Source organism: Haemorhous mexicanus, chromosome 2, assembly GCF_027477595.1.
Source record: "Haemorhous mexicanus isolate bHaeMex1 chromosome 2, bHaeMex1.pri, whole genome shotgun sequence".
Classification (NCBI taxonomy): domain Eukaryota; kingdom Metazoa; phylum Chordata; class Aves; order Passeriformes; family Fringillidae; genus Haemorhous; species Haemorhous mexicanus.
The window spans coordinates 25,385,635-25,642,580 of record NC_082342.1 but is presented as its reverse complement, the minus strand read 5'-3'; the positions used below and the strand labels follow the sequence as shown (position 1 = coordinate 25,642,580).

At 41.3% G+C, this 256,946-nt stretch overlaps 7 protein-coding genes, 1 long non-coding RNA gene and 6 other non-coding genes across 33 annotated transcripts; 8 read left to right on the top strand and 6 right to left on the bottom strand.

Annotated features, from left to right (window-relative positions):
* Nucleotides 1-7,843: 7,843 nt before the first annotated feature.
* Nucleotides 7,844-17,970, bottom strand: SFT2D2 (SFT2 domain containing 2). Of its 3 annotated transcripts, XM_059837950.1 has the most exons (9): nucleotides 17,812-17,970; nucleotides 17,419-17,505; nucleotides 17,015-17,100; nucleotides 15,854-15,935; nucleotides 13,768-13,803; nucleotides 13,533-13,591; nucleotides 12,765-12,794; nucleotides 12,558-12,602; nucleotides 7,844-12,145 (listed from the first exon to the last, which is right to left on the bottom strand). In XM_059837950.1, exons 1-9 carry the CDS (start codon nucleotides 17,872-17,874, stop codon nucleotides 12,106-12,108), a joined length of 528 nt encoding a protein of 175 aa, XP_059693933.1. In that variant the 5' UTR covers nucleotides 17,875-17,970; the 3' UTR covers nucleotides 7,844-12,105. The 3 variants fall into 3 exon arrangements, with proteins under 3 accessions (XP_059693933.1, XP_059693935.1, XP_059693936.1); XM_059837952.1 differs by lacking the exon at nucleotides 12,558-12,602 and having other exon boundaries at nucleotides 17,812-17,969; XM_059837953.1 differs by lacking the exons at nucleotides 7,844-12,145; nucleotides 12,558-12,602; nucleotides 13,533-13,591 and having other exon boundaries at nucleotides 13,657-13,803.
* Nucleotides 17,971-18,297: 327 nt separating this feature from the next.
* TIPRL (TOR signaling pathway regulator) lies at nucleotides 18,298-28,253 on the bottom strand. Its single transcript, XM_059837949.1, has 7 exons — nucleotides 27,841-28,253; nucleotides 25,312-25,491; nucleotides 24,379-24,478; nucleotides 23,160-23,291; nucleotides 22,650-22,745; nucleotides 21,926-21,988; nucleotides 18,298-21,238 (listed from the first exon to the last, which is right to left on the bottom strand). The coding sequence occupies exons 1-7, from the start codon at nucleotides 28,236-28,238 to the stop codon at nucleotides 21,089-21,091; spliced, it is 1,119 nt and encodes a 372-aa protein (XP_059693932.1). The 5' UTR covers nucleotides 28,239-28,253; the 3' UTR covers nucleotides 18,298-21,088.
* Nucleotides 28,254-30,052: 1,799 nt separating this feature from the next.
* Nucleotides 30,053-40,348, top strand: GPR161 (G protein-coupled receptor 161). Of its 4 annotated transcripts, none has more exons than XM_059837947.1 (9): nucleotides 30,053-30,186; nucleotides 30,709-30,798; nucleotides 30,973-31,259; nucleotides 32,087-32,176; nucleotides 32,270-32,681; nucleotides 33,205-33,929; nucleotides 35,437-35,541; nucleotides 37,174-37,305; nucleotides 38,603-40,348. In XM_059837947.1, the coding sequence occupies exons 5-9, from the start codon at nucleotides 32,314-32,316 to the stop codon at nucleotides 38,848-38,850; spliced, it is 1,578 nt and encodes a 525-aa protein (XP_059693930.1). In that variant the 5' UTR covers nucleotides 30,053-30,186; nucleotides 30,709-30,798; nucleotides 30,973-31,259; nucleotides 32,087-32,176; nucleotides 32,270-32,313; the 3' UTR covers nucleotides 38,851-40,348. The 4 variants fall into 4 exon arrangements, with proteins under 4 accessions (XP_059693930.1, XP_059693931.1, XP_059693929.1 ...); XM_059837948.1 differs by having other exon boundaries at nucleotides 32,087-32,681; nucleotides 33,205-33,276; nucleotides 33,778-33,929; XM_059837946.1 differs by having other exon boundaries at nucleotides 32,087-32,681; nucleotides 37,174-37,293.
* Nucleotides 40,349-40,685: 337 nt separating this feature from the next.
* TTF2 (transcription termination factor 2) lies at nucleotides 40,686-59,637 on the top strand. Of its 4 annotated transcripts, none has more exons than XR_009485245.1 (23): nucleotides 40,687-40,911; nucleotides 40,998-41,109; nucleotides 41,318-41,404; nucleotides 42,472-42,538; nucleotides 43,008-43,964; nucleotides 44,876-45,002; nucleotides 46,253-46,410; nucleotides 47,316-47,397; nucleotides 47,699-47,812; nucleotides 48,776-48,926; nucleotides 49,610-49,715; nucleotides 50,704-50,894; nucleotides 51,819-51,972; nucleotides 52,742-52,833; nucleotides 53,964-54,046; nucleotides 54,506-54,645; nucleotides 55,409-55,579; nucleotides 56,147-56,205; nucleotides 57,067-57,220; nucleotides 57,316-57,398; nucleotides 58,128-58,261; nucleotides 58,366-58,440; nucleotides 59,278-59,341. XR_009485245.1 is itself a non-coding variant. In XM_059837944.1 (22 exons), exons 1-22 carry the CDS (start codon nucleotides 40,803-40,805, stop codon nucleotides 59,420-59,422), a joined length of 3,417 nt encoding a protein of 1,138 aa, XP_059693927.1. In that variant the 5' UTR covers nucleotides 40,688-40,802; the 3' UTR covers nucleotides 59,423-59,637. The 4 variants fall into 4 exon arrangements, 1 of the variants encoding a protein (XP_059693927.1); XR_009485246.1 differs by having other exon boundaries at nucleotides 58,033-58,261; XM_059837944.1 differs by lacking the exon at nucleotides 58,128-58,261 and having other exon boundaries at nucleotides 40,688-40,911; nucleotides 59,278-59,637.
* Nucleotides 59,638-60,845: 1,208 nt separating this feature from the next.
* On the top strand, nucleotides 60,846-60,928 carry TRNAL-CAG (transfer RNA leucine (anticodon CAG)). Its single transcript has one exon. It is a non-coding gene; the product is annotated as a tRNA-Leu (tRNA).
* A 278-nt stretch (nucleotides 60,929-61,206) lies between these two features.
* On the top strand, nucleotides 61,207-61,280 carry TRNAI-AAU (transfer RNA isoleucine (anticodon AAU)). The gene has a single exon. It is a non-coding gene; the product is annotated as a tRNA-Ile (tRNA).
* Nucleotides 61,281-61,844: 564 nt separating this feature from the next.
* Nucleotides 61,845-61,918, bottom strand: TRNAT-AGU (transfer RNA threonine (anticodon AGU)). Its single transcript has one exon. It is a non-coding gene; the product is annotated as a tRNA-Thr (tRNA).
* Nucleotides 61,919-61,977: 59 nt separating this feature from the next.
* LOC132323092 (uncharacterized) lies at nucleotides 61,978-63,937 on the top strand. Its single transcript, XR_009485244.1, has 2 exons — nucleotides 61,978-62,567; nucleotides 62,673-63,937. It is a non-coding gene; the product is annotated as an uncharacterized LOC132323092 (long non-coding RNA).
* TRNAS-AGA (transfer RNA serine (anticodon AGA)) lies at nucleotides 62,177-62,258 on the bottom strand. Its single transcript has one exon. It is a non-coding gene; the product is annotated as a tRNA-Ser (tRNA).
* A 2,646-nt stretch (nucleotides 63,938-66,583) lies between the features above and the next one.
* TRNAI-AAU (transfer RNA isoleucine (anticodon AAU)) lies at nucleotides 66,584-66,657 on the top strand. The gene has a single exon. It is a non-coding gene; the product is annotated as a tRNA-Ile (tRNA).
* A 305-nt stretch (nucleotides 66,658-66,962) lies between these two features.
* On the top strand, nucleotides 66,963-67,034 carry TRNAD-GUC (transfer RNA aspartic acid (anticodon GUC)). Its single transcript has one exon. It is a non-coding gene; the product is annotated as a tRNA-Asp (tRNA).
* A 417-nt stretch (nucleotides 67,035-67,451) lies between these two features.
* Nucleotides 67,452-75,868, bottom strand: CPOX (coproporphyrinogen oxidase). The gene is made up of 7 exons (XM_059837942.1): nucleotides 75,451-75,868; nucleotides 75,217-75,360; nucleotides 74,424-74,534; nucleotides 73,904-74,045; nucleotides 71,616-71,834; nucleotides 69,822-69,926; nucleotides 67,452-67,970 (listed from the first exon to the last, which is right to left on the bottom strand). Exons 1-7 carry the CDS (start codon nucleotides 75,851-75,853, stop codon nucleotides 67,883-67,885), a joined length of 1,212 nt encoding a protein of 403 aa, XP_059693925.1. The 5' UTR covers nucleotides 75,854-75,868; the 3' UTR covers nucleotides 67,452-67,882.
* A 20,347-nt stretch (nucleotides 75,869-96,215) lies between these two features.
* ST3GAL6 (ST3 beta-galactoside alpha-2,3-sialyltransferase 6) lies at nucleotides 96,216-153,527 on the top strand. Of its 12 annotated transcripts, XM_059837935.1 has the most exons (14): nucleotides 100,033-103,789; nucleotides 103,912-104,092; nucleotides 105,613-105,707; nucleotides 106,442-106,583; nucleotides 129,813-129,912; nucleotides 130,705-130,785; nucleotides 132,055-132,132; nucleotides 134,235-134,338; nucleotides 135,996-136,059; nucleotides 141,559-141,654; nucleotides 142,055-142,241; nucleotides 143,404-143,541; nucleotides 146,993-147,145; nucleotides 148,849-153,527. In XM_059837935.1, exons 5-14 carry the CDS (start codon nucleotides 129,824-129,826, stop codon nucleotides 148,927-148,929), a joined length of 1,071 nt encoding a protein of 356 aa, XP_059693918.1. In that variant the 5' UTR covers nucleotides 100,033-103,789; nucleotides 103,912-104,092; nucleotides 105,613-105,707; nucleotides 106,442-106,583; nucleotides 129,813-129,823; the 3' UTR covers nucleotides 148,930-153,527. The 12 variants fall into 12 exon arrangements, with proteins under 12 accessions (XP_059693922.1, XP_059693921.1, XP_059693918.1 ...); XM_059837933.1 differs by lacking the exon at nucleotides 106,442-106,583 and having other exon boundaries at nucleotides 101,251-103,789; XM_059837939.1 differs by lacking the exons at nucleotides 106,442-106,583; nucleotides 130,705-130,785 and having other exon boundaries at nucleotides 96,216-103,789.
* Nucleotides 153,528-155,989: 2,462 nt separating this feature from the next.
* COL8A1 (collagen type VIII alpha 1 chain) lies at nucleotides 155,990-243,454 on the bottom strand. Its single transcript, XM_059837927.1, has 5 exons — nucleotides 243,348-243,454; nucleotides 227,126-227,252; nucleotides 187,124-187,238; nucleotides 159,811-160,126; nucleotides 155,990-158,045 (listed from the first exon to the last, which is right to left on the bottom strand). The coding sequence occupies exons 4-5, from the start codon at nucleotides 160,121-160,123 to the stop codon at nucleotides 156,139-156,141; spliced, it is 2,220 nt and encodes a 739-aa protein (XP_059693910.1). The 5' UTR covers nucleotides 160,124-160,126; nucleotides 187,124-187,238; nucleotides 227,126-227,252; nucleotides 243,348-243,454; the 3' UTR covers nucleotides 155,990-156,138.
* Between the last annotated feature and the right edge of the window lie 13,492 nt (nucleotides 243,455-256,946).

Sequence of the window (256,946 nt, the reverse complement as noted above, 5' to 3'; positions counted from 1 at the left end):
GTTACACAGAGAAGGTTGTCTTAAAATATTTTCACCATGAATGTTGCATAAATGCATTAACCTCATTCCTCTACATTCCTAAATCAAAATATAATAGTAAGAGACCTTGCAGCACTGAGGTTTCAGTGCACAAGGAGAAGGCAGCATCCCTACCCTCCACTGTTGACGGATATTGTGTCCATCCCTTGGTCCCACTGTCATTCACAAAACCCCTACTGCACCTTACAGGTGGCTGAATGCCTCTCTGGCTGCATTTCCAGGGACAGACTGCACACTTCTGGGGCTGGTATGGGCTTAACTGTCTGAGGCCTGGCACTGCTGACCAGCTCAAGGTCATGCAAAAGCTCCCTCAGCATCCCAAAAAGTCATTCCCTCTCACCTCATCCTGAGACCTTCTCTGACAAGCTCAATCCAACAACACAAGCCCCCCACAAAAAAAGCTACCATTTTACTGAGGACTACAACAATTTCAGAATTCAAGGAGACAAGACATGTGGGCTCAGTCCCCTGCCGGAGTGTTAAGTGGAAGCCGCACAAATAACAGTGACCTGTAAACACTGGGCTTTAGTATACAACAAATACTGGAGTGCCTCACTTCTCATGATACATCTATCTCTGATAATGTCTTTTAAATTTCTGGTCTGTTGGACATGACATAGTCAGAGACTTGATTATGAAAACATATTCCTAGAGGTCATTTTTAGAGAAATTTTCTGACTGCTTACGTTCTTTCAATTCAATAGTCCCTGTTGAATTTCTGTGCTTTTCTCTTTTAGAAAGACAAAATGACTTGGTGGATCACTGTTGGGATTTTTACAGATGAAAAAGAGCATGGCAGGCTTTATAAAAGAGAATTTAAATTAAATCCATCATTTGACAAGACCAACCGATCTTGCCTTTAAAAAAACTGAGAGGTGCCATTCTACCTAAACAAGAATGGCCAGAGCTTGATGGCACTTTATTTGGCACCCTTCCAACCCAAATCATTCTGTGATTCTATGCTGCTTTCAAATTTCACACTCTGACACCTCTTCCCCTCTTCTTTTTTTTAATTGTCAACTCATAACCAAAGTACCTAGATTATTTTATAAGTAAACGCAGGTGAGTTACATTAGCAGGTGTCAGATAGCAACTTTTAGTTGATAAACAGCCCACTTTCACAGCTGAATAACTAAAGAATGTACTTCAAAATCTATAGGCTATTTAGGTACCTGGAAATGTACCACTTTGCATTTGGAAAAATAATTGCTTCTCAGGTATGCTGGTGTAAATGGAATATGTTTATGTTTGGGTTCCCCTTTCCAAACACTCAAAGAGGAGACAGAAGCTACTACTGTAATTTTTCCCTGCATGTGATCAAATGGCATAGGAAATACATAGGAAACTATATGAGACAGTTTTAAATTTTATTATACTACAGACACAAATAGACAGAGAAATTGGTGTTGGTGGAAGTGCCATGAATTTTAACTGAACGTTTTCAGGAACTTTTAAAACAGGTACATGTTACTTTGGGAATATTTTTTTATCTGAAGCCCTATTTCCATAAAGGCTTTTTAGATATAGTTGCTCATAAAACAGGAGATTCAAAGTCAAGGCAGGTAAAGAGACAACAGCTCATAAAAGTAATAATATTCCAGTAGTTACACACCATTCTTTCTACAGACAAATAAAAAGAGAATCAGCCTGGCTTTCAGAAGTACTCACTGCCCATCTCTCCTGCAGGGCTTCAAGGGGAGTGATACTGGATTAGAGCCTCAAAAAAATCAGATTCCATATACCTTCCTCAAGATGCTTAGAACTAAAATGAAACCAAAAGCATGCAAAAAAGCAACAACAGTTCACATTGGTAGAAGGGTTTCTAAATGAGGAAGTGAAACTCTCTCACCAGTAGACACTGGTGCGTCACTACAGGTAAAGGATTTGCTCAGCAAAAATTGATTGTAAATGGAGGTTGCCACAAAGCAGATGAAAAGGAAGTCCTGCTTGGAGTGCACTGCTTGCCCAAAGCACTCCTGGGACTGAGCTGTAGGGAAGGACGGGTGTGTGGAAAGAATGGACAATGGACCTGTTCCAGTAATGGGTTGGGATTAGAATTTTTCATCAATAAGACTGGATTTTTTTACTGCTAGCATCCCTAAGGGAGAAGCATGAATGTTTTTACTTTTGGGTGTCATACTAAAACCTGCATCCTGCACAGTAATAAAATGCATTTTCAGATCCCAGAAGTGGGTAGCACTTTTGTGCTTAGGTTATCACTCATACAAGGCGTCTGATTCTTAAAAGTCTAGTGTCCAGAGGAAAAAATAAACCACAAATCTAACAACTTAAAATACCTGACTTTCACACAGTTTGAATTTTAGTAACTATGTTACCATAGCTCAGGACACCTGAAACCTTAAAATTTTCCAAAATGAGAGTAGTTACTTGTGGTTGGTTAGTGGGAAAAGCCCAATTACTATTTTCAGCATGAGGAAGGTATTTTCAGCTCTAAGAGTTCAGCCTAAGAGCAATTTGTGTTGGATGTAGCAGAAGGCACAATTCACCACTGACATATCATTCCAACCTAGAAGAATTAGCCAAAGAAATAGTAAGTTTACACATATGCAAGCACATGACCAGCTGAATATACTTGGGCCTGAGATTTTACTTTAAACCACACTTCCAGATTCCGTGAATGACGCTTTTTTGCACTGTGCACTGTCTCTGTGTCACACAGCTGCCATGAGAGAGGGCTGCAGAACAGAAACCAGAGAAATCCAGAGTCATAGTTCTTTGTTTTTTGTTGGCTTTTCATTTAACAAAAATACTACATGTGGAAATTTACTTTGAATATTTAGCCTGTTTTATGAGAAGTAAGAGACAGCCTCTAATATTTTGTCCCTCTATTCACCTAAATAACAACTTGGAATGCTTTCCAAATAACCCTTCTTTTTCCTACTTTATTGCAAGATTAATTTTTCCAAGTCTACAGGTGCTGGAACAGAGGCCCAAACAGATTAATGTTAGTAGCTGTAGGTATTGCCAGGGCACGGAGACCAATCCATTCTCAGGTGTGGGTTATTTCTTGGGCTGTCAGTTAAATTTCTCTGAACCTGACATTTGAAGAAAAGGTCCGTGGACTTACAGAGGAGCACAGTAGGTGTTCCTGGTGACTCACAGCCAGTGCTACTGCAAGCAGGGACTGTTTATTGCCCTCTTGCACTTATTACCCATTTAATTAGACAAGCAAATCAGTAGGGGTGGCAGAAGGAGCAGAAAATGCCCCTACAAAACCTGCAAATTTGTAAGCTTTCCCTGAAACCCATCTGGGAGAGCTGGGCACTTCCAAGCAGACTCCTTGTGGCTCATAGGCAGAACTAGCTCAGAATGCAAGCACAACACTCACAGTCATGTCCAATTTACTAATAATAATTCAGTAACTCACATTTTAAATGAAGCAATGAGGACTGGGGAGAGCAGTGAAAGAACAATCAGAACAATCCTGCAATACTTATTGGACTTCACTGACTAAGTTACAGCAGGAATAAACAAGGGGTTATTTTTGACTTTCTAATTAAGCTTGTTCTCAAATGCCCCTGGCCACCAGCTGGTGAGGTACACAGAAAGGAGAGGGAAAAAAAGCAAACAAGAAAAAAGGTAATTAAAGAGGCCTTTCTTGCCTTGACATTGGATAGCTGTTTTTTGGCCTTTAGCTGCATGTTTCCAAAGAAAAGGCAGCCCTTCATCATCAGATGAAATTGCAGAAAATAAGACTCACTCTTTCCATCTCCAAAGCTCCCACTGCAGCATTCAACTAACCTCTCTCCGAACAGTGAGTCCCAACAACACAGGGAAATGTAACCTCCATCACCATGACATTCCCAGGAAATCAACACCTATCAACTACCATGGAATAATTGAGAACGGATAAAAAGACAGCTGCTTTCCTTCTGTTTTTTAATCATGGGTCCAGCCCCTTAAGAGATTGCCAGGCTAGAGGAGACTTCAAGAAGATTAGCCTTTTCATTAATGTCCGGGTGAGAGCACAGTTTCAGTAACTTCCCCTGGGTATGTTTTTAGCAGAAAGGCGGGCAGCTTCTTTGGGTGGTACCTCCCTGTCTGGTGTTTTAACTGAGATTATACTGAGATTAATTCTGAGCCCAGAGAGCATGGAAGACTTTTCATGCTTTTTAAAATGAGAAAGAAGAAGGAAAAAAAAAAAACAAACCCAAGAAAAAAACCTAATGTAGTGTGATGGGTTGACCCTGGATGGGTGCCAGGTACCCACCAAAGGGTGGGTACTACTCTGTCTCTCCCATCCTCTGCCCTCCTCAGCAGGGACAGAGAAAATATTACAAAAGGCTCATGGGTTGAAATAAGGGCAGGGAGAGATCACTCACCAGTTACCATCATGGGCAAAGCAGGCTTGACTTTGGGAAATTAGTTTAATTTATTACCAATCAAAACTGAGTAAGCTAATAAGAAATAAACCCAAATGTTAAAACACTTCCCTCCACCCCTCATTTATTCCAGGCCTAACTTTCCTCCTGGTTTTCTCTTCCCTCTCCTTGCCAGTGACCTCAGGGGAGGGGCTCCTCACACCCTTCCCCTGCTCCAGCATAGGATTCCTCCTATGGAAAACAGTCCTCCATGAAATTCTCCATTAGTCCTTCCCACAGCCTTCAGTTTTTCACATAGTGCTCTAGTATGGGTCACTTCCATGGGGTGCTATCCTTCAGGAACAGGCTGCTGCAGTGTGGGTTCTCTGCAGGGTCACAAGTCCTGCCAGCAAATCTGTTCCAGTGCAGGCTCCTCTGTCCAGGAGTTTGCTCCAGCTTGGGCTTCCCACAAATCACAGCCTCCTATGGGCATCCATCTGCTCTGGTTGGTGGATCTCTGCATCCCCACAGACCTCCATGGGCTGCAGGGGCACAGCTGCCTCACCATGGTCAGCATCACGGACTGCAGGGGAATCTCTGCTCTAGTTCTTGGAGCACCTCCTGCCCCTCCTTCTCCACTGACCTTGGTGTCAGCAGAGCTTTTTCTCTCACAAATTCTTTCCCATCTCTTTGGCTGCATTAGTGTAAGGGTTTTTTCTCCTCAAATACGTTACCCTAGAGGTGCTACCACTGTTGCTGGTGGGCTCAGCCTTGGCTAGCAGTGGGTTCATCTTGGCCGTGGCTCTATCAATGTATGGGAAGCTTATGGCAGTTTTCCAGGGAAGCCACCCCTGTAGCCCCCTCACCAAAACATTAACAGCAAACCAAATATATATAGTTAAGCTGATGATAAATGTAACATTGTTTGCTTTAAACAATAATTATACTTTTTTCTAATTTGTTTTGTTTTTACTTGAAGATGTTCAGTGATGTCTTAAGACATGAATTATCAGCTAGAGGAAGAAACTATTACTGTTCCCATCTTAAAGATCAGAAAATAATTTAAAAATAAGAAATTCTAGCAAAGCTTTAAGTTCAACTTACAACAGCTCAGAATGAAAGTAATACACTCAGTGTTTATTGGGCAAACCAAACATGCACTTTTGACCTGGATGTGTAGGTTAAAGCTTTCTGCTTACAAGTTGCGATTATAACTCGGTTGAAGCAGTTGAGTCTCTCAAAAGTGATGAGCCTGACACGTCTTGTTACACACAAACAGAAACTACAGGAGCACATGCCCATTTTAAAATGTTTTCTTTTCACATCACAGATTGCATCGTAGAATGATTTGGGTTGAAAGGGACTTTGAAGATCATCTCATTCCAGCCTCCTGCCTGGTCTACCTTCCACTAGACCAGGTTGCTCAGATCCCCATCTAGCCTGGCCTTGAATGCTTCCAGTGATGGGGCATCAAGAGCATCTCTGGGAAATCTGTTCCTGTGCGTCACTACTAATACAGTAAAGGATTTCTTCCTAATCCTTAATCTAAACCTCTCCTCTTCTAGTATGAAGCTGTTCACCCTTGTCCTGTGTAACTATGTGCCTGGTACAAAGCCCCCCTCCAGCTTTCAGTATTTCCCCAGCTTTTAGGGCATGACAGCCCCTCAGAGCTGCAATGAAATCATACTGACCAGGTGACACTTCATTGTACCATTTTTACACTACACTCATGTTACTCCACACTTATTCCCACAGAGGTTTTGAAGCACGAATTCTTGGGAATAACTTCTCTTAGAGATGCCACAAGGGAACGCAAGAGAAACTTAAAAGGGTTTCAACCAGGCTAACTTAAAATAGCAATCCCAAAGATTGGCAGCTTAGATAGACTACTGCATCTCTAATTCACCAGCAGCTTTCTTCTGAAAATTGAGAAAACCAGATTTTTTTTTCCCTTTAGGAATCCCCAGCACTTCATGGATGGGCAGTTCCAAGCCTGTATCCCCACACATATTGCAACCAAGGCTGAGCTCAACAGGAAAGGTACAAGCAAGGGATGGAAAATAACTATCAACCCCCACCTTTGAATGGCTCACATCCATTAAATACCTTCTCTTGCAAATCAGACCTTGAGGAAGGAGAAGGGAAAGGGGCAGACATTAGAGCAGCTTTTCAAGAGCCTTGTAACTGAATTTGAATACTGGTGACTTTGCAAGGTAATGGGATTCAGGGACTAGATGCTGTACCACAACTGACAAACCCATTCAGAGCATTTCTAAAGTGCAAATTCATCAACGGAATGCACTTTAGTGCGGCTGATCATTGTTTATGGATTTCAAATGAAGATTTCACTTTTTTTTTTTTTTTAAATCATTCAAGTATTAAGACCTCAGCATGACAATGAAGGGGCAAAGTTTAACAGCTTTGTTGTTATGCAGGAGGTTGAGTTAGGCAAGCAAGATACCTCTAAGCTATTAGACACAGAAAGGATTTATTGCCCTATGGGAAATTGCAGTTGCCTTGATATGACACAGATGTATCCAGCTTTCCTGACATTCCTGGGGCACTAACCTTTTCAAAAAGATAAAATGCAAACCCCATGGCTTCTATACTACTGAAGACAAGCTGCTGCTTGTATTCCAAATGCAACTTTGGAGTTTCCTGTAGGACAGAAATTTCAGTTCAGTCAGCTGTGAGACAGAGCTTGCTTAGAAGAACAATCAACAAAAACAAAGAAAAAAAAAGTATAATTGAAAACTTAACACAGTCTCCCACAGCACCCAAGTCTCACCAACACCCTTGCAGACAGGGAAAAAACCCACCTGCCTGTCAGTTAGGAGACAGTGTAACATACCCTGAACAGCCTGATGGACACACAGTCTTGATATGCTGCCAAAGAATATTAAACCACAGCATAGTAGGCACACACTTAAACAGACCAGCTCTTTGAAAGCTAAGAAAAAAAAAATTGCCTCTAATTATTTTTAACACAACTTCATAAATCATTGGTATTTTACTTCATTTACATTTTATTGAGTGTACATCAGTACTCAGGGCATATTTATTTCAGAGGCATATTGCTTCCTGTTGTCTTTGCTGACAGAATAGGACCAGGCATTATTTCCTCTGTAGCATGGACTAAGGATAGCTTGTTGGTATATCTAGGTTGACTCTTAAGGTAAATAAATATTAAATAATAAAAATATCATCCTCACCTTAACAACTCCACTCATGCCAACCAGTTGTCTAGGTGCCTGCAACTGCTGGGTGAAGCTGCTGCAAAACACTGGTGACACAAAAACTCCCCCCAGCAGTACAAGTTGCGTGCACAGGAAAGGAAGTGAGGACAGGACAACAATTTTAAAAACCAAACACACAAACAAAAGGAAACAAACTACCCACAGCAATTTCAGCATCATCTGGAGAATCAGCATCGTTTAAAAGGCCATAAGAATATTAAGAACATTAACTGTAAAAACAATTAATTTAATGCAGATAACTTTATTGAAGGAAATAAACAGTACTTGTAAGGGTTTCACTTCATTACAGAGAAAATTGTAAGACAGAAAAAAAAGGTTTATCAAAGAAAAAAATCAAACAGTGTAAATACATAGAAAAAGCACATCAGGAAACACAACCAGTAACAGTATAAAACATTGCAGAGAATTTTTCTGAGTTTGGTTTTTATTTTACAAAGCAATTCCGCAGTTGGTAAAAAATTTAGTCACATTACAGTGAGGCACATGGTTTTAAGACAATAAACCATTTGTGTGCTTTCCTTCCAAAATGGTCATCATTTGCTATGGTTGTAAACATCAGTATTTAAGACAAACGTGTTTAAACATCCTCCTCCACCTCAGTTTACAAATAGCACAGTGATCTCACTTTCATGAACATGATTAAGTACCAAAATTAAGGAAGAACTGTTTTTAGGAAGCTGGAGGCCCACATAGAGCCCAACACACTTTCCTTTTAAAAACATGGTTTCTGAAAAGAATTTCAACTTGCGGCAGAAAATTCTTCCTTGGTTTTCATAACAGCTCATGAACAATCTTATTACTATAAATACTAAATGAGATTAAATTGTTCATATCATCAGTGTTGAACCATTTCAGATAGTACAGGTATTCATAATGGACTTCATCACATGAAACAGAGCAAAATGTTGAAGTAGTAAAAAAAAATTCCCATATTTCAATGTATAGAGTCTCAGTACTTTGGGAACAGGTGACTGCCAACCTCCCTATTTCCCTTTCTAATATAGCTGGAAAGTCAGCTGATCCAGCTATGGATCAGCTGACAAATTTCCTGCTAGAACTGTATGCTAAGGCTGCTTGGTTGAGGTTGTTATCTGTACAACAATAAGTGAAAAAAGTGGGCAGATTGGTCAACAGGCTGAGCCAAAAGCATTTTCTGTTACAACACCAAATCCTACTGAGATGGGCACCCAACATCAAAGAAGTTTCCTTAGGGAAGTCAGCCTTGAGTTAAGCGCTGTAGGCAACTGAGCAAGGACTTTTGGAAGGAAGGAGCTTTGTGGTTCCAACCAGAAGCTCTCTATTCACAGTAGAGCGCACACAACAAACATTCCTACCCTCAAGGACAGTGAGATGGAAAGTTTCAGAAATACCCACCATGCTTTCTGCCAAGCAGGTAACTCAAGCTGATGATACCAAAACTAAACACAAAGTAGGTTTAATGACCAAAAAAAAGGTATAATGATATAATCTAATTCAGACTGAAAACTACTCAAGAAGGAATATTTATATAGTTTACTCCCCAGTTATGTAAAAATCATATAAAATAAAGTACTTCAGAGTAAAGGGGAAATTTCTTTTGCTGATAAACTTGTCAACAGCCTTACTACAACTATTTAAAAGTGAGTAAGAATCAAAAGAGTTTTGTTCTGGGAGAGCTATTTTAAATAAAAACTGCTTGTAGATGAAGCAACAAACCCTGGGTATGTTTTATATATTGGTAAGAATATGGCAAGTCTCTCCTACTGTCTGATGTCCCCAGGAACAAAATACAACACCCAGGGGCAACATAACCCCAGTGGCACTCTTGTGATCCTTGTGTCCTTGCCATCTTCCCTTCCTGTAAGGGCACAATTGCTTAGACTCAATGTGCTGTGCAGTCAAATGAAGATTTGTTCTTCTCTCTTCCTGACTAAAAAGGCTGTGAAGCTGGAATTACAGTTTTAAACTGAGAGGAGAGGAGAGGGGGAAAGGACAAAAATCCATTTATGTACTATCTACTGGTATTTTCATAAATTTCCTACTTCTAATTGTCTGTGTTCATAAGAGCCAGCTAAAAGGTTCTAGAGTTAGCTAGAATTAGTGCACATTTAAAAAATATTTACCCTACCCAATTGTACTGTTCTTCCAGAAGAACTGCCAGAGAGTCAGGCTACCAGAACCCTGCCCAAGCTAGCCAAGGAATAAGAAAAAGGCATGTACTCCTCCTAATCTGATTAATCAAAAAAAGAATCCCAAAAGTCAAATTCTGTTATCGTGGCTGCTGAACCTGGAATAATGATAGGAGTAAACGTAACTTAGTTGGAGAGGGGAAGGAGAAACAATGGATACTGTGCTTGTAGCTTTTTCCAGGAGCATTCAGAGATGCTAAAATTAAAGGAATATTGGAATGTAAAAGGCATTAGGGTTGCATTTCAATTTCCCTTATACAAAAGAAATTTTCTAAACATTATCAAAGTCCTAAGAAAAGACTGGCATAGGTCCTTTGACTAATGCAAGTTAGGTTTTGAACTCAGTCCCTGATAAAAGAAGACACACATCAGTTTAGACACATGTCTTTGATCAGCCAGGGAAGAGAAGGATCAGTTTTCTTTAATTCCCAGTCTCTCTTGGGAATTTAACCAAATCATCCTTTCAAGAAGAGTAATAGTCAACACATTTATTTCAACACTAATCTGGTGCTTTTTTTACCTGGGAGGTAAAAAAAGCACCAGGACCCAGCACTTGAATCTGCATAACTGTTTCATCCCAACATCAGTGCTGTCTTTCCAAGGTGGCATTTTCCATTCAAATGCCTTTGCAACAGTAATTCTGGCACCTGGAATCCACAGAATGCTTGTCAAAATCTCTCTTTCGTACATCCACAAAGGGAATCTTAAATTATTTTTTTTAGAGGATCCTTACAGGTGGGTGGTACTGACCTTTATAAATTATCAGAAGGACACTTAAATTTAAGATTTTGGATTAATTAATTTCTTAGTAACTTTCTGGAAGCCATAGAACTATTTGCCTTCACTGTGAGCCTATACTTCACAGCCAAGTAGATCCAGATTTTTCCTGCATTAAAGTCTTTCTGGTACAAGTCAGGGATATACCCTCCATGCAAACACAATGCTCTTAAACAACTAAACTCTTAGTAAATTGAGGAAGAGATGCCTCAGTTCCCACTAGAGTGCACTGGAAAACCATAATCTTAAACACTGGCTTCAGCAAGACAGTTTGGTAAGAGGAAAGGGGAAAGTAGTTAAACATTATCTCACACAGCAGAAGCAGGAATCTGTGCTCAGAATTACACTGACCACTGCAATGCTGTGGGAGTAAATGATTATATGTAGCTCAGAAGATGAAGAAAACAGAGTGGCCTTGGAATTTGGATACAGAACATTCAGCACTTGTTTGGAGCTGGCAGAAGGATTGTTTCATGCTTTCCTTGCTACCACGGGCAACAGAATATTGTGCTTTCTCCTCCATGCAGAGAAGTTCACTGGTGTGTGCAAGAGTTTTAGCAGAAAGAAAACTGATTCCGCTTACAAAGAAACAAAAAAAAAAAAAGTTGGAGTTTTAACTTATTTTCAAGTTCAGAAACAAATGTCTTCTCCCTGACCCAGGCTGCTTAAAAACAATAGCCTACTTCTACATTATGACAGTTTGTCCTTTGAGAAAGGACATACATAAATTATTTTATTGCTTGCCTACCATGCCCTTTGCATTGCTCTTATGCTACAGCTGGAGGAGAAGAGAAGCACCTCACTTCATGTGAAAAATGTCAGCTTCCTACCTTGCAACCATGAGCAAGGAAAAGAACTCAGGTTCCTGGTAGCTGAAAACATCAATGGACCTTATTTTACAAGTGCTTTTCCAATAGGAACAAGATTTTTCATATTAAAATGTCCCTTTCATGTATTTTAAGGAAAGACTATCAGTATGGACTGAGAATTAAATATTTCATTAAAGATGCAAACATTTCATGGTTAACTCAAACTGTGTTTGGCTTTAGAATTACATCTTTTAGAAGCCTCATAAACCTAAAAAAACCTTTCAAGAGAGACAGGAAAAGAAAGAATACCAATTCCATTATCTAAGGCAAACAGTGCAAAGATTAAGTGACATAAGGCAATTTTAAAAAATCCCAAGTTGTTTCAACTCTAGAACTGGCATAGTCCCACCAGAGTCAAGGTCTTCACTTTCCAGATTTCACACATTACTTTGAAACTTTTGCAAAACCAAATACATGAATTTATGCAAGAATCACCATAAAAAATTGTGGACCTCTGCCCAGTTCTTCTGTCAGACTGAATGTCATTTGATCACAAGCCCCTGTCCCACAGACACCATTGCTTACAAACCCAAGCAACTGCAGACACTGGGTATAACACAAGGAGCTTCTAAAAAGCAGCTGAAAGGCAGGTGTTCAAGACAGAAGTGGGAAACTACAAAGCACAGTGATCCAACGCAGTTCCTATAACTCTGTGAGGCATCCAGTATTCCTGTTAGGACAGACAGACTGAAATACATTTCTTCACAGCATCCCTATAGGCAGGAGAAAGAAAAAAACACAAGAGAATCAGAGTCGCCTGAGTTACATGATTTGACAAGAGTCATTCCAGGCTGCTATCCCACTGACACTGAGGACTGTAGAGATCAGATGACCGTGTATTAATTGCATTAACATGATTTGCATGACTACACAAATGCCTTAGAGACAAGCAGGTCTGCTTAGTGCCCACCTGCTGCAGAAGTGACACCTGCAAGGCTGCACTGAGGCAGGGCACTGCAGAAGCATGGGGCAGGAGACACAAGTGTGCTCATACAGAACAGTGCTCATGGGGGAGAACAAGACAAAAGGGACACAGAAGAATACACTTGTCTAGTAGCAGTTTGGACCAATATTCAGGCATTCCAAAGGTAAGCCTTATGCTCAGCATTTGGTCAGCAAGCTTACATATTCCTATGAGAAGCCTTCTCATTTTCTCCATTTGTGTTCTCCCTGTAGAGAAAATGCTTATTTCATTTTCAGATGTAACTACTTGTATTTCCTACACCATGGAAAACCTTCTAAAGCCATGACACATGACAATGCTTCTCTAAGCTAATCTTCTGTATGATTAAACCTCAAAATGACAAAGAGTAAGACAGTAGAGAAACTTACCTTGCATATGGTATGAAGGAAATGCTGTACCTAAGAAGAAAGATTTTGAAAGTTACTTTTCATGTCAGATTTTATTAGAATCACAAATAAGAACAACCCCTCTGATATTCTAAACTGCAAGTTACATAACCAAAATGAAGCTCTGAGTTTGTGAGTAACAGGAAGGAGTATCTTTGCAAGTCATTTTAGCCCAGCCAGGGTATGAAACTCTAGGGCAAAATAGAGGGGGGATGTTGTGAAAGCATTTTAAACACAGCTCTCCTGCATCCAGTATTCTTCATGGTCCAACACCTATAGGTAGGCAAGATAAGCGTTGAGGGCTGGCTAGGTGTCTATATCAGTTTGTGCACTCCTCTGGTGACCTTGCACAGACCATATGTTAACATGAACACTGACAGTCTGATTGGCATAACTGGGTCTCTGAATGAGACAAATTCAGGAGAGTGTAAAAGAGGAATAACAGATGGTAGGCAACAAATTGATTTAAAAGGGAAAGAAAAAAAACAAGCTCAGTTCAAGCTCAGAGAAATCAAAGGAACTTCCTCTAGAAATGGAGCCCTGAGCTCTGTCTCCACAGCCTCTGTAGTGGTGTGAGAGACCAAGAAGTGTGAACAGGTCAGCTCCTCACTGATGCATTGTCTTGAATCTAAGGGATTGACAAGGTAAACATTTTCCTTCCCCCTAACTCAACATCAAAATCCGTTCACAATTCAGCTACTGGTGTCAGGTGCAACAGAAAGTGGAGTGTGTAGGGAGGAAATCACTCACCATGCCATGGCAAAAAACTGTAAGATGCAGAAAAGCAGCGCGAGTCCTGCCTTACGCCACTGGAGGGGAGAGGAGAGGGGAGAGGGAAAGAAACACAGCAGAGACAACAGTGAAAGAATCTTACTTTTAAAATATACTCCAGTTCCATTAACTCCAGTTATATATACATACAGGACTCCAGTACTCCAGTTCCATTAACTCCAGTTATATATACATACAGGACTCCACTACTCACCCAGAAAGCGGAACACAGTGTTAGTATGAGGCACAACTAGAAGAAAACAAATTATTTTAATTAAAAATAGAAACAACTCTAGTTTCTATAAATATTGCAACACTGTAATGAGGTCCTTCACAGAAACAGAAATTAATTACATCATTTCACAGTTTTATTCAATTCTGCATCATAAGAGTTCCTCATATTTAAAAGTTTGTTGTATTTAAAATGCTCTAGTTATTAGATTTCTGAAGTGAATTAAAGCAATCAGGAAATATCAGGGTGATATCTCCAGAAAATGATTTTATGGCTGCAAAGGAGCAAGAGGAAGAGGCTCCTGAAGCTCTTTTGCAGGTCCCTACTCCATCCCACACACTTCTTGGTGTCATAGGCACACAACGCATTTCATCATTTTGGATAAGTAAGACTTTTCAAATACTTTTCAGTTACCACTCTTAGTCTTTCTGCTTCTGTGCAGTTCCTGATGATTACATGGTTACCATAGCATTGAAGTTATGTCATTACTTAAAAGCTCACTAATTAAAACCATGCTACACTTTCTAGAACTTCGGGCTATTGCTTAGTAGCTCTCCTGTGTATGTACTGAAGTAAGGCACAGTCATTCAAACCAGCGCTTTTTCTGTTTTCAGAGTTGCACTGTGTCTTTCTTTACTACAGGTAAAATCTTGGGAGTACTAGGATCATCATCTGCTTTAACCCTTAGTTTTAACAGATGCCTCTTATTAGTTTTCATTTTCAATTTAAGATATGACAGCTCATTTATCTATGTAAGATGCTGATAATTCATCTTCTTTCGTCAGCATCTAACAGCCTTTAGATACATATGCACCATTGTGCTACTAGAGATTATAATGTGCGTCCTTCTACTACAATAGAAAAAACCAAACATACAGTACTGCATATTCAGACACTAAGACATGCATTGCCAATGAAATCATCCACTTGAGCTCAACCAGTACAGACAATAAATGCAGTTCTTCCATTAGTTTTAAGGTGGTGATTTATATATTGGTCTAAGTACTGCATCATACATGTAATGACTGGCTTTATCCCAGTGAACAACATTCCAGGAATTCTACTGACTCCAGGCATTCTGAATGCACACAAAACACACACACACCCATACCATACAGTAGTTTCTTGCTTGGATCTGTGAGCATACACACTCAATTTCTCAAGCTCTGCAGCATCTCTGGATGTGTAAAGAGAAACTGGGAAGTGCTGATGCAAGCAAGCACTCTGAAGACATTCAGACTGAAAATGGGAGCTTCATGCAAGTTAAACCACCTTTCAACTTTTTGACTTGCCAGGAGCAAACAGGAAAGGCACAAAGACAAAAAAAAACGCTGTGTACTTTAAAGAAGAGCCAGTCTAAAACTTATCAGCAACTTTCAGACACAGAAACACACACAACACAAGGTTTGCTATAACTCCCATCTTCTGAAAATAGTATAATCCCAAGGGTGACTCCACTGAATGTTGAATTTGCAATTTCATTCTGTCATACAAGTTTCAAAACCTGAAGCTATCAGCCAGGTGTAACGATCACGAATGCAAGGTTATCAAGGCACAGTTTTCCCAGCTGCTTTGCTACAAAGAGATGATTTTATCAACGTAGAAATACCTACACAGCTCCTTCAAGGCAATCAGACCCAATATAAAAAGACAAAATCATGCAAAATAAAATATCTAGCAACATCCATAGGACAACTTTAAAAAAAATTAATTTCCCATCATTCACTTCTTAGAGCACACATAAATATGATGTTGTGACCTCAATCATCCTAAAAAAGCACATGCATGGTTCACACACACCAGCCACAGACCCTTAATGCTCATTTAGCTAAACAAGCTGGCTTCAGCTCACTTTTGCCTAACAGAGAGCTGCTTTTCTGCTGCCACACTTACCCTTCCACTACAGATGTGCATCGTTCAACAATTTAAGAAAAGACAAAAACACGAACCAAAAAACCACCCCCAGGCACATCCTGAGCCATAGCTGGATCCATGGAGATGAAAGGACTTCACAAGGAAAATTGTTGCCAGGTTTGTATGAGTTAAAAGTGACTCCTTCGATACTTACTAGCATAACAATTGTAGCAATCAAACGCGTAGGCTCAAACATCCGCTTCAATTGTTTCATTGGTCCCATAAGAAACATGGTGCTGTGAAAAACAAGTCGAGATGAACACGGAAATGAGAAAGGCAAAAGTGAAACTCGGTAAGATTAAACTGTCTGCTGCCATAGGGGCATCAGTACACTATGTTGATATGGTAATCAGTGCAGCAAAACAAAAGAAATGGGATTATACAACGAGACAAAATCCATTCCCCCCTTTCTTTGTGCAAGGTATTTACAATTTTATTCACACTTGTTCAGTTAAAATTAACAGAAGTAGAGCAGAACTATCAAGTTAGAAGCACAGGCCAAGGTCAGCTCCAATCAGATCATCCTTGACAAATGCTTTTCTAACCTGCTTTTCAAAAATGCTTTTCTAACCTGCTTTTCAAGAACACCATCTACAGAGGCTCTGCATGGATTCCCAGGTAATCCAATCCAATTCCTCTACATAAAAGGCTGTTTTCATGCCTGCGTCCATTCTCTGATCCCTTACCAGGTCTGCAGCCTCATTTAGGGCCATGGTAATGGATACTGGATGCATTACACAAGGTGAAAATTTTACCTAAAGTGATATTTCTGCCTCATAAACTATATTATTCTGCCTCATTAGCATATTTCTTCCAATTCTATCATTTATGCTTTCTTGCATCATGCTAAGTTTCCACAATCACAGAAAGCTGGGCTTGTCACAGAGCATGCAGGGCTTTGCCTCAGGAACCTCGAAGGCCATTACATATGCTTGCCCTGACAGACAGACTGCCCCAAACATACTCACCAAAACAAACAGAACACTGCCAAATGCAAAATGGCAAAGAATTATTTTTATCTGGAGAAGGAGGAATTAACAAATCAAAAAACCTCAATGCTTACAGCATGAGTGTGATTCCTGTTTATTGATGAGCAACTTTTACCTTGAATGCACTACTAATAACAATTTAAAAAATTAAATTTTCTTTACCATTTCAGGGCACTACTGGGTAAATGCTGTTCTGTAGAATTCAATAAGAAAATTATCTACAAAAGGAAATCTCTCGCAAATGCAACAGCTTCTACCACTCATGCACTATCATTCTGCTTTTGTTTCTCCTCTGTATTAGGGAAATTATATATAAAGATTGTTACCTCCCAATGGATGCAATATTCCCCAGGGTATAAAACACAGCAAAGAGTACCAGCCCTTTCTTTGGTATCCATAGCAGACAACTACCCTAAAAAGGAACATTTAGAGAAAGGGGGAGGGGGAAATTAACAGGTTTTAAATTGAAACAAACATATATATCCAAGAAGTGTCATGTCACCAAAAGAACTGTTAGGAAAACTTCAAGTTAAACTGAAGAATTATGCATACGAAAGTAAATCGCGCTTATTGGCATTCTTGTTAAGAGTCAGTGTATTGCATCTAACTGGAACCGAGTCAAAGGTTTCCTCAGAGACTCGGAAAAATCAAGCAGCAGCACAGAGGGAGGCAGTAATTATCTGGGCTCCTGAAACTCATATACTGGGGAGATCTGGCAAAAAGTCCTTACCAAGATCGAGCACAGGCATCCGATCGCAAAACACGCAATAAAACCTTTCACTCGGGTGCCCCACCCTAAGGAAGTCGCATCGATAACCTGGAAACGAGAAGAAAAACAAAAGCGCAACTTTTTTACTTATAGCTCTTGACTCCTACCGAGCGCGAAAACTTCCTCTCAGGCGCGGCAGCGCCGTGTCCTGTTCAGGCACCCTCCCGAGTGTCCCGCGGGAAGCGGACCACGCCGAGGCTCCGGCACCCGCGGGGGCAGCGCGGGCGGAGCCCACGCTTGACCGCCCGCCCATGCCACCGGCGCCTTCTCGGGGCGGCTGCTCCGCCACCGCGCCGAGCACACCGGGGACGGGCGGCCCGGTCCCCCCACCCGGCAGCGGGGCGGCAGCGCTACCTCGGGCAGGCCGCTCGGCTCCTCCGCGTCGCGGCCGCTCAGCACCCGCTTCAGCTTGTCCATGGCTCCGCACCCCACCCGCCTGGCCGGCCGGCCAGAATGCCCTGCACCGCCCTTCCCTCCCCTTCCCAGAGACTACCAGCCCCGGCAGCCACCGCGCCCACCTGCACGCCGCAGGTGGGGGAAGGCCGGCGGGGCGACGCGAAGACTGCCGGGGAATGTAGTCCAGATGTGATGGATCCTATCTCCTCCCAGCACTTTCCAATCCATCGCTTGGCAGTAGCAAAACTTATTTTATAGTCAGTAAAGTTTGATTTTAATTACACGACTGTGGCTCTTCTCCCACTCACTTTATTTTCATAACGAGCCTAGCAGTCTCCTGCCAGACAAAGCTATGTGGATGCAAAGTCCTACTAGCAGCCAAAATTCAGCATCACAAGCAGTTATTTCCGTTTATTTTGCTCAGTTAAAAACAGAACTGCAAAATGTTTGGTACGTTTTATTTAGCAACATACAAGGAACAATATAAACTGCCACATAAAACTCGACACAAAACAGCCAGAGAACCACCCCGCTCCATCCCCCCCTAAAGTTGTTTATTCAAAGTGGTACTTTTCTGTGGAAAAATTGTGTCAGAGCACTTGCTGTATGCCAGTTTATACCACTGCTTCTCGGTAATCTGCGTGGTGTAAGAAAGTCATAAAGCGCTCCAATTTTGAACTTGTAACTGTAACTTCCTAAAGGTGTTCTTGTGATTTCCCCAACACGTGTCCCACTGAAATGCACAGCACCTTTTAGAATAGATGGAGAGGATGAATCTGTAGTCAGGATACAAGTCAATTCCATAAAACTTCACCAACAGGTCACAAATTAGGATGTATGATGGACAAGAGAAAACACACAGTATAAGCTAATCATGCAGAGTGCCCTTTCCACTGCTCCCTCCCCACTCTGTGGTTTTCCCCCCCACACTCTATTTCAGACCAAAGGAGTTTAATGTTAGCATCCATGACCAAGCTCAAATCACAGTTTGAATTAACAAATGCAGATATAGTTTCCTTCATGCCAGCACTACATGAACTCTGCTCCCAGTCATAACAGCTGTAAAAGTGTTTTTATAAGCTCTAAGGCATGTATACTAATATATGCTTAGAGTAAGTGCCATGATTTACTTCTGCCAGAAATATAACTCTTCACCCCCATTTGTCATTCCTTTCCTTTTCACTCTTTCCTCACTTCTCTTTAACACTGGAGTGGACCCATATAATCTTCTATTACTAAATGGATTTTAATCTCTTTGGTGCTGCATCCATTTGCAGTCCTTTTCTTCATCCTGACACTAAAATGTTTAGGAAACAAGGGCAGGAAGATGAAAAAATGCCAATAGAAATGGCATTTGTAATGGGGCACACAGAGGACCTTGCTTCTCTTTCAAAGTAGCCATAAATTCATTCGCCCAGATAATGTCTGAAAATTATGTGGTAATTATCACAGCTGACAACTTCTTTCAGAAACTGTTTTAGTTCTCTTCACTTATCTTATAGATAATTTTTTGCAGTAATCCTTTCCAAAAGATTCCAAAGATAAGGCTGAAGGTGTATTCAGAAAAAAAAATATTCTAATCAATAACTTTGTACAAACTAATCCTCACAGTCTCTCTGTGAGGTAGGTATATATTAACTCATTTTTACATACGGAGAATGGAGGCACAGAAAAATGTTACAGTAAATGGTTAGAGTAAATCAGTGACACAGGAAAAGTTGCAGTTAGTTCCTGCCTTTCCACCTGCTGTAGAATTCACTAGACCTTCAAATAAAAGTGAAATCAGTGTGTTATTTGTTTTTAATAAGGAAACAGGATGGCAGTACACTTTCCCCCCCCAATAAAAACCTCAGGGTCTTCTCTACATGAAAACTTAAAAATATATATTATTAAATAGGAGGTTTTGTGGTGGGTTGCTTCTAGTAAGCCATGCGGCATAGAACATGAAGATTTTTAAACAAAAACCCAAGACATCAGAATGTGTCCATGTTCTTACCTGCACCACCGGGCCTGCTTTTCACTGCAGTTATATGCTTCCTCCACTGAGTGTCAGAAGCAAACCCAGACAAGCCTGCTTAGCTGTCCCATTTTTAGGCCAAACCAGTAATATATTGCACAATTTCCAAAAGCAATACAAGTATTCAGTTTCATCTACAGAGTGTTGAAACCATGACTATACAAGTAATCACACTTCTATCAACACTAGAACTTAGAAGAATTTTAAAATAAACCAAAATTATACATCTGGAATACATGTTAGCAGCCTTCTAAGGCCATACAGGATCTCATTTCTCAAACTGCAAATACCAGCATCCTTTAGGGATCAGACTTACCCAGCCTTAAGCCTCAATGCAGTTTTGCAACTTGGCTGACAGGGCACTAAAACCGTCCCATGTGGGCAGATCCAAAAGAAAGCCAGTGCAGAGCAATGCCTTTCCAGCAACGTTCATTACTAGAGCAGCACAGGGACCTCAAGTGAGAGTCCCAGAACTGTCCAGAGAGTCCCAGAACTGCCCACAGAACTCCAGCTGACACTAGATTAAACCCGCATTTGTGAAGAGACTTAGCAGTGGCTCTCTGTTAACCTCCAGCTCTCCTGCTCCGGAGTTAATGCTTCCCAAATAATATTTACCTTTATACAGTGTGAAACAAATATATTTTCCTCACACTTAAACCTATCTCAGATGAAATGAATATTCTTAGGTGAGACTCTGGATCAGAAACTACAAGAAGTAACTTTGTTCGTCACCAGTAGGGGAAGCCGAGCAAAATCGGTAGTTTAGGACGGACAGATCAAAATAAATGCAGAGGAATTTTTTTTTTTTTTTCCCTGTGGATTATTTCTCAATAAAAATAAAATCATGCCAGTTTTACAACTCTGGCAGTTTCATAGTATCTGAAGCAGCAATAACAAAATCTTCATAGAATTTAAAGTGGATGGAGACAATACTTCTGCCTGCTTGGTGAACTAAACAGAACCCAGACTCCCAACAGTCATTTCTCCAACGCTGTTGAAAACTGTAACTCACCACCAGTCTATCATCAACTCCAAAAATAGGTTTAAAAAAAAATCTAAACAAAAAACACCATTAGCAAAACCTGCTTGAAATGTTTTCTCTCAAGGCTACAGAAAAATTAGCCAAATTCTTCATTCCACTAGTAGTGAAACACCCCACATACCAACAACTGCGATCACATAACCTCCAGTATACTTCAAGTCCTTATAAAGTCACATTTATTTAGACTTAGCACATGTGGTTTCCAGTGATGTTTCTGGTTTAGGCTCCAGCTTCTCTGGGAATTCTAGTTTTTCACAGATGATCTCCTTTATGGGTAGATACTGAGAGATCTCATTAGGTTCCGTGAACAGGGAAGGTGGAACGTTCTAAAAAGCAAAACTTTTACATTAAATGAATGAAAGAAAAGAGGGGATAAGAAAAAGTATTCCAATCCCAAACTATTACAGACAACTTATAATTTACTGGATGTAAACACCACTCCAGGCAAACTTTTTAGAGGCAAACTAAAAGTAAGGGAGGAGGAAAGATACAAGAAAATGAAAATTTAGGCATTTGTCATGAATAAAAATCAACAGCTGCAACTCCAAATGTACCACAGATTATTCTGAGCCATTACTAGAGTTTTAAGGTGGCCTATTAACCTCAAATATTTGAGAAAAACTGAAAGAGTCTATTATCAAACAGATCTTAACCCCTAATATGGCTTGGAAGCACACAAATTTAACACATGAAATTTAACATCATGGGACATGGAGTACCTGATTTTGCAGCTGAACAGCTCTATGAAAAAATAAAATAATAAAACATTTAATTAACTCAATAGTAGAAAAAGTGGCCTAATCCCATACCTTGTCATGTGATCTGAGCATTTACAAAATGTAAATCTGCTCTAAAATCACCAAAACAAAAGCTGCATAAGCAGAAAGGACCTTCTTCTGTATTAATTCCAAACCAAACAAAGAAGGACTTAAGAGACACAATGTTTTCTACGCTGACCATAAAACTAAAAAGCAGACAGAAGGAAAAGAATCAAAGTCTTAAAAATGCAGTACCTTTAGACTTGATATTTTGCTTTCCCTGGATGTGTATTCTCGCAACATGTAGGTCTTGTCAGCCTAATGGAAAAAAGCAATCATCTGGTATCAGTAAAACAAGCATTTTAAATACATTTAATTTAGGAAGCATTGGAAATTGGTTGACACAAATTTTCACATAGAAGAAATGTACATTCAAATTCATGAAGACAAATGACAACAATGTTGTTTTTTTCCAAAAACCACCTGTGTGCATGTTTAAAAAAAATTCTATGAATATGCTTGTTAATTTTTACTCAGCTAGAACCCCTACACATCTACACAGAATTATCAAAACCCAAATCTTAACATCCTTTATTATTTGTAAGATACTAGAACTCAATGTACTATGGACAGTTATTTGCAAGTTACACTTGCTGTCTAACTCTATTAGGTAAGACAAAAATAATGTACTTGAAGATAAGACAGTACTGAACTCTTTACTGCTGCCTATTTTTCCTCTTGTACTTCCTTCTCTGTGTCTGTCAAATGTATTTAAATGATTACATCAAAAGAGGGGTAGCCTACTCTGCTCATACACATGGCATTCAGCACTTGGTTGCTAGCTCAGCACCACCACAATAATAAAGTTTTTGTGCCCCCAAACATTAGTATTACTTTAGAGGAATATCACCACGTCACTGGAAGTAAAATGGCAATGGAACCTCTGTAGGGTAACTCATGATGGAAAGTAAGGGTTTACCTCATGATGAAGCCTTGTATCATTCATCCTGATGAGTACCCCATCCACTCGCAGGAAGAACCTCAGCAGCACAAAAAAGCTGGAGGGCATAACTCTCTGCAAAAATAAAGATGGCCCATTCAGCACCTTACAAAGGCTTACTTTAAGCATGTTCTTGTCTACACCAGATATTCACAATGCAAGACAATATGAGACGTTTTCAAGAATGAAGTCAAAGTTTGGGCGGTTGATTTACTACAGCTATGACAGGCCAGCGGGCAGACAGTGTCTCAAAGGACTATTAGGCGGGACGTAGGAGGGAAAAGATCATCCCCTGGAACAAATGACAGATGACAAAGGTTTCAAGACAACATCATTTCCAGTAAGATCATATTTCTAAGAGCAAGGATGAAGAACTTTGTGCTTTAAAGTTTAAATCCCAGAAGGAACAACATGCAAAAAGCAGCTGTGTTTTGCATTAATCAGCCAACTGAGTCACCAGGTATCTTTTATAAACCTCCCAATACTCACTACTTTCACACTCAAACTTGATACTCCATGATCATGGAGTTCATCTTCAAACAGGAGTACTTCTTCAAAAAACATAATTTGTTCCCTGGCTTTCAATTTCTCTGTATTTATGTGTTCTGTTGTAGGAACAACCTAGATAAAAATATTAAGAGCAGTTAGCATATTAATTTTTTTCCAAACTACATAAAGTTTGTCCTCATATTTTGAATTCCACAGTTTTAAAAAGGAAAAAACTTCTCAGGCACTAAGCTTAAGACACCCCGAATTTCTAACAGAAAAAATTAAAATCAAAGTTTCCAAGAGTTTCTTCTTGGGAGCAATATCAAGCAAAAACAAGAACTAAGAGCGGAAAATTCTGACTAAACTTCTCTCTGGGTACCAGGCTCAGTAGGGTTTCAGCTGCAAACAATTCTGCTTTCTCTCAAAACATTTAAAGATATCTTGTGTTTAACATATATATGAGAAGTTCAGGTTTATAAACAGATTTCTGTACATTTAGCACCCCTAGCCCACAACACACCTTGAAAATTATTCTAGTAAAGTCTTTCCATAGAAATCAAGTACCTGTATGTTTTCCATCTCATGGTCTCCACAGACACTTCTGGTGTCCAAACACGATGGACCAACATTGTTTATTTCTATGCTGTACTTTTAATTCCAGCACAACTCAAATGATCTCTAACTAAAGCAATTCTAGTGAATTAATACAGATTATCTGCTTAGTAGCAAGCAACCTGTATGCAGTAAACAGAAACTGGGAACTTCAGTCTTATTTTCACAAAAATAAAGACATGGGAGGGCCTATGAGTTTAAATATGAGGAATTACTGAGCTGCTGTTGCAGAAAAACATCAGGCCATTGAAAGCAGTCAGGTCAGAAAGCAGACAAACATGCAAGCAGCAGAGCATGAAGGCAATACAGAATGACATAGCTGATAGTTCTGCTATATGTGAGCAGCTCGGGGCTGCAGAGCGGCCCCCAGCAAGAGCTGAAGCCTCCCATGTGCTTTAATCCTAAAATGCTTTAAGACCCCCCACCCTCATTATTAAAATAAGCCATGATTTGATTAGGATAAAATCATGAGCTGAGAGACATGAGAAGCCCAAATTACCAAGCACAAAAGATTTTAAAGAAGGCTATTGAAAGGTAAATGACAGCTTCAAAAAAAGTGTAGCTGAAGCAAGATGCAGTCAGCAATTAACAAGGAGAAAATTATTACCTTTAATGTTGCAGTATCTCCCAGCAAAGTTCCTTTGTAATCTGTTGTGTAAGTCCAGTCATATGGCTTGACAACTTCCTTACTGTGCTCAGTCTCACTCCTCAACAGTGAAAGAGAAAACAGGTGTGTAGTAATTGCTTTATAGCAATTCTCAAGAAATTACCACCTCACATAAGACTGTGCATTAGAATTCCAACACCGGTCCTAATGAAAAACAGCAGCATTGTCTGAGCTGCAATCACAACGTCAGGACTTAACCATGGTTTCACATCTGTTTCCATAATAACTTTGAAAACAATTGTGAAAATTCTAAATCTATCTCAGTTCTATGACTCAAAATAAAGATTCACATGCAATATTGCTGAAAAATTTGTATTTCAAGATCAATGGTTCTTTAAGAAGGCAAAACATGATCTCTTGACACCTCACAGCAATCATTAACACTGCAATTTAGCTTAGTTTTCATGATAACTTTGCTTTGTTTCTGTGCTTTATTTCCAGATGCTCTACAACTAAATCCAATTTGGTAAATACTAAGCATCATAATTAGTTCTCATGCATGGTAACTGTTCTGCTTTATTCCTAAGGCTAAGATTTTAAAAATGTACAGCACTTTGCAACACCACACAATACAGTCTTGTAATGCTCAAGGCTCTATGAGTTTGAATAAACAGAAAGAGCATTAAGTCATGTTAAATTTGACATTTACTTTAAGACAGCCATGACACAGCTGAAAAATACAGCTGACCCAATTTAACAGAAAGGATGATGACAGCAAAGGAAAGCATAGTGACCTCTGTGATCACATGCTGTATCTAGGGTAGAAGCAAATCCAATGTGGTCCTCAAGAGTTCAGTTTGTTCTTTTAACTACACTATGACAGTTTCATATACAACACACCAGTACTTGCCCACTGGTGATAAAATACTGTACCTGCTCTCTTGCCACTCCTCTGCACAAGCGACTTTGATCATACCTTGACAATTATTGACACATTTTAAAGCATCTGTAGCATTGAACTCAATTCCAAAACCATGGTCATGCTGTATTCTTAGGACATTGTCTCCAAACATCATCTCCGGCAGGGAAGGCATGTGTAATTCATCAGCCAACCTGCAGAGAAAAATAAAAGAGGCATCAGTCAGCTGACCATAGCTCAGTGAAAGCAGTCCTTGTTTTGGAACAAGGATTCTTTAGACCATGATAACTTAGATGACACATCACCAGGTTAATTATTTCACCTGAAATGCAGACTCATTGATCTGAAGTGACTTTTCCTCCAAAAAAAGTACTCCTAAAACATTCCTTCGCCATCAGGCTCAGACAAAATTCTCACACATGAGGAATCAAGAGTATCTGAGAAACATGTAGAAGCCATTTTCCACCTGTGCTAGCAAATCCCTGGATGGTCAGTGGACCAACTTCAGTAGGTGCTCAAAGAAACTTTTAGGAAGAAGGACTCATCATAAGCAAGTTTGAATTCAAAGTCATGGTCCATACCTCCAAATTTGGAAGCCTAGAAAAAAGATTCTTAAGACAACCCTGGCACAGTATATAAAAAGTGCAGAAGACACTACTGTACTCTGCTGGTAGAAGACACGTAGTGGCACACTTCCTAAACTTTTCCTCCTCACCTACCCAACTTCCCAAGATCAAAAAGGAATATCTGACGTCTGGAGAGGAGAAAGCTTTAGGAAATACACCTATTTGAGTGAGGGGAGGGTGAAGAGTGTCCTAATCATAATGTTCACATTGGTAACTAGGCATTCCTGAATAAAAGTGGTTATTTCTGTAACCCTGAATACCAAAGAAGAGTGTCAACCCAACTAAAATAAAAATAGTAAATTCACAGACCTGGAAAGTAAGATCCTGTGTTTTTCCCAAAGAAGGCAGAATAACATTATGAACTCTTCCATTTCATCAAGTGTAGGGACCCTTAACCTGCAAAACCTAACCCCTGCATAGAAAAGAATTCTTAGCTATGGCACATTTAATCCTTTCCACACAGGTTGTTGAGGGATTTTTGCAATATATATTTGCCATAGATAAAATTCCTATAGATACTAATAATGTTCCCCAAGCAATAAAAAAGACAAAACGGGTCGCTGTGACCTTGTTGCACCTCCTACAAATGACCTCAGCTCATTGATCCAGCCTGTCCAGATCCATCTGCTGAGCCTTCCTACCCTCCAGTAAATCAACATTTCCACCTGGCTTGGGGTCATCTGTGAACTTAGTGAGGGTGCACTCAATCACCTTGTCCAGACTATCGATAAAGATACTGAAGAGGACTGGCCCCAGTACTGAGCCCTGGGGAACACCACTGCTGATGGGCCACCAGTAGGATGTAACTCCATTCACCATCACTCTTTGAGCTCAGCCATCCAGACAATGTTTTACCCAGCAAACAGTGCACCCATCCCAGCCACAGTCAGCCAGTTCATCTCAGAGAATGCCTTATTAGCCTCAAAAAAGGTAAAAGCAAGATAAATGAAAGTACATTTAACAAGACTAATAAGATTCTTATGTATACTGAAATTTATTCCAGAAAATGAAACCAAGAAATATCTGCCAAATCCATCTGTCTTTAAGGTCAGTAATGGCACAGCTGAACTCCCCAGTTCCACATTAGCAAATCTGACTTAAGTACTTGATGCTGATACAGGAACATTTCCTCCAATGATTTCACTGGATTGGAAAGTCCTATAACAAGAGAACGAATTATAAATTTTTAATGAAAACCACTATCTTAAAATAGCTATTACTGAGACATGGTATGAGACGGTAAAAATATTCTTTTTCAAAAATAATTTTAAAAATCTAATTCTAATTAGCGGGTCTCAGTTCACAGAGATCCAGAGATCCAAAACCATTATAATCATACAATGGTTTGAGTTGGAAGAACCTAAAGGTCAAGTTCCAACCTCTCTGCCATGGGAAAGGACACCTCCACCAGACCAGGTTGCCCAAAGCTCCATACAACCCGGCCTGGGACATCTCCAGGGATGGGGCATGCACAGTTTATCTGGGCAAGTTCCAGCGACTCACCACCCTCACAGTCAGGAATTTCTCTCCTAGGGTCCAATCTAAATCTCCTCTCTTTCAGTTCGAATCCATTCCCCCTTTTCCCCATACTACATGCCCTCGTAAAAAATCCTTCTTCGTCTTTCTTGTAGGCTGCCATCTGCAATCATTAAAACAAAATTTTGCAAATTACCTGTAACCCAAATCGCCCGAGTTCTCCAGCCAGAGAATCAAGCTTGAAGAGAAGGAACAACCCCGGGGACCGAACAGTGTCTCCCCCGCCCTGGGAACGCTGCGTGTTTCCTTCGCAAGGCCATCCGACGCCCCCAGCCCCTCGCTGTGACGGCTGAGGCCGCAGCCCCGCGGTGGCTCCCCGAGCAGATGGGACACCGTGCTGTGCTATGTCCCCCTGCGCCCCCGGCCCGGAGCCCGCCCCACCTCTCGGCCTGCGCCGACTTCATGATATGCGTCCGGGCGGCGCTCAGCTTCCACGGCCCGAAGGTGAAGTCGCGCCGGCTGCTCTGGAAAACGGGGTGCATGGCGGCCTCCTCTCTGCCGAGCAGAAGGCAGGAGGCAGCGGAAGGGGCGGAGGTGGCGGAGCCCCTCTCCTCCCGTCTCCTCCCCCACAGCACTCGCAGCAGCGCCGGCGCCCCCGGAACCGCCACCCCGTGGCGTTTCCGCTTCCAGGGCCGCGCGGCGCGGAGCCCCGGCGGCGGCGGAATCCTGGGATTCATCAGGAAGAGCGTTGCCAGCAGGGCGAGATAGAGGGTCCTGCCCTTCTGCTCAGCACTAGTGAGCTCACATCTGGAGTGTTCTATCCAGGACAGGAGAGACATGGAGCTCCTGGAGCGGGTCTAGCGGAGGGCAGCGAAAATGATTAAGTGACTTCGTTAGGTGGAAGAGCTGAGGAAGCTGGGCCTATTCAGCCTCGAGAAGAGGTGGCTGAGAAGGGCCCTCATCAATGTGTACAAATATCTAAAGAGGGGATTCCAATAGTATGGATCCAGGCTCTCCTCGGTGATGCCAAGCAATGGGACAAGAGGCAACAGGCAGAAACTGATGCACAGACGTTCCACCTGAACACGAGGAAGAATTTCTTTACTGTGCAGTGACCAAGCACTAGAACAAGTTGCCCAGAGATGTTGTGATGCCTCCACCACTGGCGATATTCCAGACCTGTTTAGACATAACCGTGTGCCATGTGCTCTGGGATGACCCTGCTTGAGCAGGATGGTCAGACCAGATGACCCATTGTGGCCCCTTCCAACCTACCCAGTCTGTGATTCTGTGAGGTGATATGGGGTGGCAGATAGGTGAGGAAGGGGGTCCACACTTTTCTGTGCTGCTGGAGCCACCATGGGGAGAGTGGGCTCTCTAATCTCCTCTGCCAAGGATGAAGAGGCAGCAAGCTCACCCAAAGCCCTGTTCCAGTGAAGCTGGGCTGCAGAAGCCAGTGGAGAATGTTTGTGTGCCCTACAAGTGCTTGTGCCTCCTGCTACTTCCCCATGGGTATTCACCAAGAGCAGTGGGACAGCTGGATTGGAGAGTTTTGGGGAGCTCTGAAGCCTCTGGTGGCCCTAGACCATCTCCATGGCCACACTCACCGTTGCAGCCAGTATTACCTGGCTCCATCACACAGGTGCCTTGTGCTGTGTTAGTACACACATGTATGCACACAGAATCACATCTGGGCAAGGTTAGAATGGGGCACAGTGGATCATCTGGTCCAACTTTCCTGTTCAAGCATAGTTGTCCCAAGAGCACATGGCATAGGATTGTGCCTAGACAGGTCTAGAATATCTTCAGTGAGGGAGACTCCAAAACCTCTCTAGGCAACCAGTGCACAGTCACTTGCACAGGAAATAAGTTCTTCCTCACTTCTAAGTGGGACTTCTGTGCATCAGTTTTTGCTCATTGTGGAATCTCTTGTGCTGGTTTGATACATTTTTTAATGCTGTCCAAAGACAGTCTTTTTTAAATGTCAAAGTGCAATGGCGTAGTAAGCTTGAAAAAAGTCATGTAGAAAAGTATCAGTAGAACTGGTTGAAAAAAAAAAAGAAAAAAAAAAGAAAAAAAAGTATTCCAGCACTGACGGGTGGGTGCTTGTCTTGCTTTTCTGCGTCATCAAAAGGGCAGTCACCCTCTGTCACCCACCGAACTCCCTGAGGACTTCCCCTGGCACAGGAGCAAGACACATAGGCCAGCTCCTGCTGTTGGAACACTGGAGTGAACTGAGGCAGCAGCCACAGGAAACTGATGTCCACAGCATTAAAAACTGCACAGAGCAATCAAAATATAGCACAGTTCACTTCAGGGCAGTCACCCTCTGTGCTCAAGGGCATTGCCAGGAAAGTGGAGGAACTAGGGAGGCACAAGCACAGCATTTAATTTTTGTTCACCCTTTACACTGACACTATATCCGATGTCTTGCTTCAGATGTGTGTGCGGGAAAAACCCTTTCCCAAATCTTATAAGTGTTACTTTTAATAGTTTTTGGGGGTCTAGGAAGTCTAGCACTTAAGCTCTACGGCTGCCTGGCACTTCGAGCCGGGGCAAATTACTTTACCTTATCCGTGTGAAGTACTTTTCCCCTGCCTTTTAACCGAGTTCCCGGGAAGTGCGCGGACCGCCCCGGGGCGGACGGGGAGGAGGCGTGGCGGGCTGAGTCGGTGTGGCGGGAGGGCGGGACGGGCAGGCACGGGGTTGGGGCCGTGCTCATGCCCATGGCGGAGGAGGCTCGGGCCGCAGTGGCTAATGGGGGTCCCGCTCCGGCGGCGGCGGGCGGTGAGTGCGGAGCCAGGAAGAGGACAAATGCGCTGGCCCCCGGCGGGTGGAGGACCCTGTTCCAGCTCTTTGTTCGCTGCGGAGGGAGCGTGGGGGCAAAATGGCGAAACCCCCTTTCCCCACTGTATTTACAACTCGGCTCCAATCACTTCGTGGGTGTGCGGGAAGCCTGACCGCGCTGCCCGCGGCCGGGATAGGATGGAATGCTGTCCCCGCTCCGGGCAGCCCTCTGCCCGAGGTCACTTCCCCCCGCAGGGTGCGGCAGGGCAGTGAGGGGACGGGGGGCGCTAGATGCTCCGGGCATCGCTGTCGCAGGGTGCGGCCGCGGGGGAAGCCGCCTTTCCAAAACCCGCTCCGATCAAAAAGTGTTGGAAAGGCACACAGAGGTGGTTCAGGCATGCTGAGAGAGAAAGAAACTCGAGGGGAAGTGATTTTGCACACGTCCTCAGTCAGAGGCTAAGGAAGAACTAAGTTATGTTTTTTCAAAGCATGGCCCAGTAATGTCTTTAATTATGTTCACAGGAAAGTACAGATAAAAATGGGAAAAAGGCGTCTTTTCAGACTGACAGTGCTGCCTAATGCCACAACAGCCACGCAGATGGAAGCATTTCTGTGAGTACTGTCTGGGACCCATTTCTGCCACAGTTGCAGAATTAGCTAAGATAACTTTTCTGAGTTCCTTCCCAAAAATGCTAAAATCAACTTTCCATTCATTGATGGACTCTTTTACTTTTTTTTTGTCTGCATATTTGCATTTGTTTGTTTGTTCATTATGCTGTCCCACAGATGGGTGAAGGACTGAATGAAGTAAGTAGTGGTTGCCGTGTGAAGGCAGCAGGGAAAAGAGGAATTGCTAAGTAATTGGAAGAAATAACAAGCTTTCACAAAATGAGGCTGCAAATCAATGGATGGACGCCAGCACTGGGATGTCAAGGATTAAAGGTTCTCAAGCATTTCTGTAGTGTGGACCGCATCTTAATGCAAGGAGGAGTCTTTCAAACCTCGTGTACAGAAAGCCAGTTCCTCCAGTCCTTTGGTGTTGGCAGTAAAATACAATCAGCAGCGTAGCTAAGGTGATTATGAATGTGCGGAAATGATGTTAGGAGAGTACATGCAGTGGTGGTCCCTGAGTCTTTGAATGTTACTTAGCAACTGTTAAGGAAGAGTCAGCAGGATGTAAGACTGATCTCTGGGGCCGTTCCGGTCCAATCCAGCTAGCTCTGGACTCTGGCGCCTCGCAGTCTTACAAGGACAAAAGTAAAAGACTATAGGCCCTCAATCACGATCCATCATCCCACTTTATTGTGGAACCACTCCAGGGAAGTCCAAGGGAGGCAAAGAGAGGCCAGAGGTTTCCTCCTGGGAGATTTTAAGCCCAGGGGAAGGGGGGTGGAGGAGTGGGGCTACAGCCAGTGGGATACAGGTGAGGAGAGGGGTGAGGGGAGGGGTAGACCAGGGAGAAACCACCACCACTGGGTCTTAGGGGAGAGGGGAAGACCATGAGGATACAAACATATTATTCAGTATGTGTGTAAATACCCAGTACAAAACAATGACTAAATAAACTATTTAGTGCAATACAACAGCAGGGTATGACTAGCCAGGCATCCCATAGATCACCAGCAAATGTTGTATAGGCAGAATAATAGGTAACTATCAGTGTAGGCAGAATTTTTTTTTTAAAGTGACTTTCTTTAAAGTAAGATAAGCAAAGATATTTGATATTTGTCTTGTTTCTTGAAGAAACAAGTGACAATCTTGTTTCTTCACAGCCTAGATGTAGGGGCTGGTAAGCAGGACTTAGAAACAAGTAAGATCTGTAGAAAATTTTAAAGTAAAATGTGCCTATTTTCTTTCTTATTCCCCCACCCTTTACCTTTTCTTGTCTTCCCTGTTCTAGGCTTGGTGTTATCCTCTTTGGTGTGCGCACAGGCAATTTACTTCCCCTTCACTTGCCCATCAAAAATATGCAGTTTCCTGCATACTACAGGTAAATTTTAACAAAGGCAAAAGGGCCTCCAGTGTTTGGAAAGAGTTTGAAGAACTATTACCTGAATGTTTCTGAGCGTTGTTTTGCTTCTAGCTGCTCAGCATGTCTTGGCTGCTTCAGATCTGCACACTCTGAACATGAGCAGCAATTCCTCCCTCAGCAATGGGAAGGGCCTGAGGAACCTGACCACAGAGGAAGATGGGGCAGTCAGAGTCACTGAGTCCATTGCTATAATTGTCATTGCCATATTCATCTGTTTGGGCAACCTGGTGATTGTTGTCACTCTGTATCGCAAGTCGTACCTTCTCACCTTGAGCAACAAGTTTGTGTTCAGCCTGACCCTCTCCAACTTTCTACTCTCCGTGCTGGTGCTGCCTTTTGTTGTGACCAGCTCCATCAGGCGAGAATGGATCTTTGGGGTTGTTTGGTGCAATTTCTCAGCCCTGCTCTACATGCTGATCAGCTCAGCCAGCATGCTCACTCTGGGACTCATAGCTATAGACCGGTAAGCTGCTTTTTAGTAATGAATTGTAACAAATTGTCTGCTCCTCTCATAGAATAACCACTGCTTGTTCACAGAGTTGAGGAGCACTGCAGAGGGTTACACGGTGTACTGATGGAGTATCATTTTTACTTCAGCCTCTCATGAAATTTTGATGTGAAGCAAGAGGAAGTGATGTCATCAATAATGGAAAATGCAGACATTCAGCCAGAGTTTTTTAAAGCTCTTGATGGTATAATAACATACTATTTGATAAACAGGAAATAGTGACTTAAAATTCCAGATTATACCCTAAGCATACACTCACACATAAGAACATATTTAATGGTTTCATGTGTGCCTTCAGCCAAGTTTGACAGTCTTGACTGCAGTGATACCTACTTTTACATGTAACTGTTTCTAGAAAGAGGGCTTCTGAGCCTGTTTGAAAAAAAAAGAGCTAGATATGAGCATCATTAAAGCATGTTCTTTTCTTTATTATATGTCTTTTATGCTCCTGTGGACTAATTCTTTTCTTGCCCCACAGGTACTACGCTGTGCTGTACCCGATGGTTTATCCGATGAAGATAACGGGCAACAGAGCAGTGGTAGCTCTTGTGTATGTGTGGCTGCATTCCCTTATTGGCTGCCTCCCTCCCCTTTTTGGCTGGTCCTCCTTGGAGTTTGACCAATTCAAGTGGATGTGTGTGGCAGCCTGGCACAAGGAGGCTGCCTACACGGCCTTTTGGCAGATCTGGTGCGCACTGCTGCCCTTCGTGGTCATGATGATCTGCTATGGAGTTATATTCCGTGTGGCAAGGATTAAGGCCCGCAAAATTCACTGTGGGAGTGTTGTCATTGTGGAGGAGGACTCTCAGAGGAATGGGAGGAAGAACTCCAGCACCTCCACATCCTCCTCTGGCAGCCGAAGGAATGCTTTCCAAGGGGTTGTTTACTCAGCCAACCAGTGCAAAGCTTTCATAACCATCTTGGTTGTCATTGGGGCTTTTGTCATTACGTGGGGACCTTACATGGTAGTAATAACATCAGAGGCACTTTGGGGTAAAAACAGTATCTCCCCTGCTTTGGAGACATTGGCTACATGGCTGTCCTTTTCCAGTGCCATTTGCCATCCACTAATTTATGGGCTGTGGAACAAAACAGTGCGCAAGGAGCTCCTGGGAATGTGCTTTGGGGATCGGTATTACCGCAAGTCCTTTGTTCAGCGGCATAGGACATCGAGGCTCTTTAGCATTTCCAACAGGATCACAGGTAAGATGTGGCTGCAAAAGAAACTTTCTTAATATCACCAAGAGCAAGGCTTCCTGTCTGCCTGTGTTTGGCATGTTTCAGGGCTCTGTAAAGAGAGTTGGATGGTTTTGGAATTTTTAACAGTCTTTTATCAGTCAGGTTACATTTGAAAGGAGAATTTTTCTTTTATAGTTAACATCATTCTCCTACTATAGTAAAACTTTCTCAGGCAGAGAAAACATAGTGATGAGATTAATAAAAATAATTTATTTTCTTCTTTCTCAAGCATTTCTTTTTGTATGCCTTCCATTTTGTGTTGCCCAAATTTGAGCTCTACCAACAGTACTTTTTACTGTATTTTTTCTTTGATTTATGGCCTTATGCTACAACTCTTTAAAATCCACTAAGGTTCCACTGGCATAACTTTCTGCAAGTTCAACTTTTAGGCTTCATGGTTGGGAAGAAAAGATCATAAACTAAGTAAAACTGTGTAAAACCATAGAACTATTTGGTGTGTTCCCAAGTTGCAGACTGAGACCTCCAGTTGCTCAGTTTGGTAGCTTGGTTGTTTTTTTTTTTTTTTTTTTTAAGTAGCAATGCAGTGACATTCAGATTTTTACTAATTTCCCTGATCATTTTCAGAAGCTTCCAAAAGTAGAACATCTTCAAGGGATATTTCATGCAAAGACGGGAACTGAAATTATTTAATAGAGAAGGATGATCTAAAATGCAGAAGGAAGATAAGAGTAGCAAGGCGCCCGTTGTCTTTTCTGCCACCTGGGAACACTGGGAGAAACTGTCATGCAAATTAAAGAGTTATGGAGCTGTAGCCACATAACCTCCAGGAGCTTTGGCAAGTCTGTATCCAGGAAATGCTATGGATTAATACATTGGAAACTGAGGTGGGGAGGGAAAAGACATGAAATTTCTTTCTTTTTCCAAGCGATAAACTTGAAGCTGTCAGCTTCTTATCAGATGTCTTAGATGGAGGCTGATAGGGAGGAGAAAAAGACTCCCAACAAACTCACAACAGAATCTCAAGGTGGGATCCAAAGCAGCACTTTTGTAAAAATCCCACAATCTCCTCCCTTTTTGTTTTGGAGATTTGAAAGAAGTAGGGCATTTCTGTGCCCCAACCTTGCTCCTGAACTTCTTCACACACTAATGGCCTGTCACAGCTGCTGGTGGCTACCAGGTTATTCTCTGTCTAGAAGATGCCTGGCCTATTTCCCCCTCCATGTGAGAGCATATGTGCTCAGCCTGTCAGGCTGATAAAAAACACACAGTTGCAGCAAGAGTGAGAGGGAGATGGTGTAGAGAGAAAGGAGACTTGCCTTTCCGAACCTGAAAGCTGCTGACTGGATTTCTAAGATGGGAAGTCCAGAAGCTGTGCTGTCTGCTTCACCAAGGTAAGTTTTCTATGCAGGATAATAAATAAGGCAGTAGAGTGAGTATTACTAGAAGAGGTTTTTACCTTTGCAAACTCCTTAACCATTCCCTGTGTAACAAAAACAAAACTTTATTGCAGATTTGGGACTGTCTCCTCACCTTACTGCCGTCATGGCTGGTGGGAGGCCACTGGGAAACAGCAGCAGCACAGAAGACACAGGTTTCAGCTGCTCACAGGATTCAGGTAACTGCAAGTTTCTTGATCCCTACTCGAGCAGAAGTTTGCAATTGGTGGCAGTCTTGTAGACAGTCAATATTTACAGCCACAGATGTCTCCTGGTGGACAAATGACAGGAAGCATCTGTTCTAGCTGTTCCAACAAAAATGCTGCAATTGCTTTTTTCCTCCCTTGTCCTCAATAGATTTACTTGCAAAATGCTTATGGAATGGTGACACTCCCTTGGTAATGTGTCCTGGGAACAAGACTCCCTGCTTTTGTGCCCTTCTCCTTCAGTTTCTGTTGTTCTTTGGGGACTTTCTCTATATCCACAAGGAACAGAGCAACAAAGTGCTGTGAACAATGTGCTTCTCTGTTTCCTATTTTGTAAGAGACCTTGTCTTGTTCATCCTGTGTCACAGTGAGGGAGGCTCGGGACCCTCAATATGAGAGTTCAGAAAGCTTCGTTTATTGATTGGAGCATCAGACATTGATGCACAACAAGTAATAAGCTCATGCATATTCGGTAAGCTAAGCAATCTATTAGTTATACTATAGGTATCAGTTCCCCCCCTTACTTCTTCATTCCTTTCGACTTACATCTCCTTTTTCTCACGTCTCTCTCTCAGCTACATCATCTTGTTATCAAACTACAGCTATGCTCAAGGCCACAGCGTTTTTGCGGGTGCAGGGACTCAGATTAGCTTAGTCTGGTACTTTTCCAATTCTCAGCTATCCAGAGCATGGCTACATGGCCTTTGTCATGTAATTAGCCCTCTACAATCCTGCAGTGTAAACATAAACACTTAGGATGGTTTCAGCTTATGATTTCCTTACTACTTAAGATCTCTCGATTGAAGATAGCTTGGAAAAGGGAAAAAAAGAGTTCTGATGGTAATTTTCTATCCAGATCTCTTGCTAGATTTTTCTGGCAGTTAACTCAGCTACCAGTCCTTAATTGCAGTAGTTATTTTAGAGAGTATTTCTGCTCTAGAGAAACCAGAGGGTGATCTTTTAAGGGTTGCTTGGTGTAAGGAGTTTGTTTCCTACTTTTGTACAGGAAGTCTGTGGAGCTGGGATTTATTTTTGGTAATTGTTTTGTGCTGGTAGTTTTCTGTCTGTTGTGGATTTTCTGCAGTTGTATGTGATAAAGGAGAGCAGCCTCCTGGTAGACCTGCCTCAGTTAAGAGGATGTGGTGTTACCATCTTGTGACAGCAGTAAACAAATGAGCAAAAGTAAAGTGATACCAAAATGCTGTTAGAAGTGCTGCTGCTGGTTAAGGAGGGAGCACAGTTCATAGCCTGGGAATAGATACACAGTGATCTACTGTGAAATAATGTTTCACTATGTATGCTTTTACTGTGAGTTACTAAAGAGCAGAAGGAAGCCTTAGTCCCTCTTGCGTGTTGCTTGCTGCACGTAGTACATGATCCTGGGGCCTGCAATGCCCAGTCTCTAATGAGAATATTTCCCAATCCTTTCAATGAAAACTGACCTCATTCTTTTCCTGTGCAGTGTTTAATGTGAACTGAAATTTACTCACAAAAGCTGGGTTTAGACATCTTTTGAAGGAACTGCTGAAAACAGGCTGAGAACGTTTTGTCACCATACTGTATCTCAATGTTACTGTTTTACTTGTGGGTTCTTGCTCTTTTCAGGAACAGATACAATGCTTCTTGAAGATTATAGCTCAGATGGCCCTCATGCCGCACACTGCATCTGTCCCCCTCGAAGGAGGAGTTCAGTGACATTTGAAGATGAAGTGGAACAAATTAAAAGTGAGTGTAGGGGTAAGTATGAAAATGCTCAGAGTCAACTATACTGAATGCTCAGGAAACCTCATAGGAGCTTGAGAACTGTCTTGAAAAGTGTGTGCCTTGACATGATCATTCATGCAGGTACAACAGAAAACAAAATCAAGCCTTTTTTCCAGATCTCAAGTAGCAGCAGGCAAGGACAAGAGTTAGAAGTTGGGATTCTGTATACATATAAAAATTAAATTGCACAGCAGTATCCTCTCTGCAATTCCACTCATCTTAGTGGCTGTTACAAATTTTGCCTGTTTTGTGTTTCTTGGGAAATATATTTTCCTGCCCTCATATTTTGGTTGCATTATCCCTATGTTTCTCATTTGCTGTCTCTTCTCAACTTTCTCACTTACAGACTTGAAATTCTTCCATTTACAGACTTCAATGATCTGCATATAATTTTATTCTGTTTAATTTACTTTTTCTTACTTAAATTCTACTTTGTTTTACTGGGTGTGTTCTTCAGCAGGTATGGGTAAAAACGGATGAACTACATGCAATTTTTTTCAGTCAGCTTGTTGATTCTGGGCTAGCAGAACATTGCAGTGATCATCTGTAAAATGTTGGAACAATAATTTATGCTGATAGTTACAATAATTTCAATAGAAGACTTGATAATAACAACGGAATTTTCTAAACAATATGTGATTGTGAACAGGATGAAAATGAGCAGAATGCCTTTAAGAATCAAATAATAATAAAACCTGAAATAATGAGAAAACTCTTTCTATGGAATTTTTAAACATCTTGGCAAAATTCCCTTTTGCCCTCTTCCCAGCATGAGATTAATATTTCCTTGTACAAACACATTAGCATACATTTCCCACTATCTTTCTGAGTGATTACATCGGAGCAGACATAAAATTTCTTGTGAGAGTGAAGGAGGAAAGTCTCTGTGCACAATTCCCCACAGGTTTAGCAATTCTCCCTGGTGAGTCTCAGGCTTTTCAGCATCCCTGAGGCTTTAAATTATTTCAGCAGCCTCACTGAAGAGCCTGCTTCTACATACATTTAGGATGAACTCTTGTATTGGTCAACATGTTGGTGGGTAGAGAGGTGTACAGATGCTACAAAAATAGCTGCAGTGACACAGATTATCCCAGGTTTGAAGCTCTGAAAGCTTTGTGTTCATAGAATGGTGTTATGGAAGCTTATTGTTGGTAAATGTATAGTTATTTTCCAGAGGGCATGATCATGCCTTTACAACAGGATCTATATTAGTTTTCAAGCATTTGCACAGCCATGCTTACCAACTGTTACCTATTTTTTTTTTTTTCAGAGGCTGCAAAGAATTCTGTTCTTCATGTAAAAGCTGAAGTCCATAAATCTCTGGACAGTTATGCAGCCAGTCTGGCCCGAGCAATAGAAGCTGATGTGAAACTCAGCCTGTTTGGGGAAGATGCTTTACCAGGAGCCCTGTTCGCCTCGTGGACTCTGGCAGGAAGCAGTGGGAACACCCGGCGTGGTGCCAGGCCCCATGGCAGCCAAAGACTGAAGTTGCAGAGCATTGATGAAGGGAACATTTGACACGAGCGCTGGAGTGGGAAAATAGAATGAAACCACTAAGCAGGGCCTACTGCAGCCTGTAGTGTTTCACCAGAACCAGGACACCTTGTTGGGATGTTTCCAGTGTTTTTTCACATGGAAACGGCTGGGTTCTGGTACTTGCATTAGCATTTTATAGCACTGTTTGTTTACTGGTTGGGGTGCTACTGAATCTTCTGCACATCATTATCACACAGCACATAGGAAAGCAGGGCTTGGTTTCATTGACCATATCATTAGTCAGTTGAATCTTGGGTCCATTGGCCAAAGCTGATACAGGAACAAAACAGAAGTAAATGGACTTAAGGACCAAGGGTTTGCATTTGTTTACTCTGTGTCTGCGTCTACCTTTCCCCAGAAGTGCTTTGTATGAGGTTTTGCTGCAAATTGTTTGGAAATCATGATCGGGATGTCTCCATCTGGGTAAAAATTTGGTGTACACTCATTGAGTTTTGTCTTTGTATGACTTACTCAGAGGCACAGAAGTGAAGTGTTGTGAGGCAGCCTCGGTCCGGTACTGTATTTAGACATCCTATTTGTCTTTGTTTTTGACTCAGAGATGTATTTCAGCACAAGCTTATATCCATCTCTGGACAAAGCAACTTGACTTTTTGAACTAGCCTGAATCCCATTGCATTCTTATGTAAAATATAACTGCATGCTTAAAATTCAGTACATGGTTTGCTGGTTTAAGAACAGGCTGTTAGAGCAAGAACGCTTAATCTCCAGAAAGATGGCTCTTAGCATAATGCAGGAATAAATAAATTAATAATAGGGAGGTTCTAACTCCTGAAATTTGTACTTCTAATGTGTTAGAGAGATTGCACCTGTGGGCACTCATTAGGAAAAAAAGAATCAAAAATCCCAATGTTTGCCGGGAAACGCTCTGCAGCAAGGTCATTATTGCTGTCCTTACCGTTACCATTCTAATCACAGTCCCTTGTAGTATTCAACACTCCTTAAGCTGTGCGCTTGCCTGGAAGTTTTTTTTTTGTGCATCCCTTTTATTCCATACTCCTGCTTGAAATAAGTTGAGCAGAGCCGTTGCTGAATGTCAGAATGGCACACACGAGTATGAATGCAGTGTGGAGGAGTAAGTGCTGGCCCAAAACACTGTGTTTAGGAGAAAAAAATCCAAGGCATGCGTGGAAGCACAAAATAGATAGTATTGTGTAAAAAGCACATTTTTCACACAGGTACTGAGACAAATGCAGCCTTCAAGCAGGTCAGGGGCTTGCAAGAGTTTACACCATGGCTGAATTCGGCTGCCTGTGTTAATGTCACTAATCTGTTATTTAGTGTAAATGTTGTTCGTATTTTTGTACACACATTATAACCCTTCCATAACTCTGTTATTACCAGACTCGTTCTCTCAGTTGAGTTGTCATTAACAAAAGCAGAAATTGAGAAATGCACACGTTTTGTAAAACTGTATTTCCCATCTTAAATACAGAAGAGAAAAAAACCCAATTTATTTCCAGTTCCTGATGGTCTGTGGTCTTTGTACTATTATTTAAACTTACATTCATCTTTAAGTATTTTACTTTTAAACGTGTGTCCAGCTGGCAGGATAATCCTGTCAGGCGCGGCACCTGGAGCCGTTTCCAGGACAGGGGAGTGGCCCGGATGGAGCACGGCTCCCTCCGCACCGGGCAGGCTTTGGGAGCGCGGCTGCGGCGGGTGTGCCGACGGGGCGGGGCCCGAGGCCACACCCACAAGACCACGCCGCAGATATCCTCACGCCTCTTCCCGCCCTCGGGGGCGCGAGCGCAGCATAGCGCAGCATAGCGCAGCATAGCGCAGCATAGCGCAGCATAGCGCAGCATAGCGCAGCATAGCGCAGCATAGCGCAGCATAGCGCAGCATAGCGCAGCATAGCGCAGCATAGCGCAGCATAGCGCAGCATAGCGCAGCGGCGATTGGCTGCCCTGCCCATGCCCCTCGCTGATTGGTGGGAGCGCCGGCCCGGCGAGATTGGCCGGTTCGAAGGGCGCGCGCGGCCGTGCTTCCCGGCCATGGAGGCCGTGCTGTGCTCCGAGCACGGTGAAGGGGAGGGCCAGGGTGGTCTCCATGAGGGGCGGTGTATGGGGGGCTCGGCCTGACCAGTTGTGCTCTTCTCCGCTCCGCAGGGTCCCTCTGCTTCCTGAAAACGGGCGTCCGCGATGGCCCTAACAAAGGGAAGAGCTTCTACGTGTGCGGGACGCAGGGCCCCGCTGCCTGCGGCTTCGTCCTCCCCGCGCCGTAGGTGCAGGGCAGGGGCGGCAGGAGGGGGACGATGGGACAGTGGACACACTTGACTGTCCTGAGGGAAGCTCACTGCTGTGTCAGCAGTCACAAACTTGTTTTCTTACGTAGCCTTTGTTTCGTCGCAAGCGATCGCTTTACGGTGGCAGTTTCCTGGGCAGCTCGTCTTGTCTGTATTCTTCCGCTTCTCCTTTCCTCCCTTCAGGGTTCCTGCTTCTCACTGCTTGATCCATGAGGGGTGCGTGGTGGAGCTGCAAGTCCTGGTTAAGCAGCCGGACAGAGATGAATACCAGTAAGTTCCTCAAATTTTTTAAAAAACCGAATGTCTGCCTTCAAACGGGTAAAACCTGTGTTCCTTTTTCCTTCTTTATCCTATGTTCAGTGCTTAAAATAATCTCAAACTGATTCTGACTAATGGTCGTTTAGTCATTTACGTCAGAAAAACTTGAATCCTGTGATTAAGTAGTTTTTCTATAATGATTTAACATCCTTCTAAGCTGTACCTATGTTCTGTGGGGAAAGGAGGGCCATTATTTAGAGTATCTCATTTTTATGGCATCTTTGAAGACTTACTTTGTGGGATGCTGCCTCTTAAAAATAGAGATTGTTATTCTTAGGATCAGGAGGCTCTTAGCTGTCTTTATTATTTACGAACAAGTGAGAGAGTTGAACTACCAGTCATTCAAAGTGAAAACAGGGGTTTATTGCACATGTTGAAACAAATGGTGTTGGAGAACCAGAGAGAACTTGCAGTTTCCTTCTAAAATTGAAGAGAGTCTTTGAGCCTGGAAGCCTTCACTTACCCTGTTTCCAAATGTTTGCCACTTTCATTAGCAGTTGCATCCAATAGTATAAACCTGGGTCATCAGATTTTGTTTTTAACAGAATTGAGCATGGCTCTGTGATTGGATTAATCCAAACTCAGCATCAAGTTCCCCAATGTTAGTTCTGATAAAGTACTTGCAGCAATCCTTCTTGGCTGCTAGTTTAAAAAAGAGTTGTTATAAAGATGAGGTAGCCTGTGCAGTGTAACTAAAAGAGTTGTTTCCTTGCACTTCAAAATCATAAGATGCTTCTAAGGCTTTAAACATAGACAGTATTTTTGCCAGAGCAGTTTCTCTTCTATTGCTAAAATTTAAAAAAACCCCAAATCATAGGAATCTTTATTCAGAGAACACTACTCCTGTAAAAAGCCCTGTTGCCAGTGTTCACAGCCTTTTGTCATGCAAAGGTCTGAACATAAAGTACAGACTCGTAGAACTTGTCCGTCATGATTTTTGTTGCAAAGTACTTTTAAAATAATGCTTAGAGCTTCTTCATTGGCTCCTGGAATCGAAATCTTGTTTTAATTCTTGGTAGGTTGTTTTACCGGTGCCTTAAGAGTAAGTTGAATGGGAAGAAATGGTGTGGAAGTTTCCCATGGCAGGTAAGAGTGGTTTGTTTGTATTATAGTATCACCTTACTCTGGCATGGCTTTTCATTCCATATACCATTATCACCTCTGAAACTACTTAGTGGGAATTTTTATATTTTCCATCCGAGAAGCGTATCAGGCCTACTGTCCTCTAGATGAGATTTCTCTTTCTTCTAAGTTGTGTGAAGTCCTCACTATTCTTCAGTCTTAGAAGAAGCTTGGATTTGATTCCTGGCTGTCTTTTTTCTAGAGATTGTGCTATTGGGACTTGATCCCAAAAAACAATGGGAATGGCAAAAAAAGTAGAAAACCAGCTTTTGTTTTGGATTTCTTATGAAATGTTATCCTGATTCTGTTAAAATGATAGGAAAGATGATCTTGGTAGAGGATGAAGTCTTGCTTGAGGTGATAAGGTTTTGTGTGTTATTAACAGGCTTTAATAATTTGTACATTAGCATTTACTGCCATGTACATATTGCAGGATCCAAAAGCTACCAAAGTGTTAAAACCCTTGGAATCCCAGCCCAGAAGAGTACCTTTCTTCAATCCCATTAGCCAAAGAAATCCATTCAAAGTGCTAGATGAGAATCGTGCTCCATCATCGTGGAAACAAATGAAGCAAAGAAATGGAGAGGAAATTAAAGCAAAAGGAGCTAAAGCAGAGAATGAGAGTGTGCTGGTGTCACATAAAGAAAAGAAATTGACCTCTGATTCCTCCACAGAGACAGTACCTCTAGAACAGCTCAAAAATAAAAAGAAATCATCCACAGGAAGTAAAAGTGACCTGGATCTTCAGGAGACTACAGTGTCTGAATCTAAACTTTGCCTTTCTGAGACGAGGAAAGAGAAAAATACACTTTCAGAGGAAGAGAAATATGGTGGTATTGCCAGGGAATCCAAGAAGCCTTCTGATTGTGTGGACAAGGAGCCAGGCACAAGAACAAAACTCTTCCCACTAAGTCTTGGAAAGCAAAGTACAAGTACCAAGCCTCCAGGAGAGGAGCAGCTTGGAGAAAAAAGCTTAAAAAGTTGTAGGGATAAAGGCACAAGAGAGAAAGATTGCAGTGGTCAGAAGAATGGTGAAATGACACCGATGTCTAAGGAAGATGCCCCTTCCCCAGCAGGAGCACAGTTGGCATCGAAGTGTGCTGCCCTGAGGAGAGGGGCAGAGGCAGAGCTGCCCAAGGCACAACTCGGGCCAGGGCTGCCACAGTCTCCTGGTAAAGCTTCTGCCAGTGATAGTGATGAAGAACAATTTGTTTGTTCCTCATCAGGTGAAAGTAAACCTGAGAAATCAGTTGAGATTCCTTCAGGAAAATCAGGAAAGAGTGTGCAGGGGACATCTTTGCCAGGAGCAGCAGCATCACATCACATGGAAGGACCCCAGGACCCTAAAGTGCTTCATAACCGTCTTCTACTCCAGCTGAAACAGAAAAAGGTAATTTTTGCACCTGTTATTTGGGGGTTTTATTGTTCTGTTTTGAAGGCGAGTTCTGTTACTCGTGACAGGCATTGGAATATGTATCCTCACGGCAGAAGCTCAAAATGTGGTTTAGGAAGATGTCACATGGAAGGGAATTCAGCCTTTGTACAGACTGGTTGTAGTAAGCAGATACAAACCAATTACTTCGAAGGTAGTACAATCTTCTGCCTTTGGGGATTCTCAGTTTTGACCCACCTGAGGCTGTGTCTTGTCTTTTTCTCTGAAAATAATTTGCATAAAATGGAATAGTGCACAGCCAGTTTAACCCTTGTAAATAACATGGCTGTCTCTTGGCCTTGTGCAGTAGGAGTGATCTAGCTATGAAAGCTTACACTGGGGTGAAATAAACTACCTGCCTGTTTACTTTTTTTTTTTCCTAATAATTGCCAATCACTGTTTTACAGTTTTCATTATGAACCCACCTGTTTGTCTGGAGTTCAGAACAGAACTTTGAAATGAAATCAGAACTGTCGTTTTTGCAAGCATAGAGAGAAAGGTGCAAGTAGGTTAAATGTTGTGGATGTTTTGAGAGATGTTAAGATTGTCTGACTCACTTGACTGCCTGTTTCATAAAAAGGAGGAATCCTGTGTCCTTCCATATTTTTTAATGAAACACTAATGGTTAGTTTTCTAAAGAACACTAGTGGTTAGTTTATTTTCTGCTGAAAGATTGTTTAATTGCATTGAATAGCACTTGAAAGCCTCTGGAGACTACAGAACAGTATCAAAATGCAAATTAAAATGGGAAAGGATTAGTTCTTTTTAGACTTCTGACCTGATTGTTCTGTGTTGGCAGAGAGCTTGGTGACCATACCAAGTTTTGGTTTCTTTCTTTTCTGAAGTTTTGGTTTCTTTCTTTTTTGCAGAGTACATTGGCTACAGTGAATGTTCAGATGCTGCCAGATAAAGGGGAGCGCTTATTAAAGCAAGTGCGGGATTTGGAAGCTGCACTCAGTGCTCTTAACATTTCAACAGCAGATACTAGTGAAAATGGTTGGGCTAATTTTTTTTTTTTTTTGCTTCCCCCCCCCCCCAGAAGTTTACAAAACAGTTTGTCTTAAAATAGTTGTTAATATGGAGGAAACATAGCACATACTTATATATGGCCTGTGGTCTATAAAACATTTGTCTGTTGAGATTTACTGAAGAGGAAAATTGTTAATTGCAAAGTACATGTCTGGGAGCAGATGGATGGAGCAACTCAAATGTTTCCTCTGTAATGTAGTGGCTTCCCAAGGGAATTTCCTCCCACCCTTAGGATCTAGGTTTCCCGCTTTGGCTACATGACTGAGATAAGTATCTCTTCGAGAACATGCCAATGAAGTGTTCACTCCCTCTGTTGCATTATAGAACTGTGCTATTCATGCATGTTGTCGCTGAATATTCTAGTTACCAGATTCAAAATGAGCAGCTGCCAGTGTGCCATTCCTGAGAGAGAAAAGCTCATGAGCTCTCTTGGCCCATTTGTTCTTGGATGTTTTAATAGTTTTTGTGTCCAAAATATTGACAAGAGAGATGGCTTCAATATTAATAAATCCTCTAGGAAGAGGGTTCAAAACTGACCTTGTCTGCACTACTCTGATCACAGCTGCAGAGTTCATTGTGTTGCTGTAAACCACATACTGAGGCTGCAGCTGGACACATTGCCTATCACAGCAGCACAAGAACACATGTTTGTAGTTGCAGTGGCTCAGGTGATGTGGTAATCTATTAAACTGGTGTCACCATTTCACAGTATTTTGCAAGCAGACTGTTGGGCAAAATGAAGGCTCTTCTCTGGGCTATGGAGCAAGGTTTTGAGATTCACTGTCCAACCTTTTCTGCCTGTGATTCCTTTCTCCTTAAGGGCAGGATAGCACAAGCAGCAGCTGCTGTGAAGAGTCTTTATCTCACCCAGTTGGCAGGCCACGTGGTACAAAGTCAATAGCACCTCTCCTGCTTCAGGATCCTACAGCAAAGGCCTCTGCAGGCTCACAGAGTCACCTCTCAGCTGCTCCTACTTTGGGTTCCAGTGGCCAAAGTTTTGGAAGTATAGAAGGAGTTTGCTATTATAGAGAACCCCGTTAAGTACTATTTCTGAAATAATCCTGCAACTTGTGGATATATGTGAGAGTACTAAGCCTGTTTAGTTGCTGCATACTGTCCCTCTGGCATCTGTAGCCACTGAAGTCAATCTCTTGGGTGAAAGATCTGTTTGGGAAAGTTAGCTTTGTAAACACATCTCTGGTACTGTATCTTTGCAGTGAGTGTTGGTGTGCAGAATCTGTATGGGGGAAGAATGACAGAAGACCGAATCAGGGCTGTACACAGTGCCACATTTGAGGCTGTTAATCATCTTCACAAATCTCTAGAATCCCGTCCAACAGAGGAGACAGCAGCTGAAGATCCCTCTGGCCTCAAGGTGGGTTGGCAAGGATAGAAGCTGTCCAGGCTCTGGATCAGTGGATGAATGAATCAACCTCTGAGTAGTACCCTAGAGCATTCCTTCCTTCCCACTTTGACATACTTTGCATCCCGCTGGATGGAGATACTCTATAATTATGTTCCATCCATGTTGTTTGTATGTGACTGGCAGAACAGAGATGTGAGGAACAGGCTGAGAACCTAATTTTTTATTCTTGCTGGTGAGCTATAAGAAATAATCTTTCCAAAAAGGTTTGGAGGTGATTGTATTCATGGAATGTGATGGACTCCAGAGTAGTTCTGATCTATTTGAGGTTATATACAAGGTATTGGAACAAATGCATGTACCTGTACAGGATGGTGTGTAGGTGCATATATGTTTTGTCATTTGTCACATTTGTCTTGGGACCTTTTCAGTGGTGGGGAAGGCCACTGAATGTCCTGTGATGGTAGTATGTAGTCCCTCTTCCTGTTTTAAGAGTCTGTAGGGGGTCTTAGACTCGGTCAGAAAAGGGGAAGTGTTCTGAATCCCTTTCCTTGACAGTGGTAGCTGTTGTAAGCAAGGCAGTTCGGGGTGGATTTTCCAGCTGAACAAGCCATCATTATCTGCTCTCTGAGAGCACTCTGAGGCATTAGGCTGGTTAGTGCAGGAAACATTACAAAGACTCATCTATGGTACTGTTTACCTCCTGTCTGCAAAAGTTGCTTATCCCAGGTACCCCAGCCTGTATGGAAAAACATCAGGTAGGTAAACTCCTTTTTGTGGTATTGTAGTAAAACAGTTGAACATGGCAATTGGGGATTGTAGTAAAACAGTGAACACGGCAATTGGTACAGGAAGCAGAAGTGTCTAAATTTTGCCAGGTGTTTCCTTCAAATCCTCTGTCTCACTCACCCCCTCAGGTCCCACTGCTGCAGCACCAGAAACAGGCGCTTGCATGGCTCCTCTGGAGAGAGAGTCAGAGGCCGTGTGGAGGAATTCTGGGTGAGCAGCAGAATGGCAAAGTGGATTTTGCGGGGCAGATCTATGACAGCAAAGTTTTGCATGTAACTTATTTGGAGGCCAATAACTGGTTATTTTGTAGACATGTCAAAAGGGCTTGTTTTCTGTGCCCTATTACCAAGTAGAGGTATTAACCAATTACTAAATCGTACCCTAACATTATCATCTGTGTATTTTTGATTTTCTGGGTTCCCCACAATACTTTCTGTTGTAGTATTTCACTCAGTGTAGATCCAAGGGGGCTCATTTCTGCAGGTGATAACTTGTGTGCATCTTTTTGCAGCGGATGACATGGGCTTGGGGAAGACTGTAACCATGATTGCTCTCATTCTGGCCCAGAAGCAGCTGAAGACAAAGAAAAGAAAGGAGACATTAGAAATATGGCTATCCAGAAATGGTACAGAATTTTTTCCATCCTACAGCCCATACATTATGATGAAGTGCCATCTGAAATGCCTAAAGTATTACAGGTTAAGGGGTTGTAGAGCAACACACTGTATCTGTGCTCACTTTCCTTCTGCAGGAAACTTTCATTTGGCTAAATATTACTGTGCCTTCTTGCATGGCCTTTCTCTGATCAGGGTCATTTTTGTCTCCCATTGGATGTGTAGGATTTTCCAACTCATTACTTTATATTGTTTGGAGATTTTTTTTTTTACTGTTTTCCTGAAATAGTTAAATCCAGCATATCACAGAATCACAAGGTTGGAAGAGACTTTCAAGATCATCGAGTCCAACCCATTCACTGACACCCTGACAGCTCAACTAAATCATGGCACCAAGTGCCACATCCCGTCTTTTTTTAAACACATCCAGGGATGGTGACTCCACCGCCTCCCTGGACAGACCATTCCAGTTCTTTATCACTCTTTCCATTAAAAACTTTTTCCTAATATCTAACCTGTATTTCCCTTGATGCAGCTTGAGACTGTGTCCTCTTGTTTTGTCAGTTGCTGCTTGGAGAAAGAGACCAACCCCCACCTGACTACAACTACCTTCAGGAAGTTGTAGAGAGTGATATGCTGGGTTTGCAAAAGATTTCACAGTTTTTTAAACATATGCATAGTTTTCATAGGGACATCAAATAGTTGCTACTCACCTCTCTTTAACTGATCTTTTTTCTTTCCAACTCTCCCCCAAAGATCACTTTTATCTTGTTCACAGACACTGGTGATGTTAGTGCTTTTTAAAAGAGTCTTGCTTCTGAGGATTGTTTCCATGCGGATACAGATGGTTTGTACTGTCTGTATCCTCATGGAATTGGTTGGACACTCTTCTCAATTGCAAATTTCCAAAGATTCTGTCTTTGTTCTAGTCTAATGTGAAGACGTTGAAACCTGTCTGCAATATTTTCTTTTAGACTTCACTATTATCCCTTCCCATGGCACTTTAGTTGTTTGTCCTGCGTCCTTGATCCATCACTGGAAGAAAGAGATTGAGAGACATGTGGTCTTTGGCAAACTGAGGGTCTGTCTGTACCATGGGGCAAATCGAGATAAGCATGCAGAGGTGTAAGTGCTAAACCATAAATATGACCAAGAAAAGCAAAATACTACGTAGCAAGAGACTGTGTTTATCAAAATTGAAATCAAAGTGGATGTAGAATGATGGGAGAATGTGAAGTATTGAAATGTGGAAGATCCAGTAAGTCAGGCTGATGTGTGCTGTCAATGTGTATTTAGTAAAACGTTTGTGGCCTGTGCCCATGCTCAGTGGTTCTTGTGGAGGCTGTTGTTGCTTCTGATAGTAAAAAAAAAAAGGGTGTATATTCTCCAAAATACCTCTTGCTTGCAAAGATTGTCAGTGGCAGTTTCTTCCGTGTACTTGGTAGTTGTATTTTTTATCAGCAGGATGTATAATTCAGTGTATTCTCTAGACCTCTTCAGGCCACGCTGAGCAGTATTCCTGTGTGCTGGGTTCTAAGTACAGCTCATGCCACGTGGTGTGCATTCTGGTCAATGGGCTTTTACTGTCATCTTGAGCTTGATGTGTCTACTTCCAGTATCCTTAAAATGGGGACAATGTGTTTTTCCTGTTTAACTGCAATGAAGCTCAGTTTTCTGTAAAACTCAGAGTTTCAGCTCCTGTAGCACTGTGTTGTTCTTAAATGCATTCTTCAGCATGCATTTAGTCTCTCTTGCAAAAAAAAAAATTGCTTATTGGTTCTTGTTCCTGATTACTACTTTTCATTCAGGCTTTCTGGATATGATGTTGTTGTCACAACCTACAGCCTTCTCTCCAAGGAGGTTCCCGCAACCAAAGAGGAGGGGGAAGTCCCTGCTCAGGACCATGATGTGGGGGTGAGAAGCCATAATGTCAATAGGGAATTGCCTTAAAGTTTTGTTCTGAGGTGTTACAAACCATTGTTTCAAGTAACACCTTATATGTGCTACAGTGAGCAGCAACTTGATTTTTTTTTTCCATAAATCCCAGTTGATTATTTTTGTAAAAGCAAAGTGATGAGAGGAAGTACTGTAAAGTGGAGCAAGAACAAATATATTCACAATATATATGTTCTGTAGAATTATAGAATATGCTACATTGAATACAGACAGTTGAAATGTCTTAAGAAGTAATTTCAAGAATGCAATGATGAATCTCATTCTCCTTTTGAGGTGAAGGAGTTGTGGAATCTTCTGTTTGATGTTCTTTGTTGCTTGAAGCACTAATACCACCCCAAACTACCAGAAACCTTAGGCTCTGGATCAGTCTGAACTTAGATTGAGGCAGCTTCCATGCTGCCTTGAAGAAACAGCAGTGTGCTGGCTAGGCTGTGAAAATAATGATGTGATTGATGAGTGCTGACTGAAATGACACCACAGTGTAGAGGAAGTTCCTTGCTGTCTCCTTCATCTCTGCCCAGCTCTAGATGTAGCTCTTGAAGAAAACAGGACTTGGAATTTTCTGAAATTTCTAGGTGGCATCTATAAAATTTTGAGAGATCAGAATAATTATATGTGGTCCTTCATCTCAGCATAGCAAAACTTTACTGATATGAAACACCTCTTGAAGCAACAGCATTATAAGATAAAATGTTAAAAGCAAGAAAACGAACAAAATACTAGAAATTGTTATTGAGATCAGGCAAATAAGTTAGCTTTTGGCTTATAAACTTTAAACATGGAAGCTTTAAAGAGATGATATTGGGAGACCATTTCTTACAGGACAGTAAGAGCACAAACTGCTGCTAACATCACAAAAATACTTTGTGCTGGAAAAATGTGTTTGCGTGTGCCTCCTTAGAGAACCTAGGTTTTGATTCAGATTATAGTCTGCTTTTTTTTTCAGAGTGGATCATGTCCCTGTTCCCCTTTGCTCAGGGTAGCTTGGGCTCGAATTATATTGGATGAAGCTCACAATGTTAAAAATCCACGGGTTCAAACCTCTATAGCTGTGTGCAAATTGAGAGCCAGTGCCAGATGGGCTGTCACTGGGACACCAATACAGAACAACTTGCTGGACATGTACTCTCTCCTGAGGTGAGCTGGCTGCACGTGACTACATGGATAGGGATCCAGTCTTAGTAATTCTTCTCTGATGAAGTGCTGAAGTTGTTTCTAAGTTTGAGATGTCTCTAATATATGTGGAGTAGTAGGATTAGTTATATTAATGGTTAGCACCATTAGGTAGTAGGAGAATATTATTTGCAATCCATTATGTTAATGGATTGCAAAGGCTGTGGTTGAGGCATTGCAAAAGGCTGACCATGTGTCTGCTGTTGAGTGTAGCTTTTCTGCCTCCATGGAGAACAAAGGGGAAATTACCTTGGATCTCCTTTGTCTTCAGGAAGAGTATGCACAAAACCAATTTTAATGAACAGAGGTTTTTTGAGTTAATCCCTGTTGTTACTGGGCATCCTGGGAGGACCTTCTTGGAATCTTGTGCTACAAGGGCATTGAAGGAAAGGGTGAAAACTTTGGATTCTCTGAACAATGATTAACAGGTGCTCCTCATTGCTGAGGGGGGAAAGGTTACAAATGGTGTTGTAGAACCCGAGAAAACTTGCATTTGAAAATAATTTTGGATAATAGAAATTAACTGTCAAGTAAGAAGCTTGCTATTTTGAAATAACAGATGAATATGCTTTTTGGCAAGTGCCTCTGCATTCTGGATGTCCTTTGTTTACAGGTGATGCTTGAAACATAATGGGCTAAGAGGAAGTGATGGGTACAGACTCAGAAACAGGTACTTACAGTATTAGTGATGGTAGGACATCTAAGCAAACAAGTTATCACCACCATTTCACTGGAAATGAATTACTGCTCCTTGATCGTGCAGTAATGGCATTTGGAAATGGTTTGTTTTGGTAGCAAGGAATAGCAAGAAATTTGGTTCTGGTTGCTCCAGAGTAAGTGAAGAACTCTTCTTCCTTTGGTATGAAGTCTCTTTCCTTCCTGTCACAGGTTTCTACGTTGCTCTCCTTTTGATGAATACAAAGTTTGGAAGTACCAGGTAGATAATAACACAAGGAAGGGAGGGGAGAGGCTAAGCCTCTTAACCAGGAGCCTCTTACTGCAGAGAACTAAGGACCAGCTGGATTCAGTTGGCAAGCCCCTGGTAAGAACTTTACCCTCCAAAACTATACCATCATTCCATTGTTTTCCTTGCAGCAGTTAGTTATTTACATGAGCAAATTTGTTAATGGGTGGGGTTTCCTGTCTGCTGCAGCCTCTTGAGCAAGAGAAGCAAATGTCTGTGGAATGATTTGGTTGCTTACCCCAAAAGCAGAATTAAAGAAAATAATGAAACCTTTCAGTTATAAATCACATATTATTTATATCAGACAAAAATATGCCAAGTAATTGCATGTGGATGGCCACTTAGTGGAAAGTTAGTCTAGATCACTGGACTAGCCTAGCTCTGAGAACCCAAGCTGCCGCATGTCAAATGGACCTGGTGTGTGCTGGAGCATTGGCTTTCTGCATTGCTTTTTACAAATAGTCTGTTGAATGGAATATTAGTCATAGGTGTGTCTTAAGCCTTTAAAAGGTATCATTTTGGTGTACTATCTGATTTTGAATGGTGAAATAAGGTACTTCAACAACACAAAAATTTATCCCTTTGTGGTAGTTGTTGAGCAGTTCATACATAGTATGAACTTGTTATTGGATGAGCTGGAATAAAGATTTTATTGTGAGTGTTAACCAGGCTCCTTGGAGTTCTGTGAGTGTCTGTTTTGTCATAACTGCGTTAATACATATGGCTTTAGTGAACAAACATCTTCTGAGACTTAGAGTGTTGTGTTAAATCTTGGATTGCTGCTGTTTGAGATGCTCTCTAAGACTCTTGCACTACATACATCTGATCCTGTGAATTTTCTCTTCAGGTATCTCTGCCCCGGCGTAGGATGCAGTTGCATCAGTTAAAACTTACAGCAGAGGAGCAGTCTGTATACAATGTGCTCTTCGCAAGATCCAGGTATGAATGTGGGTAGAGATATGGTGTTTTGTGGGTTTGTTTCTTATTGATATGGAAATCAGAGGAGAAATTCACTTCAGATGAGGAGAGCTTTTGAATAAATTCCTATTAATTTTTTCCTTCTGATTTGTCTGTCTAGTGTGTTTGAAAATACACTGCTTGTTCAGGTAGCAGGCAAAACTGATTAATTTCTTTTCTCCCATATATTCATGCCTTATATGAGGTTTGTATTCTGGCCTTACACTTAATCTTACGGACTTCAAGACTCCAAGGACTTGGATTTGCATCACGTAATGTGTCATGGACATATTTTATGAAAAATCCTTTTGCTAGGATTTTTCTCCTGAAAAGCTGAGAGGCTTCAGAAACTAAATGTAAGCAATAATTATCTGCTGCTGTGGAATGCAACAGGTGCATCTTTGATTGGTCTCATGTGGCTGTTTTTAATTAATGGCCAATCACAGTCCAACTGTCTTGGACTCTCTGGTCAGTCACAAGATTTTATTGTCATTCCATTCCTTCCCTTTCAAGCCTTCTGATGAAATCCTTTCTTCTATTCTTTAGTATAGTCTTAGTATATAAGTTTCTTTTAATATAATATATATCATAAAATAATAAATCAGCCTTCTGAAACATGGAGTCAAGATTCTTATCTCTTCCCTCATCCTGGGACCCCTGTGAACACCACTATAGTAGTTCTTAAATGATGATGTGTGAGCACCTGTAAATGAGAGAATTATATTTGCTCTGTGATTCTTGTACAGTTAGAAATTATGCTGGTCTTTTCAGATAGCTGTAATGCAAGCCAGCATCACTTTGTGTTCTCCTAGGCTCTTTCAGCAGTCTCACTGTAAAGATTTTTCCTTCCTTTTAACTATACATTTAAAAGTGTTCTCATACTCAAAAAGCAGACTTGCTTTCTCTTGTGATTTCCAAAATGCATCTTTGGTTTTGATCATACTCAGGTTAAACAAGACTTGGGGTTTTTTTGTGATCATTTTTGTGACTGAATGATTAATGAAACCTTCCTTACCTTAATGCATCATCAGCTTGCTAAGCTCGGGTCCCTCTTGCCTTTTTTCTTGCTGTGAATCCCAGTGTCTTTGTCTTTTTTTTTTTTTTTTTCCCAGGTCAACACTACAGTCATACCTAAAGAGACAAGAACAGAAAAATGAAGACAGAGAGTATGATGGTGGTAACCCCTTTGAGAAAGGTTTGGGCATGCCCTCCCCTGAAAACATTTTCAGAAGTGGCTTTTAAGTGCACAGCTCAGAAGGGGGAACAGACCTGGGGTCAGGGCTTAGAAATTCTTCAGAAAATGCTCCCTTCATGTTACAAAGACTTATACCTTAGAATACTAAGTGTGTTCTCGTTGTGGCTCTGGGAAAATCTCTTAACCCTTCTGGGCCTAAAATTTCCTTTGAAATAAAGGTCTAGTTGCTCAGATAACATACGTCAGCATTTCTGTATGGTATATCATACTCTGACTTGTGTTGTTGTCTTTTTTCCCTTTTTTACTTAAATTGGGGGTTGATGAGTTCCTATGTTAAATAGGTATTTGCTTGCCTGTTCATTCTTGACTCCTCTTTGTGAACCTTTTCCTGGAGGTGGATGGGCAGTGCTCAGAAATGCTTCCACAAGCTCTTGATGTTTTGTCTTCCTTCCTTGGCAGTTGCACAAGAGTTTGGAGTCAGTCAAAAGGAATTTCTAGCAGGCTCACAAAGTGCTTCCCAGGTCTCAAGTACTGTCCATGTCTTGTCCATGCTCTTGAGACTCCGTCAGTGCTGCTGCCATCTCTCCTTATTGAAAGTGGTAATTGCATTGTAGCAGGGGGGTTTAGTAGGGTTTTAAGTGTCTATGCGAGTTAACAGATTTGGTAACACCTTTGTTTCTCTTAGCTATGAGAGTATGAACAGAGTCAATTTTAGGACTCTGTGTTTTGAAGCCCAAGATGTTTCAGATGGGCAGATGGGCTTCCCTGAAGAGTTCCCCAGTATGACTTATATGGGCAGCTGTGTCTTTGGAAATACGTTTATTCAGACAAAAAGGGAACTAGAATTTTAATGGTAAAAAAGTCTTAATCTTAACCTAGTCTTGAAAAGTGCACAAGTGTAGCCTGTTTCAAGGGCTTCTTTTGTGTGGGAGACCTCTCTCAGTGCTTTGAGGTTGCCTTGCATGAAGCAGACTAATCTTGGGGTAGTTCTTGGCTCTGAGCTATATATATATAATATCAGCTGTAGAGAAAGTTCAGCTATTAGGGGAACAGGCAGGAATTTATGTGCTAACATCTGTAATGCTGCTGTTGTTAAGTGCTGAGGTGCCGGGGGAGTCTGAGGAGACTGGGCCACAGGAAATGGCTAAGTTCACAGGCTTTCCATACACTGCCGCTTTTGGGGCAGAATAAAGGTCCAAAGGAACTGTTTGATCCAGTAGTGTTTCTTAATTGTTCTGTCTTCATATTGCATAGCATCCTTCAAACCCAGCGTCCTCAGCAGATACTGTGCTGACTGGATCAGTACTGAATTTGATCTCAGGTTTGACTGTGATCCCTTATTATTTTGCTTTCTTCCCACAGGCTCTGGATCAAATTAACTTGAACAGTGAAGGCCTTGCACTCTCCATTGAGGAACAGCTTGGTGCTTTGACATTGTCTGAGCTCTGGACTCCTGATTCCAAGTCTACAGTCTACCTCAATGGCACAGCTTTTCAAAGAGATATCTTTGACATCACCAGGGAGAGCACCAAGGTATTCTGGTTGTGGCATTCTTACCTTCCTTGAGAAGCTTGGATTTCAGCACTTTGCCTCTTAAATGGTAATTGCAGATCGGGCTAAGTTGCCAATTGACATGGAATCAGATGAGTAGGTTGATAGCCTGCTGAGCCCCTTCTGGGTAGTCTCCAACTTCTCACACGTTGAGGGGTATTTTTCGTAAAGCTGTGAGGATGTGACTGCTGAAAAACTGTAAATGAAAATCTTAAGCACTGGATTCCCAGAAGCTCAGAAGAGCTTTTATATGAGATCATGGTGCTTGTGATGAGCAAGAAAAAGGGGGTGGCAGCAAGAGGAGAGGTTGCAATAACTTCCCATGGGAAGGTTGAATCTGTGAGACAGACTTGTATGATTCGATTTCCTGGCCCTGTTTTCTGACGGGGGAGTGGTCTTACCAATGACTATTAAAATCTCTTCAAACACAGAGGAAATTTCAGTTGAAAAGCTATTTTGATCACTTTCTACATTTAATAAAGAATATCCAAGCATGAGCTGGGTTATGAGAGCACGCAGACTAATGTTTTGGACTTTTTTTTCCTGCAGATAGCTCAACTCTTGGCCGAATTGAAAACTATTCAGAGTCACCCAGAGCCTCATAAAAGGTTAGCAACCATGTCCTTTTCTTTAGTCATAGTGATTGAGAGAAGCACACTGTTTCTTGACAACAGCAGAAATAGCTTAAAATAATTGAATACAAAACTCATGGTATGATAAAATGGTGACAGTACTGCAGTAGTTGAACATGAATCTTGAGGAAAAAAATGTTTAAGCCAAAAGAGGGGATTTTTGGATACAGATAAGTGTAAACATAAGGGAATGTGTGAGAAGTTTCAGGCCTTGAGGCCCAGGAAGACTATTCTCCAGAAATAGGACTGGGAATAATTTTATTGTGATGAGAAGTATTTGCCCACCCTACAACCCAAAAGAAGTGGAGGACTAAAGTAGAGATTAAAACTGAACCTGTTAGAGGTCAAGGAATGCATTTATCAGAGGACCTATAGAAAGCTTTTTTCCAGTCCTTTCCCTTCATAAGAATGGGAGCACCAACATTGCTTTTGTTCCCTTTCAAGAAAGTATTAAACAAATTACTGTCTCAAACTGTTTAGTCCAAGAAACTGGAGAGTGAGAGGCTATAGTGAATCTAAATTTGGTGTTGGTATTGATTTTTGTGATTTTCAGAAAAAGCTATGTTGTGACTCAGGTTTGTGGTTGGGAAGTGAAAATGTAAAATCCAAAAATAGAGGTGAAAGTTATAGACTTAATTTATATGAAGTTTATTGGGTATTAGTCTTCCACAGTAAGTTCTACCACTACACCTCTATTTCTGAATTGGGAAGGGGCTTGGCTCCAGTTTGCAGTGGCGAAGGGTGCCTGAATTGTTGTGTCCCCTTGGGTGAGACACTGCAATGACCAAGCTGTTCCAGTACAGGGTGCTGGTTTTGAACTCCCTGTTCTCTCTCCAGTGTGGTTGTCTCTCAGTGGACGAGCATGCTCAGAGTTGTAGCTGTGCACCTGCAGCGCCTGGGGCTGAAGTATGCCACAGTGGATGGCTCTGTCAATCCCAAACAGAGGATGGATGTGGTGGAAGAGTTCAATAACAATCCCAAAGGGCCTCAGGTATGCATTCAGAGCAGGGAGGCAGTCCCTCGCTCTGCTCTGTGCAGTTGTGATGTCTGACTCTGTGACTGTAAACTCTCTTTTGGCCTTTGAAGGTAATATTGGTCTCATTGCTGGCTGGAGGCGTTGGCCTGAACTTGACTGGAGGAAACCATCTCTTTCTCCTTGATATGCACTGGTAAAGAGAAATACAGCTTCCATCTTGGAGAGGATATGGAGGGCATGCTGCTTGCTTTGTAACTGGATGTAATGTTTGATGCAACTGGGTTAGATGGGAGGTGTTTAGATTATAGTTGGGGTTAGTGGTTAGTTGGGGAAAAGTGTTTTTACTGTGGCCTTCATCCGAGGTACTGATTTGTCGATCCAGTGCTCACTGCCCTGAAATACAGTACTGTAGGGGCAAGAAAAAATAGAGGAATATAACAGCAATCCAGGTATGCAGCTTTGTGTCACAAAATGCTGCCAGGGCCTTGGCAGTCCCTCGCTTAATTACTTGCAGTAATAGAAATGCTGCAGTAATGCCTACAGGCAGTTTGGCTTGAAACAAATCAATGGTGTTGAGCGTAGTCAGTAACTGGGCACAGCTAGAGTACCTTTGGGTTTTACATGAGAAGAGTGTGTGCAAGCTCCTGATATTTGTGTTGTCTCATCAAAGTCACAATTGCAGGTTTTTTAAACTAAACATTGCTCATGAGAACTTAAAAAGCAAACTAATGTGCCTCATACAAAACCAACTGCTGAGTAGTAGCGTTAAGGAGATGCTTCTACAATATGGAGGGAATACCAACAAGTATTCCTTGTTACTTTATCAGATGGACCCACTTCTTATGTAAATATTCCTGAGTGATGGCCTTTTTCACTGGGGTTTGCCTTTTTGCTTCACTCTCTTTCCTCACCACCTACTCAGCTTTCTCTGAGTAGCAACTGTTGGCCAGGCTTGGGGCTACATGGACCAGTAGTCTCAGTCATGCAGTTGGCTTTCCCAGGCCAAAGAGAAATACAGTCAGGATGAAGGCTGGCCATCAAGCTGGTAAACCTAAGGTAGGCTCAGAGCAGTTTTAGTTCTACAGAGGAAAACAGGATTCCTTGGAGGCGGGAAAATGAGGCAACTTTTTTTTTTTTTTTTTTTTTTAATTACCTTGTAGGAATCCTGCTCTAGAGGACCAGGCATGTGACCGCATTTACCGTGTGGGGCAGAAGAAGGATGTTGTGATACACAGGTCAGCATTTTACTTAGCAGAAGGAGGAGCTGCTGCTTATGTACTGTCTGGCTTTAGTCAGTGAGATGTGACCTTGTTTTCTCTACTTAGAGCTAGACACAGGGTCTGACAGTGGCATTGAGATTTGGGCAGTGAGATAAAAATGTTTTCATATGTTCTGGGTGGCACTCATACGCATGTTGCTGTCCTGACACCTAGCAGGGGTTCTTGTTTTTCAGCCTGTGGATTATTGGGAATGTCCTGTTCATTCCTGAGAACAGTTTGAAACATTTCTCTTAATTGAGTGGAGGTTTTTTCACTGTGATCCCTAAGCCTGAACCTTTCTAGTATCACTAATAAAAAACACATAAAGCATTTCTAATAAGTGGCAAAGTTGACTTTTAGAAAAAGCATCTGTAACTAAGTACTGAAAGATTAAATTAGTTATTGTAAATGCACAGTACATTCAAAGACTGGAATCAAAAATGTTCTTTTGGGTACAATATTTTTTGTATAATAGGTGCCATCAGTTATCATGCAGTAATTACAGGATTTTGTCACAGAATTGCTGTTACTTCAGATGACCAAAGTTGAGACCTGAAGCGCATCAGACTTATATTTGAAATGCTATTGTGGTTGGATATGAGGATAGCTGTTTTCTGTTCAGAGGTAGTCTTGATTTGAGACAAAATAGGAGGAAAAGTATTTTGTCAGTCACATAATTGGCTAATTATTAATTTCTAAGTAAGATGAATCTTTTGAAATGTACTGAGGAAGTGTTTATATAACACTGACATATTTTCGTAGCACTTGAGATGGCGTGGATTTGTTTTGTCCTTTTTTAATTTTTTTTTTTAGGTTTGTCTGTGAAGGAACGGTAGAAGAAAAGATCCTGCAACTCCAGAAGAGGAAGAAAGGTCTTGCCCAGCAGGTTCTGTCAGGCATAGGAGAGACCTTCACTAAGCTCACTCTGGCTGACATCAAAATTCTCTTTGGCGTCTAATTATCATTTGCAGTACCCAACAGAAAGTAATTTGTACCTGTGAGTAACTGCAGATTTCATCATAAGGCTTCTGTTCTGAAGTGGTTGTTTATTTTGAACAAACAACTACATTTTTGTAACTCTTCTGGAAAGTTATCAACTTCAATAGCTAGTTTCAGTATTGATCATTTATATAAAGGTTAATAAAGTTTTAAGGTATTGTTTTGAAACAAAAATGGTTCTTGGTTTTCTCTGAATGCCTTCTACTTAGAACACTTCTTTTCAGGACAGGAGATGCACAGGTGTAAGTGAAACAAGAACAAGGGAGACAAACATGAGGTAGGGAAGTTCAGAGGTTGTGTGATGAGGTTGTGTGGGCATGAAGAAAGAGGAAAAAAAATGAGACTATATACATTTTAGAATTTTAAGTAACAAAATTAAGGAAGAACTTAGAAGAATACTATTGCTGTAGAGCTTGTTAAAGAAAGACACAGGATACACTTTTCATGGAGCAAAAGAAGGTATTGTTCCCCCGCCCTGTGTCTCTTTATACAGTTTTAAAGAACACCCTGTGTCTATCCCTGATTGGGCAGCAACAAGTTGTTACCCTGTATTGATTGGTCACTCAGTGTCCTGGTGTGTGTACATGCAGAAAGAGTTGTTTGTGACATAGTTTCATTTTTCTACCTAAGGGTTGCAAAAACAGTTCATACAGGTGGCTAGTGTGTTTCACAATCCTAGAGTTTTTTCTCAGGAAAAAAAGCCAGAAAGCCGGTTGTTTTCAACTGCTGCAGGACTCTGTTCTCACAAAGAGCTGTCAGCTTTCTCATGGCTTCTGTTGGCTCAAGTCCGGGTTCAGTGTGTAAGGCCTCTGGCTGCTATTCCACCACCACAAATACTTCACTTTCTCCTTTGTTCTTGACAAGGACTTTTTCTACCCTGCTCAAAATATTTACTGAAGGAGGGACTTAGATTTCTTTTATGTTTCTATGAAACAGAACCTGAGTTTCTAATTGTTGAAGGGAATTTTGTGACTATTAGTTTTGAGGACATTCTGAAGTTGAAGGTCTAGCGCATACCTTTAGCTGCCATCTCATGAACTGCTGCAAAGTGATGTGAATGTGTGGTTTTGGTATTCAAAGTCAATTATTTTAAAGTACTAATAAATAAGTGACTTCAGTTTGCACAGTTATCTGCAGATCTGAGCAAAACTATATCTCTAATGTAAGCAGGTCTTTGTAACCCAAAAATCCTTGGTCTCTTGTGGAGGGCTGAGAGCAACCTTCACCCGTGGTCACTGAGGGGGTGACAGAACAATGGTTCCTGGTGCTGAGCTGCCCTGTCTGTTTAGGTGCCATAAACAATACACAGTTGTTCTATGTATAGTCGGGGGAACTCTGGTGTACCGGAACCGAATTCGGCCAGCCACAAGTAGTATTTAGTTGTCAGGATGGCCGAGCGGTCTAAGGCGCTGCGTTCAGGTCGCAGTCTCCTCTGGAGGCGTGGGTTCGAATCCCACTCCTGACACCCACTTTTCAGCTTTGTGCCCCGTGAGGAGCTGTTTTGATGCGTGGTTCCGCCAAACGCGGTGGGTGCTGACGGGGAGCCATCCCTGCGCAGCCACGGGTAGGCGAGCGGAGAAGGCAAGTGCGCCAGTGACTCGCGTAGTGCCCACGCATTTGCGCTTCCGTTCGGTGCAGGCGATGCCGTCACGGATCGGCGCCGTGGCTGCCATGTAAGTCGAGATTAGAACCACTCTGGCTGCAGTCCGATATGTAGAATGCTGATAAAGATGCCAGGAACGAGGCCGGTTAGCTCAGTTGGTTAGAGCGTGGTGCTAATAACGCCGAGGTTGCGGGTTCGATCCCCTTACGGGCCACGTTCTTCTTGACCTCGCCCCCGTGATATGGGCCGCTGTGTGCGGCCTCTCCCCGCACTCCTTGGGCCGATCAGCAGAAGGGCGAAAGAAGTTCGCCCTTTTGGAGGCGCCCAAACCCTGCCGGTGATCGCCTGCAGAGCCGGGTAAAAGCTGCTGCGGCTGGGGTTCCGATTTGATTAGTCGGGCCTTATGCTTATGGAGGGCAGTGTCCAGCCTAGACGTGAGGAAGAGAGGGGCTGAAAGAAAGGCGTTTTCCAGGGCTTACCACTCACGGCCGGTCCCCGCAGGAGAGCACAGCCCGACTTCCTATAGGAGACGACACAGGCCGAGACCCCCGTCTGCGCTAGGGGGAGACACCTGGGTACAGGGGGACCCCTCCGTCTCTGCTGTAAAAGTGATGAAAACGATCGGCGCCCTGCCCAATTTATCCCGCTAGAGGGCAGACACGAGCAACTCAAGCCGCGCTGGGCAGCTGGGGGCACTGGTTGAGCGGGAAGAGAGCGGGCCAGGGGATAAAAACGGCTTCCCCCAAAATAAACCTGCGGGAGAGGCCGGGGACAACCCAGGCACCGCTGGGATTCGAACCCAGGATCTCCTGTTTACTAGACAGGCGCTTTAACCAGCTAAGCCACAGCGCCGGGCGGGCCACAGCTGGTCCCGCCTCCCCCTGCCCAAAATAGGGGAGAGGAGTGCGCCTGGAGGCTTCCCCGCCCTGCTGGAGGGTTCCTGCTCCGAGTTGAGGCTCTCGGGGAGTGGCTCCAAATTCCCTCATTTTCTTTATTTCTTACTGGTGAAAATTTTTATTGTGTCCAAAAGGAAAAAAATAAACGCAAACAGCAAGTGGATTTGGGACACCGGAGAGACAAGGACATTCAGAAAGAGGAAAATAAGCTCTCCGTAGTCGGCAGGATTCGAACCTGCGCGGGGAGACCCCAATGGATTTCTAGTCCATCGCCTTAACCACTCGGCCACGACTACCTACTAATCTACAATGGCTGTTTGACGGGGTTTTTGTCCAGGCAATGGCTCCGCCCCCTTACTTTCTCCAGCGTTTCCCTCTGGCGTATTCCCGACTCGGCGCCGCCCCCCGCCGAGGAGCTCCAGAATTTTCGCGCGGGTCCCGGAGCGACCGCCCAGGCCCCGCCAGCGGGGGCTAGTGGAGGCAGCTGATAGGCTGTCAATGAAGCACGTGAGCACATACAGGCGGCGAGTCGGTTGGCTCAGTTGGTTAGAGCCTGGTGCTATTACCGTCATGGGCACGGGTTCGATCCCCGTAGGAGATACCAGGTTTCTTGGTTGGGTGGGGTTTATTTTGGTTGGTTGTTTTTTTTGGTTTTGGTGGGGTTTTTTGAATTTCTTTTTTTTAGCCTTTCTTTTTTCTTGTCGTTTTAGCGTTCTCAGTATCAAACCACTCCCGCAGAGGGACGCGTCCTGGGCGTACCCACCCCGCAGCCGGGAAGACCGAAGTCACCTCGTTCCGTCCCGGCTGAGGCGCTCTCAGACAACGACGGCGGCAGAAAGAGAAGAAAAGGAAAATACCCCACGTTCTTGCCGTGACTCGAATTCGAACCGAGGTTGCTGCGACCACAACGCAGAGTACTAACCACTATACGATCACAGCCACCGAACGCCCTGCGCCACCACCGCAAACATCAACTATCTCTGCCTCACTCTTTTGGCCATGTTCTCAATGGTAAGGGGATCGATGGGAATTTCGCCGGCGAAAAGTAAAGCGGCGATGGCGCGGCAAAATAATGCAAAGTAGCGTTCCCGTCGGGGAATCAAATCCCGCTCTCCCGCATCAGAGGGGGAAGCTACTCACCGCTATACTAACGAGGACTACTCCCAAGAATTGAGAATTAGTGTCCATACAGAAGGCGGGAACTGCCTGAGGGAAAATGGCGGCAACCCGGGGGCCATGAGGGAGCCGTGGGCATTGCCGTGCCTGAGCGGGCACGGAAGGAGACCCTACCGAGGCTTTCGTAACAAGCTGCGGCCCGCGACCTCCTGCGTTTGCCTTGCTCTGAGCTTGAACACGAGGTTTACGGTGAGTCCCGCCTCACGGAGCGATTTGCAGGGTATGGCTGACTGGGAAACCCACCCCGTGGCTACCAAATCCATCAACCTGTTGTCTGCCATCGTGAGAGGCGTGGTTTGCTGGGTGGTTTACATTCAGAGCTTTCAGATAGTCTCCCAAGCGTAGTTGGGTTTTCCTCACTAGAAAGGCAGCAAAGTTGGCACTGTGTAATTGGTTTCAGTACCAAAAAAAGAAGGGGGGGGGAATAACAATTTAAATACACCATTTCTTGTAGCGTTACACAGTCTTGGGGGGATCAGGAACCCGCAGAACGCTGACATCAGAAGCTGGCGTTTTAAAGGCATATTTGTAAGCAGTTTCTGCCATGTACATGCATCTTTTTGCTCCACCTGTCGCCGAAAGCGTCGGGATAAATCAAACACTATGTTTTAGTATTAGAAAGTAGGCATTGCTTTATTCGCAGCGCTGGCGTGCATGTATATAACTCTGCCTAGATGCAGGGCCACTTTCAAAACTTTTCACTTATATATACATTTTTATCAAACGAAGAAATTAATGCCCACTGGTTATAAATGATATCATTATTTTAATTAAACAGTATTCTATGTTTTATTGGTTATTGATTTCTCATTGTGCACATTTTCAGTCTTTTTACTATCTTTTTCCCCTGATAAGGCATTTCCAGCACAAATACTGGATTGTCTTTCTTAGTGTATTTAGTTTCTGGTTCCTGCAACATGTCCTAGAAGGCTATAAATTCTGCATTTCAGGTGTAGCAATACCTGTCTCCCCCAGGCTTTGTTCACTGAAACTCATCAGGGTTAGTTTAGCAAAACTTAAAAAGTTTCAGAGATTTTCCCAATCTATTCTAACCATAGCAATCTGTAAAAAACCAGCTGCTTGCTGGTTAAAGTGTAAAATCACAATGTTTATGAGTAGTACATAATGCTTATGATTTATTAAAAACAATTCATTTGAAGGCTAATGAAAACCATTATATGGTAGAAGAGTTCTTGGCTAAACTGAAGTTCAAAAATTAGTTTTATGAACATGATCACTTACTTGCAATGTATCATAATTAAGAGGGGGAAAGTAAATGTCATCCTTTACTTCCTCATTCCTGGACTAGTTCTTCTTAAGTGGTTTTCTTGGAATAGTTGTTTTTCCAGGGTAAGGAAAGATGTTGAAAGTATTAAATTTATTAAATCTGACTCCTTGGGGAAGGGAAAAGGAAACAGGCATTTCAAACATGTAGTTCTAAATACTACATTTTGACAAACATCTGTCATCAAAGATTTACCATCTTTCACCTGCACATTCCTGATGCAACAGTTGACAATTACTTATTTCTTACTCTTGGAAGAAAAAATAATGTAAACCTCTCCCTAGGCATTCTTGTCCTGAAAGACTGGGAAATGTATTTGGAAATGTATTTTGAACTCTAATGACACAATGGCTATACAGGAGCAAAACAAACTGTGCTTCTTGCATTTTTTAAATAGTGAAATACTTATATCATAATTTTCTTAGAAAATGGTATTTTAAAGGAATTACTGATCAAAAAATTAAGGGTAACCTAATAGAAAAGGATCAAGGTTGATAATAATATGAGTTAGGGTTGCAATCCCTTCTCTTGCAGAAAGACACCACATTTCATTGCAGTTGCATTGTATCTTCTGGCTCCTGGCACACAAATTCGCAGTTGTTCTTTCTTTACTGAGCAATCTGCTCTGGAAAAGGGCTTATCCCAGTGGCTCTGAAATTATTTTACAGTGAGATGAGGTCTACTCACAACAGCAGAAACACAAAGTGACCGTACAGCTTCTCTCTTCTCTGACTGTTTTCTTTGTCATGATGCTTCTTGAGCTTGAAATCCTAACAAAATCCATTAGAAGTGTGGTTTTGAGAAAGCATGAGACAGAGTTTAAAATCCATATTCTGCTTACAACAGGCACTCTTCATCTTGCCTCTGGAGTGATTCTACTGCTTCAGTCCTGTTTCCTAAAATTTTTTGATCAGCTTCTGAGGACTGTGGTTTCTGATGGAGGAAAACCTACAGTTTTGGAGTCCCTCAGTATTAGTGATTGAATGCTGCTGCTTAAGGAAAGAAAAACAGCACCTGTTGAATTAAGACCACGTCAGGGTTGCTTTTTTTAGGTATATGACTTTTTGCAGATTCTTCCAGTTCTACTGCTAATAAAATAATTTTTTCTTTTGTAGGTTACCCACTTGTTTTTTAAGGCCCAGCATGTCACTGGTAAATAATGGCTTTTTCAATTTAAAAGTATTTTAAAAGCCCCCTTATTGTGGGGCTTTCTGTTTCTTTCTTCTTCATTCATATCTGTAGTTTTCTGCCCTTTTTTCAATCAGATATCTTCTGTCCTTCCTCACTCCATATTTTCTTACACATGATCTGTGACCGTCTCCTCACACGATGTATTGGTCATTGTTTTAGTTGCAGCTTTGGAGTCTTTTTCTGTAGCGTGTGGGAACATTTCTGTTAAATATTGCCCAGGATTTGAGGAAGCTCTTGTATTGTCATGATACCTTTATATATGCTTCTCTTTGCAGATATTACCTTATATTTGGCTTCCTAGTATGTTTTTTATTGATGTATTTAATGATAGGTCGTGTTAGCAGCAAATGAAACAAAGGAGAAGAGCTCAACTTAGCACTCATACTGACGGTTTGTGAAGGGAAGGGCTGGGAATTTGATGATGTCCTCTTCCTCAACAACTTTTTCACTGACTCAGAGGTATTTAATTCTGAAATATTTTCTGCATTTTTCTAATCAATGCCTTGATTTCACAAGTGATCCAAATGACCCTTCACCGGGGGAATGGACCCATCACTCTTTCCATCGAATCCCCGTCCGCGGGGTGGCCAAAAGGAGGGAGAGAGGGAAGGGTCGGGAATGGTTCTTACAAAGCGTGACGGTTCGTTGCGGTGGTGCTGCTGCTCCGCCGGGAGGTGTGCGTCCGTGTGCGGGGTGCAGTCTCGCTGAGCCGCTCCGTGCCGCCGGTAATTGCCCCCGCGCACCGGAGGAGGGAGCAGAGAAAAACGGAATTGTGAAAGTCTCAAATTTTAGGAATGCTCGTCACTCCGGTTAGTCCCCTTGCTGCTCTACCACGACTCCACGAAACAACTCGCCAAGGCGGATTCTAGAAAGAGTGATTGCTGCAGAGTAGCGCTTAGCAGGGAGTGCATCCACGGCACGTCCCTGGGAGAGGCTCATTCCGTGGTCCTCGATATTCTGTGTTGTATTGGCCGGTTAGCTCAGTTGGTTAGAGCGTGGTGCTAATAACGCCAAGGTCGCGGGTTCGATCCCCGTACGGGCCAGTGCTCTTTTTTTTTTCTTTTTTTTTTTTTTTTTTTTTTCCCTTGGACAGAAGGAGATCGCTGACTTAGCAGAGAATCACTTTGTTTTAGAGGCGGAGGGGTAACACGAAAAGGAACGCGGTACCCCTCCAAGAGGAAGCTGGACTTGGGCGGTCATGGGGGGACAGTGTGTGCGAGTTGGGCCGCCGCCTCTCCCCATCCTGCCCCGCTCCGGGGGCCAGGCCTGACGTCACCCGTATACCAGGAGCCCGTGGCAGGTTAGGTGATACGAGCTAGCGGCGGGGAGACATCAACTAACATCCAGTTCCTCGTTAGTATAGTGGTTAGTATCCCCGCCTGTCACGCGGGAGACCGGGGTTCGATTCCCCGACGGGGAGATGGGTTGCTCCATTTTTCCTCGAACGGGGGGAAAAAAAACCCGCCCTCCACTTGCTTTTACCCTACCGGCTCCTCAGCGAAGTTCGAGGTGGGAGACAAGACAATCAGTCCAAAGCTGGGAGGAGCGGGAAGGCAAAGGTGGATGCCTTATGGCAACACAATGGAACTGGCTCGAGCAGCATTGTTCTGCTGTGTGATCGCAGCGCAGATGCTCAGTGCTGATTTTCTCAAACAGACAGTCATCCTTCCCTTCTCATGAGGTAACACTGAGACCTCAACCCACATCAGCCAAGTTATGCTGCTGCAGCACATCTTAAACCATTTCCCCCCTCTACAATCAACAAGACATCATCAAAATACATGTGATGAAGTACTAACTTTTCCCCAGCTTCCTGAAAGCACATTTTAAGGTGTAATATAATACCAAATATTCCCTTTATTCTTTAAAAAAATGTTTTTAAGCATACCAACATTTTATAGGAGTAAGCAGTGCTATTTAGGCACAGATAATGCTTTCATTTCTTTCATGTCTTCTTTCCCTGAAGACACCACAGTAGTTTGCCATTTTGCGGTCATCTAAAGCATGCAGAGTAGCCCTGTGAGGTGTTCACCAGTCCTTCACAAGGCAATAGCAACAGGGGATGACAACGTTATCCCATCAATCTAAAAGAAAGTTCACACACTTGCAAGTTTTAACAAGTCTACAGCATAATTAAGGCACGAGGTAAGCGTATAAACAGACACACCGATACACCATGCAACAGCAGTTTGAATGGGCTGGTTTGCAGGTATTCCTGTTTTCTCAGAATGGCTCAGTGGAAGCAATGAATCTTGTTCATGATCCATGTCAATGCACCCAGTCTTTGGGATTTCGCAGAACCTCCAGAATTTCTGCTTCTTTCGAGCTCTCTGGTGGGTTGTGCATGTACTCCCACCTGCAAGGAGAAGGAAAACTCACTCAGATGGCCCAGCTGGCACCCACTTCTGTACCAGGCTGTATTTGGACTGGAGTTGCCTTTTCTAAAGATGCAAAGCTACATACACAGTTGATATTCTTGGCTGATATGACAGATATGGTTACAAATCACAAGTTCAGTAAAAGCAAATAATAATGTCACCAGGGTGGACGGGAGAAATGTTAGCTTCATCTTTTTACCAACTTTTGAAAAATCTGTAAGGACAAGGAAAAAGGAAAGAGCAGTACCCCATTTCCCACAGGGCATGCAGGTTTATTTGCAAAAATCTTGTAACAATGTCTTGTGACACACTAGTATCAAAAGGAAGATGAACAAAAACAGGAACCCATGGAATTCTGACAATGACAGACCTTTTTCCAGAATCTGGACTAGAAGCTCTACGAGTCTTTGTTGAATCTTGGTTTAAGAACAAAAGTGGTGAAAGATCCCTTTTTTTCATTGAAAAAGGAGGTGAAAGAGACACAACAGAGAAAGGAAAGTGTCAGCAGTCACAGAGAGATGGGTACATCCTCCTTCCATTTTGCCCCCCAAGGAATGACCCCTTCATGCTGTGAAGTGAGCTAGTTACATTGATGAAAAAGAGCATACCCAGACAATCACAGAAATTATGTCAAAACAGAACATGCTACACCACCAGGTCAGAGACACATCTGATGTCAGTGGGATGGAGATACATGGTGAGAACAGCACTGCCTTCATGGTTACAAGGCAGCAGGCAGCTTTCCTAGCAGAGGGAGGTTCACTGGTGAGCTTTATGGAACTCATAATAGGATACCCAAAACCACCTGAAAGTGGGAATAAATAGTAAATGACCAAATTTGCTGGTGTGACAAGCATAAGCAAGATGGGTTAAAACCTAAAAGCACAGTTAAAAACAGTATTTAGCCAAGCAACTGAGCAATAAAATGGCAGGTGAAATTTACTGTTGATTAATGTGATGGACACATAAAAAAGTTGCACACAGATTGAGTTAAATTTTATTGCCCAGAAAATACTTTGGCATTGTAACAGTTCTATAAAAAAGCTACCTCAATGCTGAACAGCAGTGAAAACCAACAAACAGAATATTAGGATTGTGGAAAGAATAATGAATTAAAATATTGCTATGCCAGTATGAGTAAGGAGCACACCTGCATCTTGTATCCAGATATGTAGCTTACATTGCCTATTCCTTATCCCCAGTTTAGAAAGGGCAAAGAAAATTTAAGCATAGCAAAAGTGGCAAAAGTATGAAACATCAACTGTACAAAAGACTAAAAAGAGCAGGTAAACAAACTGTCAGCCTGGAAAGCAAACAATGAAAAACCCCCAGAAGCCTTGTAAAATAAAAACTCTTATGGAGAAAGTGAACAGGAAGAAAATCATGTTACTCAGTGAAAAGTCAGATGAAGTCATCAGGTTCAAGCAGAAAACAAAGAGGTACTTTCTCGTACAACACAATTAGTTAAACTGTGGAGCTCCTTGCCCCACATTTGGCAGGACTGCCAGAGGCTTTCATGGTTTCTAAGGGCTACTGAACAAAAACCCATGGAGTGAGAATAATAAATCTATCAAGAGGAACTAAGCAAAAAAACTCTAATTTTTTTTTTTGCCAGAAAATCTCTGCCACATACTACTGGCAACTAGGTGAGTGCAAGGGAGAAGCATCTGCATTTGCAGAATAGAGAACTGTACTTGTCCAGTTCTTGTATCAGGCATGAACTTGTCACTGTTAAGAGACTGGAGACCGGGAGAGACCTTTGATTTAATCCTGTGAAGTATTTTACTAAGAACAGTGCCTGCTGCAACTCCACATAACCACACCCTTACCTTGCAGTCAGTGGCAGAGACATAAGAATGCTTTCGATTCTTGATCCTGGTGTCAGGAGGCCAAACTTTGTACCTCTGTCATAAAGCAAGTTGAACTCTACATACCTACAGGAATAAAGAGATGCAACAGAAAAAAACCCTAGTTTATTAGCAAAAGTTGGTTTTGCTTTCTTTAAATGGCAGACGTCAAACAAAACCAGTCTGTCTTTCTGCTGAGATGGGGTCAACTGTTCTTTAGCATCCTCTGCATAGGAATGCAGGTGTGACCTTGCCACTCCACAGAGCACAGGGAGAAGTGACCTCAGCTAAGAGACTAGAGCAGACCAACTGTTCTAAGGAGAGCAGTATGCAGACTCCTGTACTGTACTGTACTCCTCCCAGGCCTCAGCCCTGCTGGCAAGCTTGACACTACATTTACCTTGGTTTTTCTCTGTGGGGCTGTAATAAAGAAAGGCTTTAAAGGTAGTGAAAATAACCAGAGAAAAAATTCTACTGTGCAGTCCTCCATGCTGAAGGATACATAAGCAGCAAGGCCAGAACAGTATTTCCTGGTTCCTGGGAAGATCTAGAAACAGCAGAACTCATATAGCTTCAGAATGCTGGCTGGGATTTTTAAGTGATGAAATAGATCATTTTCTGCTTCCAGCATAGGAATAGAGCTGTGACAATTCATCAGGGATTATCTCGAGAGCCAGTACAGGGTGTTTGTACCTAAAGATACAGGAAGGGAAAAGCTCTTATCCATCTGCAGAAATGGGAAGCTTTACCTAGCCCTATAACCTGCAAACAGACCCAGGGAAATAGGCCTCAAGAGCTGGTCCTGGCTGCAAGTTAGAAAAGCTATTTCCCCTTTTAAACTTTGCAGGTTTGCTAAATCCCATCCTTAGACTGGATCCTGAAAGCCCAATGTTCCCAAGAACACTTGCACCAAATTCAGGACGCTTGCTTAAGTGACCAACAGCTGCAGGCCAGTGATCTGAACTTGAATGCTTACACTCTTTCCATGCCAGTCTCACATTTCTTTGCAAAACAGGTAGAAACTAAAGACTGTAGTTAAGCACAAAGCATAGTTTCAATTCTCCATACACTCAAACAGTCACAGGACATGGAGAAGAGAGTACAACTGTCTTGACCAATGTACTTAAGCTTTTGCAGCATTAACAGTTGGTGACATTAAGCATCCTCCTAAGTATTTTACAGTAACCTTGGACCATGCCAGAATAAAAAAATCCCACCCTCTGTATTCTTTTACATGTATCCTCAATTCCTTTACAGTAATTTCAATGCCAAGATCAGATGGAGTAAATATGTATGTAAGGAGCTGAAAGTACTCAAGTACAGTTACTTCCTGACTTTTGGGGTTTTCGTGCATTACTTAATCGGAAGCCACTAATCCCTCACCCTTAGCTCCTCATGTAACAGGGCAGCCCTATGTACACTACCTCTGGGCTGCAGGAGAGGGCAGAATTCAGGACATGAAGCACACCCACACCCCTTGGCCTGTTACACAGCAGAAGCTTCTCTTGCTTTTTGAAGGAGTTGAAAAGAAATGGTGGCGCTTTGTTTGGGTTGCTTGTGTTGCAACATGGGACAGTGGGAAATGCCTTCTTTGCACCCTGTTTAGCAATCTAGCATTGAATTTCAGAATTAATTCTATGCACAAAAATGCTGAAATTCTTGGTGAGCTTTTTTGGCCCACACAACCTGTAACCGTGAAGAACTGTTTTTTCTCATATTTTTTTCTTGCCAGCCCAGTCCACCTCCTGTGTATACTTTTGTTCCTCCAGTACTCACCGTCCTCTCCGAAGCTGTTGCCATAGCTTTTCCTCTGGTGTGAAGGAGTCATGGCAGTGCTTTTTCACAATGGGAATGTAACAAGGCACAACAGCTTTGGCACAACTCTTAACAAACTGGAATACTTCCTCCTTGGAGGGAGAGTCCATATCATCAAAGAATATGCCTCCAATCCCTCTACGCTCACCACGATGCTTGATATAGAAGTAGTCATCACACCTAGAAGCAGCATCAGATGATTACTAATATGGTCCAGAGTATTCAAAGACATGAACTGTACGCCAAAGAGCTGCATGCTGCAGGACAGAACCAGTGAAATACTGCCCATAAGTCAGTTTCTGCAGGGCTGGGTGTCCCACTGTTTCCCTGAGTGCCCAGAGGCAGGACGGTGCAGCATCACCTGGAAAGCACTCCTGTGTCACTTACAGTAAAAACTCTGATTAAATGGTCTCTGTAAAGCTAAACATCATCACAAAGTCGCTGAACATGATGGCAGATGCATCCATGGGAGTTGATTCAATCCATATCCTCTCCCTACTCGGAGCAAGGACATCTGATTTACAAACTTTCAAAACTAAGGGCTCTCGATAGATTCCATTCCCAGCATTATATGTAGTTCTCAAATTATCTGGACAGCTTTCATATGAACTCATACTTGGAAGAGAATTTATTCTCTTTGCCATCCAAGTAAAAGAATTTTCTTCATCAAACCAAAAGTAATCTAAGGCCCCAATACCATATAAGAAAGCAACTGTCACAGCATCCTTCCTTGGAAAAAGGCTTTTTAATAGTTAAAGCTTGAAAGACTGAGTCATTATAGCAGTGGCTTTTCATGACTCATGTTTAAGTTTATAAATGAGTAAGGGCAGTTTATCCTAAAAGCAATTAATCTCTTTTGTATTTACAGGGAGTATTTAGTTGTGAAGTTAGTGTTAACTTGAATGACTTAATTCTATCTTTCTTACAATTCCTTGCTTGGGTGTGCAAGTCTTCATACGGAGGAGAAAGCAAAAGGAAGTAGGAAGCAGGAACCATCAACATCAAGAAAACCTGGCCTTCCATTAGGACTAGTTTTCCATACAGGACCAGTTTTCCATATATCCACAATTGTTCTCAAGCATTATATATGGCATGGCCCTAACAAGAGACACATGGAGATGTAACAGATAACCTACACTATTTCTTTATTCACTGGGATAATCAGTGTTTTCTGTTTCATGATAGCAGGAAGAGATAGGGAAAAACACCGAGTCAGAAACATAAAAGAGAATAATCATGACAAAAATCTTAAATCAAGATCAGGTAGTATATGTGGTAAGTGTAATAATGTTTATCTTTAGCAAAGTGAGAAAATGTCTCCTACCCCTGCAGCTGGCATTGCTAACCTACTTAAGCAGCAAAGAACCAGACCATTAAGGTAGCTTCTCTAAACTACCATGCAAAAAATCCTCAGACAGCAAGACTGTAATCTCAAGGCTCTACAATATGTCTCTCTACTAAGTGGTTGCCACCCAAACTGTAACACCCACTTTATCTCCTGTCCTCAGACAAGACCTAGTAGCTTACAAAAGGGTACCCCCACCTTCCTGCATACACAGCTTGTGGCAGATAGGATTATCAGACACAAAACAGCAAGTTCCCACTTAGTAGTGGAAGATCTCATCACTTGTATCTCTCAGAAGAGAAGAAGAACATTCAAAGTTTGCACCTTAGAAAATGTGCTGTTAAACTCCCAGTGAATGTCTCACCAGAGAAAAAAACACAGCTTCATCAAATTATGAAGCTTCTACATTAAGGACAATGTCCTTCACATACCTGGAAATTACCTGGCTAAGAAGGCCAGACTGAAGGCAGAAAAACAAAAGTGGGATTTTCAAAACTGCTGTGATGGCCCAAGAGCTCACACTGAATCATGCACATTTACCATGAGTTCAACATAAAGAGAATTTGTGCAAGTCCATGGGGCAGAATTCTTGTCCTAGTTTAACACCAGAGGCTAAAAGGAATTTTAAGTTGCCTAGTGCAACAAAACCTTGATGAGTCAGCTTGGTTTTTCTTTGGGCTGTAGACTTACGACCTTAGTTGTCAGCCCTCCGACTTGAAAAATCTAGGATTCTGTGAATAAGATATTTCTTTAGACAACATTTTGTCCCAGTACACTTCTGATTTTCATTAGGGCTTTCTGATACTTTTCAAAAGGCAGCAGAACCTACAGTTCCGAGCGTACACTTAACTGCCAACACCCAGTGCTGCTTTCTGCTTCCCCAAGCACTCCTTCATCCACGTACCATTTCTTGTACTTGGGATACAGCTTTAGATCATGCTTGTCACAGGCTTCTTTCAGAGTCTTGTGAAAATGAATGGCATCCTCTTCATTCAGGTAAGTTGGAGTGAGGTCAGTCCCACCACCAAACCACCACTGTTTAGTTCCTATAGCAGAGGCAAGCAGCAACATTTTTCTTTTAAACTTCTGAACAGCAACTTGTGGTTCACCAAGAATTAACACAATAGAAAACATAATTTTTCAGTGGTGTCCCTAAACTTCAATAGTGAAAAATCTGACTACAAGGTAGTGCAATGATCAGTGACTTCAGAAAAAGATGAAACAAACTTCAATGTAGTGGAAACCATTTTGGACTACTGACCCTGACTACAGGACAGCAGTTTCACAAGATAGACTGGTGACTCTTGACATAGCTGGGAGCAAACACGCACTGGTTCTTGATCTCTTACCCCAGCCATGCATTCATACTTCCTTGGGGCACAGTCAGACATTTCATACATTCCTCATTGGACTATAATCCTTACCATCTGCTTCCTCAATTTCAAAGTATCTGTAGTTGAAGTGCATGGTTGGAACATGAGGATTCTTTGGATGGATAACAGAGCTCACACCCATGGCGCAAAAAGGCAGCTTCCCTGGATAAAAAGATGCACAGAAAAAGCCGTTCAGTTTCTCAATAAACTTCATTTGTTATCATTTAAGGAATATCACTATTTTCCCTTAGGCTCCAAGCCACAACAGGAAACTGTCTCATGTTGGGGTCCCCATCATTATTAATCAGCAGGCAAGTTACTTCTTATCAGCTATTTCTTTGGTATTTGTTCTAAAACGTGACAATACTTTGGAGAACCCACTAGATGAAGACCACTTAAAACATAAGGCACTGCTAAGGCTTTCTACCACCCCCAGTCCTCACAATTACCCTTTGTTACACAAAGGTGTGTTGAGTCTTCTTTAGCCTTCAGGTGTTGTTGGTTTTCTCCCTCCACCTTTTTGGTACATAATTCCTGCGCTGTTTTGCTGTTGCGCTACAGCCTCATTATTGAGAAGCCACCTGTGTCTACAATACATTTCTTATAGCAGTATAATGGAGAGAGAAGCACTCCCGTACCTGGCTTTCTAGGGACATGAAAAGTCCACCTGTCAGGCTTACTGATTAGAAATCACTATGATACAAATGAAAACCTTTGAACTTTCATCAGTCTGGCCTTCCTTATATTCTGCTCAAAGGCCAGGTTGCTTTCAGGGTACCTGAACAGGAATACTCAGGTGAACACGTCCAGGTTCCCTATCCCAACTGCGCGATAGACGCCTTACCGTCCTTGGCCTTCAGAGACTTTCCCCTGCTCCGCATCTGCCGCGCTGCCTCCTCGGACAGGAGCCCGGACACGACAGACACGTTCACACCCGCCTTCTCGAAGACCTCGCCGTCCTGCAGCACGCAGCTGATGCCGCCTCCGCCTGCCAACGCCAGGCTCCAGGTCAGGGTCACCGAGGGGTGACCGAACCCGCGGTGCCGGTATCCGCGCTCTCCCCCGCGGCTCCCCGTACCTTCCTTCCTTTCCCAGCTGTCAATGGCGAAGGAGGCGCCGGGGTCCAGGTCGGCCAGGGCGCGACACATCTCCGCCTGCGTCTCCATGATGAGCAGCTCCATGCGGCTCCGCAGCTCCCGCCGCCGCCGCCGCAGCTCCCGCAGCCCGGTCACCGGTGGCGCCATGAACCGCTGCCGCAGCTCCTTCTCTTCCTCGTCCTCCCGGGCTGCCGCAAACGCGGCTTGCCGCCGCCACAGCCCCAGCGCCAGCCCCAGCCCGCCCAGCGCCCCCGCGGCCGCCAGTGCGGCCCTCCGCGCCCCCCGGCTCGCCGGCCTCGGCGGCGCGGAGCCCAGTGCCCGGGCAAAGGCGAGGGCAGGCGGGCCACGGGCGGCCCTGCGGAACAGGCGCGCTGCCACCGCCATAACCGGCACCAGCGCTGCAGTGCCGGCGGGCGGAGCGGGGACGAGCCGGGGCGGGGCGGGGCGGGGCGGGGCGGGGCGGGGGCCGCGCTGGGTTTGAATGTGTGTTTGCCCACAAAAACGAATAGGGAGTGCACCTCTGAGATCGTTTAGTCTGGTCTGTCGTCTATGACCACATTGTCAGCTAGACCACAGGGCACTGACTGGCACATCCAATCTTTCTTTAAACACCTCCAGAGACAGTGACTCTACCACCACCCTGGGCGATCCAATCCAATGTCTAGTCACCCTTTCTGTGAAGGAATTCTTCCTAATGTTAACCTAAACCTCCCCTGGCACAGCTTAACGCTATGTCCTGTCGTCCTGTCGCTGGTTGCCTAGAAGAGAGTGATTCCCACCTGGCTACAACCTCCTATTAGGTAGCTGTAGAGAGTGATAAGGTTACCCCTGGGCCTCCTTTTCTTCAGGCTGAACAACCGCAGCTCCCTCAGCTGCTCCTCATAAGTCTTGTCCTCCAGACCATTGTTCTGTACACCAGCTTCATTGTTCTTCCTTGGACCTACTCCAGCACCTCAGTGTCCTTCCTGAACTGAGGAGCCCTGAACTGGGCACAGTGTTTGAGATGTGGCCTCACCAGTGCTGAGCACAGAGGAAGAATCACTTCCCTAGTTCTACTGGTCATGCTATTTCTGAAAAAGGTCAGAATGCCATCAGCACACAGCTGGCTCATACATGTCTGTACAAGAAAGCCCATCCACACTGATTGCTGTGTAAGAGTGCAAGCATCCCATAACCCTCCCATCTGGATCTGGGCTGCCCGTTGTGTGAGGGTGCCGTGACAGGGAGAGGCATCAATGGATGCAGCACTCAGTTGCCACACCTTGCCTGGTGCAGCTTTGGGAGAGAGGACTGTGCTGTCCTTGTGCCTGTAAAACATCTCTGCATAGTGCTTACAAATAACCTGATATTGTTGATGCAACTACGTGGGGCTGCAGAGTCATTTTGTGAGTAATGGCTTGTGCAGGGCCAGCTGGGCATTGCTGGAATAGGGGTAAAGTTGTATTTTACTGAGCAGTCCTGTGAACCATGTGGAATTCCTCTTCTTGTATGGCATTTCTGGTTTTCTACTCATAGTAACGAGTTTTTAGATCCTGAATAGTTTGTGGGACCACCAGTTTAGTGCAATAGGATTCTTTCCCATGGATCTTAGAGGGCACATGCTTATACATCCTTCGTTCTTTCTAAAGTTGAAGCATATGTTGTTTCCTAATATAGTGGAGGAACTAGACACACGTGTAGTGAAAGAGCTTCGATCTCACTGCAATTACAGAGACATGGTGGGATAGCTTGCATGACTGCAGTGTTGTCATGAAGGGCTACGCCCTGTTTAGGAGAGACAGACCAGAAAGGTGCGGAGGTGGAGTTTCCCTCTCTGTGAGAGAGCACTTGGAATGTATTGAGCTCTGCCTTTGGGTGGACAACAAAGAAGTCAAGATCTCATGGGTTAGGAAAAAAGGGCAGACTAATAGAGGTAACACTATTGTGGGTGTTTGCTACAGGCCACCTGAGCAGGTGAAAGTGCATGAGGTCTTCTACAGACAACTTGAAGCAGCCTCACAGTCACAGGCCCTGGTTCTGGTGGGAGACTTTAACTACCCTGACACCCGCTGGAGAAACAACTGGTGACAAAAGTGATTAGAGTCTGGAATATCTCTCTTATGAGGAAAGGCTGAGAGAGCTGGATCTATTCAGAGAAGAGATGACTGAGAGGGGACCTCATCAGTGTCGACGAATAACTGAAGGGAGGGGGTCAGGCTCTGCTCAGTGGTGCCAAGCAATGGAACAAGAAGGCATTGAAAACTGAAACTGATGCACAAGAAGTTTTACCTGAAGAGGAAGAACAACTTCTTTAATGTGACCAAGCATGGAAACAGGATGCCCAGAGAGTCTCCCTCCCTGGGGAAGTGTCTAGACACAATCCTATGCCATGTGCTCTGTGATCTCCCTGCTTGAGCACAGAAGTTGGACCAGATGATCCACTGTGGTCCCTTCCAACCTACCCAGCCTGTGATTCTGTGAAAATAAGAATTCAAAATAACAAAGAGGAGGTCTGTGTAGAGCCAGGTGTTGAAAAGTACTGCATAGCACAAAAATGGCTCAGCCATGCAAAGACTGCACTTTGGTATGGTACTGTTCCTTGGAAACAGTAATCTGGTATTTCTGAACTGATTTGCACCTGTAGTATCTGAACATAGATCAGTTTCAAGTGTGGCTCTGAGGAAAGCGTGGAGATTAATCCCTATTATGGATCTGGGCTTCATTATCAGGAACGGATCTCAGCTTGTCTCTCTGTGCTCATCTCTCTTCTGCCATCAGCTGGAGAACATGATCCCTCATGAGCAAGGCAAGCCGACCCAGTGGAGGTAGGAGTGAATGTGTTAAGAGAGATCTCTGGCTTGTAAATAGCTTGGAAGTGCATAATGCATACTGTTTAGAATCAAAACGTTTAGATGTATTCAAGAAGAAACTGAGCTATCACTGCCAGCCCTGGATAAAGAACTGTGGAAAGAGCAGCCAGAACCTCTAGGATGGTAGTGCCCTTCCAAGCTCTTCACTATAGTAAGCTCTGCTCTTTCAGTAGTTTTTTTTTTTTTTTAAGACATTATTAAAAACAAATAAATGTCGGGGCCAAGACACAATGTAAAACACATTCCTGCTGATTTAATATGTTGGTGGGTTTTTTTCTGTACTAGGTTGAATGCAATCTTTAATTGATAACATCTGGTAATTCAGCTAGAGGGGACCTCTGGAGGTCTCTAGTCCAGCCCCAGGGGTTCACCATTCCCAATCTGGATGAGGTTACGCAAGGCCTTCCTTGTCCAGCTGCAGTTGGAAAAACCTCTTTCCTTGTTTTTCCTGGGCTCCTGCCTCAGCACTCCACCACCCCCACCAGGAAGAATCTGGTGGGAATTTGCTGCAACCACATTGCCAGGTCAATGTCTTGGTCTTGCTGGTGAACTTTAGAAGCATGACTGCTTTACACACTGGGATTGCTCAGGCTGGATGCAGAAGCCTAGTCGGACTTTCACTCTCTGTTGCTGCTGAGGAGTGACTGAGTATAAAACATTCACACTGTTTCTGTGCTAAATCCTGTCATGTTAGCACCTTGTGAGGACCTCGTCTCTGGCATCACATTAAGGCTGAAATGTCAGCCTTAAAAAGTACTGATATGTGTGAGATGCTCAGCAGTGATACAAGGTAAGAAAATGGCAGCTCACATGTTGATCTGCTTTTGCAGTGCATAGTGATAGTGTGTAGGGTAGGCCTACATAGTGATAGTGTAGGGTGGAGTTTAGCTTAGGGCCAAGACTTAAACCTTGAATTGGTCTTGCATTTACCTGAACAAGAATTGTTCTGGTATCTGGAATCTGAGGAAATGTACCTTTTGCTTTTTTAGAGAGCTACATGAAATCTCAAGGTTTTGGCCTCCCTTAAAAGCTCCATGTCAGTTTTTAAAGTTTGACTGAAAATATGCATGGTGAAATGAATTTGATTATTTTGTCTCTTAGCGTGTTGTCTATTTTCATACCTGTATGTGTTTTGTTGTGAGGGTCTTGCAATAGGTTTTGTTTTCAGTGACGGCAAAGCCATTTAGATTTGCTTTGTAGGCAAAACCTCTACTGGTGCAAGTGACTGTGATTCTAGAGAAGGTTGTAAGGCTACAGTGATTTCGAGTAGATTTGAAGAACTGTACTTCTATTTACAGTATTATGTAAGGTGACCTCTTATGAAGAAAAGAATGCTTTTAATTTGTTGTTGTTGTTTTCCTCTATACTTTGAAAAGAGTTCTGAAGCTTCTCTGCTGCTGCTTGTATTTAGGTGTCATCTACCTTGGTTTTATTTTTCTTTCTACTGAGAATTTATGGATAAAAAATTATATTAGCAAAAGAACAAGAGACACTGCATGTTCTAAGATAGCAAAGCAAGATCAGGTATCAATGCACATGCTTTAACTTAGGCTGTTGGATACTTTTATTTTGAGTACTAAATTAATGCAGTTGCTTATCAGAAAACAGGAAGAAAAAGATGCTTTGAGAACCCAAAAATTCCCCATCAACTGGCATTTCTCTAACTTCTGAAATTGAAAGAGCCATTTTCATCCAGTTCATCACACAAAACATTGATTGTGACTTCAAAAAGATTTTGAGGGCTTGCAGTTAGATAAGTACTCTTGTTTAACAGAGGTCATCTCAAAGGTTTTGCATGATACTACAAGTTGAATTAAGTTATTACCTCAGTATAACAGTGAGAGAGAAGTGAAAGCTTTGGCGACTGAGCTGAAACAGTAGGTGATGTGAAGGTTGTAAGAGAAAGATGAAAACCTTTCTTTCTGCATCTGTTATCTCAGTAATTTGTCTGGATGGCAGATACATAGGAATCCTCCTTTTTTTTTTTTTTCGTCATTTGTTTTAAATGCAGGATTGATTCCCCTGGGTGTATGAAGGAAGGAAAGGATAACCGCAGAACAAGAAGCTGCTGGAATTCTTTCAGGCTAACTCCTGGGAAGTAAGAGGAGATATGCAGTGCCTTAGGAAAACCTTTCTTCCACTATTGATTTATCACCTTTGCATAGTTAATAAAAGAGAAGTGAAAAAGTGAAATATAGAGGTTTGCACCTAACAGTTAGGCCCCAAAGTGTGCTTGCATGCAGCCTCCCCTGGAAATGCACCAGCACTCCAGGTCAGGTACTACATCTTTTTTGTGGTGAGATCCATTGTTTTCCCACTTCCTCTGTGCCCGTCCTTGAGCTCTGCCTTCAGATTTGCTGTCACACAGCACCATCTTCATAAAACATTAGGAATTTTCCCCAGCCATAACTATTGCATATGTGACTTCATCCATGAAAAGCCAAACGATGAGAGAGGTCTCCCAGGTTTCCTTTCCTTGGAAAGGGAAACATTCTTCCATTGTTTCCTTTCCAAGGAAAGGGAAACAATGGGCAGAAGTGATCTGTTGGCAAGAATTCTTTTCGTGTTACTCCCTTACCCCAGTGTCGCAATAATTTTTTTTTTTTTTGTAGCTGTTTATACACACTAAATGTAATGTTTACTGTTATAAAGGTCCATCCAGAAGCCAAAATACATGGCTTTCTGTCCTCCCTGGAATAATAGGTACATTTTTTTATGGTTAAGCTAAAGGACTGGCTGAATCAGCTCATAGATCTTGAGAGAATTGTGTCTGCAGCTAGTTCTAAGTAACAGACATACATTGTGGTAGTATAATTGAAACTTCTTTACTGTTTGGGCAGCTCAGGATTATCAGGAAGACTAGAGGCAGGGAAGGGTGGGATGCATATGTTGAGAAGCAGCAGTGGGGTTTAGGACAGAAAAACAATTTCTATGGGAAAAGGTGCTATGCTCACCTGTAAAATAATGAAGCCACAGGGCTAACTTCTTAGCCAGATAGCTGTTTCCCTGCAGGGTTAAAGCGCCCCAGGCAAGTAGTCTCAAGGCTAAATACCTCAGCCCTTCGGGAGCTGAGTGCCTAGCCCCGACTACCACAGCCGTGTCCCCTTAGCAAGCTCAGTGATTGTCAGCTCTTAGTGATATCAGCTCTTTTATGGTTTCAGCTCTTAGCTTGCTCATAGGGGCTGTGGTTGGCCGTGGCTTCTGGAAGGCAGACAAAGATGAGAGAGGAGAAGGTGGCTTTAGAATGTTCCACGATGGTTTATTCTGAGGGTCTTGCGAAGGGTCCGAAAGCAGCTCTTCTCCAGGAATGGGCCAAGACAGCCCCTTTTATAGGGTTAAGGAGGATTGGAAACTGACCAATTGTAAGGGTTCGGGAAACTAGCCTAACAGTCACAGAGAGATAAGGAGGCCTGGAGGACCAGAGTGAGGACTCCTGGTTCAATTCCTATGACTCAGCAAATACCTATCTCTAAACATCCCTCCACGGAGCCATAGCGGGCCCTGTGTCTGCTACACTCACCCTTGCTGACAAGGAAAATGACCAATATTAAGAATTGTGGACAGCACACAAGAGGGCTTCAGTGGTCATTGTAAAGCTGGCAGTTTGGGACTCATGATGATCCCTGGCTCAGGCATTTTTAACCTGGTGCAGTGGGACTCATTCACTGTCTGGTAGAACTGTAGGCTTAAAGCACCATCTTTATCTGACCCTTATGTAGTATATAGTAGAGATAATTCATGCTATATATGTGTATAAAATATTGTAAGATCCAAATTATGTCTTTGACCACCCTGGCTGGGAGCAGAGTCTTATTTCTATTCAATTAGTTCCCAGACATCATTAAGATAATATCAAGTCCCTTAACGTATGAATGAAACCTTCCAGGGCTATGAGTGCCGACTTCCCAGGAATGTCTGAGCCACTCAGAGAACTTGCACCTGGGGACATTGCATCTACCAACTCAAGCAGAGCCCACTCTGCTACATGTGAAAGAAGGCTATTCCGAAGAAGTTCAGACAGCCATCCAGACATCTGGACTGGCTTTTGTATATTTCTGCATCTGTATGGTCCCAGATATACATGTGAAGGGACACAAAGGAACCTTCTGTCATTTCTGCCTCAGGCAGAATAAATGGGATATAAGCCAGCTGCATGAAGCATTCGGGTGAACTGCTAAGGAGATGCTGGCACTCTGTCAGTCAGATCCAGGTTCACCCAGCGCTGACTTCCAGGGTTGACACTGCCTTGGCTGTGGTGGTTTTACGAAATTCTATTTTTGTGGTCAATCTAATAAATCTTTGTTAAATTTTTTTATAAATTTGGCTGCCAATTTGATAATTTATAACACACTGTACTGCAGGGATAAGTTCAGGAATTCTATGAAAAATAAGATAAACTGCTTTGCCTCCAGAAAACTAATGATAAAGCCTGCTTAGTCCATTATTTGCTGTCAAGTAAGAGGTAACTCTTTCCTCATGCTGTTAGTTCATAGAAGTTGTAACTACAGGTTTTGCCAAGGCCATTGTTCAATTACCAGATCTAACATCTGACCTGACTGAAAGCAAGCCAAATCCAAAAGGAAGATGCCAGGAAGCAGAAGAATAAGGCACAATACTTCTGCCAGATAAGTTTCCAGACTATGTGTGTTTTCACTTTAAGGATTTCCTGAATCTGGTGTGATTGATCCAGTTAGTGACTGTCAACAGGTCTCTCTTCTAAATGCTTGTTCAGTCTCTTCTGAGAATTTTCGGCAGCTAAAAAATCCTCAGGCAAGAGCATTGTGATCTGTGGGTCTTGCCTAGAACACAGCTTTGGTGACTTCTTATTCTTGAATATCTGAAGAGACAGTGAAGAGTTTCTCCTATCCATGCCATCAGGCCTGTCTCTGCACCAGAGTAGAGGATCATAACCCTTTAACTCCTTGCATAGTGACCACTGTCCCCATCCACATGCAAAGGATGTGTCAAGAACACATTGCTTACCCATGAAAATGCATGTGTTTCTCAACCTGAAATTTCATCAGCAGGCTAGTGGATTCCTAAATGACTCATTGCCTTCAGCGGTTTTTCTTCTCTCAAAACTCTAAAAAACAAAGAACAGTGTTTTGTTACTCCCCGTTCTTGTGTCTGGTTTGAAAGAAGCACTTCAAAAGGCCAGACTTGGTAAAAGTCTTGGCAGCACTCAGATTGCAGTCTTGCCTAAAGTGAATCATCACCTTTTGAATCACAGCTTTCACTTCCTTCATTGCCTGAATTTCTTTATCTTTCACCTCACATTGGTTTAGGTTTGTGGATGAGGAAATGTCACCAAAGCGGAAATATCATGCCAGAGATTAGCCTGAGGACTGCAGAAACAAGTCTAGGCAGGAGTGCTGGGGACTGTGCTAGAGTGGAGAGGTGGTGCAAGCCCCCTACAAATGGGGGTACTTTGAGGAGAGCAGAAGCAGAGAGCAGAATTTTCTGGGAAAAAGGTTGGGATAGTTTGTTTGGAGACTACTCTTTTTTTTTAAAGGTGGTTTTCCAAAGCAGGCTGAACTTCTGCAAGGGAGCCCTCTTGAGTGTGGGTTGCAAGGACTGAAATGGATTTGAGTCAGTGTATTGAAAACCACAGAGTCAAATTCTAACTCATGCTAGAGCCTGTCAAGAGCTTACTCTGTACAACTCACTACCAGAGATTTCAAAAATGTTGATAAGGTATAGGATGTTGCAGGGCAGCAGCACCATCTCAGCATTAGACTTCCTTTTTTTTGTCTATTTATAAAAGTTGACCTTCTTTCCAGGGCCTGCCTTGTCATGAGTTCTGTGGGATTTCATTGTCTTTTCAGCTTTTAAATAAAATGAAGTGTCTTACACAATACTGGATCTTGACTCTGCATTATCTTTCCCTTCTGGGTACTTCTTCTGTTTCATTCTTTTTCAGTGTAATAAACTCCATAGCACTGTTTTGATGCTTTCCTTCCCCTGTTCTTCAAAACTACCTTGAAAACCCCTGGCTAGACTGTCACATGCTCATCACTGTTTTTCCGCATGGATTCCATGTCTGCTGATAACACAAGTCCTTACATTTGTTGTCCTGAGACTACTTTTCATGAGAGAGCTATTTTCTACTCATTTGTGTGTAACACTCCTGCAGCCTCTTCTCTCCCACAAGTTTTAAACTTTTTCTGTCTTCTAGACTTCCTCATTCTTCACTAATGTCGGATATGACCTGAAATAAACAGGGCAAGAGATATCTCTCCTTCTATGATGCCTTTATTAAAAGCGATCAGCTCAAGGTTGGGAAGCCCGACAGTTTTGCGGGCTTGCCATTACAGCTCCCTGGAGCACCTTGGAGGAGAAGGAGGCAAATGCAGCTCTGTCCACCAGGGAGCAGAGTTTGGGGGGGGCGGGGGGGAAGGATAGTCTAGACCGACAAGATCAGGCAGGCACACACCTCAAGGATCCCGCTTCTGAGTTGGCAGTCTCGGCTCCTGGCTCTAACCAACATCTTCTGAAGTTGTGGTGAGGGGCCATTAAAGTTTTTCAGAGTCTCTGCTGGCTTCTCACCTCACCCCTGATGCCTAGAGACCACTTTGATCTCTGAATTCCATATTGGCTCGCTGGTTTAGGGATTTATTAATTGCGTTTGGAATGGGGGCTTGCCCCATTGCATTTTGGCTCTAAACTTATCTGCATATCAGCTCCTGGTCCCCTCCCCTCTACCGTCGCCGGCGGGGGGGGGATGCCATCCTCCCACCTGGCCACAAGCAGGGTGATGCTGATACTGTACAGTGAATTCTCAACCATAGATGGCTAAGGACCCGATACTTAACAGGTGATTACAACAAGCAGCTAACAAAAGCACTCCTCTGCCAGAACTGGTTAAACTTGTAATTCTACAACTTTTGGAAAAAATGGGTAACCCTTTTTTTGTTCATAACAATATACATCTACTGAAAAAGATATCTTTCAAAGGCTCTCTGGCAAGTCATCATGTATACCCCAGTTCTTCAGCTGCCATGTTTGCTGAGCACCTGTGAAGGAGCATCAGCTGCAGAAAGAGCCATTTCATGTGCCTGTGCGGCAAACATGTGATATATTGTATTGGCATTGTAATGGGAGGGACTAAAATGCATAAATAGTTGAGTGCATGGGATATCTGAGGCTAAACCTACTGAATAATTAGCTTCATGGTAATCAGAGGCAAAATATCCAGAATTTGAACAAGAAATGCTGGCCTCTTTTCTGGGTACAGACCAAAAATGAAACAAAATTAACTGGAATACAACCTTAGATAGGCTTGGATTCCTAAATGAAAGAAAAAGAAAAAGTAAAAAGACACAAATTCAAGAACTGAATTCAAAGTCTTCAGTAGATTTCAGACTTAGCATGGCAGGATCCAGGGAGGGTGGAGCCCAAACATTTGTTTTGCAAGGTTTGTTGTACATTTCGTTATGAACAAAAAAAGGGTTACCCATTTTTTCCAAAAGTTGTAGAATTACAAGTTTAACCAGTTCTGGCAGAGGAGTGCTTTTGTTAGCTGCTTGTTGTAATCACCTGTTAAGTATCGGGTCCTTAGCCATCTATGGTTGAGAATTCACTGTACAGTATCAGCATCACCCTGCTTGTGGCCAGGTGGGAGGATGGCATCCCCCCCCCGCCGGCGACGGTAGAGGGGAGGGGACCAGGAGCTGATATGCAGATAAGTTTAGAGCCAAAATGCAATGGGGCAAGCCCCCATTCCAAACGCAATTAATAAATCCCTAAACCAGCGAGCCAATATGGAATTCAGAGATCAAAGTGGTCTCTAGGCATCAGGGGTGAGGTGAGAAGCCAGCAGAGACTCTGAAAAACTTTAATGGCCCCTCACCACAACTTCAGAAGATGTTGGTTAGAGCCAGGAGCCGAGACTGCCAACTCAGAAGCGGGATCCTTGAGGTGTGTGCCTGCCTGATCTTGTCGGTCTAGACTATCCTTCCCCCCCGCCCCCCCCAAACTCTGCTCCCTGGTGGACAGAGCTGCATTTGCCTCCTTCTCCTCCAAGGTGCTCCAGGGAGCTGTAATGGCAAGCCCGCAGAACTGTCGGGCTTCCCAACCTTGAGCTGATCGCTTTTAATAAAGGCATCATAGAAGGAGAGATATCTCTTGCCCTGTCCAGTTCACATTAAAGCCCTTGAGAAATTGTGGTAATCACCTATCTTCCCATTAAGACTGACTCTTTCATTATACTCTCTACTTCTTACTTCATGTTGTTCAGGTTCAGTAAAAAGCCTCCACCCCTGACTTTTAGCATACGGTTGCATTGCTTAGTGCTGGCATGAATATAAACAGCAGCAGTTTCGGGCTCGCGCTGCTTTTCTGGTTTGTGTGTTGTGTTTTTCATGTTTGCTGTTTTTTCATTAACAACATTAACAACCTGGATAGTATATGGAATGCTTTAGCTGAGAAGAAATTGGACATTCATATTTTTTTATTAGTGTTTTTAAGGTATGTTGGTCCAATCATATTAACTGTAAAGACTGAGTGGTGATTAAGAACCCTTTGCAGAATGTGGGTGAGTTCTGCTTCACATTACATTCTGATGAGTACAAGGACAACTACCAACATTTTCAGAATGTTTGCTAATGCTGCAAGCTTCAATGTCTGGGGCATTTCCTAGGCCCTGTTAAAAGAACTTGGATTCATGGTGACTGACCATATGTCTTTAAAAAACTATTGCCAACCAAAAACACTGGCCATGGGCTCTTAGAATGTTTTCACTCCTTAAGTCAAATTGAAGGATGCTGAGGAGCTGCAGCCCTGGTTCTTACTGCTGAGAGCTACTTCCCCTTGGGATTTCTGAAAACTGGCAGAATGTGTTGCCAGCCAAGTATCCAAAAATGGCTGTTTGAGTCATTCAGCAGTAAGACACTTGGGACTGAGCCAGGCTTCCTGTTCTGTATTTATGCAATGTGTAATATTATAGGGGTCTGTATCCAGTGTCTTATGAGCTATGCAGTACACCAGATATTAATAGTAGTCATAGCTAAGAAATATGGTTTGGCTGCTTCTGATTTTATAATTTTCAAATCTTGCAGAGCTGAATGTAGAAATCCAGAGTCTCTAGACTTCAGTCTTCATTATTTGAACAGCAGGCCGTCCACTGCAGTAGTTATTCAGTTCTAGACATAGCATTTCCCCGTAAAGTAAAATAAAAACAATGAGATGCAAAGAAAATATTTGATGCAGTGTCTGTTGTTTTGTTTGCTCAAATGGCAATTACAATTCTGTACTGTGTAATTGGAAATGAGGTCTCCTACTGCCATGTCCAATACAAACATGCTGGAAGGTACCATCTTTTCCACACAATTCTCTTAAAATGAGATTCCTTGTAATATTTGTACTGGGGGACTGAGATTATCAGCAGAGTTTAAGGAGTGGTTAGGAGATGGGACATTGCCCAAGCCATCCATTTAAAGAACATTCAAAGAGCACTCAAAGTCACAAGATTTATTTAAAATACATAATAACTTAGAGTTCTTCTCTATTTGCCATCTTGCTGGGGGGGGGTCAGATTTTTCAGCTTTAGATCTTTAACAAGACTTATGAAAGACTACTTTTATCAAAGCAGCTGAAGGTTATGTGTAATAGTCATGTGATCACATGAGTTAGTCTTCAAACAGAAGAGCAGATATTACACTGCTAAGCAATGTAGAGTAGCATTATTGCCCTTTTAAACTACTTTATAGCACCAGTGAAAGATACTATTTCTAGTAATTCTTCATGAGAATATGAATGGACCCTCTCGTGGCTGTAATCTCAAGGAATGATAATGAGTCTTCCCTATAGCCATAGGGAAATCACATTTTGGAGGATTTTGTGGGGATAAAACACTTATTGGAGCAGCATGCATCTAAGTAAATGAATGCTTCCTTAAGGAAACATCCAGGTTTCTCTGCAGGGCCACATGTGTGTCAAGCAGCACTTGCAAAATACCAGCCGTAATTCAGGCACTCTCATGACTCTAAAAGAAAAGATTGAAAGTGAACTTTGCTGAGAACCATAAGGACGTACAGTAGGTAACCATCCTCTTTTCAATCTGCTCTTGATGGCTCTTCCTCTGTGATTGGCAGCATTCATGATAGTAAAAATGGGGTCTGAGTGAATTGGTTCCAAAATCTCCTTTGTGGGTTTGCTGTAACCTGAAAGCCACACATACCTAAGCTCTAAAATGCAAAACCTCTGTCAGCATTTCCTCTCCACTATACCTTGCAGAGGGAACTGTCAGGCAGCACATGTGGACCTCCCAGGAAGTCTATAACCAGTCATGCCAATGGCCACATACTCCAAATCACCTGAGGTCAAGGTAAGGCCTTGGCACTCACTTTCAGTGAGCCTTACTTATACAGGAAAGGAGTATCCTGACTGTATCTATGCTTTGTTTCCATTCTCCAGTATCCAGGTTAAACCAAATCAGAAGATACTAAATTAATTAGACTAGTATACCTTATTTTTCCATACAGAAGTTGTATACATACATTATTATTTTATCATTATCCAGAAGCTAAAACATATATTTGTACATCAGAAGGTGGCATGTGATGAATTTACATTGGCATTCACCTGAAATAACAGTGGAGAGAGCAATTCCAGATAGAACTTGGAATAAGCCTCTCTTGTTCCACTATGATCTTGTCTATAAACTTTAACTACTGTAGCCAGCTGAAGTTACACTGGCCTGATGGCTGTCTTAACCCATCTTAACATCCCCCTTGGCTTTGGAGTTTGGGCGTGGAATTTTGGGGCGGGGTTTTTTTGAGGGTATTTTAAAGAACCTAAATTGCTTTCACTCCTTAAGAACAAAAGGAAAGCAACAGCAATTAGGAAAACTGCTAACAAGATAGAGAAGGCTATAATTTTAAGGATAGGGAAACCTGAAATTAGGGATTTATCAGACATAACTTTCTTGAGGTCACACCAGAGCCTCCAGCAAGGCAAGGATTAGAATGCAAGATGTTCTGGCTACTTTTCAGAGTTAATTCATGCCTACAAAACATGTATAAGGGAGCAAAGACAGAGAGGGACAGTTGTTTTATTCTTGAGCCCATGTGGCTATTTCATAACCAGTCTCTGGTTGTGTATGCAAATGTTCAGATACAGAGGGCTCAGTTCTCCCTTCTGGACAGCAGAATTCAGGTCTAAACCTGGGGATGTGTATGCTCCAAGACATACCGTAATCTAGGCCCATGCATTGCTGTATAACATTAGATCACATAAACAATCTGCAGTGATGTAGGGACCTTTCGGGCTGAGGAGCCCACGTCACATAATGCCCCCTGAAATAGTAAGCACCAGGTAGCCACAATGTTTCTAATGCCAGCAAAAAGCAGCCTGTATCCCAGGTAGTTTTCAAAAGTGAAAACTGAATTGTACAGGTCTGCAAATTGGACTGACAGTTCCAGCCCTAGTAATGTCACATCATTTGGGTGTTTATTATTTTTATAGTCATTCAAGTATTCTTATTGAAGAAATTCTGGAATATCTTACTGGTTTTTTTCTCTTAATTCAGTCTTATTCTTCTAATACATCTTCAGTTCATGCACATTTTCCTTCTATCTTAGTTTTCTTCCTTTGCTGTGTCTCTTCCTATCACTGTGTTTTTCCTTCAGTCCACCTCTGTTCCCTCTGCACTTTCTATTCTCCTACTAACCCCATTTTTTTGGTACGTACTGCATGCGTATTGCCATGGCATAATAGATGGCAATATGTGAAACCACATGGTGTGACAGTGAAACTGTGTAGAACCATGTGTTTATTTTTGTTGCATGTGTGTTTATTATAATACCATGAGGCCTCAAGTAGAAAACTACTTTAACCCAGACATGTTAAACTCACCTAGTTGTTCTTCTAGCTCTGCCATTATTCAGTTTTAATTGATGCAGACAGACTGGAAAGTGCTTAGATCAGAAGGGAACACCATTAAATATTTTCACCAGCATTCTGGCTGACATAGTGCAGCAAGTGCATATTCCCAGTCAATGAAATGACACAAAAACACTGCTTTACCAAGCAGTGCTAGGCTTTAAGTATAACAGCTTTTATGCCTTATATCTCTTTTAATTCCACCTTGTGATCTTTTTTCTAGTGGTCACCACATGGACTCTAATTAGTAAAATCTTCTGAGGCAATCGTTTTATCTGCATTTTTCTCGGAAAAAGCTGATGTCATTGCCCTTCTAAAATAATACAGGATTGAGAAACCAAGAGGAAGATGATCAAGACAGTTGCATGAGATTGACTCAATCAATTTATTTTAATCAATGCATGTACTGTTTGTGCATATTCTTCCTAAGTCATCAACAGCTGAAGCTAGTTCTCTCTATTATCTGTGGTTAATTAATTTCAGATTGTCAGTCTACTTTAAATCAGTACAACCAAGTAAGAGTATAGAGTTTGAGTGGACAGACACAAAGCTTGGCCAGCTGTACTCTTCTATGGAGCATGAGGATCTTTGCTGAGATTCTGAAGGTAAATAAATGCATGAAGAAGTAATCTTTTCCCATTGAGGCCTTGAGGAAATTTACATTGATCAAAATGGAACAAATGCCAGCAAAATCCACAATGGATTTGGACAATTGTGCAAAGACAGCTCTTCTCAGTCATTGGCTTTAGGAACAGGTAGCTACCTTAAAATAAGTTTTTTTCCCTTTTCCACCTCCACCCCCTGATCCTCCTTCCAGCAAGACCTCTTTACACGGGGGTGCAGCAACCCAAGCTTTCTGCTTGCTAATTCAGAGAAGAGCTGGTCTATAGAAGCCTTCTTATTTTGTTCCCCTTTGTAAAACCTAACTTTCAGTACAAATCAGAGTGTTTCAGTGGCTTTCAGGAGGCTTTCAGTGTTTTAGATCAGGCTCACAGATTCTGTACCATACAATGAAAGCATTTTTGGAATTCTTTAGGGTATTTTTCTCTTTTGTTTCCATGGGTTTTTTTGGAGGGCATATCCTGGGATCAGGGAAGTCTTTTTCCAAGTGACTGAAGACAGAAATCAGGGATGTGAGTGGTAAAAAGAAGACTGAAGAAGGAGAGAAGTCTTTTGTGCACATATTATTCTTTTCATAGGGAGGAAAGAAAAGAGGATAAGAAACTTGAGGAGAAAAACTTAAGTATGGGAAAGGGCGTGCTTTAGTGCAGAACAGAAAGGAGGGAACTTGGCAAGAAAATGTGCAAGAAAACAAGACTACTGAAAAGGCATCCATACAGAAAATAGTTGCCCAAGATAAGAGGTAGATTGTAGCTCATGTATGAGTTAATACAGAAATCACAAATTTAAACAAATTGGTGTATAGTGAGAGTAGTTTTTCATTTGTGGAGTAGCTAGAAAGGCTTTACTAGACTTCTCTATTCATTTTCTCTTCAACTGCTAAGAAATTTGCATCATTCCAGCTATACCTTAACCAAGAGATCTGATTTAAGACCCAAAATGGCATTAATGAAAAGAGGAGAGCGAACAATGAGTGAGTGTGTGTTTGACTGTCCCATGACTGTGTCTTGTGGTTTTATTACAGAGAGCTCTCAGTAGATGAGACAGATCAAGAAGAGCTTAAGGCTTTTCTAGATAACTTAAATCTTTTTTAAAGGTGGCCACTTCCTGGGTAGAAGCCTTCAGAACTTCTGCTCCATGGGTGAATGTTAATACCCAGGACTCTAAAGTTTTGCCTCCATAAGTTCCTTTAAATCTTGGTTATTCTCTACAGTTGATCAGCCACCTGCTGTGGACATTCCTGGGAGATCCAAGCTCAAACAGAAATACCTGTGTTGTGATGCTGTGTTGGCCAACCAGTGCACCAAGGCTACAAGAGAGAAAAAAATTATCTGCCTTTCTTTTTTAATTTTTTCTTTTCAGTTCCTTGCAGTTCCTCCTTTCTTGAGGTGTGTGTGGGGGCACCTGACAAGAAGCACTGGAAAAGCTGCTGGTGTTTTGGAGATGGTGTTTATGGGCTCTTACTGTTGGTATTAGCAGTCAGCTGGGTCAAGTGGCACAGACCGGACCACACTAGTTTTCTGAAGGTGTTTTCATTTGTAGGGATCATTAGTGCAACTTCACACTCATTAAGTTACTCAAACACAGAAAACTTGGACTGGTTTTGGAGCTATTTACATTAATAGTGTATTTCAGTGATTTCCTTCTCAGGACTTTAGGGAGTGTGACAAACACTTGGTAGATCACCCTAGCAATGCTTTTCTACAAATGTTTGGCACCTCTTGAAAATCTGAGTCATGTCCTTTGCAGTTTCCAAGTTTCACTGGTGGACTCCCTATTAGTACTTGGCACCTCCCCACTTCAGCAGTACCCATGCCTACCTGCACACCACAAAACTTTCATCATACTAACCCAACTGAACTCTGCAAATGTTACAGTATTCTAAGCAGTCAACGTCCATTTTTGAGCAAAACTAACTAAATACTGAGCCTGCTTCCGTTGGTGTTTTGGAGGTTTGTTGTTAATAGTTTTTTTAGTGATTATACTCATGTAAGCCAACTAAAATGAATTTTGAATCAAGATGCTTCAAATTCACCTGTAATTTTTCCTACAAAATTGCTGCAATTAATCATGAGTAATTACTGCAAGTATTTACAAGTTAGCAAATTTACAGACTAAAGATATTCTTGTAGGCAACAGAAGAACAGGACAAACAGACAAACTTACCAAACATACTTCATTAGTCTAAATCTGCTATTACTTCTGATAATTAGGTTTGGGTCTTTTGCTGTTAACATAATACATTTTTGGCAGGTTTGTTACTGACAACTGACCATACTGTATTTTGTAACAAAACATGCAGCAAGACAAACCATTAGATGCAGCTGAGCTTCCTGGCATGCAAATAAATAGCAGAAAAATTGTATTGTATGTATGAATAAGTTTAGGGTTTGTTTTGTATTGTCGTTTTAACACTGTTGTATCATAACTATTTTATCCCCACAGTTGATAAAGCACACTCATCAACCCAGGTAAGTGTGAGCCTCACCATCCTGCATAGGTGAAACCTGTATAGAAACCTGTACTAATTTTGTCAAAACCCCAGCTTTTTTAGCTGAAAGTAAGAACCAATAACAATAAGAATTGCTTAATAAACTAGGGTGGGGAAGAAAAGTCCAGTGATGGTTTATTTCTCTTTACATTTGTAATTGCAATGTCCGTTCCTTTTCTGCAGGCATAACTATCAAACACGCTGATCAAATAAGTGTTTGCTTACTCCAAAGCAGGACATCTTTCATCCTTAATTTTTTTGCTTTGCAAGAAAAGAAAAAGTTACTTTAAATTCATAATACAGAATTTAAACACATGCATGGGAGTAGAATTGTTTTAGACCAATATCAGGATGGTCAAGCCGGCATTTTGTTTGTTTGCTCAGTATTTAAATCAGCTTGGGTGTCTCTTTGTTGCCTGTGAGGACTGTATATACACTTTATCTTAAAGATGATGGTAGAGTAATTAATCTAATTGCACCTCTGTTGAATTCCAAATTATAGTGTTGGAGTTAAAGAAATTCTTTCTCAGTCAAAGGTATGAGTTGGTTGTTGTTCTACATTTTTTTGCCTCCTGTTGTTTAGGAAAAGCTGGTTTTGCTCAGTCTAATCAGCTCAACAACCAAACATTGAATCTCCAACATTCTCAATAAAACTGAGCCCTAAAAAAGTGCTGAAGTAAAAAAAACTAGCTGTACCAGTGGTCATACTAGATCTAGTTTTGCAAATCTCCACATGGGATTTTTCTCACTGTAGTTTTAATATTTTTTGTCCTTTAAATAGCTTCTATTCCTGTGGAAAATGTTTTTGGAGATGAATATTTTTTAAATCCAATTTTAAATTAATAGGAGGCTTTTCCCACTGCAATATCTGCAGACAATTAATAATTACCTCTTCTTCAGACTTGTATTTGCCTGTCTGTCTTTCCAAAGACACAATTCTGATGCTTCCCAAACCAGAGGCAGGAAGAGAAACACAATTCCCATCAGAGATGACTTTGAAAATCGACATTTCTGTTTTCATTCCAGACTGCATTGACAGATAATTGCTAAGCTCTCCAAAGAACAGCAATCTGAAAAATGTTGGCTTGCTGATTTCAACAAATTAGGACTGGGGAAGATTAAGAAAATGGAGTCTTCTAATTTCAAAAGCTTCTGGGTTTGCCATAGAAGCTGGGGTTTGTTTGTTCCTTCCCTTTCTGCCCATGCAGTGGGATGGCAGGAGAGGGAGAGGAGCACCTAAGATTCTTTGATTTTTAGACTAGTGGGCACAAGGAATCTGAAAATCCTGGACACTCCTCCCCTTGAAGGCTGCCAGGATCTACTGGGCTCCTAATATTCCTGACTTTGAAAGAAAACAAAATCTGCTAAAGAGGCTGACTGCAGGCCAAGACACTGGGAGCACTCCCCAAAGTCTGTCTGTTGATGAACTTACAAGGATCTTAATGACTAAATCAATAGGAGTTCAAGCAGGATCCCAAGGAAAAAGTGCCTCTTGACTTTGATTTAAAATGTAATTTTTAAAAGATCGCTAGCAACTACAACAGTAGATTGAGAGGAAGCAAGCAGTCTGCATAACAGTAGCTGACCATCCTAGGGAACACTGGCAGCAGTGACTGGCTGCAGAGTCAGATGCAGCTAATACGCGTTTTCTCACGGAATTTCTGCCTCTTGGTGTCTCACAGTGACATCACATCTGTACCAGTTTAAAACTAAACTGATCCCCTTCCTTAATTTTTCAGCTACATCTTGTCCTGATCTTCTTATTCTAAGCTCGGAAATGCTTTCAGTAAGCGGACAGTTGTCCACAGGACACACGGATCACAGCAACTGAAAACTGATCTGAATCATGACGTGTCTGAATTGAACTGCAGTGTTGGCCCAAAAACCTCTTTTTCCAGATACCTTGGACACAAATAGAAGTTACTGTCAAAAAGCAGGTAATGTTTGTTGAAAAATTAACTAAAACTGTGCAGTTTCAGAAAAACCAAACCAACCCCTTTTCAACAATTTCGGGGTTGCTTAAGTCACTCTTCTTTGCCTCCAAACAGCCTTGTCTTCTTCCTCTGTCTTTGCCTACTGGTCTTGAAAACTTGAAAAAATCAAGATGTATGTCATCATTTATGTGGGAGCAGTTTGCTGTCTTGGTGCAAGACATGACTGAGCATTGTTTTGAAGAAGCCAAACAAATCACCTTTTTTGTTTGTAAAAAGCAAAAAGTTTCCACTTAGAATGGCACATGACGTCATTCACTTTCCAGAAGCTTCTTAACACTGAAAGACATTTTGATAAATCTTAAGATAATCTAAAATAATCAGGCAAGTTCTAGTAATAAGTGATAGTTAATTTGGTGTATTTTAGTTATCATCCACTTTGCAGGCATTTAGGTGGTAGGTAACATAGCCTGTTCAGAAAGCAGGCTATGTTACCTACCATGCTGAAACACTTGTTCACAAGCAGTGAATAAATACTGGATAAACAACAAGAAGAAGAACAGACCATTTGAGTAGAAAACTGGAAACACAGGAAAGAGTAAAGGCAAAAAAGCTCAGCCTGGACAAGATAAAATCTTACAAGTCCTCTTCCTTCTGAAAATAAGTCTTCAATCCTTAGTATAACTTCTACAAAGACCACTTCTGCTTCTGAGGTGGTAACTTCTGCAATTGTTGGCATCCTGCGCTACTTGACTCTTCCACAAAGGTCACAGGACCCTTCTCTCCAAGAAAGTGCACCTTTTGACTTGCAGAATCAATGATTCAGATTCTGCTCTCAAATTTCTCTATCATTATCTCTGTAATGCTCTGCTAAAAATCACTGATTGTGATTTCTTGCCAGCAACAGTGGCACAATAGTAGTGGAATAATTGTCATGTTTATGGTTATGACTCTTCAAAATTATGAGAGTTACAAGAACATATCTACTTGTAGGATGTGGACTTTACTGTTGACTTTGGATCAAACTTTCTGTCACCTAAAGGTAGATGTTTACTTTATAAAGCAGTCTTGGTTTATCAATTCAGCTCTAAGTATATATTTAAGCAAATCTTACTGGCAACACTCTACCAAGGTTGTCTTTGTTTGCTGTGGGAGTATAAGGCTAACTCCTGGCAGCTCCTACCAAGCACAGTAATGGGAGATTCTTAACAGAGCTATTTATTTAGGTGGAATTATTTTGAAATAATGATCACATGTACATTAGAGTTGATTTAGATAGAGACTTCTGACCATCCCAAATATTGTGCTACCCAAGTTGGTCTAGCTCATGGGACAACTTCATAAACTGGCAAAGTGAAACTTCTTGTCACAGGTAATTTAATTCTGTAATTATCTTTTCCTTCTTCCTATATGCCTTCAGGGCAAGAATCTGCTTTGGTTTGGAGCAGATTCATAAGAAAGTTAAAAGAAAACTGAGCTTCCCAATTACTAAAATAGAGAAGAAGAAAAGAAATTAAACAAACTCAAAAAGACTCTTCAGAAGAAAAAAAAAAGCCTGTTAAAACAGGCAATGAGGTGGATTCTGCTTTTAGCTGTGAATAATAGAGGGGCAGTGCCTGGTTTTCACTACTTCCATTGCAATGACAGCTGGGCTTCGCTTGTACTTGCTGGAGATAAGATACTTCCACATGGTCATACCAAGTTCAGCAACCAGCTCAAAAGCACAAGTAACGATGGAAACATCTGCTATGCCAGGGAGGGTGTAATATAACTGAAAGCTGCTTAATTCTGGTTATATGTCTGTAAGAGAAGGTGTGAGATTGCAGCTTTCTATCAGCTGGGTTACTACAAGCACTCTCTGGTTACAAAGAGCTCTCTTTTTTGTGTGTATTTGTAAGTATTCTGACTAAGCCCTTCCCTGAAGAAGGAGAAAGGTGAAATGCATTAGTCTTCAAATGATGCCAGTTTTATTGGATGAACCCCACCCTATGAGGCATGGCCATGCAACTTTGCACTGTGAGTTTGTTGTTCAAAAATGTCTATAAAACATTTCCTTCATATCCCATCAATTTATGTTGTGTCAAGGGTCTTTTCAAGTGCTTTACAACAAACTTGAGGGTTGTAGGAAAAGGCCCAAGAACCAAAGGATAATGTGCTGCAGACAGAGGGGGAAGAAAGCATGGCAAGGGTACCCACAAGTCAGCAGGTATCTGCTATGGCAAGGAATTTACTAAATTCACAGTCAGTTTGTATTCCTTTTTCTTGCTGGGAATATATACTTTGGGAGTTTTTGTATCTTTGATCTAGATCTATTCCAATCTCCCTCCACAGTCAAGTATTCCACTCCTCAGTCAAGGTGAATTTGCTAGTGAGTTTCCTTAATTTGACAGTTTGCCCTTTGCTTGTGTTTGTTATTTTGTCCATGGAAATGGAAACGGTTGCTGAGTACTCAGCCCAACTCAGTTTTCTATGATCAGTTCTGTTTTAGTGTCTTCATTGCTTACTAATTTGAGGTTGTCTCTTTTTTGTCTCAGTGACTAGTGAGAAGGAATCTGGCGGCTATCACACACATGGCTAGCTGGACCCAAGTTTATTATTAGAAGCATTTGTTTTCCCAAATAGCATCTGGGAAGTTAAAATTGGCCATGTGTTTCTATAATAACATTTCAGTGACAGACCTTTTCTTGATTATATTTTAGCTGCAGACAAGAGAGGCCAGGTTTCAATGATGTATACAAATCCAAAACAACCACACCCCAAAAAAACAGGCTGTGAGCAGGTAGCTTGAGCTGCTGGAAGTGGAGCTTCCTGTTTCCATACAATGGGGAATTTTATGAATGATTAAATCATGGTGAGTTAACTGACAGATGGCTTTTAATAAATTGCAAAGATCAGCTGATGTTTTCCACTTGCATGGATGAAATGGCTAAACATTGAAATAGAAGGAGTATTGCACTAAGATTGCACAAGGCTTGGATATTGGCTATTGATCATATCCACATGGGTCAGGTCTAGCTTTCATTTGGAACAGGGGCAGAGCAGTGAAAAAGAAAGGTCATCCATGAACTATTGTTCTCCCGAGTTACAGAGACTAAGGCAGCCTTTTCTGCCATAGGATTGCTCTCTTCAGCTTGGAGTGCCATGAAGGGAGGATTCTTTCTCCTCTGTCAACAAAACCCCAATTTTATGTGGGTTCCTACTGATTCTTCCAAACTGTGGCAAGTGACCATTTGCTCACTAGCCATGGGCATTACCTGGCAGGAGTATTAAGTGGGTAAGTCAGTCATGGAAAGGAATGCATTTGAATTTTTCCCATGTTTTGCTTACATCCAAGACTTTGAGTGCAACTTGAAGTCTTAAAAGTAAGAAACATGCAAAAGTCTTAAAAGTAAGAAACACTAAATTAGCATGCTGTTCACATATGACAAGGCTTCCAGCAGTTTGTCATAACATTTCTGACTTACAGAGGCTCACCTATCTTCTCACTCTCCTTCTCCCTGGTATCTAATAATAGCTTTTGTATTGCTTTTATAGCCCTGTTTTGTGTACTGATTTGCTACATCATATTTTCAAGTAAAGACCAGTCTGAAGAGTACCTGCCAGAAAAACTGTGTATCTGTTCCTAGATCTTTGGCAGCAAGCCAGTAAAGAAATCCAGGCCAGTTAACACTGGCCAAAGAAGTGGGCCAAATTTTGAAGGGGAAAGCTGAGAGCTGCAGTAGCTGCCTGAGCACTTGTAATAATGACTTGGCTGTACAGATGAAGCCAGCAGTACACAGGACAAAAACTTGGGGGTCTGAAGGCCAGAATCAGAGGCTGGCGGAGCCAGCAGGAAAAACAGGGAAACATTTTCATAAAAGGCACAGAGAAAGAAACTGGGCATTAAGCTGAGCTTTAAATGGCAAAGGCATCTTACATGCAGGCCTCTCCTTGGAAAGGATACAAGGAGAGTGGGTCTTGGCATGATACTGTAGGACTAACAGAGCTATCATAAAAGGGCAAGGATTCCGTCTTCCAGAAGCAGCTTATGTCAGTCATCTGAGCACACAGGCCAAGTGGGTATGGACCCAGAGCCACAGGATAAAGGACTTGTTCTATCTGAGCTCAGTGCCCCCCCGCATTTGGCACTGGGGAGTGACCTGGCAGCAGACTGCAAGTAAGAGTCTCCCACAGCCCAGCTGTCCCTCTCAGCTGCTTAACTTTCCCATGCACCCCTCCACCTCTCTCCTTTTCCCAGATTTCCCTTGTGCCAGATGCCACAGCTGACATTCACTGGAAACAGAAGTCCAGTACATACCTGCAAGCTACAGGGAGGAGTCTGCTGTGTCCCAGGCAGATGGGTAGGAGAACTGGATCCTGGGAGGTTTGTCTCCTGCCAAGGGAGGAAGCAGCAGCTCTTGCCTGCTTTGCTGCTTTCAGTGCCATGAAGCTTCAGTTTGGGTTACCTACAGACACACATAGAGGTGGAGTCACTCAGTATACTGACATGCATTGGGAGGATGAAGGGACAAGCAGAGAACTTGAATTCCATATGACACTGTAATTAAATGGAAAAAAGAGAACAATTGGTACAGTGAAACCTGAGGTTTAATGTTGCCCTTGACCTGGTGAAAACCAAAAGCTGCTCAGAACATATTTTCTGTAATTTTTCAAACAACTTTCCATTCCACTGTTTTGTTTGCAATGCTCTTCAAGTGGGTGTGCTTTGACCTGTTTGTTCCTCTGCATATGCCTAATGAAGCACAAGAATGCCTAATGCCTATATAGATAATGTACTTTTTTATGGGTTTATAGATGTTCACGCATAAACGCATGCATTAAAGGCTTCACTTTGGTTGGCAAATAGCACTTTGTAATGTGCTCACCACCCCAGATTGCATTGTACTGGGGTAAAAATAAAGGGAGGCTGTCTCAGCCTACCTGGTTTACTTCCATGACATTTCCTGCCATCATGTTTGCTGGTGTCCTGTCTCCCAGACTGAGTGTAGGAGCACTGCACAGCCCGGGGCAGGGGGAAACCCCTCTGCAATTCCCAGCAAAGGCAGGCCGTGGGGACTGGGAGAGCAGTCACAGCCATGACTTGGGTTCTTTGGTTGTCTCAGCAGTTCTTTGATTGACCAGGTCTTGAAAAAGTGACCTCAAACCAGGTGGGGGTTGTACACTGTGAGCTCATGACAAACACTGTGGGTTCTGATGAGATGTGCTACAACCACTAACCAGATTTTTTAAAGCTCGTGGGACAGGCTTCAGCAAGTTGTCTCCTGCGAAGTGTCTCTGGAAGAAACATCATGCAACCACAGATTGATGACTAAATCTATGTAAGGACTGGTGCTTACCTCAACTGGAGCTGTAAGTACAGTGAAGAGCACGTGGGGGCAGCCCCGAGCACCTAGGCAAGGGAACTGGAAGAACCTGAGAACCCGTACAAAACAGAGTAGTGCTGAGACAGATTTTGGAGCTCAGTAGGAGAGATTTGAGCATGAGTGGGACTCAGGACAGTTTTCATGGCATGACATAAAGATTAGGATCAGACTGTGATGGTAGGCAGTAAAGCTAGAAGACGGGTGGAGAAGGGATCCCAGAATCACAGAATATTCTGAGTTGGAAGGGACCCACAAGGATTTTGTGACAATCTGTATTTCTATAAATGCATTATCTGCCAAAGTAATTATGAAGGGTGACAGTTCTGTTGGATTTTAGTTCAAAGACCAGACGTGTATGATAGATATGGTGCATTGCCTACATGGACCATAGATGACAAGATTAGTCAACTTTATTATTGGATTGATCACTATTATTGGGGAAATCACTTTTGTGATGCTGCAACTTTCCATTCTCTTTATTCCTTCTTCTCTCTAATTTTGATTTTCCCAGTTTTCCCTTCCATTTCCTGTAATTTTTCCTCTTTATTTTTCTCTGATTTTGCAAGCTGGGATAGAGGCAACAACATTTTCTTAGTTTAGTAATGGCTTAGGAGGTACATGGTTTCTCCTGGAACTAAAATATGACTACATTTTATTCAGATTTATTTTAGTTATTGCTTTACTTTTAAAGGTTTATAGGGTTTTATCTTTGGTTTGGGGAGAGATTTGTGTCTCAGGAGTGTTTATTTTCAACTGAAAGAGCAAATCTGTTGACTTTTTGGTCACATGCATTGCATTTGTTTGAAGGAGCATTCATTTGATTCCCAGGTAGTCATCCATTTCAAAAGCATTTTGAAAGATTCTTATTGTTGTCAAATAATTTGTTTGCAATATACTATCCCAGTGATTCCTTATATTTTCCTTGTACTTTGTGCCCAAAAATTCACTGGGTTACTGATTAGTTACTACTTGCTTGTACAGATTATTTGGAAAACAACTAGGAACTAAACTTTTCCTGCACTATATTAATTATTCAAATTGCCATTTGAATCCTTGAATTTAGCTCAACATATTTAGATGACAACAAACACCAGCTTTCATTCTGTTGCCGATGTGGGACGGCTACAATTGCCAGAAGAAACCAATGTGAAATTACATCACTGCAAGTTAGATTATTACATTACTTGATGGATATAGCACAGTTTATTCCAGATAAAGGTGTATTCAGCTACCTTAGAGTCAATTATTTGTATTTCTTACACACACTGCCTTTAATGGAAGGGAATAAAACTTCGAGTGAACTGTATCTGCTATGGACTTTGGGCTGCAATTGTGAACACCCGGCTCTTCCTAGAGTTAGATGCCTCATGCAAGATTCTGAGAAAATAGGCAAACACTACACTTGCAGTCAGCTGTGAAATCAAATGACTTCTAAGTTGCCACATGGCACCACCACAGGAATGAACACTGCATGTGTCTAGCTTGCTTCAGAGGTGCACCAGTAATTTGTACCAGCCTCTGAGCCGTGGCTCAGTCCTGCCCACAGCATGTTTGTGTTCTTCCTGTGCCCTTCAGCCTGCCCAGAGATCCCTGCTGGACTGGTACTGATACCCCACCTAAGCCAGTGTTAAATAAGCTCATGCCCATGAACTCATGCACAAAAGTTGCAGCTGCAGCACACACATCCTGTCTGGAACAGAGGCAGGAATACCATCCATTTCCTCAAGGTTTCCTGCACTCTTCTGTGGTGAAGTCCCAACATCTTGTTCTCCAAAAATCTGGTACATCCTGAAAGTCCAATCCTGTATCCTAAACAAAGACAAGGCCTTGCAAAAAAAAAGCAAGGCCAGAACAAAATAATACTGGACTACATAATTTAAGAATGTCCTGAAACATATGAGCGGGGGGACTGATATGAAGTCACAAAATCAGTCTTCTAATATATCCTAATTCTGAGTCCTTTGTTGTACAATCTTAATGATTTTTTTTTAAATCATTTGTGTGCCTATGATACCTAGATGAATTAAAGGGTAAGGACTGAAGAGCTGACAGCTAATGGGAAAAGATATAGCAGAGTTAAATAAAGTAACTTTAGAAGGCACACAATTTAGCTATATACTTGGAAGAAGCTTGGTTTTATAATGGGCAGGATGTGAAGGGTGAAGACCTGAGGAGCCTCTTGGTAGAGGGGGAAAAGTACTAAGGTATTTGCAGCTCAAGGGAAGACAAATTACAGAGGTCTGAACTTTGGTTCCCAGCCCAGAATACATTGAAAATTATCTCGGCAGGCTAAAGACTGGAACAGTCCCTAAAAAAATAGACAAAATTTCCCAGCTTTCAGTCTGTTATTTTTATTACGTGTACACATAGGCTGTAGAAAACTGCTGCTGAGAACTGAGTCCACGTCTGGTCATTCCCAGTGACAGCCATCAAAAAGCAGGATCTGCATTTCCAATTAAGGAAGTATCTTGTTCTGATACAATGCGAAAAACATACTGTGAGGTCACTGAAGCATCATATAGAAAATTTTCAGATTGGAAGCGGTCAGGATCATAAAGATAGAAACAGGAGAGGGCAATTAAATTATTAGATTTCTTCTAGCATGATACACTCCTCTGGGCAAAACACAGCATTGATGCAGCACAGGATTCCAAACAAATTCACTTTTTCATCCTCTTTATGAGAGGCAGAATTATTTAATAACTTTGGTTTGAAATAGGAAGGTCCAGCCCCAAACGCTTGGGCGCTGAGGTACGGAGAGATTTTCCGGGAGCCCAGTGACGCCCGCCTCCGTTGGGTGGGGCTTCATTTTGCTCCTGGCAGCCGCTCCTCAGGGGGTAGTTCTTCTCCCGCCGGCTTTCCCTAGGGTTTCATGGCAGGGGGCAAAACTTGGGGAGGGAGAATCCTGCCCCTGCAGGATCCCAACCCCTCCTCGACATACACACGGTGACTATTAGTTTCTTAACAGATGGTAATTCTGTGGGAGGTGTGGGTAGTTCGCTGCCCCCCGCTTTGCGAGTCTCCCACCCCTCTCGGACTGTCGGGGCAGGGGAGAGGCTCCTGCTGCCGGCCCGAGGAGCAGGAGGAGGAGGAAGAAGAGTAGTGTCGGCGGTTCCGTGGGGAAGTCGGTTAGAAGAGGCACTACTACTAAGGGGAAGACGTAGCACTGCTTCATCTGTCTTCACGTGAGTATCTCCTCCACCTGGTGGGCTTTGGTATAAATGGAAGAGGAATTTCTGCAGGCTCGAGCTAAACAACGTTTCTGTGTAAAGACACAACGTGCTTCCTGCTACGTCTTCTCTTGCAGATGGGGCTCAGCTGAACAAGCCCTCCTCTTGAATCCCGTCGTAAGCGCTACCATGCGGGAACCAGACTGGATCTACCAGAGGCTGCAGCAACAGCCTGAGCGGCCCTAACCAGAAGCGATGAGTTCTGTCCTCTTCTCTGGGATGATTTAAAGATAAAATAAGCTGCTCTATTAACAACCGGTAAGTGAACACCCCTGGTTTATCCAGTATAGCTCTGTAAACCATTGCACAGGCTGAGCGGGTCTCGTGGACGGTGCCTGAACCTATAGGACTGGATGCCTTGGGAGTGCTTGTTCCCGAGTTTGCCGGCCTCTCTGCCGCGGGACACGTGATGGTTGTCGGGAGACTTCCCGGTCGGACACGATGGATCTTGGGGGTCTTTTCCAGCCTTAACCGTACCATGATCTTCTTGCGTCATTTCAGACGGGAAAGCTTCCAGCTTTAACCTCATGTAGAGTTTGTATGCATGCTTCCAATTTTAAAATTTCCTTCAAGTGAATGCTGATGGCAGCAGTTGCCAAAAACATTGTTATTCAATGTAAATTACCGCGTATTCAAAGGCAGAGCTAGCTCTTTCAATACATCAGCTTGTTCCTCGATGAAAGCACTCAAGGAATTAAACTGAATTTCCAGAGGGATGGAGCCTGCCTCTACAAGCCCCCTTTAAGAGAATACAATTTTAATCGGTTTTGAGAGCTGGTGAGATGAGACGTCCCAGACCTTTCCCAGAGATTCCTGGGAACTTCACGGGAAAAAAATCTTAACAGGGCGGTGTAGCCTGGAGCCTGTTCCCGGTGGGGATGAGCCCGACAGAAACCGAAGTGCCGCCGCCCCCCGCCTTCCCAGCGGCGCTTGGATGCGCCTGATGCCGCAGGCGGGCGGCCGGCGCCGGGGAGCGGGACACAGGCCGGGCTGAGGCGCTGCCCGGGTCCGCATGCGGGGTCGGGTGTCGCCACCTCGGGCAGCGGGGAGCGCGGGAGGGTCCGGCGGGCAGCTGTGCGCTTCCGCACACAGGCGGCTCCGGGGGGAGACCACTGACTGGGGGAAGGGGCCGTCCGACTTTCCCCGGCTGCTCCTGGTGGGCTCGGGGCGGGGGAGCCGCTCGCCTTTCCCCAGCCCCCTGGAGCAGCTCCGCTGGCAGGCCGGGGCGGCGGGCGGAGCCGCCTCGGGGTCCACCGCAGGCGGTGAGTCGCGGCGGGCGGGCGCGGCGGCGGGAGGCGAGTGCGGGAAGGGGGGGTGGCGAGACAGGGGGATAAGGGGCGGCGGGGCCCGGTGCTCCGAGATGGGCAGAGCAGGGCTGGGGGACGCTGAGCTCATGCGGGCAGAACAGCCCCACGCAGGGGGAGCCTCCCGGCGGAGCTGACGGCGACCCGTAAGTAAAATAGAACGGGAGATTTCGTCGCTTCTGCTGAATTGCTTGGGTCGGGTAGTCCCCGACTGTTTTGTCATGGCTGCCGGTCAGGCAGGTTCGGATTATAGATTGCTTCTAGCGCGGGTTCAGAAAGGGAGCTGCTCCTTGGAAATCCCGAAGGCCTCGGGGAAGGAACAATGGCTCTGTGGGTAGACTCTGCTTGAAGCTGTGCAAATCCATTATTTGCGTTTAAGGAAAGAAACAAACCCTGGAAGTTTAATGTCTGCTGCCTTTTTTTTTTTTTTTTTTTTTTTGTTTTTGTTTAACTATTTGTACTACTATTTGACAGGCGGGGGTGGTGTTTCAGTTTTGTCAGAGGAAGTGGTGAGATCAGTCCTGCTGCCCGTTCTGAAAATTTCCAGGGAGATGAGTGACTGGTCTGAGGTTTGTGCCTGTTGTGTTGTTACCCAGTTAAAACTTTCTATCTATTTTTTTTCAGTTTTTGTCTCTTTCTTCATCCGTGTTTTACTGAGCTATTCTCACATAGTGTGATTGCAGAGCTATTAAGATTGAATTTAGTGATGGGATAAGATTACTTTTTTTAACCTGGTAATTCAGCTGAACTATCTGGAAATGTTATAGATAAAAAATTTGACAATGTTACAGAGAAAAGGTATATATGAATTATTTCTTTGGAGAGTGCCATGGTACTACATGGTCACTCCTAACCTGAAGGAACTAAATCCGGAGAGGTGTTGAAGGAGAAGGAAATGTGCACGGAGCAGGGTTTCCTACCCATCAACATGCAGTATGCTTGTCTGACTAGGTCTCAGAAGTGATGTTTCTGAAAGTAAAATAACTCTCCTTTCACATGTAGGACTTCATGAGCTGTAGCTCTGGGGTTTTTTTAACTTAAATAAATTTGCTTACCTTTTTTTCCCAATCTGATGCAGTACTTGCTCCTTTACCTCATCTGTCTCTGCTGAACTGATACCGTCCATTAAGTTACATTTTAGGCTTATGGCTGTTATTAAGGCAGGAGAATTAAAGGTGTCTTAAGTCTCAGGTCTCCCTGAAGGTCGTATTTCCTTTAGCAGACTTCTCATGCTTGTGGGATATATGAATCATCCCCCGAGGCTCATGAGTCGCCCAGTCTCTTTATCCATCCCTGTTCAAAGGTACGAGGAAAAGCTCTTCTCTGGAAGCTGTTGCCGGTTGGGGATGTGCCCATGGGAACAGTTGCGGAGTGTTCAGTTGAGACACTAGAACCTGAAAGCTGACAGAATGATCACCAGTACCTGAGTCCTAAGTTATGAACAGGTGGGGAAATACTTGAGAGTTAGTGTTTTTGGCTAGAATAAGGTGTTGGACAAGATATTATGTTGAAATGTACTATGCGTATTGTTAATGGTTTTAGGAGTTATGAAGGGGAGTTGCTTGTCTGAAGAGGAAAATACAGCGGGTGAAGTGGTGACAGATCTCCTTTGCAGCGGGAAGTGCTTGAGATGCTTCTCCCTCACCTTCTCCTCAAGACTTTGATAGCTTACAAGCAGAGGCAGCTTTAGAAGATTTTAGATGATTACTTTCTTCCTTAGGTGTTCATTTTTGGATAGAAGCTGTTGTGATACCTTATTTGTGCCATTAGTTCTTCTGTCTCGGGCTTGTTCTCTTCATTGGTTTCTGAGCATGCTGTGATTGGTGTCTCTTGGTAAAAATTTGGTTTGTCTCCCCAAAACAGGTTTGGAAAAGTTACATAAACCTGCTTTGGCTGATTTGTGGTTTTCTTCTTGGTGGTGTTTCATATGCTCCTGGGTGTTGATTCAAATACACTGGCCTGGAAGAGGATGCAGTCAGATGGATCATTTGAAGATAAAACTTGTGAGACCACCATGAGTCTCAATGAGGTGGTCTACACCATCGACTTAAAAGGGCTTTTGAGGAAAGGCTCTTGGTTTTGTGGGTTTTTTTTCATTCCTCCACAGTATAGCTTGCTAGCTGTAGACAGGATCTAGGATTGTCTTTGTACATTAACATTAAAGGTTATTTTACTTATGAGCATAAAAAGTTGGTTTTGCTTCCTGTATGATGTGAGGTACTCTGCCTTGGTCCCCTAGTTTACTGCATTTTAGGGATGGGCTCAAAACTTCTTGAAATACCTTTTTTTACTGAGAACTTTCCCTACAGATGTTTTCACTGTTTCAACTAAATCAGTTGAAGTATACCCTGTGTTTTGAGGAGTTTAGTTTTTCAAGCTTATGGCATGTAATTTGTCATTCATTTGAATCTAGCCTTATAGATAAGCTATAGTATAGTAATACTAAGTAACTAATTTATGGGCTAACTGAATGTACAGAATTTTTCCTTTTTCAGAGTGTCTATTTTCTACTATCAATTTTCTCAAAATACCCGAAGCTGTGTAGCAGAATAAACCACCCCCTAAACTTCCCCTTTGATCAGTTTCTTCTACTTTTGCAATGTTACATATGGTTGCTTGCATACTTATTCCCAGTCTTCAAGGGAAATGAAAATAAAGCTGCTTGAACATATTATTTGCTGTGTGAATTTCCTAAAGCTTAAATTTTTATCTTACCCTCCTTCCAGAAGAGCCTGAAACTTCAGCTTTTCTTGATTTGAGGTATATTGAGGTCTAGAGGAAAACAGGATGTGCATGCTGTTGCTTTCTTTATAAGTCACTTTTCAACAGCGCTCACTTTGCAGTTTAGTGTATTAATCACTGATACCAATACCAATAGTGGTATTTGTACAGAGAGGTTGAGAAGTGATGGGCAGTACTAGCTAGCATGGGCTGTGAAGCAAAAGCAGGGAATGCGTGGGTCGCGTGCAGTGTTACTACTTTTTGAAAAATGAGTTGAAAAAATGCAGGTACAGAATGTGGTAAAATACTCTGCAGCAGTACTTCTTGCTGTGTTCTGTACCTATCATTCTGAAATACCATGTCCTTTTAAACTTTATTTTGCTCAGGTGGATTGGCTCTTCAGTGTTTCAAACTTGGTTGTTCTTTGGTCTTGAAGGCAAAAATGAAGCCTTGGTATCCTGTGAGGAAGACCCTTTACAGCACTGTCACAGAGTAAGAAAACTGTGAGTGTCCCTGGATAATAACCTAAACTTGTGTGGAACTGTTCACTTATCTCTGCTCCCAGCCCGAACAGCAGCAGTAGAACTGGTGTATGGTGTACCAGGGCTATTTTTTACATTCCAGTGTAAATAGAGAGCCAGGAAGAGCAAGGTAAAAAAAAAAAAATGGAATACCCTCCACTTGCCCTGACTTTGAAGGGAAGGCTGGAAAACCTACAGATCCAGTTGATCTTCCCTTCTGTTAGGAGGGCCAGAATGGAGTAATCTAGGAACTGGTTTTAAGAGCAGGTAGGAGTGAAATGATGGTCTCTCTTAATCACTGAAACTCTTAATGTCTCTTGATTTCTAGTGTAAGTTTCCATTTCCTGAGCTGCAGTATTGCTTTCTTTTGGGCCACTAGTCAGTAGGAAATTTTATTTGTGAGGTGTGTGGCTAGCAGTCTTAGATTTGCACAGACTCTTCAACTCACTTTTAAAAGAATAGTTTTACACCTGTGAGTGCAGGTCAGAAACACTAAAATAGGGATCTACTGCAGAGCTTAGAAAAGTTCTTTGTTGGACTGGATCTGCAGACTGACATTTGCATTGCAGAGGTATCCAGATGCTGCTTGTTTTCCCTGCTTTTTGAAGTCCTGAGGCCAGCAGTGAAATGAAAATGGTGTGAGGGCCATGAGCTTACCCTGGGCCTTAGCAGAGGTGGGCAGAGGAAGTGTGATGGCCATTTAATAGTCAATATGGAATATGTGTATGTATGTGTATAAGATACAAATTGCATCACATGTGGGATGAGGGGAGAAGTACCTTTCCCAGAGTAATAAAGAAATTAAAAGTTGTGTTTTTGCCATAATATTTTTTTCTTTTCTGTTTTTTTTTTCCCTCATGTAGTTGTGCATTAACATAACTCCCTCCTGGGCAGGTAATTTTTGAAGGTGGGTTGTGCTGACAGTTTTTTGCCTGCAGGATGACGTGTGGGGGGAATTGACCTGTTTCAGAACAGTGAAAGCACAATGCGAGGGAAGACCCTGTGGGTTTTTCTCACTGCAGTGAAGAGATAGGAGTATGTTTGCTGGCAAGGAGCTGTTGGTGAATGAAACCTTGTTCATCATTTGCCATTTGTTAAGACAGGTATTTCCTGGTTCTTTGAAGTTACAGAACCTGTCAGCCTCGTATCATCCACCAGTGGCGCATCTGAGCACCCTGAAAACATTTCTATCTCTGCAGTGCTTGGGGTAGTCTGAAGTTGATGTGTGGGACTGAGACTAGGAGAGGGTGGTGTAGATGTGAGATAGGCTGTAAGGTTTGTTTGAACAGATTTGCACAAGATTAAATGGAGACATAATATTAAATCCACTTGGTGAAGCATGGGAACAAGTTAGGATTTGTCCACGTTGCTGAATGTGCACAAGGCTTGCTGGCAGGTGGTAGCTAGTCTTGATTGCGCCCCTTGCGTAGACAAGTTACTGCCTTCTCATTTTGTATCTGGAAAAAAGCCCGGGGATTTTTTTTTGTTGTTGTTTGTTTGTTTTTAATTTTCCCTTGCAGGAAACTGTTAAAACTATGGCTAGCTTTGCCGTATTTAATAAGTCAGGGTGACACTTGTCCTCGGCTTAGAAGCTGGAGTGCTCTATAAGCCCTCTCCACTACCTCCCAGTTTTACAGCCACCAGTGGCAGTTTTAATTTTCCATTCTCAGAAGGTTGAGGTGTGTGGGTATGGGTGCACAATGGGAATGAAACACAAAATGGCCATGAAATACTGCCTTGGTAATCATCTACTGTTACTGCTGGAGACAGAACTGGGCTGGATGGACGCTGGTCTGACATAGTAAAGTGTTTCTTGTGCTTTCATTGCTTGCCTTCTGCTGTGGAGCACAGGCCAGGTGTGTAAACTGGGTTTTGAGTAGCCAGATGATTAAAATGCTGGTTAGCGTACATACCATTAGTACAGTTTCTCAAGAGTGACTGCCTTTTCTTGCAGTACATGTTAAGGAAATACTGTTAATTCATTTTCATTGAAACAATTTGAATGGAATAGTTATTTTCATTCTTGTGTGCTAACGACATGCTATAATTTGTTTTCAGTTTGGAACATTGGTTCTTAGATGGCTTGGCCTCCAGCTAAGGTAGATTTTATATTAAAGATTTCTCACCTAAATAGAAAATGATGTTCAGAGCTTTGCAGAAAGAAATGGAAAGTGAAACAAAATATCTCATTCTTCAGTTTTCACAGAGAACATTGCTTATAATAAATACTGGTTAGTGTTGAAGTGACTTTTTGAAGCTGGGTGATGGAAGTTAGCTAACACGACCTGTTAAGTGGTTGAAAAGGGTATCTAAGTTGTTGAAAAGGGTATCTAAGTTGTTGAACTTCATACAGCTCTTTTGGGAAATTTGGACACCTACATGTTTGTGCAAGGCATTTCAAAATTAGAGCACTTTTTTTTTCCTTCAGTGGCTAGATGCTCTTATGTACCACACAACTGTGTGACAAGATAAAATGAAACCATATTTTTGATGTCTTTATGTTGTATGTACTTTCTGATATTTAATGAGAAATGAATTTATAGAGTTTTTTTGAACTACCCAGCCTAGTGTTTATTTTTGCAAAACTTGAGGAGGTCTCAAATGTACTAAGTTCCTGATCTCTCACATTTGACTGAATTCAGCCAAAGGGGTTCAAAAGTTTTTTACGGAAGGAAAGAGAAGGGCGTGCATGCACACAAACAGGGTATGGTTGCATAAATCTCATTTCATGCTGAGAACACATGCAGTAGAACAGAACAAAAAGCCTTTTACTGTATGGCATTTCATGCTCTGATGGAGTTCTGCGTTGTCTGTGGCATGGATAGCAATCTGATAGGACATGGTGGTGCTGGAGGCTGAGCTGCATTTGGCACGGTCCGGGTAGCAAGAAAAGATGTCAATAGGCAGCACAGCCGGTGCAGTGTATATTGCTCTAGAGGACTTCCAGGTTTTATGCTGAAGGAAATATTAGACTTTGTGTTTTATCACTGGTGCAGCATGGTTATTGGTTATGGGAGAGCAGATCTGTGTCACAAAATCCATTGCCCTCCTGTGATCTCATAGGGGTGTGAGCCGTGTCTTACTGGACTCTTACTCTCGTCATCAGAGGAGGCACTCTCATGCAGCCCTGAGTGTGTCCAGTGCTCAGAGAAGATCAGGTAGGGGTGGATTGTTAATCTCTTTAAAGTTACTGTGGTCCTGAAGAAACTCCTCTTCATTTTGCTGTAGCATTTAAGGACTGGTGAAACAGAATTGAACAGCAAAACCAGATGCTCTGTTTCACCTACAACAAACCAGACTTGGATTGTAAAGGAGCAAAACAAACTGGCAGAGGGAGCTGTGATATGCAGGAGAAAGTACTATATGAAGCCACTGCTGTACCAGAGACCAGGTCTCACTTTCCTGCCTGGCTGCCCTTGTACCTCTTTGCTCTCATCTGGGATTCTAGGAATTTTAGCAGCCCCCAGCAGGAGGGCTGTGAGACTGGCAGGGAGGGTGCATGGGTGGGGTGACAGGCACCTTTGACTCCCCTAAGTTTTAGGCATGACTGTCCTTTTCAATTAATTAAAAAAAAAGAGAAAAAGAAAGCAGTACATCAGTATCGGGGAGGAAAGGGGTTGTGTTTAACCTTCAGTGAGGATTGAGATCTGAAAGTCTTGTAGATGGGTATCTCTGTATAGCTCTGAGAAAAGCATATAAGCTTTCCCAGCATGCTGTAGTGACTAATGTAGGCAGCTTTTCTCCCAGACAGATGGCAGTTGAAGATTACAATGAGATATAATTAGCTTTCCTCTTGCATAGGTAAGAAAACTGAAGTGCATAATTCATTGCTATGAGCAGCACTGTAAGATGGATACCCACTAAAAGTTTGCGCTGCAGTACAGACTGCTGTAGCATCACTTTATTGCTCTGAATACACAGAAGTACATAAATGAACATGTGCAAACTTTTCTGCAAGGAGCTGAATTCTGTTACAGCAACTAACAGTTGCCCTGTGAAAAATTCCAGTTCCAGGTTTACACTGTTTACCCTGCTCATTTGTTCTATGTTATGAATTTGATTTCAGCTTTGTTTAACGAAACATGATGAATGATACTCTAAATGCTGAACTCAGATACACCTTCATCTGTGTTTCACTTGGGAATCTCACTACCTTAAAAACAATTTATCTTTTCACATTTTTATGCATGTAGACTCGCTGGTAACCTTTTCCATTCAGAGAAGACGCCAGGACTTTACGCAGTGTTAAATATTGTACAGGCCTACATTTTTCTGCAATGCTCTGTATCTTGTAGCTCACAGTCCTCAGGATATGCACTGTTTGAATATTCTATGTGGTAGTTTTTCCTGTCACATTTAAGAAACAAAACAAAGCACTAAAAGCCTTTAGGGGATCAGATACAAACTCTGATGCAAACTGGATGACTTTTTTTGTGAGTTCTAAAATATTTTATGTTCATAGAGCATTCTCATGATTACGAAGTAGCTCATTAGAGCTTTTCTTATGGGTGGTTTTGTTGTTATTGTAAGTAATGTATTTGAGCTGTAGTGCTAAGAAAACAAAGCTGTGTATAAAGAAGGCTTGTGAAAATAGTCTTAATGTTTACAACATTCAAGTTTTTCCAGTGTGGCACTGTCAGTTTTGTGTTAGTTTTCTGATCTAGTTAGCACTGAAGTTTTGTGTTCTGATTTTCATCCAAAGGCAAAGTCAGTGCATTCATTGAGAGCACTGGGAAATGTAAGGCTTTAACATTATAAGAGAAGCTGCTCAAACTGCTGGTGTACCGCAGATTTCTCCTGAGCTGGCAGGATTCCGCTGTGAGAAGCTTCCAAGATTTTGTAGTAGTGTAGGGTAAGTGCTACCACTTGTCTCCATTTTCCTCCCTTCCTGAATTAATTTAGCTTTACACTTTTCACTTGTTTTCCTGCATTCCTGAGAATCCCAGAGCTCTCTTCTGCACAGATGCCTTGCAGCAGATTGACTTGCAGAATTTGCTACTGGGGCGAATTGCATCACAAACAGCTGGCGATTTAGGGGATTTTTTTGGTGGTTGGTTTGGGGCTTTTTTGGGGGGGGTGGTGGTATGGAGGATTTTTTATTTTTCTTTGGAAGTTGAGGCAAGACAGGGAGCAACACAGCAAAAATGAAGAAATGTATTGTGTTTGGGGCTCTGACTACAGACATGTTTGGCATGTTATTTAAATGAAAATTTAAGTGTTCAGTTTTGTATGCTGGCCAGGTGCATGTTCACACCTATTTTTTGGGCTTCTTAATACAAACCTGCTTAATGTAACCTGTTCCTTTTTAAAGTGTGGTGACATATGGACCATAAAAATCACAGTAAAAAGCTGTGCCATCTAATGATGGTCGTCCTTGTGCATTTGAAATTTATTGCAACTGGGGTTTACAGATGTTACTGTGAAAACTAGTCATATAAAGGGCGCCTGTTTCTGTTTAGGGACAGATTCTGACACCAGTATGGATCAGAATTGATACTGTTACAGTGAAGTAAGAAAATAGTCTGATCTACTTAGAATTTATTGGGATTGTAAATGGGGGGGGACATCTAATTCTTCAGGTGCTGGCAGTGAAGCTAGTAAATTAGCCCTATGTTATCCATTGGGGGGAAAAAGGCAGCAAAAACCCCACCATATTTTTTCCGTGCCCTTGAGAGCTCTAATTTTGCTTGTGAGTGGGCTTTGGTGTTGTGGTTCTTTGTGTTGTTTGTTTCCTTGGATTTTTGAGGGGGATTTATTTTAACCTGATGTTAAGATTTGTTCTTTGTTTCCCCCTGACTGGTAGATTTAGTTTTATAATTCCACCTATTTTAGTGAGAGCTGAGTTTAAATCACTAGCTCTAAATCAGCCAGGATGTTTTAGATATCCTAGGCATTGTTAGAAGACAAAGTGTGGCTTGTTTTAAGGTAAACTTAATGCTGTAGTGAATGTGTGCATAAAATAAATACAGATCAAACTTTCTGGTTGGACCTTTATTTGCTTAGATTGATCATAGTTCCTGGAAGAAAAAATGATGTGCCATATAGGGTTTGTAACTGAACTGTTTTGAAACCTGACTAATTTGCCTTTTTCTAGCCATTTCTCTTACTTTTTTCCATTTTTTTGTCTCTGGGAAACCCAAGAAGGATTGCTGGTTTGACCTCAGTCCTCTAATTCAGCAGGCACTTCTGGACGAAGCAGCAGTGTGAATGAGTAACTGATTTAGTACTGAGTTGCATATCTTTCTTTTAATAATTTTCTATTTTTTTTAAATTGTGTAGTATTTCTGTGGTCTTGGCTTTTTTAAAAGGAGGTGAAGAGGCAAAACAACTCCATCACAATGCTCTGTTCCTTGCAGGAAGAGCAGCTCAAGTTGACTGAAACCTTTTAGTTGTGTAAGGCAAAGTATGAGAAAAAAAATGACCTGAACTCTGACCCCCAGGACATGTTTCATGGTTTTTTTATATTTCAGTCCCTTCTGGAAAAAGAGCTGAAAGAAAAGGGAACAGACTGGGAAGGGCAGTGTTGTCACCACAGCTTGCAGAAGACCTGCCTGGATTTATAGTACTCTGTTTCTTTGTTCTTTATTATACAGACACCTATGATGTGTAAAATATAATTGGCAACCTAGGTTAGCTTGGCTAAAGCTTTAAAGGTTAATCTGGGAGAATGTAAGAGGGCTAGGAAAAAAAATCTATCAGCTAAGGTTGTATTACTGACTTTGTGTATGTGGGTTTCATATATTTTTTTTTAAGATGTAGTTAGAGCTGGATTTTTTTATGTTTGGTTAAAGCTTTGGAAGTTGAGGAAGCAGAGCCATTTGTGCTCAGCTCATACTTGTGTTTGACTTTGTGTGCACAGGTTAGCTTCTGACCAAACCCCAAATAATTGTTTGTGTACTGCATGGCATCTCTGTGGCTGCTGGCCGTGACAGAAATTGCCCATCTTTATACGAGTCCATGAGAGGAAGAAGGAGGGAAAAGAAATGAAGTGTGCTGATGGGAGGGCTGTAGAGGGTCAGGACAGGGCAAGCATATGGAAACATCTCTTCCCAACTTATGTATGCCTTTGCATAGATTGTCTGCTTCTTGTCCTCCCTCAACTCAAGGCACAAAGACAGGCAAGAAGATGAGGCTGTGGACTTGATCTTACTTTTGATTGTTATTATAGGCAAGGTTTCTGGAAATCTGTGGTAGTGACAAAGTACCAGTTAGATGAGAATCCAGCAGTTATTATTCTCTTTCACCTCAAATCCACAAGTTGGATTTGGATCTATCCACTTTCAAGCTTGAGTTAGCAGTGTTTAACTGTGTGTGCATTATTGGACTAAATAGTAAGCCATCTGGGAACATTAAAGAATATTGTTTTCTATCTTGAAGAGAAAAATAATTAAAACTATAATTTACCAGCTGAAAAATATCAGTTCAGTTTTTTTTTTTTTTTTTTGTGCTTGCAGTTTTAGTGGTGTGTGTGTAGCATGCTGTCACCTTGAGCTGGTGCCAGCGATCCACACTGCACTGTGATAATCAGCCAAAATACTAGCTCAGATCTCAAGGGTGGCATAGCAACCCTGTGATAGCCCCAAGCTGAAGGTGACATATTCTGACTCTCAGCAGGGCTAAAGAACTCAGCCTGAATACTGTTCCTATTCAAGTGCCATTTCTGTGGAACCCAATGCCTGTGGTCCCTTGTATTTTGCTCACCAGGATTTTCTGGCAGGATGCACTGGCTGATGCTTTGTGCTTGTGTTTCTCATCTGTGGAGCTGGTGTTTCATGTCAGTTAGAAGTGATGTGAAATTTTGCATAAGTAGGCCCAAAAGTGATATCTCTGTGAAACAGTGCGCATAATTGATTGTGGTGCCTCAGAGAACAGGATCACAGCATTTTCTTTTGCAGCCAAATTGGGACCTCTTTTAGTAAACTTTAAAAAGCTTGTAACTTGACCTTGGCTAGTACGTATGCCTTTGCTCTCCAAGACGAGCAAAGGCATATGTACAAGCCTAGGTCTGATAAGTGCATGCAGCCTCTAATTTCTTTCAGATTCTGCCCCCACTGTGGGTTGTGTGTCAGAACTCCTGGGTCCTCAGGCAGAAGGAGGGAGGAAGAGGGAAAAAGCAGTTAACCACTGAACAGATGACACCTTATCTCATGCAGTAAGAACACGGGAGTCTGAGCATGGTGATGAGACTGTAAGTCAGGACATGCGGGCCTTTTGTAGCTTTTGCCAAACCCTCTGTATCGATAACATGTCATCTTTGAAGGCTACAAACTTGTGTTTTTCTGATCTTGTTTGATCTGCTGAGCTGAGAATGTGTGGACCTGGAGATAAGGATTGGAGAGCTATAGGTGCTGTCATCTGTTCTGCCCAAAACACAGGGATGAACTATGCTTGTTCCTGCTGCCTTTGGGAAGGCAGCTAACTTTCCTCTTCCAACAGATGTGCTTTCTAGGTAAATTAGTATTAGCGGGGGTGAAAGTACAATAGATTTAACTGGACTTGAAATCTTTATCAGTATCCTTTAGCCAAAGGATATGCTTGTGTAGGAAGAGTTTCTGAGATTATAAATATGTCTGCACAGTAACACCAGTGGGAAAGTGATGCAGAGATCTTGTAGACTCTAGACAAAAGCAAACTGAAATAGCAATCATCAGTGAAAAATACTAAGTTGCTTTTACATTTTGCTTGGCCCAGCTGGCAGTTATATTCTGAAGAACACAATACCAGTGTCTGTTACTGAAAGACAAAAACGGAATAAAAGAATCCTGAGTTGTCCACAGAGTAATAAATGTATTGCTGTCTTTTATGGTACAGAATATGTTTCACCATTAGCAGGATGATGAAGGGGAGGGAGATAAGCACTTAGGCCCTAAAACCAGTCTATTGCAGTCTGTCCTGAAATGCTGCACTAGGTCAAAGATGGGCACAGCTCTAGTTTGTGTCTCCACATTAATGTCAACAGAGGTTACATTTCTGGCTGTGGGAGCTGGTAAAGAACAAAGATTGACTAAATCTTTTAAACATCTCTACTGCTCTGATGTTATATCTACTGGACATTATTGCTTGCTGTTGGGTACTTGGAGAAAAGGTTATCTTGCTATTTATTGTCAGGCTTGCTGCAATATCCTTGGACAGAGAGAAAATGGTAGGGGAAACATTGGAAACTTTCCTTAACAGAGAGAAGTTGTGTTTGGAGAAAGACTGTCTTCTTTTTTTTTTTCCTCTCCTCAGATACCTGCGTACTGTGGAAGTAAAATGGGTAGCTCGGTGTTTCCTTGGAGAGAAAGAAGGCATCAGTTGTCATAGACAGCAAGTTGTTCCTCTATTGCTTATCCCCATGTTTTTGGAAGAGATTAGGGCAGAAAGTGTTTTATCTTCCAGTGCACGGAGTAACTTTGGCAGCAGTTACTTGTATATGTTGTGTGATGTGGTATGATGCTGGCAGCCCTTAGTGACATTTTGACACAGTAAAACCTTAGGTTTTTTAGTGTCATGGCCTGTACAGGTTTTCAGGAACAGGAATAACTGCTTTGGTTTGGTGTAGGGCGCAACAGATTAACAAGAACCTTTACCAATTCTGATGCTGCTAAATGTACAACTTCAAAAGTACAACTTCAAAATCAAGTCTGTGTTCGAGAGTTAGAAAACTAGTTTTAATTCTGAGCCACTGTCTTGGTTTGGATAAGACAGGTGCCTGCTAAAGAAGGCAGGAGCTTCCCCTGAAATGGAGAATGCAAACCCTCCCCACCCCTCCAAATTGCTATGAATTTTAAATTAAGGGGCTCTCAGGCAAAAAAAATACGGGAGCAGGAAATAACAGTTCTTTAATAGGGAAGGGGGGGAAAAACCATAAAATGATAAAATAAAAACAATGCAGTACACTAAAATGACAGAGTCAGAACTCAACCTGACACCCTGTTGGTCAGGGTGCTGGCAGCAGTCCAGTTGGAAAAGTGGCTGCAGTCCTCCTGAGGTGTCAGGTGTGGTTCTGTTGGAGCAGGGGGTCCTGTAGAAAAAGGGTGATTCTTCCTCCGCAGATCCGTGGAAGAAGAAGCAGCTGCTGTTCCTCTGGTGAATCCAGTGGAGAAGCTGTGCTGGTGTGTCAGAATCTCCTGATTATATCTGGATAGCAATGCTCGGCTCCTCCCTCTGGGCGGAGCATCTCACAATGGGATGTTACAGTTCTTATCAGCCATGCAGTGACATTCAATAGCCTCTTATCACGGGATGCCCCCTGCTGAGGGAGGAGTGATTGTGATCTCGCAGGGAGAGAGATAAGGGGAAATTGCCCACTTAACACCTAGACAACTGCCATACAGATGGTAATAGAATACATCCTGCCTTGCAATCCAGAACATAATCCACCCCTTATTCTATTTCCATCTGCATCACAATGAATCCTTACACACAGTTCTCACTTAAGACTAGGTTTCCCTGTGGTACACAACGGCTTTCTCCATCTTTCTGCATTACCCACCAAGTGTAACCAGGTCCTTGAGCAAAAACAATTCCACGGATGGGTTTGTCTTTGCCTGAGGTGGGAGTAATCCAAACAATCTTTCCTAAAATACCTTTCATGTGTACAACAGGGACTTTATCTCCATCTACAGTGTGCAGGGGTTCAGACTGGGCAGGACCAGCTCGATTGATAGACCCTCTGGTGTTGACCATCCAGGTGGCCTTTGCTAAGTTCATCTCCCAATTTCTAAAAGTCCCCCCACCAAGTGCCTTCAGGGTAGTCTTGAGTAGTCCATTGCACCGTTCAACTTTCCCGGCAGCTGGTGCATGGTAGGGGATATGGTATATCCATTCAATACCATGTTCCCTGGCCCAGGTGTTGATAAGGCCGTTCTTGAAATGGGTCCCATTGTCCGACTCAATTCTCTCAGGGGTTCCATGTCTCCACAGCACTTGCTTTTCCAGGCCCAGGATGGTGTTCCGGGCAGTGGCGTGAGGCACAGGGTGGGTCTCCAACCATCCCGTGGTGGCTTCCACCATGGTCAGCACGTAGCGCTTGCCTTGGCGTGTCTGGGGCAGTGTGATGTAGTCGATCTGCCAGGCCTCCCCATACTTGTACTTGGACCACCGCCCACCATACCACAGGGGCTTCACTCTCTTGGCGTGCTTGATGGCAGCACACGTTTCACAGTCATGGATAACCTGAGAAATACTGTCTTTGGTTAAATCTACTCCTCGGTCTCGTGCCCACCTATAGGTGGCATCTCTACCTTGATGACCTGAGGCATCGTGGGCCCATCGAGCTAGGAACAACTCCCCCTTATGTTGCCAATCTAAGTCTATCTTCGACACCTCTATTTTTGCTGCCTGATCTACCTGTTCGTTGTTTCGATGTTCCTCATTAGCCCGGCTCTTGGGGATGTGGGCATCTACGTGGCGGACTTTCACAGGTAGGTTCTCCAACCGAGCGGCAATTTCTTTCCATTCCTCAGCAGCCCAGATTGGTTTTCCCTTACGCTGCCAGTTGGCCTTTTTCCACCTTTCCAGCCAGCCCCACAGAGCATTGGCTACCATCCACGAATCAGTATAAAGATAGAGCCTTGGCCATTTCTCTCTCTCAGCAATGTCCAGGGCTAGCTGAACAGCTTTGAGTTCAGCAAGTTGACTTGATCCACCTTCTCCTTCGATAGCCTGAGCAACCTGTCGTGTGGGACTCCATACGGCTGCTTTCCACTTCCGGTTCAACCCTACGATGCGACAGGAACCGTCAGTGAAAAGAGCGTAGCGTGTTTCCTCTGCTGGGAGTTGGTTGTATGGTGGAGCTTCTTCGGCACGTGTTACTTGCTCTTGTTCCTCTTCATCAGAAAGACCAAAATCTTCACCTTCCGGCCAGTTTGTAATTATCTCTAAAATCCCAGGGCGATTCAGGTTTCCAATACGGGTGCGCTGTGTGATGAGGGCAATCCATTTACTCCATGTAGCATCAGTGGCATGGTGGGTGGTGGGAGCCTTTCCTTTGAACATCCACCCCAGCACCGGTAGTCGGGGTGCCAGGAGGAGTTGTGCTTCCGTGCCAATCACCTCTGAGGCAGCTTGAACTCCTTCGTAGGCAGCCAAGATTTCCTTTTCTGTGGGAGTGTAATTGGCTTCGGACCCTCTGAAGCTTCGACTCCAGAATCCCAGTGGTCGGCCTCGAGTCTCCCCAGGCACCTTCTGCCAAAGGCTCCAGGACAAACCATGGTTCCCGGCTGCAGAGTAGAGTACGTTCTTTACCTCTGGTCCCATCCTGACTGGGCCAAGGGCAACAGCATGAGCAATTTCTTGCTTAATCTGGGCAAAAGCTTGTTGCTGCTCAGGGCCCCAGTGGAACTCGTTCTTCTTGCGGGTGACCAGGTAAAGAGGGCTCACGATCTGACTGTACTCGGGAATGTGCATCCTCCAAAAGCCTATGGCACCCAGGAAAGCTTGTGTTTCCTTCTTGCTAGTTGGTGGAGACATCGCGGTGATCTTGTTGATGACCTCAATGGGAATCTGACGCCGTCCATCTTGCCACTTTACTCCCAGGAACTGGATCTCTCGAGCAGGTCCCTTGACTTTGTTCTTCTTGACGGCGCAACCGGCTTCTAGCAGAATCTGGATGATTTTCTTTCCTTTCTCAAATACTTCCACTGCCGTGTTCCCCCACACAATGATGTCATCGATGTATTGCAGATGTTCTGGGGCCTCACCCTTTTCCAGTGCAGTCTGGATCAGTCCATGGCAGATGGTGGGGCTGTGCTTCCACCCCTGGGGCAGTCGGTTCCAGGTGTACTGCACGCCCCTCCAGGTGAAAGCAAACTGAGGCCTGCACTCTGCTGCCAGAGGAATGGAGAAAAACGCGTTAGCAATGTCAATGGTGGCATACCACTTTGCTGCCTTGGACTCCAGCTCGTACTGGAGTTCCAGCATGTCTGGCACAGCAGCGCTCAGTGGTGGAGTCACTTCATTCAAGCCACGATAGTCCACAGTCAATCTCCATTCTTTGTTAGACTTGCGCACAGGCCAGATGGGACTGTTAAAGGGTGAGTGAGTCTTGCTGACCACCCCTTGGCTCTCCAGCTCACGGATCATTTTGTGGATGGGGATCACGGCGTCTCGATTCGTCCGATACTGCCGGCGGTGCACCGTCGAGGTGGCGATTGGCACTCGTTGCTCTTCCACATTCAAGAGTCCTACTGCGGATGGGTTTTCTGACAGTCCGGGCAAGGTGTTCAACTGCTTAATGTTCTCTGCCTCTACAGCAGCTATGCCAAAAGCCCATCTGAGTCCTTTTGGGTCTTTGTAATAGCCATTCCGGAGGAAGTCTATGCCTAGAATACATGGGGCCTCTGGGCCAGTCACAATAGGATGTTTCTTCCAGTCTTTCCCAGTCAGGCTCATCTCAGCTTCCAAAAGGGTCAATTGCTGTGATCCCCCCGTCACCCCGGCAATGGAAACAGGTTCGGCCCCCACATGTCCCGATGGTATCAGGGTACACTGTGCACCAGTATCCACTAAAGCATCGTACCTTTGTGGTTCTGATGTGCCAGGCCATCGGATCCACACCGTCCAGAAAATCCGATTTTCCCGTGCCTCTCCCTGGCTAGAGGCAGGGCCCCCCTAACCCTGGTTATTATTTCTTCCCTGGGCATACATGGTAGAGGTACCCTCAAGGGGATCTGACGGATCATACTCAGCAGCTCGGTCATGGGAGGTTGAGGCTACCTTCACTTTACTGGAGTTCTCTCGGTTAGTGTTTCCCTCCTTGAGTTGACGCACCCTTGCTGCCAGGACTGAAGTGGGTTTTCCATCCCACTTTCCCATGTCTTCCCCATGGTCCCTCAGAAAGAACCACAAGTCAGCCCGTGGGGTGTACCCTCTCTCTCTAGGTGGAAAATGTTGGGCTCTAACTCTGGGGCCTGTGACTCGCACTGGTGCAATATGGGAATTGTTCCTTCTCACCGCCTCCCTCATCTCCCTCATCTCCTCTCTGAGTTCTTGGACCACGGCAGAGACATGAGCTTGCATGGGGCCATTGATCATACTTTCATAATTTCTAAGTTTGTTTGCCACAGAACCCACTGTCTCTCGGTTGGTATCAGCATTGATCGTTGCAATGAAAGTGGTGTATTGAGATGGCCCCAGATTTGCCAGACTCCACAGCATCTGCCCTGTGCACCTGACCTGGTCGGGGTCATTATCATGCTGTCCATCTCTCCCAAAGAGTACCTCCAATACTGCCACTTCCCTCAGCTGTTGGATCCCTTCCTCAAGAGTCTTCCAGCGCATTCTGTGGTGCTGCTCCTGCATTCTTTCCCTGTGGACAAATCTCTCTCTGACACTTGTTAAAAGCCGCTCCCAGAGGGAAAGGGACCCTGGCTCCCTTACAAAAATCTGATTGATACCGGAGTCCTGAGTTAAGGGTCCCAGATTCCTTGCCTCACCACCATCCAGTTGCACACCTGTACCCATAAGGTCCCAGACCCGAAGTAGCCAGGTTGTATAAGCCTCACGTCCCCGTCGTACAATGTCTTTGTGTAGATTACGGAGACTTTCGTAAGTCAGGGACTCGGTGATGATTGCAACCTCTGGCTCCCCTGTGGGTTGTGAGGGCCCTCCCCTATCTGGGTGCTCTGCTTTTGTTTTAGATCTCCTTGTTTCTACAGGGGCAACTGCTGCTGGCTGTGACTGCCTCTGCAGTTCAGCTGGAACCTGGACAGTTGTAACATCTGTGGGTTCTGCTGCTGCACTATTAGATTCTCTCTCTTCAAAGCAGGGGGAGGGCTCTGCACCAGCTGGGGAAGTGTACTCCTTCAGGGTCTGGCCTATCTCACGCATCTCCTTCACCAGACCCCCCACCCAATCTGGGTAGTTCACATCTGGCACGGGCTGTGGGGTAGGAGTAGGCTCTGGGGCAACAGCATCCCTGGACTCTGGTGGCGTGTTAGGTTCTGATGCAGGTGTCAGGGTAGTTATCCAGGTTAGTCTCTCTCTCTCTCTAAATGCTAAATAGAACAGGCCTATCAGCAACACCAGCCACTGTATGATATCATTAATGTTTAGATTGGATCTGAACCCTTCAAAAACTGGTGGGGTGGACCCAAAGAGGTGATTAAAGGGTTGGGAGAAAATTTCCCCTGGTGTAATTTCCTTACAGCAGGTGCCATTATTAAAGTAACCCCAAAAACACATAGTTAAGGTGTGATAGCTGTGAATCCATGTGCCTGCCTTCCAGAGGAAGTTAAAAATCCATGAATTCCTCACCTTATTCACCCATAAAACAAACCGGATAATAGCCACAGTAGCCTTGGTTATAGGACCCATGTTAAGATAAGGGCCTACAAATGGGAGAAATACAGCCATGATCACGTGCCACCCAAACCAGGGTAAACTGGACCACATGGTGTCACTTGATGAGGTTTGTATAGCCACACAAAAATTAGATTACTCAAGAACTGTTATTCCCTTTTTGTTTATTTGCCCTCGAGCCCCACGTTGGGCGCCAAAAATCTGTCTTGGTTTGGATAAGACAGGTGCCTGCTAAAGAAGGCAGGAGCTTCCCCTGAAATGGAGAATGCAAACCCTCCCCACCCCTCCAAATTGCTATGAATTTTAAATTAAGGGGCTCTCAGGCAAAAAAAATACGGGAGCAGGAAATAACAGTTCTTTAATAGGGAAGGGGGGGAAAAACCATAAAATGATAAAATAAAAACAATGCAGTACACTAAAATGACAGAGTCAGAACTCAACCTGACACCCTGTTGGTCAGGGTGCTGGCAGCAGTCCAGTTGGAAAAGTGGCTGCAGTCCTCCTGAGGTGTCAGGTGTGGTTCTGTTGGAGCAGGGGGTCCTGTAGAAAAAGGGTGATTCTTCCTCCGCAGATCCGTGGAAGAAGAAGCAGCTGCTGTTCCTCTGGTGAATCCAGTGGAGAAGCTGTGCTGGTGTGTCAGAATCTCCTGATTATATCTGGATAGCAATGCTCGGCTCCTCCCTCTGGGCGGAGCATCTCACAATGGGATGTTACAGTTCTTATCAGCCATGCAGTGACATTCAATAGCCTCTTATCACGGGATGCCCCCTGCTGAGGGAGGAGTGATTGTGATCTCGCAGGGAGAGAGATAAGGGGAAATTGCCCACTTAACACCTAGACAACTGCCATACAGATGGTAATAGAATACATCCTGCCTTGCAATCCAGAACAGCCACTTTACTAGGATAACCCAATACCTCTTGCTTAAACAATATTTCTGAGGACTTTTTGTTTCTTAAACTATGATGAAAAAGCACATTAGAAATTATGACAATTTCAGGTGCATGGAAGTGAGGGAAAGCACTGGACTGACTCAGCCACTTCAGTACCTTTTAGACTGTGTGGCATGCTGTTGGGTAGCCTCTGCAGCATTCCCTTCCTGAAGAGAAGGAAAATTAATGAACAGTGTAATTAGGCACATACTTAGAGCAAGAACTGAAAGAGTGAATAGTGTGAATAGATGAATAGTGTTTAGATTTGGCAGAATCTGTGCCATAATGTGCTCATGTTTTACAGCTTGAGAAAGATGATGATGTGAGAGCTCCTTCCTCAATTATCTTTTTGCTGCATGGTTGTTTCACTGGGCATGTGCTACATCCAGACCAAAAGGAAGCAGTGCTGCAGGTCACAAGCTCAAACCCACAAAATACTGACTACATCTTAAACATTCTGATGCTTCTTTTTAAACCTTTTTTAGGTTTTTATGTGCTTTTTGTGCTGTCCCTTTAAATTTAAAGTTTTGCTCAAAGCATGTTTTCAGGCTCACTTCCTCCCCCACAGCTACAAGGGCTAGGAATCTTAGGTCCGAGTGAGCTGAAATTTTCAGGCTGTCACTTAATGGCACCAGCAAAGAACTTAAATTGTCTTGTGACAGTTTATGGAGCTAAGATTGTTTTAAGCTGCCTAGTATTTAATTTAGTAGTAGCCACTTTATAGTTAAATACTTCTTATCTCAACTTCAGTAGTAGTCAGAGGTATTTTACAATATAAGTAGGACGGATGGAAAAGCCTCCTGCATTGTGCTATTAACACTAGTAATTTTTAAGGAAGAAAGGGAGGCTTACAAGTGTTATGAAAGAAAGGTGATGAGTGTGGTCATTTGACTGCCTGGTCAACAGGTGTGTAGATTCCTGCAGGGTTCATTCTGTGGCATCACTGCATCGACTGCAAGTGTAAGTTGGAAGATAAACAGAGGGTGTGAGATAGTGGCTCATAGTAGATACCACACTGTACTTGAATAAAAACTAATTGTATGTAATGATTCGCCTCTGACAAGGATTGTGGTTCCCTGCTTCCATCAAGGGAAGAAAATATTAGCCTCACGTCTTATATAGTTGATAGATCATATACCCAAATGAGTTTTTCTGGTGGGTTGATGGGAGCTTGGGGGAATCTTTCTGTCAATAGGAGATGCAGGCTGATCTCTGAGGTTGTCTTAATACCATAACAGGGTCTTTCTTGTCTAATTCTGTAATTGTAACTCTGTCCTCTGGGGAAGGTGGGAAGTTAACCCACAGAAGTTAGCTTAGATTAATATTAAAAAAGTGCCCAAGCATTTTTTGCAGCACTTCCATATCCCATTGGTTGCTTTTAGAAAATTGACCAGCTGACACCATGATCATCAGACATGGTCCTACTGGGTTCCTTGATACTTTCATTGTGGAGATCACTGTAAGGTTTTAAGAAAGAGGAGGAAATTGAATAGTTGAGTTCCAGTGTTGTCTTCTTTATTTTTCTTAACTGATTGACATTGACCTAAGGGAAGGAACCATGGCCTGTCACATGGTTCCTTCAATCTGCTGGCTCTTATGTTGAAGTGAATAAAGTAGAATGGAACTGCTGTTTTCCATCTGAACTGTGTCTTTTCAATTCCCTATTTTCTTGCACCTCTGACTATGGGAATTTTCTAGTGCAATATTTGCATCGTAGGAGTCTGTTTACCTTTGATTAACTTTCTACAATACTCAGCTGTTTTAAAATAGGAAGGAAGAGCTGGAAGATGCTGTCATCATTAAAAATAGTCCCAGAATAATTTCTTCTGTAAACAAGGCAATGGTTCTGTTTACTAAACCAGATTAAGAATAACAGTCTTCTTAGGGAAGACTTGGTTACAGAACTTTCTCTCAAACATAGAATGAAGCCAGGCACTGGGGGATGGGATGGTGAGAAGATACTTATATAATTAAAGACCATTTGATGTGTCTTAGGGCTGTGTTAGGTACACTCTTAATGATTGGTTGTTTGGAGCTGGGGTGGACCCATTATCACATTTGTGCCAGGCTGGGTGTCTTATGTAAAATGCAGGAAGTTGTTACAGATCCCTTATTTGGGATCCTGTTTGAAGAATGATGCTGACTTCTCTTCTTGTGTTTTAATGATTTTTTTACCCAGGCTGTATGAATGTCATTGTAAACACTTTGCAAGTCAAACAGTTTAGTTTCTCCTCTGTGAAAAATACTGTTACAAATTATATTTTTGGTTTTTAGTAGATCCTTTATGGGCTGCTTTTCCTTGTCTTTTCTCTGTTTTGTAGCTTGGTCTGACTCTTCAGCAAGGTTCTTTCTTACACTGAAGTCAGCAAAATCAGCAATTTAATCAATTGCTAGTTTAGCAACTTTATCTAAACAGCTGGTTTGTTATGTTCTGTTTAGCTGAAGTTTGCACTGATTGAATTAGGGAGTAAGGCTAAACACTTGAGTGGGATGTTCTGGCAAACTTTTTCAAAGCAGGTGGGGTAAAAATACTAATAGTGAAAGGAAAAAGGCTACTAGAGAGTGCAATGTCTTTTTCAAGTAAATAATAGCAGCATTTAGGTTGGAAAAGATCAGGGGGTGCAACCATTAGCCCTGCACTGCCAGATCCACCACTCAAACATGTCCTCAAGTGTCACACCTAGACATCTTTTAAATACCTTCAGAAATGGTGACTCAACCACTCCCCTGGGTAGACTGTTCAGTGCTTGACAACGCCTTCAGATTTTTTTTTTTTCCTGATACCTACTTTAAATGTCAGCTGCTGCTGAGGCTGTTTCTGCTGTTCCTGTCACTTGCTGCCTGGGAGAAGAGACTGACTCCCACCTTACTAAATATCCATTTCAGGTGGTGTAGAGAGTGACAAGGTCCCCACTGAGCTGCTGCTTCTCCAGACACTTCACCAGCTTTGTCCTTCTCTGGACTTGTTCTGGCACCTTGGTGTCTGTCTTGCAGTCAGGGGCCCAAACTGAACTGGGGGTTCAAGGTGCGGCCTCACCAGTCCTGAGAACAGAGGAGGGAGTGGTCTCTTCCCTCATCTCACTGGCCTCATTTGCTGATCCAGGCCAGGATGTCATTGGCCTTCTTGGCCATGTGGGCACACACTGGCTCAGGTTCAGCCAATGCTGACCAGCACTCCCAGGTTCTTTTCTGCCAGACAGCAATCTTCCCCCAGCCTGTAGTGCTGCTTGAGGTTGTTGTGACCCAGACAGAGGAGTTCAACTTGGCCTTGTTGAACCTCCTCCAGTTGGCCTAGGCATGTTGATCCAGCCTGTCCAGATTGTTCTGCAGAGCCTTCCTGCACTCTAGCAGATAAATACTCCCACTCAGCTTGGTGTTAACTGCAAAGTGACAATCAATCAATCCCCTTGTCCAGACCATATGTTTTCTTTAAAAATATTAAAGAGGATTGAGCCCTGGGAGCCCCACTACTGACTGGCTGCCAACTGGATGTAACTCTGTTCCCCACCTGTGTTTGGGCTCAGCCAGCCAGCTTTTTCCCCAGTGGAGGACACACTCGTCCAAACCATGAGCAGCCAGTTTGTCCAGGAGAATGCTGTGGGAAATGCTGTCTAAGGCTTTACGAAGGATTCGGTACCCAGCATACGCAGCCTTTCCCTCATCCTCTGTGCAGGGCACCCTGTCATACAAGGAGATCAGGCTGGTCAAGCCAGACCTGCCTTTCATAAACCCATGCTGCTGGGCCTGATCCCTCGCTTGTCCTGTATGTGTCTTGTCTTGGCACTCAAGATCATGAGCCAGTTGCTGTTAATGACACATGACTGAACCCAATAGGTGAGTTTTCCACTATTTTTGGAGTTTTAGGGAAAAACTTACTGAATTACTGCAAAAACTTAGAGATGGCTCTAGAAGTTGAGAGTAACTGTCCAGACAAATCTGCAGTGATCCTTCAAGTAGAGTCAAGGGAATTGGAGCTGAAAAGTGGCAGTGCTACTTCCCAAAGAGAGTTGAAAGGTTGGAATTGCAACAGCTGCAGCCTGTGAAGTATTTCCTCCAGAATAGTGCAGGATAGCCTGTAGGATATACTTAAGGTCGATAAATTCTACTTTGTTCATTGCCTGGCTTTGTTACTGGTAGGTACTGTTACAAAACCAAATCTCTAACTCTAGAACTAAATTCTGGTGCAAGATATGAGTGGAGAAGAATAAAGAAGTAGTGGCTGGTTGCACTCAAGTAAAGTAATCATGAGACTGTTAGGGGAGAAGTGGAATAGTAGGAGGCTGTACCTGTCAAGTAAATTTCCATAGTAACTTGTGGCTGGAATGGCTACTTTGGACTTTCACAAGATTAAGCAACAATGATTCTTTCACAGCTACTGATAAGACTGCTCACTGTTTAAGATGTGAGCAATTTAGGACTAGATTTTCCTTTAGTCTGTCTTGCCAGATCTGTGTTTCTGATATTTCTCTGTTTTTCTTTTACTAGACTCTGTAATGAGGCGAAAACTCTATTTGAAAAATGGATCCTTTCTTTGATAATTCTCCGTAATTTCACAAGTTCAACAGATGGGATCCTAACTTTTCTTCCTCACTTTGTAATGTGTGAAAATAACATTTTTCGGTTGCTTGAGCAATGAAGTTTGGCTTGTGTCTGTAGCTGAAGACTGCGCAGGCATAAGCAGATAGTTTCAGTGCAGCTTTAAATGTCAAAACTGGGCTTTAAGAACATTCAGTGATCCTAAAAAAGGCAGTAGAAATTTGTGGCAGCTCATACGCTGTTCTGTTTCATCAGCATCAGCCTATCTGCTTCCTGCACTGTGCCAATGCTTGTTTAACTGTGTAATTATGGAAACTGATAGTGTGTGGCACAAGAAACAGGAGAAGCACAGGCACCTATAAAGGCCAGCTGGTTTCTTATGGCTGCCAGTGGACAGAAGAGTTCTACTCTCACATGGCCTTGGAGAGAACCTAGAGTGAACCCATGCTTTTATGCAGAGAAGACACACATGGTAGGTGCAAAACAGCATTCAGCTCCTGGCATTGGGTCTTTGTGTGAGAAACCAAAGTGGAGGGATCAGCTCTCGGACTTCTGGTTGTAGAAAATGTCTATAATAACAGTAACTTCTCTTTTGTGGGTTTCCAGATGCTTTAGAGAAAGTTCATGCATTATTTCATCTAGTGTTTCAGTTTCCTGCTTTGTTTTTTTTTTTACATTTCAGGTTTGTTAGTCATGAAACGAATTCTTCTGGTTTTTATCCTGGCTGCTGCTGTTATGTATGGTATCCTGCATGGAAATCTGTGGAGAAATAACTTCTATTGGTATGATGATACTTTGTTCATTTAGAGTGCAGACACCTCATGGCTGTATGAGAGACATGTCTGTGAGTTCTTGTGTTGCTCCATAAGTGTTGCTAGTAATCATCATAAGTGATTACTACTTAGTGTGTGTGTTTTGTGGTTGAGATCTTTTGGTACTCTGAGGAAATCGATATGATTGTTTTGTCCTGTCACCTGTTCTCCTGTGTCACTTTCAAACCTAGTAATTAATTTGAGCCTGGTTGTATGGAGAGGTCAGGACCTCAGTGGTAGGGTGCCCCTCTGAGGTTCGTGAAAATAGGTGTGCAGGTGAGGAGTTACATGAAGTGCAGAAATAAGGTGTCCACATTCCCCTCCACCCCATGTGGGCTTAGTGCTAGTTTGTTCCATTAAATGTTTGATAAGTGATGTGGGAGAGGCCTTTTATACACATGGGAATAACTGCAGGTGCAGGGGGCACCTTTTGAAAAGCTGAGATTTGTTGAGGCCCAGCAACAGCCCTTGAGGGCATTGAGGCTTCAGGCTCACAGGAGACTGAGTCTCCAGGCTCACAGGACAGGTGGCTTGGGACCTAAAATTTGGGGAACTTACTTGAAGAACTTGAGTTTCCATTGGTCTTTGCACAGGTGTGACCAGGACTGACCAGACTGTTATGAAGATAAGTGATAACTTTTAAAAGTAGTGGTTAATGTGCTCCCTTTATCTTGTTTATGGTGTACAATTGATACAAATAGCTTTCTGTTGTGGTTTCTATTTACAGCAAACCACAGTGTTGTGACATTTCCTTTTTTGCAGGATTAGCTTTTATGGACAGACTTCTTCTGTGAGGGCTTCTCCTTCCTATGTGACTAGTGGAGTTACAATCAGTTACAATCAGTAAGTTCAGCAGCTGAGTATTTTTGTGGTGGAGTTGTTGTTTTCTTTTGGTTTTGGATAGGTGGGAGGGATTGAGGCTAAAATCTGTAGCCTTTTTTGATAGGTTCCCTGCTCAATTGTACAGTTGCGTCCAGTGGCTGTTGCTGTTATAAACACAGTAGTAGGGTGTTTGTCAAAAAGGAATTTGTTCATGTTATGTTTCCAGTGTTTGTTTAATATTAATGGCCACTTCAAATAACTGTCTCTAACAAGCAGTGAATTGTTGGAAGGACATTGACTTACAATTTTCAAATCTGTGCAATTCTGAATTATACCTGAACAAAGTTAGCACAGCTTGGAGGGCAACTTCAGTGCTTAAAACTTACTAAACCAGAAGTGTGTTTCTGTTGTTGTGTTCAAGTGTGTGTATAGGCAGCTCTTATGCTTGTGACTTCTTGCAGTTAGATTTGTGGGACTAATGAGCACCCATGCTAAAACTTGATAGCAGACCTCTCTTCTCTCTGAAGCTGTGCTGCAAAATGCCATCTGTGGGGCTGATGCTGGAAAGCAGCAAAGTGGCCAGCTGATAGATTTCACAGGGTGCTTTCTCAGCGTCAGTATTCATGTAAGAGCTTGAGGTTACCAAAATCAGTTAACCTTAATGGTCTCTTTGGTTTGTGGTTCTGATGTGGTGGTTTCATCCTTCTGTCCTTAATGCAATCCAGCGGCACATGTTGCTCATGCTGAACTTTACCTTCCCTTCTGGTCTTTGTATTTGTGATTAATTGGGCTAAATATCCAAGTCAGGAGTGTGCTTAGGAGTGTAAGTCTTTACCTTATTATGGGTGGAATGACTTATCTCCAAAGAATATAATTTTCGTTAAAGTACCCTATTTCCTTCTCCAAACAAGACTTTGTCTCCTCCCTAAGGAGTGATGGGGATGCTATCTGGAGTGGTTGCAGGGATGATTGAGCCCAGGAGTCCTGCTTCTCTGGAGGTGGGCCTCAGTTCTCACTTCTGATTATGCCTGCATTGGTACTTGCTGAGCAAGGGAGGTCACAGCTCCCCTTGGAGCAGCAGTGTGAGATAAAAGCCTTTGCTAGTAAAAGTAATTGCGCTGCAATTAAAGAGTTGCATCTCTATCACGTAGGGGAAGGGAGTAATGAAATCTGGGGTGTGATCTTAACTCCGTAGTCAGCTTTTACTAATTTGATTTGTCCAACTTCCCTTACCTTGTTTCTGCTACCTATTCCTGGTCTTGGTATTTATTTGGAATTGTTTTTTTGCAGGCTGCCACCTACGGCTGTCGAGAGGAGGAATGCATTGGACACTTGTGTCCTGAAACCAGCATTTGAATCTTTACTAGGGTGAGTCTTTGTGAGAATTGAGATGGGGAAGGAATGGCTGTGCTGATTGAGGTAGAACTGGGCTATTTATGCATTTTGGAACAAACATTGAGTAGTGCCATGAGAGAGCTTGGAAAGATTAGACCAAGAACTGGCTGAAGGAGTCTTAAGCCTCTGCACAAAGACACTGTGGCCTTTTTTCCCGCCGGTGCTTTTTTTAATAAGAAAATGTGGCTATAATTTTTGCGCTGTTGTGGATTTAAAGCACATAGAAGCCTGTAAACTTTGTGCCACTCAAAGCAGACTTGCAGCCTTTGAGTTTTAGTTAGCTCCTAGTCTGGTGAGGTGATCCTAATTCCCTTGCCCATGGATTGTGCCCAGGCTGTCTGGGTGTTGGGTGCAGCAGGGTAGTTCTAGTGTTCAGCAGAGGGGCAGGAATGGGCTCAGAGGTACCCAGCAAGAAGAAGGTACATGCACAGCTAGGACAGTCTCACACATTTCTGTAATTTCTTTATTCAGGCAGTTTGCATGAGCTGAAGATGTGTTCTGTGTATTTTGGTAATAGCCTGGGGAAGTTGAAAGGATTTCTAAACTCGCTGAATTATTTATTGGAAAGGAGCCAGAGCTAGAAAAGCTAGAATTGAGGATCTTTTCTCAGTAGGAAAGTTATTTATTATGTCTAAGCTTAGCAGCTGTTTCTGAACAGCAAAGCAGGTTACTAAATTTAATATGGGTATTTAGTGCATCATGTCTCAAAGCTAGCTGGTCTTGCTTAGTTAAGCTATGGCCCATTTCTTGGTGTGTGAGCTGTAGTGTTTTGTTTTGTTTTTTTTTTTTTTTCCTTTTTACTGTCAGTATCTTCTGACTACCACATAGAGCTTAAAGAATGAGGTAGTTGATTAGGGAAACTGAAAGAGAAGGTTTTCTTAACAGCTGTTAATGTTCTTAGTGGACAAACAAGTCATGTGCTGACTGGGGCTTTTTATGATTAAGATTAGGTTTTCTTATGACTGTATACTTCTGTGTTAACATTTTAATCTAAAACCTAATATGGAGGATCCTTACAAAGTCAACCAGTACACTGAGTGCGTGCTTAGTTAATTCAAAGGTGAAGCTAAGGGCATGATAGCATGTGACATGTTTGTGTATGCTGTTCACTCATTGGGGTGGACTTGGCACTAAGGCAGTAGGAGTGCCTTCCCTGCTATGAGAGACCCTTTTCTGTGGTTCCTGTCTTCCAACAAAGAGGTGACCCATTCTTTTTAGCGTGACACTTACAAGGTATAATGTCATCATGTTCTAGTTTGCAGGAAGACTGTGCTTTTGAGACAAACCTTCTTGTGATCCCCACACACCGTGCTTCTCATCCCAGGGTGGCCCTTGTGTGAATGCACTAGGATCCTTTCAGACATCTGTTTAGGCCAGAAGATGTACTGCAGGAGCACAGCCCATGTGGTGCAGCTGCTAAGGGCTGGGACCCTTCTAGAGTTAGTCCAGAATATAAAATACCCAAGATGTATGTAATGTGGACATGAGAACTCCATACTTTTTTTCTGCTGGGATACACCCCTGTTGCCCCAAAAAACTTACTTATGTCAGCACAGTCATACAATGTCACTTGTTTGGAATAGGAGTGCAGCTCAAATCAGGAGATGGTATTTTCAATTTAAAACACCTTGCTTCAAACCCTGTTCTTATTTATTCAATTGCCATGTACAATAATAACTCTTAATTTTCCTTTCTACCTCTTATTTTCAAAACTGAAGTTATTCACTGTCTTTTTGGATTATGTATTCTCTTAAATACGTGGTCTCATGGTGTAAGCTTTCAGTCACACAATTTTAATGAGTCTATATAAATTGAACAAATAGACAAGTCTTTTTATCTCACTCTTTGCCTATATTTTCTGTTACAAGATCTTATGCTTTTTCATCATCTGTTTGCTTTCCCTGTGTTCATGGGTTGTTTTTTTCTTTTAAAAATGAGTTTATAATATGATAAAAATGAATTACCATTTATATAGTAAGTATAGAGAGAGCTTTTTACAGAGCACTTGCATGAATTACTGGCTTATGCAGGTACATCATGCGATTTTGAAACTTCTTCTCTTTTTCCTTCCTCAGTGTTGACAAAATATACCCATTCCTGTGCGCTCATGATTTTATCAGAGTGGCAGAGTTCCAAGGGAGCAATAAGTTTGAACTACCTTATGGAATAAAGAGAGCAGGTTTGTATTTCCCATGTACCTTATTTTTAATCAGAAATACCTAAATGGTTTGTAAAGCCACCTGATCTTTCCTATGCACTGATGCCAATCCTTTTGGGGTGTGTAGCAGTGTCTTAATGGTTTCGTTCAGTCCCTCTGACCTTGCACCTTCCTGTTTTTAACAAGTAAAACACTGGGTTGGGGTTGCCCCTCTTAGCAGAGAAGCTCCAAAAAGGTGTGGGTGAGGAAGAGTGGACCTTATTCAGCTTCCTTCTGTTTGTATGTAGGCTGGAGTGCTAAAGATACTCAGCTATGCTTTGCAACGGGAAATACTGAGTCAGTGTGATGGATTTCAATCAGCACACCTAAACTGGTTGGAACCCAGAGTCCTACTGAGGCAGAAGTCCTCAGGTTTAGGCAGTTCCATCAGGGAAATTTTCCTTTTGCTGTCCTGGTCTTGACTTGAACAGAGTTAATTTTCTTCTTAGTAGGGGGTGCAGTACTGTGTTTGGGATTCAGCATGGGAATAATGTTGACAACACATGGATGTTTTAATTGTTGCTAAGTAGTGCTTACTCTGAGTCAAGGATGTTTCCCATGGAGCTCTGCCAGTGAGCAGGTGCAGAAGAAGCCGAGGTGAGGATTACCAGGACAATTGACCCCAGGTGGAAAATGGCTATTCTGTTTCATATAACATGTCAATACTTAAACAGGAGGGGCTGGTTGCTGCCTGGGAGCTTGGATCAGTCAGTAGGTGGTGAGCAAATATATTCTCCATCACTTGTTTTTCTTGGGTTTTCCCCTTTCGCTTTCCTTTTCCATACAAATGTTAGCTTTTTCTGATTCTCCTACCTTTCAAGTGGTGGAGACTCAGTGGCTCTGTGGCGCTTAATTGCCATCTGGGGCTAAACCACGACATTGAGCTTGCTGCTCCTGCTGTGGAAGGGGCCACAGGGGGGAATTGATGACACTGCCTGGCTGCTGGACCTGTTGAAAGATTTGCTGGCACATGACCACTGCCCATGTTCGTCAGGCTAGAGTAAATAGGGCTGACACCCTAAGAGTCTTAGCCACCCTTTTGGAAAGGGTTGTAAAGTCTCAAATTTCAGAGTTTCTAACACTAACAGTGCACCTTACTAATCTGGGCTTTAGACTTTTGATTTGCTCTCCATCAGTGGAATGAGTTGATTTCTCCTCTGAGGCAAATTAAGTGTCCAGCAGGAGCCTGCCCACCAGGGGTGGGCTGGGAAGGTGTCTCTGTCTAGCTTGGCACCACATTTGTCTTCTCCAAAGATATGTAGTGCTGTTACTCTTCCTGGCTGTATGAACACTCTCGAGTCAGCTGAAGGTGGGTAGAAGAAGAACAGAAGTCAGTGGATGTGGATCTTGCAAATTCTTCCAATTCTTATTTACTGTAACTAAGATTTTTTTTTTAATACAGATCTCATGCTATTTTGTATTTTAAGGCAGAAAAAACTCAGAGTGGAGCTGTGATAAACCTCAATTTCTTTGGCAGCATTGATTGATCTGTGGCACTAAGTTCCAAGTGTTCTGACTTTGATGTTTTTATGCACAGTGCACTACTGTGTTTAAAAACATTGTGGTCAGTGTGGCATGCTTATTTTTGTGTTGCAAATACTGAGTGTTTTCATTAGTCTTATTTATATTTGCTTTTTAGAGCAATTTTTTCGTTTAGCTCTCTCAAGACTGCAGAACTGTGGCCTTTCCAGTGAAGAAGACAGGTGAGATGGTTTATTTGCTACTGTTTCTCTTAGTTGCATTTTTAATATTTAGCACTTATCTGAAAAGGAGTGGCTGTGGGGTTATCCTGAAATTGCTCAAATTAGTCAAGACATGTAGTTAGAGCAGACTTAGAGGGTCCAAGCTCTGTGTAGCTGATTCCAAGGTTTCAGTAGGCTTGGTTTTACACTTCAGTAGTACAAGCATGGAAGAAAAATTAGTCTGGGAGAGAGCTTTAACTTAGAAATTTCCTTTTATAAGTGTTTTAGAAATTCACCAGCTGAATGCAGTCCCATCTTCCTGTAGTATCTTTTCATACTTAGATTGAATGTGACCTCCACTTGCAAATTCAGTGTAAGATGGAGAATCTTTGAGATAAGCAGGTACAAACCAATGTCTCCTTCTAAGCAGAACAAATCTTGGGCATATCCCTGTGCCTCTGATCTGCTGGCTGCTGTGCACCCTTGTTCCTACATACACTCAGTTTCCTTTTCCTTCTGGATGAGGGAGACCTAGGAAGACAGGAAAGGCTGTCGGTCCTTTTGGAAGTAACAAGGGTGTGGCGCAGAAGGGAGCATGCCTGAGATAACTTGCTTCCTGTGGATTAGATAGATTAAATTAGATTAAATTTTTAAGTAGAATAAATCTCTTGTTGGAAGCCATGTCTGCCAATTGTTGTTTTGGAGGGCCTTTGTGTGTCTTGTTTTTTGCTTGGCTTTTGTTGGGATTTTTTACAGGCAGGGTTGGCAAGTAGACTAAAGTCCTGTGTTTACAAAGTGATGCAAATGGCTCCTTAGATTTGCAGTGTAGCAAATGGGCTGACAGCCTGCCAGATGTGATGTTAATATACACATTTCTTAATAGAGTTGAATGCAAATAATACTGAGCTTGGCTGTACTTTTGTTTTTTTAATTACAGAGATCATAAAAGATTGCTGTTTGAAGCCAAATGTCAGAATCACAGTTTAATTAAACTTGGGTGGAATATGTTCAAACCTAAGGATTTGTTTTAATACAGAGTTTTTTTTTTTTTTTTTCCCTACTGTACTCCTACCTTTCTCTGTGTTTAGTCTGTTTCTAGGATGTTCAAGTTTACTCTTAAGGAAGGAAAAAAGTAAAACTCTGTATTTTCTATCAGGAGTGTAATAATGGGGTAAATTTATACAGAATTGGCTGACAGAAGTTGCTCTTTTGTCTGTAATTTGAAGGAGAGTGCCAAATGTTATATTAGAAATTCCCTGAAACTGTAAGTTTAGGATCTTAATTATTTGTGCTCTAAAGCAGAGATGCTTGTACCTTTTAAGGGGAAATGCTTGTCCTGTAGATGAAAAGTGAGGAAATTGGTATTCATCCTTTAAATGTAGATCCTCTGAGATGTAGAATATGGTCTGTCGTTCTGGGAAGTGTGCTTCATTTCATTAAAACTAACATACTTCAGTGGTACTGAAGTAAAATGAGACCTATTACTATTTAATAGACATTAATATAAACAAATCAAGCAGGCAGTGACTTCTTACAATATATTCTTTCTAGATCCATCAGGTTTTTTGTACAGCATTCTTAGGGCATGAATCACTGTAGTCAGGAAGAGTTTTTATACATATATTTCGCTGAGATATAGTGGCTTATAAAAGTGAAACTCTTTAGGAATTAGTCCTAACAACGTTCTCCAGTAATAAAGAATTGTTAGGCAGCTCTGTAATATTGTTGTCCAATTCAGCCGCCTTGGCAGAACACAAACCAGATTTCCATATAAATGTTTTTTAAGGCAGACAAATATTAGACTAGATAAGCGTGAAGTCTGTGGTGCTTATATAGCTGTATTTGTGTACAACTTAGATAAAACTGTACACAGTGAGCCACAGAATTTTTTTCCCCCCAAACTAAGATCAAATTCTCATTTTGTAAAGGTGTGCTCTCCCAAAGAGTTTGGAAATTAACAGTATCATTGACTTCAGTTTGATTGTGACTTCAGTTCCTTGCTGAGTGCCCTAAGGTTTCTGAGCTCAACAGTTCTTACAAACACATTTACACAGTCCCGAGTCAACAAAATGTGACCTCTGCATCCTCTTTTCATCAAATAACCTCAAAGGAAATAATTTGCATTCCTCAGGTGACTATGGGGGTGTGTTGAAGGAGTGGAGTCTGAGATCTTCTTCTCTTTTTCCACTGAAACAGTATTTCAGTGGAATGTGGAGGATGCAAACCTGACCTTTAGAGGCTACATTTCCATTTAGCAATGTTTTTCTTCTATAGACTAGGAAAATGTTTCTTTAAGCATTTCACCCTATAAACAAAATACATAAGCCAAGGCCTGGCCTTGAGATTGAGGCTTTTGTGCACAACCTGAATGGGGCACTGCTTTGAGTGACTTACTACCTGCAGACATTGGAGGTCAGTTACCATGGTGTTTATATTGGCATCTATTTATATTTTTAGTAGATCTCTGACATATAAAGGAAATCTGTTTGTCACTCAGACCGTTCCTACAGCTGTTGGTACAGCCAAGGTCTTCATATTTGTCACTGTCACAAATACTGTGCTACCGAACATCCAGACATTGCAATCTGTTACATTTTACTTGTAGCACGGCTGATGTCATTTAAAGATATCTAAACTAATTTCTCTTCTTGTCAGTATACTGACTTCGAGAAAGGTTGAGTGTTTGGGGTTGTTCAATTTGAAAACAGGAAAAGGAATTTTAAGTGAGGTTGTTAAAGTATCTGGGAGTAACAGTCTGCTGAAAATTTGTGTATTGACTTGTGATCTGGTGTAAGTAAAGATCAGTTTATTTAAGAACCTTTACATGCAGTTCAGCCTTGCTACATATTTTTTATATCTTTGTCATGTGTTCATTTTCTATGATGCTATGCTCTGGTTTTTAACATAAGCAGTTTCCCTCCCTGTTTATTGTTGTTAGTGGGCTCAGTACTACTATTTGTTTGACTGTACTTGTTTACACTTCTTCAGGCATATTTGATCTGCTTGTTGACTTTACCTATTTCAAAAGTTCAAATACTAATTTTAGATTTTTATTGGATATTTGATGGCAGCTGATAACTTTGTTTTTGAGTTTTCATGTTATGAAGGGCACTGTAATTCAAAAACTTAAACTTCAAATTTCACTCTTTCTGTCCAAGTAGTACTAGTCAGCTCTTAGTCATAAACAAAGTCTAGTCTGCATTCATCAGTAAGAAAAAAGCTTGAATTTTCCTTGAGAACAGGTACACAACTTCTGTAGCTGAGCAAACCTCAGTTGCTCAGCTCTGAAGTCGCATTTTATTTTGCCCTCCATGCCCTGAGTTTGTCCTGCTGCATCATGACTACAGAAAGGGGAAATTGTATACCAGAGTGGAAGGCATTATTTCAATTGCTAGAGATTAACTTGCTGAACAAGTATCTTAAATCAGCTCCTCCAAAAGTTGAAAGGTATGTAATAAGGAATTACTTTAAGTTAATCTACAAGGAACAGAAAAAATAGTGCCTCCTCAAAGTAAATGCCAGGACACATGATACAACCATATGCTAATCTTGTGCTTTTTGCCCCTCTCCCTCACTCCACCCTCATCACTTACTGATCACATTTTTTCATCCAGTTTTCCTTTTTCCTTCCTTACTTTGAGCTCTAAGCTATAGCTGTAAGCTGCAAGGTGTAATTCAGGAAAAGGGTAACTTCTGCATTCTTACTCTTGCTATAAATTGTAAGAGGCATCTGTTCATCATTCTGCTTTCTTAAGATACTTTCAGACTAGATAGAAAAATAAAATGAAAATGAATGGGCAAAAAGAGTAGAGAGGGAAGTGATTTAGGGGTGTAGAGGGAGTGAGTGTACTACGGACAGGATGGTATAACAGGTTTTCACCCCTCTGATTTTCAAGATACCAGGTCACTTGAGTTACGGTATTAGCTGGAAGTCTTCTAATGAATGCTTGCCTTCTACTAAGCTGTTCAGGAAACAGTAGAGAAAGGTATGCTAGCTTTTTTCATGCAACCCGACCCTGAAAGCTGCATTTAGAGCACTGGTTTTATATGTGTGTGTATATATATATATGTATGTATGTATGTGTTTGTGTGTATATTCAAAGGCAACTATCTCTGCAGAAGTTGTTAATTCTGTAGGAAATTCAGGGAACTGCTTTGTACATTGAGATGTTGCTCAGTCTTGGCTGGAACCAGCTGTTTTGATTGATATTGAATAATAACTCTAAGCTGAAAAAACAGGTTGGACTGTTTGAGGCGAAAGAAGTTAATTAGTTTGCATGAAGTGCCATGCTGGGAATTCAATATAAATTATAGTGGTTTTTGTGACACAGTTTTGGTGTCCTGAACCTAGAGCAAGAAGTGGCATGGAGCCTTTTTCTTTCTTGAAGAAAGAACTAAAGGAGTGGGGTGTTACTGTGAGGTGACTCATATTTTCTTGTTGTTCCTGCTGCAACCAAATTGAATGGCTTTTGCTGTAAACAAAGAGGCATTTTTACAACAAAAAATGATGTGCTTATTCTGAGTTTACAGTTTCACGTGTTTGATTTAAACCTTCCCTAAAAAGGCAAAATATAATGAGTAAAAAAACCAGGAAGCCTATTTGTGAGCTCCCCCCCTTTTTTTTAGCATTGAAACATGGGTAAAAGCTAAATATGCACTGAAAAAATCTGTGGTAACTTTGAAAACCTTACCCTTAAACTTTGATAAGTTTAACATCTCTGCAATACCTATTTTGCATGCTTTTATCTCTGAATGTATTGTAAATTCGCAATTTCTCTTTTTATTTGATGTATTATAAAATCTTATTTTTTAGCACTTAGTATTTATAGGCCTAGGAATGGTGTCTAATTTGAATCTGGTCATGTAAGAATGCAACCTTTAATTAGGGGATCGATCTTGATCTTCAAGGGATCTTGTTACACTATGACACCATGCACAGTCACTTGTGTAAACATGTTTTGACTTTGACAGCACCTTTTAAGTAGAGAGAGAGAAATCCGCACTATATTCATTTGTAAAGCTGTCATGTGTCATTGGGCTGAGATTTTTCACATGTACAGTTCATAGACCTGTAAGGTGAACATAAATTTTGCTGCATTTTTGTGTTGGAGGTGTGCAGTTGTATAATACTGCAGAAGCACCGTAATACTGAGTTAGCTTTTCCAGACTGGGACAAGTTTGAAGGACTGTGGCAGATAATTTATCAAATGGCACCCGTATCATGAACCGGTTAGGTGATCGTAAACTGCAGACCACTAGACAAAGGAGATGTGTAAAAACAGTTTCACAAGAGAGAAGCCAGTTATGGACTTTGTCAGTCCCTGAAATATGCCTTTTTTTTTATTTTTCTTTTTTAAAGCAGCCATAGTACATGATATGGGATTGAATCTTTGTAGGGGCCAAGGGCTGCAAAAGATAAAGGATCTCACTTAAAAAATAAGCCAGTTAACATGCAGAAGTATTATTAATAATATGAAACCAGGGAAGTCACGTATATTAAAACTTCTCTTTGTTCCACAGCATTCCCTGTCGACGGTGCGTTGTGGTTGGTAATGGAGGAGTACTTCGAAATAAGACATTAGGGGAGAAAATTGACTCGTATGATGTCATAATAAGGTAAATGCTATTTCCTTTTCATTTTGTGTACATGGAGCAACGGGTAATTCTCCAAGGCCAGGTACTCTCTCTGCCCTTCTCTAGTGTGTGTGTGTTGGAGCCAAATCAGAAGACTTGCTTTCTGCTTGAGTGATACATGATAAGCAATTGTGTGACTGTATTCTAAACCACCTTGGCCATGTTCCCATGTGTTCTTGATCCCTCTGAGTGTAGAGGGTGAGTGCACCCGATAATTGCTCCTCTGCTGTGTAATTTGATACATAAATGCTGGGCTGCTAAACTTTCCTGTACCCAGACACAGTGTCTGTCCTGCAGACTAATAACACGTGTTGGCAGCCACTGCCCAGAAGAAACGCGGGTGGGGCAGTCACTGATGTCTCTATGCCTCTGTCCTCTGCAGAATGAATAATGGCCCTGTGATAGGGTACGAAGAGGATGTTGGGAGGAGGACGACTTTCCGCCTTTCTTACCCAGAATCTATCTTCTCAGATCCCATCCACTATGACCCTAATACCACTGTTGTTCTCATCGTCTTCAAACCGCGGGACTTGAAGTGGCTTTGGGAGATACTTGGTGGTCAGAAAATAGTGAGTTCAATTATTCATGTGCCTTGGCTCATCTTGCTACACATTTCTTCTGTAAAATTCTCATTTGCTTTTAACTGTAGTCCTCCCAGCTGAGAGGGAGGCACTTGGTGCCCATGGTTTAGTTGAGGTGTTAGGGCATAGGTTGGACTCAGTGATCTTTCATGTCTCTTCTAATCTAGTCATTCTGTGAATTCTGTGAGAAGCTCTGGATCTCCTTGTAGTCAGTTTACCTAATATCCCTCTTCCATAAATGCTTTGTGTTGTTTCTAATGCACATATTTGATCAGTTCCTCACCACTGAGCAGTTTACCTCTAGGAAATGTATTTTTATCCTCTTCCTAGTGTTGTTTGATATTTTAACATGCATGCTCCAGCCATTTCCCAGATTATTTTACCCGGTGCACTTGCAGGAATTGCAGAATAATGTTAGAAGTGACTTCTCTCAGGAGGTCTTAAGTCCAAAATCTTTTTGAGTCTTCTTGATTAAGGACCAGGTTCAAAGTCATACTGGGTTCTCATGGCACTGTCTGAGAAAATTTTGAGTATTTCCAAGGATATTTCTACAAACTGCATTTCAGTGCTTCAGCACACTTGCAGGAGAAAATTTCTCCTTGTCCTTTCACTGTGTGCTTCTGAGAAGAGTGTGATCTCATCTTCGTTAACCCCTTCCAGATAGTAGATGATGGGCTGAACAAACCCAGCCTACTCAGACCCTTTTTGTTTGCTGTGAGCTCTGGCCCCTTGGCTGTTGTAGTGACTTCTGCTGTTTGACACTCTCCTGCACAGAGGGGGAGCCCAACACAGCATTTATGGGACTGCAGAAAGGGCACAGTGCAAAGTAGTTGAGAATAATAGCAACTTCTGTCTGCCTGTTGCCTATGCTCTTACTAACATGGCCAGCACACAGTGAGCTTTATGGCCTCCAGGGCATATTGTTGGTACATGTTGTTCAACAGGGACCATTCTGCAAAGCTGTTTTCCAGCCAGCTGGCTACGGCTGCAGCAGTCCGTTTCCTGTTACAGGAGCAGGTGGTTTTGAACTTAGGGAGATGAGGCCTTCTTTAACCTCATGCTCTTGGAGTTTACACTGGTTAGAGTTGCTGAAAAACTAAATTCAACTGTTTTCCATTGTTAAAAATGTGTATTTACTTGCCTGCCACAGAGCACGAAGGGCTTTTGGAAGAAACCAGCTCTGAATATGATCTACAAATCGAGTCAAATCAGGATTCTTGATCCCAGCATCACCAGGAAAGCTGCTTATGAGTGGCTTCATTTCCCAACAAGGTTTCCTAAGAAGGAGGTATGCTTTTTCCTTTGTCTCTTCTAGTTTTGTGCAACCAAATATGTATTTAGAGGCAATTATATCTTTATTACAGTAGACTGTAATGTAGAAAACCCTTTAGGTTTGCATTAAAGTAGTTTGCCATTTAGATGGTGGTTTAAGAAGATGGGAAAATGAAACACAGAGTGGCTAGCTCTGTGTACCAAAAGTACCTTTTTATGGGTTCTGTCATTGGTATGAAATGAAGCTGCTTTCCAGACAGACAAAATGCCTTTACTGGGGAAGACTGGCAGATAATGCAGCATGACAGATCCAAAGAGCTTCTAGAAATAATTGGGAGTCTGGATATGAATTTTGGGTGGTTTTCTTAAAAAAAACCCAAGGCAAACAAAAAACAGACAAAATAACCCAAACAAACAATGAAACCTCCACCAAAAACCAAAACACCAAAAATAACCCCACACCAAACAAACCTTCCCCTCCAAACCCCAGAAAACTGGTATTTCTGTCACTCTGCAATTTCAGACTCCTGGGACTAGGGAAGGGACTAAGGAACACAGAAGATATTCCAGCCCTGTGCTAATGATGAATGTCTGGCAGCATGGTTGTACTTACTGATTTGATGCCAAGCATTGTAATGATCTAACCAGCAATTTGGACATAAAAATAGATTTTAATTGTCAGTTCTTGATGGAAAATGTTTTTTGATGAAAGGTAATGCTTCAAGCTGGGAACCTCCCTTGTGCAGTCAGGATCAGCCATGTGCTATTTAGCACAGAGACAGTTACCTGGGGTTACATCCCCACTTCGCCAACACCACCCAAGTGACGCATGTGGAAATGTCAGCAGGCTGCCACTGTGGAGTATCTGCCACAATTTTTTTTCTGGTTTACTCTTTTTAATACTGAACAGGTGACATGGGGGTAGGTTCTATACCTCTTTCTAAAATTTCTTTCTGTTTTCTGAGCCTAATAGTGGTTTTTTTCTCCCTTACTAACTCTCAGACTGGAATAGCCATTTTCGTATGTGCTTGCTTGGACCTCTGGCATTTCAGGTTTTCAGCCAAGGGTGGCAAGAAAGCAGCATAGTAATTGAATGCCTGACTAATCTCCTAAATGGCCACAGACCCATGGCACATGGCCTCCATGGGTCCAGAAGTCTTTCCTGACTCTTCTGGGGCTCCTCTCTCAGTGGGAGTGGACATTAAAAGCAGTGCTGTCAGTGAGTCAGAGAGATGTGCATGGTGTTAGCTGGTACGGAGGCACAGGTCCCTTTGCTCTTCTCCTGCCTTTGAGTGCCCCTGCACAGACCTAGAGTCCCCTTCTGTGACCTCCGTACTTACTGCGTGCCAGGGGTTTTGCAGTTCCTCACCCCTGTACAGCAGTGATCAATCTCAAGCATGCTCTTCCTTCCTTTTCCTCCCATCTCAGAGGTGGGCTGTGACTGGGAGATAACAGGAGCCTGCACATCTGCAGTGGCCCTGGCACAGCTTGGTTAGGCTGCAGGTCACACCACAGGCTCTGTGGGCAGGAAGGTCTCACACCGGGGCCCTCTGTACTATTGCTTGTCCCTGAGAATGGCTGGTGCTGCCTTCGCTGTCCTGTGCTTCAGCCCCCTCTGCCTGCAGGACATGCCAGCAACCACTGTTTCTTTCCCTGCTGTCCCTGCCTTTTCCATTAAAGCAGTCTCATGTTCCCAGTGAGCACATTAGTGCATAGCCAGCAAGCATTTCTGGTTGTTAGTAGAGCTGGGAATAAAATCAGATGTGTTGCCCCAGCACCACTAAATTCACAAAGTGTAGTGGAGTCATTTCAGGGCTGTGCCTATTCCCATTAAGTAGGCTGAAAATAGTTAATTACAGGCGAAGGATATTTGGATATTGCAAGATATAGTACAGTTTAAAAGTAGTTGCTTTTAAATGATATTTTTTTGAAGTTAATTTTATGATACCTACAGGTGAACAGAGGTAGTTACAACCTGTGGTATTCCTGGTACTTCAAAATAGCTCTAAATCCTCACATGTAGCATTCCTGCCGTAGTTTTGGGGTCCTGTTTATTATGGATGTTGCAACGGAGTCATCACTAAGTTTATGATGTTGGGCCCCTAAGGCAGAAAGTTATTTTGCTAACTGGCAGGAGCCCTGGGCATAGTGCACATTTTAAGCAGATACTATTTCTGGAATACTCCAAGAGTTGCTTCAAGGTACCAAAAATTTTTCCATAAAAGGCGATAGTTCCTTTCTGTGACTGCAGTTAGGCTTTAAAGAGCTGAGAATAGTCACTTCTTCCTGGGGATTTTTTGTGTTGTCACACGAAGTGTTGTCACAAAGAAGTACGTTGAGTTCATCTGCCTTTTCTATGCACAGAGTTGTCTCATACTGGTTTGTCTGCATCTTTTTCAGAAACAAACTGAGCCTTGGGGTCAGCATTGGAAAAAAAAAGCCCGTGACTTTGTGCTCAGTTTGAGGTTTGACTGCAGCTACTAAGAGCATATGATAGCTCATTTGCTCTCTGAGAAAAATCTTTCTTTAGCTGAGAAGGGTATTGGTGCCTGAAAGTTTTGTCCATTTCTGGGGACACCTTTTCACCTTAGCTTCATCATGGTCAAATGAATGAGTTTATCTCTCTCTAAAAAAGCATTCCTTGTTTACTTCCCCATATCATATTAGCCTCTGCTGGTAGCTGGTACTAAGGAAGTAATGTATCTGAACACAAGATAGGGCAGATAGTTACATGGAGTTCTTCTGTGCTTTTGTGAGAAATGCTACCTTTTGGTTAGGTGCTCTTTATTTTGCACAGTTAAAACCTGTTTATGACATGCTCTTCATTTTACATTGCATTTGCTTCAAAACCTATTGTAGGAAGAAATAATTTTATTTACAATTTTGTTTCTTCTAATGGGGATAGCATGGGAAGGTCTAAAGCAAAGTTCTTCTGGAATTTCCCTGCTTTGAAGAAATGCAAATTCAGTCAAATTTCTGTAGTCATAGCCTTCATGCTTTTTTAGTTTGTTGCTATGAAAATTTTATCATATTGTGTTCTGTTCATCTGGATCTCCATCGTGTGGCAACTTCTGAACACATCTCATAATTCAGTCAAATTTGAGGGGGTTGTAAATTGTTTTCCAGGGTAGTGAAGCCTGCCCAATTTTTTGAAAGTAGCTGTGCAGAGCAATGGGGAGACCTCCTGATGCCTCTGTGAGGGGAAGGGCTACTCTGTGGGCTCAGCCCCCACTAGAAACAAAGGAATTCCAGGGATGCCTGTGGGGCTGGCATGACAGACACCCTTATCATGGGAAGCCTGTGGGGGCAGTACCTTATTTCTTTAGACAGGAGGGGATCAACCTCTGAAACGAAACATCTGTAGAAGACCCAGGTTGCCTGATTGCCCTTGTCTCTGTTCTTAAGTTTGCAGTTCCAATCAGGCTGTCAGGTATGTATGTGTGTCTTGTCTTTGTATTTTGTTGCAGAAACCCAAGCATCCAACAACGGGGCTAATTGCCATTACACTGGCATTTCACATATGCCATGAAGTCCACCTGGCAGGCTTCAAGTACGACTTCAATGACAGAAATAGTTCTTTGCACTATTATGGCAATGAAACCATGTCTCAGATGATGCAGGTAACTAACACTTGTTTGTGCTGAGAGAAATAGAGCTGGTAACTGGGGAAGGCAATTCAATATAGATGGAAGTGTGGACTGCAGTTCAGAAGGGCCTCCCACCTTCTCCTCATTCAACTGCTTGTGGGTTAGCATTGCTTGAATCTCTTGCTGTCTGCTGTTGTTTCTGAAAAATGTAGATACTGATCTTTGTGTCCCTTGTGCTGTACCATATTCTGCAGTGTCTACATGTGATGTCCATTTGTGTTGTGTTCAGCTTTGCTGGTGTTTTCCTTAGGCTGCACAGCTCTTGTCCTAGAGACATCTTTGTTAGCACTGTCAGCACATGAGTGGTGGTATTTCTTTTGGTGTTGTCTTTTTCCTTGGCACCTACTTGTACTGTATGTCATAGCTGTCAGACTCCTTAAAAGGTAGAAAGAAGAGCAAAGGGGAATGGAAGGAGTTAAGACCTATGAACTTGTATAGGTCTTGCATAGGAAAAGAACTAAATTTTGGAAACAAAGTAGAAAAGAAAAGCAGCTCTTGGAGGAGGGCAGGAAGAGAAGAAACTGCTTCCAGGAGGTGGGGAAGCCACAATTCAGCAGGAGAGGGAGCAGCAGGAGCCTGGAAAACATTGGTAATGCCTTCTCTTCCCTGCTGCTTTGCTAAAGCCATGCCTCTGTTTTCTTTTATGTCTTACTCTTGTATTCAGTTGTCTTTATCTCTGTGTTTCAAGCAACCTTGTCTTAGCCCTTCACTGCAGTGTGACGTTTTCTTTGCCATTTACTCAGAGCATATGGGTACCATTTTCCTCCTCTTCTGTTTGCTGAAGAGGAAGGGTAGAGACAATGCCCATAGGAGCCTTCCACGTTTTTCTCAGAACTCCTAGATGCTTGCTATTCTGAGATAATTTTCCTCTGAAACTGAACTTGTCTTCTTTTGGAGGCTCCTCTCTGCAGGTGCTTTTCTGCAACATATACTAAGTTTGAGTAAGGCTGATCATTAGTTGAATAGACATCTGCAAGTTTCCTAAAGTCTTGAAACTTTAAAAAACAAACTATTAAACAAAAATGTTCATTTTAGTTCTTTAGTGGCAATAAGTTGCAAATATTATACTACATCTGTATAATCTTTTATGCAGTATACATATTATATTCATTTTAATTTACAAGATTCAGTGTCTTTAAGTAAATTTTACTTTGCTTGTGCTGCCCTCCACTAACCTTAGTGGTCTCCTATGTATTGAGAACCTGGATACAGCACAGAAGATGGGTTGCTTTGGGCTTGCTGAACCTAACTGGCAGGGTGCATCTGAGCTACAAGTGCCTGATGTGCTTTTCAAGAACCTGCACTGAGCTTTGAGGATTACTCGCTTTCTTACTGCTTGTTTTGTAAATGTTCTTACACAGCCATTGTTTTGAATAAGCAGGGCAAGGATTTAAGAGAGTTAATAATGGCAGGATTTCTGTGAGACCACTTTTCACCTGTTCTTATCACCAAGGGATCATCCTTTTCAGTTGTGTCCTTATGGAAATATCTAATCTAGTTCTGAGCATCCTGTTTTCTTGGGAAACTGTGCTAAGCCTTTGCTAAGAAGACTTTTCCCCAGACCTTTTCTTAGCATCTTCCAAGTATCCCAGGTAATAGGAAGGAACAGCCAAGTGATGCTGCTAGTTATAATTTGATTTTATAATTAATTCTATTATTCCCTCACATCTCTTTAGAATGAATACCACAACATCACCGCCGAGCAGAAATTTTTGAAGAAGCTTATAGACAAGAACTTTGTGGTCAATTTGACGTGAAAGCTGAATTGGAAAATACGAGGAGCAATCACTATTTTCAAGATTTGAAAAATGTTTATTTTTTTGTATGACATTTTTATTTTTTAAGTGCAACATAACTGTTTACTGTTTAAAGGAGCCCAGAAACCTCATCAAGGCAAAAGCTTTTAACTGAGGGTAATGGACTGTTGCAGTGTTAACTGAATTTCTGTGAGGCTATTTAATAGTGGGAAAAGCATGAAACTTTCAACTGAAAGTATCAGGGATATATGAAAATGTGATGTACATCACTTTTTTATCAGTGAGAACTCTTTCGAAATTATTAATTCTCTGGAATACTTTTGTTTTTGATACTGTCCTCCAAAAGAGTTCCACTGACAAGAGACTGAGATGACCAGTGTTCATTCAGTAGGTGGATGTAAAGTCATGACTATCTGTCTTCTTGTATGAAAATTGCTTTAAAACTATGCATCTAAATTGTTACTGTGTGTTTTGGAGAAGGGGGAACATACAGACTGTACAGGTTTTGTTCTGCCATACTCCTGAGGCGAGGATGTCCACCTTCAGGCGAGCAGCCACAGCTTCTGCACTGAACATCACCTCTGAGCTTCTGTCTGCCTTTGCCGAAGGTGAAGACCCTTTGTCTGATTTGTGGAGATGTTGGTGTTGACACTGCTTGTGTTGTACCCATTTCATAGAATAATAATATTCCCTGTCCTGTGCTTCCAGTTAATTTAACAGTTGCTGACTAGACTTAAAAAAGAGGGAATATGAAGACTGAAGAGCTGTCTGAACTACCTGTGTGTCAGCCCCCATACCGCAATAGAAATACAAGCTTGGACAGAGATATTCATGCCTGAGTTTAGAGTCTCAGTGTTTGTTGGAGTCCTAGTTCTCACGACAGCATCTCATGCATTTTTTGTTTGATCCTCAAAAATAGGTGGATTTTTCCAAATGAGGACAATCTCCTTCCTCAGATGTTGTAGTGCATCAGTACAAGCAAGGAATACTCCCATTTTTGGCATTAGAGTGTCGTAGGGAATGTCCAGGATGTACCTCAGCTGAATTACCATTTGGCATCTGTTTACCTCTTCTGTGTTGATATTTAAGTTTGAAGTGTGTGGATGAACTAAATAATTTAGCAGTGGGAACTTGCTCAAGATTTTAGTTGAAACATTTAATGGGATGTTTATATTTCCTGTATTGGTTTGTCTCTGACAAGCCTATGAATAAATGAAATCTGCTTGGGAACACACTTTACAGCATCAAAGAACAACAATATGCAGTTCCATTGTACTTACTGATTTGTTGCCAAGCATTGTAATGAGCTAACCAGCAATTTGGACATAAAAATACTTTTTACTGATGCTTGCAGTCAGTAAAAAAATACGTAAAAATACTGACTGACGCTTGCAGTCCCAAGCGGCAACGAACAATGGTATGCAGTTCCAGTTCTCTCACAGGACATCTATATAAAATTTTTATTTTAATTATGGCAGAATTTCTGGAAGATTTTGTGGTTATCTTTATCAATCAAACCTGAAGAAAACACAAATAAATCCACTTTTAAAAGTCTTTGAAGTTAGTAGGAATACCGTTGTTGTTTTTCAATAAAATTATATAGAGAGGACATTTAGGAGTGATGCAAACAATCACAATATGAACATAAACCAGGGTATTTGTTATTTTCAGAAGGTGAGGATTGCGCATGTGCTGAACACAATTTATTTTACTGCAGCTATGTAGAGGAATGGCCATTTGGGAATTAGGGGGGAGGGCAGTGTCATCTGGAGAAGTGCCACAGTTGAAGAGAAGGAGGCTTGTGTTTTCACCCAGTGATTCCTGAGCTTTGATCTGTTTCAAACAAGCTGGACATACCTGAAATAACTTGCTTGAGATGTCAGAAAAATCTGTGGCATGGGCTGGGGAAGGATACAGGTGTGTCCCAGCAAGGGACAGGATGTACCATGGTGTCTTGTCTGCTGCATGTTGCTTGGCTGCAGCTGCACTCCAGTTGTGTGCAGGGTGGCACGTGGGGGTGTGGAGGAGAGGGGAGCATGTCCCCAGGTGTTGGAACAGGTGACACTGGGGGTAGAAATGGAGGCAGAAGGGCTCTTAATTTTTTGTTTTTCCTTTATTTTTTCCTGAGACTTTGGAGAGATTTTTGCTTGAAATTTTCAATACCAACAGGTGGGGTTTCACTTAAGAAAATAGTGACATTATTGTCTTTGTGTCTCTGCCAGCATTTATTTCTCCTGGTTATTTCAGTTAATTAAAAAGGTTTGTTTGTGGTTCTGCAGCCCCAGACCTACAGTGATTTAAACTCCTGATAATAGTAATTCCCCTGCAAAAGCTGCTGTGGCGAGGCTTTTTGCAGACATAGCAGTGTTCTCCAAGCTGTTGTTGCAGAGGAGCCCCTGGTAGATCTTAGACTGTGTTGAGAGCCAAGGCCAGCCAAAGTGGGGGGCTGCCCCTTCACCCGCAAAACCTGTGGTTGCTTCCAGAGCTGGGGCCCCCTGCTCTCCCAGTGGCTGTTGCCACAGTCCAGCTGCATCCATGTAATGTCTTGCAGGATGCTGTCCTGGAGGAATGTTTTTCAGGAGAGCTGTTGAATATGTTCCAGACACTGAGGAGAGTTCTTGTGATGGTACAGACTGCATCCCTCTTCTTCTCCCCCTCGTCTCCAGTTCCAGGAAGTGGGTAGGGAGCTCTCCTTTGGAAGATGTGGTTATTTTCTCTGATTTATTTCATCTCCAGAGATACTCTTCCCACTAATCTAAACTGATTCCTTCTCCAATTTTTCTAGTAGGTTTTCTGCTTTTTTTGGGAGGATGGGATTTGGATTCTAGCTGTAGTAGATGAAACAAAATAATTGGAAAAAAATAGAATTCTCATGGCAAACAAATGATGTCTCCCAAACTCTTTGTACTTAAAAAAAAAATCCCTTTAGTCTTCTTCACTTTTGCCACATCAGCTTTTTGATCTCCCTAAAATATTTTTTAATATTTTTAAATTATTTTTGTTTGGTGTTCTCAGTGAATTTAATATGTTCTTTACAAGCATTTATCCATGTCAGCTGTTTCTTTTCATACCCTAATAAGCCTTCCTGTGGTATGGCTGACTTATTTTTCAAATTAAGCAGTATTTCCAGGGATATTTTTCTCCCACTTCTATGCTCCTGCCAGGGGTGTTGAGTCCACCACAGTTACTGTCTGTGGGTGGCTGAGTAACATTTTGAATGAAATTGTTCCCTCAGGATGAAGCCAAGAGCTGATGCTGCTGATTAACTATGGGGCATTTGTGGTGTTTTTTTTTTGTGGGTTTTTTTTTTGGGGTTTTTTGTTTTGTTGGTTTTTGTTTGTTTGGATTTTTTTTTTGAAAGCCCGGCTTGCAGGCCAGTAGCTTTTCTCCTCTGTAATAAGCAGTGAGCCAAGTAATGAATTTTTCTCCCCACAAGATGTTTTGTAGGATCCTGTGTACACCAGCCCTGTTCCAGCACCTGCTTCATGTACAGTATTCCTGCTGCTCTGTCTCAAGGACAGGTCTTGCTTTGAACTTCGTTCAGGCAGGAACACCCATATGTAGTGTGTTTCTCAGCAATGATCACAGATTAGTGTCTCTTCTGTCTAGGCACATATTTTCACAGGTGTTTTGCAGTACCAAAGACTTAACTTAGGGCTTTTAGCATAAAACAATAATGCTAACACCAGATATTTATAGTTTCTGGGCCTGAGCTGCTATTAAGACTTTTTTTACCTTTTTGCCATTTCTGAAATTGAGATCTGCACTGAAACTTCCCTTTAAAAGCTATCCTGTTTTTTTTAATCATATCAGGAGTGAAACTGCCAGTTTTGAATTCCAGGGTGCTGCCAGCTTTATTTCTGTCTAATAATGATGCAACTGTGTAGGTCTCCAGTGTCTCCCATCATTTTTTGATCTGAAGTCAGATGTTCTCCTCCCTTCTTAATCTGTTCCTGTTCTCTGGCAGCTTGCTGAATTTACAGCAAAGGTGCTTCTGCATTTTACCTGCCACCCCTCTCAAAATGCTGCACTGTCAGGTAGTCACAGCTCTAAAATACCAAACTATGCGCAGAACTGGCAGGATGACACGTGTTGGCTGAAAGCTCTGTTTGGCTCAGACTTTCAGGAGGTTTCTTTGGTGGGAAACTATTATTTCCTCTGCTGTAGTAATTAAGGGAAGTCACAGACTATTGCACTAAATACGAATCTGAGAGTGCCTAAAAGATGTTCATAAACATATTCCAGATATTTCCAGTGTCTGTACAGGTGATAATAATACAGAATCACAACTTTGGTGTTTAATTAGCATGTGGTACTTCTTGTTTCCAATGCCATGCTTTCCTTTTTAGCAATGCTCTGGGGGAGAGTATAAATACCTTCACTTTTAAGTGGACTCTTGATTTTTAAGAACATACAAAGCTCAGCAAATTTTTTTGGTATTGGGAAATATTTATTTTATTTGCCATTTGTCTTAAGTTTTATATGCCTTTGAAGTGCCTCCTGTATTTTGAAGAATTCCTCGAGTTGTTTCAAGTGAAATTTTGAATCTTGATATGGATGGAGATTATTTTCCTGTGAATAAACTGTTGAAGACAGTGCCCTCAGGCCAGACCTATTTTTGCAGGGCTGGTGCTCTGTGTGTGAGTGTGAATGTGTGGATATGCCCAGGGCTGTTGTTATTGGTGTGTCAAGTAAATGGTGTTGTCAGATATGGTTTCAAGTTTTGGAACAAACTTCAGTGCTCTGTAAAGCAAACAGATGAAAGTTTTTGAACCTAGGTGGGCAGAGTTGTACTATGGCTAGTACAAATGATGTCTAGCTGAGTACAACCATAGCTGAGACATGATTTTTGTGGGTAAGATGAAGAGCAGCATCCTTGTGATTTAAATTTTTCATTGTATTTTGAATCTTGTTTGTCTTACTGTGGGCTGGCGGGGGATTGCTAAAATAAGAGATGCAGAACGAAGATGGTGTGTGATAAAAAAATTCATAAAGTGAAAATGGCTTTAGATAGAAAGTGAGAGATGCTGAGTGCAGTGCTTCACTAATTATTTGTTTTTCCTTTGTGCAGTAAAAATGAGATGCTGAGGGCTTCACAGAGTCCAAGGGAGATTTGGTTAACAATTTTCTGGCACAGTAGGTATTCAGTGCATTGCTTTCAGTATGGACAGTTCAGGAGTTCACCAGCTTGGATGAAATGCTTGTTTTTGAGGTGAGGTGGGGAAGTCACATCAGGAGAGCCAGCACCTCTCATCCTGGGCAGCCAGTTCTGCCTTTTCAGGCAACACAAGCCCTTAGCAGCAGCCTCTGTGGCTGATTCCCTGGCTGCCTCTCTGTTTTCTTCAGCTGCACTCCCATGTTGACTCATGCTGAGCAGTGTGTCCCCAGGGGCTGCCTGAGGGGGCCTCTCCATCTTTGTGTATCCCTCAGACCCTGCTGTGCCTTCCCACCAAATGGGATGTGTTCCCTCTCTGGCTAAGAGCATGTTTTACCAGGAGATGGGAACTAGAGAAAAGGGTGTATCTCTTAATTTTTCTCCCCTATATGAGGCTGTCAGGGGTTTCACAGAACCCTTGTGGTCTGATAAATGAGTTCAGCAGGATGAGTGTTCCTTCTGATAGTTCTGAATGAAGACAGAATTGGTTTTTGGTTTTATTTTTAAAGATATTTAATAAGATATTTCTTTCAAATCAGTACAAAAATTTTAAATACAAAATTATTTGCTTTTGACATATCTCATATATTCTGGGAACATACTGAAGTCACCAGTGTCTGGTAAACTGTTTGTCCATTCCTGCCACCATTCCATAAAATTTCTGAGAGAAAGCACCACATTATATCACTGGAGTCCTTAGTCAGTGTTAGACTCCATTAAACTCTGTATTTAAATAATGGTCTTGCCAGTTAAATCCAATCTTCGTTCTGCATGAAAAAATCTAGTTCATTTTTGAATCAAAAGCAGTAGCGGTAGCTAAAGACATTGAAGAAGTGATGAGCACTTAACTCCTTGAACTAGCGCAGCCGTGTGTGATGTGCAGCACTGTACAGGGAACCACAGCAAGGTCCACTGCCCTTTGGAAACAGAACACTTTTTGAGGTGAGATTAGCACCACTGATGAGCAGACAGACTTCGTGCACAGAAGTCACTGTCCTCAAGTACAGAAAAGTATTGAGGCCTTCAACTGGTAACATATAAATAAGGATTGGAAATCAATTTTTAGATAGAACCAAGTTCTTGGATAAATTTGCGTGATCAGTATTGCCAGTAAAGTTATTGGTCGATCTCAAGCAACAAATCAGTTAAGCAAACGAAGCTAATTCCACTTTTCCTAGTCAGTGAAGAGCAAACTGATCCAGCTTTTGCTGAGTGGCAGAATAGGTGTTTCTTCTGACAAGCTAAATAGGTTCTTTTTACAAGCACAGAAATCCAAGCAAATTTATGCCACCCTGCAGTATTGCCATGTGTTGGCCAAAATGTCTCAGTGACATGGCACAAGTAAATGGGGGAGATTTACCTCATCTACTTGAGCTGTGTGAATAGAGGACAGAGACATTTTAAGTGCTGTGGCATTTGGAGGTGAAAACAGTGCCTGCTGGAGGCACTGGTGACATTTTAGGTCCAGTGACTGCTGGAGAAGGCTCAGGGGGAATGGTCATGCCATCAGGATTCCTCTTCCATCATAAATAAATTGTTCAGGAAAAAACCCACACATGCAGGATTATTTTATCACAGGGGAAGGGAAATAAAAGTCTCCAGCTAAGGGAACCTTTGCTTGCCAGGTAGACCTGCTATAAAAAATTCAAGAAAACCCCCACCCAGAGACTGCCCTACTCTGCTTTAAGTCACTGTTTTTCATCTCATAAAAACAGTGAGTGAGTGACATACACTGATTTGAACTTTAGTACTGAATTACTGTGAATGAAATTAAGTAAGCATGGCATTGCAGAAATATATAATGTACAGCTAATATGTCCCCCTTGGGTGCAAAACAACTGTTTATGAACTTGATACACATATTTAGATATGTTCACCACACCTTTTTTTATAACTAGCTGTGCATAATGTTAAACTTTGTATTTATTATTTTTGTTCTTGTACAAGATGGTCCAAAATGGTCGTAAAATACACCTTTTGTTGTATAAAAGTTAGAAGCAGAGGAGAAAGGTTTTGATTTTTTGTATGTGTAGTGTGTGTGTGTCTGTTTTGTATTACATGGGATACAATAAATACCCTGAAAAAGATGAATGAACGTACTGCCCGGCATAGAGTCCTGCCGCCTGCTCGGATGGCATCTGAATGTAAACCTTGTCTCCGTGCATTAGCTGCACCACGGCACTGCCTGAAGCCTGGTCCAGGAAGCCCTTCTTGTACTCATCATAGGTGTACATGAGTGGCTCCTTGTTCTTGTACAGCGCGACCCACACGTTGGCGCCTTTACAGTGGACATGGTAGGCGAAATAGTAGATACCGGGGATCTCGCATGTGAAGATCCCTGTCTGGGGGTTGTAGTTCTGCCGGCCGTTGTACAGGAGCTTGTCGAACTTCACAGGCACCCCGACGCGGGGGAACGGCATGAGGAGCTCTGCTGTGAATGCAGGCATCTCATAGACAATGCTGCCAGCCTTGTCTTTCTTGCCCTTGTAGCTGTAGGGCGGCTTCAAGCCGTCTATCCCTGGTCCCACCTCAGGCAGGTACTGTCCCACGGCTGGTGGAGTGGGTGGGATGATGACTGGGGGACCTGGTGGCCCAGGGGGGCCTGGTGGCCCCTGGAGACCTGGCTGGCCAGGAGGACCGAGCGCCCCAGGCTTTCCCGGGGGTCCCTGCAGCCCCACAGCACCGGGTTTGCCTACCCCAGGGAAGCCAGGGGGGCCGGGCATGCCTGGCTCACCCTTCGCCCCTGGCAGCCCGGGGGGGCCGATGGGACCACTGGGACCTGCAATGCCTGGGATGCCCAAGGGGCCCTGAAGCCCCTGGGCTCCAGGGAGCCCGGGCTCACCCTTTGGCCCCACAAGCCCCGGGACACCCGGCAGCCCTGGCAAGCCTTTGTGTCCGGCTTCCCCCTTGGGTCCTGTGGGGCCTGGAAGCCCCCGCAGCCCAGGGCCACCCACTTCCCCAGGAAAGCCTGGCTTTCCTGGAAAACCTTGCAGACCAGGTTCCCCTTTGGGGCCGACTGGTCCTGGTGGCCCTATGGCACCCCCCTCCCCTTTAGGTCCTGGGAAACCAGCGGCCCCCGGGGGGCCCATGATGCCCGGCAGTCCTGGCTGGCCGGGCTCCCCTGGTGGCCCTCCCATACCAGGTGGCCCCGCGTGCCCCTTCTCTCCCTTTGGCCCCAGGGGCCCAGGCAGACCACCCACACCTCGCTCCCCTTTGGGCCCGGGGAAGCCCGGCTTCCCAACCCCAGGGAGGCCGGCAGGCCCCGGCAGGCCTGGCAATCCCTGCTCCCCTTTGCCACCCGGGAAGCCGGGCTGGCCGGGCATGCCGTCCTGGCCTGGTTTGCCAATACCAGGTGGGCCGGGAGGGCCTTGGATCCCGGGGGGCCCTGGAGGCCCCTGCAGCCCCAACTCTCCTGGGGGTCCAGGTTTGCCCAGGGGTCCCTGTGGGCCAGGGAAGCCAACCATGCCGGGTTTGCCAACCCCTGGCAGTCCCACGGGGCCAGGGGGACCAGGCAGCCCAGGTGGACCCTTCAGACCTGGCAAACCTGGGATCCCAACCCCCTTTTCCCCTTTTGGCCCTGGGATCCCAGGGATTCCTGGTGGCCCCTTCATCCCAGGCTCACCCTTTGGCCCTGGTTGCCCCTGCAGCCCCGGAGCACCTGCCTTCCCTATGCCAGGAAGCCCATGAGGCCCTGGTGGTCCTCGTGGTCCGGGAATCCCCATGGGCCCAATCTCCCCCTTCGGCCCCATCTCCCCTCTTGGCCCTGGGGGCCCCATGACCCCTGGTTTTCCTGGCATCCCTGGCAAACCCGGCTTTCCAATTCCTGGGTATCCTTGCGGGCCTGGTTTTCCTTTGGCTCCTGGTACACCATGACCTGGTAATCCTGGTGGCCCTGGTGGCCCTCTTGGTCCAGGCTCACCTGGGGGACCTTGCTCACCCCTCAGACTGCGCATGGGAATTTCTGGGAAGAAAAGAAGAAAGGGGAGAGAGAGAGAGAGAGAGAGATAAAAGGTGAATGCAGTCGCATCCTTCAAAAAACAGGCAGTTTTGAATTGAATATGGTTTTAATGATGCCTTTGGTTTTGTGGTAGACAGAGACAGCTAGCAAGTTACAGGCTGATGTTGAGAATTAAGAAGATGTTACTGTTTTTCATACTCCAGACTTCCATGCATGCTTCTGTTACCACCAAGTAATTACTGTGCATCATATGTAAAAGCCATTTGTGCTTTGGTGGTGTTTTCTGCCTATACAATCTTACTGCGTTTTGTCCCACATTGCAGTAGATCAATCTACCTTTAAGAGTTTTTGAAGGAAACTCGGCACTCTCGTGCTGTGGGAGGAATCCTGGCATAAAAGGGCTTTTTCTGGAGGGGTGTAAATAAGCAAGATCAATTAAATAAGATTGTATTAGTAAAAAGTTTATACATAGTATAAACTGTGTCTGTATTTTCCCCAAGGCTTTGTTTCCCATTAGAGTATTACTGGAAACCTGCAGCCTTAATCAGTATTGCTCTTTTGTTATAGCCCTGTCTAGTTATGGCTCTTCTGAACACTTTGCAAAAGGTTTTTATTGTTGAAACCCACATTTTTGTGTATGTCACCGCTTACCATTGCAGGTCAGGGTGGGGAAGTTGCTGCTGGGGTTGGTTGCTTTTCAAGCTGCTGCTTTTTGGGTTAATGGAAACTCTTTCTGGCTCTAAAATATGTAAAGAAGTGAGAGATTTGGGGAAGGACAAAATATGAGGTTTGAGGACAGACCTCTGCTTTATGGGAGGCAGAAACCTTCCCTCTCTGCACATGTTGTGTTTTATGCACATGAAAAATCTTTGCTCATGAGGTAGGTTGATTTTACTACAGCAAATGGTGCTTGTTCAGACACTCCAAAAATAGGCCCTGAAATCTTCCATTTCCCTCTGAAGTCAGTGGAGGCTGTGGTTAGCTGGGGCCTCAGTAAGACAAAGTTACCCAATTTGTCTGCAGTTGCACAGATCCTGGTAGTCCTCACAAGGATTTTATGACACTGGGTGTTCCTGGTCACCCTTTGTATTTTGGACTTTTTTTTTGTTTTCTTAAATACCTTAATACTGTCCAGACTTCTTTACTGAATAGGGAAAGTGCTTGTACGTGCAGACTTGTGCATTAATCCTCTGTACTTTCAATGCCTCTGTTACAACCATGAATAACCTACAGAAAATGGACTCTGGAGTCTGTAGAGCAATTGTATGTTTTTATCTGCAAACCTCAAAATCACAGGGTCTGGACAGTCAGACAAAACGGTGATGTTCCCATAAATTTAAACTTTGGGGCTCTTAGTTCATATGTCTGCTTGTTCCTGTGAGAGTGGGAGCAGATCCAGACAGGACTCTGAACCATCATTTGAAACCCCATCAGAGGGTCTCCTACAAACAGGTGGAACAACAAGGTTTTTCTTAGAGTTGAACAGCACCTGAGCAAACCTGTATACTGGAGGCTCATTGCAGGTAGGGCTGCTCAGAGGCTGTGCTGCAGCCCAGAGGATGACTGTGGTCTTGTGCTTGTGACCCTGAGCTACCCCACAGTTCCCTTGAACCTGTTTTGTCCACCTGTGGCCAAGTATGAGCCTGGCCAGCCCTTGTGCCCAGCCTGCAGCAGCAGCCTGCTCCAGTGTTCAATTTCCCCATGGCAAACAGTGCTCTGGTGTGCTAGATGGGACCGTGCAAGAGTGGAGACAGACATGCTGACTTACCTTTCTCTTTCTTGGGACCTATATCCTTGCCGAGCATGGGCATCTGCGGGACCTCCTTCCTGTACTGGGGCAGATGGGGGTACTCCTTCCCGTAGGGCATGCGGGGCATCTCCTTACCCAGGTGCTGCATTGGGATGCCTTCTTTGCCCAGCGACATGTGAGGTACTTGTTGTCCAAGGGGTTGGTACTGGGGCACCTGAGGTGGCAGCTGCTTTATCCCATAGTAGGCACCACCTTGAGCAGACCTCACCAGCTCTAGGTAGACAGTGACAGTCACTGCTAGCAGCTTCATGGGAAAGAGCAGCATCGCCATCACCTGTGAAAAGCACCACAAAACACGCAGTTGAAAGATGTTTTTTCATGTTGTGCATTCCTCATTAGGGCAAGCTGTTCTCATTTTCTGCAGCAATCTGGAACTAAATCTCTGTGTAGTAGCCCTGGTTTGTGTACTGCCCTGGAGGCAGCAGGCCTGTATCTGATTTATTGGAGGGTCTACTCAAGCAGTGCTATTACAGCAAATGCCCTTCTATGTATTTAGTTTTTGCTGCTCCAGAGGAGCTCTCTGTGGTTACTCCACACAGGGGGCTGCTTCCAGTTTCTGCCTTCTCACCTGAGCTTTGGGGAGTTCTGCAAGCTCTGGCGCACAGGAAGAGCAGGTCGGGGATGTGGGGATCTCCTAAATGTGTTCTGCCCAAGGAAGCTGTTTTGTTAAGTTGCCCTTCTGCTTTCCACAGCAATGAAAGCTCTGTTTCTGAGCTTAAATCTGTGCCTGGTTTTGTACCCTGTGGCTGAAGTGTCCAAGGGCTGTCTGTTTCTATCACAGCTCCATGCCAGCTCTCCTCTTAGCTGGGCTGGGATCCTCTTGGCCTCCTCCCAGAAAAAGTGGGCTTGGTTAGGCTGCCACCACTCCAGGTAGGATCAGCCAACCCAAGCCTTCCTCTGGGAATGTTCAACTATGTTGAAAATGATCAAATCGGTAGCCAAATTTATAAAAAATTTTACAAATTTATTAGATCAACAACCAAAAAAAATAGAATATTATAAAACCGCCACAGCCAAGACAGCATCAACCCCGGACTTTGACACTGGGTGAACTTGGGTCAGACCGAGGTAGTGTCAGCGTCTCCCCAGAGTGTCACACCAACTGCTCCAGGTAGCCAGCTTATATAGAGTCTATTCTGCCTGGAGCAGAAATGACCTAAGATTTCTGTAAGTTCCTACATATGTATAACGGGAACTATACAGATTCAGTCCCATACAAAAGTCAGTCCATAGGTTTGGATGGCTGTCCGGGCTCCTTGAAATATAGTCCTCTTTTCATTCGTAGCCAGGATGTTGCCCGTTCTTCGATGTAATCTCTTCCAGGTGTTGTTCGGTGAATGTTCTGGACATTCTTGGGAGATGGTCGATGATCACCCAGGAAGGACTCATTCATTCGTTAATGGTCATGATTTTATCTGGGCGAGTCTGGGAAATCTTTTGAAAGGAAAGCCCTGCTTCTGGCCATGGGAGTCGGAGGCATGGTTGGATCTTTATAATTTTTATACAGTTCACAAAGCATGAATTATCTATATCATATACTGCAACTATTTTCTGAAGGTGTTCCCTGCTGCAGATCCTGGCCCATTGCAAAGTAGCCCATCCCAGCACCTCACCAGTCGTGCTAACACAACAGAATGGGGTTGGGCTTTCTTTCTTTTACTTCTTTATTAAAATGTTAGCTTGGACTTCTTGTCCCACCTGTTGTTGGCTTTTCTTTTTGCAGTTAAGGGCATTACCATCAGCTGAACAGCAAATTAGGAATCAGGAACTCCCTCAAGTAATGCAAATTAGGGGACACCATGTGGTTAAAAGAGACTCTTGTGTGTTGAAGTATTTTGGCCCACAGCCAAATCTGGCAGCAAGTCCTGCCCTTTCCAAATACACTTGCAGTTGCCAAGCCTGATGGCTGTTGCCACTGTCCCTTTTTTCTACCATGCAAAAATGCCTTGCATCCAACCTGGGTGCATTTCCAGGTCATTTGTGCTCCAGAGCTTTGCCAAACTACTCGTCAGGACTTGCTCCCAGCAGCTGCTGTGCTCTGGTGTGATGAGGGTAGCCTGAAGAGGCAGCAATGGCTTTGTGTCACCTGCTTATTTTTCTGTCCTCCAGCAGCCTGGCTTGACATAGAGGATAAAAAAGTAGCTCAGTCTATGGGAAAAGGGCTCAGCACTGTGTCCTCATGTCTGGGAAGTATCATTTATGGGGAGAAACTTTTCCCTGTGTGCCCTCCAGGTTTTATGTTTTACTCCTGCCTGATGTTTTCCATTCACTTGGTGTTAGCAAAGCACCTGAGGAAACCCTTGCTGCTCTTTTAAAACATTTCCCCTTCATTTTGCTCTATGAGATTTACTCTCTAAATGGAAATCAGTGTATAATCATTACTGACGGTGTAAGTGGAGGCTAGATCAAAATGGTGTAGTTGAAATAAGGAGAAGGTTATTTTCAACAATGATCACCTGTAGACATATGAACTATGGAAAAGATGGAAATATGTGTTAACAGCAAACCAAACCTTTCTAAAAAATGAAATGCTACAAATAAACACTAGATGGAGCATATGTTGCACAGCTGAGTTTCTCCAATCACTTTCCCTCCCAGGAATTCTTGGACTAATCAGCTGCCATGTGGCAAAGAAAGCCAGAGCCAAGATGTTCAGGAGTTTGTAAGGTAACTAAAGCCCAAGCACAGTTGCTCATCCTTGTTCAGCAAAGCATTTCAGCAAATGCCTCTCCTCCAGTGAGTTTAATGTGGCTTTTAGCCCACAGCTGGCTGTGCTGCTGTGAGCGAAAGGATTAGGGCCTTGGGATGTGGTATTTCTGATTAAAGCTCACTGGTAAGCTTTGGAGTGAGAGGACAGCCTGTGCATGATCAGTTATTGTGACTTGGCTGGGGTGGAGTGACTGAACTAACCCGCTGCAGCTTCATCTGGGCACATGGAACCTAAGCAAACTTTTGGGGTTTTTTGGTGGGGGGCCGGGGGGGAATGGGAGAGGCAGGGATATGTCCTCCCTTGTCTTTCTTGGCCTTCCTTTTCCTTTCTGTACAGGAGTAACTTGCAACACCTTTGCCTCCCTGTAGCTGAATAGGGCAGACTTTCCCCTACTCAAGTTTGCAGGGGAAAGTCCCAGTTACTGGAAAATTTGCACTACTCTCTGCCTCTTTCTCAAAGGAAAAAACATCTGTATGAAGGGAGAAATTCAGTGAAACCTTTAAAAAATTACAAGATACTGGATGATATAGGATGGTTTTGAAACCTGTTAGTATGAAGGGCAAGGTAGATTTTGAAGAATGAGGTTATTAATTTAGCATCTTGGCTACTTTGTTGTTCTGGTGGCCAGTTTTGGGGGGGGTTGTTTTTTTAAAAAAGATAACTTCAGTGGAATAAGTAGACGGGGGAATAGGTAAAATTCCTTTGGATGAGATTTTCTCCTTGTTTTTATTACAAAACGTGGACTTTGTGTGTGACTGGGAGGCATTTGAAATAATTGAAAAAACTTTCCTACTGGAGACACCAGCCTGCCTGCAGCTCAGGGTGAACTCGGCCTCCTGCTGCTTGTGCCAGGCTGGCCTGGCCCTGCCAAGCATCACACAATGCACCTGCGCTGGAACAGGCACAAGGTACACGAGATGGTTTTGTGTATGCACATGGAAATTTTGAGGGAGATCAGGCAAGACTTGTAGAGATAGGAAGGCTCCAGAGAGGGAGATGATCTCACCACATCTGTGTTTCCTGTAGTGTTTTTTGACTCATCCATAATCAAGCCAGTGTGGTCTGGAAATGACAGATTGCTTCTCATCTATTGATTTTGGCTTGGGCTGGTGGCTGTGACTAGCTGAGGTGGAAGGTGGGAGTTTATTTACTGAACAACCTTGGGCTAGATGGGACTTGGCTGACATCTTTGTGGGAGGAGGTCAGAGCATCCCCTGTGGCCTCGTGAGCTCTCTGGGGCTTGTAGTCTGCCGCAGGTACTGGAGACACAGCCTGTGTTTGGTACTGTCTGTCCAGCTCGTCTCCCCCTGCTCCCAAAGGAAGGAGGGATCAGACAAAAGTCTCGATGAGAGATGTGGTAGAGTCATGTGTGCTGCTGCTGGATTATTGCTGTCAGATACCATCACTACAGGGAAAGCCTGCTCAGAAGCATGAGAGATGCCAGGGATAGTCCTTCAGAGTTTCTGCTCATTGCCTCTCATCCTACTCGGCTTCTCTAAAAGGTTATTTATGCACTGAGAGAAGTTGAAGGTGTGTTTTTTCTGCCATGCAGTTTGTTTCTGAATGCCTGGGTGCACAGCTCTAGTTTGAAGACCTCACTAGTCTCCTAGTGAAACCCATTCACTATGGGCATCTTTAAATGCCTAAAAGCTACTGAAAATCTTGCTCTTGGTTTTCAAAAGAGGCCTGTAGATCCTAAATGTTGGAAAGGTCCTTCAGAGCTTCTGAACAGCAAAATGAGATGTTTTCCTGGCGGTGACAGAAATCAAGGAGAGTGAGAAGGAGAAAAATCTGTTTTGAAGATGCAGCCAAAGTGTAAGACTTCCCACCCCCTTCACCCAAATCCCAGCAATTTAGGGATCACCTCCAAATGCATTAATGTAATGCTATCCGACATGCTTTCCAAGGTGACTGTTGGTGGAGCAATAATTTGGCTTTGGATTGGAATTTTCCAGGGTTTTTGTCAGAAAACAATAGGAATGTGTCTGTGTATTTGTGGCAGGTTAATAAGTGCATGAGTACACCTTTAGAGAAGCCAAGGGCTTGAAGAAAGCAAAGTTTTACTGTAACTTTGTATGTTGAAAGGAAGATGGAAGAGAGGAGCCATTGAGCTTTCCCACAATGTGACATGTCATTTTGCACCATTCAGATTAAGCCACAGGAAACATTTTGCTTTACCTAGGGTGGGACAAGACACTTCAGGGTGAAGGAACATTATCCTAAACCACAGTATTCAGTTGCTTGTGTGTGAAGGCATCTGTTTGGCTCTGTGGCTGAGAGAGAATCCCTGAAAAGACACATTTTTACAGGCAAAGCTTGACTGAGGACATTTCTCAATAATCTCTTTGGTAGAGCTGTTCTCCTGAGAAAACTGTAAAGGACCTTCCTCTGGCTATTTGAGTTTGTCAGCAGAAATAGGAGACAAAACAAAATGCACCAGCAGTCATAATTCTTAAATTGGTGTGAAGAAATAATTTCTGTTTTAGCATAATTACGTAAAGAATGTATGGAAAGAGTGATGCCCATCCACTTGGGACTTGAAATCATAGGTGGTCTTGCAAAGAGTGAAAACTAGACCTTGATTTATTGGTTCTTAGAGGAAAATCATCACTCTACAACCAAGGTTGGGTTGTCTGAGAACTTCTAAGATACTCACCCAGGGACTACTCCTGTGGGCTTAATTTATGACCCCTTGCTTTTGAATTGCTGTATTTCGCAAACAGGCATAAGGCATGAGTAGATCTCAGTGACCTGAAATCTTATCCCTGCGGTCCTTTCCACAGAGGCTGCCTGAAGCTGCAGGGACTAGTTCCCCACTGCACGGGGTGGATGGCCTTGCTAGTGCTCTGGTTTCCACATGGAAAATGAGTGCTGCAAAATAAAAATCCTAGTGACTCTGGAGATTTTGTTCACAGAAGAGTGCTACTAAAGAAAATTGATGATAAAAAGCTAAATTCTCCAGCATGGTTATGTCTTGAGATCAGAAGTGGTTAGGGTGACTTCTGGGGTGACCTTGAAAACAGATCCTGTTACCAAGTATCTACAATGGTGTATCCAATCCCCCAGGAGCATTATACACCCCACTAAAGTGTCTGTCACACAGAGACATGCAAGAGCAGTATAATGCAATGGAAATGGCAAACAGCGTGTTGAGGTGCATAAAGAGCAGCCCCACTGCATTGCAGAGAGCTGGTGGGTGAAGTGCACAGCTGCTCTCTGGGGGGTTTCCACTGGCAGGCCCCAGTTCATACACAGAGGTACATGGCAGCTCAAGAAATGTCACAGAAGGGCTTATAAGAGAGAACTTAACTCCTCACATAGTGATAGCACTTTTTTTTTTCTATTTTCATTTTTAGTGCTACTTTGGGAACAAGAACCTATCCTGTCCCTGCTTTCTACACTGCAGACCCCTTAAACTGCTGATTGATTTGTACTTGCAAACATATGCACCCTCCCCCCAGCAAATACATGGCTTTCTTAAGGTCTCCACCACATGAAAAGCATTGGATTAAAGCACTGGGCTTATAATTTGGGGAGGGGGTGTGTTGGCATTTGTAAACCAATTCTGTTAGCTAGCTACCTTTTCTGGAAGAATTCTCATCACAAAATTAGAAGAGCAGCTATCTAGGCTTTAGTTTCTGTAGCAAACTAAGCTATTCCTATCCAATGAATAGCTGTTGTGACTTCAAGGGTGGGGTGTTTTCAGATATGAGAATCAAGCAAATGTTGATTGTTGTTCTCAGCACTGGTGCTGCAAAGTATAACCAACTTGAGCAGTGAATTTCCCAGCACATTCTTGTTCACAGTTTTCAAAGACACTATTTTAAAACTTCATCACAGCTTAAATTCATCTCTGGATCATTAACTCTGGATCATTTCTGGATTTCATTAAATTCATCTCTGGATCATTTGGGGACTAACCTGTCAGTCAGTGAGTACTTTCTGAAGAGGTCTGAGGGTACCCTGTACAGAGACTGAATTTTAGTGGAAACTTGTGTTTTCATGTACAGGAAAAAACAAAACCTTCTGCATGCCAAATAATTTTGTACATGCTCAAGTGCCATTTAATGTGCACATTGCCACATTTCTGTCTTTCTGTGCCAATTAAGTCTTTACGTCATTTGGACAGATGTTTTCCAGTTTGCCAGCAAACTAATTAAACACTAGCGTAGGGGGTTTTCTTTTTTGCAAATTCAGTCATATTCCACATAAAAGCAGGGAGTGAAAGAACCAAATATACCTTGAGATGGCTTTCCTCTGAAAGCTAACCTGTTTTGTAACCCAGATTAACACCAGCTGCACTGATTTAATCTTACTTTCAGCAATGAAGAGCAGGAGGACAGTGCAGGGAAGCACAGCCCCTGGGCAAGGACTCAGCCATGCTACTGGCACAAGGTGGTTGATCTATGTCCCAGCAGATTTGGGGTCCTGCACCATTTTGCTTGTAACAGTACCTAAAGCTTCACTGAAGACAATACCTGTTTCTTCAGTAGGTGAAGAATTTAGCTTGCTAAAGTGTCTATAAGGGCTTGTGCATTCAGTAGGGAGGAAAGTAGGATTTATGGTAAATGTAATCCTGCCTTTTTGCTTCTTGAGAAACTCTCCCACAGAGATCAGGTTTATTTTTTTTCCCCTCCCTCATTTTCACTGTCCCCTCCAAGGAAACAAAGTAGTCTCAAGTGTCTGTGTTCCATTTTGATTACCAAGAAATAGCTATTGTTCAGTATGTTAAAAATAAATCATATTTCGCTCAAGGTCTAACAACTGTGTCTGATTATCATGTGGTATTTACTAAATCTAAGGCAGTCATAACAAGTATTGTCATAATAAACATTTTAAAATGCATGCATGCATAAACCTGCTGCTAATGGGAAATATTCAACATGTGGCAGATACTTGTTTCTAGGTTTTTTAAAATTCAAAATGGTGCCTAGAGCTTCTTACTTAGAGAAGTGTGATAATATCTTAATAAATGGCTTCATCTTAAAAACCAGTGGTCATCCATAAGCTGTCTTTGGCTTCACTGGTAATGATATGATCTTTTCTTGCAATGCCTGGGGAAGTCTCTGTTTATCCATTTATAAATGCATTTCCAAAAACAAAGCACCTGCCTCTGCTCCAGTTTGTCTGCAAACACATTCATGTGTGTGCTCCCTCTGGATGATCACCCAGGCTTCTGTATGAAAATGGCACCCTTGGGCTTCCCCAGTTTCTTACTTTCAAACAGAGTGTGGGCATGTGGGCCTGTATCTGTTGCTTGTGTGCAGGTATTTATGTGTGCCTGTGTGTGAAAACACACCCTGCCAGTGGAAGCAGCTACAATGAGAAGGACATTTTTAGCCCATGCAGACATAATTATCTTGCCTCTAGTCTTCCTCCTCATGCCCAGTGGGCTGTATGCCTTCTTGGGCCATGCGGGCTCAGGTTGGCATCTCCTCATCTCCCTGCAAATCTGGGCATGATAAGTTTCACATCATCACAACCCCAACTCCCATGCACAGGCCTCTGCTGGTTCAGCACAAACACCAAGCTCACAATTTATGATGACATTAAGATGCTTGGCACTGGTAAGTGATTTCCAGGCGGGTTCATCTCTTGCATGTTTTTGAGGGTCTGGTCCAGATGCTGTTTGCTGGAAAATGCCTGAAAGCTACTTTGAGTCAGATGGCAGGGAGCTGTGACAAGGATCAGTAAGTTGGGCACCACGGGCTGGGTGACCACAGTCCCCAGGGGTGCAGCTCTCTTTCTTGGTGGCATGTACTCGTTTGCATGAATTGGTGCCTGACCTCAGGCTGGGGAGGAAGGTCCAACATGGGGGAATGTTTGCAGAAAAGCATGCGACTTTAATTATAGGATTAGAATTAATTATAGGTAGGATTTAGCAAATACCTGCCTTTGAATATGTTTTCCTGTTCTCTGCCATACGGCATGCACTCAAATCCTCTGCCTAATGCTGTTTTCTGGGCAATTTGCCTGAAGTCTTGGTGGCAGGCAGATTTGATGGAGACACTTAAATGACTGCCACTCAATCCCCCATTCAGCAAAGGGCAGTTATCGGTGCACAAAGCCAGACCCAGTAATATGGAACACACAAAGTGATCAAAGTGCAGAGCCACCTCCCCACTTATTGGCACGGAATCATGGTGCTGGCACAGAGCCTCAGCCTGGCGGCCGATGTGTCCAAGCTCAGCTGTTTGTTCAATGTGGGAACTGCGCTGAGGGCTCCTTCTTTGCAGGGCTGGTGCTACCAAGCGCTGCAGAAGGAGCTTCCCACAGGCCACTGACAGTGTCCAAGGAATTCTCATTATCAGATACAATGGGTTTGCCATGCACAACACACTGGAAAGGAGGCTGGTTCTCGTGGAAGTGCTTGTATAGTCAACCAACCATTTCGTGAGGGTGTTGTTGATTTGGGTTTTGTTTTGGTGAGAACGCTTCACATCTACTGCCAGTCCACTAACCCCAAAATAATTCAAAGACAAAAAACTGTTGATGCACTTCAGACTGAAGTGTGTGATCAGTAGATTGAACCTTGAGGTGCTGATAATGAACTATAGTGATTACTGGTTCCATCGCAGGGTGAATAGGGAACTGCAGGCTTGCTTTGGAAACCTCCCTTCTCATCTGTCACTCATAATTCTTGGCCTTGCTCTGCCCTGGGGTAGGTTATGCTGGCTCCCTGCAGTAGAAGTCTCCCAAATTTTCATTATTCATAATAACACACAATTGTTTGTGTGTTATTATGGTACAATAGTTTGCAGAGTGCATCACAACATTTTACTGTTTTAATCTAAAGTGGTGCCTCTAGCAGTGCTGCTATGAATTATATTCACTGGTAGAAGTGTAAAGAGTTTCCATTTCACTACTTCTTGGGTTAGCCAGCCACAGCTTTGAGAACAAGCCACAGGCTAGCAATTGCTTCTAAATGACAAGTGAATAATCCACTGTTAAACTTATTAGTGAGTGGAATGCTCCATCTTACCAGATATGTGGGAGTAGACAGAAGTGAGGGAAGAAGACTGTCTCTTTCTGCGACGATTAACAAACTCAGGTATATCCTCAATCTTTGGCTAAATATGCGTAAGTGCCAGAATGCTATTCTGAAGGATATCTACCAGTTTTACTGGTTAGAGAACTCTTAGTTCTTCATTTCATTAATTGAATTACTGTACTAAAAGCAGAAAAAGATTTTGTCAACTTTGTGATGGTGTGCTGAGTCTTAAATCTGTCTATATATATTTTATTCTAATATGGCATGGTTTAGGATTTTATGTCTTGTGTCTGAAGGATTGCTTGGAGAAGGAGCATTCTGTGAATTAGTAGATCTCAACACCTTTAGGAAAACTTAGATGTGCATGCAGAAATTCCCTTCATTGACACCTGCAAGACACAAAGAGGTGCTGAAGTGTGTCTTTTTCTTATACACTTCCCAAAAGATGGCAGTGGAAAGAAAAATCCTGATTATAGAAGTGTTCTTGATAATGAGAGGGACTGGTTGTTGCAAGTGTTGCAGGGAAGATAATCTGTCTTCTTATTAGTTTAAGTGTTATGTAAAGCAGTACAGGTGTCTGCAGTTGTAATATTTGCGTAGGCTAGACTTCTCAGCCTGAGGTACACTTGCTGCCAAACCTAAGGACACAAGGGAAAGTGGCCAGAATATGCTCTTGGGCTTCTCTTGATCCCGAGGCTGTAGCAAGTACTGTTTTAGTCACTAGTGCCACTTGAGGTCTGACCTGCCCTGCATGGCCTGTGAGCCACTCACAACACCCTGTGTGGTGTGACATCCTGCCATGCCATGGACACTGTCACCATGTCTTCATTTTGGGGATGCAAAGGCTGCTCTGTCATAGGTGGACAGAACACAGCCACAGCTTTGGAAAGGTAGGCGTCAGGTGTCTGTCTCAGCTAATGCCTGGTGTGGCCACTGGTCTGCTGTGGGACAGTTTGGGAGATGAGGGCTCCTGCCAGCTCTAGGGTGCCTGGAGCAGGCAGGAGGGATGGCTTTTCGGAAAGAGGTAAATTTTAGCCTGTTTACTATCAGGATGAAGCAGGACCCTCTCTAAGGTGTAGAACTTTCTGGCTCTTTTTAGCATTGTATGCATACCGATTAAATTTAAATGCTTTACAGTGATCCACTACAGGAAGCCCTTAACCCCTATCAAGGAATCAAGACCATTAAATCTCATTAAGAAAGAGAGCCTAATTCTGGGTGCACAGGTTTTTGAGTTGTAGTCTTTTGCTTATAAATAAATTTTATTTCCTGTGCCCCTTTGTAGTAATCATACTTCAGCCTTTGCAATCCGAGCAGTGGTTACTTTAACAGTCCAGCGAGTTCTTGCTCTACAAAGCAAGAGATCTGTGTGGGACTCCTGAGGTACTTGGTCTGATCTTAATTTGAAATAATTTATTGTTCTCTGTGACTCCTGTTGCAATCCTGTGGCATCAGGAGTCACAGGATTGCAACAGGAACAACAATATACATTGCCTTCTTGCCAGAAAATTTGCTTGATTGCCTCTGTCTGAAACTGGCACAGCATTTCTGTTCCTTTTCTCGCTTTGATGGTGTACAAAATGTGTCTTCTTGGCTCTTACCCTCATGCTGTTTCATGACCTTTTTTTAAAAATAAAAGCAAGAGGCTTTGGAGGCTTTATTTTGGAGACAAATCGTTACCATTTTACAATATTTCCATTCACTGTGCTTTGATGGGCCTGTCAAGAAAAAGAGCAGCTCCTCTCTTCCTTATTTTTATTTGCTGTGCTCTAACTCTGCCATTTCCTAGAAACCCAAAGTCCCAGTCCAAGGGAGATACGAAAACAGTAACAAATGTCTGTAAAATATTTTTCTTGGAAAAACTTCCTCTCAGATGATTTTTTTGGGAAGGTTATTTGCCACTAAAAAAATTCCTGCCATTTGCATGCTTTTCCTACCTTTGCTTAAGCAGTGGAAGAAATAATCTTGCCTTAGAAGGTTAAACATACTAGACTACTCCAGCAGGAGTGAAATGCTTTAAAATTATTTAGCAGTAATTATTTTCCTATTTTATTGTCAAATATTGCAAGTATCATTATATTTGTTAGGATGTGCTAATCATGACCTGACACCTCATTCACAAAATTCAGGCAGGTCTTAGCTCACAAACATATTTCCTAAATGGATAAATTATTTTACTTTTATGCTACTTTTCTTGATAAAGACTAAGATGACAATAACTACAACTAAACACTCACTTCATGAAAGACCCTCTGTGCTCTGGGTCCCACCTATGGGCAGACATGAAGGTAGAAGTTGCTAGATGGTGACAGTGGATCTACCAATGTAGGTCCCTTCATCATCTGGCGCCTGCGTAAAAAACATGGCTGAAAATCAGTGAAAACTCCTCTGCACTACTGTCATAGCTGAATTGCACACACACATCCCTGAGTCATGCAGGAACAGATCTGTTTCTAAAGACCTTCTGTCTTTTCCTCTTGTGTAGCAGGTAAGAAATGCATCTTACTCAAGTCTGCTTCAGCACAAAAGCACACATCAGTGGAGGGGCAGAGAGACAAAGCTTGAAGTCGCTATTATTTGTTAGCAAGTGTTACATTTACAGGCCTACACTGGTACCACCCACTTCCCACTCTGTGGGTGCAGAAATAAGGGTAGCAGGACACAACCAAAAAAATTTTCAGCCTGAGTTGTGAAATACTCCCTGTAGGTTTGATTCAGTGAATACTTACAGCAAGAGTTTACCATGCCTCTCAAAAGCACAGGAAAAAAAACTTCTGAAGCACACACACACAAAAAGACCCTCCCCATTACACTCACACACACTTATCTTGGATCCATGAAAATATACAGTCATTTGAACTCCAAAAATGTCAGTGGATGGAATTAATTTCCTATATGCAATCCAGTGTACTATGGTTTAAAGGACTTGAAATTACCACATCTGTCACCTTGGAACAACCCAAATGAGGCCAAAGGAGAGCAAAGTCAAGCCCTGAGGAGCAAATACTATCAGTCACTCACTTAAGTCTCTCAACTCTACTCAAGGAGAACAATCTGAAATGTTCAGTGCAGCCATTTGGACCCATGATGACTGAGACTAGCAAATGCACAGACTGGAAAGCTGGTCAGTGCTCAGCTCTGGGGACTAATAGTTATAAAATATCTGCACTGGGAGCTGGCACTTGGGTTTCATCTGTGCTGCAGCCAGGATGAAGGGATAGACTGACAAACGTGCAGCTACCAAGCTGCTCAACTGGGTTAAGGGTGAACACCAGCCTATCTTCAGGTTCCTGCAGCACTACAAGGTAGAGCTGGGACTGGAAGCATGGGAGAATATAGGATTGGTGGGGGAAATTAAAGCACTTCAATCCACAACTGAAATCCAAGCCCCTTATCAGGGCCTGAGAAGCTGATGCCTGAGCTGTTAGACCACTGAAATCCTCCTCAAAGGCATGTTGGTCCCAGTGCACAAGCCTTTCTTAGTGCTGGGTGCAGACTTAAGGCTCTGTTTACCTGTGGACTCTTCCCAGGTTTTCAGACAGAGTCTATCATTGGTTTCCCTCCTCCCTGTGTTTTTTTGGGTCTGCTGTGACCTGTGCCAAATCTTACCCACCTCTTGGGAGCTGATGCCGGTAGCCTGCTGGCTCAGGCATGCCCAGGAGGGAGGGAATGCAAACCTCAGAAGCGCCTTTTGCTAAAGGAAGAATTAGACCAATGTTCCTCAGCCCAAGTAAGACTGTGCTTGAGCTGCTGATGGTTGCTTGGAGTTTGAAAGAAAAATTTGGCATCTTCTTTCTAAAGAAGATTGTGAGCTGTGAGCCGAGAGTGGAGGGACTTGTGCCTGTGTACTTCATTCACCACAAGGCACTTAAAACTCAGAAGAAAGCTAGGATTTAGGATGAACTGCAGTCTTCAGCCTTTGCTATTTTGCTGGCTTAGGCAACTCCCCAAACAGTGGCTTTTGTGAATCCCCCTCCAAGGCACTTTACTTCACTTATGCACATGCATGGAGTGCCGGCATCTAATTCAGGCATGTGAACTCCATTATAGAGTTGGATGCAAACATCCCCTCATGGATTAGGATCTGAAAGGTTCTATATCCTGTACTGTCAGACAGCTAAGGCCTTTGTTCCCTGCCCCGTCCTCCTTTGTTTAAAATCTAGACGTTTTAGAAGCAGTTAAGTATTTGTAAAAATTATTCTTGTATCTGTGCGAAGGCGTAGTTAAGGCATGTGCTAGATTTTCCCAGGATGATGCAGTTAGATCAACAATGACTAATTCCACAAAAGCAATGCACTTAAATTATGTCATATCCTTCCCTCTAAACTCTGTCCACCAGATTCTCATTGCTGAACATCAGAACCAAAGGTTTATAGCTACCTACAGGCTGTGGCTCAACCAAATTCAAAAATAAATCCACTAGGCTGGTATTTCTCTAGCCAGCAAAATGGAGTTGTATTTCATACAGCAGGATGGCTATCAGCAGTGCTTAAAAATATTTTCATTTGTGTGTTTTGTTTGACTCTGAGATGGGGCACCTACATTAATTCCAAGTTAATTTTCCATTTAGTCAAGAAGCATGCTCAGATTTTCAAATGTTAGCAGAAATCGTGTTCTTGACAGAAATATTTCTGATCTGCTTTGTGGTAACTATGCTAATGAAAGAGATATTCTGGAGTACATAATTATAGCCCACAGGATCAGAGTGAGAGGGTTTTTTCTTTGGTTTGAACTGTATTGCCTGAAAATTGTCACAAATTTCTCAATAAATTAAATAGGAAGGCTGATTAGATCCTGCAGGAATGAGCTCCTTAGAGGAATGTACTCACAGTTTGTATTAGTAAAGTCACCCAAAGGCTGGTGTTTCCAAAGGTGTGTTTGCAGCTTTGTGAGACACTTGGACAAGTGCCAGCACTGGATATGGGATGCAGTTTGGGCTGTGTTTAGAGCAGGAGCACTTTGCTGCTGAAACAACACTAAATGACAAGGTACTTGTAGCTAAAAAGCAGCCAAAGCAGCAGCTCCTGAGCAAGGTGCTGGGAGAGTGCTGGGACAGCCCAAGCACGCACACCTGAGCATCTGCACACAAATGAGACAATCAGTGAGAATTCAAATAAAAAAAATCAAAACCCCAAATCAGCTTTGCTGGTATTTCTGCATCTATATGGGTAGCTTGTGCTGTCATAACTGTTTCACACTGAGGGGAAAAGAGCACAGCAGCTTCATGGCAGGCAAAGGAAGAAACACCTGGAGGAGAGCTGGAATGGAGGGGAATGTGTGAGGGAATTAACTGAGATACCAGAGATTTAACAGCTCTCTGCTTAGAACTGGGAGGTAATCCAATTTCTTCCATCGACACTGATTTAAGCTTTAATAATAAATCAGCAGTGATTGTACTGGTTAAAAATCTAAAAGATTTTATAGTCTCTGGGAGTATATAGCATCCATGTTTGCTCTTTAATTAGATACTGTTCTCCGTACAGGTTTTTGAAAGCAAAATGCAGAGAGGGGAAGTAAGACAGACTTTCAAAGAGTTTTTATCTCTTAAGAAACTGAGGGTAGAATGTACAAACTGCTGCCATGTGACAATGTCATTGCCTTTAAATGGATTCATTTTGAATAGTATCTATAGAAATAAATTATCACCCTCCTCTTCTTTTCAGCCTAAAAGGCACTACCAGTAATCAATATCACTAAGAAATTGCAAAAAACCCTCAACTTGATAGATTTAATTTTTTTTTCAGTTTTGGGGTTTTTGCTTATTCAGCTTCTAGACTGGATTATCTCTTAATAGGTGTACAAATCTCATAAATCACCTTTGAGAACTGCTGCTAATTCTATTCCTGCTTCTTGTCTTCCTGAATTCCTTCTTACTTCTCTCTCTTCTCTCTATGACTAATAGCTATATCTTGTTTTATCCATTTATTTTATCCTTTCTTATGCTTAATATTTATTTCCCAAATCAGTCTCTTAACAGTGGTCTATTGAAAATTAAATACTTTATTTGGGTACTATAATAAAGATTACATGCTGTTATGTCTTTGACTTGGAATGAAGTCCTCATCTTGATTAAATGTGACACCTCAAATGAGCTTGTGTTCAGAGGACTAAGCCGTGACAAGTTATCCAGAGGAAGGGGAGAGATTTGTGTTTTCCTGCACTTGCAGTCATAGTGTTTTTTGACTATACAACAGTGCTGTGGCATTCATAGCCCAGTGATAACTGTTATGGAAGAGAAGACAAACCTACTTATTTTTCATTTATAAATGCAAAATTATTAACACAATATTGTTGAAGAATTTCCTGTCTAGTTTTCCCTTGTCTGCCTCAGGCAAAAAATGATTGCTGAAGTTTAATACTTTATGAAACCTCCTGACTATGAAGGTCTAGTAATTCTCCTTGGGAGGATCTGTTACACAGATAAAATGCAGAAATCTGAACAGGCGTGATGGAAAACTGCGTGCAGTAGAGACTTTAACTTTGAGAAAGTTGTGTCACACCGGTTCCTGTGCATTGATTATACTGGTGAATATCTATTTTGTAAAGTAAAAAGTATATTTCCTAGAGTTCAGTAATTTGTGCCACTACGTGATCTGGAATAGATTTTTCCCAAGTAATTCTATTAATTACTTCCATGTAACAATTAGCAACATTAGAAGCTTGTGAAACTCAGGAGTTGCAGTACTGGTCACTTGTGCAGACAGGCAGTTTAGCATATGTAGACAACCCCATTAATTTCAATAAGAACTGTAACCTGTATACAACTTTCTAGTTGTTAAATATTTTAAAATTAATCTCAACTTATACATACTCAGACAGTTAACCATGCAGTAGACTGTAGCCTGTTTTTCCTAATCAAGCAAAACTACAATGAGTATTTTGCTCAATTAAGAACTGAATAATTTGGCTGACATTTACTCAAGTCTTGGCAGTAGAAAAAAAAATTAGTCTTTCCAGCAGTAAGTGCCAGTGCAAAATATTTTGGCAAGGAAGAAACGTCAGTTTAGATCTATGAAATTACCATTTTCAGGCAGTAAAATTAGAATCACTCTGGTTTGTATTAACTTAAAAATACCCAAACCCTGACCAGCTATTTTGCAGCTAAATAAACAGGTATCCACTACAGGCCCAGATTCTGTTCTCAGTTATAGAAGCATTTTGACTGCAGTGGAGGTAACTTCCATTTATAAGGAGAAAAACCAATATCACTGAGTCCCAACTTCTGCATGCACCTTATTTATTGATATTGGTATTCTGCTGTAGAAATTATCAGAGTGGTTAATGTATCTGCTTTGAAGTGGACAACAGTGATTGTTACTGAGTCCATTTTACTGCAACTTATCTTGCTAGTTATGACACTTAATGGGATGCCCCAGATGAACAGCTTCACTAGCCTAGCCCCTCTGAGCTAAAAGAAAATTTTCCAAAGAGGGAAGAGTTGGAAGATAAGTGGGAGTGTTGCTTGCCTTTTATTATTTTCTTTTAAGGAAATGATTTTCTTATCATTCTTATCATCTATTCAAAACTATCCCAAAGTCTTCCTGGAAATTGGGCTGGAAATATAATGAGAACAGACATTATTTCATATATCTGATTTTTTTTTTTTCAACTGGCAACAAAGATCCCATTTAATTAAATGAAAGCAGATTTTGGATGTCTCTGTTGATGTACAGACCTACAGGCAGTAGGAGAATGAGGAAAGAACCTGTAATGTAAACCTTTCACATTAAAGATACATGTGTTCAGACTTGACTATTGTTTTACAAGGAACTCCTAAGAAAACATGCATGTGCATCCCATTGCCTGCAGAAGTTTTCTTTAAACACTCATGAAATCAACAATCATACTCCAAAGATTTCTTGGTTTAGCTGGAAGTAGGGCTATAAATGTTCCACTCCTATCCTTCACCATGGGTTAGCTGATGCCACCAGCAAACCCACTTCATACCTGTGGAAAAGGCTATGCCTCATTGGCCTGCTTGGAGCTCTGCAGTCCAAGTGTCACTGCTGCAATCAATCTGCTACACTATCTGTGTGCTGAAGCTTCTCTTCCCATTGTTATGAAGAAATCATTGAGTTGCAGAATTCCACCAGTTACATGTGAAGCTCATTGAATTTTATTCTCTAACAAAATCATTATTTTGTAAATTAGGGAGGAAAAAAGTTTAAAAGTAAATGGATACATATGGGTTTGGTACTAAAACCCATTTAATTACATCATTATTTAACCAAATAACATGAAATGGACAAGTTAGATGTTAGCCTTTTTTATAATTTCACCAAAGTGATCATGCATATTTGTGTGCTGGCTACACAACAACGTTTGATCTTTGTCCAAGCACAGAAAGTTAGCGCGAAAAAAAAAAATAGCACAGGAGGATCCAGGGCTTCCAAATATATTAAACTCATTACTAAGATGCTTTGAACTTTCTCATAGTTCAGTCTTGTCCACTCTTGGTGATGATGCCTCACTGACTGAAAATAATAATCCTAAATTGAATTGTCTTGTGAAGAAATGCAACACTGTAATTGTCATTTTAACACAGATGCTTCTCAAAAAAATCCCAATTTGAATTTTACCACATTTTAAAATACATTTCTATGACTTTGTTAAGCTGTGTGCTGCCAAAGGATGCACATTGTAAATGAGTTGAAATGTTAGTGTGCAGATAAGCCAGTGCTTTTTATTGCAGATGAAACACAGCCTCCCAGAGTTGTTATATGTGAATGTGGGGCTGGTACCCTGATTCAGAATGGTGAAACAGGCACATATATGTTTACTATTCTCATCAGATATTCTTTCTTCCTACAGTTATGGAGGGAAATGGGTTAGAAAATGGTAATTGTGAAATACTGTTCCCATCTCCTAGGAGAACATGCTGCCCCAAGAAAACTAAGGAATTACTGGCTTACACTTTTCCCAAATGAATTTACACTAAGTGTGGCAGTAAGCTCTTTTATGCACTGTATTGTTTCCCACAGGTTACAGTCCCTGCAGGTGACTGTTAACAGGTGTCTCTGAACCTCTGACTTCAAATAAAGCCACACAGAGACCACAAGTCAGTCTTGATGAGCAGACACATTTCTTCAGGTTCTCTTCAAGGCTGTGAGATGCAAAAGAGTTGTTTCCTGAAAGACATTTGTCAAGAACGTCTTACTGTAAGGAAACTTTACAATAACTCTACACTTTTGTGAGAGAGGAGTAAAGTTTAGGCCCTGATGCTCATCTCTGAGTAGTGTAAAAGAATCCTCCACTGCATCAATGGCAGTGTCCATGTGTGAAATTGGGATATCATGGCTGAACAGAACCAGTGCTTCATGTTTGTAGCTCATTTATCTCCTGACAAATAGGAAGGGGGCCCTCCTTACTGCCAACTTTCCAATACCGCATACACTGAGACACTGCAGAAGTCTTGGGGAGTAGGAGGTGAAGAGACTAAAGAAGCACTGACCAAAAATCACACGGACCTGCTGCAGATTAGTACATTAAAAGAGAGAAAACAGTGTAGTATGGTCTGGAATAGTTTTTTGTTTTAATCATGTAAGTCCTTGTCATGCCATAAAAAGCTTGGTTTGCTGAAAGAAGACAAGACAAAGCAAGGCATAATTTGGGTAAAATGCATGGGGAGGCCATGTCTGCAGCATGCACTGGTCTCCTACCACAGGCTGTTTCCAGTGCTCTGCCTGGGTGGGGAAGGAGTGCTGCAGTCCCTGTGTCTTCACCTATGCTGTTTCTGGCTCCTCCACCCCCACCCTCTCCCAGCGTGGCAAAGCAAGCCAGCCTGGGGCTGGTGTCCCAGAGGATTAACCCTTTGCTCTAGGGAGAAGGACTCCTACCACCATCAGTGGCCCCACCTTCAAGCTCAGCAGCTCAGCCTGTGACCTGCTTTTGGAGGTGACCTGTTATGACTTAAGGACTAGGTAGTGCTAATGAGCAAAAAGAGAGCTGAAATGGGTGATAGAAATGAGCCTCTGAAAGCCCTGGGAAGGCTGGTACTTGCGCTGTTCTGTAAAGGCAAAAGCGTTAGTCCTGAGGAAAGGGTACTGTTTCTACAGCTATAAACCAAGACATTTTCCTCTTTAGCACCAAAGCTGCACTCTGGGATTCATCTTGGCTTAATGCAAACACTGCACAGGGCAGTTCAGGGATGATCAGCTCTTAGGGGCAATTGCAGCTTTGTAAACTTTGGGGTTTTTTAGACTCCCTACTGCAGTCTGTAGTCAACAGAATGGGTTTGCCATTTAAAACCCATCTTGCATAATTTTTCTAACTCCAGATACAGTCACCGTAACTAATTTGTGGCAATAACAAAGGAGAATTAGATGTCTTTGTAAACTTATCTGTAGCCAAGATAAAAATGGGGTTTTAAAAAAATATTTATAAAGTATATTTATAAAATAAAGCACACTGAATGCCAAATGGTGTAGCATCTGAAGATCAAATGTTTCTTATAGATGCTACAGCCAGTTCAAATGTCTGTTGGAGCAATTTTTGATAAGGATGGAGACTGCATTGGGTTTTCACGGGTGCTCCTCGGGAGCAGGCACGTCTCGGTACTGAAGTTGCCCTGCAGGTGGCGTGAGCCATCTGCTCAGCACAGACACAGGTCTAACGCTCTTGTGTTTCAAAGAAGAAAAGCAAAGTAATAAAAACATGCTCACATAACTGTCCTTTATATAGGTGCTGTGGGCCGTGTTGGCTGATGCACAGCTGTTGTGCATCAGTGTTGTGATAAATGAAAGATTTTTTTCTGGTAAAGGTAAAATCGTATTTTAAGACACAGTGTTTTCCTGTGCCCTTGAATGAGGAGAGTCTGCCTTTCTTTCAGGTACTTTGATCACTACAGAGAGCTCATTACAAGCACTGTATTCCTTGTGTTGGTGAAGGCAAATATATAAACTAAGCATTAAGAAATACCTTTCATTTTAGTCGTTTCTGCCTTCCTGTCTTTTAGATTGTGTTTAACTTTTTAGACTCTCATTTGTCAAAAGGCTTTGTTTTCTAGCTATCATGGAAATACATCGTGTTGGAATGTGCTTTGCTCTGAGCACAGCAAAATCTGCAGATTTTTCTGCTGGTGAGTCGAAAATGGTAAGCATCAGCCCTTTGATCTTAAGCATTCTAGATTTAGGGGAAAAAGAGAACAAAGTTTGATTGTGTCTGCAGTTCCTATGCATTATAACTCCCATTTAGGGGCCATATCCATTCCTGGCTGAGTTTAATCACAGTGGGAAATGGTGTTTGTGTTACACATCTGGCCATGGTAGGAGGAGGAAACACCTACATTCAGGCGTCTTTTCTGTTCCATTCAGCAATTCTGAATCTCAGAGAAAAATTGTCCATATCTAGGTAAAAAGTGAGAGGGGAGAGGAAATAAAAAGGAGAGGGAAGTCAAAGGAGGACTGTCTGGCAAGACCGTAAATCTTCAGCTGTTCACAACCACTGTTACTCATGCGGATAATGAAACTTCTGAGCTAGGTACAAGGGACATCAGGTTTTAGGTACCGTAAAGAAATTCATATCTCAAGGTATAAAAATATGTGTCTCAAGAAGGATATGAAAGAATAAGTTGCACAGTGACTGGAATGAGTATTCTGGCTGAGTGTGCAAAGTACGTCAGCATCTGAGATTGGAAATAGATCCCTCATGACATTGTCAAGTATGCCTGTGGGAGGAACAGGGAAAATCCCACCAGGCATGTTCAGCACCTGTAGACACAAAGTGGGCTTGGGTGTTTGGCACTCACAGTGTGCACAAAAATCTCCTCATAAATGAGCATGCTGAGATATGCCACAGGTTGTGAAGTTAGGAAGACAAAGAAAAAGCTTACTTGGGAGATTAAAAGGATACACTTTGCAAAAAAATTCAGGTGCAAAAAAATTCAGCCAATACCTGGCTCACCCTCTGTCCTATGTTTACTATTTAATCCCAATCACACTCCTAAGATATCTTTGAATATTCTGAGTCCAGGAGAGATGCACCCAAAGACAAGATTAATACAGAAGTTTGGGGGTTTTTTTCATTTCCACAGCATTTCCGTTTTCCACATTCATTTCCATTTATTCAGTCCTGAATACAGCAAGTACTGATTTTACGAAAAGCAGTGGTTGCAGTCACATCTGAGATACATAGTAATATAACTCTTCTTCCGATTTCTGAGGTTACATACCTCCAGGAAAACAATTTCCCCTTGGTATATATTTAATTGAGTTTGGGAAATAAAAATGTCATTGTCAGTGTTTTTGAGGCCAGACCTAAAACTTTCCTAACGGAGATGTTAATAATATCCAGAAGAGTGAATGAACTCGCTGCAGGCAAAAATGATAATATAACAATAAAAAGTCAGACTCCTCCAAGACTCATTTGGTTCAACTGCAGATTGTAGGAGATTTCTCATATAAGTCTTTGATGTATTTTGTGTGTACAATGGTTAGGAAAAACCAAACATATCTTGTTGAGAGTTAACATATTATATAACTCTTCTTCATCATGCTAATTTTTTAGCAGAAAAATTGCAGACCACTGGGCTTACCTGAGCTGGGTAAGCCTTTTAGCTTACCAAACGTCACATCAAAAGTTGGGACTGAGTACGTGTTAAAGCTTTGTTAGGATGGTGTGTCCTAAATGTAGAATGCCAAAGACAGAACTTTGTGTATTCCTTCAGGCTGAGCAGGAAAGCCAAGTATACAGAATTGGAAGCTGTCTATCAGGGGTTTTTAATTTGCTTGATATTGAGCAGACAGCAGAGACAAAATACCAAAAATGCTTCAAATCCTTATGACCCTTCACTGCAAACTGTGAACTTCATCTGCTAAACTCAAATTTCTATTTACACTGTCAGGAGAGGCTACAAGCTGTTGCCTTTTCTTTGTCTTTTCAAGTTTGTCATTTATAAAGGGATAGCTTCACAAACACTGCACAGGAGGGGGGACCTGAACACATACCAGACCTTTTGCACACTCAAAATACTTAGTCTCCATTCTGTGGATTGCTTAAAAATGGCTGTAATGCAAGCAAAGTAGCATGAAATATGCTGTTCACACCCAAAGCAGAAAATATTCTATAGAAAGTCTTAGCTTTGCCATCAGCTGGCGTAGCTCACATTCCCAAGTTGTGTCGCAAATCCTTGCTTCTGCACACCTGACGCCATTTACATCATCTTCCATTAACACAGGAACACCCAGGTGACTGCTGACTAAATGGTCCAAAATATATTCAGCAAAGAACTGCATAACCTTCTTAAATGAAATATCCCTGATTTCAGCCTTTTCTTCAACATTCATCCAACCTTGTAAATGAGGAGCTAGACTGTTAGACAGAACAAGTGCAGAGATTTCAGATGTATAAAGTAGAAATTGTGAGAGTGAGTAGAGAGAGTAGAAAACTGAAGGTGACTGAACACTGGCATCGCATCGGTTGTGAGGGAGGTTGTGGAATCTCATAATGGGAAATAATTCAAAAATTTTCTGGACATGGTCCTGGGCAACCAGTCTAGGTGTCCCTGCCTGAGCAGGGGGATTGGACAAGGTGACTTCCAGAGGTGTCTTTAGACCTCAACCACTTTTGTTCCTATGGAAGACTACTGTGAACTGTAATATTCGTTGCTATTTGCATAACTTTGCCAATTAAAACAGGACAGCCTAATCAGTTATTTAAATAAACCAGACAGCTACATAAAATTCCTTTGAAACTAAATATAAGGTTGAATTATATAACAAATGTTTTAGCTGAACTCTTAGTATTAGATGGGCAATTATTCTGACTGTATTTTAAATTTCATTTCACACTGTGGTAGAATTCATTGAATTTTACAAGGCAAAGGCATTAATAGAGTTGTGTCTGAACTCTTTATGGTCTAGAAAACTGTCTTAAAATGAACCATTTCCTGAGAGACTTCTGCATAGAAAATACATTGGTGTTTCCAAAAGAAATTGAGTTCACAAGGAATCATTTCATTGGTACATTATGTTAATGAGGCTTTTGAAAGAAGACTTTTCACTTAGCGTTACTTTTCTCTGAATGTGAAAACTATGGAAAATGTGTGGAAAACATTGGCAAAGTATGGATGGCAGCTGTATGCTCTATATGTGACTGTTAATGAGCTAGATGTTTATAAACCATATGCTTTAGCATATAAACAGGAGGATTTATGCATAATGCAAAACCCATAAGAACATTTATTGTTTGGTATAACTGTTTCCCAAATCAGAGCAGCACATTGTTTCAGTCTTCCACAAACTTCCTGTTACCAGAATAAAAATCTGCTGCCTACTGCCTTCAAGTTCTTTTCATGTGAGTTGGTCTAGGGCATAGGGGGGCTTGGAAGCAGAGAATTTAGTGAGCAGCAGCTTCTCTGCTCTGTACAGGCTGGGATCATAAACTTGTCATCATGGTTACTAACAGCATGCAGGAGGTTTCTATACAACACCCCCAATTCTAATAATTCATGAAGGCAAGTTCATCCTGTTCTTTTAATGTGTTCTTCTGTACTGGAGCTTTTTGTGTCAATTATCACTACTAAAGCCCTAAACAAGCCCCTTTTCTTCAAAACACAGACAAAAGCAACCACTAGGTTTATTCACAATAATGCTTGGATTATTCAAAGAAACCACATTCAACAACAGGAGAAGTAAATTTTTAAGCTATTGGATAATACTGCTATGTTTGGAAAAGATTTTTCTTTTGTAATTCTCCTTTAATTTCCTCCCATCCAAAGCTGCTGTGAGGAGTCTGAAGCTAGGTTTTCATGAGTGAGTGAAGGAGTCCAACAACTGACTCCTTTTTAAAATAAATGGTCCTGGAAATGTAAGGTAACATTTCCATAAATACTTGAGTAATTTGAGGTTTAGGTTCCACTAAGATCTTCCAGTATTTCCAGCTCCCCAAGTCAGACAGGGAAAAGGTAGACGAGTAAACTAATCCCTACTATCAGATAAGCAGGGTCTGAATGGAGAGACATAAAGCATGAGAAAATGAGAGGGAAACTGTGCACAGAGGAGATGGCTATGTTCAAGAGGTTTATACACTGAGAGGCCTAAAAGGCAGTTCAACAGTAAAAGGGATAGACAAAAAATACCAGACTGTATAAACTGAAACATTACTTTCAGTCACTTAGGTTTGCTTTGGATTTTGAGGTACGACCTCAGTAAATCCACATAAAATCGTTTAACTTATCACTTTACTCAGTGCCTCTGAATTCAGAACAGGTTTTTTTTTTTTTCTTTTTGCTTCCTGATCAGATTAGAAAGTGTCTGAAGTCAAGCTGTGCATTCTGGTAATGTTTCTGAATAGTTTTGCTTTCTTAGTTTCAATTGTTGTTTTTCAATTTTAAAATATTAATAAAATACCACTTTTGGGTGGGTAGTGACTACCACGACATTGTGTAGAAAACCAAAGCAATTTGAAGCAAGCTAGACATTCTAAGTACATTTTTAAAATACCTTATTACTTAAATAAAATAAATCCCTTAGTCTAGCAATTACTTTCAGATGTTTGATTGTTTATTTTTAAAGAAAGGTCATGTCAACCATTTAGAACTGACAAGAACTATTTTGATATCTTCATGAGTTTTCTCTAACATCTGCTCTCCTCCTTATGTTGGGAACTATATACTCATCTTCATTGTCTCTTGTATTTATCTTAATTTTGCTGTATTTTATTTTATTATTGGAGGAAAAAGTTCACAGAGCTGTTTGTGGCTAGATTTAGTTACAGGAAACCCAACAGCTAAGTCCCAGTTTCAGCTGAGACAATTAGACTGTTGATTTTGGTAGCAGCTCAGGGCTTCTATTTGACCCAAATGCCTTTCAGGTCTATCTGCCAGTTGATGCTCAAGTCTGAAAATTTTCTGTATTCTTGCTACAGATAGAGGGCTTTGTTTCCTTTTCCTTAGAAGTATATTTCTATCCAGATCTGAATGTTTTGCTGGAATTCTTCTCCATTCACTGGAACAGATTAGAAGAAAAAAAAGGAAATAACAATATTTTCCAGAACTTTCAACCTCTTTTTGTTTTCCCCTTAATTCTCTGTTCCCTGATATCCGTGAATTGTTGAGGACAGTTTTTTTTTTTTTCTCAAAGCAATTTTGCCACTCATGAAAAGTAGTGGGTGCTAATTTGTAATGCTTAGCTTAACTGTTGCTTTTTTCTGTCTAGCAGCTATATTTAATAGCTTATATTACAGTTTCACCTGTTGTAATAAAGGACTCTAAATCACTGAAAACTCAATACTTTTAAAAAGTGATCTATATTATGTAACACCAGAAGATATTTATTGAAAGGTTTGAAGAAATTACTAATGAACTGAGCAGAGTTGTTATACAGTCTTTTCATCAACTGCTACAGAAACTTTACAGCTGAATTATCAGAATCCACTGACATTATTGGATGGATATTTTCTTAAGTGGATGGGCTCTAAAACTTTATGGATGCTCTTGGAGAATGTAAAAACTGAGAAGTGTTTTATTCTCTGTCAGTAGTTTGTGGGCTAGAGTCTTGAGCATTTTTTTTTCCTCTTTTTGTTCCTTCTTTTTTCTCTTGTTAGACTTTTCTAGCACCTGATGTAGGGTAGGTCACAGCTGCTGATGCTGGGTAAACACAGTTACCAGGGACAGCTCCAGCCATGGAGTGGCCAGATATCGTAAAATCCTGTCACTGCACCAGTCCACCCCACAGGGTTTATAGTTCAGAGCTCCCCAGGGGGTTTCCATGTTTGTGTGACCCTGTTGGTTTTTCGTCTCAGACAAATCACGTGTGACTTCTCTGCAAGTGAGAAATGCTACTGAGTGTGGCACTCTCCTTAAAAGATGTCCGGAAAGTCAGAGGGATTTCCATGATGAATTCTTACCATATGGATTCTTTCAATTCATTAGCTTTCTAGAAACCAAAACAGTGCAGGACACTACTGCAATGCAACTTGTTAAGCAATAATGCGTTTTTTCTTCCAAAAGTCACACATGATAACAAACTATACTCAAGGGCATAAGATGACCGTGGACAGTATGAGCTAATGTCTCGTTGTCAGAAAGTTTTCCATTAAGGCTTGGAATGATGCTTAACATATTCTTCCCATTAGTGAGCTAAATCAAACATCGTATTAAGTATGGATTTCTCAATGAATGTTACTGCTGTTTATTTTAGCATGTACATACATCTGGAAGTGGACACATCTACATAGGCATTTTGGGGAACAAAAGCACATCAACAGCATGGCTCACTCTAGTTCCAGGATAAAACCAATCTTCTTTACAGGAACACAAATATGCCAAATGCCATATATGTTCTCTCCTATCAAAAAATGGAGAATGACTGAAAGGGTAGATTTCTTTATCTATGATAAAAAGTGTTGCTGAGGATGATCAAGAAAATTTATGTGCCCTATAATTTTCCAGTCAAAATTCAAAAGCTTTGGTGTATAGCAAACACTTGAAGAACTTATTAAATCCTGTGTAGATAATGGCTTTAAGACAACTTCAGTTTTAAGCCATTGTGCTTTGTTTTTGGCATTACATAGAACTCTCTTAGGATTGCAAAGCTTACATTACAAAAGCTAACACTGCAAAGCTTACTTACATTGAGGTTTTGGGACAGGGCAGAAGACGGACAGGTTGGCTGCTTTTCACTCTAAGAGACACAGATTTCCTGATTGTGTTAGGCCTGGTGTTACTTTGCTGGTTTTAGGTTGGTCCTAGGGGGAAAAAAAAGCTATTAAGAAATGTATGAGCATAATATCCTTTTTTTACCTCCCCAGAAACATTAAGAACCATTAGTCAAAATTTTCAAACATAGTGGCTTAACCTAGTCTTTTAATTCCCTATTCCAGCTTCTTATTCAAGGTCTACTCTTCAGCAGTATGAAAACCTGGCAACTCATTCACTCTGAGTAGCCTTTTTAGTTATTTAGTGTTTGTGAAAACTGATGTAGCAGTTTGAATATGGACCAAAAATCCTAGTGTTCCGTGTTTTTGTTGGCAATCCTTTAATAATTATGCTGTAAATCAAATTATGGGTTTGGATTTCAAAAGTGCCTTGAGCCTTGTTTCCACCCTTCTACAGAGACACAGCATAACTTTTTTCAGATTACAAGGTATAAAATTATCAGTCTGAAATACAGATGAAAAAAATTTACCTAATCTTATATTTCCCCATGTTGTCTTGCCCATGAAAATGTACATATAAACCCTTTCATGCAATGCGTTAATAAAATCAGTAGTTCCCAAGAGGCATTGTGCTTGGAAACTACCAAAGTCCCAAGCATTGCTGCACTCATAATGTGAGGATACTAACAAGGGGAGCCACAGACAATGCTGGTGTTCTATACAAAATAAAATCTGCTTTTCTGTTTTATATTCTGATTATTCTCACACAGCTGCTACCAGGTCCTATGTGCTTTGCCTGACACAAATCCCATTGACATGACTGGGAAGAGTTTCTGTGATTTTTTGGGTTCAGCTGCCATCGAGCTGTTTAGGGTTCAGTTGTGGATGGACAATTCTGGATGAGCGTGCAGTTGGAGTGAGCACATCCTCGAGTGCTGTGCTGGATCAGAGCTGGGGAGGGCCCTGCACCTCTATGCATAGCCCCTTCCCTCAGCTGCTCACCATGCGCTGCACTGCTCAGCATCTGTCCCATAGGGAGCCATGGGCAATCCAGCTCATGGAAAAGCAGGGTGATCGCTCTTGGTGTACTGATTTGCTTTGTGGTTGAAAATTGACGTGTTTGGCCTAGAGCTTCCTTGCCTATGTTTTTGCCCTCCAGAGCCAGTGGTTTCCCACCAGAGTAACTCCAAGGAGCCAAACACACCCAAAGGTATCTCTCCATTTACTTTAAGCATTTTATCAGGCAGGGGAAAATGCAAATTCAAGAACACTACTCCTGACCTCTGCAAGGCTGTGCTGCGGCAGTGCTCTGTACCCCAGCACCCAGTGGACCCCAGGCAGCTCTGCCCTGGGTGGCCTGGCCCCCAAGAGACCATGCAAACCTTAGAGGCAGGAAGCATTTGGAAAGGGAGGAGTACTGAGTTCCCAAGGAAACCTGCATGACTGTTTTATCTCAGATTTATTCAAGTCTGTTTGAAGTGTGCCCACTACCCTGTTTCATCTGAATGCCACAGCAGGGCTATTGTAAGGTCTCTCAAATCTGTAAAAAGAACTAGTTAAATTATTCTCAGAACAATGCATTTTAACAAAACAGGCTTGAATTTTCTAGACAGCAAAGAGTTTTCTGCCAGAAAGGAGATCTCCAAACATTAGCCCCAGTACCTCCATGGTACATTGTTTCCACCCAGCCCCTGATTTTCTGATTGCTGGCTGGAATCTGTTTCTCCCTTCTGTTGATTTCAGCTACCCACCTAGTCACAGCACAGGCTCTGAGAGCTGCTGCATCATAGCAGTCGGGTAGGCACCTTCCTCTCAAAGCCCAAACCCCTTTCAGATAGAAACTGGCTGCTTTTCAGGCCTTTTGTCTTAGACTATGGATTAGATTAATCATGACAAAGTTTTCTGATCTCTAGTGTAAAATTTATTTTAAAAAATCTCTTTAATGATAGCAGGATAAGTTTTCTGGCAATACCAATCTGGTCTCCAATTGAACCTTACTTTTACAGATAATCTGTGTTGATTTCCTCCTGACTCCACCCCTCTCTTGCAAGCAGATCCCTGATGAGTTTGGGGTGCAGTTTAGGAGATATGTGATCACCTGGGGAACCAATAGGAGATATGCCTGAGTAGCTTGGATTATTTGTAATTTGTTTCATCCAATTCATTGGAGCTGTACAAGGAAATGTGTATTTGCCACCTTTCTGGAAGGACTCTAAAGCCTGAAGAGCAGAAACTGCCAATGTGTTATGCAGAACTTTAGTTGTCATTTGCTTCCTAGTTTTCTGAAGAGTAGGTTCTTGTTTATCCTGCCAAACAGGCCTTCTGCTTCAAAGGATGAGGCAGTAATTCAGAACACATCTACACCCTATCAGAACTTTTAGAGACACCTCTGTGCTCTGCAGTTCAGCTTGGGATACAAACTTCTCTGCAACTTGCAGATATTTAAGGTTGGGGCTTTGGCTCAGCTTCTTGAGTGAATGACGGAAAGTCACCAAGTCAGAAGTAGCTTTGAACACTTAGCAAAATGGAAACCTGCCAGACTGAAGGGGATGGCAGCTACTTTGCCTGTGACTGAGGAGAGAGGGATTAGGTGTTTCAGCCAAACAGCTCATTCTTCCCTCCTCTTTGTACCATCCATGCTGGGGTTACTACCTTTGTGGGATTAGGGAAAGGGTAAAGGAGTGCCAGTGTGTACCAGAGGACAGCAGCAGTCATATCTGTCCATTTATCTGCAGCAGGATTTCTCTGCCTTTCTGCCCTTGTCTTGGCCTAGTTCCCACCCCTCCAAAACAGGACTGAGCCCTCCTTGACAATCAAGAAAGAACAGAAAAATGTATAGATGGTGATGTTGGAAACAATGGAAGTAAAGGAGAGGTCTCTGGTTGTCTTCCCTCCGAGGAAAGAATTGAAGGAAAAGAAGGGGTCACAAGGAGGAGAAGCAGCTTCATGAGCAGAAAAAGTGCCCTGTCTCCTTTAAACTTCCTCACACAGAGGCCACTCAATCCCCACCTTTCACTCTCACATCTTTCACCATCCCACACCACCTCTGCTACCCCTGCCTGCCTTGTCTGCTCCAAGGATGCCCTCAGCTGGGAGTTTGGTTTTGCTACACAGTGTAACAAATAAAAAGATAAATTCCAGTTCTAGTAGATCACTCAATAGGCTCCCACAGATTCTTCTTAGGAGAGCTCCTGGCCGCTTCGAGATGCTTTATTTAACATTAATTTTTTTTTTTTCCCCCAGCTCCTTGTGTTCTGAGACCAATCACTTGATGTGCATTCCTCCGCTTCACTACTTTCAGAAGTGATAACCTGTAATGGTGAGAGGTGGCATTCACAATCTCTGAACAGAGAGAGACATAATTCTCTCTCTCAATTTTTTTCCTGGAGAAGCACAGAGTTTAAAGCAATTCTCATCTCATTTGCTGCTCCTGTGTTTGTGCCCATGTGGAATGTATTCTGGAGATTGTTTACCCGTGGTGACCAGTTGGATCCATGTGTGTGGGTTGGGACTCTCAGGCAGAGAATCACGAGTTTTTCAGTTAGGAGAGAAGTTGGAAGTTAGAAGTAAGTACGATGTAGTATAGTATACATCTCTTTAATATAGTATAATGTAATAAAATATAGTTTTAATAAAGCGAGCATTCAGCATCCCAAAGCCATTTAGTCAGATCTCAGTCATTTTCCTTCGTCGGGGGCACTGTGAGATAATTTCTTTTAACTTGAAAAAATAGTATCTTGAAAGATTTCCTACTGATACAATTGCTGTCTTCCCTATGTTGTTTCAGTCACGTGCAGATCCTGATATAGAGATTAGGACTACTGGGAGAAATCCCAAGTACAAGCCATGAAGTGAGCAACTTGAAGCAACAAGTCTTTCTTTGCTATGGAGAAAATAAATCCTGAGAAGGAAGGGAGGAAGGGAATATGAGAGAGAGGAGAATGAGAGAAATCATTCCTAAGAGAACATTTAAGCATTGAATTTCCCGACTGATAGCGTTTTATTTCATTGCTCTGCTTTTAAGAATAATTTTGTGCAAAATTGTATCTGAAAGGAGAGGAGAGAACTTATTTTCTGTGTACTAATCTTCAGTTAGTACGATTAGTACAATTCTGTGTACTAAACTTCAAAGGTAGTGAGGTGGCTTGCAGTCTTGTCTCCTTTCCACTCTGCTACCTACAGGTGTTAATTGTGGAAAACAACATTTTCTGTTTGTAATTCAAATGCAGAAAGACAAAAGCAGAAAGGTAGAAAATCACAAAATCACTGTATTCTCTCTCTTAGCACAGAAACAGCATGATCCCTAGTTAATTTAAGTAGTCACAGAAATAAAACTTCTATTTTAAGCAGGCATTTAAGTCCTGCTGATTCAGTATTCAGCCCAAGTGCATATGGCTTTCGTGGAATGAAGCTTGCACTGAACTGGATCCACTTAGTAAAATATTTCAGTCTGCTATTTGAGGGAGGAAAGAATAATCTGGTCAAGTGTTGGAAATGCTTCTGTAGCAAAATCACTTCTGTACTGATTGATTGTTCTGTTTTCTAGGGAATTTTTAAGGGTTTTTTTGTGAGAAAGTACTACTGTGAGGTAGAAGGTTACTCTGGAGAAAAGTTAAGGGAGTATATACACATAATTGCCTTTTTTGAAAGTAGCATACTACATAGGATTTCCTTAACTGTACCAGAAAACATTAACACTCTGGAACTGATATTTGCAGTTTTGAATTCCAGCTTTCCAAGTATAATTAGTGTCCTTGCAAATGTTTTGGTATCAAAGTTTGGACTCGCTTTGGGTAAGACAGTCCATAAACTCAGGGTTTTGTTCTCATTTATTACTTCCTTTTACAAGAAGTTCCAGAGATGATAGCTGTAATATTTAATACTAAGAAATAGCAAACTGAAATAGCATGTTTTAAAGTATTTATTAATTATAATATATACAAGTTGCTTTCATTTATAATTCACTTTTCTCCTGACATTGTTCTCTTTTTTGCCTTAAGTACCTGTGATTCATATCTTCCATTATAAAAAAGCCCCACAAATAATTTTACATACCTACAACATTTGTCTAATCACACACCAAAATAGAAGGTAGAGGATATGAAAATTACTTATGACAGATGAGTCGCATTAATATTTTGTTCTAAGCCACAAGAAAAATGAGACTGAAGGGGTGGGAAGCAGAACAGATCAAAACCCTTAGTGCTTTATGATTCAAAACCACAACTAGCTATTGAGGTGCAAAATGTTCTTTTTTAAATAAAGTGTGAGAAAGACACAGAGTTTTGTACTGCAAATGCTGGCAGCACATAATGTTGCAATTATTTTCAATATTTTGAGATGCTTGAATCATAACCAAAACTTTGAGCAACTGAGGTAAAAGCATTTTTATGCTCCTTCACAGACACACACACACAAAAAAAAAATAGAAGAAAAATTGAGTTTGTTGCAGTTGCATCAGAAATAATGTGCCAAGTTTCTATTAGAAAGAGAGTAACAACAGAAGGACGGAATGTTATGGCATCCTCTTGCCTATTTTTTTTCCATTGTAGTAAATTCAGAATCATTGAGATAGTACTCCTGTTAGCTTTATGGGATTTCTGTGCTGCTTAAAAAAACTCGTGTTTTATGTCTTTGAAAAGAATAATTCTGACTGCCTTTTAAAGGGAATTTACTATTTCAGTATATGCGGCTAACTTAGTTTGTGTATGAAGCATAATCTTACTTTCTGTTTAGAGCACAGTAATTAGGATCAGTCACACTGGGTACACTCTCAAGTAGGTTGCCACTCACTATTGGACTTAAAAAGAAACATTTCTCACTCCATCTGATGTGATCAGATAATACCATCTATAATCTGACTGACTGTTGGGTGAACAAGGTATTCTGTTTTCTAGGATCTGAGTATTATCTTTTTTATTGTGTCTTCTTGATCCAGTATCCAACAAAGAGCTCAAGTCAGTAAGATAGTGAACCTCCTTCATGAGCTTGTCAGCAGCCTCAGCTCTTGGGAAGGGATGTGCTTTTTGTGGTGCATGATGGAGGCAGGCAGAGTCCTTGAGGGAGGTCTGTGCACTATCAGAGTTTCCAGCTTCCCTGGCTGCACCATGGCAGCTTCAATATGGACCTGAGAGACACTTCAGCCTGCCAGGCTCCACTCCAGCAAACAGTGGGGAAGGATCTAAGCATCCATGTGGAAACCTGTATTTTGCCATTTAGGGTAACTTCAGTGCAGTTGTATGTGTGCTGTAAAGTCCACCAGTTACTCTTTAGGACTGAAGTGGAACCATGTTTCTCATCATGAGAGTGAATTAGGTAGATAAGTATTAGCTCTGCTTAACACCACTTCTTTGTTCTTCTGGTTTATGAGCAGGGGCCCTGTTCCTACCCACCCCCCACCAAAATCTGTCTTTTCCTCAGATGATAACAAAAGTAGCTGTTCAGTGCATTCCATGCTGGACTGGGCTGCATTTACACCACTTTTTCATGCTGTGTAGGAGACACTGAACATGGAAAGTGAACAGGCACTTTATGGACAAATGGTGAAAATTTAAGAACTAAATGGGTGGCCTTGACCAGACAGTTCCTGAGGACTTTATTCAGAGAAATATGCGTCTGAATAATTAGGAACCAGCACAATGTTTTCAGTATCTAGCTGTAAAGGTGTTCTCTTAAGCTAATAAAGTTCTCCTTTTTCTCCGGTTTCAATTTGCCTCATTGTGCCCAAGGAATTTTTCTGTCTTAGTTTATGCAGTACTTTGGACTTATTCTGTAGGTATAAGACACATTTTCTATAATCCATCAAACATTAGTAACTTGATTCTTCATGACTGGGCTATCAGAGGCTACTGGGGTGTGATTGCAACTTGTTTGCAAATAGGTATAGTTGCTGTTACTTTGTTTAGTCCATGAAAATTCAATAATTTAGTATTTGCTTGCCAGGCTATGTGTGAGATCCGTGCCTGGAGGTAAACACAAGCACATGGGGTAATGGTACTCCATTTCTTACTGGAACTATCATAAGATGTGTTTCTTGTTAATAGTGGCTTATAACTGTGATAAGATTTTTCAGGTGTTTCAGTGAAAGTAATTCCTCCAAAACCACCTCCCCAGAAAAGGTTTGTTGGAGCACACTGAACTGCAATTGAGTAGGCCTCCAAGGGCCAAGAAGATTAAAAGGAAGTATTATTGGTCCAGAAAGAAATTTTGCCAGGCCTTCAGGACAGAGTTTTGTATCTTTGCGTGTTTATCTGTGGTATGTTTCTACACCATGAACTTGGACAAAAATTCAAATTTATGATGAAATCTAAACTTCTGTTAGGACTACTAACTTTGAAATCTTTCCTGATTCTAACTAACACATAGAAGGATTTGCTAGTGCAGCCAAGACTAACTGTTTCTGGGAGAGGTACTTGTAAAAGCACAGAGTAGGTATAAAGGGCATGGTGTAATTTAGTCAGGTTATTTGTGTGTGCCTCTTAAAAAAAAAAAAAAAAAAGAAAATAAGGGAAAAAGAAAATTAATGTAAACTTTCCAGTTCCTTACTGCTGCCAATCTCAACAAACCAATTCTTTATCCATTCTGGAATTTTTTTCAGTTTAGTCTCATATTATAAGGAAAAATGAAGTGAAATGCACATTTTTTATATACTCTAATAAAAAGTTAGAACCCATAATTTGCTAATATATCATGCAATGACCAGTTTATGCTGGTTTTTGCATGTTCTGTTTATCACAGGTATAGGTAGTGTTCCTTACCCTGACTGGCACCAGGCAATTCTTGCTGCTTTGTTGATTTGTTTGGCAAAACTCCATGACCCACATCACATCCTTTTATGTAATTTCTCTCTAAAAGTAAGGGAGAGCCATAAGGACTATGCTAACTTCTGTAGTGCGTATTTGAAAGAAGTGATCTAAACTCCATAAATGTAATCCAGATGAAACATATCAGGGCAGAGAACAACTTTGACTGTCATCTGGACACTGTATATGTGCAGAAACAAGCAAACAAACAAAAGTAAATTCTGTCTTTCATTGATGATACCCAGGTAACTGAATATAGAACACTCCATACCTTTGATTTGTTGCAAATGGAAAAAGCCTGAAGGAGATGAAATTGCCAGTCACTACATTGTCATTATAGAATCTTAGATCATAAAGAACAGGCCAAACTTTTCTGTTCAGGTCTCCAGGGCACTAAGTTGATGAAGTAATTAAGCAGGCGTCTCATTTATTTTTGAGAGTGTCAGATGTTGAGCTGTGTACATGATTAGATTCTTTGCTGAACAAGGGCTCATATTAAAGTGGTGGAAATGCCCCCATATTTAGCAGGGATCAAAATACCAATAACAGGAAAGTATGGCTGGTTTTCTTTTTCACCATACTTTTCCTTTTAAATAAAATCAAAGTAATAAAACATACTCAAATGTACATGTTTTATACTCAGGTTGGGAGTAGGAAATCAAAAGGAACATGGTGTAATACTATTTATCAAAAAGGAGAAATGTTATATTTGTACATTTCATCACAGAGGAAAATGCTTTCAGGTTTACCAAGGAAAAAGTGGAGAATATGTTCAAAATGCTCCCCTTGGAAGTAAAATGCCGACATGGACTGTAAAGTATGACCTCCTCTTCATTCCCCTTAGGGATTCATGCTGTTTATTGTCTGTTCCTTTTAAGGCAAGATTCTAGGAGTTTCCCATTACAGGCAAGAAGGAGAATTCCTCTCCATGCTAATATAGTACCCAATAAGCTCATGCCAGTGGCTTATTTGGTCATCTTTGCAGTAGTACCTAAATATTCATGTATTTATCTTCACAGTACCTTGTAAGATAGGGAAGAAGTACTACTCCGATTTTGTGGCTGGAATGAGGCTAAGTCCTCTCCCCAAGGCTGGTCAGGAGATGTGTAAGAGATGTGGGATATAGGAAGGAGGTATTCCCTGTCTCAGAGTACTGCCTTAGTGGGTCTGCCTTCCTTTTTTCAGGAACATGGTGCCTTATCCAGGAGCAGCAGCTCCTGGATAAGGCACCCTGTTCCTGTAGAACACTACTTGTGTTTGAAGGAATTATGACACATCCCACCTCTTAAACTGTGTTGTACTTGGGATATGTTCTTGTGAACTCAGCCAGATCTCATGTTCCCCCACCCCTTGACTCCCTAACCACACAAAGCAATGCCTACAGTTTTCCAAGCCCTGAATTATTTTTACCTTATAAGTGTACTTTGCCACTTAAAACTTACAGCACATACTGTGTTTCTATCATGCTTGGAATTTCTGCTCTAAAGTTTCATCCCTTGATGCGTTTATGTGGGTAGTATTTACACATGTGACTGCATTAGGCTCTCAGCTGTACAGCTGTGCAGCTTAAAAGCTTTAAAGAGACAGCAGCTGTAAGGTGAGTTGTGTGACAAGTCAGCAACAATGCTCAGATGTTAGGCATGAGTCATGCAATAAACATGGCAAGTGCCATTGAATATTTATAATTAATAACATGGGCTGATAAAAATGATGATATTGATTAAACATAGAATTATTTGGGTTAGAAGAGACCCTAAAGAACCCCTAGATCCAGCCCCCCTGCTACAAAGCATTGAAAATTTTCTCAAATCTATATAATAAGAGATAGCACGAGCACTGCAAAATAAAGTAAGTACTTTCAATTAGCTGAAGTCCTATAGACAGCAACAGAAAGAAGATTTGGATGGAAACATAACTAAGCAGAGATTCTGTAAATATTTCAGCTATAAAAAGCCACAGAAGTTCAGGCTTTGATGATTTCCTGAGAATAAAAATATTTAACAACCCTAATTCTAAAAATAGATACCTCCTCTGAGTTAACAGAAGGATTTTGGTAATAGAATGTTTCTAATCACAGTTCTAACACATCTGAATTTATGAAGATGTGTAGAAAGCACAGATCTTGAATAAATATGGATTGTAAGATGCTGACAACATTCTGGCCAGCAGAATGGAAATGGTATTTTTCAGTCTAAATCAGATGTGTATAATTTTAGATTAATTAAGATAAATTCAGGATGATATTAGTTCATTTATTTCATTTTACTTTTCCATAAACGTAGAATTGAGTCTGATGTCTGCCTTTTCAGGAGGTAGCAAGAAGGATTTTGATAGAATGGGATGGAGTGGCTAAATCTAAATTGTTCTACATATTGTAGGAGTCTGAACACAGCAATATAACTGCTCTGTTCTAGAGTTCAAACTACAATTAGTACTAAAGTCAAATATGCGTTCATGTGGGAGAACTCCCCAGGAGTTAGGCCCACTTACTTTTATCCTTGGTATTTTAACCTGAATTAATCTGAAGTAATATGCTACGACAGTTGTAAAACCACTTTATAGGTAAGTTCCACCCTTGTTCTGGATAACATCTCAATGATACGTCAAAGTGACCTATAAACTTTTAACTTCCAACACAGATATAACTTTGCCCATAGCAAATTTCTGTGTTGTATGTGGTAGAAAATAAATCTGTCCTCTGTTTCCATGACTCTAAGTGTGGAGAATTAAACAGACTTATACACTTTCACTGGTGTCCAAGTCATAGGGAGATGGGGATCACAGAATCTTAGAATGGTTTGGGTTGGAAGAGGATCTTGAAAATAATCTGGTTCCAATGCCCCTCCTGTGGGCAAGGACATCTTCAACTAAAGCAGGTTGTTCAGAGCCCCATCCAACCTGGCCTTGAATTTCCTTGGGAAATATTTCCTAGGAACTTATATATTATTATTGATTTCATGTGGGACCTCAGATGCTATGCTCAGAAGTGATAGTCTAACGCTATGGAAGCACAGAGTTAAATGGAACCTTTAGCTTTTGGAAACTGGAAAAATACAAGCCATTTCTTCCCTCAAAAACTGACAAATGCAAACAAAACATGAAATCACTTACCTTCCTCAGCAGCCTTGTACTATTACTGCCTTTAATTTCTTAGGCAGTAAATAGTACAAGGTTGACTGGGAAAGTTTTACATCCGGCAAACATTAAAAAGATATTTCAGATCTTAGTAGGATAGCTGGCAGTTTTAGTAGAGACCATATTTGCTTATGAAAAACGTAAAACAAAGGATATGGTTATTTTAATTTAATATTGGACTTGACTGGGAAGAGGTCTGATGAAGATAGATGAGTCAGATTTGTATGTGACTGATCAGTATAGCTGTGTTAGAGATCAAAACTAGCAGTAGAATTGCATAGCTCTTAATATCCTCTTTTTATATCACTATTTTCAGGTGAACTTTTATTGGGGAAAGAAGTGAAAAAATATCTGAGGACAGATATGGGATGACAATGACCAAAGATGGGGAAAATCAGATATGCTCTGACTCCCAAAAATCACAAGAGAAAATGAATATTTCATTCTCCTAAAATGAACTCTTCTTCTAAGAAAGATATCCCCGTGGGTTAATTTCCCCCCAGAGATGAACTCTCCATTACTTAGAGGTATGAATTCTCACAGAGGTCACCATTTCATTGAACATGAGTATTTCCAGAAGAGGAAGTGAAATGTGTTTTTCAAGAAGTAATTTTTCACCTACATGGTAGATCCAATTCTGAGACTGAAAAAAGATGGATACACTAGGCAGGCGTCTAGAGATATGTTGTCAACTTATCTTCAGCTGACTTGGTTTGCCTGAGAGGACACAACAAACAGCCTTGTTAGATGCAGGGTCCACCTCCCACAGAAGTCATACCAGCCAGCAGGCAGGGCATTTAACAGCTCTATGTGTCTTCCCATCTACACAATGATTATATTAATATTTACACACCTCATAGTGGAAGCTGGAATAAATTAATGAACATGTGTAGTTATTTAAAGCTCTTGGACTGAAAGGTGTGCCAGAGATCCAAGATGATTTGCTCATGTGTTTGCCACATGCCAGCACAGAAACCTCCTGGATGCAACGCAGTGTTGGACAGTTGCTCAGATGAGGTCAATGGTATAAACAACAGATATAACTGGCAGGGTGCTTTGGAAGATTCAGCCATCCTAAGACTTTATTACAACTCTCTGGCCATATAGAACACAAATCAACTTCAGATTATTATTCTATTAGCTCCAAACACACCAAGGAATGATCTGGGAATTCATTCCAGCAGTATGCAATCTCATTTGAGCAGATGTCACAATCTCCACTTGGGAGGAGCCACCTGGAGACTCAGTGCGAGCCAGCAGAAAATACAATTTTAATATGCTGAATAATAAGGCAAATGCTGTTATTTGGAACTTCTAGCAGACACCTGCTGACAGCTGGCATTAAAAGGCAGTGACACTGCTAGACACATTGTAAATGGGGCAGAGGCAAAATCTGATCCTTGCTGAAGTCAAGGAAAGTTTTGCCATTGACTTGAAACATGCCAGAATTTCTCTTAGAATTGTTAATGATTTATATGTGTATCTACAAGGTTATGGGTAGTTCATGAAATATTTATCTACTGGCAGATATCCATAGTGTCAAATAATGGGGATGTTGAGATACCAAAGGAATATTATTATTGTAATAAATATCTAGTAGAGAAAAAAAGATAGATCCCACCTTACATTAAAACAGATTGATTCCAGAGTTTGTTATCATCCCAAAACAAAAGTCATAAACCAGGCCATTCAGTGGTGTTAGGGAAAAGCACTTTTCTATGCTTAGTTGGTTTGTAATATCTAGTAGCAAAACGTCATTATCCAAGAATAGGGGGACAGGAAAGAATTCCTGTGCATTCACTTTGTGCAGCAAACACATCGACTGACTCCTCTTATGCAAATCCATGTACCTCAATGGAGAACATAAATATTTTATGCAAAGCAAGCTCTGAGGAGAACCAGCTCTGCGTTTTGCTCATGTATTTTGCCAAGTGTCTCTTTCTTCCTCCATATTTTAGTATTGTCAGTGTCCCATAAATGTCTAAATTTTTTTCTTGAAGTTATATTAAAAAAAAATTGCAGCTTCTAATAACCTGCCAATAAAACCTCTGCAGCTGAGTCTGCTAAAACACTTGTTTAGTCACTAAAGGGACCAAATTTGCATACAGGGTTTTGAGAGTGCTGGGAGAACATTTCTCTTCAAGTAATTTTTTCCAATAAAATCTCGGAATGTTTGTTCAAGAGATTGATTTGACAGATGAACTTTCACAAGATGAAAAAATCTAGACTGGTTGTGTCTTTCTAGTGTCTATATCACTAGCTAAACACACAGATGTGTGATTTAGGTGAGGTTTCTATGTAAAGCCTGGACAAGAGCCTGACACCTTGTTTCAAAGCACGCGTGTCCTGGTTCAGGGCAAATTTGGGAGACAACCCCCAAAGGGCCCCCCTAGGAAATCGGATTCTACCACCCCACCACCAACCGGTCCAGGAGAAAATACTTCCTTGGAGAAAAGTGGAAAAAAACTGTTTATTAAACAAGAAAACTTAATATTAAACAATAAAACCCCTTGCTGCTCCAAAGGAGATGACAAACCCAGAAAGTCCCCTCCCCAGATTCCAGTTCAGCTCACTCAGTCTCTTATCAGTCCCTCCGGCGCTGGAAATACCGTGGCCCAGGCCCAGCCCGGCCCACCAATGCGAGCTGCTGGTGCTCTTATGGTTGTTCAGTCCAGAGCAGGTGTGAACAGGTCCAGAGAAAGGGGAAAAAGGAAAAAAAAGCACAGTCCAGGGAACTTTTTTGCCTCAGCTAGCTAAACTAACTAAAAAGCAAGGAAAAAAAAAAAAGAGAACCCTGTCCCGCCGTCTGTTTATCCGCAGAACCACGCAGTCCAGAAGCAGGAATGTGTAGGAGTGAGTTCAGTGTCTGAAAACAAACTGCGCGCCTCCTCTCCCCCCCTCAATCTTTGAAGCAAGTCTTAAAGGTGCAAAACTTACTATTCAGCATAAACGGAACGAGACGATTGGGGATAAAAGCATCATATAGTCAACCTAGGACAACGTGCAGTCAGCCATCAACCAGCAGCAGACAGCCCATCTGCTGTAATGTACCATGGTGAAGTACTTAATACTTCCATTTTGGTGAGTAAAGCAGAATGAAAACTTCTGTTCAGATGAGGAATGGAAACTGAGTTGATTCTGGAAATTTTTTTCTAGAATGGCTACTGCAAAGTGACCTTATAACCATAGTGAAGGCATTAGACTAAATAGTCTGTGTTGCTGTGGTTCCTCTGGTAACAGCAGCTGCTGTCCTGTCACAGTGAACCTAGGACCGGTGAATTCACCAGTCCAGTTTCAGACAAAAATTTGTGGGTAACATACTGGTACTTAGGAAAACATAAAATGGTTTGCAGACAGAAGAACCTGTGCCTTCTGTTTTCTTCCTCCAATATAATTAGTAGTGGGAGACTTAAAAGGTGACTGTGTTTTAAAGGGAAGTGTAACTATGATCAAGTGTCACTTCGAACATGCAATACACCACAGGTAACACAATTCCATCAGCTCGTATCTGATGCAATCACATCACATGTCATAATGTCTTTCAGTTTCAATAAGTACTCTGTTTAATTTTTTCTGCTTTATAGTATTTTCTTCCTAAATCTACCTCTAGATCCTGTAATACTATTAACATATCTGCAAATCTACTACAGTAGCTACTTTATCTAAATAACAAGACTCCCCCTTTACTGCCGAATTAAGCAACCTTTGTTGGCAGCAGTCTGCTAGAGTGCTTAATTCTGTAAAGGTATTGCAAAACCCAGGCTAAACTATTGAAAGAATGTTTCCAAAAAATCAGAACTGAAGGTTTTCTCTGTTGCAGAGCATATAAACTTGCATTAGCTCTTCAAAGCAGACCTCATTGTTCAATGTCTGTGAGGCAGCTGTTGCTTTCTCAGCAGAAATGCCTGTCATTCAGTTTAAACTGGTCCTCTGACTTTTTTCACTGCATCAAATGATATCAGCAGAAAACTCTGTGCTCTACATGACCAAGAAAGTATTCTCTGGTATTTTAATTGTCTATCTTTACAGCAGAAAACTGAGAGTGACATGAGATTATCCTGATTTGGCTTACACATGGATGCTGTTGCTTCTCTCAGCCTGAGCAAGTCTGATTATTAATTAATCTCAGTGCCTCTCATGAAAGAACTCGGGGAGTGATCAGTACAAGTCAACGTGAGCAGTATGCACAAGATCACTCTTCAGGTCTCATAATTGCTATTGCTCAGCAGCAAACCAATACTGCTGTTATGAGCAGCCCAATCTCATTTCCACTTGATGGAAAAGCCTGTGAATCAATGGTATAACAATAAATGTCTGTGAAGGTGTAAAAAGCCCACTGAAAACAGCGTTACCAGGTGGACTGCTGGTTTTCAGTCAGGATTTAAGAACAACTGGGAAAAGGTATTGCTTCCTTTGGGAGCATGCTGACATACCACAACCAGAGAAAATGAAATGATGCCTCTGCTCTCAACAAAATGAAGTGGCTAACACTGCCAGTTGTGTAGTAATGCTGGTTAGAGCTGAAGACAACTTTCAGCCGCAAGACTTTCTAGGATAAGTATTCAGGTTTTGTTACTACCAACTTTGAGTTAGGAAAACAAAGGAAAATTGAAATAATTGTTTGCCTGAATATTCCCAGCAAGTCACTGGCAGTGCCAAGCTTAGGTCTTGTTGCTGAGCTCTGTGTAGAGTCAAGTATCTCTTTGAATAAAGATGTTAGCAGGCAAGTTTCATTCCCATTGGTGGAAAAAGTCCGATTCATGTCAATTCATAACTTGGCTTAGGTCATGACTAGACAGTAAGTAACAAATTGTCTTTTTTTTTTTTTTTCATCATTCGATTCTGTACTAAAAAGCAGACTCAGACTTTATTTTTGTAGTGTGGTTAAAAAACTGCATATACATATCAAATTAGTATACATTAGTGTACAGGTCTCAGCTTTTTCATTTTCCAAGAATTTAAGTAAATTCCTTATCTATTGATGTGGTGACCATTTATATAAAGAGAATACATGTAGGCAACCTGTGTTGTTAAGCAATATGTGTATGCTACTGAGACAAAATTTTGAAGGTGCAGTAATTTTGAATATTTCTAGCATGCCTAGCTTAAATTAAAAAAAAAATCCTTAAATCTTAGTTCTCTTTTGCAATCCTTTAAAAAAATGTAACCTTCCCTTTGAAGGGCTGGTGGTACCAGATATTGGTGAGTTAAACTGGATGTCTTTTGTTTAAAGTTGTTAATGTCTATCTCATCTGTTCTATAATTTTTGATTTATCAACAGTGTGTAGTAACATGTTTGATTCATTAGAAGAGAATAAAGGATGGCAAAAGCAAGTAAATATGTCAGTTAAACCCCACTAGAATTAAATCACCTCAATTTGTTTGTCTGGTAAAAACTGGACTCTCATTAGGTGAACTGAGGCCAGCTTGATTTACCACCAAAATGCAGATCTGGATCTGACTTTGAATTTGCAGATGTGCATAAGAGAAACCCCTCGAGTCTTGAAATAATTGACTTTAAGGAGAGGCAGGAAGAATGTAAGCAGTGTTGTTAAGCAGAATGAAGTTAATCAGTTACTGTCATTACTACTGAAATCAGTCTCAGTTTGACATCTTGTTGATTTTCACATTATTTTGTCTAAATAAAGATTGTTTTCTTCAATTAATTTAGATTACACAAATCCAGGATATTTCTGAACGATCTTCTTGCTTATAAACAACAAAAGGAAGTGATGTCGTACATTAAGATAATAACTAAGAAGTGAAGCTTTTGTGTGTGCAAAAATTTCAGTTTTAGAGCTTTCAGGGAAAAATGAGGTATAAGCACTGAAATAAAACCAGCATGAGTTGGAGTGAAGAGTGTTGAAAATATCAAGCATATATTGAAAACCCCAAACATGTAATTATATGCTGTCTTTGTAGAGAATGCTTTCTAATTGTAAATTTGGGCATTTGGAGGCAATCTTAAAAACAATGCTGTAGTGAAAAAACAAGACAATGTCTCTCTTTCTTGTCTGTCTGTTTATGTAGGCTGTCATCCAAAGCTGTCAAATAATCAAGCCCTCTTAGCAGAGCTTTTCCAGGTGCTTTCTGTCTGGTGGATGTTTACATACAGGCTGATACAGAAGTGCAATAACTACAATTGAGTTACCCGTGTCCAAATTCATTTACGCATCTGTTCTCTGGTATTCAGTTGAGCCACAGAGCATCTTTTGGGTCATTCAGATCCACAATAACCCTTCTAATGGGAGTGATGTACTTTACATGTCAACACAGACTAACTTATCTGGCTCATATTTTTTCTCTTGGAATGCAAGAACTAAAATAGATGCCATTGTAATACTTGGCTTTCATTTAAATACCCATCTACTGATGCCTGATGGAAATGTTTTTAAACACTCCATTTAGAGATAATTTTGCTCATATATTATAGATCTCTTCTATTCCTCTTTTTCCAGCTTAAACTAGCAGGGGGAAAAAAAGGGTTTTGTCCAATTAAGATTTCAGTCTTATTTTATTTGTGGCTCCAAGGTGCTGAAATTTGCAGAGCAATCCATGACACTATCACAAAAAGAAAATCACACCTGTTTTTTAGAAGTAATGAACATTTATGTCTCACCTTCCTTAGTTTTTTTAAAAAAGTAACTCTAGTATTATGCATGATACAAATGATGACAGTATGCCTAAGTTATAAAAGTGTCTGATCCTCAGTTTGAAACACTTTGAGGCAATCTTGTTCTCAGAAATGGGTGGTCCGCACTTGGTGAAGGTTGGCCTTGTTGTGCTGTCTCCAGCTGGGCATTCAGAAAGCCAAATATCCAAAATCCCTCTTTCCTCTGAATGTGTGTTCCAGTCATCTGATGTGTGTGGAATTTGAAGCAGCTAAATATGTGCCCACAGCCTGAATGTCTGATTGCAAGAACAAAAATTGAAATCAGTTTTATAATTATCAGTGATTGTTCAAATGAAAAGTAAGTTACAATTTGAGAGCTGAAACCAACCCAAATAAAAGATTGCTAAGAAACTCTGTGAATGCAAGTCTGTCTTTAGCAAATGCCATCAGTTTTATTATCACTGTTACCAAGATTGTGCCAAGTGGTCATTAATTATGGCAATTAGCCAACAGAAAAAGACTGTCTTGAGTTAAAAGCTAGTGAATTATGTGATTTGTAAAGGAATATCTGCTTTTGCCTGAACAATCCCTAAAAAACTTTAGAAGGAAAGAAGCATGTGCTGCAAAAGAAAAATAAAAGGGTCAATTATCAAGTAAGTAGGGTACACTTAGAGTGTCTGAGCTTTTTGCTTTTCTATTAAATTTTCAAAAAAATTCTTCATAATTCATAGTGCTGCCTGTCATGTCAGGAAAAGCACTGTTTAAGCCCTGAGAAATGGTATAAAGGATTTTGCATGTGTAATCCATGGAATGGCGAAAACAAAACTTGTAATTATTGAAAAAAATAACAACCAGGAACGAGTAGCCTCAGGTTTATGAGTCTTTGCATTTACCAGCCATCAGGTGGACTCCTCTCAGCCACCTCAAGCTAATGTTGCATTGGTATTGTATCCTTCCAATCAAAATGTTCTTTTGTGTGTATCTCAAGCACTGCTACCTACAGCCCAAACAATGATTGCTTGTTTGCTCCACATTTACAAAATTCTTTATCAAGATATGTAGAGCTTAACCAAGGAGCTTTGGCCAACATTTTCCAAATGTCACTGCCTAAAGCCTGGCTTCTTTTCAGAGATGCTGAGCATTAAAATTTTCTAGAGACTGGGAGAATGAATTTTTGTGCTCAGTTGTGGCTAAGCGCAGATTTAAGCACCTTAGTCCAGGCATTCAGTATTTTTATTTAAGGTCAGGGACCAGATGTTAAGAGGGCTGAGCTTACAGAGCTTCTATCATATGCATACAAGGTGAATATTTAGGGTACACTAATGATCTGTTACAATGATAAAAACAGCAATACTTTATGTACACATTATATATGCATAAGGCTATTTCATCTTGCAGGTATTTTTCATTCTGACTTTCTTCAGAGGAAATTGTAAGTACTGAATATCTATCAGGACTGAGTTCTGCATGTGGACATGAGTCCTCCGTGCATGACTTCCTGTTGGCAGAAGGAGTGACTGGAAGTCACCCTTGTCTTATGCCTGCTGACCTGGAAAAATTATTCTTTTAGGACCATAAATATTGTGTAAACAAGATTAGTGCAGAGATCAGCATGAGAGTTATTTGATTTTTTTTCACCTTACTTTTTCTGGACTGGATAATTAGAAGAAAAAAAAATTCACTCCAGTCTGCACTAATTCCATGGAAACCTAAAGCAAATCACTAATAGGCAGCCGTATGTACATGGGATCTGATCTTCACCAATCAAACTGTGCTAGAAGTATGATGTACAGGGGTCGGGCTTTGTAAGGTCAGGTCTGGATTAACTGTTTTATGGAACAGCATTGAGCAACAAACTTTTCTGTTGAGTCATTCTGAAAGAAGTAAGGCTAAGTAAAAGGAAGAACTGACTTCAGCTTTCATGTCTGAAGCCATCAGAGGTCAGGTTCAATGCAAGAAATGTAAAGTAGAATTAATATAAATGTGACTAACTTCCAGGATTCAAGCATGTTCTTAGCATAGCAGTGCAAGGATAGGGAAATGTTCATGGTAAAATGTTATTTCAGATTTCAAAGTTTGCTTGACTTCCCTGACAAGTTTTGATCTCCTTTTATTACATTTTCCTGCAAAATTTTCTTATTTGTGTTAAAGGAACACCCTCTCAAAGTCACATGGTAGGAATAAGCCTTTCTCGAGACACATATTCTTATTCTTTATATGTTCTTGCTTTCATTTAACTTCAAACTTCAAGCATCTCTAGTCTCCTAATAAATTTGTCTTTCATGTTCTTCTAGGCAAGTGGCTTTGTCACAGAAGGAAGTTCTAGAAGTAAGGCATCTTTGAACTTTAGGTCTCCCCATGCTTAGGTGGAAGCTCTGGGGTGGTTTTAGGGTTACAGTTTCAGTCCAAAGTATGTGTGTTGCAGTTAAGCAGCATTATATTCTCTAAAAGGCAAATTAACAACTTTTTGTAAAATAACCTGAGATTTTTTTCACATTGTCCATGCTAATAGATTTATCCACTCCTGCCTTCCAAAAATAAAGTCAGAGGTAATTTTTCCTTATTTTTGCTGAGAGAGAAATCATCTTATGTTTATGACAGTGCTTATGTGTGGGCAGATAACACAAACTAGCCAAAGCACTGGAAGTTCATTTCCTAGCTGGCTACCAGCCACTTCTCTATGTGCAAGTGTCTTGACTCCTGCATGAAATTAGGCCTAACTTTACTCAGTTTTGTCTTAAGAGATAATTTTCAGCTACTTTCCAGGAGCTTATAGAAGTTTGTTTAGTTATTAATTAGCTTTAAATGAATTTAATAGCTTGGAACTTGGACAGAACTTGAAAACACTATAAAGTGTTCTTGTTACTGAATGAATAACAACAACAGACCATGAAAAACAAAGACAAAGGAAGAAATTAGAAGAATTGTGATGATGGAAAACACTTGTTAACTCCTCCTTAGTACTGAGGTACACCAGGCGGCTCAATTAGCCCTTCCCATAGCCTGTTAGTATGGTGTGTTATTGCCATCTCCCTGTCCTTAGACTGATTCAGAAGCTGTATGCTGGACGATTGTTTTGATACTTTGTGCTATCATGTCTATGTAAATATGTTTTAATAAAAAAGATCTTTGTTTTTGTTTCTAAATGCAAAAATCATATAGTCTCTTGAGGACATCTAGCTCTTAATGAAAAATACCATATCTGAAAACTGGCAAGACAGCAACAAGAATTTTTCTCCCCACTGTGCTTCTTTTGTGGCTTTCTCCTCGTTATTGGTAGAGCCAAGAAACTACAGGCCTAGCAGGGCCATTTTGGAGCTGGCTGCAGCTTGCTACGCCTTCTTCTTCCAAGTGGTAAGTGCTCTTGACTCTTGCTATATTGTTTTAATACTCTTATTTGTTTTTCTCTGTCACACTTAAGGAGATAGTGAAAATAGAAATATGAATTTCAGAACCAGAATGAAATGCTAAGGCTTTTGAAGTGGGTTTATATTTGTTAAATGTCATTCTTCTGGGGAAAAAGTAATAACGAGTGTGTGTATTTTTATATATATATATATATATATATATATATATATATATATATATATATATACACATATATATTTAAAAATTCATGCTGATAGCATATCTGCCATACCACACTTTGAAAAAATACCACTAACTGAGGAATGATTGTCAATCTTTAGGCCTCTAAAAAGTGCTGTGGTTTGGTTTTGTACTTTTGGGGGAGGGGAGGAAGGAGGGAAGGTAGGATGAGCATTTAACCACTTCTGAATTAATTTGCCAACTTCCCTGTTCTCTATACCATACATGCATACACTTTCTCCATCCTGTATCAGTTAATAAAATAAAGGCAGGGATGTTATAAAGGTATTGGTTAGTTCTCCTGAAATGGGAAGGATCATATTAGAATTTTACATTTTATTTGGTAAATCTGCTTGTGAACCTCATACTAAAGGAAGGCTTGAATTAATCCTGAAACATGAATTAAATGTAACGCAAATTAGTAGTAGGTTTTGAACAAAAATACTTTTGAAAATGATCAACTGCTTTGTAATTTTTAATGGCACATTAACCTCACAAACACTACTAGGGCTACCTCAGCAGGTGACTATAGAAGATGGAGCACAGGGAGCTAAACCTACTTGTATTTGTGTGTCTCTTCCCAGGCATGGTAGGGAAAGTATCTTGTGTTTCTGCTCTGGGGGGATCTCTTCTACCAGCCTATAGGCAGAGTAATCTATCTAGTGTTTCCCATATTCTTCTGGACTATAGAGGTTGATTTATATAACATGAAGAGCCATGTTGCAGTAAAGGCTCTTGAAGTACCTTGATCTGATGCCACCCAACTCCTTCCTTTTACCATTCTGAGTTTGATAGCAAAAAATACTGTGATAAGGAATAAGGCATTCATAATTATGAAGTCTCTGTTTTTAGAGCTAGTTTAGAGAGCGTAGTTCCTGTTTCTAATTTTCATTCTAAATAACCTCTGGCAGGAAAGCACCAGGTATTGTGGATATTGTGAACTGTGTCTATACCTGACTCATCTTAAGCAAAGTTCTCTTTTCAAGAAAGTAGGAGCATTACCTGAAGGCAAAGTGTTGAACAGGGCCCTTATGTGGATGGTTTCCATATTTTAGTAAAAGCTGAAGAACTTAGTGCAAATATCTGAAAATGGTGAAGCTTGAAATATGCCTGCAATGGATGCAGGTAAGATTCTAAGCTACAAAGGCAAGAGAGAAGGGACTCTGACAGAGTGTTAAATGGAAAGGTATGTATGCCTGTAAGAGGCAATACTGCTTATGACTGCTTAGACCAATGACCACTTTATCACTTTTCCGCAGTCTGACTATATTCTCTAGTGATTAACTGTTTATTTCTAAATTTGCAGACTTCAACATTTTGAAGGATGTTTTACTATTTTTTAAGGTGTTCTGTTGCTAACTCATTTTGCTTAATCCCTAAGATTGAGTAGGACTAGATAAAAAAGCCAAAACATAGAATCTGGTATTTCAATAGCAGTAAATATAGTAGAATATGCGATAAGCTTTCGGGTTTCTATCACGTGTACAGCATTCTCAGGCAAGGCTTTTTTTTTTTTCCCCAATAGTGCAATAATTCTTTCATGTTTTCTTTCAAACTCAGAACACAGTTCCCTTGCTGGACACTGGCATCTGTTTTCCATCCTGTGGGATGTGTAGATCAGAATGATGGTTGCTCTGTTTTTCTGTCATCTGTTTCATTACAAATCTGAAGTGCTTTAACTTTTCCTCCAGATTAAAATGTGTTGCTAAGTGGAAGGCTTTGCATGAGGAAAAACAAACGAGCAGTAGAAAGGGCTCATTCTTTTTCAAAAAGATAGATCATCAGGCTGTTCTCTTTCCACAAATTCTGTGTTTATCTTAACATTGGTCTTGTACAGAGGTAATGTGTCCTTGACTTGCCATGGTTAGGATGAGGATAGTATTCAAAAGAATTTGCATATAGAAACCTAGCTAAATTTCGTTGCTGAAGGTGAGTGAGCAGTGGAAGGACCAGGCACGAGTATGTGCACTGCAGAAGAATAAATATAATTAAGATGATCTGAATAATTACCATTCCTCCTAAACAATTCAATGGGACACATATGCCACTGAGGCAGGTTGCTGGATGCAGACAGTGCACAGGAAGGCAAGCTAGACAGAAATGTGGCTATTTCAGCATAATAGCAACAGTCTGGTGTGCATGTTGGCTATGCCATATTCATTGGTGTTCTTAACATGGCAACCTACTTTTTCACTCAGCTTCTCTGTTAAGTCTGTTTCTCTAAGCAAATACTAGTAGTAGAAAACAAAATCCAGAAATGTTCATCTGAATTCTTTGACTGTCTTTAGGCTTCTTTGCTCAAGTTCTAAATGACAAAATGTTTTGTTGGGCATGTTCTTTGTAGCAGCCAGTTGCAGTTGAATCCATCTGCAAGCAGGCTATTAAACCTGTAATGGCAACTTCTAGCCCTTAAAATGCGAGGCTGAGCATTCCCTTACTGAGTCAAGAAAAAAGTATCTTTGTAATATATGTCCTCATATATGTCCATAAGGACAGCTCGTATTTTGAACATCAAATATCAAATGCTAAAATCTGAATCTACTTCAATAAAATTCTGATTACAAACTGATGACAAACACTTTGTTAAGAGTAGAAGATAACACTTTAGTACAAATGAAGTGAAAAAGCCCTCTTTAATCTTTTTCTAGTTAGGATTTTTCATGATCAGGATTCATATTTTGTCAGAGGGTTTACAAGAACCTAATAGATCTATAAAAGAAGTTTTGGAAAAAAGCATGCAGATCACTTAAATAGCTTCGAAAATTTCTTTCCCCACAGGACAAAAGCTGTGGTAGATCATTGTAATTTTATTCAAGGGAATATGGAACCCAAGTCAAAACTAGGTTACCTAATGGACTGAAGTTGGTAAATTCTTCCGTCATGCTCAAACCAAGTGTAACAACCATATGGCGAAAATCTTAATCCATTTTTTGTGAGTCACTACTGTTAGCAAAAGGTAATTTCAAAACGGGATATAAACTCCTATCCCTGACTGCTTTTTTCATAATGAATTATTCTAGAGATTTTTTCCTTTAAGACCAGCCTATCCCTCTCTCTCCCTTGCTCAGTCTACAGCCTAACCAGGAAAATATCTGCTTTGTTAATGGAAATTGCCTTTTGGTGACACCCAAGAGTTGCAGTCAGAGTTAGCCTACAAAGGAGCCCTAGGCTGATTTTACATGACAAGTTAAGCCAATGAAAAATGTTGTAATGAATTCTGGTTTTCTGCCATGCAGATCACCCTGAAGCAGAATGCTGGCTAAAAGTGAATTATGTGTTTATCATTGCTATTTAGTATCATCAGTCTAAACTGGGTCCTCAAGGAATAGTCTCATCAAATAGATATTCCCCAAAGAAAAATTCATTATTCTGAAACATGTAGCTGTCCTGTGACACTTTAAAACAAACAAACGCAACACAACACAACAGAACCCAGCCAAACAGGCTGATGCTTGGAAGATGCGGTGTTGGAGTGAAATACAAGACTAAGTTCCTAAACTGTATTATCTCACTGTATTTCTACCGATGTTCCCTTCCTACCTCAATCAATAGCGAGGAAGCAGGATTGGATCCCTTATGGTTTGTTTATGTATCACCCAAGATAGCAAGATTTAGATTTTCCAAGTTGCTATGTTAGCAGCAAAACCAATGAATTTTGATTTCTCCTGGATTTGCATACTTTGCTTTTCTGAGGCCAAACTGAATAACTAACAGATGAATCTTGTCTACCTTTCTGTCTGTGAAGATGCCAAGTTGTGTCTCTACCCATTGCTCACCCACTGATTTTCAGGAACTTGTGCAAGGATATGGGTTTCTTTTAGACTTTCAGGATGAGTTTCAAATTGCCCAGCAATCTCAAAAGTTATTCAGGGGAGGAATAGATGGATAGACCAGGAAGTATCATCCTAAATAAACATTGCTTTTTAGAAGAACAAGCAAACTAAAACCAAAAAAAGCCAAGCCCAAACAAACAAAACAATAAAAAGAAAGGTAAGCCTCCATGTTTTACTTCTCACAACTAAAACAGCATTAAGGACTTCTTGGACACTAAGTCCTGCTATCCATGCTGGAGTCTAAAATGCTTAGAGTGGCATCTGGCACCAGTGAATAAGCAGGCTCAGCCAAGGTAATACAGAGACTATCAGAATCCTTCAGGATTTTTGGTCGGATGGTGTGGAATTGCAGATCTTGCTGTTGGAAATGTGTGTATACTGTTTTGAATCACACCTACGTGTAGATACATTCAAGATCTTCAGAGGTGCCAAAACTTCTGCTATCTAACTTGGCAATATATCTTTTCACTTTTCTCTCCAAAGTAGGCTCTTGGTTTAGCTTGCATATCCCATACGGTGATTTAGCACTTTAAAAAAAAACTGGGTTTTTTAATATGTTGATGTAATTACAAAAGCATATGTGTATTACTTAATCCTTTAAGCCTTTTCACTGAACTGAATTACATAGCATTTCTACAGCCAACCATATGATCACTTTAACACTGCATGTATATGAGGGTTATTGCAATAAATCAGATGACTTGTTGGATATTTTCCCTTTGCTTCTGCTTCAAAATAAATTCCTAGTCACTTGGAAAAGGTGACAGTATATGCTTGCAAATGCAATGCATGCAGCAAGCAGCTGTTCTGTTTTTTAAAATACACTTTTTAAAAAAGGTTGCATCAGATTAAAGATTACTTTGGTCCTGTTTCTGGTTAAACCTCTGCAATGTAAGAAAGCCCTGCTTTGAGGCAGAGGACATGAGTAAGGCAGTGTTTCTTGTGACAAAGGGTGTAGGCCTAACTCAAAAACTTTCAACTGTGGCCATGTATTTAGGTGAAGAAGAGATATTTGGAGCAAAACACTGCCAGAAAGTTAGTTGTAGAACATACCCTACTCCTCTGCTTTACAGAGGCGCTGGACTGCAACTTCCTACCCCTGGCCAAAAAGCAGGGATGAAGTGAAAAGTTAGAATTGCAAAGGAAAGATTTCAAACACATCAAGTGCCTTAATTTTGACATTGTTTTTCATGACTTACTGCAACCTTTTTTCCTTTTTCCTTTGATGTTTATGTGTAATGAATACCTCTGTGCAAATAAAACCCCTGTAGGTATATGATACCAACAGAATTAATTGTGTTTGGCCTCTCCATTTCTGCTGCTGTAAGTACACATGCAATTCCTGTTGCCAATTCCTGTTTCATGGCAGGGGTACTTGCACGATGCTGTGTGTCTTTGCAAGACCAAAGCACTGGCTCATTAGGTTTGCAAGGAGATCCAAGATCCTCCATTTAAATGAAGCTAAATGTTATGTTAAGGGCTATTGATAAGCTAGAAGCTGAAATGGCAAATACCTGGACTCTCAACCTCTACAGCCTTACTCAGCTGAATACAGGACAGCAACAGCAATTAATTCTGTTGCCTTTCTTACAGATGTAATGTCATCAAGAGAAGTGATTGTCTCCCTTTTTTTTTTTTTTTTTTTTTTTAAGTTGGGTAGCAGAAGCAACATACTGAACATGGACTAGAAATGATTGTGAGGTGGACTACAAATAAATCTGATAGCTCAGTTAGTGTTTATTTCCAGATTTCCAACTATTATTGCATTTTTAGCCATTTATCTTTTTCTTTTCCAAGATGTGACTCACTGAAGTATGTTTCCTAGCTGCACTGCAGTCTTTGTGGTGCAAAACAGAATATGTCTGGATTTTATTTCAAACTTCATCTTATAAACATTGTGCAAAGACCCTGTGTAAACACCCTAACTGAGTTAGCATTTGAACTTACCATAGATTCATCCTTTAATAAATTTAAGGTCTTACAGATCCCAGAAACCAGTCTGTTTCATTTAGCATACTGAAGTCTGAGTAGAAATAAATAAATATTAATGTTTTTAAAGTTTCATATCCATAGAAAATGGTAAACGGTGTCCCAACAAATGTTATGAAAGCTGGTGTATAATCTGTCCCTATCACATTATGAAGAGCACTTCTGCCTTTTGTCAGGAAGCACTTGTTGTAGTGTGTGTAGTGATGCTTTGGCTACATTTATAATAGGAAATTACCTGAGTATCTAGAAACAGGGTGTTCTGATTTAAATGCAGAATTTTCTTCACTTTGAAGGGTGGATTGTCACATTGATAGGTTTGTGACTCGCACTGGCATCTCATGGAGGACTAGAGGATCTAGCTTGGAATATAAAGCCCTTTAGTTCAGAGGTATACTTTTAAAGTGCCATAAAGAAGAATTGATTCAGGACTAAACAGTCAAGTATTGTTGGGTTTTAAATATTTCCTAAAATTTTATGCATTAAATTATTTCTTTCATGGAAGAGTACATGTGTTAATATGCACAGAAAGTAAAAGTACTTGCACTCCTTTTGTTGTCTCCATAATTATTTCCTGCCCTGTCTTGTATTTAGCAGTGGAGGTAGAAAGACAAATTTGTTTCCTTTCTCTTTGATTTGGCAAAGAAGTAACTCAGAGCAAAAATGTGTTGGCAAGTCCAGTGACCTGTGAAATCAGTCAGAAATCAGATGAATCAGCTAAGGAATTAACTGCAGAAATAAATTACAAAATATTAGTGCATCCTCATTTCTGCTTTAGCTGTGTTTCTGCACTGGAATCTTTCTATTAGATATTCATAAGAAAAGCATAATCTGAGTTCCCCTTACTAAACCAATAAAACAAAAGTGAACTATCAGATAAAAATTTACATATAACTTAACAGGAACATTTAATTTGAAATGTTCAGTAGACCTTGCCATGTAAGTGGGAACCTGCTTTAGGGAACCTATTTCCAAAGTACAACAATTGTGAAACTTGGATGAAATAATGGGATAAAACCACAATAGTTTAAAAAGGAAGGAAGGAAAGAAAGACAACAACTTAGTTGTGTGAGGACAGGCTTGGAGTTCACGTCTGCATGTTTATATTTCTGTAAGTTTTTAGAGAATCTCGAAATATCCTTAAAGAAGAGAAAGCAGTGTATCTGATAAATTACATCTCTTTGATTTGAGTGCAGTGTTCATCTCACATGGACAACACAAAGAGGGAGTCTGAACATCATACAATCTAGCACACTGCTATCTGGGGAAATTATTCTGCAGAGAATGTGTTAAACTAAATACTGTCACTTGTGTCAAACTCACTGGATAAATATTACTACATAATGTAAATGTAAATGCTTTGGTAAATTAAAGAAAGCAGATACAAATTTGAGGTCTTCCTTCCCTGTCAAAAACCCGGAGTTTCTTTTTCTTTTGGAGAAACTGTCTTGACAGCATGAATGGGGCGGGGGGGGGGGGGGGCGGGGCGGTGGAAAGAAACCAGTGGAAACAGTACCTGCCAGTAGCACTGCATATTTATTTTAGCAACTCTTGGGGGCTGGCAGAGCTTAAGTGTCATATCTGATGGAGAAGGGAGGCCAAGTGTTATTAGTCAGTATGTTTGCTTTGTGTGGGAGCTAAAGTTACTGGAATTTTTTCTTAGAGGACTTGATTGTGACCTCCATAATCAGAAACTGCCCTCTGCTCCTCACAGTTGGATGCTGTGAGCAATCATTCACACCCAAAGAGCAACAGTGGTTTGTGTAGCTGTGTACAAAGCTGGGAGGGCTGTGGTTTTTGCGGCATTGCTAAAATACCTGACCGAGCTCTGTGGGCTGAGCTGGTGCTCCAATGGACAGCACAAACAGCAGTGAACTTTTCATCAGCTTTCATAACCTCTACTGCTTGCCAGAACTTGTGCTTCTAGTGGGTTGGGTTCCATGATGCAGAGCAGCTGAAGCAGCATCCATGAAATAAATGGCATGGAATATCAATTGAAATTTAAATGGAAATTATTTATATCAAGCTGGCTTCTGTTGGAAGAACCATACTGACAACTGCTTAGCCACAAAGGTTTTCAATTGCTCTGCTCAATGTAAAATTCCCAAGGCTTAATAAGGAAGGTGGCTCATACACATGTAGTGATACAGAGTCAACAAGCTGCCCACAACTGGATTAGAAGTCATTTGCCTTACAAGCATTCTTTTTGCTGAACAGAGATTCTTTTGCAGGAGAAGGGAATGAAGCAGCTTGAATCTGTCTCTGCAGTGAGTCTTTCCAGGAACAACATAATTGCATTAAAAAGAAGTTATTTTAGATGTGAAAAAAATAATATAAACACTTTACAGTTTGTTGTATTTACTTGATTTCATCTTCTTCAATGGACTGTTTCAAGGCAATGCCATCACTAAGCTTGGAAGCTCTTGTGAAGTATTTGTGAAGATGCTTGATGTGTTTATTCATGGGAATTTGGACTTAGAAAGCTTTTTTCCCCCCTCTGTTTTTATCAAAGTAGTAGCTCAAGCTGTGGAACCATCTGACCCAGCCACAGAAGGAAGCACCATCCCTCTCCATTCTAAAGAATAACGAGAGGAAAACAGGAAATGCATCTCAAGGAAATGTTCCTCCTGTGTTCTAAAAGATGATGGTTTATTAAACAGACTTCACCTATTTTGCTGAGGTGAAAATCAAATAGCTTTAACTAGTGTTATACTGCCCACCTACATCTCTGTTTCATACTTACCTACCAAACTGTGGTGTGTTCAGGGATGTGTGGTGTCTGGGGTATTTTTGTGGGGTATTTGGGGTTTTGGGTTTGACTTTTTTGTTAGTTTTTCTGATGACAAATTCCTAAATTTGTAGATACACAAGTTCTTTGATTTCTGTGAATTAGGAAAAAAAATAAGCTTTTGCTTTTTGTGGGTGGGAGTGGAAGTAGTGCAAGTACCTAAAATTCCTCCTCTTTTCAATTTTATAGACCTCATACAAGTGTTGGCAAATACCTGACTATTTTGCTGCTTGTATAGGAGAAAAAGCCTGTGATTCAGATTTATCTTCCCTCTGATTCTTCAGGGGAATTGTGCATCTTTTACTAAGTTTTATGACTAACTGTGCACTTGATTGAATAGCTGGAAATACTACAGATGGTAACTTCCATGCATAGGTCTAAGTTTCTCCTTTTTTCCTTTTCACAGTTCCTGTGACTGTTGACTCAGTAGAAGGTATTTTTTCTTTTTTTAATCTCACCACAGATATTGAGCTGATCTTAAGGTCTTTGCAGTGTTACTGTGTTGTCTCTGCCCTGAAGCTACTACCTCAAGCCCTAACAGGAGGAGGCTTGCCCAAGCTGCAGTCCTGTCCATAAACATAACCTTCACTAGAGGTGGATGGTTGTTCTTCACTTCACCTCCTGTCAGGGTGCAGCTTAAAATTTAATTTAGGATACCTCATCATTTGCTGTCAAAAACATTCTGTGGCATGGGTGAAGCTTGTGCACTAAAATGGGACAAGTTTTCTATTGTTTTCCCAGGAACTGCCTTTCCACAGTTTACTAGGAAATAATTAATTGAAACTCCAAATTTACCACCCATTTAAGCTGCACAGATGTGCCCAATAGAGCTTCACTGCCCCTGAACTGCCAGGGAGTGCATCACTGAAGTAAGGAAGCATTAAGTGCTGGTGGGACCAATGGTTACTGTGTTGCTACTCAATAATTCAGCACTGCAAAACACTCTAAATTATTTTTCCCCCTCTTTTCAAAACAAGAAGTATATATTTTTCTACTTACATCAAAATTTTAAAAGCCGCCTTTTTAAGGCTGACCTGTGTTTTAAAATAGAAATTGGATGTCAGTTGATGATCATCCAATTTTTGGTAATTCAGGACGAAAATCTTGCACTTCACAGGACTTTTGTTCTGCTTTTCTCCTTTTTGAATGCTCTTACAGTTCTTCAAATGAAATATGTAAAGATCTAATTTTTAGCCTGTTTTTTTCACTCCAGATATGCTTGTCCTTATTCTCACTAATTAGCTTTCATTCCTGAAATTGATGCTGAAGTAAGCAGCATCCAAGACAGTTTCAGTAAAACATAAAAGAAAAGACACTGATTTAACTCTCTGAATTTTAAGTGAAATAAGGTACTGATGCAGCTTTTCTATCTCTACTTTTTTTTTTTCTAAAAGAGCAGCAAAAGATTTATTAAAATTACATTGCCTTGTATAAGTTACAAGTTATAGATACTTTCCAGATTTTCACAAATTACTTGTAGAACTACTTCCTTTTCTCTTTTGGATGCTTTAAACACCTTCAAGAATAATTATATTAAAAGAGAAAGTAAATTCACTGTCAAAGATATTCTGTCAGAGACACTAAAAGAAAATGAGGCTGAGACAGTTTGAAGGAAATAATACTCCAACTTTGCCCTTCCATTTGTAATCGGCATAAATGTGTCAAAACAAAGGACACATCCAAGAATATTTCCATCCCTTCAAAGACCCAGACCAAATTACAACCAAATTCTTTCATCATTTTTGTTTTATATTTGGCCAGTCTTTTGAGTTAGATAATGGAAACTTAATCCTTCCCTGCTGCAAACTGTTTTCAAGACCAATGACTACGAAGTCCACCTGCTCAAATCTGAAGAACAAAAAGATATTTAACATTTGTTGTTGTTCTCAGAAAATATCCCTGAGTATTCTGGCAAGGCTTTTTCAAGACAAAGGTAAACCTCTAGTTCAAGAATGACATTTATCATGACCTGTAGTACAGTGTTGTCATCAAGGTAGCAGACTTGGACTGCTCAGGTTAAAACGCTCTATTCAGTCTGACAAGTTTAACACTTGCACTCAGCAAACCGTGCCTAAATTCCTGTCTTGACCTGACTATTCAGATGTCTAAAACCTTTAGACTGTATTTAACCCAGGATTTCCTAGGAACCACCAGCTTTTGCAGGAACTGCAGACGGATCTCTTCACCAACACATGCCAGGATTTCATGATGCTGAGTCTGAACACAGCCTGCTGAGTGGTAATAATCTTTTTCTACAACTACTCTGTCAATAAGAGAACTGCTTGGAATGAGTTGCTGCGGGCTACTGTGTTTGTAGCATGACTGCGAATATTGTACCTATATGTGATGTTCTCCTGAGCACATCCATCCAGCACAGATGGGTTTGTATTCAGTCTCCACTGGGCTAATGTTTTCTTTCTCTATTTTTCTGCTTTCTTCAGGCCTCTTGTGTTCTTATTTAAAGGGACAAATCACTAGTGACATAGTACTGATTTTTCACTGCAGGATGTTCATTCAGCAGTTCTTCTTACCTGATCTGAGGCAGTCAACCTTTGGTTTCAACAGATACTCTCCCCAAAATTCATACTGAAGAATTTAAAATATTCCAAGGTGGTTAAGCACCTTTCAGATGCATCCTGCCCAGCACACAAGGACCAGCAAAAGGACCTTACTAGAATGTTCTCCTAAAATTGTCTGCTATGTGTTTCCATACTGTGAAATATCCTATTCTGGGAATATCTGTTCCTGTAGGCAGGGTGTCTCCCTTCTGGATTCCTGAAAGGCTCTGGCACTAAGGAAGATGAAGAATTCTTGAGTGGAAGATAGTATGAAGAGACAGGAAATGCTTGATTGAAGAGAGGGAGGATAAACCTGCCTGACAGTGTGCCAGTATGTGTCCAAAGGAAATGCTGGAATCTCCCTTCTCAAGGGGCTTCAAAAACTAAGCATTAGAAAATGTACTGCAGGGAACAATACTGCATTGGCAGGAAAATGGGATAGATGATCTAATTGTTTTCCATCTTGTCTAAGTCTGTGATTTATCCAGATCTCTTTAGCTGCTCTTTTCCCCTACTAATTTCCAAAATATTCTAATTTGGGAATAACTTATTTTGAAAGAAATTATATAAATAATTATTTATTTCAATAATAAAATAATCATCAGGTCTGAGGTGCAGCATATTCTGTAGTCGACTTCCAAAATTTGTAGCTAGATGTAGTACTAAACTCAGGCAAATATATATAGATACAGCTTGTTTCTACTGGGTTTATCTGGAGAGTTTTGGCGGCAGTCATGCTCAACTGTTTGGTTGTGTGATATGAGTAATTCTGCGCAAGTAAATCTGTAAAGTTTGCATAACAATCTTTGAAGAGATTGAATTTCCTTTGTTCTCCTGCTATCACAGGTTTTTCCTGATACAATGACAGCAAGTGTCCCAGTATCTATATGAATGTTAGTTAGCACGACAAGCATTCACCACCTATTTGTCTCTAGCAGGCTTGACAGTATTCATTCATTTATTAAGGGAACAAAAATAGAAAGGATATTTTTGCTGAATTGGAAATGTTAGGGTTTTGTTGTGCTGTTCATCTGCAAGGTTTAAGGTAATTTATTTGTGCAAAGAGCCTTCATCTTACTTTTCCCTTATTTCTGTAGTCCAAATTTGGTGTAGTTTGTATTGTTTCTATGTGACTTTTGATTTTAGCTCCCCATTAGGAAAATTCTGTATATAAGCAGGTGTACACAAGCATAAATTTTAAATGAAATATCAGGGAGATACTTAATTCTGTCCCTGGTATGAAGTGTATGTATTGCTTTAACTCCAGCCATTCCCAGACTGAGATAGCTGAATCAGATCCCAGGTTCAGCAGGTTAAGCTGAAACTTATCTTATTGCTTATCTAAGCAATATGGATGTCTCAAACAGCAAGACTGTAAGTTCTTTAGGACAGAATTCATATAGCTCTATCCTTGAGTTCAGGGAGGTGACCTAAGCAGATTCCAATATGCTTTTACTTCACAAACACCAACCAGTTTATCATCCTAACTCGTATATTAAGGAGTGTATCACCAGCATGTTTTCATACAAAGAAATTGAGACACACAAAAATTGTACTCAGGCTTGCACAAGCAGTGGGTGACCTTGCTGCTGATCATTGAAGTATTCAGGGAAAGTTATGTGCCTCATGTGCATACAGATTTTGCACCCAAGTCCTGCACTTGAAATGCAGACCTTGGCATACATGATACCCTGACCCCAGAAATGTCTTGTTTCATAATTTACTCAATCAGTGACATGTAGCTCATTCAAAAAGCACAATACCAGCATGAACTTTCATTTAGAAGAAATAGTATCAAGAAACTACATCCATCTAAGTATCTACCTATTAAGAAGAGAACTGACTCTCTTTTGGAGCCAAGACATTATGATGACTTGTTTAGGATAGACTTTCAAAGGTGGCAATCAACGCTGAGATCCAATTACTTTTGCTAAACTCGTAAAATTGTTAATCCCTTTGTGAATCTATTATGGAGAGTTTGTATTAATCATCACAATGAGAAGCTTTTTTGAAGTGTCCACACTAGAATTCATTATCCTGTTTAGTAATTTGAGAAAATGAGCTTTCATTTAGCTCCTTTAACAGTGAAATTTGTACAACACACTCAAAACAAGAGCATCCAGCAGTAACACAGTATGTTCTTAATCAGAAAAAAACTTACTGTAAGCCAAAGTTCAGTCAAAAAAAGAAATAGGAAGCTTGCAGCTAGCTCTCTTTGTGAGCTTCAATAAACCCATCCATCAGTATGTGTTCAGCAGTTCTCTATGCTGCAGGAACACCTAAATATTGGTCAATTTAAATTTAGCCTGTGAACTTCTGTCCTATATACCATAACTGTTCATGATTAAATTATTTTGTATGTATTATAATTTATTATTTTTGAAATAATGTTGTTTTAAACATAGCTGGAAAAAATCTTTAGGTTTAGGACAAGAAGAGCCAAACTAATGAATAGTTTATAAAAATATGAAATAAATGTTAATTCATCATTTACGGTCGGTAATAATAAAGTTGTACCTGGAAGAGCTATATGGTAGTAAAATTGCTGAGTCAGTTTCAGCTCTGTCCAACACTTGTTGAAATCACTGAGCTTTTTGTAAGAGACCTGACTGATGTTTGAATAGTCCTTTGGGTTGGGGAAGATTCGTCTTTTGAATTATTTTCAGTCTTTTTAAATTTCCTTCTTTTATGCACTAGAAGTTTAGCTATCCTGAAGCACTTCAGTAAGAACAACACATTTCTGTTTGGTCTCAGCATAAATGAATTTGAAAATCTATGCCTAGCAACCACAACAATAAGATGCCATTGGTTTGGGTTTTATTTTTTTAAGGTTTTATTTTTTCAGTAACACAACTTTAAGTTTGAGCATCTGATGGAGGGAATGATTCTTCCTTTTTTAATTAAAAAATTAGCTTTTAGCCTCACTCTATAAAGGGGAAGTTTTCCAGTTGTGTCAAGCCATGTGCTTGAATCTGCAAGAATTTTGACAGTCTTACGTATTTTCTCTCTGCCCGTGTGAAATCAAGAATTTCCTATTGAGGATGTGATTGCAAATTTACTGAGCTGACGGACTTTTTTTGAGTATAGATTCAAGCCCTTTAAAAAGGTATTTACCCTAAAAAATGTGCAGAACCTTTCTTATAATATGCTTATGATTGATAAAAGAAAGGAATTTTAATGTATGCATGGGAAATATTCAATAGGAATGAACTGCTGCTGCAGCTCTGAAAAAAGACTGAGAAAGAAACTTTGACAGATGACACCAGGTCGTGAAGTGCTTTGTGAGAAATGTCTTGGCTGTTCTAGTTACTGCTGATACTTGCTTTCTACTCAGTAATGCCAGAATTTCACAGTTGGATGATGCCCTAGAGATTATCAGGAACACTAAGAAAAATTTCCCATCACCTCTGATTAATTATCCAGAGTAACAATTGTTCCCCTGGGCCACATTTTGTCTCAGCTATGGAGTGCTGTGTGAATTTTAATGAAGTGCAAACTCTGTAGGAAGCAGGACAAATTCACCAATGCACCATGTGGTCCTGTTGGCAACCTGGTAATATAAATCTGGAATAATAGCGATTGCTCTCTAATATAATATTGCCAATAACTTTAAGGTTACTGATTCAAGTATATTTTGATGTGGGGAGGATGAACGGAGGGGAGAAACACACTAAAAGAGCTTCAGCAGAAATTACTTTAATGTATAAGAGTTATTTGTAGAGGAAATCATAGACTATTAGCATTAGCACAGTATCTATGAAAAATCTCCAATCCTTTCTGCACCATGAATACTGACTTTTTTTTCTTGTTAAATATTTATTCTCTTAAGTTTTTTTTCTTTTTAAGTATTTATTTTTTTTAATCTTTCTGCCAGTTAGTGCATTTAAAGTATTTACTAGTGTCCATAAGAATATACAGTAGGTTATCCAAAACAGATGTGGTTTTTGAATTAAAGTACTCCTGTGTTATAATCAATATGTTACAACATATCATTAACTCATGAATATCATGGTCACATCAGGTTAGTACATTGAGAATTATTCATAGAAGTTAGATCTGTTGGTAGATTTGGGATGCATGTCCTTCACTTAGTTGAACAAAATCATTGCCTTTCCCAACATACCTTGCCATGTTTATATTCCCACAACTGAAGAAGAAAAACAGTATTTGTTTAGCAATGTAAAGGAAAATTCATTTGGGACATATTTTTGTTTTGCCAATTCATGTGTTTCAGTGTCTTTCTTCCTCCTTTTTAGCCCAAAGCTGAAGCAAAGCTTTGCTTAACATTGTAGTGGAGGGTGTATCTGTTTTGAACCTTTTTTTTCCCTGTTATTTGTACAGAACACAAGTTTGAAAGAGCTGGAATAATAGAGACACAATTGTCTCTTAAAAATCTGCATAGTTTCAAAATTTTGCGTAGACTTGTCTGTAATCCTCTAAGAAGTCCTCTCTGAGTAGGGAAGCATAATTTGTCTCTTTATAGATAGTAAACACAGAAGTGGAAAAGTTACACAACAGTAAAAACAGACAGATGGTCCCTAATCTTTGATACGAAAAAGGATCAAGGGTGGTGGTGGAATAAAAGAACAACCTAAGCAAACAAACCAAAATAAACAAAAAGAACCCAACCCAAAACAACTGCCAGAATACCTATCAGGTTTACTACTGAGTTTATCCAGGGAAAAACTTTGATGATTCACAAGTGGCTATTAGCTGCCAATCTTTTCACTTTGCTTGCTATGCATGTAGTGCTGCCCATCACCTGTTGTTAATTATAACATCCTATAAATCTAACGTTAGAAGACTAGCACTGGGACACAGTGCCTGCCCTGGCCTAATGGACACTCTAGGAAAAAAATAATTTTTCAAAAATTTATTCCTGGACAAACTTCTATGAATCTGGCATTGTCATGAACTGACATTCTATTAAGAAAAACACAAGTGAGTGCCTTTAAACAAATAAGGTGCTGGCTTTGTACAATCATTGTGGTTTCAAACACCATATCAAAAACCACTATGATGGGAAGCTATCATTTAATAAATCAAAAAAGCTTACTCAGTAATAAATATTTTTCTTAGAAACCACAATATTCTCTTTTCTATGGATCATATGACTTTCCAGTTCCTGAATTTTTTTACATTACCGGAGTAACAAAGGAACGTGGGAAATAACTCTGCATAGTGAAATCATTCCGTTAAGCTATGCCTACACTGTGGCTAGAACAACTTAAAAATATGTGATTTCAGGCATAAGTGATCAAATTATTCCCTTTTTCAGGTAGCCACGAGTTGGCTGAATTTGGAAGTGCTACCTTTCTGAGATAAGAAAAGTGTTTAGTTTTGACTAAATCATTTAAATTTAATTTCTTAGATTTGTATTCTACAAGGGGGTCCGCAGTATTTCCATCTCCAGTATAGGAAATAGTTTCTTGCCTGTATGGGCTTTGAGCATTAAAAAAACCACAACAAACTAAAGAAGACCATGAATTGCTGCTATTGACTCTGTTCTATGTTGGCTGCTATTCGGGTAACTTCCACTTATATTGATAAATCAGCCTTGTAGTTAGCAGTGAAAATAAAGCCAGTGTTTAAAATAAAAATAAACATGAAAGAAACTATACAGAGACATAGATTCTGCTTTCAGTGACAGCAGTCTAAATTCAGATTTGGTCTAGACACAAGTACTATAAAGATGTGCACATAAACGTCTATAAGAAACTTACTGTTGCATTTACACAGATGTATTCTCACATGCAGAATAACCTGCAGACATAAAATACCAAATTGGCTGTCACCTGTCTATTGACATTACCACAGACTATCAGGTGGTCTTAAATATTCAGCGACAGGCTTTGCTGGAAACCTACATGCACTTCCATACTTGCATGTATTTGTATATCAATTCATACGTAAGTTTCACCTAAAGAATACAAGTAGTAAATTCTTCTCTAAGCAATACTGCTCTGTACACAGTCCTTCAAGTTTTCCAATGTCTGCTGTATAAACTTTTTAATGCAAGGCATAAAAAAGTTTATGCAAAGTCTGAAGAATCACCTTGTTTTACTGGAATCCCTTTTATGATGCACTTCTCATGCAAAGACCACTGAATTCTTCCTTTTTTTTTTTTTGGTTCCTCAATTATTCAATATTCTGAATATTTGTGTTCCTGGGTGTGAGATTCTTTATCTATGCACTTCTAATGAAGTGCAATGTGGACATGAATATATTTGTATAGCTTCAATGACTTACTGGCTCTGCTTGCTGGTAAAAATATGGTTTTGATTATCCTTAAAACTCTTGATTCAACCTACTTTGGGGAAGTTGAGCTATACTGTTTTTTACTGCTCATATGACATGTTATGCATTCTAGATGAGATCCAAGGTACTGTACAGTGGACTAGCATCAAAAGAGAAACTGGTGCAGCAAACCTTCATTGGAAGCTGAAATGTAACTTAAGGAATATTAATAACAGAAACGTATTGAAATCAGAGTTCTGGCTTTGAGCAAACAGTTGTTGGCTTTAAGAAAACAATTTCTCAGCAGTCCAAAGTGCTGGTTTAGGAGATGGATAGGACAAAAATTGCTGAAAATGTATAAGAAATATGAAGCCTTGGGAAAAAAAAAACCCTGGGGTATCATTTGTTTAACAGACAGGATTTAAATGACCTCAAATAACTATGTTCCATGTTGGTTACTGTTTTGCAATGGAATTCCAGTGCTTTGAAAGCAAACGTGGAGCCTGCAGCAGCTTTGTTAGATATAAGAAAGAATATATCTATCCTCTAGCTAATTTTTCTGTGCTCCTAGCTTTGCATTTTATTTCTTTTTGTCTGGCGTGGTGATTTTATGACAACCCATTTAAATCTTCAGGATTCATTTAATATACTATGTATGTTGTGCAATGCTATTAGGGTACAGAGTTATTAGTGCCCTATGTATTAGTACAGAAAGTCACAGAGCTCCTGTTAATAATGAAGTTTGCTTCATCGAATGTAATATCAATTTGGAATATGTTAAAACTGACAGTATCTTGATTACTGGTGTGCCAGGAAAGGAAAAGATACTTTCTGAAAATCTTCTTTACGTAACTCAGTTCTGAAGTTAATTACAGCTCTGCATGCTTATGGGCAAGTCTCAGAGCCACCTGCTTAGGTTGTATATTTTTACTACAATTCTGCAATTGAGTGCCTTCCTGTCTGCATCTTCAGCTGCATGCTCCTGTAACACACTGTGCCTCCGTCATCCCTGTGAGGCTGAACTGCTGTGAGCAGTTCCATTCTCAAGGGAAAACATGACACTGCTGATCAGTGACTGGTGGGCTTTCAGAGGCACCTTTCCTGCTGAGTGAGTCATACTTATGAAGTAAACCACTGTAGGGATGCCTATCCCAATGAGCAGAAACTGATCTCAATTTGTGTCTGAAAAGATTATGTCCTCAGCAAAGCCTCCCTCTCTCAGAATACCCTGACATCTTCTGGCTTTGTGAATGGAGAAATTCTCATCTCTGGCTAGTGGTCAGCATTCTCATGTAGTTTCTACCTCTTGTCTCTGAAGATTTTTGACAAGATAGATCCTTTTTGATGGCAATAATTTTTCTTAGGAAATGGAACTTAGGCATGTTAATCACATTGTTTCACCATTAGACTTCTTCATTAATTATGTCAGAAAATTACCTCAGTTTAATAGAGGAGTACTTCACTATATCAGTTCTGATATCCAGATTCCACATTCGGTAATGAAGAGATCATAACAGTGCTGAGTATCAAATTTGAAGGATTCTGACAATCTGCATTTTCTTTTCTAAAAAGAGAAGGAAGAAAGAATGTATGTTAATAGCCTTCAAAAAGGCGGGAGAGCAAAAAGATACTTTTAGCTTCAATAAATGAGCTACTAAGAGTTTATTTTATTTTCTTATTTTAAATTTTTTACATAATCAGACATTAATACATAAAATAAACATGAAGCAGCCAGGGAAAATTGTGTTTAAAACTGTTGCTCAGGTTACAAAGGCACCACGAACGGCTCATATTTTTGTTTGTTCTGTTTTTATGTGTAATATCATCTGTGTCCCTCCACTATGCTTTGGTGCAGCTCTATAATTCACAGAAAACTGTGTTATTTTCTCACTGGACAACTTCATATATTACAAAGGATCATTCTTTCCAATTGTACACAACTGTTTTTTCTTTCCTCAACAGCAGACAGTTTCAAGCTTGGTCAGAATTTTAAACAACCAAAAGCTGGAAAGATAAGGGAGAAAATTGAAATACTTCACTGTACAATGTAAGCTCTGGTTTATCACAAAATACCAGACAACAAATTGCATCAACCAAAGCTAAAACCCAAGTAGTTTTTCCCCTGCCTCATAAACGAGTAACAGTCGTCAGCTCTGGAATGTGCTCTCCTCTCCTAAGAAAACATTTTTCCTGTCTGCCTTTTCCAAAACTCAAAAGTTCAAAGCTAAACTACTACATGTTATAAAAGAACAAATTTACCATGACACTTAAACAAAGACATGAGTCAGTGTATTCAGATTTCTTGAGGGAGGAAGGACTTATGTTTCTTGTTAAGGCAAGGTTTGCAGTAAAGAAGTTATTTTCATAGTTTTATATATCTCCTTATAGTTATTTATTCACGCAGACGTTCTGTTTTACTGCAATGTTAAAGCTGCAATTCATGCCCTTTTTGTAATGGATATATTAATTGAGGTTTACAACATTTCTCCTCAGAAAGCAAAATATTAACATCCATGTTAAATAAATGGGCTAATGCAATCACAGACCTTAGGACATTTGGTTCACTATTATTTAGGATATCCATGGCAGTCTGGGAACCTCAGCAGTTTCTCTTTGCTCTGAAAAGTGCTACTTGTGTTATTAGAAATGGCATGAGCAGGGTGGTCAGCATGTATGTTAACAGCAGAGACAAAATGAGGTGGCTGTGGACAACCTATATCTGGAATAAAATGCAAGCAATTTTGTGTCCTCTTAAATGTGAAATGTAGAACATAACAGATTAAGCAGCTGAATTACTGTATGTAGTTTTTAAAGCTGTCTAGGAAACTTGGAACACCATTTTCATTTATTTGGAACAAGTGGCTGACTCATTTGTCTGCCTTGAAAAACCTCTACAACTGTTCCTGACTGGAATAAGATGAATATTCTGAAATTGCTCTTGTGAAACAGGAAAGAAGTACAAAAAGTCACAGAGCTCCTGTTAATACCGAACCTCACAGAATGTAATATCAATTTGGAATATGTTAAAGGATGCAAACTTCTTCTAGGTGCTGTAGCAGCTTTAAAATGTCCACTCTTTCAAGAAGATGTGGCCAAGTCTTGTCCCTTCTGGATTTTGTCCTTTGTACAAAATTTGGGGTAGCTAGATCAAAGGTCTGCTTTAGATTCAGACCTTTGACACTGAATGTTATATTCAGTAGGACGGAACCAAAATCAGAAAATCCTTGAGCATGGAGAAAACTGACATGTCAAACTGTATCCAACAGCCCTTGCACACCATCAGGATTGAGTTTTCCCTTATTAATATGTAAAGATTTATTAGGCCAGTCTCTAAAAGCAGTGTTTAGCAACTGTAGAGACAATATGCTCAAATTGAGGGGCACAATTTTTTTCCTTCAAATGTAATTTTTTTTTCCTAGTTGGTTGCTTTACCTATAGTCATAAGTTCTCTTTAACCTTTTTAATATTCTATTATATTTCACATGGGAATACAGAGAGACTTTAATGCAATTAATAAATAGGGCTTTAAAACTTTTAACTTTTTAAATTGGAATGTTTTGATTTTTCATTTGTGTGTTTTAGAGGCCTTTAATGAACTGTACCATTGAATTTAATGTTGGTTAGGAAGGAGATCATCTGTGGCAAGTAACATTTCTAGTTAGGGAGAATGTCACAGTTTTGTTGAATACAGGCATGTCACACTGGAGACAATGGCTAGAAGCATGTCACCTGAAGAGGGGAACCTGCATTAAGTGGCCCACTGGGTAGATGAACCATGTTTGATAAACTTTGGAATAAGGACAAAAATGAACTCTCCTTGATAGACAATAAACTAATTTAATTTTTAGTCATCATGCATTAAACTTTCAAAGTTACTAAGAAAGCAACACCAGGATATAAATGCCATTGAGCAATAGGGGGCAATTAGGAGGCAGTGGCCTGATAGAGGGCAGCTGATTAGTACCAGGCCAGTGGTAGCTGTGCTGGCGTCCTGTGTGCAACCAAGGATGAAAAGGGGTTCCCTTCCCCCTTTCCCTGGAGCCAAGCACAGTGCTAGCCTATGAGCTGCTTTGTTTGGCTACATGGGCAACACAGGCCGCAATGTCTTACACGTTCTGCACCAGTCAGAACCACAGTTTGGGCAAAATCGGTACCCAACAGTGCAATAAGGATCACACAGGGCAAATATATTCCTTTGGCCCTTGCTTCCACCTCCCACATTATTCAAGTGAGATGGGCAAGGACTTCCACCAGAAGTTAGGAAAACTGTGATTTATAATGTTGATGGCAGGTGGAACAGGGGAGACTGTGGGACCAAGGGAGCCAAGTATTTTAAGCATCTGTTATAGGCCTGTGCCAGATGCAGGATACCAGACAAGATGTGCCATTTGTCTGTTCTTGAGTGGAATTTCCTACGTCCCTAATACCAAGCAAACTCTGTTTATTTATAATGTAACTGCTTCTGGTTTTGTGGAGATGATTTACAGCACATTTCATCATGCTTTTACTTTCACGATGACAATTAAACACTTATACAGTTATTTATTTAGCTGTGTCAATTCAGTCGGGAGGCTGTTTTGCTTTGTCATGAGTGAATCTGTAAAGGTTGGAAAACTACTCAGTTTAGGGAGGCTGCCTTTTGTAGTTTCATGAAGTACAAAACTCTCTTGTCTGGGTTAAAAATGGGACATGGGTTCTTACAAGTCCTGTGTCAGGCAGTGATTTCAAATGATTATTTGCATGGGCACAGAGAGAAGAATGATTTGGGAAATGCTGACTATTCTCTCCCGACAGTGAATTTTCTTCCAATTCTAAGTGATTATATTTAATAAGTAATTCCAATTATTTCCTGAAGGAATAAGCAGGAATTTATAAGCAAAACATTTTCTCAGAATATGTAAATTCAAAGCGACAGCTTCCTAGTGGAAATTCAAGCATTAGTCGTAAAAGGAAATGTTTCCCAATTCTTGACAAGTTTTGACAGAAACACAGACTTCCCAGAGTAACAGCATCTCATAATGAGACTGATTATCTGGAGTTGATTATCCTACCTTTAAGTCTCTGTGCAATCTTGTTAATACAAAAGATGTAAGCCACAAATTACATTTAAGACCAGGAGAAAAAGTCAGTACTGATATATATAGCTCGAAAAGCAAAATGGAACAGCCCTACTATCCCAAGACCTGGACTCCAGAGTAAGCCAATTGCACAGAAGGGTCCATCTTTTGCATATCAGCCTTGCTTACTGTCAGCATTCTTCCCTGTCACCAGTGGAATTCCTGTTTGCTCTTGCTCCAAAGGCACATCAGGCTGGACTATCAAACCTGCCAGCCTTTTTCATGGGTCCTTTCTGGTACCTCTGCTCCAACATCACATCTCCCGGTCCTTTACCAGCAGAATGTGTCCTGATTACCTCACTGCTCTCTGAACTAAGACCTTTCTTTGAACTGTTGGTAGATTTTGAGTTTACAGGAGGTGACACCCAAGACAGACTTCTTGAGCTGGCCCTCAGCTGACCCCAGCTTTTTCACTGAAATGCCTTGGTTTCTCTTGGACAAGAGAATTTAAAATGAACAAAAATCTACAAGATGGAAGAAGTGAAAAGTTGTAGCAATGAATTTACCAACAAAACCGTAAGGTCCACAATACAACTAATCATAAACCAAGTTCCTTTGTGACATTCCCTCTAACAACATACATCAAAGCATGTGCCATTAACTGCCTCCATAAATGTGCTTCATGAGCTCATCCCTTCCTGCCTCACTTTTTCCGTTTGTGAAGCTGAGGCTGTATTATTAGACTGGGGCAGTGCTCTGAAGTCCAGCTTCTGACAAGAGCTGTTACAATAATTACTGCAGCAGATGTCAGAATCAAGTGAAAGCAGCCATTCAACAATCAAAGTACAAACCACAATCATCACTTATGTTGTGTGCTACTGCAGGTACAGAACCAGCAAAGCAGAGAAATGCTCACACTTACTTCTAGATGTAATCGTCTGTAAGGAGACTATCTCCCTCCCCACCTCCGCCAAAAAGGTTTTTCTAGTACACTTTCCTGGTTTTAGCTGCAGCTAGAAAAGATACAGCTGCATTTTTTGGCTTATACAGCTTGAAGCTTGAGCTCAACATTCAGCAACATCTTAGTCTGAGCTGTTTTACAAAACTATTTTTCTGTAAACATTTTCATTCAATATGTTACCATGTGATATCTGTGCTCCCTTAAAGCATACTAGTGATGGGTGCCTTATCTTCATATTGCCTGACTAGTCAAATACTTACCTGGGAGGTGATCTGAAAGCTGGGGACAGAGGCAAGACAGAGAACATTTAATGAAAGCTGGATTCTGACATGGAGTCCTGTGATAGACAGTCCAACAAGCTGCTGCTGAGCGACACAGAGAGCAGCATCTCAATTGGCAGGTGAATGAACATAGTCAGTTTGAAGAAGAAGTTTGAATTTAGCTGTTAGCTCATAGCTTTGGAAACTGTCATTTGCAAATGGACCCCACACAAACAGGTCATAAAATAGAGGCTCCATGGGGGTTTTGCACATATTTACATTCTCAGGTACTCAGGTATTTGCTTGAGGTTCAGGACAATCATAAATGTAGCTAAATCATACAGTGTACAGAGGCTGCTTTAAGGAGGCTGCTGCTTCCCGCAGAGGTAAAATCTGGACAAGACTAGCATGTGTTTCCTTCTCTGCATCTAAGTGGTTGCTTATTTTCAAAACTGAATGAAATATTCAATGAAAACAAGATTCTTCACTGACACAATCACTGCTTCTTAATATCGTTACACAAAATAGCGTTGTCTTGCCCAAGTGTGCCGGCTCTCTGAGAATAGTGGAGACAGGACAGTATTTGGATAGCTGCTGTTTTTTCTGAAGAGTGGGGAGGGTGTGCCTGTTATGGGGGCATGTTCACAAGGTTTTAGCCCAGAAAGAAAGAGGTACATCTGGAAAGAGCATAAAACAGGTTGCCAGACTCTGGCACTGCTACTAGAAATAATTCTTTCTCAGTAAAGTACCAAAATGTGGCTGTCTGGTTTGCCCACAAGTCTCTGGGCATTTTTCTTGGCAGGCAGCTGTATGGCATTTTGATTGCTGCCTCAAATAGTGTCTATTCTTTCTCTCCTGAAGATGGAAGAATACACTTGTGGTTTAATTACTGGCCTAGGGAAAACAGTTCTTCTAAGATTTTAGTCTGCATGCTTGGCCAGGTCACTTAAGGAAGAATTTTGAGAAGTGCCCAGCACCCACAAACAGGATCAGATTTTTCAAAAGCTCTCTGCCTCCACTGAGGCAGTGGACAGATGATCAAAGGAACTTCTTAGAAAATCTGTCTGCAAGTGTCATTGTGAGAGCTACTGGGTGCTGATCACTCGTGAAAATCTGGTTCTCATTGAGGTGCTCAGATGGGAATCAAACTCTCCATCATGATGGGAAGACACTTGAGAATCTGGCCAGGAGCAATCTCTTGAAATGCTACACCAACAACTTTCCCTGTGCCTCAATTTCCTCTAAAATGAGAGTGATGTTGCCAGGGTGCTTGTAAGGATAAATTTATTAACCTGCTGTGTGTGAGGTTCTTGGATGCTTCTGAAGCCAGGAAAGGGAGGTGAAGCATTTGTAGCATAGTGTCTTTCCAGACATACTAATCATCTGTGTAAACAGGACTGTGTTAAAATGACTGGAGCAGGAGTCCAGGAGTCAGCTTTCCTCTGTGTACAATTTGCAAGCCTTGAAGTTCAGGAGCTGCTGCTTTTTGTTTGTCTCAAACCCTTGATCATGTGTCAGGACTTCACCATGCTAGCCGGTGTAACACACAGATCAAAAGAACTCAGCCTTAAAAACCTTTGTGCCGAACAAAGCAGTGCCAGGAAATTACATTGTAAAGAAATGATGAAACTGTTCCATTTAGCTGTTTGCCTCTTGAACTCCCTGCCTGTTGAGTACAGTAGTTTTATCATTTTCTTTCCTCACATGATACTTCTTTCCTCACATCCCACCCAAGTGTTTGGTATTTTTTGGGAGAGTTCTGAGGGTTTAGAATTTCAACTCTACAGGACTGGTTACTCTTACACTAGATACCATATAGAGTAGTGTCTTTTGCAGGTGGGTTTTTGGATTTTAAGATCCAGGAACATTAATTTTAAAATGGACCTTATTTTACTTTCCTCTTTTTTAAAATTTTCTTTTCTTTTTTTCTTTTCCTTTAACTTACAGCAGTTTCAATTTTGCCTCCAGATGTGGAAATCTGAAAGGTCCTGAACCTCCTGGACTGTGTGCTGGAGCAGCCTTCCTTCTCTGAGCAGCATTCCCTCACATGATGTGACATTTTCTTTCCAGCTGAGAGTAGAGCCCACCCCCCCACCCCATAGCTCCCTTCATTTTTGGCCTTCCAGCACTGTCAGCACCTGTGCGAACTAATGATCCTTCTCCAAGGGGCACCGAGGGCTGGCACACAGCAGCAGCAAAGCCCTGGGGCTGTATCTCCAAAATCCAAGGAACCTCAAATGCATTGAGTGTTTCCATAAATGCTCCTCAGCTGACTGGGCTGTGGGGAGTTTCTGCTCCTCCTCAACCCTTGCCTCTCCTTTGGGAATGGGAGGCGCAGGTTGTAAATGAGTTTTCTGACTGCCCCTCTGCAGAGATGACACTGACGTTGGAGCGTGAGGGAACCACAACCACCGCAGGAGCTGAGAGGTGCTTCACCGAGAGGGGGCCCAGCCTGACTGACAGGGGCCCTGAGCCAGGGCCATGCTTGGACTGGCCCTGCCCTCACCACAGCCTGGTGAGGGTGAGATGTCTCCACAACCTGGTGAGGGTGAGCTGTCACCACCCTGCCAGGCCATGGCAGCTTTCCTCAGGACCATGCTATCAGCAGGTAATGGCCATGGAGCAGGGTGGAGCCCTCAGGGTGCCCTGCAGTTTGGTTTTGTTTTAGAGTAGACTACAACATCATTACAACTCAATCGTCGCTAAATGCAATCCTCTTGTCGGAAAGTATGGAATATGTAAAATTTTCTTATGAAAGGATGATCTTTAATGCTTGATCTTTGTATACTTTCAAGCCTAATCAACAAGAAGGAAGAGTTAATCCACGAAACAGAGAGCAGCTAACAAACAAACTAAGCAATGGCCAGGGAGTAGAAAAACTAATTACTTGTTGGTAGAATTGCCTTATTAAGGTTTAGGCCTTGATGTTAAGGTTTAGGCCTTCACACACTTCTGTCACCTTCGACCTGGGGCAAGGTTAACAAAGCTTGGGAAGATGGATGCCCACTGATAGTGGACACAAAGAATGCAGAATGCACAGAATGCAGACACAAACTACGGCTATCTTGATAGCTTTTGGGCATTAGGTACAACATTTCATGTTTTCCTGAAGATCTCTCAACTTACAGGCAGTTGAGAGAGCAAAAATATTTCTCCTCATCATGTCTGATGGCAGAGAAGGAAAAGCCAGGAAGGAAGGGTTGCTGCATCCTGAGCTGAGGTCTGTGATGCTGAGTGCCCCCAGAAAGTGCCATGTTAGTTTTTCAGTCTCCTTCAGGTTTGGGGGGAATTGCAGGAGCAGTTCTTGGTCTCAGCTGCAATCATTGTTTTGAAGGAAAAGGCTGTGTGTATGTTATGAATGTCCAAGCTAAAATTCCAGCTCTTGAAATGTGCTTGATAAGTGGAGCATGGAAAATATAATAGGCTTCTATTTACTTATTTTTGAAATACTTATTTTCATGAGATAAGCAGTTAGTAAAAGTTCAAAGCACATGTAGCAGAGAAAATGCCTTTGAGCAAACACAAATTTAATTTATTTTGCTTGTCAGTCTTTTTGTATTGAGCTCTTTACAGGTTTAGCATAGAAGTGAGATGTGATGTTGAAAACAGGGTATTTAGAAAAATAATATAAAATATTCATTGTAAATGAATTCTGAACTCAGTGAAAGGCAGTTTTTGTTCTTGAAATTTGAATCAAAGAGCTATCTTGTTCTGACTGTGGAATAGAAATATTCCATAAGAATCACAGGCCAGAACTAACCACCACTGCTTGGATTTTAAACACTGAGTATTTGGAGCTAGTTGCTTAAGAGTAATCTAAAATTGAAATGGAATGAAGGTGACATTACAAAACATACCTGAGACTAATGGATTTCCTTTAAACTACAATTTAAAAGCCATCTGATAATTGTATACCAGTGCATTAAAAAATATTACTCCTGTAAATTACTCTTTAATCTAGTATGACGACTGAATGTTAAATATACAGTTTTCTATATGAACAGTTTTAGCTGAAACTAGTAATGCAAGCTTAGGGAATAATCCTGAAATGTCTTCCATGTTTCCTGATGTATTAAGTTATGCTCAGATATCCAAAAGATAATAATAATCTGTTGGAGTTCCTAAGCATAGAAACAAAACAAAACAAAAAATCCTTGCAGTGGTAGCTTGGACTGTACTGCATAGACATCCTAAATTTAGATAGGGTGGCTGAACTGGAGGAGACCAGGAATTCCTCTAACAGACACAGAATGGCCAACTATGGCACCAGTTTCTTCTGTGGAAGACAGGATCTGCTGCTGCATCTGCACCAATAGGAACATAGAGCAGAACAGTCCAGAGCTATCACTGCCTGGCTTTGCATGCAGCTTGTGTGCACAGCAGGAACTCAGCTCATCACAAACACCTTCAGCCTTCACTGCAGCATATTTTTGAGCTATTCATCCATTAGGCTGGGATAAGATGGGACAGAATCCTTCTAGTTGTTAATTCACTTAGGGATTTAATAACCAGGCATGATAGCTGTTCTGAACTAATATTCAGCCTGTGATTACGTAATAGATACTGAGGCTTGTCCAGTGACCTCCAGCAGCATATCACAAGGTGTACCTGCAATGAATGTTGCAGTCCTGGAATATCTTCAACTAGAGCCTAATAATGATTACAGGCATTTTTGAAAGCATAGCTAGATTTTGCTAAGCTCTGCCCACCTTCAGCAAAAGTCTGTCCGTTTACTGTAGGGCTTGTGTTCTGTTTCAGTGGTGGCTTTTTTTAATTTCTTTTTTTTTTTTACCCAGAGTTAACCAGAACTTGAGAACTTGGCTTTGATTCTTTAAATCCTTTTCCCTATCAACTCAGCAACCACAGAGGCAGTTTATTACTGAAAAGAAATCTAAGAATCAGTTTTGGCCAGCATTATCTTGGAAAGTTCATTTTATCAACATGGTTTTGGTTTTATTTCAAAAACACTTTGACAAGCACTGACATTTTTGGAATCAGTAAATCACAAGAGACTAACTCCTAAAGGTCTAAGCTTTGAATTTTTCTGCAGCAAACAATGTGACATGCTACTATGGTAAATTCTGTTCAAGCCACTGACTGAAAGGAAATAAGTACTGAATGTTGTCTTTTTTCCCCTTCATTTTCTACTATATGTTTTGTGTGAATGCTAGTGCTTATAAGATATACTTCCTTAACTGCTCTTTGCTTATTTGCTTTTCATCTATAGTGCAGGTTGCAGATGTATTAATGCTGGCAACACAAACTTTCCTCACACACCTGCTTTTATTGCTAAGCTTTGACCTAAAGCAGCTACCTCTTGACTTTTTGCTGAAATCTGCCAAGGGTCCCATTTGTGTTTTACATTAATATCCATCAACTGAGAGTTCAACTAAGATCACCTACTTCATTTAAAAAGGAATACTAGGAAATATCTGAACCTATTTTTGTTGTTGTTGTTGCTGCTATTCTTTAAGGCAAGCTGAAAGAGAATTTCCGGTCTGTAAGCTACATAAAGACTCTAGTTCTGATACTGTGCATTCACTGGAACTCCATGCACGCTGGGAAGAATGGAAGGGCAGAACAGAGGTGAGTTATGTGCTGGCATAAGCAGACTTGACTGCTAGATTCCTTTAGTGGTAAATTGATTATCTTTGGTTTGTGTGTCCCTGGGGCTGTGCCACCTTCCATTCTATCCCTTTGAAAAAAACCATGTTGAGTGAGAGGCAAAGTAAGCATCTCCATTCCAGAAAATATGTATTACATACATGTGTTGTTGCTTCATATAATTAGAGTGGGTTTTGTTAGAAACTTGTTTTACTCTCCAGAATTTTCTGTTGCAAAAATGGTCAAATGCTTTTGTTGGAGTTCCCTATGCAAATCCACAGTGTGCTACTGTCAACCTCTTACTTTCAGAGTGAAGAATGCAGAAGTATGTCTGGTCTGGAAAGAGTGGTTGCTTTTTAGTTTGCGGGAAACATATGCTGCAGATGTTTCAATGTTCTGGCTTTTTATATACCTTTGATACCTACTATGTGAAGCTATTAGTTTTGCCTCATTCTCCCTTTAATGGGATAGGTTTTATGTATCCTATATATTGCCATTATAGCTTCCTAGGAGCTGAAGTAAACTGGCATAGCTGATCCAGGAGTTTGTGATTTTTAGTGCCGTGGATATTTTTTTAAAACAAAAACTTTTTCTAAAGTTTGCAGTACTTTTTTTTTTTCATCTCAGCTTTATTTCAAAGTGACTGCATTAAATTTATGACTTTTATGACCTGTTTCTCCAGTTGTTTAACCAGGTTATATAGGCCTTATCCTAGAGGAACGGAAAAGAAGTAGTTAGCTTATTTTTCTATTTTGTTTTGAGGTGCAGGTTTTGTTAGTTTTGCTTTGTTTTTTTTGTTTGGTTTTTTTTGTTTTTTGTTTTTTTTGTTTGTTTGTTTTTGTTTTTGTAAGATTAGAGTGTTCTTTTTGGTACCAATTACTTCTTACTTGAAAATGTGGAGTTCTCAGAAGCTGTCATTTTGGAGTGTTACACTTCAGGATTGGCAAGAATATTTGTGCTAACTTCCCAGATGTCTCTAAAATGAGTGTAATTGGCACACACACACACATTTGTCTTGAAGAGGTGGAAAAGGCAAGGTGTGCATAAGATGCAGAACAGAAGGATGCCCTAGTTATGTAGAATTATGAATGGCATAGCTGCTGGCATGCTTCCAAATCCAAAGTGGAAAATTTCTTACCTACCAGGCAGTCCATATTATTTTTGAGTGCTGTCATGTTGAACTCAGTGTGGTTGTTGTTGAGATCCCAATAAAGAATGATGTCCACAGATGTGCACAGACACCATAGTCATCAGTTCATCACCGGCTCACAGCACTGAGAATAGAAATTCAGACCTTCGCCTCTGCAAACACAGCTGCTCATTGGCCTGGGTTTTGTAGCCAGCAGAAGGAACTGATAAACACTCTCACAGCGCTGCTTTACGTGTTTTTTATAACCAAGGGAGGCCACTGATTCTCACTCCATTCTGAAAAGGGTCCATGTAATGTCACCCCTATACAGTTTCACCTGCCATTCATAAGTGACAAACTTACAGTTGTCTTGCTTTTGTTATAAAATATGGACTTGAATGAAATTTTAATCACCTAAAGATGTCCTAAGACTTCATAGTGGTATTAACTTCCTGCAGTACAATTATAAGATGTTAAATTCATTACACATCAAGACAATTACAGAAACACATCCCACATCTCAGGAGTGCAGGGAGAGCAAGCAGTATTGTTTGCTGGTGACTACAGGGAATAGGCGTAGTTATTGCTCAAGACCCACAGAAAGGCTTCAGAACCAGGAGTCATCATTATCTTTTTGAACGTATATATATCTCCACAACTTTTTCTGGGATTTCTGTTTGCAGAGGGAAAGCCACAAAAAAGGCAAGAACACTTGCACAAAACTCTAGAAAGTGTAAGTGGCAAAAATAAAGAATATTTGTACAGTTAAGTACACATGTTTGCTAGTTTTTTTAACAGGCAGAACACACCACCTCTAATGTTTTTGTATTGTCTTGTTTCTCAGTACATTACCTCCACTAAACCATTGCTCTTTTAGGAATATGACATTAGTGTAAATTAAAAATTATCTCCCTGTAGAGGGAAAGAACCTACAGCCTACAATAAGTGGAAGGCAAAAGAAGGGAAAGTATAGGCATATATTTAAGCTTAAGAGATAAAAATTAATATTACCTTCCCTGAAATACATTATCAAGATACAGAAAAAGGGGGCAGAAAATTCTGCCATGCAGATATGCTCATAAATATATAAAAATTGTCTTCTGTGGCAGATAGTGAGATGACCATTAATGGTTCCTTTTCTAGTCCTCCAGTTACCTGTTACATGTTCACAACTTTCTCTATGAACAATGCATGCTTATCAGTAATTTTTAATTTAAAAGAGTAAGAGAGAAGGCCTCTATTGCTAGGGTAATAACTCTGGAAATTGAGCACTGGAATTTGTTGGGTGAGGTGCGTTTTTTGTTTATTTAGTTTTGGTTTTGTTTTGTTGGCTTTGAGGATTTTTTTGAAATTCCGTATTTGCAAGGCCATAGGAACAATCATGAATCTGTATCCTAATAAATTAACTTAAGGGCTGAAAACTAGAGAGATAGGACAAAGCTGGTGATTGGGGCTTTGGTTTTGGTTTTTGTCTGTTTGCTTGTTTGTTTGTTTGTTTGAATGGGTATGAAATTATATCCTGTATGTTTATAGAAGGTAAAAAGAAAGGAAGATTAATATTAATGTCCCCTACAAGATCCTTTCAATAATTTTGCTTAAGCCCTATGAGCCTCTCTTTGAGCTCTTTACTGCTGCTGAGTTACCAAGGCTGAGTTCTATAGTCAGATTTTGTCGATGATTTCTGGTCCATGGCAGTGGATCTCTGCCTCCTCAGCCTACCAAGACTGGGCTGGTCTCCTTTAACCACAGAGTGTAAGAAAGAGATGAGCATTTGCTTATTTGTTTAATTGTTTATTTACACCCTCTAAGAATGATTTATTTGTAAATCCTGTAAAGGGTTTTTAAAAGGGTTTCACAGGAATTTTGAAAGTGTTAGGAGTAAATTACCTCTATCAAGATTTTTCACTGGAACTCTCCGTGATGTTCAGCCCTAAAGAATCATGCAAAGACAGAGAAGCTACAAAGGGGTGGACTTTATAAGGTAGAACACAAAATGAAGTGTGGGATTAGTGCTGTCCTGGAAACCAGAGGAGCTAAATCTGACATTCTTCCATGAATTTTCAGTGTGACCTTGAGTAGAATAATTTTTATATTTAGTGACAGCAGGGCAAGAGGAAAACATAATCTCTCCCTAAAGAGAGGTGTGAAAATAAATTCCTGAAGGTAAGAATTTCTCCCAAGCAGTGGCAGTGACAGAACTATGCATAGCTAAGCAGAGAGTTATATGTTTATCCTCTGTTTTATGTATCTAGTCTAGCACTTTAGACAGCACTGGGAGTTACACTAGTGGATTAAGTTGATATTACTGCCTTAAATAAATGCCTAAAAACCTAAGAGTAACTGCCAGTAGAAGTGACTTAGCATCCCGGCTTAACACTTAACTGGTCTTTGGCTTAAAAAATTAATATAGTCTCTTTACCTTTATTATTTTTAAATGTTATGATCATTATTTAAAAAAAAATCTGAATTCCTTGCTCTCCCAGTGATTCCCTTTTTTTTCCCCTTAATTCGGGTTATAGCATTAAACAGTACTTTTATTTTAATATCAGTGTGCTTTGATCTTGTAAAAAGAAGTTTCAGATGAGCACAGAGGTCAATATATGCATTCCTAGACATCTGAGTTCTCTTGGAGACGTGCTGGGCGAAGATTCCCTTCATCCCTTGCTGCAAAGTGATGCTAAGCTGAATTATCTACTCAGCCTGAGAGAAACTGCTCAGAGCAGATTCTGATCTAAATTAGATGCATTCCTTTGATTAAATTTTTCTTAATATGTCCTGCAATCCATTTTTCAAATGCCAAAGCATTACATTTCACAACAGGCTTTAATAAAAGGTATTTTGCTACATACACATTTCCTGTGGCAAATGCATTTTTTCCATGAAATTTGCTCTATTAAAAATTTTGATTTATCTGATAGAGTAAAATTCTGTGTGAAAAAATCAGTCTTTACTGCCACACTGTAGACATAAATTCTGTATGCATTGAACTTAAAATCACACATCTGTGTTTTACAACAGGGATATTTTTGAAAAGGGAAGGTTTGCTGTAAAAGTCACATGTTAACTATGAAATAAAATTTTGTAGCTCAGAGTTAATGCCAGTTATGAGGAAAATCATTGGGCTCTCTTCCTGTCTTCTATGGGCAATTTACATTAATTACCTAGATGCAAAAATAGTTTTACTGTAAGTTTGCTCTAGAAAACACTGTACGTTGTTTTTTGAATAGTTCAATTTATTTGGGTATTGGATTTTTGTTGTTTGGCGGTTTTTTAAAGATACTTATGTAATCTTGCAGGCAAATAACTGAAGGCCGTGTTTTTCTTTTCCCACTAGTTAGAATAGTTAACATATAAAATCAGAAAAAATCTTAGATACAGTATGCAGAAAAGGGTACTTGGAGCAGACTATACAGTACTATAACTTAAGTACTAACTTAAGTTATAGTACTGTATAAAAGCAGTGCTTTTATACAGTACTATAACTTAAAATATTGCAGCTAATGTGAATACAGTTATATATGGACATAATTCTTTTCTAGAGAAGACTTTCTATTTGTGAAAGACCAAAAAGGACTCAATTTAGAAAGAGAATTTAGAAGAAAATACCGCTATTTAACTGAAGACTGTATTTTGTATTTACAGCATTAACTGCTGCTTCTGGCAGCTCATGCTTTCCCTCCTGTCTGAGCACTGGAGAGAGGCATTGTAGGATTAGGATTTCTGTGATGGAATTTCTTTAAACAGGTGATTGTGTGTGCTAAAAGTACACTGACTCACACAATGTGAAAAGCTGCTACTGGTCACTAATAGATTAATCTCTGTGAGGATGGACAAATGCATGGATGGGAATGCAAATATAGTTTTGAAACCACTTTTAAATGTTTTAACTGTTAAGTAGCTGTCTCTGAGGCACTTAACTATTCCTTCCTCTAATGCTAGAAATGCCTGTGTAGGAAAACTGCAGAAAAATATGAACAAGCTGATCTAAAAGTTTCATAGAGACACAAGGTCTGTTGTTCCAAGAAACAGGACTTTGCTTATAAAATATCTACTTTAATTATATTTGGTACAAGATAATGAATTCCATCAGTCTTATTACAGTGCTTGTGTGAGGGCTTAAGTTCCATCACACCTTTTTTAAAGGCAATGAAACCTGTGAAGATGCACTTCAGTCCCAAGATTGAGACAATCTGGCTAGTCGATGACATTAGCAATAAAACCCAGTTCCTTCCTTAAATTAACACTAACCACTTTTTTTTCCCCCCTCAAACAGAATTTAAGGAAGATTTACAGTGATTTTTTTTTTTCATTCCTTGACTGGACTACAAAGGAGACTATTAAGACGGATAATAAATTGCTATAATTGGTCTGGGTATACTAATCTCTTCAAAATCCATCCGTAAAGGAGAGAAGACCTTTTCCCAGCCACAGTGTTTCCCAGCAAGATCTGTTTATATTTCTCTGCTAAAACAACAGACTAACTTAAATGTCAGATGAGACTACATCTGGAACAAAAACAAACAAACAAAAAAAAAAAGGCGGGGGGGGGGGAAGCCAGCACCACCCAGCAAGGCAGTGGTCGAGCTCACATTAAGACTTTCTCACAATAGCTGGTTAGAACAGAAACCTGAAGTAGCAGTAATCTTACCTTGAGTACACAAGATCCAAGGAGAGAAGATCACTGGCTCAAAACAGTGGAGGACTGAGAAAGTGCTCTGATCTGCTGCTGGTAGCATGCACTTGGCTTTTATGTGCAGGTGGGAGGAGCTGCTCCCTACGGTAGGTGGGCAGTGAAGATAGCAGGCAGACAGCCTTCAGAAGGCATTGTAGAGGTTTGTGCTCTTTGGGGACAGAGAGAGGGAGGAAAAGCAAACTGGATGGCATATACATGAAAAATAGTGTTGGATTTATTTGCTGGAGATGTTTTGTTTGTTTTTCTGTAAATCTGTAGTTAACTGAAGACTTTCTACTGTATTTATTTTTCTAAATCTGAATCTCTGAATTATTCCAGTTGCAGTTACAGTGCTACTAGGTCTCACTTAATCCGTTGGAAGGATTTTTGTGGCAGTGAGATACTAATGCAAAGTCTTTATCAGAAAGGTCAGTGTTTCCCTTTCTGAAAAGGGATCGCTATGAAGAACCAGCCCCTTGATCTTTGAAGTTGTCTGTTTTCTCAAGGATTGAACTTTCTTTAAATTCCAAACATCTGCTCGATCTCAGCTCCAGAACCCTCCTAAGTTTCTGTATTGCTGAACTGCACAGCTTTTTCTTGAGGCAGCTGTAACATGTTCCATCTACACACTGACTTTCTAGCAGTTTAGTTTAGAGCAGTTTTATTGTTCACTGTTTCTGCATTCTAAACAATTTTCCCTACTGGTATTCTCAAAAGGCAAATGTACCCAAAAAGACAAACCAGTAGGAATATGCATTCCTGGTGGTTTCTGTGTAAAATCATTCATTGTTCATTTTAACTCATTCATTGCTTTCCACTTAGAAGAGTGGATAGCACAGATTGCAGACACTGGCTCCCGCAGGTGAAACAGTTGTACCCATCTAAAATAAACTAATTCTCTATTTATGTGTATTCCTGCATGAGGCGTCCAGGCCTGTATTATTTTCCATAATACACAAGTAAAACCTGTATCATATTGGAACGTATGAAGAAAGCTGGAAAGATAGAACAGCAAGGGGAGAACAGTAGTGTGCAATTAAGGGAAAGTCTAGAGGTCCATCCTGACTTAAAATCTGGCAAGGAGAGGGTAGAAAATGAATGAGTATCTTAGTTATAGAGTTGAGATAAGTTTGTAGCAGAGGCTAGGGCATTTTATACATTATTGCAACTAACTGGGAAAAGAATTCTTATTATTTTGTTATTTCTGCAGCACTTGAAGTACTTTTACAGTCCTCATTAAGAAATGAGTTTCTGCTGTGAAGAGATTACAGCGTGCTTTGAGGAAGGGTATACAAACTAATTATAACATGGGATAGGGAAAGAAAGGGTACAACTTACTGCAATAAGTTTATGTAGTTAGTTCAGTTATGGCACTTGGTAGTTGTTCAAGTGACTAAGTGATACACATGAAGTGGAATTCTACTCAGCTAGCATCAAAATAATCAGATGATTTTGTACTTAGACAAATCTAGCTTGAAATTTTCAGAAGTTATAGAATAAATAGGTACCCTCGTCCTTGTTTGATGATTAAACTGCTCTGCTCTCTCAAAATTGCTGAGCTGTTTGTAGGTCCCTTCTAAAATCAGTGGATATTTCTATAAATTCAATACATTCAAGAAGTGAAGTTCTGGTTTTTTATTATCTTGGGAACAAAAGTTTGAATATAAAGGACTAGCTGTATGTTGGTATATATTTGTTTGTTTTTTAGCTCCTGACCTTAAGCTTCAGGTGCTAAGCCCCACTTCAGTTCTCAGAACTGAGTCAATACTCCTCCCTGTTCTGTGGGTTGCATGCACTGATCACATGTCCTACTGTACTGCAGACTCAAAGATAGCCTTACCTTTTTATACTTCTAGAAGACAATAATAAAAGTTTTTCTTTAGTTCCTTCTTTTGGGGAATCCTAAAGCACTTTACAAGTGTTAAATACCAACATATAACATGGATAAAAAGTATTAGACCTATATTAATGATTATTAAAGCACCGTCATGATGAAATTATATGGAAGATTATCTGATGAGGTTACAACATTATGCAGAGACTTCATAGAATTATTAATTCCCTGAATTGGAAGGGACTCACAAGGATCATCAAAGACCAACTTCTGTCTCTGCATAGGGCACTACAAGAATCACACCCTGTGCCCAAGAGCCTTGTCCAACACTTTCTGAACTCTGCCAGGCTTGGTGCTGTGACCGCTTCTCTGGGGAGCCTGTTCCAGTGCCCAACCCCCTTGGAGTGAAGAACCTGTTCCTAATATCCAACCTAAACCTCCCCTGACACAACTTCATTCCCTGACATTCCCTTGAGTCCTGTCACTGGTCACCATAGCGAAGAGACTGGTTCCTTCCCCTGCACATCCACTTGTTGGAAAACTCCCCTCAGTCTTCTCCAGCCTGAACAGACCAAGTGACCTCAGCCACTCCTCATATGGCTTCCCCTCAAGGCCCTTCTCCATCTTCATTACCCTTCCCTGGAAGCTCTCTCAGAGGTTCATATCTTTCTTACATTGTGGCACCCAGAACTGCCCCCAGCACTGGAGGAAAGGCTGCTCCAGCTCAGAGCAGAGTGGGACAATCCTCTTCCCTGCCCGGCTGTGATGCTCAGCCTGGTGCCCCCAGGACAGGGTTGTCCCTCCTGGCTCCAGGGCACTGCTAACTCAGATTTCAACTTTCCATTGACCAGGACCCCCAGGTCCCTTTCCATGGGTTTCTCGTCACTGCAACACTTATCTTCCCTAATGAGACTTTTAGTAGATAAAACTTTACCAAAATATCCGTGGGAAACTTGAATTAGGTCATCATACGATCAACTGGATTTCAGGGCACACTGCCAGGCTGGACTGTAAATTCAATGTGGACACATGGCAGGGAAGGTTCCTATGACCAGGAGTGATGTCCAAACTTTCAGTTTCCATCTGCCTTTTAAAAATAAAGCTACTTTTTCAATAAGACCCTCCAGCGCTATAGCCCACTTACTTCATTCTTGCCTCATAATATCTAGATTGGTTTGCTATGAGCTTGAAAGAATTGTTTGAGACAGTCTGTCCTTTCCAAAATCTGTATCAGGCACTTGCTTTACTTGAGGGTAGGTCTGTACACATAGTGCAGAACAGAACTGCTAGTAACAGAATCAATTTAATGAAGTACTCAAACTTGTATAGATAGTTCATCACACTTTTGAGAACAATGCACATTTTCTTTTCAATGATTACCACCAGTTTGCCCTGAATGTGACAGAGCTAAAATAATGTGACCTAAAGTATTGGTAGTGGAAAGAATAACCATGGATAGATTGGGAGGTTGAACCTCTGGAGATAAATGACTGTTTATGTAGCATTACACAGTAGCTCGGGTAGGTTGCTACTTGCTGTTTGGCAATATTATCAAAGGAGGAGAGTCCCCAACAGCTAGATAGCATGGTGATGGCAGAAGATTAGCTATCAAGATAAAGGTGTCAATGTTGTTTTTAAACACAACCCAAAAAGTATTACAAGGAGGCCTCCTAACATAAAGTGGGATAACGCAGGCAGTAGCAGCCTTGTGAGGTAAAAGTTAACACTTCCAAATTTCAGCTATAAATGTAAAAAATTCATTATTCAGAAAAGGGGAAATAATTTCAGGGTTTTGTTTTGTTTCAGGGTTGTTAATATAAAAATATTCTGAACACCCTACAGGTAAATTTCTGTTACCCTTTGCAACCCTCATGTAAATATATTCTTCTTTTCATCTTATTTGACTGTAGCACTGAAGGACTACAAACACCAACAATGTCTCCATTTCACCACTGGTATGTTTTATTAACCTGTGGTTTCAGGCAACATTCTGTCTTCTGTCATGCTTCCCATCATTGTAAGTTTTATTCAAAGTCTTTCCAGCAAGTTTGCCTTTTAAAGAATTAAATGTGACAGTATTGCAGTTTTTATAGAGTATTGTTGGCTGCTGGTTTTTTTTTTTAAATAGTAGATTCATAAACTTAGAGGGGAGAGTAATGGGAGAGAGTGAACAGTTCTCAGAGTTTTCTCTGCATGATACTGAGAATCTGTCTGATATTGCCTTTCACATTTGTATCTGTAGATTAGTGCCAGTGGGATGGTCGGGCTACAAAACCACTGTATGCCATCCAGTGTAGGATACAAAATCAGGACACACTTTGAAAATGCAGGTCTTCCATTGTAGATGAGCATACACCCATGGCCTTACTGCATGTGGAGGAAGCACATGTCTACCTCAAACAATGCTTACTACAGTATTACAAGATTGATTCTTTAGCACGTCACCTGATAGAGGCCGAATTGAAAAAAAGAAAGATAAAAGAATTGATACAGACTGTACTGTAGCTGTAACTAATGCCATTTTGTATGTCTTGACTGTTCTGATTCTGTTACACCCACCAGTGAAAAGGGAATGCAGTGCAAAGCTGTTAGTATCAATTCAGTCAATCCAGTCTACAAATGCATAATTTATCTCCTGTATTTACTGAATTCCTTTATCTGTGTTTCAGCTCTGGAATTTCCACTGATTCTCTAGCTGATGTTGATGCTTGCCATACCAAAATGGAAAAAAACTATAATACATTTTTTTAATGGAGCAACTCTTTGCAGTGTTAATTTAAAGACTGACAGTTTTTCTCAAAGGTGAGCATACAGCATTAGCCCAATTGAAAATATAAAATCTGTGAGCTTAGTGACTGGGGAAGCAATTCTGCTAAAACTGAGAGAGTCTTGCTAGACAGTCTAGCAAACTGAATGTGAGCCAGTAGTAGTTTGTGGCAGTGAAGAAGGACATTATCTTGGACTGTAATAATAGGAACATAGCCAGTAGCTTGGGAAAGTGATTATCTCCCCCTGCTCAGCACTTACTAGGCCATATTTAGAAGATCATGTCCAGTGTTGAGCCTCCTGGTGCAAGAAAGATGCCAGTGAACTGCATCAGGGTAAGCAGGGGCCACTGACATTATCTCTGGGGCTGCTGTCCCTGCTCTTGGAGGTCAGGCTGCAGGAGTGGGGCTTGTCCAGCCTGGCAACAGTCAGGTTTGCAGTTTGTCAAACAGCTGCTTCCAGTACCTAAGGGGAGGTTGTTAAGAAAGTGGAGACAGACTCCATGGTGCTGGAAGGACAACTGACAGCAGGCATAAGTTGAAAAAAAGGGGCTTGTGTCTGGATATAAGGAAAAGCTTCTTCCCTTGAAAAACAATCAGGCAGCAGAACTGGTTTTTGGTGGCGCTGTGCTAGCTCCATCCTTGGAGGCTTTCAAGAGCCAAGTGGATAAACCTTGAGAAGCGTGTTCAGACTCCATGGCTGACCCTTCTTCAAGCAGGAATTGATTCCATTAAAGATCTTCTAATATTCCTAATGATGCTCTCTTGCTATGTCATTGTACAAAAATACTGAGTTTCCACTCAGGTGATATTGTACAGGAGTTCAGATTAGATAGGTGTCAGTTCATCTGCATTTCAGAGATTGGGACATTGGCCCAGATGATGATCAAACCTGATAAATTGTCCCTGTATTTAAACTTAGTGTTTGTCCATTTCTGAGAAGTAACCAAGATAAAACATGGAAGTCATAACCTTTTAACACATGATTGAGGATTAAATAAAACTTGTGTTCAGTTCCACCAAAATGTGCTTGGTGGCAGTATTATGCATTCTGTGTGTGCATTTTGAATATTTTTCTTTTAAATAAGCTTCCTGAAATTTTATTTAATGAAGCCAAGTGGTACACATTTTGTCTGTAAGATATGTATATTCTTTGAAAACCTTCTGCCAAAAGATTGTGTAGGGTTTTTAAAAATTATTTTACAAAGATAATTTGTGCTCTGTTTCAAATTAAATATAGCATCCTTGGGAAAATAAATTTATGATCAAAGGAAATACTTGGCCCAGTGACACCGAAGTTTAAAAGGGAATGAAAGAGAACCTGAATAAAAATGTTCATGTTTTCTAATCCATCTCTACTGCTTGGGTCTGACGTCTTATCTCACAGATATTGCTCACTTCCTAACTACGCAATCAACAATTTTTAAAATAATAGACTATTTTGATATCCTGGCTACATAATTTATAAATTATTTTCCCTTCAGCACAAAAAAGAAAAAGCTGGATAAAGACAGAATTAGATTTTTCATCTTCAATAATGTTCAAACTGCCTAATAGTATGATAAAATCACTAATAGGAATTTGATTCCAAACATCATTACAATTTTTTTCTTTAGGACTGGGGAAAACATAGTTCTATTGCATATTTACTGCTGGCAAAAATAGGTCTTGTAGCAACATCCCTCATTTTTTTCAAATTGCATAGCATTTTAGTGCTGGGGGACACACAGTATTTTTTTATTCTAACTCCTGAAAATGTGGTATGAAGGAAGCAGGGCAGCTTCTGCTCTCAGTTGTGCTGTGGAAAAAAAGGAGCTTGAGCAGAGGCATGGTTGGCAGTGCTCACCGATTTTGGTAGAGTTCCTTTTCAATCCTTCATTCTATTTCAGTCTTCTTACTTTGCTGTAATAGATCAGAACATGGCCTATGGAGTGTTTAGCAAAGAGCCTGTCAGCTCAATGCCATTTGCAGACCTTTCATCAGTCCCATTATTTTTTATTATATTTTAAGTTGCAGTAAGTTAAGTTGCAAGTTACTGATTTTGGTTCACAGTTCAGTATTTCCATTGCTCTCTTTTAGTGTAGACATTAAACGATGTTAACCTATTCCCAAGAACCATAGGCTGGCTAAGTTCATGGAAGTGAAGGACCACTACAGGGTTTTTTTCTCTACTTTAGTTTTCTTTCTACCCTCCCCCACCCCCCCTTTTTTTTTTAAGAACAAAGTACTTTAGAGAGCTTCTAAAAGAGCAGTCAATTATGGAAAAAAATCCTCTGAGTTCATCTTAGCAATATGATGAAGACATGAGTTTTCTGTCCAGCTTGTGTCTCATCTTTGAAATCATTGCTAGTGGGCAGCAGCTACAGCAAAAGTTCTGATGTGGATGAAAAGTTTGTCTGACATTGTTGGTGAGCATATAGAACACTTAAGTAAATTTCAGCACTCTTAAGATTTTTCAAGTTGTTTGAGTTTTATTATTGAGTAAGAAATTTTCTTGCCACCATGTTCACCAGGAGGAGAGAAGGAATAAAAAATAAATGCTTAATGACACATCAGCATTTCTGCATGCATTCTCAAACTTTGGTCTCTTTTTTTTTGACATGGCATTTCTTCTGGAAAGAAATCCTCTTTTCTTGTGAACATTCAAAACATTACCTTGAAACATTGAATAGAAAATGGTCATTTCTATGTATTATATTCTGGACAAAGGCCTTTTCCTAACTCTAGAAATTCAGACAACTCTTTAAGTTCATAACAATTTCTTTGGTTTTATAAACTTGTCTCATTTTACATAATGGATACATTCTCATACTCTTCATATAGGTGGAGGAGTTAGGTCAGTGATTACTGTTTTAATTTAATTTATCCAAAACTTTAAGTAGCCTTCATTAATGCATTCAGTAATGCTAGACCAATGACAGGAGAGTAAGTTCATCACTTACTTAACTTAGACCTTTTGCATTTACGATGATACTAGTAAGCTTGTTTTTCACTTGTGTTTGTCTCTTTGAGAGACTTCAGTGGCAACCTAGAAACCAACCTGCAGAAAGAATTTTCCAGTATTCTTCATCTCCAATCTCCCTTTGGCCAACATATTAAGAGGAACATCGGTAAAAGGAAAGAACATTTTATGTTCTTTCACAGAATTTTTCTCCTAGTGCAGGCCAGTTATATTAATGTCAGTGAGGTGAGTCATCCATAATTATCTTATCTTTTTAATAGCAGTGTGCTTCCACTGACAGAGAAGGAGAGTAATGTGTCTAGTACAGACCCTACATTCTCCTCTGGGAGATATGTAGACTTATGCTATTCTAACAATGTGGCTCTTTTGCACTAGAATACTTTTAGATTCTTTATCAAACTGCTTATAGTCCCATCTCCATGTCCAAACTCAGTGTTACAAACTTTTAAATGTATAGAGAACTTGACATTGTTTTATTTCTGTGAGTGCTCTGTTCAAGGTTGTTTATTTTACAAAAGAACAGGAACTCTTCTAGCATCTGTCATTCATGCACTTGCAGCAAGAGAAGGCAGGCTGAACTACTGAAGCTTTAATTCTCAGCATACCATGTTATGTGAAAGCCTTTCTACTCCATCCAAATGCAAAGGCCCTTCATATCTTAAAGCATTTATTTCTATTTGTGTTGGACTGGATGGAGTGAACAATTGTTACTTTTTCTCAAACAGTTCAATGTTTGTATGTTACTGTTAACTTTTGAATAAGCTCTAAGCCAAAATCGTTTTGTCCCACAGACATCAAATGAAGTTTATGTGAATTGAAGAAGCTTTTTATTTGTATATTTTTGGGTGGGGTTTTTTGTGTTTTGTTCTGATTTTCAAAGCTGATGGAGTCAGTTCTCTGTAGCTCCATTAGGCTTCCCAGCAACAATTCTAGAGTAATTCCTCCCAGAGATGTTGAGAAATGAACTGGGTGTACACAGTTGAGTATAGAAGGAAGTAGTTTGTTTGGCAAGTCAGCTGCTGCTTGACAACTCTGCATGTTCTTACCATGCAACAAAACTGAGGCAGCTCTGAACAAAGAATCACTCAGGGAAGAGAAATTTGGTGTAAAATGCTGTCAAATGTGCTGCACCCCTATGTCTGTCCCATGGTTTATCACAGTTTTGCATGATAAAATGTTGTCTAATCAGATATACATTCCAGAGAAACTCTGGGGGGTAAGTCCTTGTTCACTTATTGGTTTGGATAGTCAGCAGAAGTCAGAGGAGGATTCTTTTCCGGTGTTGGAGGAAATACCAGGACTGCATTCTTTCTCAGGCTGTTATGATGAGTAGTTTTGAATGAGGAGGGAATTGTTATATGTACTTTGTTAATGATTTGGAACTGTCAGCTGGTTTTCTCCATAATTTTTCTTTAATAACATTTTCACATTAATTTGTTTTCTTAGTATTATGGAAGAAAGAAAAATCGCAACATGTACTGAGCTCTTCTTTTGTTGGCATCTCAGAGGGCAAGGTGCACTGCTGGAAGAATACAGAATCACAGAATGGCTTCAGTTTGAAAAGACCTCTAAGATCAAGTCCAACCATTATCCCAGCACTGCCAAGCCAGGCACTAAACCATGTGCCCAGGTGCCACATCTACCCATCTTTTAAATACCTCCAGAGATGGCAACTCAGCCTTTTCCCTAGACAGCCTGTGCCAGGGCTTTACAATCCTTTCCATGAGGATTTTTTTCCTAATAACCAATCTAAACACATTTAAGTCCATTTCCTTTTATCCCTTCACTAGTTATCTGAGGGAAGAAACTGACCTCTACCTCACTACACCCTCTTTTCAGGCAGTTGTAGTAGGTGATAAGGTGCCCCCTGAGCCTCCTTTTCTGCAGGCTAAACACCCCCAGCTCCCTCAGCCACTCCTCACAGGACTTGTGCTCCAGACCCTTCCTCAGTTTCATTGCCCTTCCCTGGACAGACTTCAGCCCCTCAATATCTTTCCTGAATTTAGGGACCCAGAACTGGACACAGGACTCAAGGCAGCCTCACCAGTGCTGAGTACAGAGGGGCAATCCCTGCCCTGGTCCTGCTGGCCACACTATTGCTGATACAGGCCAGGATGCCATTGGTCTTCGTGGCTGCCTGGGCACACTGCTGGCTCATGTTCAGCTGCTGTCAACCAGCACCCACAGGTCCTTTTCTGCCAGGCAGCTTTCCAGCCACTATTCCCTCACCCTGTGGTGCTGCCTGGGGTTGTTGTGACCCAAGTGCAAGACCTGGCACTCACTGAACCTTATTAACCCCATGCAACTGCCTTCAGCCATCAATCCAACCTGTCCTAATATCCCTCTGCAGAGCATTCTTATTCTCCAGTAGATCAGCACTCACCAACTTGTTGTCTGTGAACTGACTGAAGGTGCATTTGGATGTATTTTGAAATTCCAGTCATGTTGCCTGAAGCAAATTAAAATTTTTAGAGTTTCTTTAAATATGGCAAACAAAATAAATCAAACTGGGATGAAGTTGCAGGCAGCTTGAAGGCTGTGTAATTAACTCTTTTTTCATGAAATCTAGGTTTGTCCATTTGCTTAAGACTGTTTTAAAGTTTTTTGCCACTTTTTGTCTTATGCTCTACTCTGATTCTTACCTTCAAACTTGCTTCCTCTGCCCAGCAAAAAACATTTTTTTTTCTTCCCTCTATATTGCAGGTGGTGAAGTTGTACAGTAAAGGCAAAAGCCACAGTGTGATAACAGCAAAAAAGTGATTTCATTTATTTTTTCATGGTGTTCAGTTCATGAGGACCAGTTTCCATTAGGCCTTTCCAAGCAGTGTCTCTGTAGGCCAACTTTATGATTCTGGAGCAGCAAATTTCAGGGTGAAGTTTATGAGAAGTAGTGAAGAGGTGAACTTGATCAAAGTTTCTGACTGTGGAATAATCCACAGGGGGAGACAAGACAGAGCCAATAACACTCCAGAAATTTGCCGATCCTGTTATATTTTTTGTAACTTTTGAGTTCTCAACTTTCCAAAATTACAACTTGAGGGTTCAAATATGGCTATACTTCAGAAATGTCTTAATTTATTTTCTTATTAGACCTAATTTTTTGCTCTTTTTTGTTGGTGGTTATTTTTCTCAATGAGATCCCTACAATGGGTCATACTCCCATTGCTGAAGTTGCTAAAATTGTGGTAAACGTTGCTAACAAATTTATGGATGTCTTACATTAAAAAAAAAAAAATCTCTAGAAACTACTTAAAGAGAAAATTTTGGAAAGATGTTGTGCAGTTCCAACATTTTCCTTCAAATAAAACTGTTTCAGGAAGAAATTCTGTATAACATTTAGGTTCTGTGGAAATTCTGCCAAAAAACCCTACCATTAACATACCCACATAATATTCATTGTCAATCAAAAAAGGTCTCATGTACAATTCTGAGCTCATTTTCCTTCAGCATATTTTTTTCCAGACTTATGAGAAGAGGGAAATAGGAGGGTCCTTGTCCTGGTTTAGGGCAAATTTGGGAGAAAACCTCCAAACGGGGCCCCTCCAGAAAGCAAATCCATATGGCCCCTCCCCCCAACCGGTTCGGGAAGGATTCCTTGGAGAGAAGTGGAAAGAGCCTGTTTATTTAGCAAGCACAGCACCCCCAGCAGACAAAATGAACAATACCAGATGACACCACTCTTTCACCGCTCTGAAGAGATGACAAATTCAGTAAGTCTCTCTTGGGGGTGGTCACTCTGTTATCAGTCCCTCTGGCACTGGGGCAGCTGCTGCAGCCACAAGGTGCGAACTCTCAGCATTCCCAGGTCCCAGTCTGGAGCAGGTTCGAGTGGTTCCAAGAAAAGAGAAAGAAAAACAGTCCAGAGAAAATTAGGACTGACTAGCTAAACTAACTAACAAGCAAAAGCAAAAAGCAAGAGCAAAGCAGGAGCAAGAGCAAAGAGAAAGCAAGAGCAAAAAGCAAAAGCAGCACTATGTACTGCCCTCGTCTCTGTGTTCCGCCAACTGTGGGGGAGTGAGCAGGCTGATAACAAAACAAAACTTCACTTTTCTGAGCCAATCTTGAAGGCACAGAACACAATATTCAGCATAAACAGAACACACGAATGGGGATACAAGCATCATAACGTCACCCTAGGACAGTCCTCAAGAGATTTTTTTTCTCTTGTTTGACTGAACATAGGATCTTTAGGAAAGGGAATAGTGTATTCCAAGTGTGACTGTCTGGTGAGGGAACTTCTAACATATGTATTAATTTATGTACTTAAAAATGAAAGTTGGGAACCAGTCACAGTCTGTAGATTGGCTAGTAAGTTAAATGAGAATGCAGTTATATCTGTAGTTTTAAAATATATGCACTTGTGCACACTGGCTACAGAAGAAGGATCAAGGGTGTTTACTGAATATAAACGTTTAACTTTCTTAATGCTCCCAAATTGCAATTCATGTCACAATATTCCCACAATATTTTCCATATTCGCAAGTGTCCTAAGACAACTGAAAATAAATTATACTATATATGAGGAAAAAAATCTATGAACTTTTAATAAGAATAACCAGAAGTTTTAAGTGCTGTTTCTATGTAATTATTTGATTTAGCATTGAGGTTGTGGGTTTTTTAATGTATGCATATACATATGTAGCTGTGCTATACTGTGTTGATGTAAAAAAACTTAATAGTGAGTCATTAGAGAGGTGGCTTATAGCTCTTAATTTAGCTCCCCAGCTATTAAACACCCTGTTATTTTTTTAGGTGGACTACTTGAATTTTTGCTCAGCAACTTCCAATGAAAACTGCATGGACTGATCCGTGTGCAGCAGTTAAATGGGTTCAGTGTTTTCCTGTTGATTGCTTATTCATTGTCATTCAGCTGGTGCTTAACACTGGTTGAACAAAATAAAAACATAGATTATGGATATCCAGAGACAGAAAATTAATTTATTTAAACTAAAAAAGACCAGTTCTGGCTTTTACCATCTGAATATTTGGGGTGCCACCTTCTCTCTGTTTGCATTTGTTTGTTCGCATAACACACAGTAATTTTAAAGCATAACTGTTTCTGCAAAAAGGTGTCTTTCTGCATAAGAAACTATTCATATTCTCCACAGAGCTGACAAGAGCCCACTTCAGGCACCCAGCTTCTAAAGATATGATTATACAGGGGCGGAGGGTTCAGAATGCAGCAGAGAATGATCACAGTGGTCTGTGACTTCTTACCTATAAGAAATGTAGGAGAGCTTGGGTAGTTTGGTTGAAAGAGAAAGTTTAGGGGGGGACACTAAAAGCCTTCAGAAGTATGTAAAAGCACATTACAAAGAAGAAGAGGCAAATGAATAAAAGGTCAAAATTTGGATTAACAAAAAGCAGAGTTTGCTGTCATATAAATTCTTTATTTGCAGAAGGATCTCAACTAGTCTGTTTCTGTTGGAACATCTATACAGTCAACTTTAGAGAGTTCTGTGTTGCACTGGGAGTTATACAGTGTGAGAATCAGTATCAAACACTCTAAATGACATTGCATGCTTTGAGTAGTATGTACTTAGGGCCATTGTGATTATGAAAATGTTGTGTGCAGTCTATAAAGTGGAATATACACACATTAAAAAGTTACTTAAATAATTTTGAATGCTGATCTGTTCAGCAATGAAGTCTGAACTAAAAGGGCCTAAGTTACTCCTATGAACTGTCCAGCCATACTCAGTATTTATTTTTTTCTTGTAAATCATTCAGCATTAATATTTCCAGGTTTTCCCATATATTCAATCCTCATGTTTCACATTACTTCCTCTCACATGGACATAATTTTTAAAAGTGTGGTTGTTTTCTATTGTCTCCTGTGTCCATCTTCTTCTGTATGTTTCCAGTTGCCCATTGTTTCCAGTTTATGCCCTTTGTTGGTAGAGCTGTTAATAGAGAATAATGTGTTTCTTGGAAAAAGAAAATATGTGCCAAAGGTCTTTTCTAAATTATATTTTAAGATATTACAGAAACACTGACCCACTTCACATTATCTT

Bases quoted from the DNA above. Each gene is read 5' to 3' on its own strand.
- GPR161 (XM_059837945.1), top strand. From the start codon at position 32,242: ATGTTTCTGAGCGTTGTTTTGCTTCTAGCTGCTCAGCATGTCTTGGCT. The intron at 32,682-33,204 runs GTAAGCTGCTTT...CTTGCCCCACAG, and splicing joins GGACTCATAGCTATAGACCG to GTACTACGCTGTGCTGTACC. The intron at 37,306-38,602 runs GTAAGTATGAAA...TTTTTTTTTCAG, and splicing joins AATTAAAAGTGAGTGTAGGG to AGGCTGCAAAGAATTCTGTT.
- ST3GAL6 (XM_059837935.1), top strand. From the start codon at position 129,824: ATGAAACGAATTCTTCTGGTTTTTATCCTGGCTGCTGCTGTTATGTAT. The intron at 130,786-132,054 runs GTAAGTTCAGCA...GTTTTTTTGCAG, and splicing joins GTTACAATCAGTTACAATCA to GCTGCCACCTACGGCTGTCG. The intron at 134,339-135,995 runs GTTTGTATTTCC...TTTGCTTTTTAG, and splicing joins TTATGGAATAAAGAGAGCAG to AGCAATTTTTTCGTTTAGCT.
- TIPRL (XM_059837949.1), bottom strand. From the start codon at position 28,238: ATGTCTCTCCTGTCCTGGATAGAACACTCCAGATGTGAGCTCACTAGT. The intron at 22,746-23,159 runs GTGAGTATTGGG...TTATTTTTGCAG, and splicing joins CAAGTTTGAGTGTGAAAGTA to AGAGTTATGCCCTCCAGCTT. The intron at 21,989-22,649 runs GTAAACCCTTAC...TTTTTCCATTAG, and splicing joins ATACAAGGCTTCATCATGAG to GCTGACAAGACCTACATGTT.
- CPOX (XM_059837942.1), bottom strand. From the start codon at position 75,853: ATGGCGGTGGCAGCGCGCCTGTTCCGCAGGGCCGCCCGTGGCCCGCCT. The intron at 75,361-75,450 runs GTACGGGGAGCC...TGGCGTTGGCAG, and splicing joins CAGCTGGGAAAGGAAGGAAG to GCGGAGGCGGCATCAGCTGC. The intron at 71,835-73,903 runs GTACGTGGATGA...TGCTGCTTCTAG, and splicing joins TATCCCAAGTACAAGAAATG to GTGTGATGACTACTTCTATA.
- COL8A1 (XM_059837927.1), bottom strand. From the start codon at position 160,123: ATGGCGATGCTGCTCTTTCCCATGAAGCTGCTAGCAGTGACTGTCACT. The intron at 158,046-159,810 runs GTAAGTCAGCAT...TTTTCTTCCCAG, and splicing joins AGGTCCCAAGAAAGAGAAAG to AAATTCCCATGCGCAGTCTG.
- SFT2D2 (XM_059837950.1), bottom strand. From the start codon at position 17,874: ATGGACAAGCTGAAGCGGGTGCTGAGCGGCCGCGACGCGGAGGAGCCG. The intron at 17,101-17,418 runs GTAAGGACTTTT...GTTCCTTTTTAG, and splicing joins GATGCCTGTGCTCGATCTTG to GGTAGTTGTCTGCTATGGAT. The intron at 13,804-15,853 runs GTAAGTATCGAA...GTTTTCTTCTAG, and splicing joins TTGCTACAATTGTTATGCTA to TTGTGCCTCATACTAACACT.
- TTF2 (XM_059837944.1), top strand. From the start codon at position 40,803: ATGCCCCTCGCTGATTGGTGGGAGCGCCGGCCCGGCGAGATTGGCCGG. The intron at 43,965-44,875 runs GTAATTTTTGCA...TCTTTTTTGCAG, and splicing joins TCCAGCTGAAACAGAAAAAG to AGTACATTGGCTACAGTGAA. The intron at 56,206-57,066 runs GTTAGCAACCAT...TTCTCTCTCCAG, and splicing joins CACCCAGAGCCTCATAAAAG to TGTGGTTGTCTCTCAGTGGA.